Source organism: Dama dama, chromosome 9 (assembly GCF_033118175.1).
Source record: "Dama dama isolate Ldn47 chromosome 9, ASM3311817v1, whole genome shotgun sequence".
Taxonomy (NCBI): domain Eukaryota; kingdom Metazoa; phylum Chordata; class Mammalia; order Artiodactyla; family Cervidae; genus Dama; species Dama dama.
In genome coordinates, this window is record NC_083689.1 from 5,365,447 (window position 1) to 5,579,051 (window position 213,605).

General features: G+C 43.6%; 2 protein-coding genes, 1 long non-coding RNA gene and 1 other non-coding gene across 7 annotated transcripts; 2 read left to right on the top strand and 2 right to left on the bottom strand.

Moving 5' to 3' along the window:
* Positions 1–84,520: 84,520 nt before the first annotated feature.
* Positions 84,521–127,899, top strand: GFPT2 (glutamine-fructose-6-phosphate transaminase 2). The gene is made up of 19 exons (XM_061149618.1): positions 84,521–84,622; positions 100,029–100,136; positions 101,130–101,228; positions 102,114–102,239; positions 104,507–104,565; positions 105,215–105,349; positions 107,037–107,098; positions 108,639–108,718; positions 109,155–109,272; positions 113,672–113,835; positions 115,209–115,304; positions 115,384–115,481; positions 115,753–115,873; positions 119,368–119,525; positions 119,676–119,790; positions 122,449–122,576; positions 124,480–124,647; positions 125,684–125,845; positions 127,045–127,899. Exons 1-19 carry the CDS (start codon positions 84,616–84,618, stop codon positions 127,087–127,089), a joined length of 2,049 nt encoding a protein of 682 aa, XP_061005601.1. The 5' UTR covers positions 84,521–84,615; the 3' UTR covers positions 127,090–127,899.
* TRNAC-ACA (transfer RNA cysteine (anticodon ACA)) lies at positions 96,668–96,739 on the bottom strand. The gene has a single exon. It is a non-coding gene; the product is annotated as a tRNA-Cys (tRNA).
* On the bottom strand, positions 117,223–136,428 carry LOC133061644 (uncharacterized). The gene is made up of 4 exons (XR_009694009.1): positions 135,991–136,428; positions 120,463–120,658; positions 119,336–119,741; positions 117,223–118,760 (listed from the first exon to the last, which is right to left on the bottom strand). It is a non-coding gene; the product is annotated as an uncharacterized LOC133061644 (long non-coding RNA).
* A 257-nt stretch (positions 136,429–136,685) lies between these two features.
* MAPK9 (mitogen-activated protein kinase 9) lies at positions 136,686–204,757 on the top strand. 4 transcript variants are annotated; one of them, XM_061149622.1, is made up of 12 exons: positions 136,686–136,787; positions 151,447–151,617; positions 163,111–163,240; positions 167,618–167,676; positions 170,539–170,677; positions 190,621–190,786; positions 191,816–191,887; positions 195,755–195,937; positions 197,363–197,487; positions 198,851–198,914; positions 200,167–200,238; positions 201,738–204,757. In XM_061149622.1, exons 2-12 carry the CDS (start codon positions 151,496–151,498, stop codon positions 201,878–201,880), a joined length of 1,275 nt encoding a protein of 424 aa, XP_061005605.1. In that variant the 5' UTR covers positions 136,686–136,787; positions 151,447–151,495; the 3' UTR covers positions 201,881–204,757. The 4 variants fall into 4 exon arrangements, with proteins under 4 accessions (XP_061005605.1, XP_061005602.1, XP_061005603.1 ...); XM_061149619.1 differs by lacking the exon at positions 191,816–191,887 and adding an exon at positions 192,226–192,297; XM_061149620.1 differs by lacking the exon at positions 191,816–191,887 and adding an exon at positions 192,226–192,297 and having other exon boundaries at positions 201,733–201,879.
* Positions 204,758–213,605: the final 8,848 nt, after the last annotated feature.

The window sequence follows — 213,605 nt, forward strand, 5'->3', positions numbered from 1 at the left end:
CTAGAGCTAAGCAGTGAATATAGTAAAGTCACAGGATACAAAATCAATACACAGAAATCCCTTGCATTCCTATATATTAAAGACAAAAAACCACAGAAAGAAATTAAGGAAGCAATTCCACTCACCATTGCAACAAAAAGATTAAAATCCCTAAGAATAAACCTACCTAAAGAGACAAAACACCTATGCTCTGAAAACTACAAGACACTGATGAAAGAAATCAAGACAACAAAAAGAGATGGAGGAATATACCATGTTCTTGGACTGAAAGAATTAATTTTGTGAAAATGACTATACTATCCAAAGCAATTTACAGATCCAGTGCAATCCCTATGAAATTACCAATAGCATTTTTCACAGAACTGGAACAAAAAATTTCACAACTTATATGGAAACACAAAAGCCCCCAAATAGCCAAAGTAATCTTGAGAAAGAGAAACAGAGCTGGAGGAATCAAACTTCTTGACTTCGGACTACAGACTACAAAGCTACGTTAAACAAAGCAGTACGGTACTGGCACAAAAACCAAAATATATACCAATGGAACAAGATAGAAAGCCCAGACATAAACTCATGCAACTATGGGCACCTCATCACTGACAAAGTAAGAAAGAATATCCAATGGAGAAAAGACAGCCTCTTCATTAAGTGGTGCTGGGAAAACTCAGTTCAGTTCAGTCACTCAGTCATGTTCAACTCTTTGCGACCCCATGGACTGCAGCACACCAGGCTCCCCTGTCCATCAACAACTCATGGAGGTTGCTCAAACCCATGTCCATTGAGTCCGTGATGCCATCCAACCACCTCATACTGTTTTCTGCTTCTCCTCCCACCTTCAATCTTTCCCAGCATCAGGGTCTTTTCCAATGAGTCATCCAACCACCCATACTGTTTTCCGCTTCTCCTCCCACCTTCAATCTTTTTCAGCATCAGGGTCTTTTCCAATGAATCAGTTCTCCACAACAGGTGGCCAAAATATTGGAGCTTCAGCATCAGTTCCTCAAATGATTTTTCTGGACTGATTTTCTTTAGGATTGACTGGTTTGATTTCCTTGCAGTCCAAGGGACTTTCAAGAGTCTTCTCCAACACCACAGTTCAAAACCATCAATTCTTCAGCATTCAGCCTTTATGGTCCAACTCTCACATCTGTACACGACTACTAGAAAAACCATAGCTTTGATTAGATGGACTTTTTTTTTGCCAAAATAATGTCTTTGCTTTTTAATATGCTGTCTAGTTTGGTCACAGCTTTTCTGTCCAAAAGCCTTCATACCTACACTGAAACCAACCACCACCCAAGAGCCAATAAGTTTTAGAGCAAGGCATACCACGCAAATTCTCCAGCAACGCAGGAACATAGCCCTGAACATCAACATACAGGCTGCCCAAGGTCACACCTAACACATAGACCCATCTCAAAACTCATTACTGGGCACTCCATTGCTCTCCAAAGAGAAGAAATCAAGTTCCACGCACCAGAACACTGACGCAAGCTTCCCTAACCAGGAAACCTTGACAAGCCAATCGTCCAACCCCACCCACTGGGTTAATCCTCCACAATAAAAAGGAACCACAGACCTCCAGAATACAGAAAGCCCACTCCAGATACAGCAATCTAAACAAGATGAAAAGGCAGAGAAATACCCAACAGGTAAAGGAACATGAAAAATGCCCACCAAGTCAAACAAAAGAGGAGGAGATAGGGAATCTACCTGAAAAAGAATTTAGAATAATGATAATAAAAATGATCCAAAATCTTGAAAACAAAATGGAATTACAGATAAATAGCCTGGAAACAAAGATTGAAAAGATTCAAGAAATGTTTAATAAAGACCTAGAAGAAATAAAAAAGAGTCAATTAAAAATGAATAATGCAATGAATGAGATCAAAAACACTTTGGAGGGAACCAAGAGTAGAATAACGGAGGCAGAAGATAGGATAAGTGAGGTAGAAGATAAAATGGTGGAAATAAATGAAGCAGAGAGGAAAAAAGAAAAAAGGATCAAAAGAAATGAGGACAACCTCAGGGACCTCTGGGACACTGTGAAATGCCCCAACATTCGAATCATAGGAGTTCCAGAAGAAGAAGACAAAAAGAAAGGCCATGAGAAAATACTTGAGGAGATAATAGCTGAAAACTTCCCTAAAATGGGGAAGGAAATAGCCACCCAAGTCCAAGAAACCCAGAGAGTCCCAAACAGGATAAACCCAAGGCAAAACACCCCAAGACACATATTAATCAAATTAACAAAGATCAAACCCAAGGACCATGTGTCTTTTAATTTCATGGCTGCAGTCACCATTTGCAGTGATTTTGGAGCCCAAGAAAATAAAGCCTGTCACTGTTTCCATTGTTCCCCCACCTATTTGCCATGAAGTGGTGGGACCAGGTGCCGTGATCTTAGTTTTTTGAATGTTGAGTTTTAAGCCAGCTTTTTCACTCTCTTTCACTTTCATCAAGAGGCTCTTTAGTTCTTCTTCACTTTCTGCCACATGGGTGGTGTCATCTGCATATCTGAGGTTATTGATATTTTTCTCCGTATTCTTGATTCCAGCTTGTGCTTCATCCAGTCCAACATTTCTCATGATGTACTCTGCATATAAGTTAAATAAGCAGGGTGACAATATACAGCCTTGACGTACTCTTTTTCCAATTTGTAACTAGTCTCTTGTCCCATGTTCAGTTCTAACTATTGCTTCTTGACCTGCATATAGATTTCTCAGGAGGCAGGTAAGGTGGTCTGGTATTCCCATCTCTTGACGAATTTTCCAGTTTCTTGTGATCCACACATTCAAAGGCTTTAGCATAGTCAATGAAGCAGAAGTAGATGTTTTTCTGGAATTCTCTTGCTTTTTCTATGACCCAACAGATGTTGGCAATTTGATCTCTGGTTCCTCTGCCTTTTTTAAATCCAGCTTGAACATCTGGAAGTTCATGGGTTCACGTACTCTTGAACCCTGGCTTGGAGAATTTTGAGCATTACTTTGCTATTTTGCTATGTTCTTTAGCATTGGCTTTCTTTGGGATTGGAATGAAAACTGACCTTTTCCAATCCTGTGGCCACTGCTGAGTTTTCCAAATTTGCTGGCATATTGAGTGAAGCACTTTCACAGCATCATCTTTCAGGATTTGAAATAGCTCAACTGGAATCCCATCACTTCTACTAGCTTTGTTTGCAGTGATGCTTCCTAAGGTCCACTTGACTTTGCGTTCCAGGATGTCTGGCTCTAGGTGAGTGACCACACTATCATGGTTATGTCGGTCATGAAGATCTTTTTTGTACAGTTCTGTGCTTTCTTACCACCTCTTCTTAATATCTTCTGCTTCTGTTAGGTCCATACCATTTCTGTTCTTTATTGAACCCATCTTTGCATGAAGTATTCCCTTGGTATCTCTAATTTTCTTGAAGAGATCTCTAGTCTTTCTCATTATATTGTTATCCTCTATTTCTTTGCATTGATCACTGAGGAATGCTTTCTTATCACGCCTCACTATTCTTTGGAACTGTGCATTCAAATATGTATATCTTTCATTTTCTCCTTTGCCTTTCGCTTCTCTTCTTTTCTCAGCTATTTGTAAGGCTTCCTCAGACAACCATTTTGCCTTTCTGGATTTTGTCTTTAGGGAAAACTAGATACTTACATGTAAAAGAATGAAATTAGAACACTTCCTAACAGTATACAAAAAAACTGGATTAGAGACCTAAATGTAAGACCAGACAATATAAAACTCTTAGAAGGAAACACAAGTAAAACACTCTTTGACATAAATAGTAGCAAGAACTGCTATGACCCAGTTCCTAGAGTAATGGAAAATGTAATTAAAAAACAAATGGAAAAACAAAAGTAATGGAATGTAATGGAAAAACAAAAGTAATGGAAAGTAATGGAAAAACAAAAATAAACAAATGGAACCTAATTAAACTTAAAAGTTTTTTCACAGCAAAGGAAACTATAAGCAAGATGAAAAGACAATCCTCAGAATGGGAAAAAATAATTGCAAATGAAGTAACTGGCAAAGGATTAATCTCCAAAATATATTAATACAAGCAGATGATGCAGCTCAATATCAGAAAAACAAACAACACAATGAAAAAATGGGCAAAAGACCTCAACAGACATTTCTTCAAAGAAGACATATGGATTGCCAAGAAATACGTGAAAAGATGCTCAACATGGCTTATTGTAACTAAGGAAATTTAAGTCAAAACTAAAATAAGATATCACCTCACACCAATCAGAATGGCCATCATAAAAAAACTATAAACAATAAATGTTAAAGAGGATGTGGAGAAAAGGGAACTCTTGAACTCCTGCACTTTTGGTGAGAATGTAAATTTGATACAGTCACTATGGAGAACAGCATGGAGATTCCTTAAAAAAAGAAAAAGAAAAAAACACTAGGAATAAAACTACCATATGACCCAGCAATCCCACTCCTGGGCATGTATCCTGAGAAGACCATAACTGAAAAAGATACATGTATCTGGTGTTCATTGCAGCACTATTACAATAGCTAGGACATGAAAGCAACCTAGATTTCCATAGACAGATACATGAATAAAGAAGCTGTGGTTCATATATGCAATGGAATATGACTCAGCCATATAGTTCATCCTGAATATTCATTGGGAGGACTAATGCTGAAGCTGGAGCTCCACTACTTTGGCCACCTGATGCAAAGAACCTACACACTGGAAAAGACCCTGATGCTAGGGAAGATTGAAGACAAAAGGAGAAGCGGTGGCAGAGGACAGGATGGTTAGATATCATCACTGACTCAGTGGACATGAATTTCAGCAAACTCCAAGAGAGAGTGAAGAACAAAGCCTGGCATGCTGCAGTCCATGGGGTCACAAAGAATTGGACACATCTTAGTGACTGAACAACATTAACAAATTACTTAGCCATAAAAGGGAATGCATTCAAGTAAGTTCTAATGATGTGGATGAACCTAGAGCCTGTTATGCAGAGTGAAGTAACTGAGAAAGAGAAAAACAAATATCATATGTTAACAGATATATATGGAATCTAGAAGATTAGTAGGGCAGCAATAGAGATGCAGACACATAGAACAGACTTGTGGACACAGTATGGAGGGGAGGGTGGCATGAATGGAGATAGTAGCATGGAAACATATACATTACATATGTGAAATAGACAGCCAGTGGGGACTTGCTGACTTAGGGAACTCAGACTGGAGCTCTGTGACAACCTAGAGGGGTAAGATGCAGTAGGAGGTGGGGGAGGAAGGTTCAGGTGTGAGGGGACATATGCATACCCACGGCTGATTCATGTTGATGTACAGCAGAAACCAACACAATATTGTAAAGAAATTATCTTCCAATTAAAAACAAATAATTTTTAAAAGTAAATTTTTAGAAAAGACACATGTACCCCAATGTTCATTGAAGCACTATTTACAATAGCCAGGACATGGGAGCAACCTAGAAGTCCATCAAGAAATGAATGGATAAGGAAGTTGTGGTACAACAGTGGAATACCATTTGGTGGAATATTACTTCCCCATGAAAAGGAATGAATTTGAGTCAGTTGAACTGAAGTGGATGAACGTAGAGCCTGTTATTCAGAATGAAATCAGAAAGAGAAAAACAAATATCATCTGTTAATACATATATATGGAATCTAGAAAAAATGGTACTGATGAATCTTTTTGCAGGGCAAGAATAGAGATGCAGACAATGGACTTGCAGACACAGTGGGAAAGGAGAGGGTAGAATGAATTTAGAGAGTAGCACTGAAATGTATACATTATGATATGTAAAATAGATAGCTAATGGAAAATTGCTATATAACACAGGGAGTCAACTCGTGCTCTATGACAAGCTAGAGGGGTAGGATGGTGGGGAGGGAGGTTTAAGAGGCAGGGAGCATATGTATACTTATGGCTGATTCATGTTGTTGTCCAGCAGAAACTAACACAACATTGTAAAGCACTTATCTTCCAATTAAAACTATATTTTAAAAAGATTATGGAAGACTTCTATCTCTACACATTTGATGGGCTTGAGTTGCTCTTGATCAGCAAGAGTTTCTTTTAGGAAGATGAGATGAATCTGGAGCCAAAGAGAGCAAGAACTAGTTAGAATTGCCTGTATGTCTTTATTTGTCGCTGATGGCCTCAACAGATTTCAGAAGTGCTGCTTTATTTTCACCTTCCAAAACTTGAAAAAAAAATTCTTGTTTGGGCCAATAATAAAATATTATACAAGATAGGGAGTGCTAGTAAACAGTTCTGGCTTAGCCAAGATGACATTTCTAAAACTGCACAAGTCAGTTTATTTTCTTTTACTTTAATGTCTTTATTTTTTAAATGTTTGATTTTGCTTCACTTACTTAATGTCATAGTTGTGGGAATTACATGTGAATATACAATGAAAATCACTTAGCTCTTGAAATTTTTTTTGCCAATTTTGGGGAATTTTCAGTCATTTTTCAAATACATTTTCTACATTCTTTTCCTCTCCTTTTGGGACTATGATGACATAAATGTTAGACCTTTTGGTATTGCTCCATAAGTTCTGGAGACTCTGTTCCTTTTTTTCTACATTTTTCTCCCTATTGTTCATTTTGGATAAATTCTATCAATCTGTCTTCAGGTTCAGTGACTCCTTTTCTAGTCAGGAAATTTCCTTATTTTGGCTCTTGAATTTTCCAAATCTAAAATTTCCACTTAGTTCTTTTTGTTGTTGCTGTCCAATTACAAAGTCATGTTCAACTCTTTGTGGCCCGACAGACCACAGGACACCAGGCCTGTCTGTTCTTCACTGTCTCCCAGAGTTTGCTCAGATTCCTATCCATTGAGTTGATAATGCCATCCAACCATCTCATCCTCTGTTGTTCCCCTCCTCCACCTGCTTTCAGTCTTTCCCAGCATCAGGGTCTCTTCCAATGAGTCAGTTTTTCACATCAGGCTGCCGAAGTATTGAAGCTTCAACATCAGCACCAGATCTTCCAATGAATATTCAGTGTTGATTTCCTTTGGGATTGACTGGTTTGATCTCCTTAAAGTCCAAAGGACTCTCAAGAGTCTTCTCCAGCACCACAATTCAAAAGCATCAGTTCTTTGGAGCTTAGACTTTATGATCCAACTCTCACATCCATACATGACTACTGGAAAAACCATAGCTTTGACTAGATGGACCTTTGTTGGTAAAGTAATGTCTCTGCTTTTTTTAATACAATATTTATGTTTGTCATAGCTTTTGTTCCAAGTAGCAAGCATCTTTTAGTTTCATGTCTGCAGTCACCATGCACATTGATTTTGGAGCCCAAGAAAATAAAATTTGTCACTGCTTCAACTCTTTCCCCTTCTGTTTGCCACGAAGTGATGGGAGCAGATGCCTCGATCTTAGTTTTTTTCATTTTGAGTTTAAAACCAACTTTTTGACTCTCCACTTTTACCCTCCAATGGACCACATTTTGTTGGAACATGGTCCATTGGAGAAATGAAGGAAACCACTTCAGGATTCCTGCCTCAAGAACTCCATGAACAGTATGAAAAGGCAAAAAGATACGATACTGGAACATGAGCCTCCCAGGTCGGTAGGTGTCCAATATGCTACTGGGGAAAAGTGGAGAAACAGCTCCAGAGAGAATGAAGAGACTGAGCCAAAGTGGAATTGATGCCAGTCATAAATGTGCTTCATGGTGAAAATCCGATGCTATAAAGAACAATATTGCATAGGAAACTGGAATGTTAGCTCCATGAATCAAGTTAAATTGGATGTGGCCAGACAGGAGAAAGCAAGAGTGAACATCGATATTTTAGGAATCAGTGAATTAAAATGGATGGGAATGGGAGAATATAATTCAAATGACCAGGGCTTCCCTGGTGGCTCAGATGGTAAAGAATCCACCTGCAATGTGGGTGACCTGGGTTTGATCCCTGGGGGTGGGAAGATCCCCTGGAGGAGAGCATGGCAACACAGCCTAGTATTCTTGCCTGGAGAATCCCCATGGACAGAGGCGCCTGGTGGGCTGCAGTCCATGGGGTCACAAAGAATTGGATACAACTGAGTGACTAAGGACAGCACAGCACAGCATACACATATCCCCTCCATCATCATTCTTGATAAAAAGAACAAAATAGAAGAGTGTGTCCTTCTAGGTATTAATTCAGATGACCATTAGGTCTACTACTGTGAGCAAGAATTCCATAGGAGAAATGGAGTATTCCTCACAGTCAACAAAAGAGTCTGAAGTGCAGTACTTGGATGCAATCTCAAAAACAACAAAGTGATCTCAACTCATTTCCAAGGCAAGCCATTCAGCATCACAGAAATCCAACTCTATGCCACAACCACTAACTTCTTCAGCTGAAGAAGCTGAAGTTGAATGGTTCTATGAAGAAATACAAGACCTTCTAGAACTAACACCCAAAACAAATGTCCTTTTATTCATAGAGGACGGGAATGCAAAAATAGGAAGTTAAGAGATATCTGGAGTAACAGACAAAAAAGACTAACAGAGTTCTGCCAAGAGAATGCACTGGTCATAGCAAACACCCTTTTCCATCAACACAAGAGATGATGCTACACATGGACATCATCAGATGGTCAATACCAAAATCAGACAGATTATATTCTTTGCAGCAAAGATGGAGAAGCTCTCCACAATCAGTAAAAACAAGACCAGGTACTGACTGTCACTTAGATCATGAGCTCATTATCACAAAATTCAGACTTAAATTGAAGAAAGTAGGAAAATCTACTAGGCCATTCAGGTATGACCTAAATCAAATCCCTTATGGGGCTTCCAGTTCAAGATGGTAGAGTAGGACATATGCTCATCTCCTCCTGAGACAGCACCAAAATCACAACTAGCTGTTGGACAACCATTGACAGGAGGACACTGGATTCCACCAAAAAAAGATGCCCCGTGTCCAAAGACAAAGAAGAAGTTGCAATGAAATGGTAGGAGGGCACAATCATGATAAATTCAAATCCCATACCTAGCATGTGGGTTACCCACAAACTAGAAAACAAAAATACCAAAGAAGTTCTCCCACTATTGTGAAGTTTCTGAACCTGGTGTCAAGCTTCCCAGCCTGGAGATTCAACAAAGGGACTGGGAATACCCAAGGAATCTGACCTTGAAGGCCAGTATGATTTGATTTTGGACTTCCAAAGGGTTGGGGGAGACAGAAACTCCAGTCTTGGAGGTCCCAAACAAAATCTTGCATATGCCAAGACCTAGAGGAGAGTAACAGTGGCCCCACAGGAGACACCCAAAAGTACCTGCTAGTGTTGGAGGGTCTCCTGTGGAGACACGGGTTGTCAGGGGCTCACCACAGAGATGGAAACACTGGCAACAGAAGTCCTAGAAGTCCTTACCCCCTTGGTGTAAGCCCTCTTGGAAGTCACCATTAACCCTACTATAGAGCGGGCAGACCCCATGGCTGGGTCACCAACTAAAGTGTGGGAGCACAACCCCACCTATCAGCAGACAATTGGATTAAAGCTTTACTAAGCAAGGCCCTGCCCACCAGAACAAGACCCAGTTTTTCCCACTGCCAGTCGCTCCCATCAAGAAGCTGACACAAGCCTCTTAGCCTCCTCTATCAGAGGGCAGACAGAAGAATCAAGAAGTACCACAATCTCACAGTTAGAACCAAAACCACTTTACAGAAAGTTAATCAGGATGAAAAAGCAGAAAGTTATGTCCCAGGTAAAGGGACAAGGTAAAACCCCAGAAAAACAATGAAAGAAAGTGGAGATAAGCAACCTTCCAGAAAAATAATTCAGAATAATGATAGTGAAGATGATCCAAGATCTTGGGAAAACAATGAAAAAGATGCAATAAATGTTTACAAAAGACCTACAAGAACTAAAGAACAAACAGAGATGAATAATATACTAGAAGGAATCCATAGCACAATGACTGAGCCAGAAGAATTAATAAGTGACCTGGAGGACAGAATGGCGGAATTCACTGCCACAGAATAGAATATTAAAAAAAGAATTTAAAAAATGAAAACAGCCTGAGAGACCTCTGGGACAACATTTAACTAGCCAACGTTCATATTTTCGGGGTCCCAGAAGGAGAGGAGAGAAAGGACCTGAGAAAATATTTGAAGAGATAATAGCTGAAAACTTCCCTAACATGGGAAAGAAATAGTCAGCCAAGTCCAAGAAGCACAGAAAGTCCTAGGCAGGATAAACCCAAGAAGGAACACACTGAGACACATAGTAATCAAACTGACAAAGATTAAAGACAAAGAAAAATATTAAAAATAACAAGGGGAAAATTAAAAATAGCATACAAGGGAATTCCCATCAGGTTCCCACTGATTTCTCAACAAAAACTTTGCAAGCCATAAAGGAATGGCACGATATTTTTAAAGTGGTGAAAAAATAAATAAATAAATAAAGTGGTGATAGGGAAGAACCTACAACCAAGAATACTCTCCCCAGCAAGACTCTCATTCAGATTTGATAGAGAAATCAAAAGCTTTCCAGACAAGCAAAATTTAAGAGAATTCAGCGCCACCAAACCAAGCTTTACAACAAATGCTAAGGGAACTTCTCTAGGCAACAAACACAAGAGAAGGAAAAGATCTACAGAAAATAAACCCAAAACACTTAAGAAAATGGTAATAGGGTGCACGTGTCTCTTTCAGATCTGGTTTCCTCAGTGTGTATGCCCAGAAGTGGGATTGCTGGGTCATATGGCAGTTCTATTTCCAGTTGTTTAAGGAATCTCCACACTGTTTTCCATAGCGGCTGTACTAGTTTGCATTCCCACCAACAGTGTAAGAGGGTTCCCTTTTCTCCACACCCTCTCCAGCATTTATTGCTTGTAGACTTTTGGATAGCAGCCATCCTGACTGGCGTGTAATGGTACCTCATTGTGGTTTTGATTTGCATTTCTCTGATAATGAGTGATGTTGAGCATTTTTTCATGTGTTTGTTAGCCATCTGTATGTCTTCTTTGGAGAAATGTCTGTTTAGTTCTTTGGCCCATTTTTTGATTGGGTCATTTATTTTTCTGGAATTGAGCTGCAGGAGTTGCTTGTATATTTTTGAGATTAATCCTTTGTCTGTTGCTTAGTTTGCTATTATTTTCTCCCAATCTGAGGGCTGTCTTTTCACCCTACTTATAGTTTCTTTTGTTGTGCAAAAGCTTTTAAGTTTAATTAGGTCCCATTTGTTTATTTTTGCTTTTATTTCCAATATTCTGGGAGGTGGGTCATAGAGGATGCTGCTGTGATTTATGTCAGAGAGTGTTTTGCCTATGTTCTCCTCTAGGAGTTTTATAGTTTCTGGTCTTACATTTAGATCTTTAATCCATTTTGAGTTTATTTTTGTGTAAGGTGTTAGAAAGTGTTCCAGTTTCATTCTTTTACAGGTGGTTGACCAGTTTTCCCAGCACCACTTGTTAAAGAGGTTGTCTTTTTTCCATTGTATATTCTTGCCTCCTTTGTCGAAGATAAGGTGTCCATAGGTTCATGGATTTATCTCTGGGCTTTCTATTCTGTTCCATTGATCTATATTTCTGTCTTTGTGCCAGTACCATACTGTCTTGATGACTGTGACACATGCACCCCAATGTTCATTGCAGCACTGTTTATAATAGCCAGGACATGGAAGCAACCTAGATGCCCATCAGCAGATGAATGGATAAGGAAGCTATGGTATATATACACCATGGAATATTACTCAGCCATTAAAAAGAATTCATTTGAGTCAGTTCTAATGAGATGGATGAAACTGGAGCCCATTATACAGAGTGAAGTAAGCCAGAAAGATAAAGACCAATACAGTATACTAACGCATATATATGGAATTTAGAAAGATGGTAGCAATAACCCTATATGCAAAACAGAAAAAGAGACACAGATGTACAGAACAGGATTTTGGACTCTGTGGGAGAAGGCGAGGATGGGACGTTTTGAGAGAACAGCATCAAAACATGTATATTATCTAGGGTGAAACAGATCACCAGCCCAGGCTGGATACATGAGACAAGTGCTTGGGCCTGGTGCACTGGGAAGACCCAGAGGATTCGGGTGAGAGGGAGGTGGGAGGGGGGATCGGGATGGGGAATACTTGTAAATCCATGGCTGATTCATGTCAATGTATGACAAAAAACATACAATATTGTAAAGTAATTAGCCTCCAACTAATAAAAATAAATGGAAAAAAAAAAAGAAAATGGTGATAGGAACAAACATATTTATAACTACCTTAAATGTAAATGGATTAAATGCACCAACCAAAAGACATAGACTAACTGGGCATATATGCACGTCCACTTGCCACATCACTCTGCCTGACCCCCTCCCTGCCCCCCACAACTCTATATGGTTATTTTATATTGTTAGGTTAATCATGTTCCCATTATGGCTTACAATTGTAATTATCTTCTATTTTTTGTCTGGCTATTGATTGTGAAAACTTATAAACATCTTTTACTTTTGTGATTAGGTAGCTATTACTCACTTGTATCGTGATTGGTCAACAGAAAAATAAAAGAATTCTGTATCACCAAAACTGCCATTTAATAGAAAAACCTGCAATCACTTTTTAAAATTCAGATACATATCAGAATTATCTTGTAATTTTTTGAAAAATACAAATGCCCAGATATTGCTTTTTGTCTCCAAAGCTCCAGATATGCTTCTAATGACAAACATGTTTAAAAGCAACTGGACTATATAATGATCTTTTGCTTTTAACTGGTTTGTTTCACTTTTTCTATTTCATATTCAGTGCTCCTATTTCATTCAGTTTATGTTTTCCAATTTCTGCATCTATTTTTTTATATATATATATATATATATTCCTTCTCAAGTCTTTATCAGGGCTTCCCTGATATCTCGGTTGGTAAAGAATACGCCTGCAATGCAAGAGACCCTTGTTCAATTCCTGGGTTGGGAAGATCCACTGGAGAAGGCAAAGGCTACCCACTACAGTATTCTTGGGCTTCTCTTACGGCTCGGCTTGTAAAGAATTGGCCCACAATGCAGGAGACCCCAGTTTGATACCTGGGCTGGGAAGATCCACTAGGGAAGGGAACGGCTACCAACTCCAGTATTCTGGCCTAGAGAATTCCTTGAGGTCACAAAGAGTCAGACACGACTGAGTGACTTTCCCTTTTAACTTTCAAGCCTTTATCAAGTGCAGTACAGGATGTCTTCAAGAAAATTAGAGTTACCAAGGGAACATTTCATGCAAAGATGGGCACAATGAAGGACAAAAATGGCAAGAACCTAACAGAAGCAGAAGAGATTAAGAAAAGGTGGCAAGAATACACAGAAGAACTATATTAAAAAAGGTCTTAATGACCCAGATAACCATGATAGTGTGGTCAATCAGAGCCAGACATCCTGGAATGTGAAGTCAAGTGGGCCTTAGGAAGCATCACTACGAACAAAGCTAGTGGAAGCGATAGGATTCCAGCTGAGCAATTTCAAATTCTAAAAGATGATGCTGTGAAAGTGCTACACTCAATATGCCAGCAAATTTGGAAAACTCAGCAGTGGCCACAGGAAAAGGTCAATTTTCATTCCAATCCCAAAGAAAGGCAATGCCAAAGAATGTTCAAACTACCACACAATTGCACTCATTTCACATGCTAACGAAGTAACATTCAAAGACCTTCAAGCTAGGCTTCGGCAGTATGTGAACCAAGAACTTCCAGATGTACAAACTGGATTTAGAAAAGGCAGAGCTTAGAGAGATCAAACTGCCAACATCCATTGTTCAGTCACTCAGTTGTATCTGACTTTTTGCGATCCCAGGGACTGTAGCCCACCAGGCTCCTCTCTCCATGGGATTTTCCAGGCAAGAATGCTGGAGTGGGTTGCCATTTCCTACTCCAACATCTGTTGGTATTATAGAAAAAGCAAGAGAATATCAGAAAACCATCTACTTCTGGTTCATTGACTACCCTAAAGCCTTTAACTGTGTGAATCACAGCAAACTTTGGAAAATTCTGAAAGTGATAGGAATACCAGACCACCTTATGTGCCTCCTGAGAAGCCTATATGCAGGTCAAGAAGTAACAGTTAGAACCAAACATGGAACAACAGACTGGTTCAAACTTAGGAAAGGAGTACGTCAAGGCTGTGTATTGTCACCCTGCTTATTTAACTTAATGTGGAGTACATCATGTGAAATGCCCAGCTGGATGACTCATAAGCTAGAATCAAGATTGCTGGGAGAAATATCAACAACCTCAGGTATGCAGATGATACCACCCTAATGGCAGAAATAGAAGAACTAAAGAGCTTCTTGATGAAAGTGAAAGAGGAGAGTGAAAAAGCTGGCTTAAAACTCAACATTCAAAAAGCGAAGATCATGGCATCCAGTCCCATCACTTCATGGCAAATAGATGGGGAATAATGGAGACACTGGCAGATTTTATTTTCTTGGGCTCTACAATCACTGCAAATGGTGACTGCAGCCATGAAATTAAAACACCCTTGCTTCTTGTTAAAAAAAAAAAAAAAAAAGCTATGACAAACCCAGGTAGCATATTAAAAGCAGAGGCATCACTTTTCTGACAAAGGTCCATATAGTCAAAGCTATGGTTTTCCCAGCAGTCATGTATGGATGTGAGAGTTGGACCATAAAGAAGGCTGAGCAGAGAAGAATTGACTCTTTTGAATTGTGGTGCTGGAGAAAACTCTTCAGAGTCCCTTGGACAGCAAGGAGATCAAACCTGTCAATCCTAACGGAAATCAACCCTGAATATTCATTGGAAGGACTGATGCCAAAGGTGAAGTTCCAATATTTTGCCATCTGATAAGAAGAACTGACTCACTGGAAAAGGCCCTGATGCTGGGAAAGATTGAGGGCAGAAGGAGAAGGGGAAGACAGAGGATGAAATGATTGGATGGCATCACCGACTCAATGGACATGAGTTTGAGTAAGCTCCAAGAGTTGGTGATGGACAGCGAAGCTTGGCATGCTGCAGTCTGTGGGGTTGCAAACAGTTGGACATGACGGAGCCACTGAACTGAGGATGGTCATAACTTTTCTTCCAAGGAGCAAGCATCTTTTAATTTAATGGCTGCAATCAACATCTGCAGTGAGTTGGAGCCCAAGAAAATAAAGTCTGTCACTGTTTCCAATGTTTCCCCATCTATTTGCCATGAAGTGATGGGACCAGATGCCATGATCTTAGTTTTCTGAATGTTGAGTTTTTCACTTTTTTTCCCCAGCTTTTTCACTCTCCTCTTTAACTTTCATCAAAAGGCTCTTTAGTTCCTCTTCACTTTCTGCCATAAGGGTGATGTCATCTACATATCTGAGGTTATTGATATTTCTCCTGGCAATTTGATTCCAGCTTGTGCATCATCCAACCTGGAATTTCTCATGATGTACTCTGTATATAAGTTGAATAAGCAGGGTGATAATATATAGCCTTGACATACTTTTTTCAGAATTTTGAATCAATCCATTGTTCCATGTCCGATTCTAATTGTATGATAGTAAAACCATCTTTGTGTGTGGTTGCTTGAACTAAAACAATTTCAAATTCCATTTGTTCATTGCTGGGTTGATTTCTCCTCAGAAACTGTGGAGGAAAGAAGAGTGGACTGAAATATTTAAAGTATTGAAAGAAAAATCCACTAAACTGGAATTCTATGTTCTGCAAGATAATCCTTCCAAAGTAAAGGTGAAATAAAGACCTTCTCAGGCATACAAAAATTAAGATAATTTGCTCTTATTCTTGATTTAAAAACCCTTAGAAATTTAGGAAGAAATAATTTGATGGAAAATGTTTGACTTTTTATGCTAACCTTGTATCCTGCAAACTTGCTAATTTCTTATCAGTTCCAGGACTGTTCTTGTCAATTCTACTGGATTTTCTAAATACAAAATCATATCATTTGTGAACACAGATATTTTTATTTCTTCCTTCCCAAACTGTGCACATTTTATTTCCTTCTCTAGTCTTATTACATTGACTAAGACTTTCAATATGATGTTGAAAAGCAGTGATGAGAGAGAGCAGAGAAAGATTAAAGATTATTCCTACTCTTAATGGGCAAACTTCAAGTTTTTAACCATTAAGTTTAATATTAGCTGTAGGGTTTTTTGTATGTGTTATTTAACAAGAGGAAGGAGTTCCCCTCTAGTCCTAAATTTCTGAGGGTTTTTAAATCATGTATAGGAGCAAATTATCTTAACTTCTGTATGCCCGAGTAGGTCTTTATTTCACCTTCCCTTTGGAAGGATTATCTTGCAGAACATAGAATTCCAGGTTAGTGAATTTTTCTTTCAATACTTTAAATAGTTCACTCCACTCTCCACAGTTTCTGAAGAGAAATCAAATTTAATTATTACATTTGTTCCTTATAGGTAAGATTCCCGCCCCCCCCCCACCTGCTGTTATTTTTTAAAGATTTTTTTCCCTTGATCTTTGACTACCTGCAACTTGAATAACATATGCCTAAGTGTATTTTTTTGTTTGCCATGTATCCAGCTTGCTCTTTTCTGAACTTCGTGTATCTGTGGTTGGCTCTGACACTAATTTGGGAAATTTTCAGTCAGTGTTGATTCAAATATTTCTTCAGTTTCTTTCTCTCTTTCTTCTGGTATTCTCTTATAAGTCTTCATTTTAAAGTCTATGTTTTGTCTGATATGAGTAATGCTACTCCAGCTTTCTTTTGATTTCTATTTGCATGGAAAATCTTTTTCCATCCCCTCACTTTCAGTCTGTATGTGTCCCTAGGTTTGAAGTGGGTCTCTTGTAGACAGCATTTATAGAATCTTGTTTTTATATCCATTCAGCTGCTGCTGCTGCTGCAAAGTCACTTCAGTCGTGTCCGACTCTGTGCGACCCCATAGACAGCAACCCACCAGGCTCCCCCATCCCTGGGATTTTCCAGGCAAGAACACTGAAGTGGGTTGCCATTTCCTTCTCCAATGCATGAAAGTGAAAAGTGAAAGTGAAGTCGTTCAGTCATGTCCGACTCTTCGCGACCCCATGGACTGCAGCCTACCAGGCTCCTCCGTCCATGGGATTCTCCAGGCAAGAGAACTGGAGTGGGGTGCCATTGCCTTCTCCGATCCATTCAGTTAGTCTATGTCTTTGGGTTGGAGCATTTAATCCATTTGCATTTAAGGTAATTATTGATACCTATGTTCCTATTGCCATTTTTCGTAATTGTTTTGGGTTTGCTTTGGCAGCTCTTTTTCTTCTTTTGTGTTTCCTATCTAGAGAGAAGTTCTTTTAACATTTGTTGTAGAGCTGGTTTGGTGCTGAATTATCTTAACTTTTGCTTGTCTGTAAAGCTTTTGATTTCTCCTTTGAATCTGAATGACAGCCTTGCTGGGCAAAGTAATATGAGCTGTAGGCTTTTTCCCTTTCATCACTTTAAATATATCTTGCCAATCCCTTCTGGCCTGTAGAGTTTCTGCTGAAAAATCAGCTGATAACCTTATGGGAATTCCCTTGTATGTTATTTGTTTCTTTTCCCTTGCCACTTTTAATATTTTTTCTTTGTGTTTCATTTTTTGTTTGTTTGTTTGATTAATATGTGTCTCGGCATGTTTCTCCTTGGGTTTATCTTATACGGGACTCTCTTTGCTTCCTGGACTTGAGTGATTATTTCCTTTCCCACGTTAGGGGAGTTTTCAACTATAATCTTTTCAAATAGTTTCTCAGACCCTTTCTCTTTCTTTTCTTCTTTTGGGACTCCTATAATTCAAATATTGATGTCTTTAGTGTTGTCCCAGAGGTCTCTGAGACGGTTCTCATTTCTTTGCATTCTTTTTTCTTTATTCTGTTCCATGACAGTGATTTCCACCATTTTATCTTCCAACTCACTTAGTCATTCATTCCTCTGCCTCAATTATGTGCTATTGATTCCTTCTATTATATTTTTCATTTCAGTTATTGTATTGTTCATCACTGTTTTTTTGTTCTTTAGTTATTCTAGGTCTTTGTTAAACATTTCTTATATCTTCTCAATCTGTGCCTCCATTCTATTTCCAAGATATTAGGTCACCTTTACTATCATTTCTCTGAATTCTTTTTCAGGTAGATTGTCTATTTCCTCTTTGTTTAGTTAGTCTTGTAGGTTTGTACCTTGCTTCTTCATCTGCAACATATTCCTCTGTTGTCTCATTTTGTCTAACGTGCTGTGTTTGTGGTCTTCTTTCCACAGACTGCAGGGCTATAATTCCTCTTCAGGTGTCTGCCCCTCGGGGCTGAGGTTGGTTCAGGGATGTGTGAACTCCCGGTGGGAGAGACTGGGGCCTGCACTCTGGTGGGCAGAGCTGAGTTTTGTCCTTCTGGTGGGGAGGGCCGTATTTCAAGGGATGTGTCTGAGGGAGTCTGTGAGCTTAGTATGACTTTAGGCAGCCTGTGGGTGGGGCTGTGTCCCTGTCTTGCTGGTTGTTTGACCTGAGGCATTCAGCACTGGAACTTGCAGGCTGTTGGGTGGAGCCAGGTCTTGGTGCCAAGATGGGACCTCCAGGAAAGCTCATACTGATTATTCCCTGAGACCGAGAATTCTCTGTTGTTCCAGGGGCCTGGACTTAGCATTCCCATCACAGGGGCTCAGGTTTGACTCCTGGCTGGGGAACCAAGACCCTGCAAGCCATAAAATGTTGCCAAACCAAAAAAAAAAAAAAATGGAAAAGAAAATAGGCAAACAAAAATCAAAACAATTAAAACCAAACAAAAATCCCACAAAGAAGATAAAAGAAGAAAACAAACAAAAAATCCAAACCAAAACAAATAGTGAAAATAAAACTAGCAAAAACAGCAAAAGAAAGTAAAGCAAACAAAAATTAAATACAGAGGCCAGCAAAACAAAAAGGAAAAGAAAACAAAACCAGTACAAATGATAAAAAAAAAAAAAACTAACCTAACCAAACAAAAACACAAAGAAAACAAGAAAGAATAAAACAAGCAAACAAACAAGACCCCAGAAAAAACCAAAACACACAGTAAAAAAAAAATCAACAAAAGCAAGAAAAAAAGAAACAGAAAAGCAGAAAGCAAAGAAAACAAAAAATAAACACACAAAGGGACAACAAAACCAAAAAACAACCAAAAACCGGCCAGGTGGGGGATGGGGGGAGCTAAAAAACAAAAACAAGAAAGACAGAAAAGCAAACAACAAATAAAATAAAGACAAATAAAAATATTTTTAAAAAATAAAATTAAAATGACGATAACAAAACAAAAAGTTCCCGGGGACTCCACTATCAATGTCCTTGTCCTCATAGTAAGCCATAACCAACCCCCACCTCCCCAGGAAGTCCTTCAAGACCTCTAGGTAAGTCTTTGGACCCATCCTGGGACAGCTCAGACTCTGACGACACAATTCCTTCAGGCATGTGCCCCCAAAATCCACAGCTGCTAAAGCTAGACTGGTCGTTGTTGAGGGAGCACTTATTATCCATTCAGATGTTCCACAGGTATTGGGTATACCAGGCAGGCTTTCCTCATAGCTCAGTTGGTAAAGAATCCATCTGCAATGCAGGAGACCTCAGCTCAATTCCTGGGTCGGGAAGATCCGCTGGAGAAGGGATAGGCTACCCACTCCAGTATTCTTGGGCTTCCCTTGTGGCTCAGCTTGTAAAGAATCTGCCTGCAATGCAGGAGACCTGGGTTTGATCCCTGGGCTGGGAAGATCCCCGGGAGAAAGGAAAGGGTACCCACTCCAGTATTACGGCCTGGAGGACCCCAAGGACTCTATAGTCCATGGGGTTGCAAAGAATCGAACACGACTGGGTGACTTTCACTTTCACTTTTCATACCAGGCTAGTCTCGGGGTTTTAATCTACTGGCTTGTGCAGCTGTGTGGGGAGATTCCAGTTCCTCTGCCTCAGCTGCACAGCCCCTGGGGCTCAGCTCTGGTCTCCGCCCCACCTGTGTGGGCCAGCCTCAGGCGTCTGCTCCAAGCCCAGGTGCTGCGCTGTGCTTAGCCTCTCAGTCATGTCCAACTCTGCAACCCCATGGACTGTAGCCCGCCAGGCTCCTGTGTCTGTGGGGACTCTCCAGGCAAGAATACTGGAGTGGGCTGCCATGCCCTCTCCCAGGGGATCTTTCCAACCCAGGGATCAAACCCAGGTCTCCCCCATTGCAGATGGGATTGTTTACCGTCTGCGCCACCGGGGAATCCCATGCTCAGGTAAGAGGAAGCTAAGGCAGCAACTGACTGGGGCATGCTTGCTCGCTTAAGTGGGAAGGGCAAGAGGTGGCAACTAACCGGAGTGCACATTCTTGGTCAAGCAGTAGGGGACTCCCTCTGTTGGAAACCCCTTGCAGTGCCTGCAGAGGCAGGGGCCGGTGTGTAAGGAAAGAGTCTGTGAGGGTGACCCTGCCCTTTGTACCACACAACAGTGGCACCTGACTTCCCGGGCAGTCTACACTACCTCCAGGTTCCGACGGCAGAGTTCCTCACTCCTGTCCCCTCCGACTGTCTCCATGCAGCTGAGCTCCTTACTTCCATCCCTTCAGCTGTCTCCTGGCAGCCAACAGCACTCCTCTTCCTAGGTCTGCTCTCCTAACCCCATGCTTCAGCGCCCAGTCCCTACCCACACTGGTGGACACCTGTCTCAGGCTGGGGCATGCTGCTTTGTTGTACAGACAATCTGTGCAAGTCTCGCTCTATCCTGCCTGCCGCAGACTGGCCATTGCACTTTCTTCTAATAGCCCTCAAAGCACCCCCTATCTTTATTACAGCATATTTCACTGCTGGTGAGGGGGCCCTCCCCAGGTTCAGTAACCACTCCTTTCCTTCAGCTCTCCACCCCTCAAGTGGTGAGGATTCCACCCCCTTTCCTTTTTTCTTTTCCTTCCCTTTCTCTCATCTGTCCTACCTGGTTACATGGGAACCCTTTCTTATACTTAGAGGTGTCCAAGGTCCTCTGCTGGCATTTAGCAGGGGCTCTGTGAGAATTTCCCCACTTGTAGATGTATTCTTGATGTATCTGTGGGGAGCAGTGAACCCCAAGTCCTCCTGTTCCACCATCTTGACCACTCTCTGGTATTCTCATTACACATATATTACATCTCTTGTAGTTGTACCACAGTTCTTGAATTTTATCTTTTTCCTCTTCACTTTTCAGTTTTGGGCTTCCCTCATGGCTCAGATGGTAAAGAATTTGCCTGCAATGCAGGAGACCTGGGTTCGATCCCTGGGTCAGGAAGATTCCCTGGGTCAGGAAGATCCCCTGGAGAAGGGAAAGGCAACCCACTCTGGTATTCTTGCTTGGAGTATTCCATTGACAGAGAAGCCTGGTGGGCTATAGTGCATGGGGTCACAAAGAGTTGGACATGACTGAGTGACTAATACTTTTACTTTCACTTTCAGTTTTTGACATTTCTACTGACACATCCTTAAGAAGGGGAATCTATCTTCATCACGTCCAGTCCACTAATGAGACCATCAAAGTCATTCTTCATTTTTGTTACAGCAATTTCCATCATCAGTATTTCTTTTTTATTCTTAGAATTTCCATCTCTCTGCTTACATTGCCTATCTGTTCTTGTGTGTTGTCCTCTTTTTCCATTCAAGCTCTTAGCATATTAATCATAATTGCTTAAAATTCTCAATATGATAATTTCAACTTCTCTGCCATATCTGATGCTTTTTTTTAATCTCTTGAAACTGTGTTTTGGCTTTCTTGAATGCCTTGTATTTTTTTGTTGAAAGTCAGGCCTGATGGATAAAAGGAACACTGGTAAATAGATCTTAGTAGTGTAATAATAAGGTGTGAGGAGAGAGGGAAGTGTTTCACAGCTTTATGATTAAGTTTCAGTCTTTAAATGAGGCTATGCCCCTGGACAGTGAACTTCACAAGTGCTTCTCAGTTTTCCACTCCCTCAGGTAAGACAGGATGACCAGAGAAGGATAGAGTTAGGTATTTCCCTTCCCCCAGGTAGAAGGCTACCTTTAAGGAAATGATAATAGTTATATTTGTTCCTCCAGGTGAATCAGATAACTCCAATTGGCAAGGCTCTGGCAAAATAGTTACACTTGAGGACTAGTATTTCAAGAAGAACAGAGTGTTCTGACATATTTTTAAATGGCTATTTTTCCCTCTCTTTGCAAGAAGCACAAGGGGACTTTTCTCTGATATTCACTGTGAGAACCTAGTAGAGTTCCTAGAGGTAAAACTCACAAAAGTGTGGAAGTCCACTCCAGTACTGGGTTGCCCGGAGCTTTTAACTCTCAGGCTTGTCCACACTGAGGTTCCAACTCATCAACTGCAATTTAGGCACTGGTTTCTGTGTAAAGGTTTCTGCTCTGAGGTTTCTACTCTAATTTGTGACTGTCTGTATCAGTCTGTATGTCCAACTGAGGGGACAGTACTTTACCCTATGACCTTATTTCTCTGACAGATCTAAAAAGAGTTTTTGAGTTTTCAGTTTGTTTAACTTTTTATTTGTCATTCAGACAGAGTGATGGCTTTCAAGCTCCTTACATGCCAGGCTGGAAACTGGGCATCTCATTTGTTTTTTAGCGTCCTCAGCTGCTCCACTCATTTTGTTCACTTTTAATTGCATTTAGTGGGGAAAGCAGAATAGTGTGCTTATTCCATCTTCATTGGAACTTAGTTTTTGGAATACAATGTAATAAATATATGGTTGGAGAAAACACTGAGAAAAATATTTAACAAAATCTTACCAATTATTTCTGGTAGTCGGATTTGGGGAGATTTCTTATTCACTTTCTTATTCTTATCCACTTTCTTATTCACAGTCCATAGGGTCTGTGTGACCTATGATATCTCCTCCTCTGGGGGATCTTCCCAATCCAGAGATTGAACCTGCGTCTCTTATGTCTCCTGCATTGGCAAGCAGGTTCTTTGCCACTAGTGCCACCTGGGAAACCCCTTATTCACTTTTTGGTCACTTCCAACATTTCTCTAATGAGTGTTATTGCTTGTAAAATTAGAAAAAAATCATTAAGCATTCTTACAATAACCCAAGTAGTAATGAACTCCCATTTAATGGTCAGAATCATTTCCAAGTTTTGGACCATTATAAGTTTTGGACCATTTGGACAGATGGAGAGGTTATATGAAGTACTGTTGTGGGGGAAAGGCAGCATCCAGATAACGTGAACATTCTCGTTCCAGCCTTGGATACCACATCTGCTCAGATGGAAGGAAGAGAGCAAGTGCAGATGTTCCTTTCCTCTTTCAAGGAACAGATCCCTAAGGCTTTGTTTATTTTACTTTTCACAGTCTATTTTATATTGCCTAAATATTCCATTATAATAAAAATGTAAAAACAAAAGAGCCATTGCCATAGGCTCTGACATTCCCTTACCCTACTCCTTGGGACTGTGGACACATGTAGTACTTAATTGGTGGCGTCCCGAAAGATACATCTATGCCCAAATCCCTAGAACCTGTGGATATGACCTCATTTACCAAAAATAGTCTTTGCAGATGTAATTAAGTTAAGGGTCATGAGACAAGGAGCTCATTCTATGTTATCTGGGTGGGCCCTAAGTCCAATAACAGATGACTTTGTAAAAGAAGAGGAGAGCAACACAAAGGAGAAAGTGACATGAACATAGAGACAGATATTGGAATGACATGGCCAAAAGCCAAGGAAGATGGCAACCACCAATAGTTAGAAGAAGCAAATAATGGATTCTTTTCTAGAACCTCAGAGGGGAGTGTGTCTCTGTTGAGCCTTGCTTTGGGGTTTCTGGCCTCCAGAACTGTAATAGAATAAATATCGCTTGTTTGTGGCAATTTGTTACAGCAGTCCTAGGGAACAAATACACCTTTAGAGAGGCCCAACTGTTGGCAGGTAATCCTGCCCTGGCCTTCTCCGTCTAGAAGTCAGACCCCAGGCAGACTGATGAGAAGTCAGTTGCAATCTGCTATGGGAAGAGCAGAAGAGGGCAGGCAGAGGCCCTAGCAGGAGAGAAGACTTATAACCAGGGAGAAACCCTTCTGAGGAGGTGTTCTTGGGATACCTGTGGAGCTACCTATGGAAAGTATCTCCGTCGTGAATGTTATTCAACTGAATATTACATCCCTGGGCAAATGTGAATATCAGTCAGAATAGGGAAGGCCAGGCTGAAATTACAAAGAACCCTAAACTCTTTGTGAATTATAACAACAAAGGTTTGTTTTTTCTCTTATTACACATTTATATTGGATTATATATGGGTTCTGCTCCATATTTTCTGTCTCCATGATTCAGGCTGAAGAAGCAGGCACCATTTGAGATAATAATAGTCATCATGACAGAGGGAAGGAGAACATAAGCAATTAAATTTCCAGACTCACTTGTCTGCCTCACTAGTCATTCAAACCTACTCAAACAAGGAGGGGAGGAAGTGTGACTCTATCATCTGTACAGAAGGTGAAGAGCTAAAATTATTGAGTAAACAGCATTAACAACTAGCACACTTTCTGTGAATCCAGAGGCAGGATATTACATTTTCCTTTCAGTGATTACTACAGAGCACAGGGTCTGGCTGAGATTATGTATAGTTACTGCCAAATAAAAGAAAGACAGGAGGGAGGAAGGAAAAAAATAAAGAAGGAAGGGAGAAAGGATAAAGTCCTTGACATGTAGAAAATGTTTTAAGAGTTTTTCCAAACCAGCATGAAAATGGAATACAATAGGAGCGCTATAAGCTAGCTGCAATTGAATTGACTTTTATTTTTGTCTCTCCCAGTTTTGACTTATAGATTTTTGTCAAACTGAAGCCCACAGCCAGATAGCCCAGAAAAGCACAGCTTGAAAGCCTGAGGTCAGGAGCAAGGTCAGTGCTGGTGGACCTGACTTGCGCAGTCAGAACGGTGGCTGTGCATCAGAGCAAACCTTGGTACAGGTTCAGTGCCAGACTGCTCTTCCCTCCCCCATCCTTGAAATGTGTTCCAGGGACCCAGGGCATGCCCACTTAACGCACAGTGTATCATTTATGTACCCACATGACGGCTCTGGCATGCTCTGTCTGGGCCAAAATATGTACTCTACTTCTAACGTCCCACCTGGATGACAACACAGACCTGCAACCTTGCTTTCATTTCAGTATTACCCTTGAATTATTATATGCAAGTGTCAGAAACCCCACTCAAAATGGTTTTAAAAAGGAGTGCAAGTGGTTACAGATGGTAACCAGATGGTTACAGATGGTGGATCCAGCAGTGTAAACCAATCCTCTGTTTCTCAGCCTGGCTTTTTTCCGTTAGCCTCATTCTCAGACTTGCTGTTCCCCACTGTGTTGTGCTGGCCTATGACCCTAGACTGATGCCAAGAGTATTTTAGGGGTTTGAGAAATAGTTGTGGAATGAATGAATGATGGGCTTAGCATTCCACCTTTATATCCTATATTAGCTTAGCAATTCCATGGAAAAGACAGTAAGTGACTCTTTCCAAACCTGTCCTCAGGGTTGACGCTAATTAGTCTGGCCTGGATTTGCATCATGCATTTGTCAGAGTGGGCTAGATTTTGCCGGTTACCAGGTCAATCCTGAAGTCATTTACGGCTCATTCATATTATAGTCCAATGTCTTTGAGGGATGGGGGCTTTGCTCTAAGTAGTCACCAAGAAAAGTGTCCAGGCTCTACCCGGGGGAATCGGGTGGAGAGGGAGGTGGGAGCGGGGATCGTGATGGGGAATACGTGTAAATCCATGGCTGATTCATATCAATGTATGACAAAACCCACTGAAATGTTGTGAAGTGATTGGCCTCCAACTAATAAATAAATAAATAAATAAATAAAAGAAAATAAAAAAAAAAAAAAAAGAAAAGTGTCCAGGCTCTTTCCATTTGGTCACCATTTCAATGTGAGGTTTTATGGTTAACAGGGAAAAGCAAAAGAGAATATCCCATGTGAGAGACGTGTTAGGGTACAGGTCTACAAGTGGCATCCATCACTTCTTTCCAATTGCCATTGGCCAGAGCTGGCACGGGAGGAGGATAAAGTAGTCTTGCTACTTGCTACAGATTGCTGAGGGTTATATGACTCCTTGAATTGGTCGCTGAGGCCAGGAAGCTCACTGTTCTGATTGGCGAGGTCTAGGTTACACACACGTAGCCCTGAGGTCAGGGAAGCAGATCAGCCCATCAAACCCCCTGGGCTGACTGCAAAGGATGCCTGCTTCCCTGCAGGAAAATGAGAGCACAATTACTATAAGTGGGGAGGACACTGGGCAAGCACAAATACTGCACAAATAAAGCAACCTAGGTGTTGCTTCTTAATCTTCTTCAGCTTCACTCAGGGCCAGCAGACTCCTTCTGAGCATCCTCACAGGGTCAAGTTGGTAAAAGGTCTCAGAACACTTTCATTTTATTTAAATTATTCTCAAATAAATTTAGACCTCTGTGGTCCAGTTCAGTCACTCAGTCATGTCTGACTCTTTGTGACCCCATGGACTGCAGTCCACCAGGCTTCCCTGTCCATCACCAATGCTCGGAGCTTGCTGAAACTCATGTCCACTGAGTCAGTGATGCCATCCAACCATCTCATCCTCTGTCGTTCCCTTCTCCTCCCGCCTTCAATCTTTCCCAGCATCAGGGTCTCTTCAAATGAGTCAGTTCTTCGCATCAGGTGGCCAAAATATTGGAGTTTCAGCTTCAGCATCAGTCCTTCCAATAAATATTCAGGACGGATTTCTTTTAGAATTGACTAACCAGTCAATTGATCTCCTTATTGTCCAAGGGACTCTCAAGAATCTTCTCCAACACCACAATTCAAAAGCATCAATTCTTTGGCACTGTTTCTTTATATATTACTTTATAGTGATCACTCACCTTGATCACTCACCCTGTGGTCCATCAAAATCTAATTTAGTGAAACTATTCGAGGCTTGTTTTCACCACACAGACTCTGCACAGATAAAAAGATTTAGAATAAAATATTGAATACCTAGAAAGTAATATGTATTGTGATTATAAATCTCATGTATATTACTTGTAGAAAGAATTAGTCAGCTTTCATTGAGATATGCTACAGTAACAAATGATCCCCCAAATCTCAGTGGCTTATAGCAGCAACAATTTATTTCTCACTCATTGGCAGTGGGCCAACAGGCTCTGTCCTATGTAACTTCACTCCAAATGCAGGCTGAAGGATTAGTCGCATTGGGACATACAGTTCACATAGCAAGGAAGACAGGACTAGCCAAGCCACACAATGGCTTTTAAAGTGTCTCCTCTGACACTGTCCATGCCACTTGTGTTCACACTCCATTGGTTAAGCAAGTCAGTGGCCAAGTTCAATGTCAGGGGAACTGGGTAGTGTACCTGCACCAGAGGGAGGCACTGCAGAGTCGCGGGCAGAGACACCTCACAGGCAAAAGGAGACTAAAAGAGTAGGAACAAAATGGTGTCGATGACAAGTATAAAAAATAATATTTATTTAATCACAATTTCATCATCCAGAGATAAACACTCTTACCTTCTTGGTGGATTATTTTCAGTGTATATTCCTAGGCACATGTAAACTAACATTCCTGTCTAATCACAATTTGCATGAATCATTCAACATACTCATAGGCGATCAAAAATAGGTACTCTAACCAACTGGCATTTCAAACCACAGTCAGATGATGTGATCAGCCTCCCCCAGTCGAATCTACACCCTACCACCCCAACAAACCAGTTGCCCAGACCAGCAACTAATTTGGCTGGCTGTTGTTGCTCAGCAGCTCAGTCGTTTCTGACTCTTTGCTACCCCATGGTTGCAGCATGCCAGATGTCCCTGTCCGTCACTATCTCCCAGAGTCTGCTCAAACTCATACCCATTGAGTCGATGATGCCATCCAACCATATCATCCTCTGTCACCCCCTTCTCCTCCTGCTCTCAATCTTTCCTAGCATCAGGGTTTTTTTCCCAGTGAGTCAGTTCCTTCATTAGATGACAAAAGTAGTGGAGCTTCAGCATCACTCCTTCCAATGAATATTCAGGGTTGATTTCCTTTAGGATTGACTGGTTTTATCTCCTTGCAGTCCAAGGGACTCTCGAGTCTTCTCCAACACCCCAGTTCAAAAGCATCAATTGTTTGGTGCTCAGCTTTCTTTATAGTCCAACTCTCACATCCATACATGACTACTAGAAAAACCATAGCTTTGACTAGACGGACCTTTGTTGACAAACTAATGTCTCTGCTTTTTAATATGCTGTCAAGGTTGGTCATAGATTTTCTTCCAAGGAGTAAGCGTCTTTTAATTTCATGGCTGCAGTCACCATCTGCAGTGATTTTGGAGCCCAAGAAAATAAAGTCTCTCACTGTTTCCACTGTTTTCCCATCTATTTGCCATGAAGTGATGGGACCAGATGCCATGACCTTAGTTTTTTGAATGTTGAGTTTTAAGCCAAATTTTTCATTCTCCTCTTTCACTTTCATCCAGAGACTCTTCAGTTCCTCTTCACTTTCTGCCATAAGGGTGGTGTCATCTGCATATCTGAGGTTATTGATATTTTTCTGTGTATTCTTGATTCCAGCTTGTGCATCATCCAGCCCAGCATTTCACATGATGTACTCTGTACATAAGTTAAAAAAGCAGGGTGATAATATACAGCCTTGAAGTACTCCTTTCCCAATTTGGAATCAGTCTGTTGCTTCACGTCTGGTTCTAACTGTTTCTTCTTGATCTGCATATAGGTTTCTCAAGAGGCAGGTAAGGTGGCCTGGCATTCCCATCTCTTTAAGAATTTTCCACAGTTTGTTACTATCCACAGACTCAGAGGCTTTGGCATAGCCAATTTTGCAGGAGAAACAGACTAACTGATATGGTACTGATGGAGTGGGTACTGCATGTCAGATGTCAGTATTTGTTGACTTAATTGTGTTGATTTGATTATGTGAAATGAGTCCAACTGACTTTATAAGTATGGTATTGTGATTTATAAGAAATATATATATTTGGTCATTCAGATGAACAAAATATATCATGGTTCCTGAATCACAGGTCCCAAAACCCTTGGAACTTTCTGAATGATAAGAGCAACAGGAGCATCTTTAAAATATTTGACTTCTGGCCCTCACTTCCTGAAAACAGAGTCATAGAGGTGAAATGAGTGTCTTGTCATTCATAACAAGCCCCTTTTCATCTCAACTGTGTTTATGTTAATGAGGTGAGTTTTGGAAGGCAGCTAAGGATGGGGGCTGCTTGCCAAGGCAACCAACTGGAATAGAGGTCTGGAACTTTCAGCACCACTCCTGATTTCCAAGGAGTGAAGAAGGACTGAAGGTTAAATCAGTCACCAGTAGCCAGTGATTTAATCAACTATGACTGTGCGATGAAGCCTTCGTAAAATCCCAAAAAGTAAGGGGGTTTGGAAAACTTCTAGGTTAGTGAACCAGAGCACTTCCCTCTGTGACCACACTTCTCTGTGGAGACAGAAGTTCCTTCATTTAGGACCTCCCCTATGTATCTCTTCATTGGCTTCTGATTTGTATTTTTTAAAATCCTTGGTAATAAACTGACAATCTAGTGAGTAAACAAGTTTCCTGAGTTCTGTGAGCCCTTCAAGCAAATTAATCCAATCCAAGGTGGGAATCATGGCAACCAATGGCCTGGCAGCTAACCAGTCAAAAGTACAGGTAACAAACTAGACAGAATTGGCATCTGAAGCAGAGGGTGTCTTGATGGGACTGAATCCTTAACCTGTGGAATCAGATGCTATTTCTTGATAGATAGTTTCAGAAATGCATTGAGTTGCAGAATATCCAGTTCAAGAATTGCTTAGTGGTGTGGGGAAAACTCCCACCTTCCACACATTGGAATTGGAGTCAAATCCTAAGTGTATTTTTTTTCTAAATGATATCTTATTTTTTATTTTATAAGGGTTTCTCTATGTTGTTAAAAACTTTAAAAAGTTTTCTGTGTTCTAAGAACCTTTAAAAAAATTTTGCAAGCACAATTTTAGTGACCATGTAAAGTTTTATTGTATGGTTATGTCATAATCACTTAACCTAAGTGTTGAATATTTTAAATGCTTCTAATGTGTGATATTTAAATAATAAGCTGCTGCAATCTACATATGTTTGTAAAATAATCTCTTAATAAAAAACTGACTCATTTTCATCATAGAATATGCAGATAAAATTAAATTTGCCTATAATTTTACCTCCTAGAGACAATCATATGAATATACTTAAATATACACACTTATTTATAAACAAAAGTGAGATCATTTAAAATGAATGTTGTGTGATTTTTTGATTTATCTTCATGCTCGAGTCTCAAGATAAGGGAAGATAACAGGATTTCCTATTTGGAACCAGTCTGTTGTTCCATGTCCAGTTCTAACTGTTGCTTCCTGACCTGCACTACTCCTAATTGTCTCCAAATCTGAGGCCAGTGCCAACTGTAACCTATTGTTTTATTTCCACCATTTCTTATGGCAAAGTAAGAGAAACTTAAAAGAACATTAAAATACAGCAAAATATTGTCCCCATACCTTCATCAAAGGAAAGTACAGGCCAAGAAGATCAGGAGTTCAGAAAGAGCACAGTTCCATGTGATGCCTGCTGAGGCCAAATTTTCAGGATGTTTTCTTCACTCATCTGATGGGGCTTCAGTTAGTATGGCTCCAGTTGCCAGAAACTGGCTGATCTGGCTTAACTGTGTTCACACTTCTAAAGCCTCCCTTCTCCCTGTTGTTCGGTTTCTTGGCCCTCTTCTCTCTCTCGGGGCCTCTCCCTCCACATGGTCTTAACAGTAGGCTTTCCAACAAGAAAGCTGGACTTTTTACATTCAGCTCTCAAGAGTGTGAACGTAGAAAGGACTTTTTCAGACTCAGAACTGTCACTGGCCCAGTCACCTCTGACTTATTCTATTACTATTAGTTAAAACAAGTCACAGGCCCAGCCCACGTTCTGAGGAAAGGGACTGCATAAGGATCTGCGTGCTAAGACGTGTGATTCATTGAAAATTCATCAATTTTTAAAATGAGTCTGTACCTCCTAAGAATTCTCAGAAATATGCCAGCAGGGACCATCCTAGGTTATTTCACTTAGAAATTAAAGGAAGTGGAGAAAGGGGACCCTAGAGAAGAGGAAAACATGGAGTCATTTGGATAACACACCAAGAACATGAGAAATGGCCCAGCACCTGGAAGTTGCCACAGAGGCTACAATGTTCCTAACTGAATACAAACAACTTCTGTTGAATACAATAATCAGGCAAGGCAACCCCATGAATACGAAGCAAAGTTATGACCAACCTAGATAGCATATTAAAAAGCAGAGACATTTCTTTGCCAACAAAGGTCCATCTCGTCAAGGCTATGGTTTTTCCAGTGGTCATGTATGGATGTGAGAGTTGGACTGTGAAGAAAGCTGAGTGCCAAAGAATTGATGCTTTTGAACTGTGGTGTTGGAGAAGACTCTTGAGAGTCCCTTGGACTGCAAGAAGATCCAACCAGTCCACCCTAAAGGAGATCAGTCCTGGGTGTTCATTGGAAGGACTGATGCTGAAGCTGAAACTCCAGTACTTTGGCCACCTCATGTGAAGAGTTGACTCATTGGAAAAGACCCTGATGCTGGGAGGGATTGGGGGCAGGAGGAGAAGGGGCCAACAGAGGATGAGATGGCTGGATGGCATCACCGACTCGATGGACATGAGTTTGAGTAAACTCCGGGAGTTGGTGATGGACAGGGAGGCCTGGCGTGCTGTGATTCATGGGGTCACAAAGAGTCGGACACAACTAAGCAACTGAACTGAACACAGAGAAAATCACACAATCATACAAATACCAACAGCACAATCTTAGGATCTCTGAGACACTACTGATTCTTTACTAATGACAAGTCTAAACTTCTCTGTTCCTCCTATCTCCTAAGTCAATGTTATTAAGAATAACCAAATTGTCCCTGCACCCAGTCTACAACTGATCTTTATTCCCCAAGATGCTCCTTAGGACCATCCAGCACAAGCCAACATTCTACAGGTCCCTCCCAACTCCTACAGTCCTTCTAGACTGTGTGCTCTCCCTTTGCTGTAGACTATCTCTGACTGTATATTCCTGGTGGTCTTTGACTGGTAGGCTTTGACACCATTTATTCATTCATTCATTCATTCATTTTAACACTATTTACTGTCTGTCCATATACTTATTCCTTTCTTCCACAGGTTTCAGACCTGCCCCAACCTCCCAGGGCCTGATTCCATTTCCAGCACTCTGACCCCATATAACTAAATCAGTTAAATTGATTCTTTCTGGGATGCAGAAGTGCTGTCTTAGCACTGGCCCCAGAAGACCATGAAAAGATATGTCCTCATGTGTCAGCAGGTTAAAAAGGAAGAGCTTCATCAAATCTCACAGCCTTCTGGACCCTTCCCTTCTCTTGTAGGTCTGCTTTCCTGCCTTTGCAACATATCTTATCACCTCTCAGAGGTAGACTGGGCTGTGTAACTTACTGACCTCACCTATCAGGTCATGGGTCAGCCTCTTCTCCTTGTATCCCCAGTCAGGGACAGGGCCCAGCCCTGATCTTGGATGCTCTGATGGAATCTCTCAAGAAGTTATGGGGGAGTGACTGCTAAATTCAGTTAGGAAAGCAAAGAGTAGAGCTTAGGGTCAATGCCAAATCCTACCAGTGGTCTGAGAAGAGGATGAAGTCAACAGGGATAGCTGGAAATAGGTTGAAATCCAGAAGAGGTCGTTCTGACCACCATTGCTGAGAACCATTCCATATTCCAGCCATGGTCGACACTTTACATAACTTCCCTCTAAGCTTTTGTTTGCAGGAGTCTCAAGACCATCCTAGAACTCACAAGACTCAATACCAGGTTATATTCATAAGCTAAGGTTTATTATAGCAAAAGACAAAGAGTAAAAGCAAAATGAAAAAGACATACATCAGATAAGGTCCAGTAAGGTTAGGCTCAGGCTTCCAAGTCCTTCCCCCATTGGGACCACATAGGACACAGTTTTCTCTGTAGCAGAGAACTAAGACCTGTGTGAAGTATCTCTGCCCAGGAAAGCTCACTCAAGTCTTCAGATCCAGATTCTTACAGACAGCTGGTCACCTAGGCACATCCTGCTCTGACAACCAAAACTCAGGTTTCTAGAGAGGAAACCAGATACATCAGCAGCCTTGATGCTTGCACCGAAAAATTCTGGATGGTACGTTTCAGAAATGCCCCCACTGATCCAGCCATACACAGCATCATTAATCAGTAGCAAACAAACAAAAAAAAAAAGATTCTGAGGGCCACATTCCCAGGAATTGACCAAGGGTCATTCTTGAATCTAGGCTCCCCTGAGGATATACAAGGACTGAGCAGCTAGACCTGCTGCATTAATTCTTTGCTCACAGCTTCATAATGAGCTTGCATGTGGGGGTTGCTAGCCTTTACAGAGGAGGAAACTGAGGCTTGGGGATACAAAATGACAAACTGGGGCAGGGACTTGAACCCAGGACTGTGTGGGAGGGAAAAGTCGTGTCTGACTCTTTGCGACCCCACGGACTGTACAGTCCACAGAATTCTCCAGGCCAGAATACTGGAGTGGGTAGCCTTTCCCTTCTCCAGGAGATCTTCCCAACCCAGGGATCAAACCCAGGTCTCCAGCATTGCAGGCAGATTCTTTACCTGCTAGCCACAAGGGAAGCCCAAGAATACTGGAGTGGGTAGTGTATCCCTTCTCCAGTGGATCTCCCCAACCCAGGAATCGGACTGCCTTGCAGGCGGATTCTTTACCAACTGAGCTATCAGGGTGTGGGAGGGAAGATATATATTACTAGTGAGCAAGGACTCTAAGACTAGGTAGGTCTGGGTCCCCAGAATGATTCTGTCACTAAACCCCAATATTGTCACAGGCAATTTCAGCCCAACTGTATAACAAAAGCAAAAATGATAGCTCTCTCAGAGAACCATTGCTAGAAATGCCTGAAATAAGGCAGGAGATGTGCTTAGCACAGTTCACAACACACCTTTAGTGATGTGTAAACTTGAGTGTTCCAGACTGCACGACCTGACTCCAGCCAGAAGCACCAAAACTGCTCTAAGTGAAAGGTTGTTGCTGAACGATAAGAGGCTGGGATTCTTGGCCTCTGGAGGAGACGGATTCAATCCGGGGCCAGAGACGAGGCTGGATCGCTCAGAGCTTTTGTGTAATAAAGTTTTATTAAAGTATAAAGGAGATAGAGAAAGCTTCTGACATAGGCATCAGAAGGGGGCAGAAAGAGTACCCCTCCTACTAGTCTTCAGCTGGATGTTATATAGTCACTAGCAGTCTGTTAATGAAAGAAAGGAATGTCTTAAAACTCAGAATGCCACCAGGCCCCTCACCCATAAATTGCATTTTGTGATAATCCTGGCACCAGATGATTCATCCCAGGCCATAAAACGATTGACTTGAATCTTGTAGAAGGGCAGATTACCATACAAATAGTTTTGTTTACATAGATTAGGGGAACAATATCTGAGTTTAACATACAAGTTTGTCAAGTAGGTTCTGAGCCATTTGGTGGAACTTGAAGACAGAGTCTGGGGTATATTCACATAGTTTAAGACAAATATTTCCATAAGAAAAAACGTATTGGTTAACTCAAGGTTTGAGAATAGTTAGCTTCAGGTGAAACCAGGTGTCACGGCAACACAGCATTTTAAGAGAAACTTCCTTTTATCTTTCTGGCTTACTTCACTCTGTATAATGGGTTCCAGTTTCATCCGTCTCATTAGAACTTTTAAATTTGTACAGAGAAGGAAAAAAATATCGCCAGTTTGTTTCCTCCTGCTGCTTAAGAGAGATAAAAATGTCTGGCACTTGCAGCCTATTTCCTCCATTTGGAGACCCCTGGCCTTCCTGCCTGTTACCCTCTCATAAGCAAAGTGGCAAGAGGTGCACTTTCAGTCCAAAGAGGCTGCTGCAGCTCAGCTTAGAAACACTATGGCCCTCACATCCCCTGGACTCTTCCTTGCTCCATCAGGAGCAGCAGAGAGGAGAGGCCCCAGAAGGCAATCCTGGCATCTCCCTTGAGACAGGTCCAGGCTGTGGGTCTCACTGCCGGCATGCCAGCCTCTGATGGGATCCTGGGGGCAGGCCTGGGGCTGGGGGTTAGCCTGCACAAGTGCCGGGTGCCTGGCCCAGGGAAGCCTGGCCAGTAGACAGTATGTTCTCCTCCGCACAGGAGAGGAGTCAGTCCCCACAGCCTGCAGTAATCCAAGGTCCAGGCCTGGTCTTTGGAAGCCCTTTCCCAGGTGTCTGTGGGCGGCAGAACTCTGACAAGGTCCTCTGTATCATACACCAAGCAGGGGCAGCAGCAAGCAGCTGTCTGGTTTGTGGCCACCTTCAAACCTTCAGCGAGGCAGCCAGACTGGGAAGGGGGCCAAGCAAGGGTTTAGAATGAACAGACCTAGCTCCCCATGGGGACAGTCCCTCAGGTCTCTGGGTCTCAGTAGCCTCATTTATAAATTGGGTGCAAAATTTTAATGGAAAACTGCATAATTCAGAGGATGTAACAGTCACTGGAGGCCACACCAGCCCGAAGATTTGGGTTATCTGGTACTCACAGAACATCTTAACATTTTAAACTGATTGCCAACATTTTAACATCAGAAGACATTTGTCTGGAGAAGGCGATGGCAACCCACTCCGATTCTCTTGCCTGGAGAATCCCAGGGATCGCGGAGCCTGGTGGGCTGCTGTCTATGGGGTTGCACAGAGTTGGACATGACTGACGCGACTTAGCAGCAGCAAACCAGTCCTTCAGCAAAGATACTGGAAACGGAAATAGGACCATATCATACCTACCCGTGGCAGTGGAGACAGAGCTGCAGAAGAGAACATATGAACCAACCAGTGTTCTAACCTGGTCCATGGACCTCTGGAGAGCCCAGAGCCTCCTGGGTTATTTCCAAAAGCTCTGTGGACATGTTTGGGTTTTTTCCTGGAGAGAAGGTTCCCTGACTTAAGAGGAGCTACTAACTCACTGAGGATTAAGAAGCACTCTGCTGGTTCAGCGTCATCTTTGACAGGAAAAGGAAACTTCATGCCCTGGGTCCCACAGAGTGCAAGATTCAGCACAGGGCCTTGAATTCCAGTGGTCCAGTCATGTCCTCCATCCACTCCCACCATCCTGCTCGCCTCACCTCTCATGACACATTGGAGTCGTATGTTGGACCCAAGCCTAGTTTCTGTCTTGATCAAATTTTAGGGTAAGTGAGTTAGGTAACAACTCTTCACTCAATAAAGTCGTCACAGTTTGCATGTTTGTTTCACTGTAAAGGAGTAGTACATGGTCATTAAGGATTTGAAAAGATCAAAGGAGAAAACAGCTTCAGCCACCCCTCGTCTCAACCTTCGGGAGTGTAGCCACTGTTGGTATTTCAGTGTTTCCTTCTAGTCACTAATGTCTCTCTATAGGTGGGGTGTGTGAGTGTGTGGGTTCAACTTTGGTTGTGTTCATTCTGTATATTCATATTATGCCTTTTTCCTCCGTGTTGTCAAAAAAAAAAAAGACATTTGTCTAAAATCTGAATTTCCAGCTTCTCTGTAAAGGTAGAAGAAGGCTATGATCTGTCTCACGCGAACTGCAGTCCCACAAAGCCACAGGTAGCTAAAGCTGGGCAGCCGTTCCTTCAGTCAAGAGCCTCACTCCCTTCCCTGCTCAGCCACAGGCCCAGCTTCTTGCTCCTCTGACAGCCAGCTATGTCTGGACCTGCCAACTGCATGGCATGGGCTGCCAGGTGATGCTCCAAGAGTTCCAGGCAGGTTGGGCCAGATGGAGACCTGATCTGCAGCCCCAGCCACATCATCTGTGTGTCCCCAAGCCAGCGCTATCCCTGGTCCAGCGTGGAGGAAGTTACTTTCCCTGCCAGCCAGCTGTGGACATGAGCAGGAGGAGTAGGGGTGAGGAAGCGGGTGACAGTGGGGGACCGGAGCGGGGCAGCACGGCCAGGCACTCTCCTTCTTCCTTCACACCCAGGCAGGAACCTGAAGCCCCAGCAGGGCCTGACTCCAGGCAATGCAGGAGATGTTGGCTTCCTGCTGCCTGGCTGGGAAAGAGCAGCCGGGGTGTGGGGTGGGGGAGTAGCTGGAAATCATAGACACGGGGAGATGAGTCCCACAGGCTGTGGGAAATCTGCAAGCTTAAAGGCTCTGGGTGGGGCAGGTCAGAGGTCTCACAGAGTGGGGACACTGTGGGAGGCAGGACTCTACCAGCCAGGACCACTGGGCCTCAAGGGCCTGCCTAGGAGGAGGAGGTATCCCCATCATAGGAAGGATGAGGGTGGGCAGCATTTGTCAACCCTACATCTTGCTCTGGGTGCTGAGGGGGCAGGAAACCAGGCCTGCTCAACTCACTGAATCTGTGTGGCTCCCGGCATCCCTCTGGAAGGCAGAAGATAGACAGCAAGAGGCTGACGGGTCCTTCCTCCTTCTCGCAGGCTTCTCTAACCGCTACTCTTGAGTCCTTTTCCTTCGTTTTTGGTTTTGTTTTGTTTTGTTTCTTGGCAAGCTCCTTCAAAACAACATTGAAAAGGTTCTTCCTTCCTAAAGCTTCCTTTGATCCTTGGGAAAACCTCCCTCTTTCTGCTATCCACAGGGCCTTAGACATCACCAGGTTGTCCCACCAGCTGCCCACTCTATATTGTGATGGGATAGTCACATAGCTGAGTTCCCCACTAGGCCCTGAAAGCTATTGCAAAGGGCCACCTCCTGTGTCCCCGGTACTCAGGCCAAGAGCTGGCACAGAGTGTCTGCTACTTCCATGGTTCATGGGGCAGGGTCACTGTGTCCTCTCAGAGCAGCCCACATGCCTATGGTCCTTGCGCAAGCTGCAGGCCCTCTCCCACAAGTGTGCAGCCTCATGGTTTCAAGGCCTATGTGCGGCAGGCCCAGGGGACAGGCGGGGTCTGCATGAGCTCAGAGGGGTGTGTGCTGGACAAGCATGAAGTCATGCTTGTTTATGGCTCTGACACAGCACTCGTCATTTCCTCCCCACTGAGCCACACAGTGCTTTTCCAGCTCAGCCAGCCTCTGACTTATTCTCTGGCATCACACGCTGTCACACTTGCAGCCCACTTCAGCAGCAATGATGGGATGTTTGTCTGCACTTTGGCTTCATGAGGAGAGACCCTCCCAGCAGCTGGCTTCTTGGATCTGACATGGCAAAGTCTGCGAGGTGCCCCAGCTGCAGCTCAGGGTGTCTGTGGGGAGCATGAGGCAGGCAGAGCTGGGAGCCCAGCCAGGAGGTCCCAGAAGGGAATGATCACAGGGACAGAGAAAGGGGGATGCCTTCTTGACCATGAATCTCCCAGTGAAGGGCCTGCAGCGTCAAGAGTCAAAAGTGAGGAATGCCAAGGAGTAGCCAGAAGGGCCTCAAAAAGAGAGAGGCAGGGAGGGCTAAGAGACCACGTGCATCAGGTGGGGGCAAGGGGCTGGCAGGATCACTAGAGAGCAGGTGAAGCAAGCTGGCCCGGAGCTTCATTCCCTAAGTGCTGACCCTGAGGGAAAATGCCCTATGGGGCTGGACGATGGAGAGGCAGACTTCACAGCCTAGAGTGTGCTGTCCTACCTAAAGGCACTGACTTTCAAACAGCTTAAAACTTGCTGTGAAGTCAAAACAGAAACGTGCATAAACATACAGGTACACACACACACACACACACACACACACACACACACACACACACTAACGTGCACGCATATGCGTGCTCTGCCCCATTTGCTCCACGACCACTTCGAGGTCCCTGGGAAGAAGTCTGTCAGATCCTCACAGTTTGAGGGCAAGCTATTTTGTCTTCAAGGAAGGGTCACAGACTAGATCTGATCATGATGAAAAATGAGGGATCTACTGTAAAGATAGCATGGAGATCTAGCTATTTACAGTATCTTATTGAAATACAATTTGTTGTTGTTGTTCAGTTGCTAAGTCATGTCCTACTCTTTGTGACCCCATGGACCAGCACACCAGGCTTCCCTGACCTTCACTATCTCCTGGAGTTTGCTCAAAATCATGTCCATTAAGTCAGTGATGCCATCCAACCGTCTCATCCTCTGTTGTCCCCTTCTCCTGCTGCCTTCAATCCTTCCCAGCATTAGGGTCTTTTCCACTGAGTCAGCTCTTCCCATGAAGTGACCAAAGTATTGGAGCTTCAGCTTCAGCATCAGTCCTTCCAATGAATATTCAGGGTTGACTGATTTGATCTCCTTGTAGTTCAAGGGACTACAATTGATGAAAGCATAAATTCTTTGGCCCTCAGCCTTTTTTATGGTCCAACTCTCATATCTGTAAATAACTACTAGAAAACCATAACTTTGACTATACAGACCTTTCTTGGCCAAGTGATGTCTTTGCTTTTTAACATGCTGTCTAAGTTAGTCAAAATTTTCCTTCCAAGGAGCAAGCATCTTCTAATTTGGCTTCAGTCACCTACCACAGTGATTTTGGAGCCCAAGAAAATTAATTCTGTTACTGTTTCCACTTTTTCCCCTTCTATTTGCCATGAAGTGATGGGACAAGATCCAAGATCTTAGTTTTTTGAATGTTGAGTTTTAAGCCAGCTTTTCCACTCTCTTCTTTCACCCTCATCAAGAAGCTCTCCTCTTCATTTTTTGCCATTAGAGTGGTATCATCTGCATATCTGAGGTTATTGATCTTTCTCTTGATAATGTTGATTCCAGCTTGTGATTCATCAAGTCTAGCATTTTGCGTGATGTACTCTGAATAGAAGTTAAATAAGTAGGGTGACAAATAAAGCCTTGTACTCCTTTCCCAATTTTGAGCCAGTTCCATGTCCTGTTCTAACTGTTGCTTCTTGACCCACATACAGGTTTCTCTGGTGGTCTGTTATTCCCATTGCTTCAAGAATTTTCCACAGTTTGTAGTGATCCATACAGTCAAAGGCTTTAGCATAATCAGTGAAACAGACATAGATGTTTTCCTGGAATTCCCTTGCTTATTCTATGATCCAACAAATGTTGGCAATTTGACTTCTTGTTCCTCTGCCTTTTCTAAACATAGCTTGTACATCTGGGAGTTCTCGGTTCACATACTGCTAAAGCTTAGCTTGAAGGATTTTGAGCATAATCTTGCTAGCACATGAAAGGAATACAGCTGTGCAGTAGTTTGAACACTCTTTGGCATTTCCCTTGTTTGGGATTGGAATGAAAAGTGACCTTTTCCATTCCTGTGGCCAGTGCTGAGCTTTCCAAATTTGCTGGCATATTGAGTGCAACACTTTAACACTTTAACTTTTAGGTTTCTAAATAGTTCAGCTTTAGGCAAATATGCATACAATTTACATACAGTACATACATACAATTTACATACAGTAAAACATACAAATCTTAAGTACAAAGGTGGTGAGTTTTTACCTATGTCTATGGACAGAGGAGCCTGGCGGGCTGCCATCTATGGGGTCACACAGAGTCAGACACGACTGAAGTGACTTCGCGTGCATGCATGCATACTCATGTAACCTTCACCTAGATCAATATAAAAGCATTTCCATCACTGCAGAAAGCTCCCTCATGCCCATCCCTAGCCAAGACATACCTGTCCCACCCCCCAGAGGCAACCACTGTTTGCATTCTATAATCATAAATTAGTTTACACTGATTTTGAACTTTGTATAAATTGAATCGTACTGCATAAACATTCTTGTACAAGTTTGTGTGAAGTTGTGGTTTTGTTTTTCTTGGGTAAATGCCTAGAATAAGATTGCTATGTCATAAATTATCAGTATGTTTAAGTTCATCAGAAACTGATAAGCAGGTTTCCAAAGCAATTGGACCATTTACACTCTCACCAGCAATGAGACTTGTTTCATATCTTCATCAGCTTTTGGTACTGTCAGTTTTGTAAATTTAGACAGGCAAGGGGTGGGTAGTGGTATTTTGTTGAATTTGTATTTTCCTGATGAGTAATGAAACTAAGCACATTTTCATATGCCTATTGATCATATTGGATATTTGGATATCTTTTGTAAAGTACATATGCAAAATTTTCTTTTTGTTTTTTATTGAGTTTCATCATTTTCTTTTTTAATTAGTAGAGGCTCTTTATAAATTCTAGGTATTCTATATATTCTAATCCTTTGTAAGATATACGTACTATGAATATTTTCTCCCAGTCCATGTCTTGCCTTTTCACTTCCTTAATGGTATTTGTGGATGAACAGAAGTTTTCTATTTCATTGAAGTCAAATTTATCTTTTTTTGTTTTATGATTAAGGCTGTTTACACTTTAAGAAATATTTGTCTACTCTAAGATCATGAAAATATTTTCCTGTTTTCTTCTAGTTGCTTTATTGTTTTATCTTTCACATTTAGGTCTTTGATTTATTTCAAAGTAATTTTTTTTGTATGATGTAAGGTAAGGGATCAAGGGTCACTGGTGTACATAAATTTCCAGTTGAGTTAGCACCATTTATTTAAAAGGTCTTCCCTTCCACATTACACTGAAGCCTGTGTTGAAAACATATGTGTGAATCTATTTCTGGGCTCTGTATTCTTTCCATTGGTCTGTCTGTTCTTATACCAACACAACAATATCTTGATTACCATAGCCTTGTAGTAATCTTGATATCACACAGTGTAAATCTTCCAGCTTTGTCCCTGTTGAAGTTTGTCTTAGCTCTTTATATTTCCATTAAAATAAAATTTATATTTATATTCCATTAAAATAAAATTTATATTTTATTTTTTATGAAGTAATGTTTTCTTTAATCTTTTCCTGATATTAAAAAGTAATGCATGTTCATTGTATCCATAGAAATTTTAGAATCAGCTTGTTAAGTTTGCTGAAATTTTCACATTGAACTTATAAATCAACTTAAAGAGAACTGATCTCCTAACAAGAATGACCCTTACAATCCATGAACATGGTACACCTCTCTATTATTTAGAACTTCATTAATTTCCTTCAGTGCATGTGTGCTAAGTCACTTCAGCTGTGTGCGACTCTTTGTGACCCTATGGACTGTAGCCCACCAGGCTCCTCTGTCCATGGGGATTCTCCAGGCAAGAGTACTGGAGTGGGTTGCCGTGCCTTCCTCCTGGAGGTCTTCCTGACCCAGGGACTGATCCCTCATCTCTAACGTCTCCCACATTGGCAGGCGGGTTTTTTTTACCACTAGAGCTGCCTGGAAAGCCCAATTTCCTTCAGTAATGTTTTGTATTTTTAAGTGTATAAATCTTGTACATTTATCACTAAAATTTTTAATATTACTGTAGTGAGTATTTTTGTACCACTTTGGTCTCTTTCTAATGGTAACTCTATTCTTCTCTTTCTCTCAACCATTGTGTACATACTCTCAATCTAAATTTTGAAGTGAGCCATCTGATTGAACTATTCATTACAGCAATCTCCCTAAGGAGAGGACTGCCCTTGAGTCTGATAACTAACCTGAGCTGGAGTCTTCAACTACAGTTTTTTTTTTTTTTCACATAAAATAGAAACTGTGTGTGACAGTCACTTTGACTGACACACCTGCAACAATTCTATAGTGCATTGAATGCTGTACCCTCACCCAAAGGTATATCCACTTAGAACCTCAGAATGTGACCTTGTTGTTCTTGTTCAATTGCTAAGTCAAGTCCGACTCTTTAAGACCCCATGGACTGCAGCATGCCAAGCTTCCCTGTCCCTCACCATCTCCTGGAGTTCACCCAAATTCATGTCCACTGAATCAGTGATGCCATCCAACCACCTCACCCTCTGCTGCCCTCTTCTCCTTTTGCCTTCAATCTTCCCCAGCATCGAGGTCTTTTTCAATGAGTCGGCTCCTAGCATCAGGTGGCCAAAGTATTGACGCTTCAGCATTAGTCCTTCCAATGAGTATTCAGGGTTGATTTCCTTAGGATTGACTGGTTTGATCTCCTTGCTGTCCAAGGGACTCTCAAGAGTCTTTTCCAGCACCACAACTCAAAAGCATCAATTCAACATTGAGCCTTATTTATGGTCCATCTCTCACATCCATATATGACTACTGGAAAAACCATAGCTTAGACTATATGGACTTTTGTCAGCAGAGTGATGTCTTTGCTTTTTAATATACTGTCTAGGTTTATCATAGCCTTCCTTCCAAGAAGCAAGAATCTTCTAATTTCATGGCTAGAGTCACCATCTGCAGTGATTTTAGAGCCCAAGAAGAGAAAATCTGACACTGTTTCCACTTTCCCCCTTTCTATTTGCTATAAAGTGATGGGACCAGATGCCACAATCTTAGTTTTTTCAATGTTGAGTTTTAAGCCAGGTATTTCACTCTCTTTCTTCACCCTCATGAAGAGGCTCTTTAATTCCTCTTCATTTTCTGCCATTAGAGTGGTATCATCTGAATATCTGAGGATGTTGACATTTCTCCTGATAACCTTGATTCCAGCTTATGTTTCATCCAACCTGGCATTTCACATTATGTACTCTGCATATAAGTTAAATGAGCAGGGTGACAATAAACCAGTCAGTTTTTCCATGTCCAGTTTTAACTGTTGCTTCTTGACCTGCATACAGATTCCTCAGGAGACAGGTAAGGTGGTCTGGTACTCCCATCTCTTTAAGAATTTTCCACAATTTATTGTGATTCACACAGTCAAAGGCTTTTAGTGCAACGGAAATAGATGTTTTTCTGGAACTCCCTTGCTTTCTCTATGATCCAACGAATATCGGCAATTTGACTCTGATTCTTCAGCCTTTTCTAAACCCAGCTTGGACATCTGGAAGTTCTCGATTGAAGTACTGCTGAAGCCTAAACTTGAACGATTCTGAGCATATCCTTACTAGCATGGGAAGTAAGCACAACTGTCTGGCAGTTTGAACATTCTTTAGTACTGCCCTTCTTAGGAATTGGGATGAAAACTGACATTTTCCAGTCCTGTGGCCACTGCTAGGTTTTACAAATTTGCTGACATACTGAGTGCATCACTTTAACACCATCATCTTTTAGTATCTTAAATAGCTCAGCTGAGATTCCATCACTTCCACTAGCTTTTTTTGTGGTAATGCTTCCTAAGGCCCATTCCAGGATATCTGGCTCTAGACAAGTGATCACACCATCATGGTTATCCAGGTCATCAAGACCTTTTTTGCATAGTTCTTCTGTGTATTCTTGCCACCTCTTCTTAATCTCTTCTGCCTGTTAAGTCTTTACCACTTCTGTCCTTTATCATACCCATCGTTGCATGAAATATTCCTTTGATATATTCAATTTTCTTGCAGAGATCTCTAGTCTTTCCCATTCTACTGTTTTCCTCTATTTCTTTGACTTTAATTTAAATAAAAACCTTTGATTATGTAATTAAGGTAAAGCTCTTGAGAAGAGTACACCTTGGAATAAGGTGGGCCTTAACTCCAGTAACAGGTGTCCTTGTAAAAGACAAAAAGGAGAAGATCCACAGAGAGTGCACAGAGGGGAGAAAGTCTTATGAAGACAAAGGAACTGGAATGATGCTTCTACAAGGCAAGGAACACAGGATTGCCCACAGGCACCAGAAGCTGGAAGAGGCAATGGGATGGATTCTCCCTAATCTCCCTCATGGTCTCCAGAAGGAGCCAGCCCTGCTGACACCTTTATTTCAGACTTCTGTCCTCCAGAACTGTGAGAGAATAAATTTATGTTATTCTTAGTCATCCAGATTGTGGTAAATTGTTGTGACAGCCCCAAGAAACTATAAAACATACACAGGCTGGTAACCGATACATAATAGACACCTGAACTGATGGATGATTTCCTCTAGTGTACCTGATTGAATGAAAGAGATGCAGGCAGAAGCACCTTCCTCTTTCATACCACACCTTTCCCTCTATGATCTGGAGACTGACCCTGAGCTTCAGTGGGGCCAGCCCCACACTGGGATTCCTGTGGTAGAAAATGAAGGGCCTGGCCAGGTCCTTCACTGCTCTGTACCATGTTCTTCTGACTCCTCCTGGGTTAGGGATGTGGGAGAGGAGGGAGGAGAAGTATTGTTTTTTACTTTATGTTGATGCCTTCTGTGTGTGGCAGATATCCAAATGCGAATTCACTCCTTGGTTGAGTGCTTCTGGAATTCTCTCAGCAACCTCTGGTTACAGTTTCCTTATACGGGCAATGCTTCCTTGTTCAGCTGTGAAAGACCCTCTCTCTGACCCTGATCTGGAAATTCATCTGGCAGACACCCTCTTGGGGCTTGGCAACTCAAGGCCATCCACCTTTTAGATATCCGGTGACCTCAGGAAGCTCGCTCATCGTGCTGTGCCAGACTACAAATACAAGCCTTTCCCAACATGCTGCTTTACTTAAGTGACTTTAAAGTGAGACTTAGCATCTGGAAGGTCAGTTTCTCCTAACCCTTTTATTTTAATAATATCCTTGTATACTTAATCCTTGCTATAAGCATTTTAAATTTTTTATTTTATTTTTGGTTGTGCTGGGTCTTTGTTAATGCGCTCGGGCTTTCTCTAACTGCTGTGAGTGTAGGGCTACTCTTTCCTGGGATGCACAGGCTTCTCATTGAGGTTGCATCTCTTGTTGCCGAGCACAGGCTCTAGGCACACTGGCTTTAGTAGTTGTAGCACGGGGGTTCAGTGGTTGTGGCTCATGCACTCTCGGGAGCAGGCTCAGTAGTTACGGGGCTTGGTTATGGGCTTAGTTGCTCCAAGACATATGGAATCTTCCTGGACCAGGGATTGAACCCATGTCCCTTGCAGGTGAATTCTTATCCACTATACCACCAGGGAAGTCCCTACTCTTCATGATTATACTTTTAAAGCATTTGCCTAGCTCCCTATCTCTCTTCCCATCTCCTTCCCTAGTCCTCAGAAGCCGAAACACGTTAAACTTCTATTCCAATTTGAGAAAAATAGCATTTCTATGATATTGCATTTTTTCCATCCAAGACATTAAATTTTCTCTATTTGTTAAATTTTGGGTCTTTCCATTCAGTTTCATGGGTATTCTAATATAGGTTTTGTATCTTTCTTTTTAAAATTATTTCTAAGATTTCACAGCTGTTGTGAAAACCCTTCGACATTCATTTCTACCTGTTTAAGAAGAAAATATATTTTATATATCATATTTTCAGCCACCTTAAATTTTCTTATAAATCTTAGTTCAGTTCAGTTCAGTTCAGTCGCTCAGTCTTCTTAGCGACCCCATGAACCGCAGCACACCAGGCCTCCCTGTCCATCACCAACTCCCGGAGTCCACCCAAACCCATGCCCATCAAGTTGGTGATGCCATCCAACCATCTAATCCTCTGTCATTCCTGTCTCCTCCTGCCCTCAATCTTTCCCAGCATCAGGGTCTTTTCAGATGAGTTAGCTCTCCGCATCAGGTGGCCAAAGTATTTGAGTTTCAGCTTCAACATCAGTCCTTCATTGAATATTCAGGACTGATTTCCTTTAGGATGGACTGGTTTGATCTCCTTACAGTCCAAGGGACCCTGAAGACTCCTCTCCAAAACCACAGTTCAAAAGCATCAATTCTTTGGCACTCAGCTTTCTTTATAGTCCAACTGTCACATCCATGCATGACCATTGGAAAAACCATAGCCTTGACAAGACAGACCTTTGTTGGCAAAGTAATGTCTCTGCTTTTTATATGCTATCTAGGTTGCTCATAACTTTCCTTCCAAGGAGTAAGCGTCTTTTAATTTCATGGCTGCAATCACCATCTGCAGTGATTTTGGAGCCCAAAAAAATAAAGTCTGACACTGTGTCCATTGTTTCCCCATCTATTTCCCATGAGGTGATGGGACCAGATGCTTTGATCTTAGTTTTCTGAATGTTGAGCTTTAAGCCAACTTTTTCACTCTCCTCTTTCACTTTCATCAAGAGGCTCTTTAGTTCTTCTTCACTTTCTGCCATAAGGGTGGTGTCATCTGCATATCTGAGGCTATTGATATTTCTCTCGGCAACCTTGATTCCAGCTTGTGCTACATCCAGCCCAGCATTTCTCATGATGCATATAAGTTAAATAAGCAGGGTGACAATATACAGCCTTGACATACTCCTTTTCCTATTTGGAACCAGTCTGTTGTTCCATGTCCAGTTCTAACTGTTGCTTCCTGACCTGCATACAGGTTTCTCATGAGGCAGGTCAGGTGGACTGGTATTCCCATCTCTTTCAGAAATTTCCACAGTTTATTGTGATCCATACAGTTGGAGGCTTTGGTGTAGTCAATAAAGCAGAAATAGATGTTTTCCTGGAACTCTTTTGCTTTTTTGATGATCCAGCAGATGTTGGCAACTTGATCTCTGGTTCCTCTGCCTTTTCTAAAACCAGCTTAAACATCTGGAAGTTCATGGTTCATATATTTCTGAAGCCTGGCTTGGAGAATTTTGAGCATTACTTTACTAGCGTGGGAGATGAGTACAATTGTGCAGTAGTTTGAGCATTCTTTGGGATTGCCTTTCTTTGGGATTGGAATGAAAACTGACATTTTCCAGTCCTGTGGCCACTGCTGAGTTTTCCAAATTTGCTGGCATATTGAGTGAAGCACTTTCACAGCATCATCTTTCAGGATTTGAAATAGCTCAACTGGAATTCCATCACATCCACTAGCTTTGTTCATAGTGATGCTTTCTAAGGCCCACTTGACTTCACATTCCAGGATGTCTGGCTCTAGGTGAGTAATCACACCATTGTGACTATCTGGGTCATGAAGATCTTTTTTGTCCAGTTCTTCTGTGTATTCTTGCCACCTCTTCTTAATATCTTCTGCTTCTGTTAGGTCCATACCATTTCTGTCCTTTATTGAGCCCATCTTTGCATGAAATGTTCCCTTGGTATCTCTAATTTTCTTGAAGAGATCTCTAGTCTTTTCCAATCTGTTGTTTTCCTCTATTTCTTTGCATTGATCGCTGAGGAAGGCTTTCTTGTATCTCCTTGCTATTCTTCGGAACTCTGCATTCAAATGGGAATATCTTTCCTTTTCTCCTTTGCTTTTAGCTTCTCTTCATTTCACAGCTATTTTAAGGCCTCCTCGGACAACCATTTTGCTTTTTGCATTTCTCTTGCTTGGGGATGGTCTTGATCCCTGTCTCCTGTACAATGTCATGAACCTCCGTCCATAGTTCATCAGGCTCTCTGTCTATCAGATCTAGTCTATTTAGAGGTAGCCACTGAGAGCGCCAGGCTGCGACAGCGCAGGAGCGGCGGCCGAGAGGAGCTACCCCACCTCCAAGGAGCTGCCGCTTCTCGGGCGCAGGAGGGCCGAGAGGAGCTACTTCACGTTCAAGGTCAGGAGGGGCGGCTGTGAGAAGATACCCCTCATCCAAGGTAAGGAGCAGCAGCTATGCTTTGCTGGAGCAGCCGTGAAGAGATACCCGATGTCCAATGTAAGAGAAACCCAAGTAAGACAGTAGGTGTTGCAAGAGGGCATTAGAGGGCAGACACACTAAAACCATAGTCACAGAAAACTAGCCAACCTGATCAGAGGACCACAGTCTTGTCTAACTCAATGTCTTGATACAGTCACATACTTTTTCTCTTTTATGTAAATATTTCCTAGTCTTGAATAAATTTTCATTTTTGGAATAAGCCCTGTTTGGTCACTCTGTGTGTGTGTGTGTGTGTGTGTGTGTGTGTGTGTGTGTGTATGTATATATGTATATGTATGTATGTATGTATATATACTATAGTTTAAAATATTATAGGTTGCATTATATTTTATATGTAATATAGTATTATATAAAATGATATATAATATAAATTTCATATATATATATAAAATACATGTTTACATGTATGCTAAGTCACTTCAGTTGTGTCTGACTCTTTGTGACCCTATGGACTGTAGCTTGCCAGGCCCCTCTGTCCATGGGATTCTCCAGACAAGAATACTATAGTGGGTTGCCATGCCCTCCTCCAGGGGATCTTCTCAACCCAGGGATCAAGCCCACGTCTCTTATGTCTCCTGTATTGGTAGGCAAGTTCTTTACCACTAGTGCCACCTGGGAAGCCCCATATACTGCATATGTTATTAGAAATAGGGTTTATAAAAAATTAAGTTGTTCAAAATAAGATAACATTTACACAAAGGAGTAAAAGTATATGAATGTATATATATATGTGTGTGTGTATACACATGTCACGTATATATAGTATATAGTATACATTCACATATCATGTATATATAGCATATATATATATATATATATATATAACTGGTTTCAATTTTCTATCACCCTGTCATAAAACAAATGTAGTCATAAATCATAGTGCACCAGGACCCAGGAAAGAGGAGCAGTGAGCCACAAGAGAGTGAACCAGACTTGCCTGTGAGTGTCCAGGAGTTTCCAGTGGAGGTGTGGGCCCACAGTGGCCTGCTGTGGGGTCAGGAGCACTAAACGCAACAGTGCTGAGTAAGTCCTTTTGAAGGAGGGCACCATTAACACCATTGCACCTACCATGGTTTGGCCTCAGTCCAAAGAACAGGGAGGGAACACAGTCAGGCCCATCAACAGAAAATTGGATCAAACATTTACTGAGCATGGCCCCACCCATGAGAACAAGACCCATAATCCCTCACAGCCAGTTCCTCTCATTAGGAAGCTTCCACAAGCCTCTTATCTTTATCCATCAGAGGGCAGACAGAATGAAAACCACAATCACAGAAAATTAACCAAACTGATCACATGGATCCCAGCCTTGTCTAACTCAATGAAACTATGAGTCATGCCATGTAGGGCCACCCAAGATGGACGGGTCATGGTGGAGATTTCGAACAAAACATGGTCCACTGGAGAAGGCAAATGCAAACCACTTCAGTATTCCTGCCTTGAGAACCCCGTGAACAATACAAAAAGGCAAAAAGATAGGATACTGAAAGATGGACTCTCCAGACAAGTAGGTGCCCAATATGCTACTGGAGAAGAGTAGAGAAATAACTCCAGAAAGAATGAAAAAACAGAGCTAAAATGAAAACAACATTCAGTTGTGGATATGACTGGGGATGGAAGTACAGTCCAATGCTGTAAAGAACATATTGCATAGGAACATGGAATGTTAAGACCATGAATCAAGGTAAATTGAAAGTGGTCAAACAGGAGATGGCAAGAGTGAACATTGACATTTTAGGAATCAGTGAACTAAAATGGACTAGAATGGGCAAATTTAATTCAGATGACCATTATATCTAATACTGTGGGCAAGAAATCCTCAGAAGAACTGGAGTAGCCCTCATAGTCAACAAAAGAGTCCGAAATTCAGTTCTTGGGTGCAATCTCAAAAACAACAAAATGATCTCTGTTCGTTTCCAGGACAAACCACTCAATATCACAGTAATCCAAGTCTATGCCCCAACCCTAATGCCAAAGAAGCTGAAGTTGAAAGTTCTACAATGACCTACAAGAACTTCTAGAATTAACACCAAAAAAAAAAAGATGTCCTTTTCATCATAGGTGACTGGAATGCAAAAGTAGGAAGTCAAGAAATAACTGCAGTAACAGGCAAGTTTGGCCTTGGATTACAAAATGAAGAAGGGCAAAGGCTACCAGAGTTTTGCCAAAAGAATGCACTGGTCATAACAAACCCTCTACCAAGAACACAAGAGATGAGTCTACACATGGGCATTCCCACATGGTCAACACCAAAATCAAATTGATTATATTCTTTGCAGTCAAAGATGGAGAAGCTCTATACAGTCAGCAGAAACAAGACTGGGAGCTGACTGTGGCTCAGATCATGAAGTCCTTATTGCCAAAATCAGACTTAAATTGAAGAAAGTAAGGAAAACCACTAGACCATTCATGTATGACTTAAATCAAACCTCTTATGATTATACACTGGAAGTGACAAATAGATTCAAGGGATTAGATCTGATAGACAGAGTGCCTGAAGAACAATAGACGGATGTTCATGATTTTGTACAAGAGGCAGTGATCAAAACCATCCCCAAGAAGAAGAAATGCAACAAGGCAAAAGGGTTATCTGAGGAGGCCTTACAAATAGCTGAGAAAAGAAGAGAAGTGAAGACAAAGGAGAAAAGGAAAGATATACCCATCTGAATGCAGACCTCCAAAGAATACCAAGGAGAGATAAGAAAGCCTTCCTCAGTGATAATGCAAAGAAATAGAAGAAAACAATTAGAATGGGAAAGACTAGAGATCTCATCAAGAAAATTAGAGATACCAAGGGAATATTTCATGCAAAGATGAGCTCAATAAAAGACAGAAAAAGTATCGACCTAACAGAAGCAGAAGATATTAGGAAAAGGTGGCAAGAATATGCAGAAGAACTATACAAAAAAGATCTTAATGACCCAGATAACCACGATGGTGTGATCACTCACCCAGAGTCAGACATCCTGGAATGTGAAGTCAAGTGGCCTTAGGAAGTATCACTATGAACAAAGCTAGTGGAGGTGATGGAATTCCAGTTGAGCTATTTCAAATCCTGAAAGATGATGCTGTGAAAGTGCCTCACTCAATATGCCAGCAAATTTGGAAAATCAGCAGTGGTCACAGGACTGGAAAAGGTCAGTTTTCATTCCAATCCCTAAGAAAGGCAATGCCAAAGAATGTTCAAACTACCACACAATTGCACTCATCTCACATGCTAGCAAAGTAATGCTCAAAATTCTCCAAGCTAGTCTTCAACAATACATGAATGGAGAACTTCCAGATGTTCAAGCTAGATTTAGAAAAGGCAGAGGAACCAGAGATCAAATTGCCAACATCTGTTGGCTCATATAAAAAGCAAAAGAATTCCAGAAAAACATCCACTTCTTCATTGACTATGCCAAAGTCATAGTCTTTGACTGTGTGGATCACAACAAACTGGAAAATTCGTCAGGAGATAGGAATACCAGACCACCTGATCTGCCTCTTGAGAAATCTGTATGCAGGTCAAGAAGCAACAGTTAGAACTGGACATGGGACAAGAGACTGGTTCCAAATTGGGAAAGGAGTACATCAAGGCTGTATATTGTCACCCTGCTTATTTAATTTAATGCAGAGTACAACATGCAAAATGTCAGGCTGGATGAAACACAAGCTGGAATCAAGATTGCAGGGAGAAATATCAATAACCTCAGATATGCAGATGACACCACCCTTATGGCAGAAAGCAAAGAGGAACTAAAGAGCATCTTGATGAAGGTGAAAGAGGAGAATGAAAAAGCTGGCTTAAAACTCAACATTCAGAAAACTAAGATCATGGCATCTGGTCCTATCACTTCATGGCAAATAGACGGGGGAACAAAGGAAACAGTGACAGACTTTATTTTCTTGGGCTCCAAAATCACTGTAGATGGTGACTGCAGCCATGAAATGAAAAGAGGCTTGCTCCTTGGAAGAAAAGCTATGACAAATCTAGACAGCATATGAAAAAGCAGAAACATTACTTTGCCAACAAAGGTCCTTATAATCAAAGCTATAGTCTTTCCAGTAGTCATGTATGGATGTGAGAGTTGGACCATAAAGAAAGCTGAGCACCGAAGAACTGATGCTTTTGAACTGTGTGTTGGATAAGACACTTGAGAGTCCCTTGGACTGCAAGGAGATCAAACCAGTCAGTCCTAAAGGAAATCAATCCTGAATATTCACTGGAAGAACTGATGCTGAAGCTGAAGCTCTAGTACTTTGGCCAGCTGATGAGAAGAACTGACTCACTGGAAAAGACCATGATGCTGGGAAAGGTTGAAGGTGGGAGGAGAAGGGGACGACAGAGGATGAGATGGTTGGATGGCATCACTGACTCAACGGACATGAGTTTTAGAAAGCTCCAGGGGTTCGTGACGGACCAGGAAGCCGGGAGTGCTGCAGTCCATGTGGTCACAAAGAGTCAGACACAACTGAGTGACTGAACTGAACTGAATCATGAAAATGAAGTAAAAGCAAAATGAAAGTATTAAATTCTAGTTACGTACCATTGCCTTTGGAAGGCTATACAGCGTAGTGGTTAGAGCACAAACTCAGGAGCCAGCCTTTGTGGTGCAGAAAGCCACCATTACCTGCACCCAGATGAGAAGTTGCATTTTCCAGCTTCACTTACAGATGGAGGTAAGTAAGGAGTTTTAATTAAGACTTTTGAGAAAGGTTGACTTTTCATAATTCTGTTCATTACCTTTTCTCCCCATTTTTTTCAATTTAGACTCTTGTTATGATAGCTGGAGCTTTAGCAGCCATCTTTTGAGCATGAGGATGATTGCCACAGGCTGAGAATGGTAGAGAAATCTGGGTCCTGGAGATATCATGGAGCCATCACACTAACTGTAGCCTGCCTAGGCCCAGGCTGTATTTACATGGGACAGAAATGCACTTGTCTTGTTTAAGCCACTGTCTTTTCCTGAATATAATTTCCAGCTGAAGGAAGTAACAAAGGCGCCAGCTCACCCCACTGCAAGAGTCTTACGTACAACAAGCCTCTCCTAGCCTCTCCTGCCAGCTTCAGGCCAATCCTAAGGAAACAGGAGAGGGGGCCACAGGGGAGTCACAGGCCTACATGGCTTTCCAGCCATGCAGCCTATATGGGAAAGTATGAGGCATCAGCCATGTTGTTCTGGGAGCCCCTAGGCTGTCCAAGACACCTGGCTGTCTTTAGCGGGTTGACTAAACACCAGAAACCTAAGCTTCTTGGGACATAAACACTACAGATATCTTCAAATCCATCAAGACTCAGTTTTCCTGTGCTCTCCCTGCTGGCTAGCAGCTCAGCCAAAACCAGTGCCTCACACTCTGAAGTGGGAAACTTTCTACCTCAAAACCTAGCCTCATTTCATAGTGGACTCATGGTTGGAGGCCCCTTCCTGAGGCCCCAGGACAACATGCATCACTACTTGCAGCCAGAGCTGCTGGGCAATTGTCAGAACAGGGACTGCCTTATGAGAGCTCTTCAAGTTCCCTGTATCTTGTGTTCAGTTTTCAGAACCACTGGGCAGACCCTTTTTCCCAAAAGCCTGTGGGTCTGGGAGCGTCTATGGCCTTTCTCAGCCCCATACATCCCATAACACTGTTGACCGGGAGTTTGTCCAAGTCCACATGCTCACAAGCACTGCTACCTTTCTGTGAGTACCAAGCAGCTGTCTTCTCCCTTGCCCAGTGCTCCCAGCAACAATGGCCCTGCTTTCCACTGCTCAGTAAGAGCTTCTGCTTCATCTAGCTTCTTGCACATGCTTTTTCCCACCTTGGCCCATATTTGTCTCCTGGTTTGAGAGGGCAAGATTCACTATATTAGGGATGCAAATGGCATCAAGTTGACTTAAATAGCAACGGAATGTATTGGATCACGCATCTGTAAAGTCCAAGGATGGATTTCAGGTGAGACTTGCTCCAACTGTTCAGACATTATCACCAAGAATCTAATTCTCTTCTATCTGCTCTTCCTTCCACGGCAATGGCACCTTCCTGATGACCTCAGTTCCTCTAGGTTCTTCTCTCCTGTTAACAAACCAGCTGTGACAGTTCTGTACTCATGTCCTTTCCCCACACAGAGCTGGAGGCTGGGGCACGACAGGGTTCCAAGTCCCAGGCCCAGAAGGAATAGGAGAGAGATACAGAAGGATAGGCAGATTTGAGGGATGTGGATGTTTTTGCAAAGAGGAAAGGGGCCTGAGCCAGTCCCCACAGGAGCTGGTGGTGGGAACAGCAATGATGAGGGTTACACAGGTTACCATGGATACAGCTCTCTGAGGTGGGCACAGCCATCCTTCCCTCACAGAGGAGGATGCAAGGCTCAAGGAGGTTAAGGAACATCCCAGGCAGATGTGGGTAGGAACGGAGCAGGCTCTGTTGGCTTTCCTGACTCTCCTCTGACGCTTGGATACTGAGGCCTTGGAGTAGGTGACCCACCATGAAGATGGAGTAGAATGATGGCTGCAGGAGTGGAACCCAAGGGACCAAGCTGAGAAAGGACCTGGGGAGGAGCCCTGAGGTCTGGCCCGCAGTGGCTTGAGGTAGGTGCATATCTCAGACCCTCTTATTGCCCTGAGAAACAGCACTGCTTGGACTCTCTTGCTGCACAAGAAATCCAAAGGTTCTGGTTGCTAAACTGAGTTCATGTTTAAAGAAATACACAGGGATGGAGCAGAAGCAAGACTCTAGCCTGGCTGGAGGACTAGCCTGGAGCAAGCCTTTTATGCAAGGCTTATTGAGTTGTCACCACCACCTGGGGTACTATTAACCCATTGTACACATGGGAGGCTGTAACACGGAAATGAGGTCACCAGTTCAAGGTCACAAGCCAGGGGCTCCTGCTGCAAAGTCTCTTGGCCTCAGGCTTGCCAGTCCCAGGAAAGATGGGGAGGAAGCACTGGTACAAGTGTGTTCCTTCAGAGCCTTCTTCAAGAACCCAGGAGGGTAGGGAGAGGCCAGACTGGCAGGCTGCAGAGTAGATGTTTTACCCCAGGATAGAAAGCCCCGTGCTCGCCTACTCCCCTGTTCCCCAGGATGCTGGCCTATTTCTCCAGTACATTCTTGGCAGCATCTTATTCCTGTCCCCCTTGAGACACAGACCTTTCCCAGTGCCTTCCTATTCAGACACACAGTTGAAAGGACCAGGTGTGCAAATTTAAGTGAACAAAGTTTCTTTTCTTTCTCACAGGAAGAGTGAAGGCCAGACCTCGGGCTCCTACCAGTGAGGGGAAGGGTTTGGCCCAGCCATCGGCTCAACTGGAAAAAAAGCATAGCATTCTCAGACGGGGACCTTCTCTATTTCAGGGACTCAGAGTTCCAAGTTTCAAAGCAGTCTCTGTGTTCATCTCTGAGTTTTGGCAAGGACTGACTTGGAGTCTCCCGGATGGGAGGCCTCACATGTGTTACCGAGGTGGCTCCAGGGTTCTCTGAGCTGCTCCCCTGGCTCACAGCTACCACCCCAAGGACACAGACACAGGAAGCAGAAAAGCACACTGAAGTTCTCTCCGAAAAGACTTTTTAGAGTACTTGATGAGTTTATTCTTTATTACTATTTGTCCTGCTTTAATTTATTGTCATGAATAATACTTTCCTAAAAAATAAACTAAAACAGTTATTTTAAAAGGTAGGTTCCCTGATTGGGTTATTTAGAGCTTTGCCTAAAATGAAGCACAGGGCAACCATTAAGAAGTATCTTAATGTGTAAGAAAGAGACAAAAATCTCTTCCTTCTACTTTAAGAAAAATAAAAGACATGATTTTTGAGAAAAAGAGAGCCTGTTGCAGATCAGCACAGAGACAGGAGCGGTTAGACGGGGCAGGTGACCAGACTCTGCAGATCCTGGGTCTCTGCACCCATTCATGTGGCTTGGATGGGCCTAAGGGCCCCTCAGTATCATTTCATCCTCCATCCAATCCCCAATGCACTTTTCAACCAACACAAACAGTTACTACACATCAGGCACTGTTCTAGAATCTAAGGCTACAGCAGTGGACAAAATAGACAAAAATCCCTCCCTTTGTGAAGGCCATTCTCATGAGGGAGACAGACAAGTGACACACACCCAGTGGGTGGCCTGCTGACAAAACTTCTATTCTGAAGAGAAACAGAGCCAGGAAGGAGGAAGGGAGATGCTGGGATATGGGGTGTGGGGGGTGCTGGTGGTAGGGAAAGGTGCTTCATTGTTAAGCACCATGTTCAGGGGAAAACTTCCCTGGGAAAGTGACAGGAGAGCAAAGACCTGAGGAAGCGAGAGAGGCTCCCGCAGGATTCTGGGTGAGAAGAGTACCAAGCAAAGGAAGGGGACGGTGTGTGAGGAGACGAGCTCACGCGCTCCAGAAGCAGAGGGGCCGCCGTTCTGTGTGAGTGGATGAAGTGGCGGGCGGGAGAGTGGCGGGGAGACGAGCTCACGCGCTCCAGAAGCAGAGGGGCCGCCGTTCTGTGTGAGTGGATGAAGTGGCGGGCGGGAGAGTGGTGGGGAGACGAGCTCACGCGCTCCAGAAGCAGAGGGGCCGCCATTCTGTGTGACTGGATGAAGTGACGGGCGGGAGAGTGGTGGGGAGACGAGCTCACGCGCTCCAGAAGCAGAGGGGCCGCCGTTCTGTGTGAGTGGATGAAGTGGCGGGCGGGAGAGTGGCGAGGAGACGAGCTCACGCGCTCCAGAAGCAGAGGGGCCGCCATTCTGTGTGACTGGATGAAGTGGCGGGCGGGAGAGTGGTGGGGAGACGAGCTCACACGCTCCAGAAGCAGAGGGGCCGCCGTTCTGTGTGAGTGGATGAAGTGGCGGGCGGGAGAGTGGCGAGGAGACGAGCTCACGCGCTCCAGAAGCAGAGGGGCCGCCATTCTGTGTGACTGGATGAAGTGGCGGGCAGGAGAGTGGTGGGGAAACGAGCTCACGCGCTCCAGAAGCAGAGGGGCCGCCGTTCTGTGTGAGTGGATGAAGTGGCGGGCAGGAGAGTGGTGGGGAAACGAGCTCACGCGCTCCAGAAGCAGAGGGGCCGCCGTTCTGTGTGAGTGGATGAAGTGGCGGGCAGGAGAGTGGTGGGGAGACGAGCTCACGCGCTCCAGAAGCAGAGGGGCCGCCGTTCTGTGTGACTGGATGAAGTGGCGGGCGGGAGAGTGGTGGGGAGACGAGCTCACGCGCTCCAGAAGCAGAGGGGCCGCCGTTCTGTGTGACTGGATGAAGTGGCGGGCAGGAGAGTGGCGAGGAGACGAGCTCACGCGCTCCAGAAGTAGAGGGGCCGCCGTTCTGTGTGACTGGATGAAGTGGCGGGCAGGAGAGTGGCGGGGAGACGAGCTCACACGCTCCAGAAGCAGAGGGGCCGCCGTTCTGTGTGACTGGATGAAGTGACGGGTGGGAGAGTGGCAGGAGGTGGAGGGGAGCTGAAACAGTGAAGAGGAAGGACCCACTGGTAGGGGGTTCCCCCAAAAAAGATATGTTCCAGAATCTGTGAATGTGACCTTCTTTGGAATATGAGTCTTTGCAGACATAACTAATTAAGGATCTCAAGATGAGATAGAGCATCCTGGATTACCCAGGTTGGACCCTCAGTCCAGTGATAAGCGTCCATAAGAGAAACAGGAGAGATGCCGACACAGGGGAAAAGCCAATGTGAAGATGGAGGCCAAGGTGAGAATAATGCAACCTCAAGCCAAGGAGTGTTTGGAGCCACCAGAAGCTGGGAGAGAAAAGGGAGGATCCTCCCCTAGAGCCTTCAGAGAAACAGTGGCCTTGCCCACTTCTTCATTTCAGCCCATTGAAGCTGATTTTGGCCTACTAGCCTCCAGAATTATGTGCTGTGTGACTGTGGGTTGCTTTGTAATCACTGATTTTGTTATGGCAGCCACAGAAATGGGCCAGGATGAAGGTGGGGAGACCAATGTGGGGGTCACTCCAAGACACAATCACCCAAGTGACTCCCAGGTCCATCAGATCTGCCCATATCCAGGGTTTGACATGTTTACCCACTGCCTCATGATTTTTTATTTAAAAAAAAGAAGTATCTCTCTGTTTAAATTTAAATACACATCTCAAAATGCAATATTAGATCAGTAAGTTAAATATAAAACTAGATTCATTTTCATAAATAGAAGGTAGCCATGAAAATAAATTCAAGGAAAGCCAAACTGTTACCACATTCTAATGACATACCACACTACCTACTGAGCACTCTGAGTCTGTAGGCACCTCTTTGTGTCTGAAAACATAAAATAGGTCTAGTGTCAGAGAAGCAGCAAAGGCCTTCAGCCTCAGAGAGAGCTGCTCCAGCACTGCCCTCCTTGTGGTCTGCACGGCACACCCACACGTGGGCCACCACGGCCTACAACCCCTCAAGTCCCTAAGCCACCACCAGCAGCATCTTGGGTGGTGTTGGTCTCTGTGTCAAATCCAGTGTGTGGGAGAAGGGTTTCCATGATGGGGGCAGGGACTTGCACCTTAGAGAGGTTGCAACAAGGTTCATTCCCTGGAAATGGATGGTTAAACTGATGTGAGCTTCTCCCTTGGACAGTGAACAGTCGGGATGAGCCCAGTTTTATTGGTATTTTTAAATGTTGAGGTATCAAATGAAGTGCATCAGTATTTAGTTACAGATTTATTTTGCTCCACATGGGTTTTTTGAGGGGTTTCCAAGGTGACACAGTGACAAAGAATCCACCTGCCAATGCAGGAGACACCAGAGACATGAATTCACTCCCTGGGTTGAAAAGATCCCCTGGAGAAGGAAATGGCAACCCACTCCAGTACTCTTACCTAGAAAATACGACGGACAGAGGAGCCTGGCAGGCTATAGTCCATGGAGTCGCAAAGAGTCAGACACAACTTAGCGACTAAAAGCAGGGCCACTCTGCTGCTCCAACAGCCTGACCTCTGAGTAAGTCATAAACCCACATGCCTTCCTCAGCAGGGAGTGAAGGTCAAGGTGTTTCTTCCCCAGAGCTGTCTGTGTTCCTTTGTTAGAGGTTATAGTTCCTGGCTGGCAGCCCTTCCACATAGCCAACCTCCCCCTTCTGAGTTTCTGATCCTGTGTACTGCTTCTGTCCCTTCAGGCAGACGGTGGTGGCAAAACTTCACCATTACAAAGCCCTGGGGCTTTGCACTGTCCCTCAAGGTTTTCCTACATCCTCCCCGTACCTCGATGGAGTCTTTTGTTAAATTCTTCTTAAGTTACCCTATTGGGTAACTTATTGGAATGTGCCCCAGGAAACACATATTGGAATGTGCCCCAGGAAACACATCCTCAGAATGATCCCTGGGACTCAGTTGTTTGCATATTCGAGGAACACAAACCACAGCTCCTTGCAGGGGGGAGGAGGATGTGGAATATCTGGCATGCAGTGGCATCATGAGTCCCCAAAGGATGGCTGGTGGTGGCATGAAATAAGTGCAGGTAGATGGCAAGGCATCAAGTGACTGTGACACTCATGGTCCAGGGAACAGTAACAACCCTAGAGCATCATTTGTCAAATGTGGCTTCTGTCCATGGACTGGTGCCATCCATCAGAAATCAAATAAATTTAAAAACTGAGTAAGTTTGGAAATCTTTATGGCATTTTGATCTAGCTGCAGCACTCAAGTGCATCTGAGAGCACAACCAATGTTCTCATTGCACACGTCACAGAACTGTTGGGGTGTTGTCAAAGACTCATGGTGAGCCACCTGTGGTGCAGGAGCATCCTTAATGAAGGCTGCAGGACTGTGTTACCATATGTGTTACCATGTGTGGGGTTTCAGAGTTAGTCTTTTCTATAACACAAAACGTATTTAAATGATGGGATTCATTTTTTCCTTTGAAAGATAATTTAAGTTTAATTATAACTTACAAAATTAATTGAAAAAAGTAGGGAACACCACTAGATCATTCAGGTATGACCTAAATCAAATCCCTTATGATTATACAGTGGAAGTGAGAAATAGATTTAAGGGACTAGATCTGATAGAGTGCCTGATGAACTATGGACGGAGGTTTGTGACATTGTACAGGAGACAGGGAGCAAGATCATCCCCAAGAAAAAGAAATGCAAAAAAGCAAAATGGCTGTCCAAGGAGGCCTTACATACAGCTGTGAAAAGAAGGGAAGCAAAAAGCAAAGGAGAAAAGGAAAACTATACCCATTTGAATGCAGAGTTCCAAAGAATAGCAAGGAGAGATACGAAAGCCTTCCTCAGCAATCAATGCAAAGAAATAGAGGAAAACAATAGAATGGGAAAGACTAGAGATCTCTTCAAGAAAATTAGAGATACCAAGGGAACATTTAATGCAAAATGGGCTCAATAAAGGACAGAAATGGTATGGACCTAACAGAAGCAGAAGATGTTAAAAAGAGGTGGCAAGAATACACAGAAGAACTGTACAGAAAAGATCTTCACGACCCAGATAATCATGATGGTGTGATCCCTCACCTAGAGCCAGACATCCTGGAATGTGAAGTCAAGTGGGCCTTAGAAAGCATCACTATGAACAAAGCTAGTGGAGTTGATGGAATTCCAGTTGAGCTATTTCAAATCCTAAAAGATGATGCTGTGAAAGTGCTTCACTCAATATGCCAGCAAATTTGAAAAATCAGCAGTGGCCACAGGACTGGAAAATGTCAGTTTTCATTGCAATCCCAAAGAAAGGCAATGCCAAAGAATGCTCAAACTACCGCACAATTGTACTCATCTCACATGGTAGTAAAGTAATGCTCAAAATTCTCCAAGCCAGGCTTCAGCAATATATGAACCATGAACTTCCAGATGTTTAAGCTGGTTTTAGAAAAGGCAGAGGAACCAGAGATCAAATTGCCAATATCCAGTGGATCATCGAAAAAGCAAGAGAGTTCCAGAAAAACATCTATTTCTGCTTTATTGACTATGCCAAAGCCTTTGACTGTATGGATAACAATAAACTGTGGAAAATTCTGAAAGAGATGGGAATACCAGGCCACCTGACCTGCCTCTTGAGAAACCTGTGTGCAGGTCAGGAAGCAATAGTTAAAACTGGACATGGAACAACAGACTGGTTCCAAATAGGAAAAGGAGTATGTCAAGGCTGTTTATTGTCACCCTGCTTATTTAATTTATATGCAGAGTACATCATGAGACAGCCTGGACTGGATGAAGCACAAGCTGGAATCAAGATTGCCGAGAGAAATCTCCACACTGTTTTCCATAGCGGCTGTACTAGTTTGCATTCCCACCAACAGTGTAAGAGGGTTCCCTTTTCTCCACACCCTCTCCAGCATTTATTGCTTGTAGACTTTTGGATAGCAGCCATCCTGACTGGCGTGTAATGGTACCTCATTGTGGTTTTGATTTGCATTTCTCTAATAATGAGTGATGTTGAGCATCTTTTCATGTGTCTGTTAGCCATCTGTATGTCTTCTTTGGAGAAATGTCTGTTTAGTTCTTTGGCCCATTTTTTGATTGGGTCATTTATTTTTCTGGAATTGAGCTGCAGGAGTTGCTTGTATATTTTTGAGATTAATCCTTTGTCTGTTTCTTCATTTGCTATTATTTTCTCCCAATCTGAGGGCTGTCTTTTCACCTTACTTATAGTTTCCTTTGTAGTGCAAAAGCTTTTAAGTTTCATTAGGTCCCATTTGTTTATTTTTGCTTTTATTTCCAATATTCTGGGAGGTGGGTCATAGAGGATCTTGCTGTGGTTTATGTCGGAGAGTGTTTTGCCTATGTTCTCCTCTAGGAGTTTTATAGTTTCTGGTCTTACATTTAGATCTTTAATCCATTTTGAGTTTATTTTTGTGTATGGTGTTAGAAAGTGTTCTAGTTTCATTCTTTTACAAGTGGTTGACCAGTTTTCCCAGCACCACTTGTTAAAGAGGTTGTCTTTTGTGGAGATTTCTTAAAAAACTGGAAATAGAACTGCCATATGACCCAGCAATCCCACTTCTGGGCATACACACTGAGGAAACCAGATCTGAAAGAGACACGTGCACCCCAATGTTCATCGCAGCACTGTTTATAATAGCCAGGACATGGAAGCAACCTAGATGCCCATCAGCAGATGAATGGATAAGGAAGCTGTGGTACATATACACCATGGAATATTACTCAGCCGTTAAAAAGAATTCATTTGAACCAGTCCTAATGAGATGGATGAAGCTGGAGCCCCTTATACAGAGTGAAGTAAGCCAGAAAGATAAAGAACATTACAGCATACTATCACATATATATGGAATTTAGAAAGATGGTAACGATAACCCTATATGCAAAACAGAAAAAGAGGCACAGAAATACAGAACAGACTTTTGAACTCTGTGGGAGAATGTGAGGGTGGGATATTTCAAAAGAACAGCATGTATACTATCTATGGTGAAACAGATCACCAGCCCAGGTGGGATGCATGAGACAAGTGCTCCAGCCTGATGCACTGGGAGGACTCGGGGGAATCAGGTGGAGAGGGAGGTGGGAGCGGGGATCGGGATGGGGAATACGTGTAAATCCATGGCTGATTCATATCAATGTATGACAAAACCCACTGAAAAAATAAAATAAAATAAATAAAACAAAACAAAAAAAAAAGATTGCCGAGAGAAATATCAATAGCCTCAGATATGCAGATGACACCACCCTTATGGCAGAAAGTGAAGAAGAACTAAAGAGCCTCTTGATGAAAGTGAAAGAGGAGAGTGAAAAGTTGGCTTAAAGCTCAACATTCAGAAAACTAAGATCATGGCATCAGGTCCCATCACTTCATGGCAAATAGATGGGGAAACAGTGGCTGACTTTATTTTTAGGGGCTCTAAATTCACTGTAGATGGTGACTGCTGCCACGAAATTAAAAGATGCTTACTCCTTGGAAGGAAAGTTATGACCAACCTAGACAGCATATTAAAAAGCAGAGACATTACTTTACCAACAAAGGTCCGTCTAGTCAAGGATATGGTTTTTCCAGTGGTCATGTATGGATGTGAGAGTTGGACTATAAAGAAAGCTAAGTGCCAAAGAATTGATGCTTTTGAACTGTGGTTTTGGAGAGGAGCCTTCAGAGTCCCTTGGACTACAAGAAGATCAAACCAGTCCATCCTAAAGGACATCAGTCCTGAGTGTTCATTGGAAGGACTGATGTTGAAGCTGAAACCAATACTTTGGCCACCTGATGCGAAGAGCTGACTCATTTGAAAAGACCCTGATGCTGGAAAAGATTGAGGGCAGGAGGAGAATGGGACAACAGAGGATGAGATGGTTGGATGGCATCACCGACTCAATAGACATGGGTTTGTGTGGACTCTGGTAGTTGGTGATGGACAGGGAGGCCTGGCATGCTGTGGATCATGGGGTTGTGAAGAGTTGGACATGACTGAGTGACTGAACTGAACTGAACTGAACAGAATTGATTGTGATTGTTATTAATGGAGATTAATTTTTAAAATATGATAAGACTTCATTTTAGAGAGAAGTTTAAAATGCATATCTTGAGCTTGCTTACTTTAAAATCTCTGCATTCATTTCTGTCAACATACCTCTGTTTAAGATGGCTTTGGTTTCTCTACTATTGAAATTATGATGGACTTCCCTGGTGGTCCAGTTCAGACTCTGCACTTCCACTGGTCAGGGGAACTAAGATCCTGTATGCTGTGTATCCTGAGACACGGCTCCCCAAAATTTTTTTAATAAATAAAATTACTAAAGCAAAGAATAGAAAAAGCTTTAAAAAATATATTATTCCCTGAGTGTAGCACTGTGTCAATTCAATCTATTAAATAAATTAAGAAGTGATTTGTGGCCTCTTACCAAGTTCCTAGACCAAGAGTACCTAGACAAGAGGTGAGGCCATGCTCTTGAAACAAGACTCTAAAACCAGCATTATATTTTAAATCTTCCCTTATGCTTTCCCCAGTGGGACCCACTGTCATTTTCCAGAGCAACTGTGCACCCTGGGAAAGTACCTAAATCTTTCCAGGAACTGAAAGCTGCCTGTGAAATGATGTTAATCCTTGGAAACCTGAAATGGCCCACTGATCAGAATGGGGCTTATGGAGGTGAAGTGATAGGTGGGGTCCTTTTATTTTTTTTTATAAAAACATATTTATTGTTGGTTTGAAGACAATTACTGTGCTATTACATTCAGTTAATGGATTTTTTTTAAATTGGTGTATAATTGCTTTACAATGCTATGTTAGTTTCTGGTGCACAGCAATGTGACTCTGCTATATGTACACAAATGTCACCTCCTTCTGGAGCTTCCCTCCCAGCCCCCCATCCCACCCCTCTAGGTCATCACAGAGCACCTTCCCACTAGCTAGCTATTTTACACATTGTAATGTATATATACCAATGCTATTCTCTCAATTCATCCCACCCTCTCTTTCTCCCAAACCCCTTGTCCACAAGTCCATTTTGTATGGCTGTGTCTCTGTTCCTCCCTTGCGAATAGGTACGTCAACAGGTAGGTGGAGACTTGACTAGCTCCATCTCATAGTGGGCCCAATCATTATTTCATAAGTCCTGGCATGCATGGGGTGACAGTAACCTGCGTCATACCCAGATGAAGGCTCACATTGATTCCCTGACTCGAGGCCATTATGAAAAAAAGTATGGAGCCTTGGCATACTCCCTTATCCCACCAGGAGAGTGAAGTGAAAGCAGCGCTGTATCACTGGGGTGTGCAGGGATTGACCCACCTCAAAGACTTGAAAAATGCAGAGTGGAGACTCCCACAGCATCCTCACTTAACTCGCCTGTGTATTCAGTGCAAATGCTGGGTGGGGGGTGCGGTGGTAAATGCGGTTCTACACGTGGTACTTTTCCAGAGCAAATAAACTCAGTTCCTGGCACCTATTACCCAGCTAGTGAATTTGTTTTTCCTATTCCTGTCAGTAAAGAAAATCCGAGGCACTTTGTCTGCACATACCTTGGGGCCATGTCACTTGCTTCTTGAAATCCCACCAAACAAAATGCTGGTCCATTGCGCTGACCACATTGTACTATGCAGGGAGCAGCAAGCATCCTAGAAGCCTTAGTGAGGAAACATTCCTACCAGAGGTAAACCATGGGAAACTTCAGGGACCTCCACAAAGGCAAAGTTTCTAAGAGTCTGATGAGCTTGGAAATGCCTCCAAAGAGAGAGATAAGATGCTCTATACAGCTGCACCCATTAGAAAAAGAGAGGTAAAAATCTTCAGATTTTGGAGGCAACACATGCTACCTTTGAATACCCGTTTCAACCATTTCCTGGGTAACCTGTGATTGTGAGTAAGGCCTGGAACAGGAAAGAGCCCTCCCTAGCACAGAAACCAGGTTCCTGGAGAAAGCCATGCCCTCTTCTGCCAACATGATTCTCTACTTGAAAATAACTTTCTGACCTCCTGCTGAGCCATAGTAGAGCGTGTCCATTTGACCTTGGGATAGCAAGTGTTCTGGATGACCTGAAATATCCATCAGGAACTGACCCAACAAATCACAAAACTGTATATGCAAAATAGTCTTCCATCTTAAAACAGAAATAGTAAGTGCAAGCAGGTCTAGAAGACACAGTGTGCTATAGACACAGTTGCTATAGGAGGCTGGGATCCCCAATGGACTCAGCCCAGTGCTTTCCTGCTTCTTTCCCAACTCACTTTGGGTGTCTCAGGGAGCTGCTTCAAGATCAGTTAACAGGGAGTTAAAGGTCCTGTCTCATGCATAGGTTCTATAGCAAGCAAGCCAGCATCAGAACAAAGTGAATGGCAGCTCCCATAGAGCCCCCTCCCCCAGATGACCCAGAAAGGACATGGTGAAGGGAAATCCTCTCTTTGGAGGCCCTGAATAAGGTGGCCTTGGTGACAGGGACAGAGGCATGCATGCATGGGCTCAACAGCATGGACTTTGCTGCACCAAGGTTAATCTGGCCACTGTCACTGCTGAGTACCTACCTGCCAACAGCAGGAGCCAGTACAAACCCCCTGGCATGGCACCACTCCTGAGGGACCAACTGGCCATTCATTGGCAGGCTCATTATGTAGGAGCCCTGCCATTGTGGAAGGAAAATTATTTTGTTCCACTGGGATGCTGCATATTCCAAATTCATGTTTGCCTCCCCAGCCTGTAGAGTTTCTGCAACACCATCATTCATAGACTCAGAGATCATCTTATCCACCATATAGTATCCCCATGCAACACTGCCTCCAGCCAAGGGACACATTTTATGACAAAGGACTGTGCCAAGGCCATGTCTCTTCACTGAAAAGCAGCTGGCTCATAAAAGTGGTGGAAGAGCCTGCTGAAGGTTCCATTTTGGGCATCATCTGTGAGGAAATGGCTTTTGAGTTTGGAGTACTGGCCTGCAAAGTGTTGTATACGCCTCACACTGCTGACTAATTATGCTGCCATCTCCTCCTTAGGCAGAATTTGTAAGCTTGGGAACCAGGTGTGGAAGTGGGAGTAGCCCCCCCCCTCCCCCCCCACTATTTCACCAACATCCACTTAAAGAAATTTTGCTTCTCATTTAAGTGACCTTAGGCTCTGTGGGAGCTTACCTGTCCTGGCACCTAGAGGAGGAAACAGCATACTTATTATTCCTGCTGCTGGAAGCTAAGAGTGTCTCCTGGCCATCTGAGCCAGGAGGATGGAAGAGGACACTGTACTGGGTAGGAAACTGATTCCAATTCCCAGAAAGATATTGGGTTTTTGCTGTGCAGTGGGAACAAGGAAGACACTGTGTGAGCCTACGCAATTCCCTGCGGTGCATCCTAGGACAACTGGCCCAACAGTACTGTCTATCAGTTTAGATCTCCTGGCAGCTACAAAGTCAGAACTCAGGTGTCTATGTTTTAATCAGTTCTTTCTCCACTGCCCCACCACCCACTTTTCCCCTGCTATCACACACACACACACAAAAAAAAACAGTGGTGATGGTGAGCATTTTAGATTTCTTGTGGGGCCAAATTAAAAAACAAAATTTACTCCATAACAATACTATATCTGAGAAGTTGGTAAACTATAGCCTGTGGACCCATCTAATTTGTTACCTATTTTGTAAATAAAATTTAAATAAGGGCACACCCACACTCATGGTTTATGTATCATCAGTGGCTGCTATAGCAGAGTTGAGTTCCAACAAAGAGAGTATGGCTCACAGGCTTAAATATTTACTATTTGGTCCTTGATAGAAGAAGTTGTGTTGGGGAGGATATGCAAAGAAAGGAAGCTTTGTACACTTTGGTGAGAAAATGAAGCCTCTATGGAAAACTACAGAAATTCTTTTTAAAAAAATTAAAAATAGAACTACCCTATGATCCAGCAATTTCACTTCTGGGTATGGATTCAAAGGAAATAGAAACACTACTTGAAAAGATATCTGCACCCCTATGTTCTCTGTAGCATTATTTACAACAGTCAAGACATGGAAGTAATACAATAGAATATTATTCAGCTATTTAAAAAAAGGCAGTCTTGCCATCTGTAACAACACAGATGAACCTTGAGGGCATTATGGTAAGTGAAGTCAGACAGAGAAAGACAAATACTGTATGATTTTATTTATGTGTAAATCTACACAAACCAACAGAAAACCAACTTATAGAATAGATTGGTGGTTGCCAATACATTGGAGGGAGGAGGTAAGGAGTGTGCAAAATGGATGAAGGTGGTCGAAAGGTATTAATACAAACTTCCAGTTACAAAATATGTCAGACCTGGGATGTAATATATATCATGGTGACAATAGTTAATAGTACTGTATCATATATTTGAAAGTGGCTAGGGGACTTCCCAGGTGGTGCTAGTGGTAAAGAACCCGCCTGCCGACGCAGGAGACATAGAGACGTGGGTGCGATCCCTGCGGCAGAAAGATCCCCTGGAGAAGGGAATGGCAGCCCACTCCAGTATTCTTGCCTGGAGAATCCCATGGACAGAGGAGCCTGGCGGCTACAGCCCATAGGCTCACAAAGAGCCGGACATGACAGAAGCAACTTAGCACGCATGCAAGAGAGTAAATCTTTAAAATTCTCATCATAAGAAGAACTGTAACTGATGTGAGGTGATGGGTGTTAAGTAGACTTAGTGTGATCATTTTGCATCCCAGTATATACAACTATGAATCATTGTGTTGGACACCTAAAACTAAAATGATATTTTATGTCAATTTTCTCTCAATAAAAAAGAAAAAGTTGGCCAATACTTACTATCATTTTTATGAAATGTTGGACCCCTTGTAGATGCATGAAATTTTCCCTGAAAGAATAGATGTTGAGGGCAATCTTTCATTTGCCCCTCCAGATTCACTCTCTACCATCCTTCATCCTATTTTATATCCCAGGAGCTCTGGTCTGTATGGACCACCTCAAAGGGCTCTCTTTCTCTTTGGCTTCCATTTGAGTTCAGCAGTGGGAGACATTTAGCTGGAGACTGGAGGGAGCAAGGAGAGTGAGACTGTTCCTGCCAGGCCACCTACCTCCCAACCCAAGCACACAGCTTCTGTCAGACAGTCTTCTCCACACAGCCCGTTCAGTCTCAAGGTTCCAGAGGTTTCCTGCCAGGCCACCTGCCTCCCAACCCAAGCACACAGCTTCTGTCAGACAGTCTTCTCCACACAATCCGTTCAGTCTCAAGGTTCCAGAGGTTTCCTCCCTTTCCTCATTCCTTCAGGTCAAGGAACAGTATCATTCCTTGCTAATAATAGCACGAGAGTACTGCCTATGATTTCCTTACACCCTGTCCATACCTTCACAGTGGGTTCTTATATGAAAATCTTCTCCAACCACCCAACTTAAGGGTGGCATCTTATCCTGCAGAAACTTGACCGGTACAAAATATAACTGCTTATTTTTTCTACAATTTGAATCCTTCAGGATTGTGTTCAATTTTAGTAGGATCCTCCTAATCCCCACTGATTCAGGGTTTCACTTATGCATCACACATCACACATCACTGCCCCTGCCTTCTTGGGGTTGTATGTAAGTAGAGTGACCCTACAACTGATTTGCAGGCTATAGTTCCAGTTGACACCTGTTGTGTCAACATTGCTATTAATCATGCCCTCCTTCGCATCCCTCTGCAATGCAGGAGACCCCTGTTCAATTGCTGGGTCGGGAAGATCCGCTGGAGAAGGGATAGGCTACCCACTCCAGTAGTCTTGGGCTTCCCTGGTGGCTCAGCTGGTAAAGAATCCGCCTGCAATGTGGGAGACCTGGGTTCAATCCCTGGGTTGGGAAGATCCCCTGAAGAAGGGAATGGCTACTCACTCCAGTATTCTGACCTCGAGAACTCCCTGGACTGTATAGTCTATGAGGTTGCAAAGAGTTGGACACAACTGAGTGACTTTCGCTTTCACTTTCACTTCTAGAGTCCCCAGTTTAGATAGTCAATAATGTAGTGACCCTACATGGATGGTGCTGGGTCTAGACAGTGGGTGATGTGGTGACCTCTTTAGAAAGTGCTGGGCTAGTCTAGGGGTCACTCTCATTCTTTGTCCAGACTATCCAGCTGGCATAAACCCCTTTACCTAGTCCGGCACTGAACTTTCAATCCTTGCGGTTTCCAGTGGCATCCTCATCTCTCCTGACAGCAGAGCCTTCCGCATCCTTCTTTTTTTTCCAGCTCCTTCTGCCCACTGTTATAGCCACTTGGGGTTTGTCAGTAAACAAAATGGGGGTGAGAGGTCGGGGGGGAAAGTGCTGCTTGCAAGGGTTTTTCTTCTTTCTGATTTTTGAAAAGGTGTTTGTAAGGCTATGAACTTTCCTCCCAATTTGGATGTATCCTCCAAGTTTTAATACATACATTCTTACACAATTTCTGCTCTAATTCCTCTTCTTCTAGGGTTATTTAGAAGGACTGTGCTTTTTATTTTCAAGTAGGTTTTTTTTTAACTATCCTTTTATTGTACTCAGAAAAATATTCCTGTCAGCTTCTTTTATTCAACCCTCACAACAACTCATCAAGCTAGAGTATCATTCCCATTTCACATGAGAAAATGGAGGTCCATAAACAGCCAGTAGTTAAGGGTCTTAGGGGTAGAGCAGAGACTCAACCCTAACCCAGCAGGCTGAAAGTTGCTTCCCTGTCATGAAGGAGTCCACTGGGGGCTCTCAGCAGGGAAAAGCCTGCTTGGCAGCTGCTTCTTGGCACTGACCTGCGCTTTGCCTCCGCTCAGTGGTGACAGCAGAGAAACAAGGTGGCCTAGTCAGAGATGCGTCGTTACCCTCTCGGGCCCGAGAAGCCACCCCTCAGATCTCAGCAGCAGAGGCCCCACTTAGCTCTCCCTCCAGCGCAGCAGAGGAAGCAAGGCATTGGCAGGGAGGCTGCCTACAGCCTTGCTCACTCAGTCCTGTACTCCCAAGGCATCACGGTGAGCGGGGGGCAAGGAGTGGGTGTCAGGCAAGTAGCCAGGACCACTGGGTAGCCGCTTTTTAACAGGGGGGCAGTCAGGGAAAGCCTCACCGAGGGGAGGGACATGAGCCAGTCCTGTGTAGCAATTAGGGCAAACTAACATTCAAGCCCAGGGGATGGCAAAGGCCAAGGCCTTGAAGGTGGAACAAGCGACTTCTTGTGCTGTCCACTCCTCACCACATCTGAGCATAGCCCTCGAGGGCTTTCATACCATCTCCTTGCCTCTGCTTTGCTCTTTGTTCACACATATACATACACACATCCATATATTGGTAGTCACACATAATCAAACACACTTTCAAACACACACACACAAGTTCCCACAAGCACATGCGTGTGCACACACCTATACACACAAACCCCCAGCACGTGGTGGACCCCTCTGATAACAGTTTGAACTAACGTGGGCCACGGAGAGTTTTGATGAGTGATGGAGCATATGCCAAGCCCGAGAGTGCCACCCCACCTGTGATCACTCGAGGCCCCCCGACGGCCGGATGACTCTACACAGTGCACTGAGCTTCTCTGGCTCCTCTTTCCATCTGTCCAGTGGGTGTATTGGCCCAGAAGGCCTCAGAGTTCTTGTAGCCAGCTGTAGCCTGACTCAGCCGAACTCTGCAAAAAAGCAACACACAGCTTATTTTCTTCTTCTGTTAAAGTCAAGATGAAAATCCAAAAATCCTGTTGTTCTGGGAAGGGTGACAGAAAGGCTATCTGGCCAACACCCATCCCCATTGCCAGTGATCTTTCATTCCCAGCTGTGTTTTTAGGAGAAAATAAATAAGACTCCAAAAGCTGCCAGCAGGGTGACTCTGTGGTTGTCCCCGGCAGAGGCCCAGCAGAGAGCCCACAGGGATTACAGTCCCTTGGCCTGGTTGGAGCTCCACCCATTGGTCCCTGCTGGAGACACTTCAGTTCCAATCCCAGGGCACAGCAGCAGTGGTCCCCTTTCCTAGGATGGCCCAGCCTGTGCCTGGGCTACCGCTCTCAGACTCTTTCTGGCCTTCTCCACTATCTTCTGAGCCCCTACTCTGTGCTTCATGGTTTGCAGAGGACATCCTCATCTATCCTCATCATTGCACAGAGGCTAAGATTTCTCAGCCCCATTTTACTGATGAGAAAACCAACGCGCAGGAAGATGAAGGGGTTTACAGGGTCACAGGCCAGCAAGAGGGAGCACCAGAAGTCTGATCAAAACTCTGGACTTGAATTCCTTAGCATTCTCTCCCATCCCCTCTATACCCTCCATCTCTTCAAAGCCGGGTCCCCAAGTCCAAACACTGTCTCCAGCTCTGAGCTCCAGACTCATGTCCAACAGACTGTGGACCACTCTGGTGGGATAGGTGTCTGCAGTCAACCTCAGTTTCAACAGGGCCCAAGCAGTAGTCCTCACCCCATTCAGCCTGCTACCATCTTGTATTTCAAAGATCAGCAAACGGCTCTTCTGCTGCCTCTAGAGCTGGACACTGGGGGCCCTGCTATGGCTCCCACTGCCCGCTTCTGCTATCTCTGCCTGGGCAACTTCCCAGGTCTCCTGTTCACCTCCTCTCTCACCCCAGGCCTGCACCAGTCTCCTCCTGCTCCAGAAATCTGTCTAAAGTGCAAAACCCATCAGGTGACTTCTCCATAAGGACTTATACTAAAACTCTGTGAAGTTCTGAAGTTCTAATTAAAATTCAGAAAGCATTTTTATGATACTCAACTGATTGAAGATCTTATTTACATTTTTCACTTGTATAGTTTTTTCCAAGCTGAGGAAAGCATTGACCATCTAGGAAATGGCCAATCGTACAGCTTAAGTATAGTCAGGGCATTCAGTATCACTTTACCTGGAGCTGGAAGCATTTGCTTTTGAAGTTGTACATAGAAATAACGTACATGTTGAAAGGTTTCTATGGTACTGATTTATCAAAATTGAATTTTTAAAGAAAATATTTAGACAGTGAAATAAACTTTTCTTCTTGTCAAAAATACAAAGAAAGAAGGAACCCCAGCCTCACTAGCTCAACTTGAGGTCTGGTTCCCCCTGGGTGGGCTTCCAACTTCTCTCTCTTCTGCCTGACCTTATCAGTCCCACTGATTTGTGAGAGACAAAAGATTACCCCATTAATGATGCCCTTAGCCTGGTAACAGCACCTCAGATTTTACTTGAGGATGTCCACTCCCACCTTGCCTGGTGGCTCAGTAGTAAAGAATCCACCTGCCAAGGCAGGAGACACAGGAGATGTGGGTTCCATCCCTGAGTTGGGAAGATTCCCTGAAGAAGGAAATGGCAACCCTCTCCAGTATTCTTGCCTGGAGAATCCCATGGACAGAGGAGCCTGGTGGGGTCTACAGTCTATGGGGTCACAAAAAAGTCAGGTGTGACTTAGTGATCAAGCAAAAATTGCCACCTTTACCGCCTGAGACACTCAGCAAGTTCGGTGGGCAGATGTGGACCACTCAGCATCTTCCCCCTTTCCCATCTGGGGACCCTTTCTTTCATCTCTCATTCCAGGTAGTTCTTGGGGTGAACCCCAGTCTCCAGCTCCCAGTTCAGTTCCATGACTGGGGAAGTAAATTCACTTCTCACCCCTCACCAGGGTGGCTTATTGTATAGACTCCAGCCACTGGAAGGGGAACGTGCCTAAGACCTGAGACAACACAGTGTCATGTCTATCATCTTCAGTCAGCCAGGTATGGATGGGACCTGGCACAAAGTCACGTGTAGCCAGGACCCCTGGCATCGGCAATCACCACAACCTGCCTATATGCTTAGGGAGCTAAGACATTGTTAGCAAGTCCCTTCCAGGAAAGGCTTCTGTGTTCTCTTGTTACCACTATCTCTGCCATTCCACATACACCCATGGACATGTCAGGCTGGAAGCAATAGGTTTTGACGTCAACCTGTTTTCAGTTATTTTTGTTCACAAATGTGGATCTGCAGACCCATGAAAATTTCCGAAGTATTTCACTTCATAGACTGGATCCAGTCAGCCTGAGGACATGGGATGGTTTGTGCCCCTGTAGGACAAAGAGCTCCTTGTTCTCCTTGTCCCAGCTTCTCTGCTGAGGAGCTGGCTAGCTAGGCAGGGCCAAGAAGGCCAAGATCTCAGCTCAGCCGGCACACAGGCGTGGGCGGTGCCTGGGGCCACGGCGAGGAGCTGGTGGTGTAGGGGACGCTGAGCCCAGCACTCCTCCGTAGACACTGTCCCTCCCCAGGGAGCCTGTGGGGCTGCAACTCAGGCCCGCACGTGCTCCACAGCCCTCAGCCTCCCAGCAGCAGCGAGCCCTGGTCACAGGCTTGCCGCCAGCCGCTTTCCCGGCAGCACTGAAGACCCACACTGCAGCTCCCTGGCAAGGAGCCAGCCTCTCTGCTCCCCAGGAGCACATGAGCCTTAATGACAAGGAGGCTTTTCCCACCAGCCTTGGAGGCTCTTGATTTTTTTTCAGGAGAATGATGAAAACGTTCTTGACTTGATTGTGGTAATGGTTGCACAACTCTGTGAATATGCCTAAAACCATTGACCTGCATGCTTTATGTAAGCGAGTTGCACGGGGTGTGAATTCTATCTCAATAAAACTGTTACCTATGAGACCAAACACAATGAGGGTTACACGCTTCATAACATCTTTGAGAGCCCTCTTTTCTACTGAACAGCATATCTGTGCTGTGTTGTTTACTGGTACTTTCCACTCTTCATGAAACCAGTCTCCTGTCAATACATATTGCCAAATTTCTCTCTAGAAAGTTGTACCCATTGACACTTTCTCAGGCATTGTGTGAGAGGGTCTGTGGTCTTCATCTGATGGAAGGAGAGACTGCCTTGTTCAAGACCACACATAAGTTTGCAGAAAGTCAGGGGTCAAACCTGACCAGCCCGGCTCTGGGGCCAGTGTCCTCTCTGCCGTCACGGCTGCCTCTGGCTTGCACCAGCATCTCCTCCCCTCCTGGTCTCTGCATCTCCTGCCTGCTTCAGGCCCTGGAGACGCTGGTTTTCCAGTAGCACGTGGTCCCAACACAGGCTGCTCTGTCTGCTCTGAGACAGGCAGGAGACAGGTATCCAAAGAAACATCATGAAAGGCCTCGTGGGGTATAAAAACACCATCCCAAATGGTGCAGGCAGCGGTGTGGGGGCGGTTGCGTATGTTTTATGGATAATAAAAGTCTTATCACACAAAGGCACTGTGTCGACATTATTAGTATTCTGATTTGAATCAGCAAGTTATTGAAAAAAACTTTGAGACAATTGAGGAATACTGAACATATTCCAATATATATCAATGTTGAAAATGAGTATCTGATAATATTAAGATATCACTATTAGTTTTGTTTGATTGGATCATGGAATTGAAGTCATAAGAGCCTTTCTTTTTTTTTTTTTTTTTTTTGAAATCCTACAAGTACATTTTAAAGCATGTATGAAAAAAAATAAAATAAAGCATGTATGGTTTACTCATTGAGGAATAAGGCCACCATACTATAAAGTAAGTAAAAGAAATCTGGAATTAGTCTTATAAAGTTGAGTGAAGCTTGGTCAAGACTTCAGGTAAAGTTCTGGTCACAAACATTCCTTTTAGGCAGTGCAAGTGTCCCTCTGAAGAAAATGGCATGGTGGTCTGAGATAACCAAGAACACTGTGCCAGCAGACAAACAGGAAAACGTGTTGAATTTCTTGCGGGCAAATCAACTTCTCCATTCTCAGGGTTTAAGCTTGATGGTATATAGCCCTTTTGGCATTAAGGAAAAGTTAAGCAAACAATCTGTAGACTTGATAGGGTGTTCAGTCTCATCTATGTACGCCCAAGAGGATGCATAAACTACAGGCTTCATTTAGAATTTATTGCCAGGACCCTAGCAACTATTGTTTTATTGCCAGGACTTCAGCAACTAGTTTTTTCATTAGTTTCGCCAGAACTACAGAAACTGCTTTTTCCCATCAAACTGCTGAATCGGATCGGCAGAAGAGTAATTTTGTGTCTTTTGATGTTAATATTAATACACTTACAAAGGAAAGGTATGAATGAATACAAGAAAAAATGTGATCAAACTCCTTTACAAAATATAAACAATTCAAATATACAGCAGGAAAATACACCAAGATACTCTACACACTATGGTAGTGATTCTCCAACTTTCTGGAAGCTCGCCATCAAACTGCCGCCTCTCTCCTCAGTTTTGGAATTAGTGGGTCCATGGTGGAATCAAGAAACCGCATTTCTCACAAGTCCTTCCATGTTCCTTGTAGTACTGGTTTGAGGACCACACTCAAAATTCACTGCATTAGTAAAATATGGAAAGCACAGTTCTAGTCTAGTAGGGGAGATGAATATTTATCAGCCAGAACTGTGGGCTAAGGTATCTCTATCAGGGTTAGAACAAAGATTTATTTTCAAGTAAGTGTTTCTGCTTGAACTTTGGTCCCGGATGCTAGCTGCTCCTTTGTGCTTGGCTAGAGTTGAAAGTTTTCCTACCATAGAGAAAGTCATAGCCAGAGAGGCAGTCAAGCAGATTTGTGCAATTTAAGTCTATATTTCTTCCTACTCTTGAGAGGTCTTCCCTGCCTCTGTGCTTTAAGGTGGGGAGCTCTCCCTTTCCAACAGCTATAAGAGCCTTTCTTTGTAAATACACATAATAAATTATTAACAAATCGAATCATGTCAGGATTTGTTCCAGCAAAACAGAAAACTCATTATTTTTGAAATTCGTCATAATGAAAATATGTGTACATGTGTTCATAACTGCTAAGATCAAAAAGATTTTCTAAAGATAGTACTGTTAAGGAGAGGAAGTTAAAAAAATAACTGCACAAAATCTGATTTCCATGTGCAAGATAAGGAAGAGGGTTTCTGTAGAAGGGTTATTTCAGAACACATGAAAGGCCTTCCCAGGCCACACGACAGGGAGACCTGTTTCATTGTTCCACTGGTCTTGCCTCTGAAGGATGTGTTTTTACCATCAGAGGCATCAAGGTCCTCCTTTATGTCAGCTCAGGCTGGATAGAGTGAATTTCTGTCCCTAACAACAGAGCCAGACTTTATTTTTGGGGGCTCCAAAATCACTGCAGATGGTGATTACAGCCATGAAATTAAAAGACGCTTACTCCTTGGAAGGAAAGTTATGACCAACCTAGATAGCATATTAAAAAGCAGAGACATTTCTTTGCCAACAAAGGTCCATCTAGTCCAGGCTATGGTTTTTCCAGTGGTCATGTATGGATGTGAGAGTTGGACTGTGAAGAAAGCTGAGTGCCAAAGAATTGATGCTTTTGAACTGTGGTGTTGGGGAAGACTCTTGAGAGTCCCTTGAACTACAAGGAGATCCAGCTAGTCCATCCTAAAGGAGATCAGTCCTGGGTGTTCATTGGAAGGACTGATGCTGAAGCTGAAACTCCAGTACTTTGGCCACCTCATGTGAAGAGTTGACTCATTGGAAAAGACCCTGATGCTGGGAGGGATTGGGGGCAGGAGGAGAAGGGGACCACAGAGGATGAGATGGCTGGATGGCATCACCGACTCAATGGACATGAGTTTGAGTAAACTCCGGGAGTTGGTGATGGACAGGGAGGCCTGGCGTGCTGCAATTCATGGGGTCGCAAAGAGTCGGACACGACTGGGCGACGGAACTGAACTGAACTGACTGAACAACAGAGCCACTTCACTGATGCGAAGGTGGACAGATGCTCAGCCAGGGCCCCTAAATTCTCTGGCAGCTGATTTCCTGGAGTACTGAAAGGCGTGAGACCTCCCCAGGTCCCCTTTTCACAGAAGGCTGAAGTTTCAGTAACAACTGCCTCGCAGGTTATACAAACAGAGGGTGATGCTACCTGCATACTGTGAGAGCCCTCAGTGCATTTTAGAAAGATCAGTACTTGGAGGACCACGTCCAGTTCACGGAGGACAGGAGGCCCTGCCCCCAAAGTGTAGGGCACAGAAAGGGAGTGAATGCCTCCTCCGTGAACAGGCAGCCTGCCTGGCACCCCCTGAGCAGGGGCCAAGGAGAGGGCGCACAGGGCAATAGTCCCTGGGGGCAAGGGCCAGCCTTACCAGGGAAGGCAGGGCCCCTACCCAAGCAAGCACAAAGTGCCTCAGAAATCCAGGCACGCGTGATTTCAAGACTGGGTCGGCGTGTACAAATCTGCTTTCTTCTGTTTTATTTCCACGCCTGGATTTCCCCCACCAGAGTCAAGCTGATTACAAATGACATCCAGTCTTACATTCCGAAACCTTGGCAACTTCACCAGAAAGAAAGGTCCAGAGAAACCCCTCCAGGATGACACTCACTGGTTCTCATGAAACTGATGTAAGCCCCTCGCCTGGCCCGGACCCAACCCTATGTTCAGAGTATGGTGCTCTCATTGTCCAGGCCTGGGTCATGCTCTCACCCCAGGGGTCAGGGGGCAAATCAGCCCCTGTGATCCAACAGGCCACAAGTTGGGGAAGGGGGAACTCCACAGAGGAATCCAGGCTGTTTCCCCCAAAGGGGAGGGAGACAGGCCCAGATGTCTCCTGCCCATCAGTTACTCCAGAAGGCACATTTGCCTGCCTGCCTAGTGAACACCCAGATGGTGTTCACTCTCTGAAGCCTTCTTCCTGCATCAACAGGATCTGGGAAGATCTCACATCCCACTGCCTCAACGAACATGAAATGAAGCCACATATGGGTCAAGAGGAGCTCCAGGAATGCTTGGTTGCACAGCCCCCTGCCTGGTAGAACTCACCTTTATGGAGGATGCCCTCCATTGTTCTTCGCGGTAGCCCACCCAGAAGCCCACCCTCTCCATTCGATGGAGAAGGAAACCAGAGAGTTCTGGACCCCAAACCTCCGTCTTCTGTCTTTTGCCTGGGCTCTAAGAATCACAACCAAATTCTGCTTCTAGACTGAACAACTCGGAGGGGACACTTGCAGTATCCTTGGAGAGCCCCTTCTCCACTCCCTCGCCCAGGAGTCTGTATGATACCAGCAGTATGAAGGAGTAGCGGGCCCAGCTGCCTCTGGGGCCAGGCAGGAAACCCAGGCAGGTAGGACAGCCAGCACCAGCCTAGGAGGGGAGACGGGGAGAAAATGGGAGTCAGGTTCTTCTTGGGACACTGCTACACTTGGCGCTGGGCAGCCACTGCCCCTCAGGGTGGGGCCAGGATCGCCAGTTCTTCTAATCGGTCACAAGAAACCGGGAGTCTGAGGCACAGCCTGAGCCCTTTTTAACCTCACCTTGGTAGAGGGGAAAACAAGGAGACAAGAATGCAGGTCAGAGTCTCGGCAGGGATTAATGAGAGCCAGAGTGACCAACTGTCATAGCTTGCCCAGGATTGAGGGGTTTCTGGAACATTGGAACTTCAGTGGTAAAACCAGAACAGTCCCAGGCAAATTCAGACAGCTCATGTCACCCTGGGTTATGCCCCTGGCCAGGTGGATTTAGAGCTTTTCCTAAAGGAAATGTGTAGGGTTTAGGAGACCAACAAGGCTAGATCAGCATCAAGGGGTGCTCAGCCCAAGCATAACCACTCGGAAAACTTTTTATGTCACATCCCCATGCCCTCACTACAAACTCTATTTTTGGCATATATCGTCATTATTTAAACAACATTATGGTCCTACTGCCAAAACTCTTTTGTGGCCAATGTTTGAATTCTGATTAGAAAGAATTTTAAATTGTCTTGCGAAGCCTGGATTTGGCCCAGGAATGCCAGCTTTGTCCCTGATGTCCCGCTGGGGCCATTGTACCCAGAGAAAGCTGGGCCTCTGTTCTGCTTGGCCAGGAGAGGGTGTATGCCTACGTGGGATGAGCAGAAATCTGTGATTGCATCAGGCATTGGATGGGGGATGGTAGTGAGTGGGGGGCAGTAGGCCCACCCCATGAAGGCTCTATGGTGAAGACTGGTGATGATAACACCTGCATGGCACGACCCAAATTCAACTCATGCCAAGCAATGTAATGTTTCAAGCTCCATGTTTCAGACAAGTATCTCCCCAGAAACAAAAGGGTACTAGATTCACCTTCACTCTCCTGCTGCTCTGCGCCCTGTTAAGCTGGCCTTCATCTGGGGTCCCAGGCCCTCTGACTTCTGGTTGGCTCTAGAAACCCAGCAGGAGGCCTGGAGTTGGGGGGTGCGGTTAGCATAGCCATCCTCTCCCCCACAAGGCCTTCAGTTCTGTCTGGCAGCCTCTCCCACAGCTACCCTCTCTGACACCTGCTCTTTCATAAACAATGGTTAACCCTTAAAATTGTTTTTGTTCTTTATTTCCTAAATGAATGTATACTTCTTCTGGAAGAACAAAGCTATAAAGATTTATAATTAGCCCTATTTTTTTTTTTTAATTAACTTACAATTATAAAAGACACGAGTTCACCCTTGTGGCAGACCTCTTCTGGCAGGGAAGAGAAGGTGAAACAAGTTCTCCAAGGAATTCCTCAGCAAAGTCACCTCTGTGTTGGCCTAGCCTGTGCTGAAAGGGTGGTCTTCTGTTTCCTCAGAGCTGGGGTGTAGTGGGGGGGGGGCGGGGGGCAGGAGAAGGGGTTGGAGTAGAGACACCTGGTGGCCAAAACTTGAGCTGCAAGTTTTGAGCTCCCCCTTACCCATGCCCTAGCCAAACTTCAGAGGCCTTCCTACCCCAGGCCCTTACTCTGTGGGAAGATTCCTACCTCACTTTCCCTCCTGGCTCAAGGTTTTGGCTGTCCCTGACCCCTGGACCCAGGTCAGTCTCTTAGATTCTCCCTAGCCATGGGCCTTTTGTACCCCACTCATCAGTTCAGTTCAGTTCAGTCGCTCAGTCACATCTAACTCTGTGACCACACGGACTGCAGCACACCAAGCTTCCCTGTCCATCACCATTTCCCGGAGCTTACTCAAACTCACATCCATTGAGTCGGTGATGCCATCCAACTATCTCATCTTCTGTCATCCCCTTCTCCTTCTGATTTCAATCTTTCCCAGCATCAGGGACTTTTCCAATGAGTCAGTACTTCTCATCAGGTGGCCAAAGTATTGGAGTTTCAGCTTCAGGAACACCCCTTCCAATGAATATTTAAGATTGATTTCCTTTAGGATTGACTGGTTTGATCTCCTTGCAGTCCAAAGTACTCTCAAGAGTCTTCTCCAGCATCACAGTTCAAAAGCATCAATTCTTCGGTGCTCAGCTTTCTTTATGGTCAAACTCTGCATCCATACATGACTATTGGAGAAACCACAGTTTTGACTAGATGAACATTTGTTGCCAAAGTAATGTCTCTGCTTTTTAATATGCTGTCTAGGTTGGTCATAGCTTTTCTTCCAAGGAGCAAGCATCTTTTAATTCCATGGCTGCAGTCACCATCTGCAATGATTTTGGAGCCCAAGAAAATAAATTCTTTCACTGTTTCCACATCTATTTGCAATGAAGTGACGGGACTGGATGCCATGATCTTAGTTTTTTGAATGTTGAGTTTTAAGCCAGCTTTTAAACTCTCTCCTTTCACCTTCATCAATAGCCTGTTTAGCGAAGAAATTCCTCTTTGCTTTCTACTATAAGGGTGGTGTCATCTGAATATCTGAGGTTATTGATATTTCTCCACCCCACTCACACCCCATCTGCACACCCCAGCCTATCAGGAGGGAGGTGATGAAAGGCTGGTGGGTGACTTCCTGCCCCACCACCAGGTCTGATCTCATCTGTTGCTGCTCCTTGTTCTCCTCACTTCCAATCTGAGCTGAGGCTCAGCCAGCCCTGAGGCAGGGTACTCCATCTAAGTCATGACATCTGGGTTGTCTGGCCCACGCTCCCTGAACCCCATCTGCTGTGGAGACCACTCAAAGTCCCCCTAGAATCTCATGCCTTCCCCCAGATGGAGTGATGCCATGCAGGGCTCCCAGATGCAAGCACATCCCTAGCTTCCTGGACATGCCTCTGAGGCCTGGGAAGCAGTATATCCCACAGCTCTGGGCAGGGTTGGGGCTCTGGGCAAAAAGGAGCCAATGTCAAGGTTTGCTTGGCATTTCTGCTCCCAGAAGGGTACAAAGAAATAAGGAGGAAGAGGTCATCACTCCAAGCTGTCCAGGGGCCACAGCCCAGCTGGGGCAGTTGGAGACTGGTGGTAAGGTCCTTGATGGCAGTCCCTGGGAGCTGGTGACAGCCCAGTCAGGACTTCTGCTGGAGTCAGAGAGTGGCTTTCATCATACCATGGACCCTGCAGTCCTCCCGAGGCTCTGACAGAAATGTCACAGCTGAGAAAACAGCTGAACAGGGCTTGTGACCAGGAGATAGCAGGTACCTTCTGTGTCCCCCAGAACAGCCACAGGACTCAGATGAACTGTGTACGGGGTGCAGGAGAGCAGATCTTTGGGCTCTTTGGAAGAAATCAGACCAACGAGCAAATCGTCTGACTTTAAAAGTTGACTTGAGGGTGAAAAAAAAGTGCAGGAAAAGAAGCCCTGTCTGTGGTTGCCATTTGCAATGCCGGTGTAAGCTCCCCGCTGGCCACAGGGGTCACTCCTAGCCATGGAGATCAGCCTGGGCACTAGACAACCAGCACTCACTGGGAGTGGGCTCAGGGCCCTGCTCCACCCGGCCCTGTGGGCTTCTGGCTCCAGCTACCCAGGCTCACCCTTCTGGAAGCACAAGAGCAGGGCCAGGCTGGGGAAGGTATCTCTGAAGGGTCCCATATCCTCCCTCCTCCGAGAGGAACCAAGTTGAGTCTCTTGATCCAGACCAGCCCCGTGGCTCCTGGTTTTGTGACTTTGGTCAGATTGCTTAATTTCACCAAACCTCAGGGCCTCCTGAGCTGCCCCCACCCAGACAGGTCCTGGACAAGGTGAGACCAGCAAGGGGCTCCAGCCAGCAAGACCTTATGTGCTAGGGCCACCAGCAACCTAATTGTTCTCCTGGACCTCCTCTGGATCCCAGTTCCAACAGATTGAAGGAATTAGGATTAGACTTGGTTGCAAATGACAAAAGTCACTTCAGAGTGCCTCAAGTGAAGACAGGAATTTATTAAGCCCTGATATTAAGAAGCTAGGGATAGATTGTGGCTTCAGGTTGAGCTGAAACCGGGGGCTCCAAAAATATGTATCTTTCTCCATCCTAGGGATCTGCTTTGCTCTGGGTCCTTTGCTCTCAGAAAGCCTCTCCCCACGCAACCCTGAATGTGACAAGAGTGTTCCGGGCATCACCAGTCTGCCAGCTGGACAAGGGACAAGCTCGTCTTTTCTGTTGACCTCCCTCACGTCCATAAGCAGATTGTCAAGGGCCCAGCATGGGCCACATACTGATCCCTAAACCAACAGCCGAGTTACCTATCGGTTATGTGGCCAGCCCCAGGCCACTGTCCTCCCAAAAGTCTCCCAGGGACTGGTCCCCAAAGCAGGACAGCACTGCAGATACCCCTACAGGGGTCCTAGCATTCATGCCGTTCACCAGAGGGAGTGTGAATTCCTGGGGAGGATAGGGGACAGATGTGGACCCTGTTAGGACCTCAGGGCTCCTGGTGTCTTGGTCCTATCAGAGGGCCTAATAATATCACCCTATTCCCTCCTCAGTTACAGAGTGTGGAGGTCAGTCTGGGGCAGAACAGCCTCATCTCCCAACTCAAGGTCTAGCCCTCAGCCCCAGGATCTTTGCACGTATCAGTACCTCCCTTCTTGAGTCTGTTGACTTCCTTTGGCAACTGCCCTGGTTCTATACTGACCTGCACCAGCTCCAGCCCCTGCCTAGCTCCAGGCAGCCTGGCAACCTCCATATCAGACAGGTCTGTCTGCTCTCCCTATATCCCACCCAGAACTGCCCAGCTCTCTGTGACACTGGACCAAGTGTCTGCCTCCCCACCACTTTGTAAGCGCCAGGAGGGCGCAAGCGAGATCTATTTTTACTGATCTTTAGGGCCTACTACTAGGACAGGCACGAAGCCAGCTGCTCAGGAAAGAGGGAAGGAGTGAGTGAAAAGGACAGTGCACTGTGGAGGGGGAAAAGCAAATGTGGCAGCTCCTGAAAACCACCTGTTTCCCAGCAGCTCTACTCAACCAACCCCCTCCTTACTGTTGCTCAGCCTCAGTTTTCTCAAAGGTCCAATGGGTACAATAAACACTTCCGCCTGCCAGGTCCTGCAGAGTCTTGACGCTAGAGACAGATTACATCAGGAAAACTGTTCTAGACAAGACGTAAAAAGCTTCGTTTTTTTCCCCCCTCTAATACGACTTAAGAGTATCTGTTTAGAATTTCAAGATTTTTTTTTTTTTTTAAGTAAAATAAAAAAAACACCAGATGGCCTCAAAGTACGCAAATGCTGGGCCAGTTCTCCTGACCTTCCTCCGGAGACCAGGCTGAAAGCGCAGAGCGGGGAAGGTCGGGGGTGGCGGGGGGGAGGGGGGCGGGGGGTGGGGAGGCCATGAACTCAGGCTTCGGTGACTCACGGCGGGGCCAGATTAGGGTTCCCGAGATTAGACCCGCCGAGCGCAGGCCAGCTGCGCCGAGAAGTGGGCCAGCACACCTCCCTCCGGGACTGGGCGGCTTCCTAGGCTCCCCCAGCTTTGCTCAGGGGAATCCCGGCCTCCGATTTCCGGCTCTGCAGTAATCCCAGGTTCAAGTTCTGACAGCGCCCCCTCTGCCGGATTTTGGCAAAGTCCCATTCCATCTCTGAGCCTACCTGTGCGCTGAGAGGAGTCTAGCGCGCAGAGGGACGCACACTCGAAACGCGGTTTATTATGCGGGACATAGGGCTCTGTGACTTACACTGGAAACCACATTACATCTCGGGAGGTAGGTTTCATTGCTATGCCCATTCTACAGATGGGGAAACAGAAGCACAGAGCGACTCAGGCCCCTGCTCGAGGTCCCACCACACCTACTCTGTGGCTGAGTCTCGATCTGAACTCAGGAAGCTCCCTGCGACCACCCGCCTGTTTCCTGCACCCACGTGTTACAGCGCCGGAGCCGCCCCTCGTAGGCGGCTTGCAGACTCGCGGGGGCCGGGTGCCCGCCGTTGTCACGACAACCGGCGGCCAATGGGGAGCGGACAGGCGGGAAGAGGCCCCGCCCCGCCCCCGCCCCTGGCGGCGGGCTCCGGCTATAAGGACCCGAGGCCCAGGCGCGCTCGGGAGAGACGGCGGTTAGCGGCGAGCGGAGGCCAGGATCCAGCAAGGGCGCGAGCAGCAGCAGAGATGTGCGGTGAGTGCAGTGCCCACCGCCGCGGCGGCCGCGGCGGCCGCGGGCTCCGGAGTCCCAGCATCTCAGAGCCTGGGCCCGAGAGCCGGGTGCCTGGGACTGGAGGTGGCGCGAAATGGGGGCGCCGACTGAGGAGGGGCTCTCGCGGGCTGGGCCTGCCGCCGAGTTGGCCGTCCCACTGCGGGGTGAAGGAGGGGGTCGCCTCACCCCAGTCTGCAACCCACATCGGGGAGGCAATTGGTCCTGTCCTGGGCCCTCGAAACACAGAGGTGTGTTTCCTCTGCACCTCATGTCCAGTGGGGAAAGCGCCCCCAAGTCTCCCACAAAGGCGGCCAAATGCAAGCTAGCGTGTTCCCTGGGCTCGGGGTGCCCATCTGGCTCTCCATCTCCAGCAACTGAGGAGAGGCGACCACACCTGCTCCGCCCCAGTGGTGTGGGGAGCGGCCCCTGGTGAGCCCGGGAAGGGCCTGTGCGTCCTCCTCGCTTCCCAAAGTGAACTTCTTGTCCCTAGAAGGGTGGATTCCGTATTGCCGCCCCTTTATTGCAAAGAGCGCTCGACGAGGCGCAGGGAAGGAGCAACAGTAACCGCCGAGCGTCGGGCGAATCTGGGAAAAGAAGCCCTAAACTGGGAGAGGGCTGGGGCCCCGCCTCTTGAGTACCGCGGTGACCCCTTAACGGTGGGGAGGGCGGCCCAGCCCGGCGCGCGCATCAACGATCCCTTACTCTCTCTGCTGGGTCGCCTCCCTGCTGGGGACACGGCTGAGAACTTCTGCTGGGACAAAAGGTCACTGTGCTTTTTTTTTTTTTTAATTTTTTTTAATTGAGTGGGATTCAGTTACCCATTTCAGCCTCCTGTGGGTGGAGGACCTGTTGGTACGTTTGAAGCCATGAAAGGCCTCTGTCTGACTTTGCTGAGGGCTACTGGGGTGGAGTGTGCCAGCGGTGAGCTGTGGGCCAAAGTCTGTACAGGCCTTGTTTCTGAGGCCAGGCGCTCCTGTAAACCGGGAAAGGGACCGACTGATGGAGGAACAGGCCCCAGACTTTTGGGATGCCGCTGCCCCAGGTCAAACAGACATCAATTTAAATTCCGGAACTCTCAGCAAAAATGTCAAGATTCCTGGGCATCATTGGTATTGTATATAATGGGTTGCCTGTAGGCCATTCCTGGGGAGAGAGAGAAGGCAAAGGTGGCAATTTTGCCAAAAGGCTTTGGGTTCCAAACTCCTTAGTGTGGCATTCAAGGCCCTTGGCCGCCTGTTGGTCTTGGAGCCAGACCGAGATCCTCCCACTGGGTCTGCCCCTCTAGCATGAGCAGCTTCCCTCCTTCTTCCTCTCAGATGCCCTTTTGCCCTTAAGACCACCTTGACTTTCATCCCAGCTTCAGTCTGTAACTGACCCATCAGGGCTCTTAACCCACCCTCCTGCCCTCAGTGAAGTCAAGTCTTGTGGAGTTACTGCATGGGAACGTTGTTTCCTTTTCTTGTAGCCAAGAGAAAGTCTTAGCTGGGCGCTAACATGTCTTACATATTTCTGATTCTTGCACAGAGGAAGCTGTCCTGAGCTCGGAGCTTACAGAAATAGTGGGCTGGAATTGAACCCATTGGTTTGGTTTGTTAGTGTTTTTTTTTTTGATTATTGTATGGTCTGTATATATATGGCAAGTGATACTGGTTTTCCTTTATGTCTGTTTTCCTTTTGTAATGAATTTACTTATTTAAGTTTTGGAACTTTTGTCAAATTTATAGAAAAATATTCAAGAAATGATTGTGCATTTGATACCAGGATAGTGCAATAATCATGAAGGTGCTCTTGGAATAAACCAATTACCCCCTTCACTTTACATTTGGGGAAATTGAGGCCCAGGGAAATCTGTGCACATCTTTGAGCAGTTGCTTTCTCTGGACTGACTGGCTGTGGCTCCACTGGGATGCCACCTCGAAGCCATCTCAGAGCTCAGATCTCTGGAGCTGGTTCTGCAGGGGTCAGCAGGAGTTGAACTGGAGGTCTTTCCTTATCAGTTGCTGATGACCAGGCTCACAATGGCTCCTGATCCCCCTTCTCTTTGCTGCTTCTCCCCTAGGAAGCTAGACCCAGTTTTAGTTGACCCTTCGCGCACTATGCAGATGACCCTCAAAGTTTCAATGAACTGAGAAGTTTAGCCTGGCAGCCCCATGCCAAACCAGCTTTCTGGTTTGGTGCAGAAACAGAAACTTTATTTTTTTAATTACTGTACTTACCAAGCTACACAATTGGGAGATTTCACATAATTAGGTAGGATTTTGACTTCCCTTGAAAAAATCCAAAGATGAGCAACTCTGAGTCCATGTTTCTGAATAGTTTACAGTGGCCCCTGGAATGACAGGTGCAAACTCCCTTGTTCTCCCATGCTGACTCAGCTGCCTCACTCACACATGTTAGCTGATGGCCCCCGTACAGTCTGAGCTTGGGACCCCAGCGTAGTGGAGACAGGGACACTGACTTTCCCCAGAAGAGAGGGAGGGGCCTGGGACAGTGCCACAGGTCTGATTTCAAGATTGAGCTCTCCCGAGAGAAGAGGATGATAGGCATACCAGACTGAAGGCACAGCATATGCAAGGGCATGATGGCATGCATGCGTGGGGGTTTGACAGAAAGAATTGCATGTCCTGTCTGTGAATTCTTAAATCTTCCCTGTCCTTCATATATATGTCTGTTTGTGCTCAGTCACGTCTGACTCTTTGCAACTCCATGGACAGTAGCCCTCCAGGCTCCTCTGTCTGTAGAATTTCCCAGGCAAGAGTACTAGAATGGGTTGCCATTTCCTACTATAACCGTATATGTTTAGTAACCTTTTTGTGGGCTATTATTCATCCTACTACAGTTGGATTCTTGCTTTCAGATGCTTTCCCTAAGAACAGTCCAGTGCTGCCAATCCCACATAGCAACAGATTTTCCAGCTAGCCAGAAGCATGGTGACCAGAGGGCTCCTGGTCAACACCCACCTCTTCTGGTCCCAGCACTCCACTCTCAAACTAGAGCCGCTGCAGTCAGAAGGTGAACATGGGCATCAGTTAAATACCGCTTCCTTCACTGGCATCATGCTACATACCCAGTTGGACCAAGTAGTTTTCATACTCTCTCTAAAAGTCAGTTCCCATGTCATATAAATAATGTGCATCTTGCTCTCCATGCATGCAGGTGATACCCTTTCCACTTACTTCTTTCTGCAAGACACAAGCATGGTTTTATTCCCCAGAATCAAGACAGGCCAGGACACACACACACTACACACACCGTGTGTTTACTGCACAGTGGTCTTTCAGGAGAGTTTGTCAGTGCTTCTGGGGGTTTGCTTGCCTCTTGTCTTAGCGGAGGAAACAGCAAGTCAGGGAGATTACTTGACTCAGGAGAGCTCATCTTTTTGTCCCAAAGTTCTTTCGGCTCTCAGAACCCTGTCATATTCGACACTCCCTTCCCCCTTGTAACAGTTCAGTTCATGAATGGATGCCTCAGAAGAGACTGGGCTTGAGTTGATAGAGCTCAGACTCTGGGGTCAGGTCACCTAGCTTGTTGCCTCTCCAAGTTACAGGAATCCTGAGAAACAGAACCTCCTACCCAGTGATGTGCCGATAAATGTTAAACAACTCTTTAGCTCGTTCATCAGTTTCTGTGGTATGAATACTCTTACCATGGCTGATTTCAGGTAGGTCATCAAATGTGAGGTCCCTGAGCTTAGCACTGGGAAGCGATGCACACAGCTGGTCCTTAGGAGCCAGTCTCAGCAGCTTCCGAACACCGACGCCCCTACTTGTGGGACTTTTTCGGCACTCTCGTGCGGAGGGCTGCAGCGAGGTTGGCAGAGCAAGGACTCTGCACAGACTGCTATCCTCCTCCTCATCGTCCTCCTGCTCCTCCTCCTGTCCATCATCATGCCATTTACCCGTCAGTCTTATTCATCAGGGGTTTCCCGAGTTCTGAGAAACCTTCTGGAGATTTTGTGATATAAGATTAGCAAATGGGGCTTTTTAAATTGAGTTTATTTTTATATTTAGCAAAATTTGCTTATAAAGGAATAGGAACTTGAGGTTACAAACACTCTTTGGAGAAAGTTCTGAAGACACATTAGGTGCAAAGCCAAGTAATTTCATCTAGTCATCTGCCTCTTTAATTTTCAAAGGAAATATTTCACTGTAAAGAAAAGAAAAAAAAAAAAAACCAGTCTAGCCTAATATGGTAGTTTGAACTATTTTCTTGAAAGTTTTTTAAGTACAGTTTAGAGTATTTATGTGTCGCTTCCCCTTTGTTTTGGTGAAGTGGTGAAATGCTGATGGCACAGGGACACCACGAGTTTTTTGTTAAAAAGAAAAATGCCTTGCTCACCTTTACCGCAGGAAGCAGAGTCTCCTGTTATTCCAGGGGTTCAAGCGCTGTAGTAACTTTAACCCTCGGAGCCCCGAGGAGGCCTGAAGCAGGGTAAGGCTGTCCCCGGAGGAGCCAACCCCCTCCTGACCCTGAGCCAGGCCTCGGGGGTCCTCTGCCTCTGCTTGAGGACCCAGCTGTGGGACCCCCGTCTTGACTCACTCTACTCTCACTCTGCAGGGAAGCAGCAGGAATTGTCCTCCCTGCTTCATGAATAAAGTAGCCTCCCCTGGTCTGCATGAGGGACGCCTGGACATCCAGAGAGGCCAAAGCCCCCTCTTGCAGCCCTTGCTCTTGGCCTGGTGGCCTCCATCCTGGGGGGCTTCACCTGGAAGAGTATAATCCTACCTCCCCTGGCATACCACACACACATACACATCTGACACTCAAGCACAAACTCACACACATACACACCCAACACACATACCTGGCACTCAAACACACACATGCACACACTCTCTTACACACACACACACACACACACCATACACACAGGAATTCTATGAGGCAGAGATCTCACTGGCCATGCCTTCCAGTTTAGGACTCAGAATATTATCTAATCTCTACGAGGCTCATGGACTGAGGACATCAGATGCTTCAATTCTGAAAAGCATTATTGGTAGTTGTGGAAAGAGCAACCTCTGACTGGAGGGTGCCAGCCCGGCTGGGTGGTGACATAGCCCTAATGGAGTAAGCCCCTACCCTGTGTGAGGTACAGGTGGTACTCTGCTGGGACTGTCCACCCTCAATCATAGGGCAGTGCTTTTCACTGGGAAGCTGATCCTTGGAAAGGTGGAGATGTTTTCCAAAACTATAGCCACAGAATCAGAATATGGACCTCAATCCACCATCTGTGAACTTAGACCTTCTTCCCTCATCGTCCAAGCCCCAAATGACCCCTCTCCCCATCTTGTACCCCTATACCCCAGGGGTGGTAGGTTCCATGAGTTCAGTGATCCTAGTTCTGACTAGAAATCCAGAGACATTGCCCTTCCTTGTGGTCATTGTTATAATAACAAATTCACTTGAAGGTTTAAAGCACCCCTGCCTTCATGGATGGATCTCTGAGGTGCGTTTGGTCCTGAGTCCCTAGATGATCTCTCAAGCCATATTTGAAGGGAGCATTAGAATTCTCAGACCCCCAAGGTGGGCTGGGCCAAGGGGCTGCAGTCCCCTCTCAAAGGGCTTGTCTCTGTCCTGCATCACATGTGCAGTCTCTTCTGGAGTCCCTCTGTGTTTATCTGTGGTTTTTTTTCCCTTTAGAACCTTTTCTCACTCTTCTCATCAGTTTTAAGAGTGGGACCCTGAAAACACAAAAAACCTCAAATAGCCAAAGCAATCTTGAGAAAGAAGAATGGAAATGGAGGAATCAACCTTCCTGACTTCAGACTATACTGCAAAGCTACAGTCATCAAGACAGTATGGTACTGGCACAAAGACAGAAATATAGATCAGTGGAACAAAATAGAAAGCCCAGAGATAAATCCACACACCTATGGACACCTTTTCTTTGACAAAAGAGTCTAAAATATACAGTGGAGAAAACTTTAACAAGTGGTGCTGGGAAAACTGGTCAACCACCTGTAAAATAATGAAAGTAGAATACTTTCTAACACTGTACACAAAAATAAACTCAAAATGGATTAAAGATCTAAATCTAAGACCAGAAACTATAAAACTCTTAGAGGAAAACATAGGCAGAACACTCTCTAACGTAAATCACAGCAAGATCCTCTATGACCCACCTCCCAGAGTAATGGAAATAAAAGCAAAAATAAACAAATGGGACCTAATTAAAAGCTGTTGCACAATGAAGGAAACTATAAGCTAGGTGAAAAGGCAGCCTCCAGAATGGGAGAAAATAATAGCAAATGAAGCAACTGACAAAGAATTAATCTCAAAAATATATAAGCAGTGCATGCAGCTCAATACCAGAAAAATGAAAAAGTGGGCAAAAGAACTAAACAGACAGTTCTCCAAAGAAGACATACAGATGGCTAATAAACACTTGAAAAGATGCTCAACATCACTCGTTATCAGAGAAATGCAAATCAAAACCACAATGAGGCACCATCTCATGCCGGTCAGAATGGCTGCCATCAAAAAGTCTATAAACAGTAAATATTGAAGAGGGTGTGGAGAAAAGGGAACCCTCTTACACTGTTGGTGGGAATGCAAACTAGTATAGCCACTATGGAGAACAGTGTGGAGATTCCTTAAAAAACTGGAAATAGAACTGCCATTTGACCCAGCAATCCCACTGTTGGGCTTACACACTGAGGAAACCAGATCTGAAAGAGACACGTGCACCCCAATGTTCATCGCAGCGCTGCTTATAATAGCCAGGACATGGAAGCAACCTAGATGTCCATTGGCAGATGAATGGATAAGGAAGTTGTAGTACCTATACACAATGGAATATTACTCAGCTATAAAAATGAATACATTTGAGTCAGTTCTAATGAGGTGGATGAAACTGGAGCCTATTATGCAAGAGTCAAGTAAGTCAGAAAGAGAAACACCAATACAGTATATTAACATATATATATATATATGTGTGTGTGTGTGTGTGTGTGTGTGTGTGTGTGGAATTTAGGAAGACAGTAACAACAACCCTATATGCAAGACAGCAAAAGAGACACAGATGTAAAGAACAGATTTTTGGATTCTGTGGGAGAAGGAGAGGTGGGATGATTTGAGAGAATAACATTGAAACAAGTATATTACTATATGTAAAATAGATGACCAGTGCAAGTTTGATGCATGAAGCAGGGCTCTCAAAGCTGGTGCTCTGGGACAACCCAGAGGGATGGGGTGGGGAGGGAAGTGGGAGGGGGTTCAGGGTGGGGGGACACATGTGCACATGTGGCTGATTCATATCGATGTATGGCAAAAACCATCACAGTGTTGTAAAGTAATTATCCTCCAATAAAATAAACTTTTTAAAAAAAGAGTGGGACCCTGAAAAGCTGTTTGGAGGCTCTGGATGCCAGGATGGCAGAGTGGGTACAGGGTATACCCTGAGCTGCAGTGGTTGGGCCAAGGTAGCCTCTGCCCCAGGACTGGGCATTTCTCCAACCAGCTTGGAGGGATTTTGCTATCCCTCTTGGGCAAGAGAGGGAGGTATGTAGTGAGAGCCTGCCTTGCTGTGGCTTGCCTCTGCTCTGTGGGGAGGGGACTGGATGAGAAGACAAAGCTGGAGTCAGAAAAAGGAGTGTCCCATGGAGAGGTTGACCTCCTAGGGGTCAAGGGAGGGTGTATCAAGATGGCCTGGACCCCACCAGGGAGTTCTGAGTGTGTCCATCAGCAGCCAGGTGGGCATCTCCCCACAGGCCAAATCCCATCTGCTAACTATTTCTCATCCCTTGGGGGTAGGATTCTGAGACAGATCTTATGCTAATTGGGGGAGCAGTAGTGTTGCGCCGTCTGAAGTCAGGTACACCTAGTTGTGAATTACTCAACTCTTTGGCCTTGGAGCCAGAAATGCCGTCTGTCCATGGGAGCCACAGCCTGAGCATAGGCATTGTGAGGTTTAGATAAAATGAGATTGACACATGGGAACGCTTCATAACCGATCATAATAATGGTTGTGATTTACTCTGCAGCCCCTTTTGGGATCCTTCCCCAGGACATGGTCCATTTATCTAGAAGGCTCTCCACTCCAGCCCTAGGATGCTCATAGTACGTGGTAGCTGGGGGTGGGTAATGCTGGGGCATATGTCTTTGTGCTTGAGTGTCTTGGGATTACCACTGGAGCAGTGCCTTCCTGCCCCGGTGAAAGGAGCTAACACGCAGGGACATCAGGCTCAGCACTACCTACCTCTCTGACCTTTGCGTCCCCAGTGTTTACACTCTGGGGTTCTCACTGCTCATGCATTGAGAGTGGCTGTCTCCAGCCCAGCTCAAAGGTCACCTTCTCTAAGATCAACTCCCTAAACCTGTTCATTTATTGATGCATTTATTCATTCAAAAAAATAGTTACTGAGCATCTAAAATGTACCAGGCTCTGCTCTGGGTTCTAGGCAGTGAATAAGCAATGGATAGACAAATAAACAAGACATGTGTGGTCTCCATCCTCATGAAGGTTATAATCCGGAAGGGAGTCAGACAGAAGACAAGAAGGGAAGTGCTATACGGGAAATAAAGGGCTGTGTGACTTTTTAAAACTTGGGAGAGGGGACAGCCTGCAATAGGCCAGGTGGGTGACCTGTCAGCTGGCCCCTGCAGGATGAATTGAAGCCACCTCTTCAGAGAGCTAGGCCAAGAGTCCTCTGCCCCTTTCCCACCTCTCAGCATCTAGCCTCTCTGCCTGCAAATCTCCTGAGCAGGGGGATGGTCCCTGTGAACCACGTCCTCTCATGACTCGCCCTGCAAGGCCCCCTGACTGGGCCGTCTCAGCAGCACCGAGCTCAGTGACGTGGCCCCTGTGGGTCAGAGAAATGTGTATGGGATGATTTACATCTTAATGAAGCTGTCACCAGATCACACATTTGGTTTAACCATCATTTCCCCAAGGAGAAAGCCAAAAACAAATAACAGTAAAATGGTACTGTTTTCCTTGTGGTTTTATTTAATCATTTTTCAAGAGCTTCTTGTGCCATATGCATACCTGCATTTGTGCCACATTCTCCCCAGGAGGAAGAAGCTCCTTGCCTGCTCCTTTTTCACAGCCACAGACACTGTTCCTGCTGCTTTACAAAGACTCCTGTGAATTCTCTCAATAGCCCTGGGAAGTAGGTGCCGCCATCACCATGCTCCCCTGGGAGCTCAGTGACTTGCTCCAGGCCACACAGAGAGAACAAGGGGTGGGCTGGGATTTGAAATCAGCATTTGGCAAAGGCAGCAGGTGGTAGCTGCTACCTTCTGTGCTTCTCACTGTCACAGACTACTAGTGAGCAGGCAAAAGAGGAGTCACTCAGGTGGGGTGACCCTAAGGCTGTCTTTTTTCCATATGAGACTGGCTGTAAGATAGTGCTTTCTCACTTGTGGAGGCTACTGTTCCTCCAGGTGAGCAGAGCTGGGGAGCTACAGTGAGGTCGAACTGGGCTAGATGACAATCCTGTACCCACCACTCTCTAATTATATATGTACAATATGTATAGCAGCGCATAGTAAAATACTATATGCAGGCACATGGCAAAATATCCTGACTGTACACTAAGGACATATGCAGCAGAAAAGAAATCTCTGCCTCTTGTCAGCGTCCTCATCAGAGGCCATCACTGTTCCCTGGGTCTCCCAGCAATACTCTGCATGTCTTCCTGCCCCACCTTAGATAATTTACACATACTCTGCAGGCCACTGTTGCGCTTGACACATCTTGGAGATGTAGCTTGTTTTCCAAGAGAACACACAGCTTTACCGTATGCTCTATGTAGGGCTGCCTGCCTGTGGCCCCACAGTGGCCGTGTGTGGCTGCTCCATCACTTACTTGGGCCCTGCTAGGCATCAGGCTGTCCCCAGTCTTCAGCTACCACAAACAGCACTGAGCAATTATCTTCATGCATGTACACTTGAATCTCAGCACAAGTATCTGCTGGATACATTCCTAGAAGTGCAGAAGCTTGATCACCAGATGTGTACATTTTAATTTGAGAGATTGCAAATTGCCTTCCAAGAGAGTGCACAAATTTAAACTCTTATTGTCAAAAACTGGTTGATCTTAACTGATTTCATAGGTAAAAAATGGATTCTCTCTGCAACTCTTATTGCTGATAGAAGGGATTCCAGAAGGGAAATCTGACATGAATAGCAAGCAAGATTCCTGAGAAAGCAGCTTTGTATGCTATATCATTATTTTTAAAACAGTAAGAGCCTCATGGAGGTGCTGGTTTATTCACTCTCATCTGATAGCATGCAGGGAGAGTGCAGCCAAGAGCAGAGGAGAGAAACAGTGCTTAAAAGAACTTACTGAACACATGTTGGTATGCTAGAGATTTCATGTTAAAAGTTAGATTTATGCCTTCTTGCGCAAAGACCTTGAAAACCACTTCTTGGCAACTCCTCTCACCACAGTAATCAACCAAACAGTGTCTGAGTGGCTGCCAAGCCTCCCAGCTGGGTGTGGACACAGCTGGTGCTTCTGAGGGCCAGGACCCTTTAGCCGTTCCAGCTTGTTCCAGCCCATCAGGGACTGTGGAGCAGCAGTCAAGGCAGCCACGACCAAGGAGGCTGTTGTAGATCTCAGAGCCAGAGATGTGTATGTGCCTGACATGAGTTCAGAAGTGAAGTGTGACCCAGAGGAAAGGGAATTACAGGGGAGAATTTAAGAGCAGAGCCATATTAGCACTCTTTCGGAAGAGTATTTTGGATTTAAAATAACTGGCCTGTGGGTGGGCCTTTGTGTCATTTGCGATGGCTGTTAGCTCCGTTTTGCGAAGTGCAGGTATAATTCTAGAACAATTCCCAAGGTGCCAGGAAAGTTTCGCAGTTTAAAAGATACGAAAATGGTTTGTGAGTTGCTCCATCCTTCATACAGCTGTGTGCTCTTTACATTGACTGGAATTTCACCATATCCCTCCAGGGAACTTCCTGCTTTTTTTGCAAAAAAGTTAATATTATGAAAAGTTTTACCTAATCATAGATTTTGGTGATGGCTACACAACTCTGCGAATATACTTAAAAACCATTGTATTATATACTATTTCAAGTGTATAATATTATGGTATGTGACTTATGAGAAATGCTGAACTGAATGAGGTACAAGCTGGAATCAAGATAGGTGGGAGAAACATCAACAACCTCCAATAGGCAGATGATACCACTCTAATGGCAGAAAGTGAAGAGGAACTAAAGAGCCTCTCGATGAAGGTGAAGGAGGAGAGTGAAAGAGCTGGCTTAAGACTAAATATTTAAAAAAACTAAGATCATGGCATCCACATTCCCATTACTGAATGGTAAATAGAAGGGGAAAAGTGGAAGTAGTGACAGATTTCCTCTTCTTGGGCTCCAAAATCATGGTGGATGGTGAATGCAGCCATGAAATCAGAAGACGATTGCTTCTTGGCAGGAAAGTGATGACAAACCTAGGCAATGTGTTGAAAAGCAGAGACATTACTGAAAAAAGTCTGTATAGTCAAGGCTATGGTCTTTCCAGTGGTTAAGTACAATTTTGAGGACTGGACCTTAAAGAAGGCAGAACGCCAAAGAATTGATGCCTTTAACTGTGGTGCTGGAGGAGACTGCGGAAAGTCCCTTGGAGAGCAAGGAGATCAAATCAGTCAGTCTTAGGGAGATCTATCCTGAACGTTCACTGGAAGGACTGATACGGAAGCTCTAGTAGTTTGGTCATCTGATGCCAACAGACAACTCGTTGGAAAAGTCCCTGATGCTGGAAAAGATTGAGAGCAGAAGGAAGATGGATGGCTGGAAGGCATCACTGTGCCATGAACGTGAACTTGGTCAAACTCCGGGAGGTGCTGAGGGACAGGGAGGCCTGGTATGCTGCAGTCCCTGGGGTCGCAAAGAGTCGGACGTGACTGGTCAACTGAACAGCGACAACGTATGACTTGTATCCCAACGGTGGTTTAGTTGCTCAGTTGTGTCCAACTCTGTGCAACCCTGTGGACTATAGCCTGCCAGGCTCCTCTGTCCATGGGGTTCCCCTGGCAAGAATACTGGAGTTGGTTGTCATTTTCTTCTCAGGGGATCTTCCCAAACCAGGACTTGAACCTAGATCTCCTGCATTGTAGGCAGATTCTTTACCAACTGAGCCATCAGGGAAGCCCCTGTATCCTATTAGAACTGTTAAAAATTTACATTAAAAAGTAATGGTCTTTTTTTATATTTAAGTAAGTTGACAAAAATACATCTTGTGGCCAGACATGTTTAGGTTTGAAGTGTAGGATAAATCGTGAGCTCCTGAAGCACAGATGCTTAGCTGGGTAAATGCTTCTCACCTGACCTAGAAGACAAAAATAACTGACTACCAAAATTATCCTTGGCCATTTTTAAAGGAAAATGTCTGTAACTGCTCAGAAAGCACACTGTGCATGTTTTAAAATATAAATTCTGCATCTTAATACTTGTGTGCAAATATATCCTATATACAGTAGCATACAGTACCTAGAAATGCAAAATATAATTTTTAGCACTGTATATTTTATCATCTTTTTTTTGACTGTGTCTAGATTAATTTTAGCAAGTTATGTTTCACGTGATGTGACCCTTGTTACTGCTTCAATTCAGTTCAGTTCACTTCAGTTGCTCAGTTGTATCCGACTCTTTGTAATTGCGTGGACTGCAGCATACTAGGCCTCCCTATCCCTCACCATCTTCCGTAGTTTGCCCAAGTTCACGTTCATTGATTTGGTAATGCTGTCCAGCCATCTTCCTTGTCTATCGCCAGCTCCTGGGGCTTGCTCAAACTCATGCCCATCGAGTCGGTGGCATATAATATTTACTTAATTGAAGTTTAATCATTCATTCACTTATACAGTATTAACTTGAATATAATCTAGAAACATTACAGAAATATCACATGAGTGGTTTGCTATATAATCATTATCAGTCCTCAGTTATATGCTGGCAGATTGCCCTCTCCAAGGTTTATCTTTGGCAAATTTTTTCTCCAGTTTTATTGAGATACACTTGACATGTAAGTTTAAGGTACACATCAGTTCAGTTCAGTTGTTCAGTTGTGTCTGACTCTTTGTGACCCCGTGGACTGCAGCACACCAGGCTTCCCTATCCATCACCAACTCCCAGAGCTTGCGCAAACTCATGTCCATCAAGTCGGTGATGCCATCCAACCACCTCATTCTCTGTCATCCTCTTCTCCTCCTGCCTTCAATCTTTCACAGCACCAGGGTCTTTTCCAATGAGTCAGTTCTTCGTATCAGTTGGCCAAATATTGGAGCTTCAGCTTCAGCATCAGTCCTTCCAATGAGTATTTAGGACTGACTGGTACACAACATAGTGATTTGTATATGTATATATGTATTGGTATGTGTTATATAGGTATGTGTTTATGTGTATACATGGGCTTCCAAGGTGGTTCTAGCGGTAAAGAACCTGCCTGCCAATGCAGGAGACATGAGAGATGTGGGTTCAATCCCTGGGTTTAGGAAAATCCTCTGGAGGAGGGCATGGCAAAACCCACTCCAGTATTCTTACCTGGAGAATCCCCATGGACAGAGGAGCCTGGTAAGCTACAGTCCATGGGATTGCAAAGAGTCAGACATGACTGAAACAACTCAGCATGCATTCATGCATGTATATACATGTTGCAGAATGATTACCCCCAGTAAGATTAGTTAACATTCATCACCTCACATAATTAAAAATTTTTCACTGTGATAAGAGCATTTAAGATATACTATCTTAGCAACTTTGAAATATACAATAGAATATTATTAACTGTAGCCACCATGCTATACATTACATCCACAGAATTAATCTTATAACTTGAAGTTTCTACCTGTGGACCACCTTCACCTAATTCCCTCACCCCTTACCTACTACCTATGGCAGCCACTAATCTGATTTCTTTATTCATGAGTTAGTTTCTTTTAGATTCTATATATGAATGAGATCATACAATTTTTGCCTTTCTCTGTCTGATATACTTCACTTAGCATATTGTCTTTAAGATTCATGCATATTGTCACAAATGGCAGGATTTCTTTCTTTTTTATGGCTGGATGATATTCCATTAATATTACATATATATATATATATATTCCACGGTTCCTTTGTTCATTCATCCATCAGTGGACTCTTAAGTTAATACAGATTTGTGGTCATTTTATTCAGCACCCGTGGCGGCTCAGACAGTAAAAGAATTCACCTGCAATGCAGGAGACTTGGGTTCAGTCCCTGGATTGGGAAGATCCCCTGGAGAAGGGAATGGCAATTCACTCCAGTATTTTTTTCTGGAGAATTCCATGGACAGGGGAGTCTGGCAGGCTACAGTCCACAGGGTCTCAAAGAGTCAGACACAACTGAGCAACTAACCCTTACTTCCTTACTTAACACTATTCCACATGCATTTATTGAACAAGGACCATGTGCCAAGACACAGTAAGAAATATAAAGGTAGAAGCACCTGCCTGTGACTTTGTCAGGAGATTTAGATGTCTCAGGATGGAAGAGCACTGGGCACCACCTGAGCAAGTGAACTCTTCTGGCCAGGGCCCGGATAAGCCTGCCCCAGAAGGTGGGGTTGGAGCTGAACTGTGAGAGAGGCAAGTTTTCCTGTGTAGGGCACAAGGACAGAGAGATGATGTTTTGGAACACTCCCAGAGCAAGATAGACACAGACCTAGGGTTCATAGTCTCAAGCACTGGAGTGGAGGAGTTTGAAAAGAACCAATATGATGACTGTTTTTTCCTATTTGGTAAAATCTTGTTTTGATATATGATTGCTGAAAATAAAGCCAAACAAAATCTTCTTGACTGGTAGGCCTTCCTTGATGATAAGGATTCTCTGTGGGGCCAAGAGATGATTTTATGCTTGCTATTGTGTAACAGCAGTGCTTGTTGAATGTAGTGCTCCAAGCCGCAAGGCCAAGTGGAAAGTGGAACTAAGGTCCCAGCCCCTGCTCTTACCTGTGGCAGGAGGCTGGGGTGATCTCCTTATCACTCTTCCTAGGAGTGTTCGGTGCAAACCAAGGAGTTCACAGAGCGGGGACTTCCAGGTGTCCCTAGGTAGTTGCTTTGTTTTGCTGATCTTTTCTGTTATAAATGCTGCCACAGTGAACGATGTCTTCTGCAAGTATGTCCATCAGAGAAATCGTGGAATTGCAAGGCCATGCTGTGTGTGTGTGTGTGTTCTTCACAGGCTTCGTGAGTCCTTTAGTCACTGCAGGGGGACTGCATACCATGCCCTTCTAGAAGCAGGAAGGGAGTTAGGCTCTTCTTCCACTGTGTCTGGGGAAGGCCACAACGTCCTCTGCAGGCAGAGGAAGCTCTCCGGTGATGCACATCCAGTGGTGTCTGTGTCCCCAGAAGTGTTTTCTTCTAAACATGAACCAAGTGTTTTGTAAATGTATGATTTCCCCCTCTTTTAACAGGAATCTTTGCCTACATGAATTACAGAGTCCCCCGGACAAGGAAGGAGATTTTTGAAACCCTCATCAAGGGCCTGCAGCGGCTTGAGTACAGAGGCTATGACTCAGCAGGTAAGCTCCAAAGGAGACCACCATGCAAACATAATGCTTGTTCATTAAAGAAATTTGAAATTTTCTATAGAAAAATAGAAAGGAAAAACAAGGGTAAGAAAAAATCCATCAAAAGTGCCCCCCATCAATATCAATACCTCTTCTGGTCACCTGGGGTCTGGGGACAGTAGAAGTGTCATGCAGTTATTTATTGTTTTTACCTAATTACAATTATGCCGTTCTGTAATTTTGTATTCTTCTTTCACTTGCCTTGTCATTTTCCGTTATCCTCAGTGCTCCCTAACATAATCTAAGTGACTGCACAGTACTCTTCTGGAAGACCATCTCACAGTTCACTTCTCCATCCACATAAGAGGCGGCTATTTAGTCTGTTCCCATTTTTAACTAAGCAGCCTTAGGAGAAAAAGAAGAGCCAGATAATTATATATCCCTATAAATTCTTAATTGGAAAAGGAAAAGGCAACCCACTCCAGCATTCTTGCCTGGAGAACCCCATGGACAGAGGAGCCTGGCAGGCTACAGTCGCATGGGGTCGCAAGATTCATGCACAACTTAGCGACTAAACCACCACCACCACCATAAACTCTTAACAGAAAGCAAGATGGAAGATTGTAGGCGCGCTAGTGCAGTGGAAACGCTGTTGTTACAGTGCCAGAGTGCAAAGCACAGAAGCTTTCTTAAATGAACCCACTGCCTTTGGTGGCAGACACGGCGGCACGCCTCCTGCAGGCAGGCTCCCAGGAGTTACCCTGGGTTAGCAGCCGCAGCAGGGCTCAAGCGTGTGTTCCCTGCCTGCTGGGAAGCACTGCCACAGCCGTGGCCTCCTCTTTCCAAGCTGATATTCTAACACTGTCTGGTTCTCTTCTGGGCTGCAAGCCTAAGGAATGAGAACTAATAAATTCACAGTTGTATAGCCCTCCCCTGGGTTGCTCCCTATAATGAAGTGTGAGAGACAAAACAAATTCCAATACAAAAATCATGTTTACTTTACAGGTGTGGCAATTGATGGAAATAATAATGAAGTCAAAGAAAGGCATATCCAGCTAGTCAAGAAAAGAGGAAATGTCAAGGCCCTTGATGAAGAGCTTTACAGTAAGTGGAGGACTTGCCGAGTTCGTAGCAAATACAGCCTAGGCTGCTTGAGAAGCTCTCATCCCAGCAGCATTGGAGACTAAAGACGTTAACCTATTCGTCTTTAGGAGGAGGGTTAAATCCATGCTGCAAAACTGCTGCCCATAGCATGGGATGGTTTATTTCAGGTGACGGTGCTCTGAGTATCTCTTTTTCAATATTTAGTACTTATGTATTTTAATTTTTCTGGCAAATGATACTGCTTTCCCATTTATGGTGAGTGAAGTCTCTCAGTCATGTCCGACTCTTTGCGACCCCACGGACAGTAGCCTGCACCAGGCTCCTCCATCCATGGGATTTTCTAGGCAAGAGTACTGGAGTGGGTTGCCATTTCCTTCTCCAGGGAATCTTCCCAACCCAGGAATCGAACCCAGGTCTCCTGCATTGTAGACAGACGCTTTACTGTCTGAGGCTTTGTTTTTTTTTTTTTTTTCTTTAATTATTTATTTATTTGGCACTGGGTCCTAGCTGCAACACGTGGAATCTTTTTTATTATAGTTGAAGCCAGCTCTTAGTTGCAGCATGTGGTATCTAGTTCCCTGACCAGGGATCAAACACGGGCCCCCTGCATAGGGAGTGCAGAGTCTTAGCCTCTGGACCACCAGGGAAATCCCTGAGCCTTTATTTTTAAAGTGAGTTTATTTCAAGTAAGTGAGTTAAGTTATTGATAAGTACTAAGTAACACAAGGGTCTGGCAGAAACTCCCAGAATGGGGCCTTTGTGGTTTATGATGGAATGTACTTTTGGTGTGGCTGATGTTGTCTCCATTTAATGAAGCCACCTTAGGTAACAGCATCATGTCAATGCTTATTTTTAAAGTGTGGCAAACATTTTTCCTTCATCTAGAACAAGACAGCATGGACTTGAAAGTGGAGTTTGAGACCCACTTTGGCATTGCCCACACACGCTGGGCCACTCACGGGGTGCCCAATGCTGTCAACAGCCACCCGCAGCGCTCAGACAAAGGCAACGGTATGTAGTACAGCCTTGCTCCCCGGTCCCAGGGGCGTGACTGGCCCTGTGACGTGTGTGCCAGACTTGATCCACACTCAGCACCACCTGGCTTCTCAGCTGCCCTGTCTTCCCTGAGTACCCAAACTGGTGACCCTGGGCCCTGGACAGGAGGCAGATTCAACCTGGCCTCCTAAGTGCAGATGCCTGTGGGTAGTGCTGACTCCATTGGGCATCCTCAGGAACACAGTGGCCCTTCCCACAAATTCTTTTGGCCCTGGGGACCCAGCCTCAGGGGGACTTGGTGGTGCAAAGGGTTGAAGACCTGGGCATTGTTTCTCGACTAGGGACCAGGGTGTTCCAGAGGGCAGAGTGCCTGAGGAAAGGTTTGAGTTCATCTCTCATCCGGCTGTACCCAGCCCTGCCTCTGAAGAGAGTGGTCCGCACCAGGGCAGGTAGAAGTGCTGGTCTTGTCTAACACCTGAGGTGCCTGCTCCAATCCTGACCTTCCAAGTCCCCTCGCAGCACGTCAGCCCCCAGTAGGCCTGGGCCCACATGGCTTGCCTGAGACCCCAGGACGGCTGTCTGTGTGGCGGCTCCCTTAAACGGTGCCCCCAGCTGCCCCCACACACAGGCAGGACGTGTGGGTTCGGAGCTGCCGCCGGAAGCTCTCGGAGACTCTGTGCTCAGCCCCCAGGGATGTCAGGGCCTCTGGGAGCAGGACACATGGGCATATGAGAAGGCAGGGGATAATCCCTGACTCCTTACAGGGCTTCAAGGGTGACAAAGGTCTGAGACATCATCTAGAGGGTCACCACTCTAGTTTGGGCCTGGTCAGGTCAGAAAACCCCACAACCCACACCTGGTCATGCTGGGAAGAGTGTCCGGGAGAGAGAATGATTTCTGGAGTCAGCCAGGGCCCCCAAACCCCAGGCTGATTCCTGAATGCAGCATAATGCAAGTTCTTGCCAAGCATCGTATTAGAGCAGGGGTCAGATACGTAAGAGTAGCTGTGGGGTATTTAATGAACATGTTGAACATGTTAGTCACTTCAGTCGTGTCCAACTCTGTGTGACGCCATGGACTGCAGCCCGCCAGGCTCCTCTGTCCATGGGGATTCTCCAGGCGATAATACTGAAGTGGCTTGCCATTTCCTTGTCCAGGGAATCTTCCTGACCCAGGGATCAAGCCCTGGTCTCCCGCACTGCAGGTGGATTCTTTACCATCTGAGCCACCAAGGGTATTTATTGTGTTGGCTGAGAAATTTGTTCTTTAACATCTTAGGGAAAAACCCTAAACAAACTTTTTGGCCCACTCAATACTATTAGCTAAACACTTGACAAGCCTCACTTGCTGTTAGTTGTTGTGGAAGTCAGGCCACAGGAGACAGCACCTCCCTGGTGCTTGCCCCTGTTCACACTGGTGCCTGGAGGCAGCTCCCCCTGCCCAGTCTGGGAGGGTGAAGCCTCTTCCAGAGAACGGGGAAGCCCAGGGCATGCCTCTCAGCAGAGCAGCCGCATCACCCCAGCCTCCTGCCCACTCACATGATAGGGTGGACCCCACCTCAGTGCAGACAGTGAGTCTGTGTCCCCAAAGCAGGGAGGCTCCAGGGAGATCCCCCCACACCCAAACTTGGAAGTGCCTGCCCTGACTCAGGATGAATAATTGAAAAGAAAACAACCGGGAAATAAGATTCGTAAGGTTTCTCTAACTCATCACTGATGGCCGGAGAGCATTCTTTCAAGGAAGACTTATACCCAACAGCTGCATTGTATACAAAAACTACACAAAGAAGTCTTTTACAAAGAAAACACAGATTCTTGAAAACAAATTATTGATGAGAAGTTAAGACAATAGGCTCTGATGAGAGAAAGTGTGACAGGGTTAAGAAAACAATGTGAGGAAACAATGTCACAATAGACATGAAAAAAAAATGGAGAAGGGAGTGGATATGAAGACAGTTAATAGATAATGAAGGGTTAATCATCTCACATGACATAAATACCAACGTCTATTTCATGATATTGTAGCCCACAAATCAGAACTCAGTGCATGGCCAGGCTGATGGATGCTTTTTATCAAAGGAGAAATGTGTTATTTCCTCGGGTTTAAATTGAAGTCATGGCAGATGTCAGTTCTCATCTCTATAAATGAAGTTTGCTTAATACAAGTGTCTGTATAAGCAAAGTTTGTAGAGTTTCAAGCTGTCAAATTGTCTGTCTTCACATCTGACTTGAACATCTTCACATCTTCATAGCATTTCTCTCTTGACTAAACTTTTCTTCCAGAATTCGTTGTCATCCATAATGGGATCATCACAAATTACAAAGACCTGAGGAAATTTCTGGTAAGATACTGCCCCTGGGTAACATCTAAGTCAAGTGATATTGGTCTTTCCTAGAAACTTTCCAACCGTCTTATTTCCTGCCAGAAAAAAAGGCAGGAGCAAATTGCCATCCACTCTTGGCCATGTCACCACATTGGACGCAGACCTTATCCCTAGCTCAGCCTCCTTCCCAGATCTCCCTGGAGGAGAGGGAAGGGCATTCACATTTACCTCAAATGTTGTTTCAGATTCACAGCAGATTCTAAAGAACAAAGTGTATTCACTAAATAACATACCGACTCATACACCAAATGGAATGCAGGGTGGGAAGACAGACGCAAGTGTTTCAAGTATGAAGAGGTTGTGGTATTGGTTGGGAGGTGGTGGATTTGACTCAGTGTATTTGATCATTTTGATTGCTACATTTTTTGCAATGTCCAGATTAATTGCAAGGACAAGCTTCTGAGGCGGGATGATCTCAGGGAAGACTAGAGTGACTCAGCTGTGTTAGGCTGTGGGATTCAGGCAAACATTTCTCATCCCTTCCCTGTTTTCCTTGTTCTCGCCTTAAGTCACTCCAAGGACAAGTCATAAGGGAGGAGAGGGAGCTGGCCAGGCCAGCATTGCACAATGCCTGTTATCTGACACTTTGTCCAACCAAATATTCCAGGAAAGCAAAGGCTATGAGTTTGAGTCAGAAACAGATACGGAAACCATTGCCAAGCTGATTAAATATGTGTTCGACAACAGAGAAACTGAGGACATTACATTTTCAACTCTGGTAGAGAGAGTCATTCAGCAGCTGGTAAGTTACAGTTCTCACTTGTCTAAACCCTCCCTTCATTCCTTTTCAGTTTTCATCAGCATTTATTGGGCAAACCTGCACCAAGTACCTGAGGACTAAAGATGGCTTATCCACAGTGTCTGGCCTTAAAAGGTTGCATCCTTGTAGATATGGGAGGAGTTCTGAGGTTTGGTGGGGGACTGCCCCGGAGAGACCCCTCTTTGGAGAAGGAGGTAGAGTAGGCCCTCTGTGGGACGGTGGAGGGAGGCGGAGAGGGCTCCAGACTTGCTGGAGTCCACCCTCTGAGCATCGGTGCCGTCCATAGTTTCCCCCAAGGTGGGGGCAGTTTGGAGACAGTGTTCAGGGCCAAGAGTCTGGAACATCTGGGGTCAGAGGCTTCTTTGGGTACAAACACTGCAGTTTAAAATATGTGACCCTTTGGTCTTTTCAGTTTTTTTTTTTTTAAGTAAGTCTACTGTTAAACCCTTTGCCCTATGACTCCTGTCTTGGGGGACCTTAATTTAGAGAACATATTTATAAATAAAAGCCTGTCCCATAACTAATGCACAGTGAACCAGTTTAGTTTTGCAGCATAGTATTTCCTCTTTCTCATTTGTAATTTTAAATTTTGGGAATGCATCCCAGTGGTGGCCCTTTTAAACGTCAGCGGTGTACCCGTAGCAACACAGAGCTCTTTTTGGCAGAGACTGGGAAGAACTTTTCTGTTCAGTCCTACTTCATTGTTGACAAACCAGCGGGATGAATATCAGGCTGCTCAGATTCTGTCTAAACCCCCTTCATCTGGGGCAGTTTGAAAGACCCTTAGAGGCCTGGAGTTGCTGGCCTTGGGTATCTCTGGCACACTGGCCATAGCGTGAGACCCTGGGTGTGCCCAGGTTCCCAAGTCTTAGAAATCCAGACTGATAGCTGGTTGTACATAAGGTCAAGTAGGGCCCTGGTTAGTATGGATGGTCAGAATGTAGGAGAGAGTTTTGCATCAAGGTTTTAAATAGGGAGAGTATTTGGAGTCTGGAGATAGGAGAGCTATATTCTAATTCTGATTTGCACAAACCAACAAGGTAAGACCCAGAGTCGTTATTGCCATAGAAATAATAATTATAACTCATGCTTCCATGGCAGGCACTGTTCTAGGCACTTAAAATGCTTTGGCTCACAGAAACCGTACAGGATGGCCGCTCACCACAAGGCACAAAGAAGGCTGAAACGATTGCCCAGTTGAGGCGAGGAGCCCGAATTTGAACCCAGGCACTAACATGTGTGGCGCTAAACATAGTCCTAGTTTAGCCCCTTTCATCCTCATGATTGCTCCCTGAGTAGGTACAGTCCCTGAGGCCCAGGGCCGCACCCCTGGAGTTCTCATTTCCTAGCCGCAGCAGTCCACCCAGGTCATCACAGAGCCAGAAGCTGTTCCTTCTGGGCCTGGACAGGGTGATGTGTATTGCTCACAGTGAAATCCACAAGTTCCGGGCTTTGGTGCTTGATTGTGGTGTGGTCAGTTTCTCGTTCCCCTCCTGACATCCCTGTGCGTGCGCCGTCCTGCATTCAGAACCCTGAGTGAGTGACCCCAGGACCACCTGCAGTGAAGAGGCCCCAGGGAGAGCTGTCTGCAGTCGTGGACTGACTGGGCTGCAGCAGCCTAGCTTAGCCAGAGTGAGTTGTTCTTCACTCTCCTTTCTTGTCTTTTCAGGAAGGCGCATTTGCCCTGGTTTTCAAGAGCATCCACTACCCTGGAGAAGCCGTGGCCACAAGGTAAGGCAGAATGCACTGACATCTCCAGTTACAAATAAATAAAACAAAATCACTTAGCTTGAGGCACAAGGTAGGAGCAGGGCCTCTGGCAAAGTGGAAGGTACTAAGGGACAACTGTGGCTGGAGTTTCTGATTTCTCTAAAAGAGAAACTAGAAAATTGGATATTTATTTGAAATCTCTAGATTTTTTTTTTAGGAATTGACAACAAATTCCAACTGAAAATAAAATTGTATAGCAAGGGCAGATCCAGGTTTCAGGTCAGTTTCAAAGATTCCCTTTAGAAAAAGCATGTAAAATTATGAACATGAAATTAAGAACAAAAATGAATGTTGATTTGAGTCCAGTAAAGAAGAGGCCTTGAAAGCCAAGAGCTCAAGCTTCATCACCTTCATGCCGGGTGTGACCCAAGAATCAGCTGAGAGGGCCTGGGTCAGCCCACATGTCCTTCTGTTAGAGCCCAGTACTGTGTGGGTTCACACAAGTGGGTGTGTGGGTGCCATTATACCACCCACCTGTCCATCTGTCTCTCCATCCACAATTTGTCTATCTACTCATTCATCTGTCCATCCCTTCTATCCATCCATCTGTCTATCCATCCACAGTCAATCTGACCATCTACCCATTCATCTATCCATCACTCCAACCAATACTTGTTGAGCACTTACTGCGTACTGAGCCGGGGACCCAGGGACACTGGACCCTTAAGGACTGGACAATTGGTTGTGCAGGAGGGCAGAGCTGGGTTGAGAATGTCGTTCTCTGTGATGGGGGCTGGGAGGCAGTGCACAGCGGGCCCAAGGGGAAGCAGGTGTCAGCCTGGGTAAGGCAGGCCGAGAAACCAGCGTGAGCAAGGAGCCTCGAATGAGGGATCTGCAGTTAGGCCAGGATGGTGACAGAGAGGGGCGCCGGTGGGACTTGAGGCTCCTGTAGTCTCAGTGTGCGCTTACTGACACCTTCTATGTGCCCGGCGTGGGTGACAGCAGCGAGCAGGGCTGTCTGGACACTACCTCGTGAAACCCGAGAGCTGGTGGGGAGCCGGGAGGTGGCAGAGGTCCAGCTCCGTAGGATCTAGGCTGCCCTGTGGGTGCAGGCTTCATGCTGAAGGCGCTGGGGAGCCATTGAGAACATACCTGTGGCCCAGACTATCACAATATCAAGGCAGGAAATAATGTGAATGTATTATAATTTTATTTTTCCTTGAACAGGAACTAAATTGCCATTTGGAATTATTTCAAATTATAGAATTATAAAATGCTCGTTGGTTCCTGTCACATTTTGAAGCTCCTTTTAAAGTCTGTTATCATGATGTCACTATTTTGAATGCAGAAGAAGGTAGTGTGAAGAAGCAATAAAAGTTTATTTTTCTAAATTATCTATAATTAGTGGTTCTGTAACTTCTGGGACAATCTTTGGGATCTTGGAGTTACTTTGCCCCGGGAAGGGGGCTCAATGTGGGTACCATCTCAGTGTTCAGAGGACATCCAGCCCAGCCCAGGGTGCCAAGGCGATAGGTAATTCAGTTCCCTCTTATTCTTACAGGAGAGGCAGTCCCCTGCTCATCGGAGTAAGGAGCAAATACAAACTCTCCACAGAACAGATCCCCGTCTTATATAGGACACGTAAGTTTCTTGAGAAGGACTTGAACAGCGCCACAGTGTTCCGGGGGCAGCAGCTCCCCTCAGAGGCAGGATGCGTCCCTGCACTCTGCTGGGACCAGGTCCAAATGGTTTTCATGCAACTGAGACTTGGCTCCATGTTTTCAAAAGCTTTTTATTGTGTATATTTTCAATTACGTACACAAGCCAAGGGAGCTGTATGTGGTTCTGTTACATAAAGGCACCCATGTCCTGATTTGAGTGTCGATTTGGTTTGTTTTGTTAACAGTCAATTCGGAGCTCTTCCTATTTGGAGATCTTTTACACAATTTGGCTGATACAGACAGAGCTAAAAATTGCACATTTCTGCCACACGTATTCAAACGGGAAACTGGCTTCTTCCTGTTGTTCAGAGGAAATAGTTTGAACAGGATTTGTGATCCTTCCCTTCGTTTTCTAGGCAATATTGAGAATGTGAAGAATATCTGTAAAACGAGGATGAAGAGGCTGGACAGCTCGACCTGCCTTCACGCTGTGGGCAATAAAGCAGTGGAATTCTTTTTTGCTTCTGATGCAAGGTAGCCAGACCTTGTTTCCTTTCTTTCCGAGGATTGTGGAATCAAGAAAGACTGGCTGAACACCCTCCTTTCTTACTTACCCCCTCATTTGAGCTGCTTTCTCAAAGCTCAGCAAGGGGAAGAGGTGACGGCCCTCCCGAGGGAATCCTCGCCCAGTGACCACTTTGGGCATGGCTGGCAGCAGCAGCCCTGGTGGCCAAAGGCGAAGTCCACTGATCTAACAACATATGGGGCTGTACAGAATAATTGAGTTAGTTGCCAACATTGTAAAACTGGGAAATTTTCCATAAAAATCTAAACGTCTGACTTTCCTGGATAACCAACAGACTTGAGCACACCAGACAGCTCCCTCCAGTCCTCTCTGCGGCGATTCAGAGGCTGCTCCCTTTAGATGGGCAAGTGTCTCCAGACCTTCGGTCCTTCCTGAGCCTCGCCTGCCTTTGCCAGAGTCTGCCCATTCACAAAAGACAGAGTCAAGATTGAGGGTTCTGGCCCAGTGGACCCCAAAGTCCACATTCTCATCAGTACACCAAACAGTAACTCTGAAACTTGAGAAAGTATGCTTCATGCCCATTTTAGTGTATCCAAAAAATGGATACACACAAATACACTCAGAAAAGACAGAAGCACTTTCCTGCTAGTTGAAATAGAAAACCATCATGTGCGCTTAGTCACTCAGTCGTGTCCGACTCTTTGCAAGTTCATGAAGGTTCCTCTGTCCATGAGGATGCTCCAGGCAAGCACACTGGAGTGGGTAGCCATGCCCCGCTTCGGGGGATCTTCCCAACCCAGGAATCGAACTGGGTCTCCTGCAGATTCTTCACCAGCTGAGCTACCAGGGAAGCCCTAGAAAACCATCATAAACACAACCACTACTACCTCTTTTTTCCAAATCTTCATTATGCTTTTTTTTCCCACCACCCTCTGGCAGGGCCTCGATGTGAAGCAAGACCTCCCCAGGTGAGGTCTCCCGGGAAACCTGAAGTAACGGGGATCTGCAGCCCAGGCTGCAAGGCCTGTTTCAGCCCCCAGCCAGCACTGTACTTCATGCTGATTAGGAAAGGGCAGCTCCCAAACTGTGTTTCTTAGTGCACCATTTCAATTGGAAACTAATATTTCAGTGCTTCTACGATATAGTATTTTATAGATTTTAGCATCTATGAGTAGCATCTTGCAATTATAATTTGCTATAGTTTTAATTTTTTAGAAGCACATAAAATAATCACAATCTTAAGATCAATATTACCTTGTATTCAGTGAAGTACGGTAGATGTTTCTCAAAAAAAAAGCCATACATGAAAGATTAAGCAATTATTTATAGGCAATATGATCATATACTTTTATATGATTATATAAAGTCCACCTGATAGGCTGTCAGAAGTAATACTTATGGGTCTTCAGAGTATAAAGACATGGATATTTGACATCCCAGGAGTAGCCACTTTGCTGTCAGCTCTAGATGGGTAGTAGGGGACCACATCCACCCTATCCCCAACTCATGTCTCCATAAGTGACTGGTACAGTTGGCTCTCAGCAAAACTTTGTTGAATGAAAAAAGTAATCTATTTACCACAGCTGGAAAAAAAAAGTTGTAATCCCTTAAAATAAATTTAAATAGAAACAATTCAGAACCTGTTTGGAGAAGACTGCAAAAGTTTACCATAAGAAACAAGAAGAGATTTGAATACAGGGAGAGATTCCACATTCTTTGGTAGGGAAGTCATGTCCGACTCTTTGCAACTCTATGGACGATGCAGTCCATGGAATTTTCCAGACCACAATACTGGAGTGGGTAGCCATTCTCTTCTCCAGGGGATCTTCCCAACCCAGGGATCAAACCCAGGTCTCCCACATTGCAGGTGGATTCTTGTACCGTCTGAACCACCAGGGAAGCCCAAGAATACTGGAGTGGGTAGCCTATCCCTTCTCCAGTGGTTCTTCCTGACCCAGGAATTGAACCAGGGTCTCCTGCATTGCAGGCGGATTCTTTACCAGCTGAGCTACCAGGGCGGTCCTAAAATAAATTTAAATAAAAATAATTCAAAACCTATTTGGAAAAGACTGCAAAAGCTTACCATGAGAAACAAGAAGAGATTTGAATAAAGGGAGAGATTACCACATTTCTTGGTAGGAAGGCTTAATGTTGTTATGAAGACATTAATTGGTTTACAGTTAATTTAATAATTTAAAATTATTATTAAAGAAATTTACTCTTCTTAATCTGTAAATTCAATTCTATCATTGAATCTTTGACATTCTTTTGTTTGTGTAAGTTTTTGGAACTTGAAAAAGTGATTCTACAGTGTGCTGTGTGTATAGATGAAACAGTACGTATTGGAAAATAAGAGTGACGGAGGTGACCCTCTGGTGTATGAAGGCATGCTGTGGAGCTCTTGTGACAACAGTGACCGGCTTGCCCTGTGCACTGAAAGCTGGACACTGTGAGGAGGGCTTTGCCAAGACTCCTTGTAGTCATCAAAACAGACCTCTAGAGGAGGCACAGTGGTCACCTTCCATTTTGAAGCTGAGGAACCCAAGGCAGGCTTAGAGGGGTCGTGTCTGTGTTGCCCAAGGCCACAGGCTGGTGAGAGACAGGGATGAGGACTCCACCTCAGGTCTAACTCCTGGACCTGTAATCTTGATGACTCCCCATCCATTCTGTAAATTAAAACAGTCGTTATATTTAAACATGCAGATTACATGCACACGTAAATCAAGCACACATGTTAAGCCCTGTCTGAAGGAAAGTACAGTGTAAGCGGTATTTCTTTACTAGAGATTGAATCAGGCCATTTTTACTTCTTCCTGTTGTTGACTGTGTTTTCTGCTTTTTATTCAAAGAACATTTATTGTTTAAAATATTTTTTCTAGTGCAAGCGCGTTCCATCCTACATTATCTTTCTTCGCTAGGATCTGGAGATGCCTCTCTTAAAGCCATAAACTTGATTGTTTTCTCTTTTTAGCTTTGTATCAGCAGTTTTAAATCTCATTTTTCTGCGCAGGGCACATATTGGTGTAGCACTTGGCGGAATGAGCGTTTTTTTCTCTCATGGCCCTTCAAGCACCACCTTTATGGTGTTAAGTGTGAGTCACTCAGTCATGTCTAAGTCTTTGCAACCCCATGGGCTATAGCCTGCCAGGCTAGTCTGTGCATGGAATTCTCCAGGCAGGAATACTGGAGTGGGTAGCCATTCCCTTCTCCAGGGGATCTTCCTGACCCAGGGATCTCCTGCATTTGCAGGTGAATTCTTTACTGTCTGAACCACCAGAAAAGCCCACTTTCATGGCTTTTAGCATATCTGTGTACCACCTGTACTATTGCTTACCTTTCTTTTTCATTTACCATCTCAAGGGAAAAATCGTTATTACTTTCCACACAGAGAAAGTTAATATAAAAATAAACGCAATGACTGCACATTTCATTACTGGGTAGATCTTACAGTTACCTTTAAGTCCCTCCCTTGGCTTGCATGCATGTGTATGTGTGTACAAGAAGAGTCATTTGTCCGAATGAGTTTCCCACTAAATGGATTTTGTTGTGTGCCTCCTCCGTGGTCTTCTTTATTTCCTGCAAACAGGAGTTTACAGTTATCTAGAAACTTGATCATCAGGTTTGATTTTTTTTTTGGCAAGACTATTTAATAGGTAGTGTGTACTTCCATCAGGAGGTTCTATGTTTCATTGTCCTTCTGTAGTACTGTTAAAATCGGTATCACCGGCCTTATTCATCCATTATAAAGCTGCTCTCAGAGTTTCATCTCCTCATGTCAGTAGCCACTGATAGACCTTGATTAGAGCTATTAACAATTATAAGTTCATAGGTTGATTATTATAATTCTGTCATTCCTTATTAGCTGTATTTACCTCCTATAAAGAGAAACTTGTCTTCTTAAAATGTGGTTATTCTGAAAGACAGATCATTTGGAAAGGCAAGATAAATGTTTCATACTTTCCCTTTATGATTCAGAATAATATGTTAGTTCTTGAACATTCTCCACAGTTGACATTGTTTGGATCCTGATTTGAAGAAAACAATTATAAAAGGACATCTATGAGATTATTGGGGAAATTTGAACCTACTGGATATTTGATGCTATGAGGGAGTAACTATTACTCTAAGATGTGATAATGGTATTAGAGTAGGGTTACAAAATAATTTTTATCTTTTAGAGCTATAAGCCAAAAGGTTTACAGATGATTTGATGTCTGGTGTTGGCTTCAAAGTGGTTCTGGGGGCTGGAAGGGGCAGGAGGTATGAATTAGTGTAACTATGGCATATGGCAAAGTGCTCTTCGGTGCTGCTGATACGGACCCACAGTTGAGACGCAGTGAGTAACTGCCATCTTGTAACTGTGAAGGGTGGGCCCTGTCTCTGACACCCATGTTTTCCTTGTTCCAGTGCTATCATAGAGCACACCAACCGGGTCATCTTCCTTGAGGATGATGACATTGCCGCAGTGGCTGATGGGAAGCTCTCTATTCACCGGGTCAAGCGTTTGGCTAGTGATGACCCATCTCGAGCCATCCAGACCTTGCAGATGGAATTGCAGCAAATCATGAAAGGCAAGTGTCTTTTGAGAGTCCCTATGCAGCAACCTCAGGGGCAGGTACTCTGTGGGGGAGACTCTCTTCCCAGTCCAGGGCGGGCACCACAGCCTTCCTGCCTGCTCTAAGCACTGGGGTGGGGCCGCAGGTGGTCTGTGGTTCATGTAGCTCAGGGAATGTGGGGTGCCTGGCCTGGCTACTCCAAAGGGAATGTCTGACTGTGTCCAGGCACCAGGTCTTCCTGCTTGATCTGACCTCAGTCCATCAACTACCTCCCCTCAGAACTCTCTAGGACACATTCCTACAGGCCTGCGGTAAACAGGACTGCTTTCTCCTCGCCAGGGGAGCCCGTCTTCCTGCACCCACACTGGTCTCTGTGCACACGCTTCTCCACAGGGCCACCTGGGTAAACTTTTAAGAGCGCAAATCATACCCCCTTATCCTGCTGCGTAAAGCCCTCCGATGGCTTCCCACTGCTCCTTGAATAAAACCCACACTCCCAGCAACAGCCCACAGCCACCCACACCCAGCCGGGCACCACCTCATGCAACCCTTTCTCACTATGCCTCTGTCCACCCATCCCGCCCTCCTCACCGTTACTCAGACAAGTGGAGTGCTTGCTTACCTGAGGGGGGCACTCACTCAGCTTCTCACAGGACCGGCTTCTTTTGGTCATTTCCCCCAAAACGTCGCTCCCTCAGAGAGCCCTTCTCTGATCTGTATCTGCTGCGGCCCCACCTCTCCTCACTTGCTCTGTTTGCTTCGTGTCACTCTTTCTACAAGTCCTCTGCCGAGGGCAGCATACGAGGACGCTGCAATGCTGGGCATCATGCATCTGTATGTCACAGAGGGCACTCACCCTGTTTGCACACCTGTTGACAGGCATCAGGCATAACACCTGTCAGGATGTCTGGGATATTATCTGGTTTCATTCACATCAGAGCCCTAGAAATATGTGGCTCAAAAGGTTTTTTTGTTTTTCATTTCAATACAGAAGTTAGGAGTGTATTTGGTTTTAAAAAGTGGCCTATTTCCTTGGACTTGCTTCATGCGTACTTTCCTAAGTAGGAGGGTAGAAGGAAGGAAAGCATTATGCTTTCTTGTGGCCTTGCCAAGAGGAGCATGGCCCAGGAAGGCCAGCCACGCATTTGTTGCTTACATCCCTCCCTCCTTCAAGCTGCAGGGTGTGATATGCACAGTGAAGACAGTAAGCATACCTGACCTGACTTGTCACCGTGAGTCTCAGATGGGACAATACCTGGAGATACCCTTCGTAATCTATAGTAGCCTTTATACGTGTCCCTGTGACTGCATAACTTTTCTTAAAAGCTAAGCAGTGGTAGTGTAACAAAATTAAAATTGACTCATCTTGTTGATGCTTGTTTGACCAGGTAACTTCAGTGCATTTATGCAGAAGGAGATATTTGAACAGCCAGAATCAGTTTTCAATACCATGAGAGGTCGAGTGAATTTTGAGACCAACACAGGTAATCCCTCCTCCGAGCCCTAGGCCTATGCGTGGTCCCTGCATCATGTCAGCATTAATGCCCTGCATGTGTCCTGCAGTGCTCCTGGGTGGCTTGAAAGACCACTTGAAGGAGATCAGACGATGCCGACGGCTCATTGTGATTGGCTGTGGGACCAGCTACCACGCTGCTGTGGCCGTAAGTGCGACAGGCTCGACCCTCGATAGTGCCCAGGAGGCAGTGTCGGCTAGGGCAAGATGAGTCTTAGATCCTGTCCTCTGTTTGGCCTTCCAAGTTTGTTGCCATGAGCCAGTATGAGAACTGGCATGGAGCCGTTTCTTCTGCAGTTTGGCCTGTGAATGCCTGAATTTCCCTGCCCACCTGTATGTAGTGATGTCTTAGAAGCTCAGCTGTCTTTGTCCCTGTAGTGTCTGTAACTGACTCTAGTTCCCATTTTTGTTGGCTTTAGACGCGGCAAGTTTTGGAGGAACTGACCGAGCTCCCTGTGATGGTTGAACTTGCTAGTGATTTTCTGGACAGGAACACACCTGTGTTCAGGGATGACGTTTGCTTTTTCATAAGCCAGTCAGGTAAGGGCTATAGGTTTCCATTAGTTCACCTCAGGGCTCTGTCCTCCCAGTGAGGCACTCCACAGCTCCCCCCTCCTTCATCCAGTGATGTTCTCTGCACAGACTGTGCACCACATGCTCTGAGGCTCAGAGTCACTTAACCCTCAGAGTCATCAACTACTGTCCCGTTTTATGAGGAGGGCCATGCAGCAAAGTTTTTCCTTCTCCTGACATTCCAAGTCCAGGACTTAAGAGCCTCCTCACCGAGGTACTCATAAATGTGTGTTGGGTTTAAATTAGAGGAAAGTTTAATGCTCCTGGTTGATAGTCCCTTCGAGAACTGCTTGGGCACCATGCAGTGCTCACGCAGTCCAGCAGTCGGAGGCATAGACACTCTTCACATGTAGAGAATCCAGGCTACTCTCTCTCAGCTCAGGAAACCCCGCCAGGGTGACTTTCTAACATTTTGGAGCATTTGTTCCAGCTCAAGGCAGGACAGAGGGTCCGGGAGGTGATCCACAGCTGTGTGCTTGGAACTCGTATGCATGAGCTCTGGGAGAATTCTTATAACAGTTAACTATGCAGAATTCCAAACCTTTATAGAAGAGAGTCTCGCATGAGGAAGCACCTAGCCTAAGCAGTTATGTTATGAAATAGCTCACCCATTTTGTATCATCATAGCCACTTTAACCCCTCTCTTTCACTGGCTTATTTAAAAGTCTATATCAAACATGTTATTTTATCCATAAATATTTCAGAATGTATCTAAATGATAGAAGAAAAAATATAACAACAGTGTCATTATCACAACTGCAGCATTAACAGAATGCCCTAATATCTCTTTATGCTGTTTTCAGCATGAATTATTAATAGCGTTTCCATTTCAGTGACAAGCTAAGAAAAACTAACACTGACATACCCACTATCTAGCTGACCACCTCGTTCCCGGGTGCTGCCCTCTAGCTTCAGTTGCCACTTACCTTTGGGTTTATAATTCTGTCAGAGCCTAAAAATGTTTCATGAATTGATGGAAGCCATTAACCAAAGAATGAAGGTGCATTTAGTGTGGAAATTTTGCAGTGGTACCTCATGAGTGACTTCATAGAAGGAGTTTAAAGTTTCATTTTGTTTAGCTCTTTACATTAAAAATTTTAAAACTATCAAAAATGGGGATACTGATGAATATAGATATGTCCCCAACTCCCAGCCCTGGCCCCCACTGGTGCTGAGAAAGGGCCATGTGGCCCATTGTGCTAGATGCAAGTCTGAGTGGAAACAGGAAAGGAGAAGTGGGCCACAGTTGCACCAGCCTGCACTGGAACAAAGTTAGGATGGCAGAGCCAAGAGCGGTGGCTGTGTGGACATTGAATGTTTGATTTTATGTTCCGGATCATATCTAATTTCACTTGAGTTCTTTAGGACTAATCAACAGGGACTTCTTGCTGTTTTATGCGTGAACATATTTAAGTTGTTTTTTAGTAAAAATAATTTGAGTCCACACTTGGAGGCTACAAGAAATGTTTTCCTTTAAAACAAGATCTGTTTGAGAAGCACCATTTAGGGTCATTCTTGCTTTTTAAATATTAAATTTCAGCCCATTCTGAATGAGATGAGATCGTTTAGAGTCCAAAAAAGAATACTGGAAGCCAGGCCCAAGCCAGGCCTACTCCAGTTGTCATGAGAATTCAGTGGGACAGTGGGTGAGAAACTACTTGTCACATAAATAGTAGCGAAATCTTGAACCTGAGAATCCACCAGGGCACAAGGCCAGACAGAGTGGGTTAAATAGAAAATGGGAAGTGAGATAACAGAAGAGTAAGTATAAACCACTCTGTCTTACGATTCAAGAAAAATTAGAGAAGACCAGGGACAAGAGAGGCTTAAGCCATTTTTTTTTTCATTTATTTTTATTAGTTGGAGGCCAATTATTTTATAATATTGTAGTGGTTTTTGCCATACATTGACATGAATCAGCCATGGATTTACATGTGTTCCCCATCCTGAATCTTAAGCCATTTTTAAAAAAACTTGTCTCACATATTTTTCATGAAAACCTCAATTATGGAATTTAAATGTTCTGTTTAACATTCAACCACACACAAACTTTTAATAAATTCCTTCCAAATTAGTTCCACTTACGAGTCAGCTTTCATCTTCTAATTACAGAAATGATCACAGTGAACCACATTAACTGCATTACTAAACACCCAAGTGATCAAGTGATTCCCATATGCCTCTGCGGTGGCAGTCCCCACATGGAGGCCCCATCCAGTTGAATAGTTTGCCAATTTTCATGATCAAGGTTTCAACATCCCTAGAACATGCACTTCACACTAAACAGTAAAATGAGAAGTGATAAATTAATTTCAAACTTTGAATCCAAATCCCCATGAATGTTTTATTTTCCTATTTACTTTTAAGACTAGAGAATTCTCCTTTTTTCGAGATCTAAGTGCTAATTGTGTCTCTGGCATTCAGTTCAGTTCAAATCAGTCGCTCAGTCGTGCCCGACTCTTTGCGACCCCATGAATCGCAGCACTCCAGGCCTCCCTGTCCATCACAAACTCCCGGAGTTTACTCAAACTCATGCCCATCGAGTCGGTGATGCCATCCAGCCATCTCATCCTCTGTCGTCCCCTTCTCCTCCTGCCCCCAATCCCTCCAAGCATCAGGGTCTTTTCCAATGAGTGAACTCTTTGCATGAGGTGGCCAAAGTATTGGAGCTTCAGCTTCAGCATCAGTCCCTCCAATGAATACCCAGGACTCATCTCCTTCAGGATGGACTGGTTGGATCTCCTTGCAGTCCAAGGGACTCTCAAGAGTCTTCCCCAACACCACAGTTCAAAAGCATCAATTTTTCGACGCTCAGCTTTCTTCACAGTCCAACTCTGACATCCATACACGACCACTGGAAAAAACACAGCCTTGACCAGATGGACCTTTGTTGGCAAAGTAATGTCTCTGCTTTTTAATACGCTGTCTAGGTTAGTCATAACTTTCCTTCCAAGGAGTAAGCGCCTTTTAATTTCATGGCTGTAGTCACCATCTGCAGTGATTTTGGAGCCCAAAAAATAAAGTCTGACACTGTTTCCACTGTCTCCCCATCTATTTCCCATGAGGTGATGGGACCAGATGCCATGATCTTAGTTTTCTGAATGTTGAGCTTTAAGCCAACTTTTTCACTCTCCTGTTTCACTTTCATCAAGAGGCTTTTTAGTTCCTCTTCACTTTCTGCCATAAGGGTGGTGTCATCTGCATATCTGAGGTTATTGATATTTCTCCCAGCAATCTTAATTCCAGCTTGTGCTAATAAAGAACATCTTACATTAAAAAAAAAAGAAAAGAAAAGAATCAACTAGAAAAAATTGTTGACCACACATTTTCCTTTCTAAACACACACAAACTGTCTGGGCACCAATTTCTGCCTAAGAGCCAGAAGTAACTGAGTCATGGGTGGAGGTTAAGGCTGGCAGAGCCACATACCTGTGAACTGAAAAGAAGGATCTGTGTGGCAGGGGAGACTGCAGACACGCTCCTGGCACTGCGCTACTGTAAGGACCGCCGAGCTCTGACCGTGGGCATCACCAACACCGTGGGCAGCTCCATCTCCCGAGAGACTGACTGTGGCGTCCACATCAACGCAGGACCAGAGATCGGTGTGGCCAGCACAAAGGTAGGAGCCACGTGGGCACCCATAGGAGGGCCTCTGCTGGGTGGGGAGCAGAGGGGAGCCCTGGAGGGGAGCCCCGGGATCTGTCTCATCTTGAGCGGTCACCAAATGCACATCGCCCCAGTTCTGCTAGCACCACTCTTCTGTCCTCAGGCTTACACCAGTCAGTTCATCTCCTTGGTGATGTTTGGTCTGATGATGTCTGAAGACCGCATTTCACTGCAAAACAGAAGGCGAGAGATCATCCATGGCCTGAAATCTCTGCCCGGTATGTTCCAGAGCTCACCTGCTCGTTGTCAAATCCCGTGGACTGTTCCTGGCTGCTCCTTTGCCTGACTCTCTCCATAAATGATTCTGTTAATCATTCCCTTCTCCTCAAAACTTCTACTTACTGCTAAACTGTAGCAGCCCCCCCACTGGGCCAGGATTCCAGTCCACACTTGTCCTCAGGCCTTGGAGCCCTGCACGCTGGGCCCCTGTGCCTCTGACCCTTGCCAGCTCCCTTCCCTTCCGGGGCCTCCCTCACCAACCTTCTGATCTTCAGCAATGCCGAGCGCTTTTCACCAGAAGACATTTGTACTGGCTCTTTCTTCTACCAAAACCCTCTTCCTCCAGCTCTTCATATGACAAACAGCTCCCATCACCCAAGTTTTAGCTGAAAAGTCGCCTCCTGAGACCCTCCTTGGTAACCTTAGTAAGGGCCTTAATCTGTGCAACACCATGGATTGTACATTCCAGGCTCCTCTGTGCATGTAATTCTTCAGGCAAGAGTGCATGCCCTCCTCCAGGGGATTTTCTCAACCCAGGGATCGAACCGGGTCTCCTGCATTGCAGGCAGATTCTTGCCTGCAAGAATTGGGAAGCCCAATCCCCTGCTTAGCTCTCTATAAGCAGGAACCCATTTCTTTCCTTTATAGCACATGCCGTGACTTGAAATTACCTGTTCTCCTGTGTATTGGCCTGTCTTCCCCAACCGTGTCAACCTAGTGAGCACCAACTCTACGTGTCAGAGTCACTGCTGGTGTCCAGGTGCCCAGCCAGGGCAGACAATCAGGAGTTGCTCAGGAAACACACAGGAGTGAACGGCCCCAAGGCTCTTCTGGGCGGGGCTGTTCCCAGTCTTACCAGACTTTCTTCTGTAACCAAGGGCAAAGAGAAGGCAGTGAGGGAAAACCACTGTGTAACCACACAAGATCTCAAGGTCTGAATCTGACCAAGACAACGTTCTAAAAATTTATTAACAAGAAAAGCGTTTTAACTTTAAGCCAGGTAATAATCCTGCAAGAACAGGACTCTCTTCTGGTAAGTGGGCAGTTATCAAGATGTGACCCAAAGATCCTGGGGGTCTAAAAGACCCTTTCAGTGAAAACTATTTTTGTAGTAACATGGTATTCATGATAAATAAGATGCTTTGCCTTTCCCGCCGTGTGGACATTTACAATACATTACAGTGGCACTTTCAGCAGTCTTCAGGGATGAGGCAGTACAATGTTCTCATGACCAAAATGCGACAACTTCACTTAGCAATGTCTTTGATTATGTGGCAAAATGCATTAATCTTACTAAATTGTAACACTTTTTAATATTCTATGTGACAAATGGGACATATGCAGAAAGTGCTTCTGCTGCACCCTGAAATCCGACAGTTGTTCCAGAGAAAAGCGCCCTGTGGTTGACTGAGTAGCAAGCTGACTTGGTACTTGGCAGAAATTTTCTCAAAAGTGAACCAACTTAGCCCAAAACTTCAAGAAAAGCTGATGATAGTATCCATTGCCAATGATAACCTTTGAGCTTTCAACCAAAACAGGATCTGGAAAACTTGCAGCTGTCAGCTCAAGTGTGACGACCTCCCAGTACTCAAAAACATCTCTGATAAGCTCACAGTGATTTTAACAAGTCTGATTTTTTTTAAAAAAATATTTTATAATGTGTCCATTTTTGGAAGATTTGAATAATCCAGTGAATCAATATTTTGCAAATGGCCAATGCAGTGTTACAAAATTATGCACATGTAAAGATCCATTTAAGCAAGTATACATTTTAAGTTGACAAAGTAGGAAATTTTTATTGATATGATCTCAGATACCACATTTGCACTTACTGTTTTAAGAAACTGTCACTTCTTAAGTTTGTCATAATATCAAAGACATTCACAATTATTTGAAAAATTTATTTAGATACTCTTTCTTTCTCCAGCTACAAATCTGTGAGGCCAGATTTTCTTCAACCAAAAAACATATTGCAATGGATTGAATGAGGAAACAGATAAGAGAATCTGTCTTCTATGAAAAAGTCAGGCATTAAGGATTTACAAAAATGTAAAACAGTGCCACTCTTCTCACTGTTTTTTTTTTTTTAATTTCATGGGTTTATTGTTATTTTTAAATGAGTGATTAATTTTCTCAGTTTCTAATCTGGTAAATATTGATAGATAAATCCCACAAAAATAAAGGCTCTTAGAAATTCACAATAAATTTTAAGATTATAAAGGAATCCTGAGACCAAAGAGTTTGAGGAGTGCTGGTCCATCTCACACAGGCTTTTTTTCCAGACATAGCACATGGCCAGATAAGGAGTATTAATCTGGAGTGTCAGCTCTGGCTGGCCAGCTGGAGATTTAGCCTCACTGACCCTCTGTTGCCTTGCCTGTAAAATGGAGCTAGAAATAACACTTCCCTGCTTACCTTATGTGGTCAGGAAAATATGAACACAAATACAAATCACCGTCACAATAAAACCCTAGCCGATAACAGAAGCTGTTTCCCATAATCTGCATTTAAAATTCTTTTAAACTAATGCAAGGGAGACAAGTGTGTAAGCGATGTGAGTTCGGAAGCCTTGTCTTATACACCATGACTTTTCTCTGTGAATCTTGCTCTATAATTGGTGTGACTGGCTCTCCCCCTCTGCTCTGTGCTTGACTTAGAGCTGATCAAGGAAGTGCTGTCCCTGGATGAGAAGATCCACGACCTGGCCCTGGAGCTCTACACGCAGAGGTCGCTTCTGGTCATGGGGCGAGGCTACAACTATGCCACGTGCCTGGAAGGAGCCCTGGTGAGCACCCTCTGCCCAACCTCCACCTCCACCAGCCCCTGAGTGAGGGCAGGCGCAGGAGACACCTCAGGAAACGGACAGGAAGGGGGGCAGGGCATTGGGCTGGGGGAGGGGAGGGTGTCACTCTCTGACCCAGTGTTCTAGCCCTGCTGACACGGAGATGCCGGTCTCTCCTGCAGAGAGGGGCAGGGCCCAGAGCCCTGGGCTGTGAGCCTGCACCAGGCGCTATCCGGGATAGCCCATTCAAACCTCACGAGCATCTTCTGAGAGACTGGCAGTTATTGTTCACGTTTGACCCAGGAGGACATTGAGCCTCCAAAAAATTCACCTTGCTCAAGATTACATAGTAGGAGTGATCAAGCTAAAATTCAAACTCAGTTAAAAAAAAAAAAAAAAAAAACACTTTGCTCTTTTCTATTACCACAAGAAGTCTGTGTGGGAGGATTTGGGCAGACCGGAACTGCAGGGTAAAGTCTCTACAAAGCTTCCCGTGTTACTCCTCAATCTTCTGAGGTGAGGTGAGATCCTACAGGAGACAAGCATAGAAAGCCGTGCAGTTTTTATATCAATGACTGGCTGTTTTGCCCACTGCAGCAATAAAGATGTGGCTTGAGAGAAAGCTGATGGAGTAGGGGCAAGATACCAAGACCACAGGGCTACTAAGAGGGTGGAAAGAGATGCACAGAGACCCGAGCTTAGAGCTTGGCTTACTCACTCTCCACTTGCTGTTTATGGGTCAGATGATCAAGCAAGGTAAATGGGAGACAGTGTCAGAAGGGCGGCAGCATCTATAACTCAGCTAGAACCCCCTCCTCTCCCTGTGGAGCAAGTGCCTATACCCCACCACTGCGCCCAGTTGGAATAATGATGCCACTGGTGGGAAACAGTATTACAGGAGGTAGGGAATTGGGGTGAGGTGCAAGCCATGAGTTGCCTGATTGCAGTAAGCTTCAGCTCCCACATCCTTCCAGTGGAGATTCTGGCACCTCTGAGAGGCCAGGCACACAGCTGCTCAGGAGCAATAGACTCATTGCTCGGGCGGGGCACCTTTTTGGTACCCCACAGCTATGCCTCTGCTGTCTAGTGTGAGGTGCTCAGCTGCAGCTCCTGAGTGTGCTGGTGAAAGATGCATAGTCAACTATGTCCCCAAGTTAGTCCTGGAGGAAAGAAAGAAGCTTTTACACTGCTGCTGGCACAAGTCCGTGGCCCCTCTGTGGTCGCTTGGGTACAGTACTTCTGCTGTCTGCAGCATCCAGGGTGGAGCCACACTTCTAACAATGTTTCCCTGACCCAAATAGTTCTAGGGGAGTTGACAAATGTTTTCTTCAACACTCTTACCAGTTCAGTGACATGGGTTTTAATGGTAACTGGAAAAAAAAAATGGATCTCTCTAAACATAGGGGGAAACTCCATTAACACCCCAGTGTGTGTCTTTTTGCTTGATAGTTAAGTTGGAGCAACACTTTAGAAGTTATTAATGATCTAGAATTGAGGGATTAGTTAATCAGATAATTAAATGAAGGTGTAGAATACAATGCCATCATTACAAACTATGACTGTTAGGGAAACCATGGGGCTGGCTCAAAAGGAAAGGGGAAAAGCTAGATTGATACTGACTTGCCCATCATGGTGGGGGCAGGATGGCTGTGCCCCAGAGCTAGTGACTGAGGACACAAGCTGTGTGCTGGGCTTTGTGCGTGCTCTAGACAGCAGGTAACCCTCTTCCCTGGGCCTGGCCTCACTGGCTACCCTCAGTACCACTGACCACTCCAGTGTGTCCATCTGCCTGTGGACCTCAGCTCCCTGCTTCCTGGATCATCCTTTCCCTGGCTTCCCTTTCTCCCCACTGGATGATCTGCTCCCATTAGCAGCATGACACTGATTCTGCCTCATGTTTCCCCAGAAAATTAAAGAGATAACCTACATGCACTCAGAAGGCATCCTGGCTGGAGAGTTGAAGCACGGCCCCCTGGCACTGATTGACAAGCAGATGCCTGTCATCATGGTCATCATGAAGGATCCTTGCTTTGCCAAATGCCAGAACGCCCTGCAGCAGGTCACAGCCCGCCAGGTGAGGCCTTCCGCCAGGCTGGGTCACTTCTCTGCTGTTCTCTTCCACTCATGCCTACCTCACCCACTGTTGGCCAGCGCCAGCAATGAGTGTTCGTTCCTGCTGGTGAGCAGGTGTGAGCACACACTTCTGGGATCCCTCACGCACGGTGCACATTCAGAAAGGGACTGGCCAGCCTGCAGCCATGCCCACAGAAGCTCCTAGGTGAGGCCCGGTGATCCAGATGACCCGGAGGGGTCCTGGATCCGAAACATGAGACCAAAGGAGGTCTGGGGAGCAATTCTGATATTGGCCACCCAGAGTTAGATTTCACAGGTGAAGGACTCTGTCCTCTACAAGACCACCCTCATGTCAGCCACCAACTGCAGTCTTTCGGCTTCCTAGCCCACCCACATTTCTGACCAACTGGATCCAAATTCAGGAGTTTCCATTACTGAAACCGCGCCCCCACCCCCAGTTTCAGTAGTCCACTAGAACTTGGAAAACACAGGCTGCTTCCTCTGCCCCAAACAGTCTTCCCACCTTTCTTCCAGCAGTTGGCCTCTCATCATTCAGGTCTCAATACAAATGCCTCCTTTTCAGAGAACTTCTCAAACCTTCCCACTGTCTCCCAATCATGTTACAGTGTTTTACTGCCATGGTGACAGAATTTATTGGAAATTCACTGCTATTTATTGGTTTGCTTATTGACATTTTTGTTTTCCTACCACTTGACTATGAGCCCCTAGAGTAAGGGGTAAGAACTCCTGCTCTTTGCAAGGCACACTGAAGCCACTCAATAAATGGGTGCTGAATTAATGCAGCAGGAGGGTGCCCCACCACCACAACCCCGAAAGCATAGGAACCTTTTTGACAAAAGCCTCCAAACTCTTTGACCTTTACACAAATCAGATAGCTCACCTGACCCATAACTCCAGCAAAGACAAAAGATCACTGTTATTATTGCAATGTGTTGATCTTAGAAACTCTGCTGTGTGTGACGGATTGCTCCTTTCAGAGATGACCTGCATCTTGTGATCACATTTCTCTGTCTTAGGGTCGCCCGATTATACTCTGCTCCAAGGACGACACTGAGAGCTCCAAGTTCGCATATAAAACGATCGAGCTGCCCCACACCGTGGACTGCCTGCAGGGCATCCTGAGTGTGATTCCACTGCAGCTCCTCTCCTTCCACCTGGCTGTACTCCGAGGATATGACGTACGTCTAAAAATTGCACCTCATCTAGCAAAGGGAGAGACATAATCCCAGAGTTCCGTTTGGCTCTTAAATACTTATTGGGTATAAATATTCATAAGGGAAATATTTTCATTTAAAATAATTTTTTAAAGTAACTTATACCCCCTGAAAACAACGACAGGAACTGCAAGATGTGTGAAGACCGTATTAAACCATAAGCTTCTCACCCAGAGGCAATTTGATGAGCAAATTTAATATCTTAGTTTGGTCTTTTCCTTGTGCCTGTAAATTTTTTAAGATTTTTTTGAGATAATATCAAGAATGAAATTTCACAACTTTCTTTTTAATACATTACAATTGTATACAAGTTCTTAGATCTTGAACTTGTAAGCAGCATTTGATCGTTGCACAATATTCCACCACAGTCTTATAACATAGATTTTAACAGTGACTTAATCAGTCTTCTATTGGTTAAACTGTTTCTAATCTTTTGGAATATCTGCATAAATAACAATTGCAGTGAATTATCTTTGTGCATATGTACATCTTCCTCCCATATTAGAAGGTTTATCCTCAATCTAGCAAATCATTCAACATTTTGGGATTCCTATTTCAATTTCTGTTCCAGAAAAGAACCAGTTTATGATCTCACCAGAAAGTGTGTGTGCAGATAGAAGTTTTATTACAATTTTATTCTGAGGAGCTTTAAAAAATACATATCAACACCAAAAACAATATAACAAACATCCGATGGTACATACATCACCCATCATTGACATTTGTTTCTTCTCTTCTTTAATGTTATTGTAAACAAAATAAGACCCTGTAGATAAAGTTGAAGCCCACTTTATCAACCATCCTCAGTCACATTTCCTTCCCAAGCCCCACCCTTAACCAATATTTTAGTGTGTCTACTTCCAAGAAAAGTGAATTTTTAACAGTACAAATTGAGCTAGCTGTTTTTAATAGCATGAATCATATCCTTTTAATAGTGTTAACACTGCATGACAGATATCAGGTGCACCATTAACATTTACTGTACAAACATAATTGTTTCTAGAAAAAGAAATCCCTTCCAAGATGCAGGTCTCAAGGAGCTCATGGTTGGAGGTGCCCAGGAATATTCATCTTCCTATTGTAAAGTACTTTGAGAGCTGGCTTTACAACACAGTGTGTTGCTGAGACCTGTGGGTCTGAGCAGCTACTTTCTGTTGTTTTAGGTTGACTTCCCCAGAAATCTGGCCAAGTCTGTAACCGTGGAATGAGAACGGAGAGGAGACCACTGCCACCTTGAAGACCTGTCCCAATGAAACCAAGTGGGAAGAAAAGCTGGCATTGGGTGTGTTCTCAGTAGATCCCGATAGAGCTTGACAGCTTCCATGTGCCTTGTACCCAAGTGCTTTGCTTACAGCAAGTAGTGTTTTCTCTGTGTCCTGAAGTTGCCAGAGGAGAAGGGAATCATTGTTTACACATGGGGATCTGAGCAGACTCTTCCAATACCGTGCAATAGAGATACAGCTCTCTTCAGAGTAACTGTGAACCTTTTTTAACCAACACTAGTTAAAGACGAAGTATTTATAATGACAGTTGTATAGCTTTTAAGTTATTTTTCTAGTATGTGGCTTTCTGTAGCCAACGGTGCCCTCAGGCTACCCAGTGCACCCGGCCCCCTGGCAGGGAATGTTCATCTCAGATCTGAGTGCCAGGCATTGCCCCTCTGGACTCCTTTCTCCTGTCCCATCCTCTCTTGGCTGCTACTGAGTCCTGTGCCCTGACCTCGAGGAAGCTCCCTCCCACCGTCTTCCTATGCCTCCATAGGTCTATCACATCGCAGCTCTTTTCAACAGTGTCTTCTCATCTAAATCTCTCCGACTGTCCAACTTCTCTTTCATCTCATCATGGTTCTTTTTCAGCCCAGGCAGCATTTTGGTCCCTGCTCCTGCCCATAGTAAAAACAGCCCGAAAAATCCCATGCAAGAGAATAGTTTCAAGTGGGCTACCTTGCCCTCTATTTAAAAGCATGCACAATCAAAGTACTATGCAATTTTAAGACAATAAATAACAGTAAGATTTTGTGTGTGTGTGTGTGTTAATCTTGTTCTTTTTGTGTACATATTTTTTGAGGGCTCCTCAAAACGAACTGAGCAGTAACTCATGGGGGCGGCCCTGTTTCTTGGTAGCCACTGGCATTGCCCCCATACCCATGACCCGTATGCTTCTAGGTGGAAAATGAGGACTGTGTTAGGGTGGAACAAAATGCAGGAGGTTTGGAACTCTGGAATGAGAATCCACTCGACAGAAGTTGGAGGGGGTTGGGCCACGAGATGCTGCTTGAGATGGCTGCCCAGAGCCTGCACACAGCATACAGAGGTGAAACTCAGATTTGTACTTTTTTCCCCAATGTTCCTATAAAGTTACCAGTTTTATTAATAGAATCAGGCAGGAAGATAGAAAGCCAGAGAGGCAGTTCTGCAGTTGGAATTTGGCTCCCTATCAAAGTGCTATCCCAGATAGCTCGAATGGTGTCTTCATGGCAACTAACTGATATGTGGGGCTCTAGAATACCATCAGATCTTAGTTCTGAATTACCTGTGGGCTATTCAGTGACTTTTCCATCTCCTTCTAGGCTCTCCCCTGTATAACGGGGCTTGGAAACCGGGGGACTACATTTCCAGTTAAATTCCACCAGTGAGAAGCACTCCTGGGAGATTTGAAAGTTTAGAAATTGTATTATTCATTGAGAAATTTGTATCACTTATTTCTGCTCTGGCAGAAGCAGATAGGGGGGTCCTATTGTGGCCCTTAGCACTGATACACCCACTATGGCAGTGCTCCGTAAAACTCACCCATCACTCAGTGCTCCACACTGCTGGCCACCAACAGAGGCTTCCTGTGGCTCCTCCAGGATCCCACTTCTGAAGAGCTGGCAGGAACCCGAGGGGCCCTGATGGCGTTCTCAGACCTTCCTTCTGCCCTTCTTACAAATAAACAAGGGTGTAAGTTCTGCTGGAAATGCCTGCTCTGGTTTCTGTCCTCCTGACCAAACAATGACCAGAACAACTTTTGAGGTTAGGAGACTACAAACTAGCCAGAACATCTTTATCTGAACAAGAACCAGAAAAATGTATTTCATCCTTCACTCCTGAAGTGATGACTATCCTCACTTCCATACTAATTGATCCCTTGCTTTTCTTTATAGTTCTGTTTATCATATTCACATAATAATATTCAAACAAAATTACTACCTAGTCTTGAAATCACAGGACAAGCACACACCAGCCATGCAGGAAGAGCAGCACTGCCCCCGCGGGGCAGAGGCTCCCAGAGGAGGTGAGCAGAGCAGTCCTGGGGCACGGTCTGACTTCCGTTTCTCCAGGAGGTGACAAGGCCCTTTCTGGGGACCTGGCAAGCAAAACCACGAGTGGGTTTGAGAAGCAGGGCTCTCCACAGACAGGTGTCAGCCAGGGGACACTGGACATGCAGCAGAAGCCGGGTCAGTGAGAGTGGCTGCTCTGTCTTCTCTACTCCTGAGCCCACCGTGGTCTACTTCCTGCTCTCGGGGGAAAGCTGAAAACCCCTGTGAGTGATGTGTGTGTCCTCAGCAGAGCCTAAGAGGAGAGACCCTCCTTACACATGGTCAAGACAAGGCAAGCACTGATGAGAATCTGGGCCAGTTCTCCTGAGCATTCTGTCCTCAAGTAAAGAAGGTGACCGGATGGAAATGGGGGTCTTGGTGATGACAGGCCATGTGGTTCAGCTGCCCTCCCCATCAGCAGCAGAGCTGTCACTCTGGGGTCACCTTTCATCTTCCTCCAGGAAGTCCCGCCTCATCGCTCATCTCTCTTGCTTCCTGTCTCATAGTCTTCTTCTGAATTTTCTTTTTTGTTCTAGTGGAACACATCCTTCTTGAGTAAAGATGCTGGGAGGTAAATGTTTTGAGGCCCAGCATGTCTAGAAATGACTTTATTACTCACACTTGATTGAAGGTTTAGCTAATTATACAATTCTAGGTCAGATAAAAATGTTTCTTTCAGAATCATAAAGGCAATGATCCCTTATCATGTTCTCAGTATCGCAGCTGAGGAGTCCAAAGTCCCTCTGGTACGCCTGTGTCAGTGACCTCCTTATTTCCTTCCTTTTGGTCCCTAAGTTCTCAAATATCACAACAAGGTGCCTTGGATCTCTCTTCATTTAGTGTCGACTTCAGTCTGGTTACTCATAACTGTCAGGTCTGGATGTTCTCTTGAGTTACTTTCTTGTAGACTTCATTTTGCTTCTCAAGCCTTTCTGTTATTCAGAGGTGAAGCTGCTGGAGCATATATCTCAGGGGTAGAGACTTTGACTACAGAGGTCAAGCTACTAGAATGACCTGTAATTTCTTATCCTTTCTATGATTCATCTTAGCTTTTTGTGCTACTAATTGGGAGGTTTCTTCAGTTTTCTCTCCCAACCTGTCTACTACCAAGATTTTTCATTTCTTCCAAATGATTTAATTTCCAAGAGCTCTTTTTTTTTTTTTTTTTTAGCTCTGATATGTTTAACTAAAGCCCATAATTTATTCATATGTCCATAATTTGTCTCTAATTCCCTTTTCCTATTCAAGGACATCACATGTCTCCTTCTGGCTATGACAGTTTCTCAGACTTCCCTTGTATTTTATTACTTTGACAGTTTTGAGGACTATTGGTGGATATTTTGTAGAATGTCCTACACTTGTATTTGTCTGATGCTATTCTCATGGTTCTCATGGTTAAGACTGGTGTTCTGTGTTTTGGAGAGGAAGACTCCAAAAGTAAAATGCCATTCTCATCATTTCATATCAAGGGTACATACTGTCAAAATGTCTTATCACTGTGATGTTAAACATGGTCATCTGACCGAGGCAGTGTTTGTCAGATTCCCTATTCCCCAGGGCTTTCTGGGGAATCCGCTTTCCATACTGAACTCTTTAGAAGGAAGCCACAATACCTACCCCACACTTAAAGAGTAGGGAGTTATGCTTCACCTCCATAGGAGGGACGTATCCACATAAATTATTTGGAATTCAGTACAGATTTGTCTGTTCTTCCCCACTTTTTTGTTGTTAAATCATCTATTTCTATTACTATGAAACTCATGGATATTTATTTTCATACTTTGAGTCACAACCTAGAACTAGGTTACTTATTTTGTTGTTCAAATTTTCCAGCGATGGCTACTGGGACTCCTTCAGTGGGCTCCTGTGGCACGCCCCCTTGTTTGTGGATGTGCTTCGGAAGCACTTCCTGTCTTGCCTACAGCCTGCTCTAGGCTCATCTTGGATATTCCCAGACACTGCCCTAGAATCAGCCATTGCTCTAAGGACCCCTGGTTTCCTTTATTTGAGAATGGCATTAGAAACAAGACTTAGGCTCTGAGTGTCTTACTCCCGGGATGTCATCACTTCTAAGCCATCTCAGCTGAGAGCACAAGACATAGTTTGTGCGCTGAATTTTTTTTAATGGTGGTTCTTGTTTCAAGGAAGCAATATTTTTTCATATCCTCTGACGCTTGCGAAGATTTTTTTTTTTTTCTGTTGGAATTTCCTTCTCTACATAGCCTGTTTTTCTAATTGATTTGTCTTAGTTTTCTTTGCCATGTGACCATGGACTGTTCAGTCAGATTCAAGGTAGGTGGAGCAGTCCTGGGCACACAGTGGCACTTATTTTGACGCTGAGATTCACCACTGGTCAATGTGGTAGGGGACTTGTGGGCAGATGGGGGGTCAGGCCTTTCCTTTAGTCTTCAGGGTTGGTCAGACTTGCAGAAAAGTTTTCCAGTCCCTTGAGTTTGAGCAAGGGTCCAGCAGCTGGTACTCTGGGAAAGACCTGGAAGAGGAGCGCTGAGGATCACGGCATTCAGTCATGGGGCCATGGGGTCCCCATTCGCATACAGCTCCCATACTTTCAGCTATGCCCCCAGCTCAGACCCCCTGTTTCTTATCACTGGAAAGTAAAATCCAGACTTCTGCCTTTCCCAACTGTTTTCTACCCTTTCTCTTTCCATGTCCTCTTATGAGGCTGACTGACCAGCACAGGGGTGGGAGCAAGCTATTCGAGTCCTCCTATGGGGGTTTTTCAAACTTGATTTGAGACAGAGGGCCATCCCCTCGGGTGGTAGGAGAGCAGAAGGTGAAATGGGAAGAAGGAAGCTGACACAGAGGAATGGGATAGGACAGAGAGCCTCCCTCTGGCTGCCAAGGCCTCACCCTAGCTCTCAAGCCTGCAGTACAGAGACCAGCTTTACCCCTGCAATCCCTCAGGTGCTATGGTGCAGGAAACTCCCCACATTGTCCCCATTGGCTTAAATGCAGTGTGGCTTTCTATAACACAACTGAGACATTATTGACTTGAACCCTCTGGCACATCTCTGGTCCTGGTAAGGGTTGGGGAGAAGACAGAGGAGGGCTTAGGGGAGTGGAGGGAGAGCAGGCCATGTAGGGGGAGACTGAAAGCCCACTCCACATGGAACCAAGGCTAAGATAAGCTAATCCCTTGCCCAAAGGACCATAACTGAAGTGGAGAGCCTGACTGGAACCCAGGCAAAGAGGCCCACGTGGGATGGGGAGGTGGGCAGTGTCTGCAGCATCCAGGGCAGGGAACGGCAGCCAGAAACAGATTCTAAAGGGCCTACTCATGGGCAGGCCAAGGGCAGAAGTCCCCAGTCAAAAACCAAGCCAGGTTTTCCTCTCTGACAACTCCTCTCTCAGACCTACACCCTATCTCCAAGACCCAACAATTCCACCTCTTAAAGTTTTTTTTTCCTTTACATTAAGTTTTCTTTGTATAATTTACACACATTAAGTCATCTCTTTTTAGGTGCACAGTTCTGAGTTTTGATACATATATAGTCATATGCCTGTGTGCTAAGTCGCTTCAGTCATATCCAACTCTGTGCAACCCCATGGACTGTAGCCCATGAGGCTCCTCTGTCCATGGGATTCTCCAGGCAAGAATACTCAGTGGGTTGCCATTCCCTTCTCCAGGGGATCTTCCCGACCAGGGATTGAACCCATGTCATAGTCATATGAGGGCCACCATAATTAAGATACAAATAGAGTATACCCAACATCCCAAAAAGAAAGCTGACTGTGGAAGAATTGATGCTTTTGAACTGTGGTGTTAGAGAAGACTCTTGAGAGTCCCTTGGACTGCAAGGAGATCCAACCAGTCCATCCTAAAGGAAATCAGTCCTGAATATTCATTGGAAGGACTGATGCTGAAGCTGAAGCTCCAATACTTTGGCCACCTGATGCGAGGAACTGACTCACTGGAAAAGACCCTGATGCTGGGAAAGACTGAAGACATGAGAAGGGGATGAGAGAGGATAAGATGGTTGGATGGCATCACTGACTCGATGGACATGAGTTTGAGCAGGCTCTGGGAGTTGGTGATGGACAGGGAAGCCTGGAGTGCTGCAGTCCATGGGGTAGCAAAGAGCTGGACACAACTGAGCAACTGAACTGAGCTGAACTGATCATCCCTAAAAATTCACTGTGGCTCCTGGTAATTATCTCCCCCCGCCCTCTACCTTGACCTCTGGCAACCACTAATATGACTTTGCTTTTCCCAGAAGGTCATATATATGGAATCACATGCGGCCTTATGTTTGGTTTCTTTCACTTACTGTTTTTAGTACTTTTCCTTGTTGTGCACTTGCCATCAGGCCAGCTGTCAGGCAATATCCTACTGCACGGATATACCACAGTTCCTTTCCATTCACTGAATTATGGACACATGGGTTGTTCCTAGTTTTTGACTGTTTTGAATAAAGCTGATATGAACATTCTTTATGTGAACATGCTTTTATTTCTCTTGGGTATATAGCCAGTGATGGGATTGCTGGGCGATATGACAGGTATATGTTTAATGTCATCAGAAACTATCAAACTGTTTTTCAAAGTGGATAAACCAGTTTGCTTTTCCACCAGCAGTGTATGAGAGTTCCATAACATTGCCAACACTCGCTATTGTCTTTTTTAATACAGCCATCCTATTGGGGTGTGTAGCGGGGTGTGTACTGATAGTGGGTTGTAAATTACTTTGCATTTTCTTAAAGTTTTGAAACAATTTTAAAATCAGTTCCTTCCTCTTGACACCTGCTGCCTTGGACCCAGGCCAGCTGTCATCTTCTCTTACAAGGGTTGTAGCAATAGCTCTTTAATTGTTCTTGTGATCTTAAGTCCCTCAACCCCGAAACTTCATGTGCCTTAATGATCTTTCCAAAACAAACATCCCATCACATTGCTCACTTCCTTTCTTAACACTCCACAGCAGCTGCCCATTACCTCCATAGCCAGGTCTCCACCCTGTGATGCCCCAAGGCCCAGTAGGAAAGGGGTGAGTGAAGCCGCAGGCAGAAGTGGGTAATAGGGAGTTAAGACTGTGGTGAACTAGGGTCTCACCAAATGGGGCAGCTGCCACTCAGTTCCAGCTGAAACTATGGGAATGTGAGCCTCACGTTGCCAGAGCTTTAACTATTAGCCAGACAGTGAAACCAACAATTTGAGAGTTTTCAAGGTGAAAGCTCCCAATTTTTAAATGGTGGCAACTAAAAAACATAGAAACCTAGAAAACTCTCAGGGTTAAACAAGGCACTTATTGAGCTGAAGCCAGCCTATGGGCCTCCAGTCACCCGTGCCAGTCCACCCACCTCAAAGCCCCCATAACTTTCCAGTATCCCTTCTCCACCTCCAACAAGAATAGCTGACGTGTGGTTCCCTGAACACGGCGTGCAGGTCTTCACCTCAGAACCGCTGGGTCTGAATGCTCTGTCTGCCTAAAGCACTGGCCCAGCACATTCCTGCTGGCTTTCCATCCTCAGCTGAGGCTTCCTCTTGTCCAGGAGGCCTTCCTCAACTGCTTTTCCCCACCTGGCAGGCTAGATCAGCTGTCAGTCATGCCCATATGTTCCCCTCTCCCCCATCCCTGCAGTTCTCAACACACTTGTGGCAGAATCTTCTCACTTGTTAGCCTCCACTGGAATTCTGTACACTCTTCCAAGTGCAGGCCAGCTCCCTGACCCCTATCCTGTCACTTCAGCTGTGTCCATAAATGTTCACTGCACGTCATAAGCCAGAAAAAAGCAGAATCCTTTCAGAAAACTACATGACATGCTCTCCTCTGATGTGTACAATGATTTTTGGAACTCACTTTGCATGGGGTGATTGCTGCAAAGTCAGGACTGCAGTGTATCTGAGAATAGGCGCTCCTTTCTAATCTGAGAGGCACCTAGGAATGCTCCTTTGTAAACCAACAGCTCTGACAGCCAGACCTCATTAGTTTCCCATAATCCTTGATGGTGGCAATTGTTGCTTCCTATTTTCTGTTGTGCATCCAGAACAGGTATGGTTGGGTGTGGGCAGGAGCCTATCAGGTGGGCCCTTATCAGTGCAGGAAACACTCAGGAACTACAATTTCAAACACGGACGGGCCATACTTAGTTTTAGAAAACTGGCTCTGGTAGCCAAGATGAGGGTGGCCTAAGGGGAACTCTGTACCTGGATCCCTTCCTCTACACTACCCCTCTTCTGAGGGCCTGGTGCCCCCAGCCTGGCCCTGGGTCACAGGCTTGCCTGCCTCCCCAAATTCTGCCACTCTGCTCGGAGCCCCTTAGCCCTTTAACTTCCCCATTTGCAGAGTCCTGCTCCTTCCCTCCAGTTTGGCCCTTGCCCTGGCCACCCTATGAGGGCTGTTCCTCCTCTACAGTTCACAAGTCTCCCCATCCCCAAAGTCCTCTCACCCCACCCACTGACCTCTGAGATCTTCCCCAATGGGTCCAGCCTTCGTGCCTCACTTCTAGCTTTGCTAATGGAAACACGGATCTGACAACAACTCTCCCATCATTCCACACCTTCAGACCTGCTGGAACCAGATCCAGAGGCTAGCTGGGGGAGATGCCTCTGAAGAAGGTCACTGCCAACAAATCACAGGTCCTAAGGGCCCTCAGCACTGCACTCCCTTCCCTCCATTTATGACTCTGCCATTCTCCTCTGAGAAGACCCAGGAATGATCCTTTGTAAAACTACAGCTCTGAGAGCCAGACCTCCTGAGTTTCCCATAATCCTAGATGGTGGCAATTTTTGTTCAAGAGGCTTGAACTCTGCTCCAGGCTCACCAGCCAGTCTTCTCCTCCCCTCTGTCACTGACCTGCCGGGCCCTGGTGCCTACACATGGCCATCTTCTCCCATGCCTCGGCTTCTGGCAGCAACCCTCAAACTTCTTCACAGTGAGAAAAGGAATCCAAGGTCCGTTCCTCTCGTCTCCACGTCCTTGCCGCCTCCGCCTCCCAGTCCTGGACGCCAAGGCCCGTCGCCCTGGCCCTCCCCTCACGGACCTTCTCCGCCTTCCTCCAGACCGACTCGCCGCTGTCAGTCTGCACCTGCAAGCCCAGCGGCCAGGCTTTCGGTTCCGTCAGTCCCCTTCTCTATCGCCTCCCAGCGCGGTGTTCGGCCGCCGCATCGCGGGCGCCTGTAGAGCTCAGTCGGCGCGCCGAGCCGGGCCTGCGTCAGTAAGACGCAGAGCGATCGGCCGCGCGGCCGCCGAGCGCCGCTCTCCGAAGAACTGGTCAACCAGCGCCGGGCTGGCCCCACCTCTCCTCCGGAGCCGCCCGGCAGTAGCCCCAGCCCCGCGCGCGCGCGATTGGCCGCGCCCGCCCAGCTTCCCGCGCGCTGATTGGCCGGCGCACGGATCGGTCAGGCCGGGCGCCGCGGCGGCGGCGGCGGCTGCAGCGGAGGAGAAGCAATCCAGACCGGAAGGGTCCTAAGCGCCCCGGCGCCCCTCACACCCTTTGCGGCGGCGGCGACGGCGGCGGCGGGGCGGAGCGGAGCAGAGCGGGGCGGGGCGGCCGGCCGAGCCCGGGGCAGCGGAGCCGCGAGCAGCTAGCGCGCTGCGCCGCCAGTCCGCCCGCCTGCCCTCTCCCTCTGGCGCGGCGGCGGGGAGGCGAGGTGAGCCCGGCGGGCGGGTTAGGCCCAGCGGGGACTCTGGGACCGAGCCTCGCCGGGGAGGGGCGGCGGGAAGGCCGCGGGGCCAGGCTCCGCGGGGACAGAGGGGTGCGGAGCGGGAAGACCGAGTTCTGTGGGCCGACCGGGGTCTGCGGGGTGCTGGCGACCCCGGCCGCAGCCCCTCGTCCTCCAGGCTTGCCGCAGTCACCCCCTTACGCCCGGCTGTCCTCGCCCCACAGCTGCGGGCTCGCTACCCGCTCTGGCCCCGGCAGACCTGCTGTAGGGTCTGTGGGCGCCCCCTCCCCCGCCCCGATTGTTTGGCACCCAGCTGCATACCTCCTCCCGGATGCTCAGAAGCCTGGGATCTGATTCCTGCGACCTTGGCGAAGGCACTGATCCTTGCTGTTCCTCTGTTTTCCCCTCGGCAAAGTGGGGGAAATGTCTCCCCTTTTTGGACAGGGTTGTTGTCAAGCTCTATGAATGTGTGTGAAAGCCCCTGGGCAGGAGCCCGCCCGGTGCACACTTGTGGAAAAATGGGCGGGATCCTGCTCCTTGCTGGTTTGAGTGTAGCAGAGTCCGCCCAGAGTCCTCCATCCGCGTGCTCCCCAAGTGCCTTGTCATTGCATACTCAGTACCCAGCAGTGCCTGAGCGGGCCCTGACCAACTCACCCCCGACAAGTCCCCCAACCCGGAGCCCTGGTCTCCTAACCTACCCATCTTACTGGCCTTGAACATTCAGCCCTGTTTACCTCAGGACCTTTGCACTTGTATCCAGTGATTGGAGTTGCCTCCCGGATCTTTGCACAGCTGACTCCTTCTGGTCCTTCTCCTCACATGTTTCAATTTACAGAATGCTGTTCTTGACCACCCTTTTTATTCCTTTAGTCATTCTGTCTCATTACGTTAATTTTCTTTCCAGTATCTGGTTTGAAACTATTCTATTGATTTGCCTGTTTATTTTCTGTCTCTCCCATTAGGATTATAGCTTTATGAAAACAGGTAGTTGTCTGATTTGTCCACTGCTTTATCCCCAGTGCTTAGAAAGCACGCAGTAAGTACTCAGTAATATTAGTTAAGTGAGTGAATGAATGAATGAATGACCCTGCCAGCCTGTTGCCTCTGCTTTCTCTGTTTGTTTAGTGACTTCTGACTAACTTGTGAAACTTGTATGCAGATGGTAGGTTGCTTTAGTTTTGTGAAACATTTTAATGTCCTTGACCCCTTTATTTGGTAACTATCAGAACAAGCTGTAATATAAAATCTGACATTTTTATAGTGTTTTAGCTCTAACTTCCTTCCTCGCATTCAGGACACATTGACTGAATTCTACATTATCTAGGTCAGCTTTCTGCTCAGCCCTGGGGACACAAAGGCAGTAGCAACAGGGTCCCTTCCTCCAGAGAGCCCAAGAGCCCAGTAGAGAAAGCAGACATGCAGACAGTGCTGGGACAGCTTGCTGTAGAGGAGGGGCCGTGCTGTGGGAACTTGGAGGAGGTGGTGGTGCTTGGCTGGTGCTGGAGTTGACTTGAATGGCAATGAGAAACTTGTCAGGTCTAGGGGAAGGCAAGAAGTGGGGAAGGGCAGGGTGAAGGGGGAGCTTCAGCCCAGTCAGTTCAGTTCACTCACTCAGTCGTGTGCAACTCTTTGAGATCCCATGGACTGCAGCACGCCAGGCTTCCTTGTCCATCACCAACTCCCGGGGCTTGCTTAAACTCATGTCCATCAAGTCGGTGATGCCATCCAACCATCTCATCCTCTGTCATCCCCTTCTCCAATATTCAGCCCAATATTGGGGTCAAAAATCAGCCTGTGGGGCCAGGTGTGAGAGATCGGAGTAGTGGAGACCCTTGAGAACCAGACGCCACTTACCCAGCAATTTTTGGAAAGAAGTCAGAACTTGGGATTTGTATCTGTACTCTCTTCATTTTTAATTGTTGGCAGTAGCTTGTTTTAAAATGTTTTCAGTGCTATGAGCCAAGCAAATGCAGACCTCATTCAGTTTTATTTCAGGATTGTCGGACTCCGGACTTCAAGGCAGGTTGTTTAGGAGGGAAGAGTTGCAGTGAGCTAGAAAGGTAGCCCAAGACTAGGGGAGCTAGGCCCTATTTGTCCAGGAACTCTCTTTTGTCACTGGAGCCCTGTGATAACAGCTAGGAAGCCTGCTAACCTCCACTTTCTACACAGGAGGAAACAGAGGCTCCCAGAGTTTGGGCAGTCTGTTTTGTAGCAAGCAGCTGGAAAGTGAAATTTGAACCCAGGTCTCCCACAGATCAGCATTCTTTCCTGAGTCCCTTAGGTCTGAGTATTTTCTTTGGCTCTTAATTTGTTCCGGAAGAATAAAATCCAATCTAGATAACGTTTCCCTTCATTTAACCTTTTTTTTCCCCTTCAAAAGGATCCTACGGGGTTAAAGACAATCCTATTTTGGCATAGTCGTCTCTGAAGAGTGTTGATTTTCCTGAGTTTCTTGAGGAGAATCCACTCCTGAGAACTTAATTTTCAGGTTGCCGCTTTGAATGATTTGTTGACAGATTAAAATGTGTTTATTTGACCTTCCTAAATAAGTGTTAGAGGGTACACCTCAATTTGTCTGTTTAAAATAAAATGTCTTAACTTTCTGGATAGAGAAAAGTGCAGATGATGCAATTACTAGTGAGTAAACCAATTTATTTCATGATATATGAGGTAAAACAAAACCACATTTTTTCCTTCACATTGTCGATTTGGCAGTAGGAGGGCATGGCAGCTCACTCCAGTATTCTTGGCTGAAGAATCCCATGGGCAGAGGAGCCTGGCAGGCTTCAGTCCATGGGGTCGCAAAGAGTTGGACACGACTGAAATGACTAACACACATGCACGCACAGCTGTTTCTGATCTAGTTATACTTGGTTAAGAAGGTGACATTTTTACATAATTTTCCTTAAGAATTATCAAATTTGTATTTGGCCTTTTGTGATTGTATGAACTAGTTTCAACAACAGTCTTTGTTGTAACTAAAATTTCAAACATGTAGGAAAGGGAACAGAGGAGTATCCAGCTTCAGCAATTACTATCTACTGGTCAACCTTGTTCATCCCTGACCTCATGCCTACAACTCTCATACACCCCGCTCCACACACAAACACTGCGCTTTTATTTTCAAACAAATCCTAACTATCATGTCATTTCACCCATAAATTTTTCAGTTTATGTCTGAAAAATTTTTTAAATAAGAATTCTTTTAAACTTGGAAAAACAGAAATTAGCCATTCTGTCATATCAAATAGCCAGTTAGCATTCAAATTTTCAGTTGTCTCATAAATTTGATAGTTTCTCTAATAGTTTCCTCCTTGGAATCCAGATCCAGATAAGGACCGTTTATTGTGTTTGGTTGATAATATCTTTTAATCTGTAGATCCCTCTTTATTTCTGTTTTTCTTTTCCTTATTGTTTATTTGTTGAAGTGATAATATTTCTGTTATTGGGATTTTACTGATTGTACCTCTGCAATGTAATTTCTCGTGTTTCTCTGTATTTCTTGAAAATTTGTAGTTGGATTTAGACTAGGTTTGGTTGGATCCAGGGAGCCTTCTTAGGTGGAGTGTGCGCTTCCTCTAGAGGCAGGTAATCTTGCTTGACTCACTGTGATGTTAGCCACTGTTGACACTCAGTGCCTGGGCCCTTTGATTCATTAAAAGGCCAAATTATTTGGGGGGACAAGTTTGTGTATCTTTTGCACAGCAAGAATTCATTTTTTATAAAGTACTGTGGGTCTTCTCAGATTTTATATTGGCCTTTGGATTGCCAGTTAAAATATTTTTAACTGGTGCCTCAAATCCTCTTTGGAAAATGTTGGGCTATAAATTAATAGATATAGAAATAATCAGCAAGAGTAGTCTCAATTTTAGCATAGGAATTCCTTATAGCTAAGGAAATTTACTAGATATTTGAAAGTGGAATTTAGCAAATTTGATTTTCTTTAATTTCATTTGGTTTTTTGGTTCATTTTCTTGGTTTTGGATTTTATAAAATATTCTACTCCCTCTTTCTCCTAGCTGATTTTACCCAAGAACTTTTCTTAAGTAAAGACTACATGCTCTAAAACATTTCAGGCATAATAAAAATAGATTCTAAGGATATATGGATTACAAATGAGGTGGGTTTTTTTTCCCCCTCCCTTGTGGCTCAGATGGTAAAGAATCTGCCTACAGTGCAGGAAATCCCGGTTCAATCCCTGGGTCGGGAAGAACCCCCGGAGAAGGGAATGGCAACCCACTCCAGTATTCCTGCCTGGAAAATCCCAAGAACACAGAAACCTGAAAACAACTGAGCAACTAACACTTTCAGGTTTTCAAAAGCGAGGTGTTAACTCTTTTTATGTTAAATAAATTCTGGCCTGTTTTAAGGTTGTTATTTAACGTGTTTCCATACCTGAATTATTTGGCATTAGGAGAATGAACAGTGTGAAAACCACCTGTTAGCTTGTCTTTCCATAGGCCAGCATAGGAAAAACCTGGGGATTTGGTTTAAAAACATATTTTTACTTAGAACAATTTGTTTAAAAAGCATAGCTCCACTCCCTACAATGATTCTGAGAGAAAGAATAAGAATAATTGCCTTTAAAACAACTCCTTTTCCTTAAAATATACATGTTCGTACATACACATATGTTTCTACAGATTTGTAAATAATTTAATATGTTACACCATTTGAATATTGTGTATCTAAATTGATGCTGCTACTAGTTTGATTTCAGAATATCTAGGCTTAGGGATGCAAACCAGATAGTGAATCCCCTAGCTCTGATTCTGGAATCAAATCTGTTTTTCTAACTCTTAACTCTCAGAAACATAGCTACTATTATGTGTTGTAGAGTGGATGACTTCTAAAAATTTCATGACACATCATCTATCTGCCACACCCTAGAATGAAAAGTAAATTCTGTGCATTGCTTCCTGTCGTATCGTTCATGGAGGTGCTCACCAGTATTAACCATGTCAACCTTTGCACTTACCAGGTTCTAGTTCACATTTTCAGAATGCAGATATTTGTTTGGAACAAGCAGAATGAGTGTGGTAATATCTGTTCTGAGGTCGGCTAAGGTGAAACCATGGCCTGTGCTGAGCACTGCGCTGGTGGTCCTCAGAGGTAGACTCTGCAGTTATCCCCGTTCTACAGATGAGTGTAGGCGCTTGCCCAGGCTCACTCACCCTGACTCCAGAGCTGCCTTACACTTACCATCCCATTTAGTTTTCCTTTAACAAGGATTTACTGGGCACTCACTGTGTAATTAGCAGAGGACTGAGAAAGAGAGGAGCTCACAGAGCAGAAGGAGAGATAGACTTGCAAGGCAAATGAATACAGATTGTGGGGCCTGGAAAAGGGGGAGTGCCTGGCACAGTTGGAAAGGAAGGCCTACTGAGGGAGACTTGCAGGAAAAGCAGGTGCTTGCCCTGGACTTGGGAGGATGAAGTTTGGCCAGGAGCACAGAACGGGGAGGGAAGTCATATCAGGCAGAGAGACCTGAAGGTGTGTAGTAGCTGGTCTGCTGCTCCCAGGGTGGTTGATAATGCTTGAGAGTGAGCCAGAGGCCCTACAGAACTCCTCTGCTGTTCGCAGAATTAGAATTTTACTCTTTTTTTTTTTCCCCCATTTATTTTTATTAGTTGGAGGCTAATTACTTTACAATATTGTAGTGGTTTTTACCATACATTGACATGAATCAGCCATGGATTTACATATATTCATCCTGATCCCCCCTCCCACTTCCCTCTCCACCCAATCCCTATGAAAAGGATTTATGATTATACTACCCTTATGTTTGAGTTCCTTCAATAGTGACCAACTGTGTTAAGAGTAAAATTCTAGGGCTGGTGCACTAGAATTTTGCTCTTAACACAGTCGGTCACTATTGAAGGAACTCAAACATAAGGGTAGTATAATCATAAATCCTTTTCAACAAATCTCTTTTAATTCTTATTTTGAAATAATTACAAATCCTAAGAGGTTGCAAAAATAGTTCAGAGAGGTCCTGTGCCCTCTTCACCCAGTATCCCCCAACGGTTGTGTGTTTATGTAGCTATAGTTCAATACCAGAACCAGGCAGTTAGTATTGGTACAATGTATAGTTCTCTGTTGTTTTATCACATATGGAGGTTCATATAACCACCGCCATTGCCATCAAGATACAGAACTATTTCATCATCCCAAAGATCTCCCTTGTACTACCCCTTTATAACCACACCTCCCCCCATACCCCCCACCATCCGTAACCCCTGGTAACCACTAATCTGCTCTATATCGCTGTAATTTTTCATTTTAGGGATGTTGTATACATGAATTATGGACCTTTTGAAATTGGCTTTTATCACTAAAATTGTCACTAAAATTTCATAATGCCCTATGACCTACCCAAATTGTTGCTGAGTATCAACAATTCAGTCATTTTTAGTGCCGGGTGGTAGTCCATCGTATGGATGGATGTACAGCAATTTGTTTAACCATTCACCCACTGAAAGACATCTGGATTTCTTCCAGTTTTGAACTATTACATATATAACTGCTTGAGCATTCGTGTAAAGGTTTTCATGTGCACAGACCATGGATTGGAGGTATCAGGAATGGAGGCTGGGAGAGCTCTTTGGCTATTGGTGTGTCTTGGGCACAATGAGGCGTTTACTCACAACACTGGGTATCAGGGCTGGAGGTGGGGAGACTGATGACTGCAAGGGGCCAGTAGGAGATATTCTTGCTAGACGCTTAGGATCCAACTGTGAGTAACATGATAGCCAGCTACTAGTTGTTATTCTGTGTCTTAGTATATGCCATAACTTAAGAACTGATGTTCAAAAGAGTGGTTCTGAGATGCTGTAAGGTTTTTGGTTATTCAGAAAAGATAAAGTTGTGCTAAGATCCCTGGAGAAGGGAATAGATACCCACTCCAGTATTCTTGCCTGGAGAATTCCATGGACAGAGGAGCCTGGTGGGCTACAGTCTTTGGGGTTTCAAAGAGTCAGACACGACTGAGTGACTAACACACACACAGGCATACTATTTTTAATGAGAATAAAGTAGGAAAAAAGAACAATTTGATTAAAATTTTTAGCAGCAAGCATTGAAACAAAGAAGGTGATTGTGAAAATCTGCTTTTAATCACAGCAGTCAGTTCATTTAAATATTGAATGCCCTGGGTCTTCTGAAGCATTAGTGTAATTAAAGGTTTGATTCTGTGGATCACTGCATTATCTTCATCATCAGAAGAAAAATGTCTAGGTGGGTTGAAGCCAACAAGATGTGAAGGCCTGTATTATTTTGTCCTGGTCCTAACTAGCCCTTTGACAATCACTTTACTTTCTAAGTAAAATTAGAGATATTCCAGTACTATATTGGGAAGAGCATGGATATTGTAGTCAAATACACCTCAATTCAAATCCAGGCTATGCTACTCTCCAGTGAGAATCTGGGCAAGTTACTTCCTGTCTGCAAATTGTTTCTTCATTTGCAGGGTGAGGATAGCACCCTGGATCTCACAAGCTGTTCAGTTCAGTTCAGTTCAGTCGCTCAGTCGTGTCCGACTCTTTGAGACCCCTTGAACTGCAGCACACCACGCCCCCCTGTCCATTACCAACTCTCGGAGTCCACCCAAACTCATGTCCATTGAGTCGGTGATGCCATCCAACCATCTCATCCTCTGTCGTCCCCTTTTCCTCCCGCCTTCAACCTTTCCCAGCATCAGGGTCTTTTCAAATGAGTCAGCTCTTCACATCAGGTGGCCAAAGTACTGGAGTTTCAGCTTCAACATCAGTCCCTCCAATGAACACCCAGGACTGATCTCCTTTAGGATGGACTCTTTGGATCTCCTTACAGTCCAAGGGACTCTCAAGATTTTCTCCAACACCACAGTTCAAAAGCATCAATTAATTCTTTGGCACTCAGCTTTGTTTATAGTCCAGCTCTCACATCCATACATGACCACTGGAAAAACCGTAGCCTTGACTAGACGGACCTTTGTTGGCAAAGTAATATCTCTGCTTTTTAATATGCTGTCTAGGTTGGTCATAACTTTCCTTCCAAGGAGCAAGTATCTTTTAATTTCGTGGCTGCAGTCACCACCTGCAGGAGAATGTATGTAACTGTGTACTGAGCCTGGCCCTCTTGCCTCCCTGTCTCGTCTCATCTACCTCAAATCCATTCTCTGTAAAGGGGTCAGGGTGACCATTCTTCAGCTTTTTATTTAAAGTGTTTAGTTTTTAAAATGTGAAATATGTGCATAGGTAAAAGAAAAAAAATGTTATAATGTCAGGAATGAACGTCTCATTTTCCACTGTTTCTCTGCACTTGCTAGTGTATTGGCTGTGTTTGTGTATTTTTCTGTACAGTGGCATTTACTGCATGTACTCTTCTTTGACTTGTTTTATTTCCTGATACATCTTAAACATCTTTCCATATCAATGCCTAAAGTCCCTGCATTGTTAATTGCTTTATTATGCTTTTATGCCATAATTTATTCAGTCGTTCCAAGGGTACTTTTTAGATTATTTCTAGTTTTTTGCCTGTTACAAGCAGTGCTGTAAACATCCTTGCACAGTTGTCTTTGCATCCTTGTACATGTATATTTGTCAGGTGCATTTATATAGAATTGTAGTTGCCAGGTTAGGAGTCATGCAGATTTTTCCTTAGATATTACCTATTTTACTTCCAAATAGTGTTTTACTAATTTATGTAATTTATACTCACCAGTATATGTGAAAGTACATGCTTTGTCACAGCTAGGTTGTTACTTACATGCAGGTCTTGCCTCCTCCAGGAAGCCTTCCTCTGCATCTGCCTCTCACTCATGCATTCCACTTGTTCTCTCCCTCTGCACACCACTCTGCTGGACTTCTGCCATGCAGGCAGCGCATACCCCCAGGACACTTCCTGAATGGTGTGATAATTACGTGTTGGTGGTTTGGAGGGAAAGGATTGTCTGATTAGTACTCCATGATTTCCTTGGTGGCTCAGAGAGTAAAGAATCTGCCTGCAATGCTGGAGACCTGGGTTCGATCCCTGGGATGGGAAAATCCCCTGGAGAAAGGAATGACAACCCACTCCAGTATTCTTGAATGGAGAATTCCATGGAGAGAGGAGCCTGGCGGGCTACAGTCCATGGGGTGGCAAAGAGTTGGACATGACTGAGCGACTGACCACACACACACACTCACACTCTCGCACACACTCACACACTCACACTCTCACACACACTTACACCCTCACACACACCCACTCACACACCCACTCACACACACTTTCACACACACACTCGCATGCACACACTCACACACACTTGCGCACACACACACTCTCACACTCACACACATTCACACACTCTCACACTCACTCTCTCAGACTCACACACACACACACACACACTCTCCTACACACACATACACTCACACACTCACACACACACACACTCACACACACTTTCACACACACACTCGCATGCACACACTCACACACACTTGCGCGCGCACACACTCTCACACTCACACACATTCACACACTCTCACACTCACTCTCTCAGACTCACACACACACACACACACACACTCTCATACACACACATACACTCACACACTCTCACACACACACACACACTCACACACACTTTCACACACACACACACACATCCCTCATGTTTGGTACACAGCAGGCTGTCAGGAAATGTTTGTTGGGAGAACTCAGTAGTAAATAGTAGCTGACATCTCCCCGAGACTCACACTGCACGCTCCCCACTGTTGTTCCCCGTTTGAATGTTGTAACTGTGTGAGGCTGTGGTGGAAGGCTGTGCTGTGCTGTGCTAAGTCATTTCAGTTGTGTCCGGCTCTTTGTGACCCCAGGGACTGCAGCCCGCCAGGCTCCTCTGTCCATGGGATTCTCCAGGCAAGAGTACTGGAGTGGGTTGCCATGCCCTCCTCCAGGGGATCTTCCCGACCCAGGGACCAAATCTGTGCCTCTTACATCCCCTGCATTGGCAGGCAGGGTCTTTACCACTAGTCTTTACCACTAAGCCCCAGAAAGCGATAGTTAGAGCTAATTTTTTTATTTAGAAAAGTTAATCAGGGATTTAATACTATGTTTACAGTACCTGAATTGTTTATATTTAGAATACTAGAGGTAGAGAAAAAATTTTAAAGCATTTCTTACTCCAGGCTCTAAATAGATAGGAATGTTCCTCCTGCCCAATGTTTGTTCATAGAGTGGGTAGATTTTACTCCAGTATCCTGTAGGGGATACTACAGGAGTCTCCAATCTTGAAGAAATAGAGTTTTTCAGTTAGAGCAATTCATTTGACAGGCATTCATCAAAGCAGCATGGTAAGTGGGGAGGGTGTAGACATGAGGCAGTTGCCTTTAGCAAAGGCCATGCCGCTTCCTAACCTTGAGGCATCCACTCACCATGCTCAGGTCTGTAAGCACAGAGTGTATCCTCCTAGGAGCTTTCTCAGTGGATCATTGGTTGGCATTTAATAATGTCATATGAGAGGGAAGACAGGCCCTCCCTCCCTTTGAGGAGCTCCTCGCCTGGCAGAGAGGGGCAGAGGCAGACCTACCGAAGCTGAGTGACAGGCAGCGGGTCCCACTGCTGGGCGCCGAGGTGAGGAGCCAGCCCCTGCTGGGGATGGGAGTCAGGTCAGGGACTCTGCTTTCTGTGTGTTGGTAATGTGGGTGCCTGAAGAAGTCTTACACTGCTCAATTTGTAAATTGTCTTCTGAAACTTGGTTGATGTCCGTTTTGTTTGTGACTGTTTCTTTTGTTTGTTGTTGTTTTTTAGTAGCTGAGTAGTGTCTGACTCTTTGTGACCCCTTGGGCTGTAGTCTGCCAGGCTCCTCTGTCCATGGGATTCTCCAGGCAAGAAAACTGGAGTGGGTTGCCATTTCCTTCTCCAGGGGATCTCCCAACCCAGGGATTGACCTGCGTCTCCTGAATTGGCATGTGGATTCTTCATTGCTGAGCCCCAGGATCACGAGGTCCATTTTGTTGAAATACATCTCAGGAGTTGATTTCATTAACAGTTAATTTGTATGTTTTCTTCTTTGGGTTTGGGGTTCTTTGTCTTGCTCTCATGAAGCCCAGGCTTGGCAGAGGAGGTGGCCCTAACAGATTCTTTGTTAAGTGACTTTTTTTTTCCTGCCTGATAAGGGCAACTTATTTTAATTTAAAAATTATTTAAAATCTTGAGATGAAATTGTATTAATTATTGATCTAATGATGTAATATAGGGGGCTTCCCTGGTGGCTCAGATGATAAAGAATCTGCTTGCAATGCAGGAGACCAGGGTTTGATCCCTGGGTTGGCAAGATTCCCTGGAGAAGGGGAGGCCTATCCACTCCAGTGTTCTTGTCTGGAGAATTCCATGGATAGAGGACCCTGTGGGCTACAGTCCATGGGGTCGCAGAGTTGAACACAACTAAGTGAGTAACACAATGATGTAATATACTTCCCAAATTCACAAAAGCTAATCTAATACTGTACCAGTCAGAGTATGGGTTACAACAGCTGTAGAGAGAGATTTCCAGAATTATTCAACATGATCTAGATTAATTTATGCCAATCTCAGTGTGGACAGGTGGACCAGAATGGCCCAGCTCTGTTCCACACCGGCATTCAGGACTCTGGCTCTTGGGTGATTCTAGTGTCTTCAGCATGTAACTTCTGGGACTACAACTGCTGATCACCCAGCCACCAGCAAGGGAGAAAGATAGATTGAAAGGCAAGCAGCTTTCTGTGTAAAAAATGATCTGGAAGTAACATCCGTCATTTCTGCTCACATCTTATTAGGTAAAAGTTGGTCGTCTGGCCACACCTGGCTGCCAGGAAAGTGGCCAGATGTCTTCTCTAGCTGGGCAGCTGTTTGTCCAGCTGGAACAGGATGGCTCCTATTATTAAAGTGAAGGGAGGAGTGGATCCTGGAGTAGGTCAGCAGCCGGGCCCTCTCATACTGTCCCTGGCCTCTTTAGACCTATCCAAAGTCAAACTCTCCAACTCTGCAGTTGTCTCCTGCCTACCTTCCGCTGTTTCACCTTTATTTCTCCCCATCTCCTACAGGGCAACAAGTTACATACATTCTTCCTCTAAGCCATGCATTTCCTTCTTTTCCCCACCTACCAGATCCTGCCGTTTTTTGTCAGGTCTGCCTGTTTTGAGCCCTGCTCATTCCAGTCAGTCCCTTTCTCAGCTTCCCGAATGACCTCTCTGAAAAGCAAGTCTGAGAGCCTGTGCCTCTTGTGCTTTGATGCCTCCACAGCCCTTAGGCCCAGGTCCAGACCCAGGTGGCTCCCAATGGCTTCCAAGGCTCGTGATGATCTGGCCTTGTTTTCTGTCTCCAGTTTTTCCTGTACGACCCAGCAAGACCAAATCTCAAATGACTTGTCATGCTTAGAAGGCACCTCCAGCTCTCTGCACATGCTCCTTCTCTTCCCTGCACCTTAAACCCCCGGCCTTCTGGCTTTAGGGCCCTCCTTGCATTCACTCACTTCTGGGTGTACACACAGTGTGCACTCTCTGTAAATTCGAGACCCAAAAGGCAGGCAGGCTGGCTGTTCTGGCAAGGGACATGGTCCACAGTGGTACTCAAATGCTTTGTGAATGACCATCGTTGCTGGTACATTACTATATGGCAAAGAAACAGCAGATTGTATTGACTCCTGGCTTTTCGCTGAGTCTGTCTCTGATCCTTTGCATTTGTACTCCCCTGGTCAAGCTGAGCCCCGTGTCTGAGCACAGACTGTGAGCTCTGTGCTTCTACTCTCTGGCAAGATTGTCCAGGGCCAAGGCCTCCTCTTCCATGAAGCTCTTCTTGTTTCTGCACTCCTGCTTGTGGATTGAACGTCTTTTGCCTTTCAGATTTGTTTACATTTTGCTTATGGCCCTTACCTCTTTGTAACTTAGATTACAATAAAGATAACAGACTCATTTCTCACATTTCTTCCTCAAAGAGTGAATTAGATGGTGCTTCAAGACCAATTCCTGGTTGATCTTGCCATGTCTTTTGTATTATTTATCACTTTCTTGTTCAAAGGCACCCCACAAATGTTGAAATGAATTGTCTCAACCTCTTAAAAACTATAAATAAATTAAGAGAAGGATATTCCTTAAGATGTCAGTAAAATGGAGCAGCATCATGAGGGAATCATGAGCTACAGTATTATAGGGTCAGATCAGCAGAAGTATATTGAGTGTTACCTCTGTCCCAGGGTCCAGGCCCTCCCTGTCCTAGAAATATAAGGTGCCACGGTGATCAAGATGGACCTGCCCGTACCCTCTTAGAGCTTAGGCCAGCTTCTCACAGCTGCATGGCTTAGCCAGCTCACTAAGCTTTGGGTCGCTGCAGTGTAGCACGGGGCTGGCAATCCCTGTGGGTCATCGTGAGCACTATGTCAGTTTATCTGGTGCAGTGCTGGCCTCCCCGAGACAGTCCTCAACCAGTGTGCAATGGCTCTTGGTCAGAGTGGCTACTGGTGCTAATAGCTGTGCCTCAGTCACTGCCCTGAGAATGGTAAAAAAAATATATATATATATATATGAAGCAAATATAAATTTTATGAAATATGTATCACCAGTACCAAAAATCCCATGAGTAGACATTAAATGTTAGGTGGTGGAACAAACAGGCAAGAAGTTGGGGCAGCTGTAGAATAAACTTTAAATTCTGTGTTTTTAAATAGTGTGGAATACTTACCTAAATGATTTTATTGTTGGCTTTTTAATTTTTAAATAATGACCAATATAAATAACTTGCTAACTTTTGAATAAACATTGTCAGACAGGAGCCAGGAAACTAAGTAAGGGTAGCTTCCTGCCAATTGATTTCTGTTTGTTTTGTTTTCTGTATAAAATCACAGAGGCTCCTGCAGCGTAGAAATCTTAGCTTACTGTCTGAACCACAAAAAGGCTGCTCTGGGCCTGCCAGTTTATACTCATACCTCGTGATTAACATCACAGTGTCCATGTTATTGACTGTAGGTTATGACAGAATTCTCTGTCTGTATTGAAGCCCACTAGTGACGTGGGCTGCCAGGAATATCGGCTAGCTCCAGAACCAGCTCGTAAGTTAGGAACACACTCACCAGTATGCATGGTGCTCACAGATGTCGCCAGCCCTCCAACACCCTGCTGTCCTTTAACTTAGCACTTTTATAATCACTTTGACATCAGATTTGCTTTCTGGTTCATCCCTTTAGCCTGAATTTGCGGACAGAGCAGAAGCCTGGTTCATTTGTTTTTCTGCGTGGACATAGACATGTTCATTTTGCAACATCTCCGGAACACCTCCATGTCTGGCTGAGATAGTTCAGCATAATCTGGCCCCACAGGAAACTGATGCGAATTACATAGTGACGTGGTCTTGTCATGGCTAGTAAAAATGTGCAGATTCTTTTCTCCAAAGGTGGTGGTTTCCTAATCCAGTCCCTTAAGATGTGGTCATGCGGGGTCTCAAAGTTTCTTCCCTTCATAATAATCTTGTACATTAAGATAGATGTCTTTGTATTTTTTGGTTGTTGCTTAAGTTCAGAACTTGGTCTGAGTTTATCAGCTCATAACCATAATGTCTTATATACCAAAAGTTTGAAACACTATTAAGTGAGCTATGCATGTATAATTTCAATAAGAAGGCATGTTCATTGTTTTTTTTTTTCAAGGAATCTGACGACTGTACCAGTTCTTTGGAATATTATATGACACTACATCATGAGTGACAGTAAATGTGATAGTCAGTTTTACAGTGTACAAGTGGCAGACTCAACTTTCACTGTCCTAAAGCGATACCAGCAGCTGAAACCAATTGGCTCTGGAGCCCAAGGAATTGTTTGGTAAGTATGGTCTGTTTCAGTAGTGTAGATTGAGGTTTTTGTTGTAATAAAAACTTAATAGTTCTAAGCTGTCAGAATTTAGAAAACACTGATGATAAAAAAAATACTCTTTGCTATAGGTTTATAAGCTAAATTGAGTCAACCTCTTGCTTTAGTTACATATAGTCAGATTATAGGATGCAAACTCAAATTCTTAAAAATGCTGCATAAATTTAAATAGGTAGAAATTTTTCTTTTTTCTTTGTTTCTTTTTTCTTTTTTTTTGTTTCCCTTTTCCATTCCCCCTGTCATAATGATATTAGAATAATAGGTATGACAGTGAGTTGTAACCGAAATTTGGAGTTTTATTCATTTCTTCATCCTGGCCACCCTTCCCCCCTCCCCCTTTTATTCCCAATCACTCCTATTCATTTCTAGGCGCCATCATTGCAGTGCCTTGCCCTTCATTGGCAGGATGAGGCCAGTCAGTGTCATTATCACCCCATGGATTAACCAGGAAGGGATGCCGTATGAGGGGTTGGGCTGGCCGTCTCTTCCTTGGTGTCTCACTTCAACTATGTGTCCAGCCCAGCCGTCAGAACCGTTGGTCTGACCCTGAACCTTAGTCTCTTGCTTGGTAAGACAGTCAGCTGCCGCGACATCACTGGCCAGCTAAAGGTAAAGTTTTTCACATTTTCTAGACTACAGTTATCGGCACCTCCCAAACTTTTTATCCCTTAGTTTTCTGGGCAATATCTTTTCTTCTTCTTTTGGTCAATAAAAACAAGATTGCCTTTACATCTAAGAGGAACTGTGGTAAAGCTAATGATTACAGCTGGTAGGTGAAGGGAATTCAAGATAAAAGAGAACTCTTGAATGTTCTGGTTGGGGAGTTTATACTTTTATTAGAGGTATTGAGTTTAGAGAATCTGCATCTGAGGTTTGTAACTGATCCTCTGTTGTAGAGACATATAATCAGGGAAGGTAGTTGTTTTCTTCAGCCTAGGTAGTTAGAGGTCCTGGGAGCTGAGGAGTTGGTAGTCCAGAGATTCCTAGAAAAACTAATGACGGAGAAGGGGCTGTTGGGAAAGAATGCCTGGCTTGCATCTAAAATAGTGGTGATCTTAACTTTCAATGGATAACTTGTTATATTGGTACTTAAAAACCCAATGTACCAAGAGAATTTTTAAAGTGAATGGATGGCTCATATTAGGATACTTTGATGTCAGTAAGAAATTCTAGATGTAAAATATTCTTTTTATTTATAATATATCTCTTATTTGGAACTGAATGATAATTTGACATAGGAAATTAAGCAAGACAGATGAAAAGGACTTTTAATGTAATAACCACATTTAGAGGTTGATTAGAAGTTCATAATTGTAAATGGAGGTCTTTATAAGGGTTAGGCAGTTAAAATTAATGACTTCATTACAGCATGGTAAATGACAACGAACTTACATGCTACTTTATAAAATACTGTTTCTCAGGGATTAGTTTTGATTTCCAGTTTGCATATACTACTTCTCATCTTTGTTTTTTTAAAGAAATGTTTAATAATGAAATTACTCATCATGGGTATATATTTTTCATTAAAAAATTCTAGTTTTGAAATGAAAGCTTCTAAATGTACCATTATAAGCTAAACCTCCTCTCATAAAAGCATTGGTAGAACTATAATATAGAAAGTTCTGAATTTTGAAAACATTTTAAAAACTAGGAGTCCAGAAAATCATCTGTAGGCAGTTGATTTTCAAAAAGGGTATCAAGATTATTCAAAGGGGAAAGAGCACTCTCTTCAACAAATGGTGCTGGGACAACTGGATACCCACATGCTAAAGAATGAAGTTGGACATCATGTGGAAATTTAGCTCCAAATGGATCAATGACCTATATATAGGACTTAAAACCATGAAACTCTTAGAAGAAAACAAGAGAGGAAAGCTTCATGACCTTGAATTTAGAAATGACACCAAAAGCATGAGCAACAAAAGAAAAAAATTGGACTTCATAAAAAAAATTTTTTTTGTGCATCAAAGAACACCAACAAGAGAGTGAAAAAACAACCCACAAATGGGAAAATATTTGCAAGTCATATATCTGACCAGAGTCTAATACTTATAAAGATCTTTTACAACTGAGTAACACAGAAGACAATTTTAAAAAAAGAGTGCACAAAGGACTTGAATAGACATTTCCCTAAAGATTTATGGCCACTAAACATGAAAAGATGTTCATTGTTAGTCATTTGGGAAATGCAAATCAAAACCACAATGAAGTACAACTTCACACCCACTAGGTAGCCATAATCAACAAAATGGAAAATAACAAATTTTGACAAGGACATAAAGCAATTAGAACCCTCATACATTGCTGGTGAAAATGTAAAATGGTACGGCAATTTGTAAAAACCAGTTTGGCGGCTCCTCAGCAAGTTCAGTTCAGTCGCTCAGTCGTGTCTGACTCTTTGCAACCCCATGAACCACAGCACACCAGGCCTCCCTGTCCATCACCAATTCCTGGAGTTTACCCAAATTCATGTCCATTGAGTCGGTGATGCCATCCAATCATCTCATCCTCTGTCATCTGTCATCGCCTTCTCCTGCCTTCAATCTTTCCCAGCATCAGGGTCTTTTCAGATGAGTCAGCTCTTCGCATCTGGTGGCCAAAGTATTGGAGTTTCAGCTTCAACATCAGTCCTTCCAATGAACACTCAGGTGTTAAACACAGAATTATTATATGACCTAGTAAATATTCCTAGATATATTCCCAAAAGAATTAAAAACAGATGTTCAAAAAAGACTGTATATGAATGTTCATAACAGTACTGTTCACAGTAGCTGAAAGGTGAAAATAGGCCAACTGTCCATCAATAAATGAATGGATACACAAACTGTTATATACATACATGGAATATTATTCATAAATAGAAATGAAGCTCTGATGTATGCTGTGACACAGATGATCTGCAAAAACATGTTAAATGAAAGAAGCCAGACCCAAAAGGTAGTACTATTATATGAGTCCAAAGTAGGTGCATCCATAGAGAGAGGTGCAGATTGGTGGTTAACTAGGACAAGAGGGAGAGGAATGGGGAGCAACTTCATAATGGGTATGGAGTTACCTTTTGGGGTGATGAAAATTTGGGGGTTTATTTAAAGGTGGTGATTGCACAACACTGAATGTGCTAAATGTTACTGAATTGTTCACTTTAAAATGGCTCATTTTATGTTTATGTGATTTTTTTTGGAAAAAAAATGTAAGCTGAAGGATGCCTTAAATTAAGGATATTTGTCATTTAATAGATACTCTAGTATTATAATATTATATTAAATATTATAATATTTTCATTTATACAGTAAAATATGTTGTCATTTTTTGTAACTTATTTAAATTCTTTTAAAATTATTTAAAAGAAAATACTAAGAGTTAAGTGAAAGTACGTTTAACTCTTAGTATTTTCTTTTAAATAATTTTAAAAGAATTTAAATAATAAAATTTTAAATAATTTGTTGGCAATTTTATTAACATTTGTAGGAGCAACTGTCACCTCACATACATGTAGATGCTAAAATTTTAACACCATCCTGAATCTCATGTCTTGCAAATTCCATTTCCATAACCTGAATTTTTATTTTAAGGAAAGATCAAAAAATGAGTTTTGCCCATTTCTCCTTAAGAAAGAAGTCATTATTTTGAACTGATTAAGGTAGCTCTAAATGAACCCCTGCATTATAAAATAAAACAGTTTATTTTATAATCTTTGATGTAGTTATTCACTTAAGTTTGTAATCCAAGCTAGTTATTCGTTACCAAATCAAAACCTTTAAGTTGGGTTAACGTTGCTGATTCATGAAAAAAGGGTTAGTTAATTTGATTCAGATTACTGATACTTTCTTTTAGAAATGTTTGTGCAGTTACGAAAATTATTCTTAGACTTTTGGGATGTTTTCTTTTGGCGTTTAGATGAGGTGCTATCATAAGAGCTGGGCCTAGATGATTGGAGACCTGGTCTCCATTATTACTTTATCGCTCCTTTCTACCAGAGCCTGTGCTGGCTTTCTATCAGCCGGGAAGGTGGGTGACTTCTCACCTTCTTTCTAGGCTTGAGGCTTCACGGTTCCCCTGAACTGCAACACTGATGGTGCTGGCAGTCCTAGTTCCAGACTGACAAAAGAGAGCCTCCCCCCACTTGTCTTCGGAGGATTTTTTTTTTCGGCCCGTTTTGCACAGCATCTTGAATATTGGCATTATGCTTTAAAAAGTCCTCAGAAGAAAAGTGTTCTTTTTGTACAAGGCATAAGGAGAGGGTATTTTACCTTGTACTGTTTAGATGAAGCAAGAAACTATGAATGGTTCCAGTCAGACTCCTTTCTTCCTTATCACTGTTAGAAGGGCCTGAGTATCCCTACCATCAAGCCCTGACTTTTAGCCTCTTCCCTCCAGTGGTCCCTTTTCTGCAAACCTGACAGAATCTTTCCCATGTCCATCACTTTTGTCCCCACTGCATCTCCTGGTTGGGGAATTCTCTGCAACCCTGCTGGTCTATCCAGACACTATCCCCGGTCTTTTAAGACTTAGCTCTGAAACTCCAGATAGTCTCGGTTCATGCCTGGAATAGAGCCTTCTTTCTGGTTAAACCAAATGCTGGACTGATGCACATGTGCACACTCATGTGCACATGCATGCTCCAGGACTGTAAAATAATAAATTTGTGTTTTAAACTAGTCAATCTGTGGTAATTTATTATAGCAACAATATTAAATGAATATATGTGTGTTCTTACATTTTTGAGAAATAAAATATCATAGTAGCAATAATGCATGGTTTATAAAAACTTGTTAATCATCTAAACTAGAGCTTTATAAAGACATTGACATTGAAGTCGCTCAGTTGTGTCCGACTCTTTGTGACCCCATGGACTGTAGCCTACCAGACTCCTCCATCCATGGAATTTTCCAGGCAAGAGTACTGGAGTGGGTTGCCATTTCCTTCTCCATTATAAAGACATAGGGACAGGTAAATTAAAGTGCAGGTACTGATATAAGATTAAATGGAGGAGCTGGGATCCAAATAAAATATTTTGACTCCTAATTCTGAATTGTAAAACAGCTGTCTGATTTATTTGCTTCTATGTTTTTGTTGTTCATTAAAACTGTTAGTAAAATAATTAGGAAGTAACTTTTTAAATGTTTATCATTTGCAGTATTTATAAAATTAAGTTATTAGTAGAATTAAATAGTTACAAGCTCTATAGGAAAAATGTGTGCGTGTTTCTTTCATGTAAATTCAGTTTTTTTTTCTCTCCGTCTGAAATCTCAAGCTGTTAGTCAGAGCACTAAGGAGTACTTGTTTTACAAAACAATTCTATGAAGTGTTTAACTTCTTTTTTTTTTTTTTTTGCTTTTTAAAAAAAATTTTAATTGAATTATAGTTGGTTTACAGTGTTGTTAATGTTTGCTCTACAGCAAAGTGGTTCAGCTGTATGTATAAATGCATTCCTTTTTTAAAATATTCTTCTCCATTATGGTTTATCATAGAATACTGAATATAATTCCTTATGCTATCCAGTAGGACTTTGTTGTTTATCCATTCTGTATATAGTTTGCATCTGCTAACCCCAAATTCCCATTCCATCCCTCTCCAGCCCCTCTCCCTCTCGGCAACAAGTCTGTACTCTATGTTTGTGAGTCTGTTTCTGTTTCATAAATGTTTATTTGTGTCATATTTTAGTTTCCACATATAAATGATATCATATGGTATTTGTCTTTCTCTTTTTGACTTACTTCACGTAGTATGTTAATCCCTAGTTCCATCCTTGTTGCTGCAAATGGCATTATTTCATTCTTTTTTTATGGGGGAGTAGTGTTCCATTGTATACATGTACCTTATCTTCTTTATCCATCCATCTGTCGATGGACACTCAGATCGTGAACAATGCAGCTGTGAACATAGGTGTTGCATGTGTCTTTTTGATTATAGTTTTGTCTGGATATATGCCCAGGAGTGGGATTGCTGGATCATGTGGTAGCTCTACTTTTAGTTTTTTAAGGAACCTCCATGCCATTTTCCATGGTGACTGCACCAGTTTATATTCCCACCAACAGCATAGGAAGGTTCTCTTTTCTCCACACCTTCTCCAGCATTTATTTGTAGACTTTTTAATGATGACCATTCTGACTGGTGTGAGATGGTACCTCATTGTAATTTTGGTTTGCATTTCTCTATTAATTAATGATGTTGAGCATCTTTTATGAAGTGTTTAAATTTCTTTCTTAAAAAAGTGTATAACATTAGATCTGAGAGTGCTTAGAAGTGACAGTTACAACCTTAACTTGAAATGGTTGGTGTAGCTTATTCCTTTTTGCTTTCTCTGGTTCTGTATAAGCATGAATGTTGGCCTGTTCTTACACTGTTTTATTTTCTGTTAGTATATATAAATGAACATAATGCCCACAACAAAATTTTTGTGATAAAGTAGATTATGATATAAGGTATAGGAACGCTGTGATTCAGGAGAATCGAGTTCTAAGTCCAGCTCAGATCCTCATAGCAGTAGTTCTTAGTTACCTTGGGCAAATCATTGTGTCTTTATGGACCTTAATAGTTACACCCCTAAAATAAATGTTTTGGAACTTCTTATGTAAATTGGTGGATCAAACACCTAAACAAAGAAATCAGGAGGGCAGTAATCAGTGGATATGAAAGCACATTTAACAAGTTTCTGCAGAGGAAATGAGAATAAGTAGATGAGACATTTGCCACCAAGAAGAGAACTTATCTATAGTAGAACTCAAGAGAGGTTTTGGGTCTAGAGATGCCAGATACAGAAAACAAAGATGAAATGGGTGGCTGGAAATACGGATGTTAATTAAACATGTGTCTGCAAAACAGTTTTGCTAGTTGTCTCCCAGCCTTCCCAGCCCATCCCCATGCTCAGCATTTGCCCCTAGAAAGTGAGTAAGTAAATGAAAAATTATTAGGCTAGGATCTGGGAAAGGAGAAGCCTAGTCAGAGGAGCCCAGGATTTGGGGTGGTCTTTCCATTGAGGGCATTTGAAAATTCTGGAATGGGCAGCTGAGAGATTTGAGAGTCCTTTGGAGTGTCTTGTGGGGCTATAGGAGATAGGGATTGGAGTCCGGGGCCATCAAAGGGGCTTAGTGAACCTCCTTCGCTTTGAATGGGGTCCAGGAAAGGGCTGCATGCTAGAGGTAAGAACAAACCGGAAGGTAACAGGCTCTTGCAGGCGCTGCCGCTTAGCTTCACATTGTCTCATTTGCTGAACTCAAGGTGAGGTGAGCCCAAATTGCTAGTGTTGAGGTCCAGCAGAAATAGATGTAAATTCTACCTGGAGGAAGATAGCATCATACTGGTTATCAAATTATTTCTAGATAGCAAACAGTTTTGCAAGTTCAAGGTCCAGCACATAGTCAGAAATAACTAGTCACAGAAGGAGATTAGATGACATTCACAAAATCCAACACAGAGAAAAGAAATAGATCCATAGAAGTTATTGGCCCTATTGGATCCAAACTTCCAAAGAGCTGTGATGTTATGTTGATAAAAGACAGTATGAAAAATTTTGGGTGGAAAATGAAAACTTTAAAAAACTAAATAGAAATTATAGAACTCTTAAGATATAGTCATTGAATTATGAAGTTAATGGGTGGGTTTAAAAGCATATTATTAATAAGTATAACTGAGGAGAGAATTGTGATCTGAAAGATAGGTAAGGAGAAAAGTGTCCAGAATGAAGGCTGAGGAGACAAAATGTTAGAAACATACAGAAGAGAGGATGTATTTGTTTTCTACTGCCACATGACAAATTACCATAAACTTAGGGATATAAACAAAGCAACAACCATTGGTAATTTCATAGTTCTGTGTAGGTCAGAAATCTGGGTGGGCTTCCCTGGGTTCTCTGCATGGCATTTCCCAGGGCTGAAATCAAGGTATCACTGGACCAGGCTCTTATCTGGAGGCTCTGGGGAAGAATCTGCTTTCAAGTGCATTCAGGGTTCTTGGCAGAACCCAGTTCCTTGCAGCTGTAACTTGGAGGTCCCTATTCCCTTATTGTCTGTCAGCCAGGGACCACTCTGCTCCCATTCCTTCTCAAGACAGACCCCCCACCTCCATCTTGAAGGCAACAATGGCATGTCTCGTCCTTCTATGGATTCAGATCTCTCTGACTTTCCCCTCTTCCCAGCCAGCCAGAACAAACTTTGCTTCTAAAGGGCTCTTGTAATTGGATTAGTGCCCCCCTACCCCTTCCCTTGTGATCTCCCTTTTGTTGAAATAACATTTAGTTCCCTTATGGGACACAGGGTGAATATACTGCAAGAAAACCAAATGCCTAGAAATCGGTAGAACAAACCACTTTGGAAAACAATTTGGCATTATCTACTAAAATAAAACGTGCAGTCCCACTCTTAGCTATCTACTTGTTAAAAATGCATGCATAGGGTACCCAGAACCATGTACAAGAATGTTTATGACCATTCTTTGTTTTTTGTAATTGCTTTGCAAACTGAAAACAACCAATGTATCTATGAACATTATGTCATATAATCATAATGAAGGAATGTTATAGCAATGACACAGAATGATTGGATGTATATCACAACGGATGTATCTCATAAATACCACGTTGAGTGAAGGAAGTCAGACACAGTTTCAAAAACCAGGCAAAAATAAATGATGCAGGGTCTTAAAGATGCATGTTTGCAGGGGCTTGAAGATGACTGTTTAGCAGGTTAAAGCAAGGAAATGATTCTCATGAAAGGCAGAAGTAGTTACCGTCTTTGGAGGGCAGTGGGAATAGTGATTAGTTAGGAGACGTGAGTAGGGGACTTTGGGGGTGTTGACGAAGCATGATTCTCTGTGATAAATCATTAAGATAAGGAACAAAAAAGGAAGCAAAAGAATGAATACCAGACAGGCATAAGCCTTCTGTGCATAACCAACAGCACTCAACTTTGGCAATCCCAAGAGAAAATTGATTTCAAACTTAGAAGATAAACTATCAATCAAGGATAAAGGAAGAGTAAGATAATTTATCTTCTATGTGCTTTTTTCCTAAGGAAATTCCCTTAGGATATATTCCAACAAGAAAGAGAATACAAGAATGTATAACAAGTAACAGTGGAGGCCAGTGAAAAGAAATCCCAGAGTGATAGCCGCACATCAGGCATTTGAAACTTCAAGAAAAATGTCTTCCCCTCCAAATGGAATAGATTCCAAACAATAGATAATTTGAGAAGGTAGGAAGTACTACTGACAGGCTCTGGCGAGATACGTTTGTCTTCTCTTAATAAGAAAAAAAAAAAGTTTATTAGAAACTTGTAGTAGAAAAGCTAGAAAAAGTCATGATCTAAAAAGAAAATAAATTTAAAGTAACATGAGGTTTGAGAACTGGTAGAATGTAGGAAAGAGAATCCATTTAACCTTAATACTGGAAACAGTCTTGTTCTTTTATGAGTGACAGCAAATCATGTGATCTTTAGAAATGAAATGTAATCCTTACTCTGCAATTAGTAATGTTTACATGTGCGTACATACATACACTTCATATCTTGATTTTCAACTTTTAGACACATCCTACGGAAGAAACACAGAAGACCTAACTATAGAGACTGAAAGATGTGTTATCAAACTTGACCATTTAAGGCAAATTTGGGGGGAAAGAGAGTAGAGAGCTGGAAGTAAAAGAAGATGAAGTGTAATATTCTCACTTTACATACTGGGCAGCAAGAAATTCCTTTAAAAGTTGATGAAACAAGTTTAGGCATGTTATTTAAAGTTACAGTGGTGACCAAGGAAAAAATTAAAAATAACAAGAGAACAAAAAGCTCTGAGGCATCCTTGGGGGTTTCAGATAAGTGACTAAATCCTCAGTTTTCATAATGGGGAGTAAATAGATAATTTCTAAAGTTGATAAATGAGGAAAGAGTGATAAAAGTATATTTTTGGAGTTGAGACATGACTACAAGAAGTAAAGCCAGGAATAATTGAAGATAGCTCCTCCTGGAGTTGAAACTAGGAAACATGTGTCTGCTCAGGTAATTCAGAATTGGTTCGTTTGTCTCACTGGACAAAAACTTGTTTGTCCAAAAAAAGATGTCTGTTTTTGAATTCTTAAGACTGAGATATATATGTGCTTCCCAGGTGACTTACTGGTGAAGAATCTGCCTGCAATATAGGAGACTTGGGTTCACTCCCTGGGTCAGGAAGATCCCCTGGAGAAGGGAATGGCAACCCACTCCAGTGTTCTTGCCTGGGAAATCCCACGGACAGAAGAGCCTGGTGGGGCTACAGTCCATGGGGTTACAAAGAGTCAGACACGACTCAGCAACTAAAACAACAGTTTTATGTATATACACACACACGCACGTATAAGTGTACAAATCACACATTTATATTAATGATTTAACAGATTTAATTTTTTAACATTTTATAATTCATATGAATATTGTATTTGCATACATCTGTGTACACATAATGTGGACTGAGTTAAAAAACAATTCCAAAGTAACTAGACAGCTTTCAACTTTAAAAAGTTAAAATTGAATTAAGTTTGAGTTTCTTGGCAAACAGATTATTAATAGAAGTGAATAAGTGTAAACAGTGTCATAAACTGAATAGAATAAATAAATAGAAACAGTGTTTTAAATGGTGCTTGGGTTCTCAGATGGTCTTTAGCAGCTTTTAATCCCCAATGAGGAGCCAGAAGGTAACAATAACAGCAATTGATGCTAGTGCTAGCTTGAAACTAGTACAAAAAGTATTCAATTTTTCCTGTCTATTTTTTCTAGGAAAATGAATTGTAAATTTCAGCTGGGAACTTGAGATGCTAGAAACAGATCCCCTAGAAGATTTTATTTCTTATCATAGTATTAATAATATTAAGAGGTATTTCTAGTAGAATTTTATATATATAGCAATTGCTTATGTTAGGGATTTTGTATCTTGGGGATTTACCATGAGCTGAGATTTTGGCTTCTGCTTTCTCTTTAGATTCTTTCATCTAGGAAAAACACAATCAATCAAAACTTAGATTTATAATATTACATTCTTCTTAGGAGCTCAAACCATTTTCTCCACTGTGATATTCCAAAATATATTTTAGTTTGTGATACCAGTGAGTTTTTTCAACTTATTGACATATTTAAACTGAAGATTTTGTTTCCTGACCAGTCTCATGTGCTCTATATCAAATTACCTGGTTCTGAAGATAGTAATCTCAACTAACATAATGCGATGTCAGTGTGCAAAGGATTGCTGAATCCCATCCTAGCTGCAGCTGCCAGGTCGGTGCCTCTGAAAGGAGTCAGTTCATCCTGCACTGTTAGCCCACTCACTTTGTTCTTCATGTGCAGAAGTGCCCTGAGTGAAAGCAAGCAGATGTTTCCTTATTTGTTATTCAGTTAGAAAGATAACACATTGAATGTACATTCTGCGTTGCTGTATTTTCCAGAATTATCCTAATGGGTTGCTTATTATATTTCTTAATTATAGTGCTGCTTTTGATACAGTTCTTGGGATAAATGTTGCAGTCAAGAAACTAAGCCGTCCTTTTCAGAATCAGACTCATGCAAAGAGAGCATATCGTGAACTTGTCCTCTTAAAATGTGTCAATCATAAAAATGTAAGTAATGTCTGTGTTTCCTCTGTATACTTTAATGTTGTCAATGATACGTGATAATCTTCTGGGTCTTTGAAGATACAATGAGTTTAGACCTAGGGTAAGCTAGTGATAAAAGTACTACTTAAACGTTTATATTTTATTGATAAAATTGTTAATCAACATTGGGGATATTGAGTCAACAAGAGGAATTGTGGTCCATAGGAATTTAGGTCACTCATTAGGAATGGGAATGTCCTTGTTACCGTTTGGTTTTCACTATTTCAGTGTGATAAAGTGGCAAGAGTATTGACCTGACCAATTGAGAAATAGCTAAATACTTTTTAGGAAAACACTGTTCCATAAGTAGCTTTTACATATTCATATTTATGGAAATAATTGTCATTAGATGATGCTCTGTTCAAGGTAGTTCTTCTTGGCACAGAAATCAAAGCATTGTACATTGTGAGGAAAAACAGTATCTCCCTAGAAAATGAGGTACTCAGTCATGTTCTATGTTCTTTTGCTGATCCCTGAGTATTATGTGGAACATGATTTTGATAGCCTTGCCATGTTATACGATTATAAGATGGTAAGTCTAGAAGGGACTTTGGAGACCCCCTCCCATCTGACTTCTCTTTGTTGCAGAGTTGAGGGGATAAGTATCAGCTCCTTTTGTTGTGATGTTTCTGCTGGATTTTTCTGGTGTAGGGACAAAAAACTAAGATACTTTTAATCTTTGGAGTCTGTGATATGAATTTGTTTTTAATTTCTCCAGTGCATGCTTTACTTGTTGTTCAGTTGCTAAGTCATATCCAACTCTCTGCGACCTCATGGGCTGCAGCACTCCAGGCTCCCCTGTCCTCCACTACCTCCCAGAGTTTGCTCAATTCATGTCCATTGAGTCAGTGATGCTGTCTGTCCATCTCTTCCTCTGCTTCTCCTTTTGCCTTCAGTCTTTCCCGGCATCAGGATCTTTTCCAATAAATCAGCTCTTTGCATCAGGTGGCCAAAGTATTGGAGCTTCAGCATCAGTCCTTCCAATGAATATTCAGAGTTAATCTCCATTAGCACTGACTGTCTCATCTCCTTGCAGTCCAAGGGGCTCTCAAGAATCTTCTCCAGCACAACAATTTGAAAGCATCAGTTCTTTGGTGATAAGCCTTCTTTATAGTCAGACTCTCACATCTGTACATAACTACTGGAAAAACCATAGCCTTGACTTTATGGACCCTTGTTAGCAAAGTGAAGTCTCTGCTTTTTAATATGCAGGTTTTTGTGTCTAGGTTTGTCACAGCTTTTCTTCCAAGTAGCAAGCATTTTTAATTTCATGGCTGCAGTCACCATCTGTGGTGATTTTGGAGCCCAAGAAAAGAAAATCTGTCACTGATTCCATTTTTTCCCTATCTATTTGCTATGAAGTAATGGGACCAGATACCATGATCTTAGTTGTTTTGTTTTGGTTTTTCTTTAGTTTTTTTTTTTAATGTTGAGTTGCAAGCCAGCTTTTTCACTCTCCTCTTTCACCCTCATCAGCAGGTTCTTTAGTTCCTCTTTACTTTCTGCCACTAGAGTGATATCATGTGCATATCTGAAGTTCTTGATATTTCTCCCCACAGTCTTTATTCTAGCTTATGATGCATCCAGCTCAGCATTTCGCATGATGTCCTCTGCATATAAGCTAAACAAGCAGGGTGACAATATGCAGCCTTGTTATACTCCTTTCTCAATTTGGAACCAGTCTGTTGTTCCATGTCCAGTTCTGTTGCTTCTTGACCCGCATACAGGTTTCTCAGGAGACAGGTAAGGTGATCTGGTATTCCCATCTCTTTAAGAATTTTCCACAGTTTGCTGTGATCCACACAGTCAAAGGCTTTCACGTAGTCAATGAAGAAGTAGATGTTTTTCTGGAACTCCTTTGCTTTCTCCATGATCCATCAGTCATGCCGATTTGATCTCTGGTTCCTTTGCCTCTTTGAAACCCAGCTTGTACATCTGAAAGTTCTCAGTTCACATACTGCTGAAGCCTAGCTTGAAGGATTTTGAGCATAACCTTGTTAGCATGTGAGATGAGCATAATTGTACAGTAGTTTGAACATTCTTTTTCATTGTCCTTCTTTGGGATTGGAATGAAAACTGACCTTTTAGAGTCTTGTGGTCATTGCTAAGTTTTCCAAATTTCCTGCCATAATGAGTGCAGCACTTTAACAGCATCATCTTTTAGGATTTGAAATAACTCAGCTGGAATTCTGTCACCTCCACTAGCTTTGGTTGTAGTAATGCTTCCTAAGGCCCACTTGACTTCACACTCCAGGATGTCCGGTGTCTGGTTCTGTGTATTCTTGCCATCTCTTCTGCTTCTGTTAGATCCTCACCATTTTTGTCCTTTATCATGCCCGTCCTTGCATGAAATGTTCCTCAGTATCTCCAGTTTTCTTGGAGAGACCTCTAGTCTTTCCCATTCTATTGTTTTCCTCTATTTCTTTGCATTGTTCACTTAAGAAGCCCTTCTTATCTCTTTACTATTCTCTGGAACTCATTTGAGTATGAATGAGTACAATGAATATTCATTTGAGTATATCATAAAAGCAAAAGTAAAAAAAAATTTTCTTAAAATATGGTGGAATGTTGCTAGATCTCATGTACATTGATGAACATAGATATAAACCATTTTTAAATAGCTACACAGTACAAATGCACAGTAATTCATTTAACCAATTACTTATTATCAAATATTTAGATTGTTTCTAGTTTTTTACTACTATAAGCAGTGCTACAGTGAACATCCTTATACAGGTGAATTCTTTGGCCAAGATTCTGGGTCAAAAAGTATGCATATTTCTGGTTTTAATATATACTGACAAATTGACCTCAAGGAAGACTATCAGTTTTACACTTTCATTGAGTACCTGAGTATGGCTTTTATTTCAGAATACTTCAGAACTACATATTGTTGATTTTTTTGTTTCACCTTACCAAACTAATAGATGACAAATGATGCCTTATTTTTATTTGCGAGGTTGATTTTCTTTCCATATCTCTTCCAGCCTTTTATTTTTATTTCTTGAGCGTTTGTTTTCCATGACCTTTGTCCATTTTTCTCTAGGCCTGTTGGTTCTCTCAATGCAGGAGATGCAAGAGACGCAAGGGGAAAAAAAATCTGGATTCACACTTCAATCTTTACAGCAAGATAAACTTAAAATGGAATAAAAAATTAAATCTAAGGCATGAAACCATGAAACCTTAAAATATTTATGGAAATATCCCTTGCCAATGCAGGAGATGCAAGAGATACAAGTTCAATCCCTGGGTTGAAAAGATCCCCTCAAGTAGGAAGTGGCAACCCACTACAGTATTCTTGCCTAGGAAATCCCATGGACAGAGGAACCTGGTGGGCTACAGTCCATGGGGTCGCAAAGAATCAGACATGACTGAGTGACTGAACACACATTGGTTTCTTTCTTATGCATTTAGAGAAGATCTTTGTATATTAAAACTATCAACCCTCATTTCTTTTCCATTTGACCTAATTTAGGTTGTTTTTGCCATGCTGATTTTTGTCGTCATTTAATGTAATCAAGTCTTGTGGATTTCTTGTCATGCTTAGAACAGACTTTTCTACATCAGAGTTGTATGAATGTTTATCCATATTTTAAAGTTTCATGGTTTCATGCCTTAGATTTAAGTTTTTGTTCCATTTTAAGTTTATCTTAAATAAACTTAAAGGTGTAAACGTTAAAGTGTGAATCCAGTTTTCTTTTTTCCCTCTTGGCTCTCCAGCCACTCCAATCTTCAGTCTTTTATACTGAATAATTCAACTTTCCCTCAGTCATTTGAAATGATTGAGGATGTGTTTTTGATGCTCAAGTAGCAGAATTCATTGTTTAACATTGGAGTACCAGGACCAAAGCCTGCGATGGGGTCAGTTTTTGAACCCTCTTTAGGTAAATACATAATACTGTGAGGCATTTCATCTTTATTATACCAAAATAGAAGCTTAGCCCTCATATTTCAAAACTTTCCAGAAATTTGCACATTGTATTTAAGTTTTCAGAGTTAACATATTGCTATATTTAGTGTTTTTCTACTTGTAATTGCTACTTTTTTATGTTCAAAGCTGGAAAGCGTTATGTGTCAAAATTCTGTAATAATAAGTTACTAGGGACACATAAAAGTGATTTGATTAAAAGTGCATCTTATTTCCAAGGTGAGAATCTTAATCATTTAACTTTTGAAATGCTGTATAATAGAATGTTTTGGTAAAAGCAGTAGCAATAATAAAATTACAAAGCTCTGCTGTGATTTTTTTTTCCTAGTTTTTACTACATTTTAATGTTAAACTTAATTTTTATAGTCAAGTAGAGTTGTTTGACATGCTGAGGTTTAATTTTCTCTTTTCAGATAATTAGTTTGTTAAATGTGTTTACACCACAAAAAACTCTAGAAGAATTTCAAGATGTGTAAGTATAATTTTTATTCAGTAATACACTGTGCATGAAAGATTGAAAATTTAAAAGAGAATATGACTGCTTTTTTTAACTTAGGAAATGCAGACAATAATACATTTTTAATGATATCTTGGCCACTTTTCACTATGAAATAGAAGCAGTGAGGAAAATGAATAATAATATTCAACCATATTCACGCCTGTGGACTTCTCAGGTGGCACCAATGCAGGAGACATAAGATCCTGGCTCGGTCCCTGAGTGGGGAAGACGCCCTGGAGGAGGGCATGGCAACCCAGTCCAGTATTCTTGCTTTAGAACCCCTTGGACAGAGGAGCCCGGCAGGCCACATTCCATAGGGTCGCACAGAGTCAGACAGCTGAAGCAACTTAGCACGCATGTGCTTATCCCTAGATGGTTATCATTTCTACAACAGGTAAAGGATGACTGAAAGTGGATTCCTTGGAGAAGACAGTGCCATTAATGCCCTGATTTGCTTTACTGAAATATAAAATGTTTTTCTCTAGTCCCCTAAAATCCAGGATTGTAGGGTTTAGGTGTTTATAGTTATTATTTGAAATGGGTAAGTGATTAAATATTGTATATTTTCCAAAATCTGAAATAGAATTGTCTTACTAACAATGAAATGAAATATTAATTTATTATTGAGATACAATGCGCAATTTTATCCTAAATTTATTGGTTTATTCATTCAACAAATATTTGATTGCCAGAAATTCCCTGGCAGTCCAGTGCTTAGGACTCCATGCTTTCAGCTGAACAGCCAAAAGGAAAATTTGATTGCCAGCCGTGTGCTAAGCACTCTCTTGAACTCGACACACTTGGTGACCAAAACAGGCAAAAATTCCTTTCATTATTTAAGAATTGCAGATGATTGTATTTCTTCCTAGAGCTTGAAGGAAGACCAGGGAAGATAATCAACATAACAAATAGGGAAGTGATGTCATTCATTAGAATGTGGCAAATGTGGAAGAAATGGAGCTGAGTGAGGGGATCAGAAGTGCTGGGGTTGGGAGTCAGGCTGCAGCTTTAAGTGGGATAGTTAGGGAAGGACCTCATGGGATTGGTGACATTTGCAGAGGCCTTGAAGGAAATGAGGGGGTTAGTCCTACAGATATTTTGAGAAAGGTAGTGGCAAGAAAGAAGGAATGGGCTTCCCTAGTGGCTCAGTGCTGAAGAATCTACCTGCTGGTGCAGTAAGCAAGGGTTCGATCCCTGATCCAGGAAGATCCCCCATGCCACGGAGCAGCTAAGCCCATGTGCCACAACTCCTGAGCCAACTCTCTAACACTTGCGAGCCACAGCTGCCGAGCCCACGTGCTGCAACTGCTGAAGCCCACGAGTCCTGGAAGCCATGTTCCACAAAAGGAGAAGCCACCGCAATGAAAAGCCCACGCGCTATAAGAGAGTAGCCGCTGCTTGCCGCAACTGGGGAAAAAACTGTGCGTCAGCAGACCCAGCACAGCCAAAATTAAAATAAATACAATTAAATTTAAAAAGATAGAAGGAACAAGCAGCGTAAAGGAGCAGACGTGGGAGTGTGCCTGGTGTGTGCTCTTGAAGAGCAAGAGCCTGTTTGCTGGATCGAAGGAAGCAGAGGAAAGTAGAAGAGGTCGGCTCAGAGAAGTGGCAGGACCGACACTGCTGGACCTCTAGGCCATTGTAAGGACTTCCCTTTACAAGTAAGACTTTCAGTGGAAGAGTGAGTTTATCTAACTTACATTTTAAAATAACTTGGTTTCTGGACTGAGAACCCACTTTATGGGATAGAATACAGAAGACCAGTCAGGAGGCTATTGTAGTAGTTCAGGTGAGAGATTATTGTGGCTACATTTGGACCGAAGGGGTGATAGGATGGTAAAGGCACGAGACTGGATGTCGACACTGTTTTGAAGATAGAACCCCAGCGTTTGCTCTTAGAGAGGCTGTGTGGTTTGAGAGAAGGAGTTGCTGAGAACAACATTTGGAATTTTGGCTCAGGTGCTCACCAGAAGGATAAAAGTTCTCTCAAGTGAGATGAGGAAAGCTACAGGAAGAACAGATTTGGGGCTGGCATAGAATCAGGAGCTCAGTTTTAGACATGGAGTCTGTTGGGCACCCAAAATCATCTGTGAAGCAGTCAGATAAGTGAGCCTGGAGTTCAGGTAGGATGTCTGGGTTGAAGGTATTAATTTGGGAGTTGACAGTCTTAGATGATATTTAAAACCTTGAGGTCAGAAACCAGAGAAGATCGTCATGACAATGAGTACAGTAGAGAAAAGAAGGCCAAGAAACAGGTGCTGGCACGCCAACAGTAAGAGGCCAGTGGTAAGAGAAGGTCACGGTCAGCCAGGATTATAGAGCTAGCCACTGCGTTTAGCAACACGGAAGGTGTCAGGAGCCTTGAAGACAGTTTCAGCAAAGTGGTGGGGGCAAACGCCTGATTAAAGTGAGATTAAGGAAACATGGGAGAAAAAATTGAAGACGATGAGTGTAGATACCTCTTTGGGGAGTTTTGCTTGCAGGAAGACAAAAATACAGGATCGTAGCTGGTAGGGGAGGTAAGGTCAAAAGTTTCCTTAAGATGCGAGCAGTAACGGCATGGTTTCTGTATTGGTAAGAATGACCCAATAGCAAAAACTTTTAAATATAGGAGACTTTGAATGTTTGAGATTCTATTTACTGTGATATAAAGATTGCTTCTTTTCAAGATAGCTTATAAATCAAGATACCTAATAAAAGCAAGTTATCTTTTTACTTTAGCCAGTGCAGTGACTAGGTATGAAGTTATTACTTTTTAATAAAAATCCTGATTTAATACCATAAAGGAATTTGGATAATTTTCATGTGTACATGGCTGATCATTTATTTCCTCAGGTATTTGGTTATGGAATTAATGGATGCTAACTTATGTCAGGTCATTCACATGGAGCTGGACCATGAAAGAATGTCCTACCTTCTTTACCAGATGCTCTGTGGTATTAAACATCTACATTCAGCTGGGATCATTCATAGAGTAAGTAGTGATACTGTGTTGGTTTTTTCCTTTTAATCAAAATCATTTTGTTATTGTAATCTTCAGATACAAAAGAACGTATTTTTTAAAAATTTGTCAATGTTGAAAATCCAAATAAACTTTGGGATCATGTTACTTTCTCAAAGATTGTTGAGATGAGAAGACATTTGTGGAATGCCTGGTTTGCCTGGGCCCATCTGAGCCACCCTGGGTGCAGATATGAGCCAGCTGCCCAGACTCATATACAGAAAAATGCTTCTTTTTTTTTTTAAGTTTTTATTTGGAAATAACTTAAAACTTAGAGAAAAATTGCAAGAACAGGACAAAGAGCTTCCAAATACTATTTACCCAGATATCCCTGCTGTTAATAGTTTTGTCATACTTTAAATACTGTTTTTAGTGCAAAGAATTTGAATTTGGGGTGGGGGAAAGTTAAAGGCCAAGTAGTATATGATACAGTTGCTCTAGAAGTTTTATATGAGTTATCGCCCAGTATTCATTTCTTACATCATAAAGTTCTACCACTCCAGCATCCCAACCATACTGGTAGGAACTCTTGGAAAGGCTCCAGGCAGACCTCTTGACTAGGCCAAGGCTGGAATTTGAATGGTGGTGTTGCCTGTCAGGGAGTACATATTTAAAAACCAGAGAGAGGTTCTCTAAGCTGGTTTTATGAGCTTTTGTAATTTTTTGATTTGTACCACTGTGTAAACAATCATGATCAAGTTTTTGTTTGTTTCTTTGTTGTTTTTTGTTTTTTTTAGCAACTGAGGTATTGAGTGAGGCAGGAGGCAGAGATAATAGCTTTATTGAAAGGTTCTTAGTGTTCCTTAAATAGTTACTGTACTGATTTTGTTGACTGTCTTTTGATACTATGTTTCAATAGCAAAAAGTTGTATTTTCTGTGAACTGAAGTCTGTGGGGGGAAGAAGTGAGACAAGAACAATGAAACCTCTTCATACACAAAAGAACAGAGAGATTTTTGATGGTATAGTAGTAGTAATTCTTTTGAATCTGTTGGATGGTTCCATCGCAGCCACTGAACGGAGGCCTAACACAGTAGCAGAGCCCACAGTTCAGAGAGGGCCAAACCCTTGCCCCTTGCAAACATGAGGTCTGAGGCCTGAGTGAGGTCTGCCTCCTGAGACCAGCCCTGGCCCTCCCAGTGCCTACTGGGGGCCTGCCGCAAAGATTCCTGACCAGTCTTCAGTCATTTAAATCATCGCCTTTGCTGCTGCCATGAGGTCAGTTAAAATAATATAAATTCAGTTGATGAATTTGCTTTAAAAATAGTGACACTAGTCATTTTAATTAAAAATAAAGATTTCCTAGCATACCACTCTATTTCTTTTCCTAAAATATTCACAGACCTTTATATAAATTAAGGCACTCCTAATTTCTCTTAAATACATATTATATTAAAGTCTTGCCTGAGAATACGTTCTCAGATAGTTAGGCTTCATTATGTTAAGCTTTATTAATTTTGCACAGGCAGACGGTTTGTCTTGCTTGTGTCTCCCCTCTTGGGCCCAGACGTACATAGGGAAGCAGTATCCTCTCGTTCCAGGGGTGGCTTGGGAGAGCTGTGGCATTCACGTGCCTCTGTTAGGTGATGTCTGGCCCCTGCAGTGTAGGCCCACACCTGCAGACCAGAAAGTCACGTAGGGTCAAGGAGGTTTTGGTGTGCACAGCATGACCTCGCCAACCACCCCTCCATCCTCTGTGTCTCCCCACCGGCTCTCCCTGCCTTGTCTTACACCTTCCTGTTCACACATTAGTAGGACTGCGGACTTCGAGCTTGCCTGAAAACGCCGGGTGCACATTGTGGGGAAGGTAGACAAGGCCCCTGTGTGCACACCCACCACTGCCCCAGGTCCCAAGAGGTGATCAACCACACTTACCCTTTAGCGTGTTAATGGTTTCCTGCGAACTTTTCCTGTCCTTTTTTCTGTGTATGATACCATAGATGAAGAAGGAAACATCAACCCACTCCAGTATTCTTGCCTGAAGAATCCTGTGGACAGAGGGGCCTGGTGCTCTGCTGTCCATGGGGTCGCACAGAGTCGGAGACGACTGAAGCAACTTAACATGCATGCATGCATTGGAGAAGGAAATGGCAACTCACTCCAGTATTCTTGTCTGGAGAATCCCATGGACAGAAGAGCCTGGTGGGCTGCCGTCTATGGGGTCGCACAGAGTCGGGCACGACTGAAGTGACTTAGGAGCAGCAGCAGCATATAGACAAAATGTGGTCCACTGGAGAAGGGAATGGCAAACCACGTCAGTATTCTTGCCTTGAGAACCCCATGAACAGTATGAAAAGACAAAAAGATAGGACACCGAAAGATGAACGCCCCAGGTCGGTGTGTGTTTGTGTGTTAGTTGCTTGGTCATGTCTGACTCTTTGCAACCCCATAGACGGCAGCCCACCAGGCCTCTCCATCCATGGGATTCTCCAGGCAAGAACAATGGAGTGGGTTGCCATTTCCTTCTCCAAAAGGAACTATAGAAAGAAAGAAAGTGAAGTCGCTCAGTCGTGTCCGACTCTTTGCGACCCCATGGACCCCATGGACTGCAGCCCACCAGGCTCCTCCATCCATGGAATTTTCCAGGCAAGAGTACTGGAGTGGGTTGCCATTTCCTTCTCCCCCCCAGGTCGGCAGGTGCCCGATATGCTACTGGAGATCAGTGGAGAAATAACTCCACAAAGAATCAAGAGATGGAGCCAAAGCAAAACAACACCTAGTTGTGGATGGGACTGGTGATAGAAGCAAAGTCCAATGCTGTAAACAGCAATATTGCATAGGAACCTGGAATGTTAGGTCCATGAATCAAGGCAAACTAGAAGTGGTCAAACAGGAGATGGCAAGAGTGAACATCGACATTTTAGGGATCAGAGAATTACAATGGACTGGAATGGGTGAACTTAACTCAGATGTCCATTATAACTATTACTGTGGGCATGAATCGCTTAGAAGAAATGGAGTAGCCATCGTAGTCAACAAAAGAGACCAAAATGCAGTACTTGGACACAATCTCAAAAACGACAAAATGATCTCTGTTCGTTTCCAAGGCAAACCATTCAATATGACGGTAATCCAAGTCTATGCCCTCACCAGTAATGCTGAAAAAGCTGAAGTTGAACAGTTCTATGAAGACCTACAAGACCTTCTAGAACTAACACCCAAAAAAGATGTCCTTTTCATTACAGAGGACTGGAATGCAAAAGTAGGAAGCCAAGAAACCCCTGGAGTAACAGGCAAATTTGGCCCTGGAGTACAGAATGAAGTAGGTCAAAGGCTAACAGAGTTTTGCAGAGAGAACCCACTGGTCATAGCAAACACTATCTTCCAACAACACAGGAGAAGACTGTATACATGGACATCACCAGATGGTCAACACCAAAATCAGATTGATTAAATTCTCTGCAGCCAAAGATGGAATAAAACTCTATACAGCCAGCAAAAACAAGACTGGGAGCTGACTGTGGCTCAGATTATGAATTCCTTATTGCCACATTCAGACTGAAAATGAAGAAAGTAAGGAAAACCACTAGTCCATTCAGGTATAACCTAAATCAAATCCCTAACGATTATACAGTGGAAGTGAGAAATAGATTTAAGGGACTAGATCTGATAGACAGAGTGCCTGATGAACTATGGACGAAGGTTCATGACATTTAACAGGAGACCGGGAGCAAGACGATCCCCAAAAAAGAGAAATGCAAAAAAGCAAAATAGTTGTCTGAGGAGGCCTTACAAATAGCTGTGAAAAGAAGAGAAGCAAAAAGAAAATGAGAAAAGGAAAGATATTCCCATTTGAATGCAGAGTTCCAAAGAATAACCAGGAGAGATAAGGAAGCCTTCCTCAGTGATCAATGCAAAGAAACAGCGGAAACCAATAGAATGGGAAAGACTAGAGATCTCTTCAAGAAAATCAGAGATACCAAGGGAACATTTCATGCAAAAATGGACTCAATAAAGGACAGGATTGATATGGACCTAACAGAAGAAGATATTAAGAAAAGGTGGCAAGAATACACAGAAGAACTGTACAAAAAAGATCTTCATGACCCAGATAATCATGATGGTGTGATCACTCACCTAGAGTCCGACATCCTGGAATGTGAAGTCAAGTGGGCCTTAGGAAGCATCATTACGAACAAAGCTAGTGGATGTGATGGAATTCCAGTTGAGCTATTTCAAATCCTAAAAGATGATGCTGTGAAAGTGCTGCACTCAATATGCCAGCAAATTTGGAAAACTCAGCAGTAGCCACAGAACTGGAGAGTGAGGTAAGCCAGAAAGATAAAGAACATTATAGCATACTAACACATATAGATGGAATTTAGAAAGATGGTAATGATAACCCTATATGCAAAACAGAAAAAGAGACACAGATGTACAGAACAGACTTTTGGACTCTGTGGGAGAAGGCGAGGGTGGGATGTTTCGAGAAAAGGTCAGTTTTCATTCCAGTCCCTAAGAAAGGCAATCCCAAAGAATGCTCAAACTACCGCACACATGTACTGTTCTCGCATGCTAGTAAAGTAATGCTGAAAATTCTCCAAGCCAGGCTTCAACAGTATATGAACTGGTTTTAGAAAAGGCAGAGGAACCAGAGATCAAGTTGCCAACATCCACTGGATCATCAAAAAAGCAAGAGAGTTCCAGAAAAACATCTATTTCTGTTTTATTGACTATGCCAAAGCCTTTGACTGTGTGGTCACAATAAACTGTGGAAAATTCTGAAAGAGATGGGAATACCAGACCACCTGACCTGCCTCCTAAGAAATCTGTACGCAGGTCAGGAAGCAACAGTTAGAAGTGGACATGGAACAACAGACTGGTTCCAAATAGGAAAAGGAGTATGTCAAGGCTATATATTGTCACCCTGCTTATTTAACTTATATGCAGAGTACATTATGAGAAATGCTGGACTGGATGAAGCACATGCTGGAATCAAGATTGCCAGGAGAAAAATCGATAACCTCAGATATGCAGATGATACCAGGCTTATGGCAGGAAGTGGCGAAGAACTAAAGAGCCTCTTGATGAAAGTGAAAGAGGAGAGTGGAAAAGGTGGCTTAAGCTCAAGATTCAGAAAACAAAGATCATGGCATCCGGTCCCATCACTTCATGGCAAATAGATGGAGAAACAGTAGAAACAGTGTCAGACTTTATTTTGGGGGGCTCCAAAGTCACTGCAGATGGTGACTGCGGCTGTGAAATTTAAAGACGCTTATCCTTGGAAAAAAAGTTATGACCAACCTAGACAGCATATTAAAAAGCAGAGATATAACTTTGCCAACAAAGGTCCGTCTAGTCAAGATTATGATTTTTCCAGTAGTCATGCATGCATGTGAGAGTTGGGCTATAAAGAAAGCTGAGCACCGAGTAATTGATGCTTTTGAACTGTGGTGTTGGAGAAGACTCTTGAGAGTCCTTTGGACTGCAAGGAGATCCCACCAGTCAGTCCTAAAGGAAATCAACCCTGAATATTGATTTGAAGGACTGATACTGAAGCTGAAACTCCAGTACTCTGGCCACCTGATTCAAAGAGCTGACTCATTTGAAGAGACCCTGATGCTGGGAAAGATTGAAGGCAGGAGGAGAGGAGGACGAGAGAGGATGAGATGGTTGGATCGCATCACCATCCATGACATGAGTTTGAGTAAGCTCCCGGAGTTGGTGATGGACAGGGAGGCCTGGCGTGCTGCAGTACACGGGGTTACAAAGAGCTGGACACGACTGAGCAACTGAACTGAACTGAACTGAACTGATACCATAGGCATAGATACACACGTTCAGTTTTGCTTACTAAGATGGTTTCAAACTAAACATACAATTTAATAAGTTGAAAAATAAAACAGCCATAATCCTACCACTTTTATGTTGTTTAATTAAAAGCAAATGGAAAGGAAAGTCCCCCAGCCCTCCATTGTCACCTAGAAGAGGCCATTGATGGCATTTGGGTGTTTTCTTCCTGACTTTACACTGATACATCTTCTTACTTAGGTAATACCAGCATACCTTTTTATACTTATGTCCTTTATAACTTATATTTTTAAAAAATAGGATCATCTTGTACATGATTGTTCTGCAACTTGCTGAATGAGTTGGTCAATCTGTTTTTTTATTTTTATCGAGGATAACTTATTAAAAAGGAACCCCCACTTTCTCCCTCCTATTTCTCTCTCCCCAGAAGCACTCATTCAGTTCTTTTAGCTGTTATTTTGGTGTTTATCTCCATATCTTGAAATAATATGATTAAATCTCTATTTGTTTTTTTTTTAATTGCTACCTGCATTGTTTTTCTTTCCCCTGAGGTTTTTTGTTTTGGTTTTTTTAGTATATTTGATCTCTCACTGTTGTATGTGAGGCTTTCTTCAAATGTCTTGTGACTTTTTGTCACTGGTCCTGTTTAAGACTGAAACATTAGAAGGCCGAGTGAAAGTGCCTCAGCTGAGATTGTTAAATGAGAAGTTTTTCTCTAGGGCAGCAGGTAGCCACGGTGTCTCCGTTTTCAGATCTTTTCTCTGGACATTATTTTTCTAGAAAAAGGCTCCAGTATCTTGACTGAGGGAGAGCAGCGTGGTTGCTGGTATGAGGCTGTGTGGGGTGGGGCTGAAATCCTCATGTGGCAAAGTGCAGACCTTCACTACAGTGCCCTGTCTTCAGGCTGGGCTCCTAACCCATGCCCTTACTGTGCCTTATACCAGCAGATCTGTTGGTATTGTGCCTGAGGCCTGAGTCTGGAAACTTGGTTTTGGATTTTGTAGATAGTAGGCCAGTGGAAGTGAAGATGTGAGAGTTGGACTGTGAAGAAAGCTGAGCGCCAAAGAATTGATGCTTTTGAACTGTGGTGTTGGAGAGGACTCTTGAGAGTCCCTTGGACTGCAAGAAATCAAACCAATCAATCCTAAAAAAGTCAATCCTGAATATTCATTGGAAGGGTTGATGCTGAACCTCCAGTACTTTGGCCACCTGATGTGAAGAGCTGAGTCATTGGAAAAAAAAAACCCGATGCTGGGAAAGACTGAAGGCAAGAGGAGAAGGGAATGACAGAGGATGAGATAGTTGGCATCACCGACTCGACGGACGTGAGTTTGAGCAAGCTCTGGGAGTTGGTGATGAACAAAGCATGGCGTGCTGCAGTTGGACACAACTGAGCAACTGAACTGACTGATGAGAAGTGAAGAAAGAACCAAGACCTGTGGGGATCTGAGAGGTCTACCTTGACCTTTCTGTGAACCTTCCCCCCCACCTCCATCCCCTACAAACCCCTCAACATCCTGCTCCCTACCCCATCCTGCCCTCTGCAGTACTTGTCATTCAGTTCCACAGCCCTTTCCAGAGTTGTGGCTCACATTATCTCACTGTGGGCCACTCGCTGAGGGTGGGATTACTCCACTTGGCCAAGTTGTTTATTCCTGTGTGCTGACTTCCATCCCCATAGAGCATATGAGGTTTTTCATTGAAGGTGTTAGTGTGCCATGATGGCATTAGACTTGCAGGAGATGCGGGGAGAAGGCCTCTGAGGAAGAACAGAAAGAGGGAGTCAGAGGAGGTGAGAAAGCTGGCAGGGGACAGCACAGTCTGACCCTTTGGCACAGAGAGGGTGTGAAGAAGGGTTGGAAGCTGTCTGTTAGAGGAATCCAGTGTCTCATAGGAAAGGACCTCCTTCTCCATGCAGTTCCTGGGCAGCAGCTGCTGTGGGACCTGTGGGCTTGTCGTGAGTGGAGGGGAGGGTTAGGGCCCCTCAGCGGGGTGTCTGTCAGTTGCACGCCCACAGTAGAGAGATGGACAGGCATTTTCATGGCTACCACTGTCCACCCTTGTCCTTGTCAGCTCTGCTTCTGTACACAGGTCAAGAGCAGCCCCCTCAGGCTCCTCATGAGCCTCCCTTCCTGAGGGGAAGAGACAGACCATAGTCCCTTTCACCAGGTGGTTGACCTCGGAGCCACAGCAGGTCCTCATTCTCTGCATTGTTCTTTCCTGAAGTGTACAAGTCTGGTGGTCCAAAATGGACCACGGGGTCCATGGACCCATGCAGCAGTCATCTTCCCAGTCCTCAAGTATGTGATTGGAACGGATACACTTGACAGTTGATACTCCTGGCAGATTGACCCCTGCACTTGTTATTTGGTCTGGAGTTAAGAGTCATCTTGATTGGAAGGCCAAGTAGAAACATGAAACTGCCGCCCTCAAGACAGTACATCAAAAATGTTGCTGAACTCTGGAGATGGGGGAGAGTGGAGGAGATTACTACCACCATTAGAACCTAAAAATGTCAGGGGGTGGTCCCTCCTAGCTCAGTTTAATTCACTAGTCCAGCCCTTGAAGAAACTAGATGGATGCTAGAGAATGTCGACCCCCGAGACCGAGCTGACCAGGGGTCCTGATTTTAGCTGCTGTGCTGGACACGGTGTTGTTGCCAGAGCAGATTAATAAGGCCTCAGCTGTGTCATACAGTCATTGATTTGGTATGCATTCTCCCATACTGATTAGAAAAGAGGATCAGAAACCTTGTGAGATGGACAGCAATCTTCTTTCACAGTTTTGCCCCAGGCCTGTGTCATAATATAGTTGGAAGAGGTCTGAACCAGTCTCCATTGATTAGCTAGCCTCCATGACCACTCCCTACCACCAGCTGGGGGAGACATGATGTTGTTTTGCATCTTTGACTTTCATTGTCCACTTAGAACTTATGTCTAATACTTCTCTAAACGTCTAGTTAGGCTCCTGTCCCCAGACACAATCACCCAAGTAAGCGGTCATAGGTGCATGTGAGGAAATCAAGTCAGTGGACAGTTACACTTCTTCAGTCAGCGGGTTCTGGATCGAGAACTGATGAGGAATGACAACACCCTCAGCCTTGACTCCTCTGCCCCTGCCCTTGTTTGGTTGCACGTGTTTTGTATACCCTTGTTGGCTGCCCCAGGGCTGCCATCACCATCCTCTGTGCATCAAGCCCCCAAATTTAGGTGTCGTTTGTATTTTACTGTGTATTTCTTGTTTTCCTTGTCTGGGATCGTTTTCAGGATTTGGAGGGGCAGAATTGTCTTTACTCTGCCATCTTCAAACTAGAAATCCACTTCATTAGTGGAAAGCTGCTTCTGGTTGTGTGTGGAGACTGATGGGAGAGTGGCTGTGCATGTGGGGAACCCTCAGAAGCCCCGGGATCTCTCTAGGCACCTTCCATTGCCTCCCAACACGGCCACCTCTACCATTCCGGCCAGGACAGCAACCCACACCTTCCCACAGCTTGATTCCGCAGGTTTGCATTTGACTATCATAGTTGTCCAGTAGATGGCAGTGAAGTCCATCTTTACTTGGATGGCAGTTGGTCCAACAAAATCACTGCAAGAGGACACTCTTCTGACAGGTAGAGGTGGCTGGCATGGGCATGTTTTCTAACCACACAGTTCATCAGGCTGGATGACACTACTCTGATCATCCTTGTTCGTGTGGCTGTGTTAGTTCAAGGCCAGGCTGGATTTCAGCGACTGCTGGGTGGTCAAGTATGTTGTTAAGTCATGTGGCTAAGTCATGTCCAGCTCTTTGCAAGCCTGTGGGCTGTAGCACGCCAGGTTCCTCTGTCCTCCACTATCTCCTCAAGTTTGCTCAAATTCATGTGCATTGAATCAGTGGTGCTATCTAACCATCTCTTCCTCTACCACCCCCTTCTCTTGGTTTCAGCCTTTCCCAGCATCAGGATCTTTTCCAGTGAGTCAGCTCTTTGCATCAGGTGTCCAAAGTATTGGAGTTTCAGCTTCAGCATCAGTCCTTCCAGTGAATATTCAGAGTTGATTTCCATTAGGATTGACTCTCTCATCTCCTTGCAGTCTCACGGACTCTAAAGAGTCTCCTTCAGCACTACAACTCGAAAGCATCAATTCTTTGCCGCTCAGCCGTCATTATAGTCCAACTCTCACATCCATACATGACTACTGGAAAAACCATAGCTTTGATTATATGGACCTTTGCTGGCAAAGTGATGTCTCTCCTTTTTAGTATGCTGTCTAGGTTTGTTACAGCCTTCCTTTCAAGGAGTAAGCATCTAGTAATTTCATGACTGCAGTCACTGTCTGCAGTGATTTTGGAGCCCAAGAAAAGAAATTCTGTCACTGCTTCTACTTTATCCCCTTCTATTTGCCATGAAATGATGGGACTGGACACCATAATCTTAGTTTTTTTATGTTCAGTTTCGAACAAGCTTTTTCACCCTCTTATTTCACCCTCATCTTTAGTTCCTCTTCACTTTCCCCATCAGAGTGATATCATGTGCATATCTGAAGTTCTTGATATTTCTCCTGGCATTCTTGATTCCAGCTTGTGATTCTTCCAGCCTGGCATTTCCATGATGTACTCTGCCTATAATAAGCAGGGTGACAGTATATATAGCCTTGTTGTACTCCTTAACAAATTTGGAACCAGTCAGTTGTTCCATGTAAGGTTCTGGTTGCTGCTTCTTGGCCTACATACAGATTTCTCAGGAGACAGGTAAGGTATTCCCATCTCTTTGATAATTTTCCAGTTTGTTGTGATCCACACAGTCAAAGGTTTTAGCATAACCCATGAAGCAGAAGTAGGTTGTTTTTTTGGAACTCCCTTGCTTTCTCCGTGACCCACTGAATGTTGGCAATTTGATCTCTGGTTCCTCTGCCTCTTTGAAACCCAGGTTGTACATCTGGAAGTTCTCATTTCACATACTGCTAAGCCTAGCTGGAAGGATTTTGAGCATAACCTTGCTAGGATGTGAAATGTGTGCAATTGTATGGTAGTTGGAACATTTTTTGGCATTGCCTTTCGTGGGGATTGGAATGAAAACTGAACTTTTCCAGTCCTGTGGCCACTGCTGAGTTTTCCAAATTTGCTGCCATATTGAGTGCAGCCCTGCAACAGCATCATCTTTTAGGATTTTATTTTATTTTTTTTTTTTTATTAGTTGGAGGCTAATTACTTCACAACATTTCAGTGGGTTTTGTCATACATTGATATGAATCAGCCATGGATTTACACGTATTCCCCATCCCGATTCCCGCTCCCACCTCCCTCTCCACCTGATTCCTCTGGGTCTTCCCAGTGCACCAGGCCGGAGCACTTGTCTCATGCATCCCACCTGGGCTGGTGATCTGTTTCACCATAGATAGTATACATGCTGTTCTTTTGAAATATCCCACCCTCACCTTCTCCCACAGAGTTCAAAAGTCTGTTCTGTATTTCTGTGTCTCCTTTTCTGTTTTGCATATAGGGTTATCGTTACCATCTTTCTAAATTCCGTATATATGTGTTAGTATGCTGTAATGTTCTTTATCTTTCTGGCTTACTTCACTCTGTATAAGGGGCTCCAGCTTCATCCATCTCATTAGGACTGGTTCAAATGAATTCTTTTTAATGGCTGAGTAATATTCCATGGTGTATATGTACCACAGCTTCCTTATCCATTCATCTGCTGATGGGCATCTAGGTTGCTTCCATGTCCTGGCTATTATAAACAGTGCTGCGATGAACATTGGGGTGCACGTGTCTCTTTCAGATCTGGTTTCCTCAATGTGTATGCCCAGAAGTGGGATTGCTGGGTCATATGGCAGTTCTATTTCCAGTTTTTTAAGAAATCTCCACACTGTTTTCCATAGCGGCTGTACTAGTTTGCATTCCCACCAACAGTGTGAGAGGGTTCCCTTTTCTCCACACCCTCTCCAGCATTTATTGCTTGTAGACTTTTGGATAGCAGCCATCCTGACTGGCGTGTAATGGTACCTCACTGTGGTTTTGATTTGCATTTCTCTAATAATGAGTGATGTTGAGCATCTTTTCATGTGTTTGTTAGCCATCTATATGTCTTCTTTGGAGAAATGTCTGTTTAGTTCTTTGGCCCATTTTTTGATTGGGTCATTTATTTTTCTGGAATTGAGCTGCAGGAGTTGCTTGTATATTTTTGAGATTAATCCTTTGTCTGTTGCTTCATTTGCTATTATTTTCTCCCAATCTGAGGGCTGTCTTTTCACCTTACTTATAGTTTCCTTTGTAGTACAAAAGCTTTTAAGTTTCATTAGGTCCCATTTGTTTAGTTTTGCTTTTATTTCCAATATTCTGGGATGTGGGTCATAGAGGATCTTGCTGTGATTTATGTCGGAGAGTGTTTTGCCTATGTTCTCCTCTAGGAGTTTTATAGTTTCTGGTCTTACATTTAGATCTTTAATCCATTTTGAGTTTATTTTTGTGTATGGTGTTAGAAAGTGTTCTAGTTTCATTCTTTTACAAGTGGTTGACCAGTTTTCCCAGCACCACTTGTTAAAGAGGTTGTCTTTTTTCCATTGTATATCCTTGCCTCCTTTGTCAAAGATAAGTTGTCCATAGGTTCGTGGATTTATCTCTGGGCTTTCTATTCTGTTCCATTGATCTATATTTCTGTCTTTGTGCCAGTACCATACTGTCTTGATGACTGTGGCTTTGTAGTAGAGTCTGAAGTCAGGCAGGTTGATTCCTCCAGTTCCATTCTTCTTTCTCAAGATTACTTTGGCTATTCGAGGTTTTTTGTATTTCCATACAAATTGTGAAATTATTTGGTCTAGTTCTGTGAAAAATACCGTTGGTAGCTTGATAGGGATTGCATTGAATCTATAGACTGCTTTGGGTAGAATAGCCATTTTGACAATATTGATTCTTCCAATCCATGAACACGGTATGTTTCTCCATCTGTTTGTGTCCTCTTTGATTTCTTTCATCAGTGTTTTATAGTTTTCTATGTATAGGTCTTTTGTTTCTTTAGGTAGATATACTCCTAAGTATTTTATTCTTTTTGTTGCAATGGTGAATGGTATTGTTTCCTTAATTTCTCTTTCTGTTTTTTCATTGTTAGTATATAGGAATGCAAGGGATTTCTGTGTGTTAATTTTATATCCTGCAACTTTACTATATTCATTGATTAGCTCTAGTAATTTTCTGGTAGAGTCTTTAGGGTTTTCTATGTAGAGGATCATGTCATCTGCAAACAGTGAGAGTTTCACTTCTTCTTTTCCTATCTGGATTCCTTTTACTTCTTTTTCTGCTCTGATTGCTGTGGCCAAAACTTCCAACACTATGTTCAATAGTAGTGGTGAGAGTGGGCACCCTTGTCTTGTTCCTGATTTCAGGGGAAATGCTTTCAATTTTTCACCATTGAGGGTGATGCTTGCTGTGGGTTTGTCATATATAGCTTTTATTATGTTGAGGTATGTTCCTTCTATTCCTGCTTTTTGGAGAGTTTTAATCATAAATGAGTGTTGAATTTTGTCAAAGGCTTTCTCTGCATCTATTGAGATAATCTTTTAGGATTTTAAATAATTCAGCTGAAATTCCATCACCTCCACTAGCGGTCCTAGTAATGCTTCCTAAGGCCCACTTGACTTCACACTCCAGGGTGTCTGGCTCTAGGTGAGTAACCACACCATCACGGTTATCCTGGTCATTAAGATGTTTTTTCTATAGTTCTTCTGTGTATTCTTGCCACCTCTTCTTAATCTCGTCTACTTCTGTTAGGTCCTTAATGGTAAGGACCTTCTGTCCTTTATCATGCCCATCCTTGCATGAGATGTTCTCTTGATATCTCCAGTTTTCTTGAAGAGATCTCTAGCCTTTCCCTTTATGTTGTTTTCATCTATTTCTTTGCATTGCTCGTTTTAAAAGGCCTTCTTATCTCTCCTTGCTATCCTTTGGAACTCTGGATTCAGTTGGGTCTATCTTTTCCCTTTCTGCCTTTCCTTTATTCGCTTTTCTTCTTTCCTCAGTTATTTGTAAGGCATCCTCAGACAACACCTTTGCCTTCTTGCATTTCTTTTTCTTTAGGATGCTTTTGGTCACTGTCTGCTGTACAATATTATGAACCTCCATCCATAGTTTTTCAGGCACTCTGTCTACCAGATCTAATCCCTTGAATCTATTCATCACCTTCACTGTCTAATCATAAGGGATTTGATTTAGGTCATACCTGAATGGCCTAGTAGTTTTCCATACTTCAGTTTAAGCCTGAATTTTGCAAAAAGGAGCTTGTGATCTTAGCCACAGTCAGCTCCAAGTCTTGTTTTTACTGATTGTATAGAGCTTCTCCATCTTTGGCTTCTAAGAACATAATCAAATTTTGATATTGACCATCTGGCAATGTCCATGTGTAGAGTGGTCTTTTGTGGGTTTTTGAAAAGGGTGTTTGCTATGACCAGCACATTTTCTTGGCAAAACTCTGTTAGCCTTTGTCCTGCTTCATTTTGTACTACAAGGCCAAACTTGCCTGTTATTCTGGGTATCTCCTGACTTCCTACTTTTGCATTCCAATCCTCTGTGTTGAAAAGAACATCTTTTTTTGGTGTTAGTTCTAAAAGGTTTTATAGGTCTTCATAGAACCATTCAGCTTCACCTTCTTCAGCATTACTGGTTGGGGCATAAACTTGGATTACTGTGATCAAGATTGCTGGGAAAAATATCAAGAACCTCAGATATGCAGATGACACCACCCTTATGGCAGAAAGTGAAGAACTAAAGAGCCTCTTGATGAAAGTGAAAGAGGAGAGTGAAAAAGTTGGCTTAAAGCTCAACATTCAGAAAACTTAAGATCATGGCATCCGGTCCCATCACTTCATGGCAAATAGATGGGGAAACAAACAGTGGAAACAATGGCTGACTTTATTTTTCTGCACTCCAAAATCACTGCAGATGGTGATTGCAGCCATGAAATTAAAAGACACTTACTCCTTGGAAGGAAAGTTACGACCAAGCTAGACAGCATATTAAAAAACAGAGACACTACTTTGCCAACAAAAGTCCATATAATCAAAACTATGGTTTTTGCAGTGGTCATGTATGGATATGAGAGTTGGACTATAAAGAAAGCTGAGTGCCGAAGAATTGATGCTTTTGAACTGTGGTGTTGGAGAAGACTCTTGAGAGTCCCTTGGACTGCAAGATCCAACCAGTCCATCCAAAAGGAGATCAGTCCTGGGTGTTCATTGGAAGGACTGTTGCTGAAGCTGAAACTCCAATACTTTGGTCACCTGATGGGGAGAGCTGACTCATTTTAAAAGACCCTGATGCTAGGAAAGATTTAGGGCAGGAGGAGAAGGGAACGACAGAGGATGAGATGGTTGGATGGCATCACTGACTCAATGGACGTGGGTTTGGGTGGACTCCAGGAGTTGGTGATAGACAGGGAGGCCTGGCGTGCTGCAGTTTATGGGGTCGCAAAGATTCGGACACGACTGAGCGACTGAACTGAACTGATGTTGAGTGGGTTGCCTTGGAACCCATTCAGTCACTTTGAGACTGCACCCAAGTACTACATTTTGGACTTTTTTGTTGACTGTGAGTGCTACTCCATTTCCTCTAAGGTATTCTCACCCACAGTAGTAGATAGAATGGTCATCTGAATTAAATTCACCTATTCATGTCTGACTTCCTACTTTTACATGCAAAAGTAGGAAATCAAGAGATACCTAGAGTAACAGGCAAATTTGGCCTTGGAGTACAAAATGAAGCAGATCAAAGGCTAACAGAGTTCTGCCAAGAGAACGCACTGGTCCTAGCAAACACCGTCTTCCAACAACAAAGAGAAGACTCTACACATGGACATCACCAGATGGTCAATACCGAAATCAGATTGACTATATTCTTTGCAGCCGAAGATGGAAAAGCTCTATACAGTCAGCAAAAACAAGATTGGGAGCTGACTGTGGCTCAGATCATGAACTCCTTGTTGCCAAATTCAGACTGAAATTGAAAAAAGTGGAGAAAACCACTAGACCATTCAGATATGACCTAAATCAAATCCCTTATGACTATTCAGTGGAAATGAAAAATAGATTTAAGGGACTAGATCTGATAGACAGAGTGCCTGGTGAACTATGAATGGAGGTTCGTGACATTGTACAGGAGGCAGTGATCAAGACCATCCCCAAGAGAAAGAAGTGCAAAAAGGCAAAATGGCTGTCTGAGGAGGCCTTACAAATAACTGAGAAAAGAAGAGAAGCTAAAGGCAAAGGAGAAAAGGGAAGATATACCCATTTTAATGCAGAGTTCCAAAGAATAGCAAGGAGAGATAAGAAAGCTTCCTCAGTGATCAATGCAAAGAAATAAAGGAAAACAATAAAATGGGAAAGACTAGAGATCTCTTCAAGAAAATTAGAGATACCAAGGGAACATTTCATGCAAAGATGGGCACAATAAAGGACAGAAATGGTATGGACCTAACAGAAGCAGAAGATATTAAAAAGAGGTAGCAACAATACACTAAAGAACTATACAAAAAATATTTTCGTGACCCAGATAACCAAAAGGGTGTGATCACTCACCTAGAGCCAGACATCCTGGTATGCGAAGTCAAGTGGGCCTTAGGAAGCATCACTACAAACAAAGCTAGTGGAGTTGATGGAATTCCAGTTGAGCTATTTCAAATCCTGACAGATGATGCTGTGAAAGTGCTGCACTCAATATGGTAGCAAGTTTTGAAAACTCAGCAGTGGCCACAGGACTGGAAGAGGTCTGTTTTCACTCCAATCCCAAAGAAAGTCAATTCCAAAGAATGCTCAAACTACCACACAATTGCACTCATCTCACACACTAGCAAAGTAATGCTGAAACTTCACTAAGCCAGACTTCAACAGCATGTGAACTATGAACTTCCAAATGTTCAAACTGGATTTAGAAAAGGCAGAGGAACCAGAAATTGCCAACATCCATTGGATCATAGAAAAAGCAAGAGAGTTCCAGAAAAGCATCTACTTCTGCTTTATTGACTATGCCAAAGCCTTTGACTGTGTGGGTCACAACAAACTGTGGAAAATTCTTCAAGAGATGAGACTACCAGACCACCTGACCTGCCTCCTAAGAAATCTTTATGCAGGTCAAGAAGCAATAGTTAGAACTGGACATGGAACAACAGACTGGTTCTAAATTGGGAAAGGAGTATGTCACGGCTGTATATTGTCACCCTGCTTGTTTAACTTATATTCAGAGTACATCATGAGAAACACTGGGCTGGATGAAGCACAAGCTGGAATCAAGATTGCTGGGAGAAATATCAATAACCCCAGATATGCAGATGACACCAGGCTTATGGCAGAAAATGAAGAAAAACTAAAGGGCCTCTTGATGAAAGTAAAAGAGGAGAGTGAAAAAGTTAGCTTAAAGCTCAACGTTCAGAAAACAAAGATCATGGCATCCGGTCCCATCACTTCATGGAAAATAGATGAAGAAACAGTGGAAACAGTGACAGACTTTATTTTCTTGGGCTCCAAATTCTTTGCAGATGGTGAGTGCAGCCATGAAATTAAAAGACACTTGCTCCTTGGAAGGAAAGTTATGACCAACCTAGACTGCATGTTAAAAAGCAAAGACATTACTTTGCCAACAAAGGTCCACATAATCAAAACTATGGTTTTTCGAGTAGTCATGTATGGATGTGAGTGTTGGACCATAAAGAAAGCTAAATGCCAAAGAATTGATGCTTTTGAACTGTGGTGCTGGAGAAGACTCTTGAGAGTCCCTTGGACAGCAAGGAAATCCATCCATTCAATCCTAAAGGAAATCAGTCCTGAATATTCATTGGAAGGACCTATGCTGAAGCTGAAGCTCCAGTACTTTAGCCACCTGATGTGAAGAACTGACTCATTAGAAAAGACCCTGGTGCTGGGAAAGATTGAAGGCAGGAGGCGAAGGGGACAACAGAGGATGAGATGGTTGGATGACGTCACCGATGCTATGGACATGAGTTTGAGTAAGCTCCGAGAGTTGGTGATGGACAGGGAAGCCTGGCATGCTACCATCCATGGGGTCGCAAAGAGTGGGACGTGACTGTGCAACTGAACTGAATTGATTCCTGTCTGTTTTAGTTCACTGATTCCTAAGATGTCAGTGTTCACTCTTGCCATCTCCGGCTTGACCATCTCCAATTTATCTTGATTCATGGATCTAACTTTCCAGCTTCCTATACAGTATTGTTCTTTACATCATCAGACATTACTTTCACCACCAGGCATATTCACAACTGAGTGTCATTTCCACTTTGGCCTAGCCACTTCATTCTTTCTAAAGCTATTAGTAATTGCCCTTTGCTCTTCCTGATAGCGTACTGGACACCTTCTGATCTGGGGGCTCATCTTCCGGTGTCATAGGTTTTTGCTTTTTTATACAGTCCATGGTGTATAAAAAGGAGAATCTCCTTGGAAAGATGAGCCTGGCAGTCTACAGTCCATGGGGTTGCAAAGAGTTGAACACGCCTGAGTGACTAAGCACAATTAATTTATATTCTAAAATACCCGTTCTTCCCATATTCTTTGGTTCTGAAAAAGGAGCCTAGGAACAAATTGGTTTGTTTTACCTTAGCTGCATTACTGCCTCCTCACAGGAGAAGGTCGCTGGTTTGAGTGTGGTGCCTCTTCTTCCCACGCTTTGTTTTATACGGCGTCGCAGCTGTGGGTAGGGTCAGCCATTCTCCCGTCAGCACTTCATGTTGGGACATGCATGGAGGAAGCGCTCTGGGGCAGCCAGGGACCAGTGCATCTGCATGGGCTTGGTAGGAGTTTTCATTTTGTTTTCAAGCAATGCATAGTTATGTTATAGTTTACTGAATTCTGAATGTTTAGAAAGCAAGCCCTTAGCAGTAATGAAACTTAGTTTTGACTGATGTAAATTTAAATGTTTTTCTACTTATCCCAGTAACATTTGGCAGCTGTCACTCAAGGCACACCTATGCCCATTGGTGACGCATCAACTGGAAAGTTTCAGCCAGGTGCTGGTCCTAAAACATCATTTACTGTGTGATGTGACTTGGCAATTTGACATTGTAGCTACACATTAGAAAGCACTTGTGAAAATAATAGGTATGGATTGTTTAGAAGTCATAGTTTCTAGGGTGAGTTTTCAGGCCAAAGTTCCAGGCAATAATCAAATTCTTGTGACTTGAGGAAGGGTCTAGGATGTAGGGGATCACCATATAGAAAGGCCCTAGAGTAACAAAGGAAAAAGCTGCAGAAGTTGTGATGAGTTGCGTTGAGAGTGTGGTAGAGTATGGTGTGTACATTCACCTGGCAAACATTTTCTGAGAATCTGCTGTGCCAGACTCCATGCTGGGAGCGCAGAGAGACCTTGAGGCCTCCTCTCACAGAGCCCTGACTGGTAGGGGTGAAGAAGGGACTTTAAGAGTAGTGTGTGTGCCAGGGAACGGTGGGTCCCAGGGGATGGGAAGTTGGTGTTGTTAATCATGGGATTTTTCTTCCAAAGAAAGAAGAAGCCTTTGGGAGATTCCAGGGTCTGAGAATTCTAGCCCTATGCTGTCCAGTATCATAGCCTCTAGCCACATGAAGCTATTAAGTACTCAGAATGTGGCTATAATTATAAATAAATACTGGATTTCAAAGACAGTACCAAACAATGTAAAATATCTCAATAATGTTTATATATTGGTTACATTTTAGAAATGAATACTATGGAAATACACTGTATTGGATTAAAGAAAATATTAAAGTTAAATCTTACCTTTTCTAGTCACTTTTTTAAGGTGGCTGTTAGAAAATGTAAATCACACATGGGGCTTGAATTATATTTCCGTTAGATAGCAGGGAAGAGCCAGAATGTTGGGAACTGAAGGATGACCCAGGTGTGGAAGGAGGGCCGAGTGGATGTTGTAGAGACTCTCAAAAGGATTTAAGCAAAGTAGTGTCATGCAGGTTTCCACACAGCAGATGAGGGCAACCGTCTGGTCTCTCTAGACTGATTTGTATTGGTTTCAATTTGAGAGTTAGGTTTTCCAACATGATTCTAAAATCCCAGGGTTCAATTCTAACTTTCTTCCTTCTCCCAGCACTCTCACATACTTCAGTGGTCACTGACCTCACAAATCCTTACCAACGTGAGATTGGTTACTTAGCATGCTTTGGTTCGCTGTATTAATTTAAACCTTTTCTGTCCTAGGATCTGAAGCCTAGTAACATTGTAGTAAAGTCAGACTGCACCCTTAAGATCCTTGACTTTGGCCTGGCTCGCACGGCGTGCACCAACTTTATGATGACCCCCTATGTGGTGACGCGGTATTACCGGGCACCCGAAGTCATCCTGGGCATGGGCTACAAGGAGAACGGTGAGTACAGACAGAACTGGAAGAGGCTGCGATGTTTAAAATTAGTGCTATTAGTCATCACTAGTTTTTTTCTCTTTCCTGTGAACTGTATGAAATATAACACGGAGACTGTGTTAAGCGTAGATCATCACAGTTCACAGACGAGAAATAATTTTATATTTCCATTGGTTAAAATTATTCACTTTTGAAATGAATATTTTGAACATTTATCAAAGTATAATATGCTTACAAAAAAATAGGCGAATCCCAAGTGTGCCGCTCAGTGGAAGCACACCCACGTAACCAGCAGCATAATGGAGGCCTCCCCGGGACCCCTCTGGGTCTCAACCCCCAAGGGAAGCCGTTATCCTGATTTCCAGCACCATAGATTGATTTTTCTTCTTTTTGAACTAGATATAAATGGAACAATACAGCATGTGCTTTTTGTGTGTAAAATTGGTGTTTGTTTGTTTTTTTAACAGCAAAACTTATTCTAGCAATATCAGAGCTCTTTGAAACTTAGCTTTTGAAAAATTTGTCAAAAAGAACTAAATCACACTTACTTATAAAAAAAAAAGAGTCTGAAAGTTTGCCTAAGTCATCTGAAATGAGTTGAGCTTCAAGTTTATTCAGATGTTTTAGAACTTGTGCTCCTATTCAGAGAGACACAAGTCTGTGGCCTTCCAGTCCTCTATGAACATGAGAGAAAATTCTGTCCCCTGTTAGCATCTCTCAGCCCACTTCCACCAGCAGGGGCACTGGAGAGCTCTCTGTCTGGGCTTCTGAGGCCTTGATTCATCTGGGCCCCGCAGAGGAGGGGAACAGCCAGAAGGTGAGGCGCCTCTGGCCCTCTCCGGAACCCAGGCAAGCCTGGCCCTGTGGGGCCCCGCTGACTTGACAGTTTAGAAACGGGTCACTCTGAGGCATGGTGTTCATACTTCACACGAGTCCTACTAACAAGCTGGGTCTGTCTTTGGTTGGGAGGGGATTTGAGAAAAGACATGCGTGGGGGTGGTCTCTGGCTGGTTTTAATCACCTGGTATTTGGTAGTGGACATCTGGTCTGTCGGGTGCATCATGGCAGAAATGGTCCTCCATAAAGTCCTGTTCCCAGGAAGAGACTGTATCCTTCACAGGGAGATACCTGGTGCTGACCACAAGGCCGGGAGCCGGGGTGGGCTCGTGCCTGGAAGCAGCTTTCTGGGGACAGGCACTCCTTATTTCTAGGACTTTGTCTTTGAAGCTGTAAAGTGTTGGACTCTTTGCCACTGAAAGCCCAGATTGCTGCAAACTGAAAGCCAAAATAGAGGTCAGCAATCTTTCATACTGTCTAAAACAGTTCACCCTTAACTGGCCCTTTATTTTCCATATTTATGTATTTAGTGCACTGTTAGAAACCTTTTCCTCACCTTTGTTTTGTTCATGGCACTTCATAATTTTGTCATTTCACTTTATTTTCAGTTGATATCTGGTCAGTGGGTTGCATCATGGGAGAGCTGGTGAAAGGTTGTGTGATATTCCAAGGCACTGATCGTATCCTTCCCGGGGACCTTCCCGGCCATGTTTTCCATAAATACCAAAGGCAGCAGGAGCTCAAAAGGAAAATGTCGTAATTCTAGACTGTATTCTAAGGAGGTCTTGATTATATTTGTTAAATTAGCGTCACAGATCAAATGGTTCAATTTTATGTTTTCTTTTTTACTTGACTAACGATTTTATTGAGATGTAGAATTAAACCAATTTACATTCTTAATTTTGTTAAAAATAGCTTATAAGAAATGCATTTACTCTTTGACAAATGTATTCTGGTGTTTAAATGAAAATACTGTCTAGTTAATTAATTTAACCATCTAGGGAGTTGTCTAAATTTAATAGGCCAATATTCTTGTGTAATTTGTTTAATATACTATTTCATCAGTTACCAGGATGCAATAGAATATTTTCCTCCAAAGTAAGAACTGAAGCGTGCTACATAAGACCTAAAGGGAAAAAATTAAAGTGAAAAGTTTGTGAGGAACAGTATTTGCTAAATTTTTTTGTTTGTTACTCTTCTGACATTTTGTAGAAAATTTTAGAAGATCCACTTAGATGGTTATTTGTGACTTCCCTACTGGGGAAGTCTAAATAAATATAAAATGCAAAAGGTTAACTTATACTGTGGTCAGCAAATCATATTAATGATATGTAGCATAAGGAAGAATAGATATATAATAGTTTCAATAGCCTTCTTTTCTCATATTCCTCATGTTCTTCCATCGTCAATATTTTTTATTCTATCTTAGTTCTTCACATATACCCTTTTTCATTTGTGTTCTCACCACCTAAAATTTTCGTTAGTCTTTTGATTTTATTTTTTCGTTATGAAAGCTTAAAGTAGTCTCTGCTGGCAGATTGACGGTTATCTTTAAGAGAAATCAAGTTGTGTAGTCAGTGTTTTATATATATTTTATTAATTTTCATTTTTATGATTTTATGAGGGTGATTTTCTTGTAATATAAATCTTCACAACACAAACTTGAAATGAAAAAATTTTATCCCTATCATTTTATTTACCTTCCTTAATAGTTTTCACATCATAGATTTTATGTGAAGTTAAACATAGCATTTTATTTTGTTCTAATACATTTTCTAGCAATTTTTCATAGCCTTACCTTAGATTCAGTTGTTTCAAACTATAAATAGGAGATATTTAATTTGAAAATAAACTCAATATAAAAAGGAAAAATTGATGTATACTAAAGATACATTTATTTATTATGCCACAGTACGAGGCTTGTAGGGTCTTGGTTCCCCAATCAGGGATTGAAACCACGCTCTCAGCAGTCAAAGTACCGAGTCCTAATCACTGGGCTGTCAGGGAATTCCCTAACGATACGTAATTAGAAGTATCAACTTAACATTCACTTTGTCTCAATTTTTAATTTATTTTGCATCTTTCCTTTCTTTAACTACTTAACTGTGTTCTTCAGATAGTACAGATGTGAAAAGTGTGGGGATTTTTTGGTGCATTATTAAATAATTTAAAGCTCTTAATTTACATATTAACATCTTACAATATCAGTAATAATAATTTTATGTATAAGGTCACCTAATGTCATCCTTAGAATACACACAGAGATTACCATCATTTTCCAAAGACAATTTTGCTCTTTTTTTCAAACATGAGATAGAAAAAGATTCTGGAAACCAGTTTTTTTAGGTTGTTTTAGGTTCATAACCGAAGGTAGAAAAGAACTCCTCGTGGCTTATAAGAAAGAGAAAGCTTCTGCCAGGTACCTTTCAGGAAGTACAGGACCCTGGAGGCCCAGAAGCAGATTACTGAGGGAGCACATGAACACTGTCAAAAAGGTGAGGACTGAGAACTGAGGGACGGTCACCTGCAACTTTGATGGGCACAGTTTTCATGAAATGATGGCTGAAAAGAATGGTTAAGAGAGAATGACAGGGTGGGAATTAAAGATATAGACAACTCTGTTTTGCTGCAAATAGGAATGGTAGCTAAGCTACGGAAGTTCAAAGGAAAGTGACTGTTCAAAGGAAATTGACTGTTGTTTTAAGATGAGAGGGAAAAAAAATTATGTTTGATTGGTGATGGAATGCTCCAGTGGAGAGCAAAATGGTGATGGTATACCAGTAAGAAGAAAGACATTACAGGAGACAAGAGGGCCTCCTCCTTTGTTCTTTGAAGAACATATGTTTGTTCTTGAGGTTCTTTCACAGTGATATCATTTTATTTTTCGAAGACATACCTCAGTTAATCACTTTTTAAAGATTCTATATATTTATTTGATTCCTCTGGTTTGTGTTCTCTTATATAATATTTATGGTTTTAGAATCACTTTCCACATTCATCTTGCCAGTTATCTCAAGCTTCCAGAAAAAGAGACAAAGCTGGCATTGTCTACATTTTACAAATAGGAGGATGAGACCCAAGGGGATTGACTGCCTGACACCTAGTGAGTGACTAACACACAATGGAGTCTGAAACCTAGGTCATGTACTTTGAAAGGAAATAAAACACACTCATTTACATTGCAATGATAGCCAGAGTCAGTGCCAAGTAAAACTTAGTGACCTCTCAAAGCTGGCACTGCGCAATGTTGTAAGCCCAGCTACAGTGGGAGACGACATGATGAGGGCTCAGAAAGGCCAGAGCCCCGCCTCCCGCCCCCTCCCGTGTGCACCGCCTCCTGCCAAGCCCGCAGGGTGGCTCCCAGCTGTAAATTGAGCAGTCAGTTAGCTCTCTCTATTTTAGGGAGCTTTATATCTAACAAAGCTTTATTACAAGAAGTGGAAGCAAAGTGAAAGTCACTTGAAAGACACTCAGTCTTGTCTAACTCTTTGCGACCCCATGGACTGTACAGTTCTTGGAATTCTCCAGGCCAGAATACTGGAGTGGGTAGCCTTTCCCTTTCTCCAGAGAATCTTCCCAACCCAGGGATCGAACCCATTGCAGGCAGATTCTTTACCAGCTGAGCCACACGGGAAGCCCAAGAATACCAGAGTGGGTAGGCTATCCCTTCTCCAGGGGATCATCCCGACCCAGGAATCGAACCAGGGTCTCCTGCATTGCAGGCGGATTCGTCACCAACTGAGCTATCAGGGAAGCCCACTATTATGAGAACTGATTTCAATTTGCCTACATAATTATTACCTACTTTCATGTTTAAGCCTTTCAGTCATAGGTATTCTTCAGCTTCAAGATAACTTTATTTTGATCTAGAATAGGAAGCCATAAAGACTTCATTGTGTTGATTTAATAAACTGTGACCAGAGTTTACATGGTGCAGAGTTTGTTTTTTTAAATAGTCTTAATTAGAAACCCAAACCTTATTTGAATATTATTTCGGAATGCTTCTGCTGACCCAGTGAGCTGGCCTGATTAATTATTCATTGATAAGTATAATTTAAGTTTCTCTTTGAATGATGCAACTTTATGTAATATGAATATAAGGCATTTCAGTTGTATTTTCCTCAAGAGACTCCTTAGATATTGATCAGTGGAATAAAGTTATTGAGCAGCTAGGAACACCATCTGCAGATTTCATGAAGAAACTTCAGCCAACTGTGAGGAATTATGTAGAAAACAGACCAAAGTATCCTGGAATCAAATTTGAAGAACTCTTTCCAGATTGGATATTCCCATCAGAATCTGAACGAGACAAAATTAAAAGTAAGATATCCTTTTTTCTTATACTTGTTTTCATTATCTGGTGAAGCTTTTTTTATGTTTGCATTCTAAAATCTGCGAAAACTGAAAGATGAAATAGTTGAAAACCCTCAAAGTCATTTATAGGCTAGAATGAAGCCATTTCAGAAAGAAAGCTTAAAGACCTAGAAGTTTTGTCCTCAATAAAGGGGACAAAACTGAAGCCTGTGGTCACAATATTTACATAGTCTGAAAGATTCTTATATTAGTTACAGCAAATGGAATTCAAACTGTTATCAGGTGTAAAGAATACTTGAATAAAGATTCTCACCCATTTGAAGAGTCAGAAATTTTAAAAGGCCTTCTCCCCTTATCCTGTGCCCATCACTAAAATGTATTTTAAGGGAAAATAATAGATTTGATTTTCTCTACATCAAGACAAACTGTGCCTCATTCAGAAGAGTTCCATCTCTCCTTTGCCTACATATGTGAACTTTATTTGGTTTAGTATTTATTTGGCTGTCCCGGGTCTTAGCTGTGGTGTGTGGGGTCTTGGGTTGTGGCATGCAAGCTCTTAGGTGCAGCATGTGGGCTCTAGTTCCCTGACCAGGGATTGAACCTGGTCCCCCTGCACTGGGAGTGCAATGTCTCAGCATCTGGACCACCAGAGAGGTCCCACCTGTGAATTTTAATTGCTGAAACCTAGGTGAGCCTTGTATTTAACCAAATTATTGAGCTTGTTGAATTTTTTTCTATCTACTAATCTCTAGATTTTTTAAAAAGTGTACATTGTATACAGGTAGGCAAAGCAGAGGGCTTCCCCGGTGGCTCAGTAAAGAATCCGCCTGCAGTGCAAGAGACCTGGGTTCAATCCCTGGATTGGAAAGATCCCCTGGAGAAGGGAATGGCTACCCACTCCAGTGTTCTTGCCTGAAAAATCCCAAGGACAGAGGAGCCTGAGGGGCTACAGTCCATGGGTTTGCAGAGCCGGACACAACTGAGTGACCAAGCACAGCACAGGCAAAGCAGAGATATCTGTGAAATGTCTGTAGGACGCAAATATGAAATCTTTGTGCGGCTCAGTCTGTTCAGTTTCACTTTGATGTGGCATCAGAAGAAAAGGCCCTCCTGTGCTTCATGCCTGTGCTCTCGGCAGCGCCCCCCTCAGCTTAGCTCCTGTGCCCTCGCTGTCCACGGTTTGTCAGCTTCGTGCCCTGTCCTTCCCCCCACCATACTCGGGCCAAAAGCACCTTTGAAAGCCTGATTTGTAGTGGAAATGGCTGCCTGATTTCCTCTTAACAGAAAGAGACTGATAATCCTGAATCTATCACCAGTTTCTCAGAGTTAGTATATTTTTGTTCTGTCTGTGCTGTCACATTTAGTTCTTTATTGTGTGATTCTCAGGTTAAAATTGTTACTTTATTAATCTAATATTTGTTTTTACCCTAGCAAGTCAAGCCAGAGACTTACTATCAAAAATGTTAGTCATAGATCCCGACAAGCGAATCTCTGTAGATGAAGCTTTGCGTCACCCTTATATCACTGTTTGGTATGACCCTGCTGAAGCAGAAGCGGTAAGCATCTATTTTGAAAAGAGTTGTGTGTAAAGGCAGGGTGTGCATTTCCCTGGATCTTCTGTCTGCCAATCTGAAGTGGCTACACAAAGATTTAAGGTTAAAAGGACTCCTGATTACTTTGAGGCCGTACAGCAGGGATCCAGCCCCTTTTAGGACCCATTACTGGGGCTGAACCCTGAGTACCTCAGGAGTAAACATGCTTATGCTGTGGTGATAGAATTGTCATTTATGTCCATGCTGACGTATGATCATAGGATCACCTTTTTTAGGCATCCGTTTGCGTACCTGGTACTGTGCCTGGGTTTTGCTTTTATTATCTTGTTTAGGTATCCAGTCAAGCTAAGAAATTTGCTGAAAATCACAGGTCTGTTTGTCCTTCCCCGAGGTACCTTTTAGAGAAGTTCCACTTCTGAGTGTGGTGCTCATGTGCATTTTTCTGTAGCATCCCTGGTATGAATGGTCTTTAGTTGAAAGTTAAATAATTACATAGTGTCATGCTCATTATTGGGCTTCCCTGATAGCTCAGTTGGTAAAGAATCTGCCTGCAATGCAGGAGACCCTCGTTCAATTCCTGAGTCGGGAAAATCCGCTGGAGAAGGGATAGGCTACCCACTCCAGTATTCTTGGGCTTTCCTTGTAGCTCAGCTGGTAGAGAATCTGCCTGCAATACAGAAGACCTGGGTTCGATCCCTGGATTGGGAAGATCCCCTGGAGAAGGGAAGGCTACCCACTCCAGTATTCTGGCCTGGAGAATTCCAGGGACTATATAGTCCATGGGGTCCCAAAGAGTTGGGCGTGACTGAGTGACTTTCACGTTCACATACTTATTTTTAGGTTTTGTCCTATGTATTTAACCACCATTTTATTCATTGTTTTATATGAAAATAATTTGATTTACAAACATTATTTTAAGTAAATTTTTGAAGCAGTCCACTTAAGATTTGGGGACTGAATTTGGGAGTTCTAACAGGAAGAAATATAAACTTGAGATATATTTTGCAGCTTCTGTATTTCCTAGCACAGTACCTTGTCCAGAATGGATCTCTAGGAAGCAACCTGTGATTGCTAATTTTATAATTACATTTGAGCAGATGTCCTTAGAGTGTAACTATTAGCAGGACTATAATAGGTCTATTTTTTGGTTAATTTTTCCGTAATTATTTTGATTTTGAAACCAATGTAAATATCATACTTACAAAGAAATCTTTAAGCTACATATTGAATGAAACTGCATCAACATTATAAATATTTTATTTTATTATTTTTTATAAATATTTTAGAAGTCTTACAAGTGATTAATTTTCTTCAGGCCCCATTATTTTTTCAACTATTAACTTTACCTGTAAAATTTAATTTTTAGCCACCACCTCAAATTTATGATGCCCAGTTGGAAGAGAGAGAACATGCAATTGAAGAATGGAAAGGTAAAGATGGAATTTATTTTGATTGTTACACATTTTTTGAAATGGGGCAACTTAACACTTTTTGACAGTGGCCTTTCTAAGAGAGGGGTGGAGACCCTTCACCCCTTATCCTCTCTCTTCCCACTTCCCAGCAGAAAAAGAACTTGAAGATAGCAAAATTAGAGCGGAACATGTATGAATTGCATGTTTGCTTCAGAAGACAAAAGCAAAGGTTTTTCACACATCTCACATTATCAAATCTTGATTTGTAAACTAAATTCAGTAAGTGCATTACACTTAACTTGATAACATGTTGCAAACTATTGAGTAACCCGAGTTCACAGGCCCCTATAAAGCAGATATGAGAGACGCCACTGGGGTCATGTGAACTTCTGCTGTATTTGTAAGCCTTGTAGTTATATACACGTTTTAAAATAAGAGTTTGGGGGAAATTGCAGATCAAAAATATGCAAATGGTTATTATTACCACTCTAACCAGACAACCCACAAGAAACTAAACCAGTAATAAAGAGGTTAAACTAAAAATATTTCATTAAAAAGCAGAATCAGTAATAGTTGAGAACTGTGGTCAGCGCAAGTCAAACGTGGTGGCCTGTCCTGCCCAAGAGCCCCTCCGTGGGAGCAGGGATGCCGGTGACCTGCCGCACGCACACCCACAGGCCTCACTCGGTGCCTGCAATGTGCTAGCTTTATTTCATGAATACCAAACTTTTAGGCAGCTGCTGATATCTTACTTAATAGGCAGTTCTTCTGACACATGAAAATTGAGGAAAACTGAGATTGAAACCAAGAAAAAACTTAGGTAACTAGACCAATTTCTGGCCATTCTGGAGGAGTTACATTTGGAGAACCACAATGGTGGAGGAAAAACTGTGCAAAAAGATGTGAGAATATCCAGTAGTTAAACTGTTCTGTTAGAGTCACTTTGCTAGTACTTTTCCTTCTTTTCCCTACTCCCCATGTCTCTCTTCCACTCTCTCCCTACCCTCAACTTGGTAAAACCCACTAGTGGATCCAGAACTACCCTACTTTTATGGCCTTCTTAATTGGTTGGTTGAAAAGATATAATTGGTTTGAAAAGATACAAGGAATCAAATTATATTTTGGTCTAGGTAAACTATTAGTTGTGCGTCTATCACATTTAAAAATAGCACATCACAGTGCCCTTGGAGTGGTTCCAGTTTATTTGGAAGCAGGGTTTAGAGATGCAGAGAAACTGATGAAGCATTCTAACTTGCATTTCTATTTGAAGAGCTAATTTACAAAGAAGTAATGGATTGGGAAGAAAGAAGCAAGAATGGTGTTGTAAAAGATCAACCTTCAGGTTAGTGATTGCTTTAATAGTTTGATTGCATAATACTTTTCTTTCTCTATTTTTTTAAGTGCCAGCTTGACCAGCATTGGATTTGAAAATTCCTTGTGTGAAATAGTTTTCTCTTTTTGGTCTGCTCTGATTGTGGCAGCTAACATTTTAGTGATGCCAGGCAGTGAACTAACTGTATTGTGAACATTCTTGGTTCATCCTTGTAACAGCTATTGTCATTTTCATTTATAGATAGGGGAATTGAATTCAAAGTTTTTTCAACGTGCATGACCTTCTTTATACTGCCCCCAACCAATTAAAAAAGAAACTTAATATGAGTCTAGATAAAGTGGAATTTGGTTTTCTTTTGAGAAAATTGTTCATATAATTCTCCCATCTTTCTGCTTGATCTTCTTAGTGGTAGACGTCTGACTAACAATTAGGAAGCTGTATGATTATTAGAGGCATAATATATATGGTATTAACTTATAATACCATCTCTAAGGTTCTGAAAGTTAACGTGAAATCGCTCAGTCGTGTCTGACTCTTTGCGACCCCATGGACTGTAGCCTACCAAGTTCCTCTGTCCATGGGATTTTCCAGGCAAGAGTACTGGAGTGGGTTGCCATTTCCTTTTCCACTATAAGGTTCTACCTTAAACAAAATTCTTTACTTATGTTTATTTCACATTTGTATTCACTCCACCCCCACTGGAAAGCACATGCACACCACACACATGTGTAAATACATATGGGGCTGTTTCTTATTGAATTTTATATTCAGCATGACATGTGTCAAGTGTCTGGAGATTATACAACTTCAATACAAATTTAGGTGCTTATAGTTAACTAAGCACAAATTTAAGACTGACCTCTGAGACCCTGGATGTTTTGTTTTTGTTCAAACCAGGTTAAAATATAGATAGTAGGAAATAGGTTAGTTTCATTTGCCTTAAAACGTCAGTTTTGGGGATTTAGAAGGCAAAAATAAAATGAACAAGAGTCCACTAAATTTTGTTCCTATCTTTTTCTTGTTTGTATCATTCCTTCTTTTAGAAGGTTTTTTTTTGCAAAAGAATTCTTCAAAGGTTGATGTTTTTTCCCTTGGATTAAGTGTTTATGATTATAATTGAAGTGTCTGATGACACTTGAATCCTACTTGGACTTGAGCCTTTTGTGATACTGATAGTTTTAGGATAAATTCAACAATTTTCTTTTAACATCTTTTTAAAACCAGAAGGTATTTTTAAAGTAGTTAACATGACTATACATGTGTGTGATATTTAGCCACCAGGAAGAAAGAGAATATTGCAGTGAAAGACAGAGGACTATTTGGGACTTTGAGCCTAAAGAAAGACTCCACAAAAAGTTCAAAATGTACAGTCAGCTAACTTCTTGTTTATACTAATAGTATAGGAAACTGCAAAAGGACAGAGCTGAGGAATGGCCTGAAGTCTCACTGCCTGGATCTGCAGCAGTGTCGTGCCTCAGGTTTTATTATGTTTGGTTTTCTTAGCACAGATGCAGCAGTAAGCAGCAACGCCACTCCTTCTCAGTCCTCGTCCATCAATGACATTTCATCCATGTCCACGGAGCAGACGCTGGCCTCGGACACAGACAGCAGTCTGGATGCCTCGACAGGACCCCTGGAAGGCTGTCGATGATAAGTTAGAAATAGCAAGCTTGTCATCAGTGAAGGAACTCTCACTTCCATGGGCGTGAAATGCTTGGGAGTTGATGGAACCAAATAGAAAAACTCCATGTTCTGCATGTAAGAAACATGATGCCTTGCCCCTACTCAGTTGTACTAGGCTTGCCTTGCTTAGATTATAAAATGAAGCAGATTATGTCTAAAGAAAAAAAAGTACAAACCACACATCTAGAAATTTTGTTCAAGGTCATTTCAGGTGAGCAATTAGAATATATGAATTTTTTTTTTAAGTTGTGCGGTAATAGTGATCATTTCCCATCTTCAGTAACTGTTGGGATTTATATGCATGACACAAATGCTTGCTTGGATTTGCCCTCTAGCACTTTGGAAATCAGTATTTATAAAGCCAAATAATCTTCAAGGTAGTGCTGCTTCTAGAATTGTCTCTTAACCCTCTTAAGTAATTTTGTGTTTGTCCAGAAAAAAATAGATTTATATGTATTAATTGGCCACCATCATATTATAATATCTTACCTTCTTTTAGGGTATGAATTAACTTTCTTTCATATTTCAGAAGGAATATAATTAAATCTATCTAATTAAAAAAATGTAACTTTAATTTGTCATGTTTTAGGCTGAGAATTATCACTGCTAAGACCAGGATACTGTGTTTTCTCTAAATTGTGTTAGTCTGGATGACTGTACATTCAGTTTTACTGCATGATAGCATTTTAAGTTTTGTTTTATGCTGCTTAAAACATACATATGTTTAAAATCCTATCTATGCCATCTCTTTTTCCTTGGTCTTCTGGACTTACTAATTTGAAGTGCTACCTAGAACTTCATCTTCTTTATTAGCCACCTAACACCCATGTCAATCATATGATGGCAAATAGATTCTTGACCCCATCACCTGCTGTTAGAGTAGAATTTTACGAAGTGATCACTAAAGATGATGGCAGTCACTTGCTGAGTGCTTGTTTTGCTTGCGCCTGGACTGGGTCCTATCTTACCTCCTCTAGGGTAAGATACATGATTTCACAAGGCAAAGTTTCCCTCTTCCAACACAGCATTCTTCCTCGACTTTCTTTCACAAAAGAAAGCACCCAAATCCCCTTTGGTCTGTTTTCGGAAGCAGGCTGACTCAGAATGCCTGTTTGTGGTCGTCCTCCAGTTTGTGGAGGCATTTCCTCTTCCTGAGGGGAGACCTTCTGAGGGATACGGAGGAACTGTCCTAAAGGGTAATTATTAACTGTTAAATATTTCCTGATTTTAAGCTGCTCACCTGAAATTGATACTTTCAGACTAATATGGAAATTATTCACGATTCAGTAAAATCCTGAGTATTGAAGTGTCATTGCAGAGATGGAGTTAGGATGGTCACACACGGCTACCTGTGCTCGTGATGCTTTCCCCTGAGCTTATTCTACTGCAGATTCATATCTTTTGTTCAGTTATTTTGGAAGCTATTGGGTCAACATTGGCACATTCTATAGAATGTGTTCTGAGGAGGAGCTTTGTTAAGAAAGTTTATTATAAATATTATCTAAAATATATGATTCTCTCTATACCATTTGTATCTTAATTGGTCTTATCACTGGAAACTGGAACCCTTGATGAACAAAATTAATATTGAAGTAATAAATAGTTTTCTATTGTGATGTTTAGACATGTTCAGCTGTAAGATGGAATACTAACCTGGATTGGGGCAGAAACACCTGTTACATAGCTGAGGATTATTTGGCTTCAGAGGCCTGATGGTATAGTGAAGAAAGTTATCGCTGTACATATATAAACATCTTAAAATGACCTAATACACATTCCTTAAAAAGACTTTACTAAATCTATCTTTGAAAAGAAAAGGAAAGGGGAGAGTTTTAAAAATACAATATCTGTCCTCAGCTTATGTATATGCAGCAGAGGAACGGGAGGGCACATGGAAGTCCCACTGGGTGACTGTACATTCAGCCAGGTGGCGTTTATAAATGGAGCTAGGTGCCATACCGAGTGACTTTCTGCTCACTGATTCCTCCTTTGTTCACGGATGAAGTCCATGATGGTATGGACGGGTTTCCTGCCAAGACCACCTTCCATCAGCAAGTGATAAGTGCACCCCGGCAGGCCACGGTGCTGCAGACCACAGAGCTCCTCAGAAGTACCTCACCCTAGTTCAGGGTCCTCCCTCCTGAGCTGGGACGTACTAGGGACCTGGTGCAATGCAGATGGTTCCACACTGCTCTCCATGGATAAATTCTGGTGTTGGATAAAGAACTGAAAAATGTGCTCAATTTTTCATCTTTTCTATTTTATTTTTGTAATTTATATTGTACACAACCCTGGAAGTAACTATTTTGGACACATATTTTTATAAACCAGGTAATTTATTATTAGCCTGGAATTTGGACTAGGTTCATTTTGTTTGTTGACTTAGTTTTTTGTTAAAAAGGAAATGACTGCCTCCCCTGTCAGGTCTTGATTTCAAGTGCAGGCTCCAGAGAGCAGACGGTCTGTCAGAGTAGGAGAGCATTCTAGAAACATCCTGCTCAGCGTTGATCAGCTATGGAGACAGGAGACAGAATCAAGGCTCTGTGCTTGCCTGTGCACCATGGCGCTCAGAGCCGCATCCTAAAGGAGAAAATGCTTGGTAGGCCCCTGCTGACACCCAGAGTCCAAAGTTGAAACACTGAATGGGAGACTGTTTTAATCCAGATTTGATGCTGTGTAAAGTCATGGTAATGATATATGATGATGAGTTCATATGGTTGATTTCTAATGTAACTCCTCTGGTGTTTCATACTGGTAGTAAACACAGGTGTGACCTTTCAGATTGCATATCTCAAAAGTAACATTGCCTAATGTTTTATAATAAAATATATTACGTGTGTTTTGATTGGTGAAAATAATACAAATACATTTTAAAAGAGAAGTATATAACATGTCCAATTTTTGTGTGTTTTTAAATGACATGTGACTGTGTATTTCTTTTTTTTTTTTTTTGCTTGTAAAAATATGTATGATATATTTCTATTTTTAAATCTACGCCAGAAAAATGACTGTGCCATCTCCACTCACTCCATCAGGGGCCTTCCCCATGGGTCTGTGTGGCTTGTACCAATGCAGGCCAGGGGACAGAGGGAAAAGGGAGAACAATGGTGGCCAAAACCTAAGTGTTGCTTTTGGATGGATCCTGAACAAGAAAGAGCAGAGAGTGAAGGGGCCCAGGGCCATGCACACCTTCCACCACACTGTCCCCCTGTGGCGCTGGCTTTCCAGGGGCTTTCACTAGGAAGCAGTTAAGCCCCCCACCCACTCCTTTTTTCTCTTTACTCCTTTGGTGTCAAGGATTTGTGGAAAAGAAACAGAATATTCTTTATACACATTTCTAATTTCTAAATTTTCATGGGATATTGAAACATACAGCGAGTGGCCCAAAGGCTGCTGCAAAGTTGAGGGGGGATAAAATCTGAAGATTACAAGATAAAAAATGAATCCCTCCCACAAGTGAAAAAAACAAAGGAACTGGTCTTCCAGTTCCATGATGTTCATGATGTTCCAGCTATCATGTTCATGATAGCTACCAAACGGGAGACATTAATATGTCATGAACCAAAGAAAGTGGGTCATCTGACCTCTACAGTGGGGAGTGTTCAGGCCATTTCAGTCACCCTACAAGATGCCAAGGAGATCCCGGGAAATCCAGCTCCTTATACTGATGCCAGTCAGTAGACCTGGGCAAGTGAGACAAGAGAGGAGAAAGAGTGTGTTCACGACCTGACAGGCCCGGGTGAAAGACAAAGGAGGAAGAGCCACATAAACACAGAGGAGAGAATTATTTGCTCTGACAGGAAAAGTCTTTGCTACCCTCGTATGTACTGCCAGTGCCAATAAGCATTTCCAGGTCCAAGAATGGGAAAAAGTCAGCTGTTGGTAATATAATAATATCCTTTCCCTGGAGCTAAGTTTTTATTAATGCTTAATTTTTACTTGGGCTTTCCTGGTAGCTCAGCTGGTAAAGAATCTGCCTGCAATGCAGGAGACCTTGGTTCAATTCCTGTGTCGGGAAGATCCCCTGGAGAAGGGATAGGCTACCCACTCCAGTATTCTTGGACTTCCCTGGTATTCTGAGCTGAGCCAGTAATCTTGGCTCAGCTGGTGTGACTGTGTATTTCTACATCACCATCTCTGATTACAGATTTAACATGAACACAAGCAGATATTGGAGTGTTGTCATCCCAGTCAATATTAATAGATGTTTTTACATTGAAAAGCAAAATATTTCTGTTAGATCCCTTACTGAAAATATTCTGCAACTTCCTGAATCTAAATTTTCAGAAACATGCAGTGCAAGATTGAATATTTGGAATAATTGTTTTCTCACAAGAGTGGCCAGAAGAATCACCGATCAGTCCCTCCTTGTATCATTTAAAATCCTTAACGGTGCCTGTGTGCTTGTGGTTTTCTGCATGGATTAGCCTCTTTCATTTTGCTTCTGGTTTTGAGGTACTTTAGGGTTTTTACTACTTAAAACCACAGGAACAGAAGGGTGCACAATGGCTCACTTTCTCCTTGCTAGGACTAGAGTCATTCCAGATGGGTGAGTATCGGTCTTATTTTTAAAGATCTCTAGGAAAGGAAAGTGGAAGTCCTTCCGTCGTGTCCTACTCTGTGACTATATAGGCACATGAAATAGGAAAACATTTCTCTTGATAATGACCTGGGCTCCATTTCTCTTACCCTCCCCCTTCCCACTTTCAATGTAGATAGTACTGAAATACTTTAAATTTATTGACTTAAATGGTACATACAGATTTTTGTGGGATTTTTTTAATGGGAAGAGGTGTGGTGGTGTTCAGTCGCTAAGTTGCGTCCAACTCTTTGCGACCCCATGGACTGCAGCATTCCAGGCTTCCCTGTCCTTCACCATCTCCCGCAGTTTGCTTGAACTCACATCCATCAAGTCAGTGATGCCATCCAACCATCGCATCCTCTGCTGTCCCCTTTTCCTCCTGCCTTCGATCTTTCCCAGAATCAGTATTTCAAAATAACTTACTGTATACTTTCCTGAAGATTGTATTTTGTGTTTAAGTGTAAGCTTACCTTTGGCAGTAAGGCAGTTATTTGATATTTTTGGTCTTTCATCAGGAAAGTTGGTAACCAAATCAATAATAACAGTAACAAAGTGGCAACAAAGTGGCCAGTAACATCTCTTTGAAGCCAAATGTGATCATGACTTAAAAGGATATGCCTGTCACAGCAGCCACTGGGCACTTGTCACTCACTCTTTCCCTGGGGCCCAGGGAGTCCTTGTGAACAAGGGTATTTGCTCTGCCATTTCTGTGCTGTGGGACTTTAGCATTGGAAGGGAAATTCAGAATCAATTTTCCAACCCCCTGCACAACAGTTGAGGCTGTAGCCACGTCGGGAAGGGCACCACAGGGCCACCCTCAGAACGCCGTCCCACTCACGCGGGCCTCACTCTTCTCACAGTCATGGACACCCTTGAGAGTCTACAGAATGCCGTCCCACTCACACGGGCCTCCCGTTCTCACAGTCATGGACACCCTTGAGAGTCTACAGAACGCCGTCCCACTCACGCGGGCCTCACTCTTCTCACAGTCATGGACACCCTTGAGAGTCTACAGAACGCCGTCCCACTCACGCGGGCCTCACTCTTCTCACAGTCATGGACACCCTTGAGAGTCTACAGAACGCCGTCCCACTCACGCGGGCCTCACTCTTCTCACAGTCATGGACACCCTTGAGAGTCTACAGAACGCCGTCCCACTCACGTGGGCCTCACTCTTCTCACAGTCATGGACACCCTTGAGAGTCTACAGAACGCCGTCCCACTCACGCGGGCCTCACTCTTCTCACAGTCATGGACACCCTTGAGAGTCTACAGAACGCCGTCCCACTCACGCGGGCCTCACTCTTCTCACAGTCATGGACACCCTTGAGAGTCTACAGAACGCCGTCCCACTCACGCGGGCCTCACTCTTCTCACAGTCATGGACACCCTTGAGAGTCTACAGAACGCCGTCCCACTCACGCGGGCCTCACTCTTCTCACAGTCATGGACACCCTTGAGAGTCTACAGAACGCCGTCCCACTCACGCGGGCCTCCCGTTCTCACAGTCATGGACACCCTTGAGAGTCTACAGAACGCCGTCCCACTCACGCGGGCCTCACTCTTCTCACAGTCATGGACACCCTTGAGAGTCTACAGAACGCCGTCCCACTCACGCGGGCCTCACTCTTCTCACAGTCATGGACACCCTTGAGAGTCTACAGAACGCCGTCCCACTCACGCGAGCCTCACTCTTCTCACAGTCATGGACACCCTTGAGAGTCTACAGAACGCCGTCCCACTCACACGGGCCTCACTCTTCTCACAGTCATGGACACCCTTGAGAGTCTACAGAACGCCGTCCCACTCACGCGGGCCTCACTCTTCTCACAGTCATGGACACCCTTGAGAGTCTACAGAACGCCGTCCCACTCACGCGGGCCTCACTCTTCTCACAGTCATGGACACCCTTGAGAGTCTACAGAACGCCATCCCACTCACGCGGGCCTCCCGTTCTCACAGTCATGGACACCCTTGAGAGTCTACAGAACGCCGTCCCACTCACGCGGGCCTCACTCTTCTCACAGTCATGGACACCCTTGAGAGTCTACAGAATGCCGTCCCACTCACACGGGCCTCACTCTTCTCACAGTCATGGACACCCTTGAGAGTCTACAGAACGCCGTCCCACTCACGCGGGCCTCACTCTTCTCACAGTCATGGACACCCTTGAGAGTCTACAGAACGCCGTCCCACTCACGCGGGCCTCACTCTTCTCACAGTCATGGACACCCTTGAGAGTCTACAGAACGCCGTCCCACTCACGCGAGCCTCACTCTTCTCACAGTCATGGACACCCTTGGAGTCTACAGAACGCCGTCCCACTCACACGGGCCTCCCGTTCTCACAGTCATGGACACCCTTGAGAGTCTAATGAAAACTGTGACCGCCCCCCCACCCTTAGAAAAAGGCCATGAGCACAAGATTTTGCCAAACTTTCTGAGGAATCCTGAACCCTGGTGGTTACCATGTTAAGAGCCCCTTTCTAGAAGCAGTTTCTAGATGCTTTGTGATCTTAGAGGGAAGCAGAGCCTGCAGGAGGGTTCTCCTGATCTCTGCTCTAAATGGTTCTGACACTTTTGCAGACAGATCTTGGGTATAGATAGGGACATTTTTACTCTCAGCCCCAGCATAAGTTGACATTCTTGTTCTGTGTTCAAAAGAGCATATAGAGACTCAATTCAGTGAAATGGATTGTTTCCAGCATTCCTTCCACATGGAACTTAGGTGCAACATAGGAACTGTAGGTTTATAATGCAGAATTCATAGAAACATAGATATGATTAAATGCAGCTCTTCATTGTAAAGAAGTAGTTCTGTGCTGAGCTTTGAAGTACCGTCTTGGCTCTATTTTGTGTATGTACTTCGATTTCATCGAGAACAGGAATGGACAAAGAGGTTCTCCAGTTCACATTGCCAGTCATGGCACTGAAGAAGTTATCCACCCTCTGCTCAGATGGTTTTAATGAAGAGAATGTTCCTCCCGCTGCATTTTTTTTTTTTTATACTTTTGACTGTTAGAAAGTTCTTTCCTGGGACTTCCTTGGTGGTCCGGTGGTTAGGAATTCTGCCAGTAAACGGGACATGGTTTCGACCCCTGATCAAGGAAGATCCCACGTGCTGCGGGAAGCTGAGCCTGTGCACCACAGCGACCAGGCGAACACTCTGGAGCCCACGCTCCACGACAAGAAGCCCCTGCAGTGAGAGGAAGCCCGCGCACTGCAGCTAGGGAGTAGCCCTGGTCCCCTACTATAAGCCAGTGTATAGCAAGGAAGACCCTGTGGGGCCAAAAGGAAAAATAAATAATAAAGTAAAAAGAATAATAAGTTCTCTAACTGAACGGAAAACTTGGTTCCCACAACTTCCACCCGTTGGTCCAAGGTCTTTCCTTTGGGTGAAATAGAGTGAGTCCGACCCATTTTTATGAGACAGGCTTTAACACATTAGTTGAAAAGATACGCTCCAAGTCCTTCCTTCTCTAGCTTAAACTCAAAGTTCTCACAACCCTCTTTCATATGAAAAAGCACCCAGAGCCTCATCACCTCAGGGCACCCTAAAATTATGGACGCAGATGTGAATGTAATATTTCTGCACAGCCTGAGCACGCACCCTCCAAGCGAGGCCACACTCATGAACACAGTCTCGGGTGGCCTGAACTTTAAAAGCCACGTTCCACTAGGGGCCTGTAGTCTAGCAAAATGACTGGGCTTTGTGATGCTGCGGTTAATCCTGATGCTGTCATTCCTCATAAGCATGCCGTCCGCCAGCTTGTGACATCCATCAGTTTTATGAGCATGAACAGGCCTTCTGAAAATGTATCCACAAGGTGACTGACTGCCTTGAGTGGCAGGACCGAGTCTTGAGGCAGACCTAGCAGTCACAGTGACCAGAGCCACGTGGCCAGCACTTTGCCAGCCTCCTCACTTGAGTTCTTAGCCCAGTGGCTTGTCATTCAGCTCTTGTGGAGTGTTATCTTGCCACAAGGAGAGGAGGAAGCATCTTGATGGACACTGTGCAGAAATAATGAAAACACTTCAGCAGCTGCCTGTGATCTGCTTGCTTCAAGAAAACAAATTAATTTGGCAATTGCACTGGTTTTCAGAGTTTATGCTTTTATTTTCTCTTGGGAGGATCAGGTAGTAAGTGCCAGCTTCCTCTTCATTTCTATACCTTTGAGATCTTGTGGCCACTAAGAAGTGTGACCAATTGCTGTCTCAGTATTCACAGGTCGGTGCATGGGCAGGGGAGCAAGGCAGAAACATGTGTTGGCCTTATTTTGTTTCCATGAGAATAAAGCGGCGTGTTTTGAAGAGTACACAATCGTGATTCCACAAGAGGCCAAGCTGCCCTCCAGTGGCTGTTAATTAGAGAATTGTGTCCATCCAGCACAGCCTGGCTCAAGCTGGGCATGACTTTAGAAGTTTATCCCCTTGAGCATACCTTGCCATTTTTCCCCTAATAGCAGTCATGCTACTTTATTTTTCTTTGATTTTAATCTAGGCTAGAGTTGCAATATAGAATTTCACTAATAGTTAAGTTTGTCCAGCTCTCTGTTGATTTCTTGGGTGTCTTAAGCAGCAAATTATCATTCTAAAGATGCTATTAAAAAATAACTATTTGACCAGAACACTTGGTTGTATGTGTTTGCTCTCAGGTATTTGACAGGAATAGAATGCAATAAGTGAAGGTCTGGCTCTTCTCCCCTTACCCACCCTCCTTACCTTGACTGTCCCTGCTCCCATGAAAGCTGACCCTGCCCCTGTCAGGAAATTCACTCCTACAATCACCTCTATCCCGTGTCGTCACTGCCCCCTCCTCTGCTCCATCATTTGTCAACTTTGTGTTACCTGCATGAAAAAGAAAAAGCTGCTTAACCCAGCATCACCCTTGAGTTGCTCCCCTTCACAAGAGAAATTGAAAAGCAGTTTCGTTTTCTCTGCCTTCTCTTATCTCCTCTCTCATCTACTCCCTTTTTTAATAATGTGTGTGTGTGTGTGTGTGTGTGTGTACACACACATATGAAAACATAATCAAGAATGAGAAACTAAACATACCATATTACCCCATCTTGAGATGACCACTCTTGATACTTAACTGTACTTGCAGATCATTTTCTATGGACACATACATATCTAGATGATTTTTTGTTTTGCTTTTTGCCCAAATGAGGTCATACTGTGTGTGCATGCTAAGTAATTTCAGTCAAGTCTGACTCTTTGCGAACCCATGGATTGTAACCTGCCAGGCTTCTCTGTCCATGGGAATTTCCAAGCAAGAACACTAGAGTAGGTTGCCATTTCCTTCTCCAGGGGGACTTCCCCACCAAGGGATCGAGCCTGAGTCTCTTATGTCTTCTGCATTAATGCTGACAGGCAGGTTCTTAACCACTACTGCCACCTGGAAGCCCAGTCATTCTGTACGAGCCTTTTATAGCCTTCATTTTTCAGTTAATGGTCTCCAGCTGCCCATATCAGTAAGCCTTCATCAGGTTTAATAGCCAGGGCCTTGGGATTTCCCCAGTGTCCCAGAGTCCTTTACTAGTGTCCTGCCAGGATCCAGTTGAAGCCTTTGCATTCCTGGTGTCTGGTTTCTGGTTGTCATGTTCTTAAGATTCTCCTAACCCTCCATGACACCAACCTACCTTGTCAGGCGGGTCAGCCGGCAGTACATGCACCTTCTAGCTCTGTGTGGCTGCTTCCACGGGGTTGCATTGACCATGCCCTCTGTCTCTGATCTTTCTTGGATCTAGAAAGCATATCCAAAGGTTTAATAGATTCACTGGCATCTTTGGTTATTTAAATGAAATTTAAGTGACATTGTGTCCTTTATATATATATATATAAAAAGGGTCAGGGGTCCCCAACTGGACCATTGACTGGGGAACCAGAGGTGAGTGGCAGGCGAGTGAGTGAAGCGTCATCTGTTTACAGCCGCCTCCCATCGCTTTCTTTACTGCATTATGACAGTGTAATAATAATAGAGATAAAGTGCACAATAAATGTAATGTGCTTGAATCATTCCGAAACGATCCCCCTCCCTGGTCCGTGTAAAAATTGTCTTCCACAAAACCTGTCCCAGGTGCCAGAAACATTGGGGACCACTCGCTACTTTATATGAACTCCCAGCAGAAGACGTTTAGCATCTTTTTGACCCACTGTCAATGACGCTAAATTGACCTCTGGGTTCAGATAGTGCAGTTCCAGTCCTCTGTCACGCAGTCATGTTTTGTCTCATAACTAGAAAGTCGTCCACATGGGCTTGCTCTGGCAGGGGGCCCATCCACCATATACCTCATGCAGTTATTAACCTCAGGTGATAATCCTTGCCGTGAGCAGGAATTTCACAATCGTTCATCCCGTTGATAGCTTTCACCACCACTCTGTCGTCAGGGAGAGCTCCCTGGCATCAGCTCCGGCGGGAAGGCAGGGTCCACACCTTCTTCCTTCCCTTCAGCCACCTGTGCCCGGAGTAGGGTGTGGGTTCAACCGCCACCTCAAATGGTATCACAAGAGGGTTCATATTTCTATCTTTGAGGGTTCCCAGTCATTCTTTTTGAGACTTCAGTTGTTATAACTGGGGCCAGAAAAGCTGATTCCTTCCAGTCTTTTTGACTGACTGCATTAAGTTTTTAACTTTTTATTTTGAAATAATTTTGAACTGACATAAAAGTTGCAAAAATAGTCCAAAAGGTTCTTGTATATCCTTCCCTATCCCAGCTCCCCAAAGGTTAACATTTTACCACATGTGCTTGAGCCTTCTTTGTCTGCATACATACAGTTAGTTAGTATACATGCATGCATGCACATCCACTTATATAGACGCATATGTCCCTATATACACACATTTATGCTGATACATAGTCACTAATTTCCCTCCACTGATTGTTTTTACATTCAGCCTGATTTTTTAATGTTTGTAAACTCATGAATAATGAGGTTTATGCATGTACTTTACAGACAAAGACAGGTGTACATTATGGTATACTTGTAATGTATACCGTTACAAGTATACATAAACATGTAAATAAATACTGTGTGGATATGTTAGTAATATTTATAATAGGCATCATTCATTTAGGTAAATGTGTCCACATGACTTAAGAGAACTTTAA

What these genes read in the sequence shown, in the direction of transcription:
- GFPT2 (XM_061149618.1), top strand. An exon ending in AGAGAGTCATTCAGCAGCTG is followed by an intron (nt 105,350 to 107,036) that starts GTAAGTTACAGT and finishes TTGTCTTTTCAG; the next exon opens with GAAGGCGCATTTGCCCTGGT. An exon ending in CTTTTTCATAAGCCAGTCAG is followed by an intron (nt 115,874 to 119,367) that starts GTAAGGGCTATA and finishes TCTGTGTGGCAG; the next exon opens with GGGAGACTGCAGACACGCTC.
- MAPK9 (XM_061149622.1), top strand. Translation starts at nt 151,496, where the DNA reads ATGAGTGACAGTAAATGTGATAGTCAGTTTTACAGTGTACAAGTGGCA. An exon ending in AATGTGTCAATCATAAAAAT is followed by an intron (nt 163,241 to 167,617) that starts GTAAGTAATGTC and finishes TTCTCTTTTCAG; the next exon opens with ATAATTAGTTTGTTAAATGT. An exon ending in TGAACGAGACAAAATTAAAA is followed by an intron (nt 195,938 to 197,362) that starts GTAAGATATCCT and finishes TTTTTACCCTAG; the next exon opens with CAAGTCAAGCCAGAGACTTA.